The sequence below is a fragment of the Dromaius novaehollandiae genome, chromosome 3 (assembly GCF_036370855.1).
Source record: "Dromaius novaehollandiae isolate bDroNov1 chromosome 3, bDroNov1.hap1, whole genome shotgun sequence".
NCBI lineage: Eukaryota > Metazoa > Chordata > Aves > Casuariiformes > Dromaiidae > Dromaius > Dromaius novaehollandiae.
In genome coordinates this window covers 59,480,439-59,736,558 of record NC_088100.1, presented here as the reverse complement: position 1 = coordinate 59,736,558, position 256,120 = coordinate 59,480,439, and the positions used below count along the sequence as shown (strand labels likewise).

Sequence of the window (256,120 nt, the reverse complement as noted above, 5' to 3'; positions counted from 1 at the left end):
ACCTGAAACTTGTGGGTGTGATTTTCATTTTACACTGAGGTATGTAGACATTGTTAGAGTGATGACAGAAGAACTTGCTTTAAATGAGAATCATACCTCATGAGCCTACAGGCACTTTGACTAGCCATACTGCCACTGGATGCCTTTCAACCCCAATTGGGACTGTTTTCTATGACATATTATTAAAAAAGGGAGAAGTACTGTCAGTTTTAGAGCTGGGCAAACTGTTAGACTGAGCTCTAAAATTTCCTTTGGTTGAGGAGATTAAGGAAAATTTAAGCAAAAGAAGTTTGCATGAGAACAAAACTATGCCTACTTTTGCAAGGGGTTGATTTCGCATGTGCCAAAAAAAATTATGTTTTTTGCATCAATATGATGCAAAACTTGTCAGATTGCCCAGTCTGGTTACATGTTGTTTGAAAAGCTTGACTGAGCTTTCCTTGGCTCATAGACAGTTGTTTGATTCATCTATCCTTCCTCCTCTTTCCCTCAGCCTCACCTGTCAAGGAGTGTGTAGAGCAATCTCATCTTGATTTGATCGAAGGAACCAATTGCTTCATAGGAATGTTACCCTGTAAATAATACCATTCTTCCCCCTTGTGGCATTTCTAGCAAAATCACAATTGCAGTAAATATTTTGCAGCTCCTACAGACACATACCCTTGTGTCACATATGACACAACAATTCTCGTTTTTTTGCATATCACTGCGGGGAGAACTGAGATGTTTGTAGATGCAGGGAGGGAGGGGAGAGAAAAGGTCTGAAGCAGCCTTTGGAAATGCCTCATGCCACTTTTGACATCAGTTCAGAATACAGTGGTGCAGCACTTCAAGGTATGCCATAACACGGGCTAGTGCTCCAGCAGGGCTGCGGTTTGCAGCCTGACTGCTCACGTAGGATGGGACAGTGCTGGGCTCTGCCGAGACGCTGGTCTGTGTCCAGGAGATGTAAGCTCTTCCAGTGAAACCATTTAACTCCACACTGCCCCAGTGACCATGGGAGACAGCTAGTGTAGCTGGTCCCCCTAGCAAAGAAGTGCTCTTCAGCAATATCTATTTAACATCCTGTTCTTTTTTATCCCCTGTCGTTCATTTAAATGGATTCTCTGTAGCTCACTGAAGACTTTTGGTATTTGATACACTGTGAGTGAAATGAAGATACAGCTCCTCATAGGAGACTGTTCATTCTTCTTACCTGGAGCAGTAAAGCAGTGGATGCATTATTCATATGTCTCTGCAGAGAGCCCAGGAAGATGAGCATGATTTCAGCAGAGCTGCAAGTGAATTTCAGTTTGTAATTCCATGTCACAAATTTTATGAAGTTATCAAAGGGTAACTTAGGGGAGTGCTTTGCTTGCCAGTGCTTTTCCTGTAGCAACTTGACATAATAAATCTGTATAGCAAATAACTTTGCTTCTCCACATTTATCCTCATTGTTTAACGTCCGATCCCTGCATCTATATACACCCGAGATTTCTTCGGTACGTGAGGAAAAAAAAAAAAACACCTGACTTCCTGAAGAGAGCTGGGGATGTTCTTGTGTCATGCTGCAGAAATCCTTTTTCGAAGCTCTGGTTCTTATGTCAGCCTCAGCACTTCTTCAAGCCCTATGAGCAGCACTCAGCCTCTCTTGGTGACCTTCTCATATCAGTGTGCAGCTGCCAGAATAACTACCAGGGGTTATATACTAGGCGCAGCGGTAATTTAACAGCAGAAAAAGCACTTCTCCCATTCAAGTCTTTGCAACACCTTGAGCTAAGTCAGAGCTTCCTTGAATAGTGTCTGCACATTTAACATTTTTCACTTAGTACTGCAGGCAAGGTAAGGGGCATACACCTCCACTGCTTGGAGAATCAGAGCCTAAGTCTGCTATTTAACAAGAAAACTAAAGACCCATGGGCACTTTGCAAGCTGTTTCAATAGCCTGGCCCAAAGACTCCCTGTAATTTCACTCTGCTGCACCAAACCAGTACTTTTATTTTTCATTCTGAGCCTTGAAATAGTAGCAACCTCCTACTTAATTTCCCTAGTAACTGTATGGAAGGCAATAGAGTATTCCCTGGCATAGATATGCAGAGCAATAGCTAAACTTTATGATGAGCAATTTCAAAATATCATCAGTCTTTGCCACCACAGGGTACTTTTTCCTCAGTTCTCCCACAGAATCCTGCCCACAGTTAAATGTTTTTACACTCTCCCATTTGTTCCCACACAGGTTCCAGAATATTTGATTACCTCTTTGGTCAGATCCATCAGTCTGCTGCAGCTGTTTTGTAATACCACCAGCATACAGCGGCCATAAACCTGAAACTCACTTTATAGCTACTGCGTATTAGTGGAAGTCTTGGGTCATTAACAGAATATATCTGTAGACATAGAGGGACTGGGATCTGGTCCTAATAGAGCAGTTTTGAAAAATCTCACCCGAAAATGACAGATAAATGTGTTCTGCATGAAATGGTAGAAAATTGGCTCTTTGTTCACCTTCTCTGGACAAATCAATTAGGCACTGTGAGTAGCTGGATCCCAAAGGGAAAAGCCACGGCCGGGTCAGAGGCAGTTCAGGCTAGTTTGGTAGAACCTGCTGTTCAAACCAGTCATTTCGCAAATGGCTAATAAAAAACAACTTCTGTGGTGTTACATAACAGCAGTTTCTCTGTTCTATTGATCGGAGCCAGTCACCTTTTCAGCGTAGCATGTTCTCAAAACAGCTTGTGGCTGTCAGGCAGCTGGTTTCTTGTGCACAGTAGGGATGGGTAACAGGCTTTTGAAACACAACTGAGAACACATTTAATGGAGCATGGATTGGGTTATATCACAGCGAGCTGGGCACATATCTAACTCTGTGTGATGGCTATATCCAGGCCATTTTATAATTGCAGTGGTTCAACTTCTGCTGCTTAACTGTGACCACAAGAGCAAAGCCAGGCCAGCTGGGGAGAAACCTGCAAGAGACTCTATTATTGCCATATTACAGAGAAACAGCTGGCAGTTGCCACTCTGGCAGCTAACACTGTAAATAGGTTTTGTACCACAGTCACAACATTTTGTAATTTGGGACATCATTGGCTGAAGTTTACGTTTTCTCATAATACATTCCCTACCCACACTGCTATTTTTTAAAATGCTTGCTTTTTTTCCTGGGGACCATATGGTATTCTGTAGCACACTGTACTCAAGATGGCACTTGGTACTTGACATTGATTTACAAACTCTGAGGCCAGAACAGACTGTTAACCATCTAATTTGACCATCTGAACAAAACAGACTATTGCATTTCACCCATTTACCCTTGCAATGCACTTAATTATTTGGGAATTTGACTGAAAGACATTTGAATCAAAAACACACCAAGAGCTAAAAAATCCACCAGTTCTCTTGGTATTTGTTCCAGCAGTTAATTCTCCTACCCTACCCTGTGCTGAAAAATGCATGTCTCTCTTCTCACTTGAAAATGTGAAAAATTTCACATCTGGCATTAACTCTCGCCCATTGTTTCACGTCGTCATTTTTCTCTGCTAGCTTGAAGAGCCCTTCAAAACCTGATACTTTATCCTTGTGAGGGCACAGGAACGACGGTGTTCACCAGTGAGCAGCAGTGATGCTGGACTAGACTGTTTGTCTCACCTCTTCACTTTCACGAGTATTTGTAGCAAGTACTCGAGGGCCTGCCTGTTAATTTAAGTACTCTGACATCTACCCTGTGGAAAATTTGGCCATCCCACCATACTAAGGGTTGTCCTGAAGACAGCAATAATTGAGGAGTTGAAGCTTTTTCCTATCAAAAAGCTGTAATTCCTGAAGTCTGCACTCTGGGGTAACCCTAAGGTGCAAGACTTCATTATTTCCTTTTTGAAGTCAAGCATATCTTGTGAATATCAAATTGAAATGCATATTGATTGCTGCATTGGCTTCCCTGGAGTTATATCATTAACATCATCAAAGTACCAGCTGCAGTGTCCTATCTTCCTCTGTCCTGCTGTAGACCTTGTTTTTTTTTCTCTCTCGCTAACCCCACGGAGAATGTGAATTGGCTCGCTGCTGCAGGAAAGCTGCGTTTCCTTTTCATTTTGTTAAGGTATTGCTCAGCTGCTTCCAGAATGCATACCAGTATTATTATTGATTAATAATCACTGTTACTGTTAATCTGGAAGAAATGCTGGGACAACCAGCCACTTCTCCATTATTTGTTTTGAAGCGAACAGCTCCTCATTGCTATCACTGTCCAGAAAGCAGAAGCAGCAGCACCAGGGGTTGCTCTCTCTGCTCTCTGCAGGCAGCTGCCCTGAGCTCTCCCCGCCGAGCTGCAACGCCTGCAGCCACTGCTCTCGGGAAAGGGAAGGGGTCAGTCATTCCCCGTGCCAGGGCAGACGTGGGCTGAGTCTGAGACCAGGCTGCACGGTTCATTTTGCTGTGAATCATCCTGATTATACTACCTTCAAATCCCTGGGAGTAAACTGAGCCCCCCATCGCATTTTCCTCTAGAGCCTTAATGTGGCCCCTGAACCTGGGACTGAATGACATGTTTCGACAATAATCCTGTGTCTGCACTCAGCATCCACCCATAAGTCAGAAGAGAGCACTCAGACTAAGGTGGTCCTGCTACTAAAATTATTGTTTCTGTTTTATGCTGAAGCAAGGCTATGTGGGGTAGAAACCTCATGACTATCAAAACGTGTCACTCTCTCAAGGAGCACAGTGAGGTCAAATTGGACCAATATAATTTGTATATGTGTGCACACGCACACACATCAGTATGTGTGTGTGCATATATATACATATATATATATTTATATACATATATGTGTTACAAAGGTTGCTTCCTGTTTTCTTCTCCTGACAAGTCACCAAGAAGTGTCACATGCTAGAGAAATTCATCTTGGTTTTCTCACTCAAGTTTCAGTAAATGGATAATGACTTGAGTCATACAGCCATCCCAGACAGAATGATAGCTGGGCATTAAGATGTGACAAAGACGGTGTTTGCCTATTGTCACATCACTAATTCTGCAGCTGCAAAGCTCAGAAGGTACAGTCACAAAAAGGAACACGTTTGCTGTCACATCAAAACCGTCAACCTGTCAATATCATCTTTGCAAATGGATTTGATAACCCCCTGTCTTTGTGAGGCTATATAAGCTCTCTGTGTACAACAGCTCACCAGTCTTCTCCTCCTCCTTCTCTCTCTTTTTTTTTTGGTCTTTTGACACTTACCTTCTGTCTTCGCTGTATAAACTTGCTGTTTTTATTGATGCGTCTTGCTCATTGTTCCTCCTTGCCTTTACTTTATATGGAAAGAACAGAGAAGCAGCCCCTGTGAAAAGAAATAAATGTTATTACTATGAGGGGATAAAACCCTCACTATTCCTGGGTTGTAGTGCATTTGGTGGAACTGCACTCCCCACACTGCCATTGCATTTCTGGGAGAGTCAGAAAAGGCATTTAAAGTCTTTTAACTACCCATATCACAAAAGCCATAAAATCTGGGAAAGTGTAAGAGTGCCCAGAATATCTTGGACAGATAACCATGTTACAGCAATAAAATTCTTTTCTGAGCCTGTTCTGCTTGCAGCTGACAGACAGGCATGAAGCCCTATGATTTAGAGCAGGCCTTATGTGTGTAAGTTTGGTGTCAGAGAAAACCTGTATGTGCCAGAAACAGTGCTAGCATCTGGTGTATCTGATTGCCTATATAGCAAAAAGTCAGTGGTTTCCCTGACGTGAACCGCTGTAAGGTACGTGTTGCTCCACATACCATAATGACTGGATCCAGAAAGGAATATCGGAGCACGAGGAATCTGTGAGCCATGGTGGCTTGGATCCTGGTCGTGACAGAGTCTGGATGCAGCAGGAGTGATGCCCCGTTGCTGCAGGGCCCGCCAGTCAGCTGCACTGCACCTTGCTGGGAGACGGGATCTGCCAGCAACCACTTTTTTGCTGCAAAACTTCGGGGAAACAATGATATAATCTGGCCTGCAGCTCTTGCAGAGATGTTGGTGTCTACTGGAGGAAATATCCTACACACCTGTGGTGTTGTCCTGTGTGTAAGATCCCTTTTTCCATCTTCCTCTGAGAGAGAAGCATGCACGGAAGGCAGTATTTTGGCCTCTCTTCTGCTTGATAAGGCTGTATCAGTTGCAGCTGTTTGCAAACTGCTGTGATGCCCTGTAGAGTAACAGAGGAAGCGAGTGAAATGCTGGGTAAGCTGGATAAATGCCCATGTGTGTTCATGCTGCTTACAGGGGTCTCTGCCCTCTCTGTGTGAGCCAGCATGTGACAGACTGAAACCGTCTTGTGCACTGGAAAGGTGAATCCTGACAGATGAATAATGCAAATATCTGCTCTTACAAAGCACGCTATAAGGGAGGTCTGTCTAGCTGTCCATCTATCGCTCTGCAGAAGGGGCAAGGGAGGTAAATCAGATGGCTCGAGGCTCCCCTTGCCAATGCCAGTCGTGTTCCCCGACAGGGAATGGACGCTCGTCCTCAGCAGAGATGTTAACAGCACCTTGGGGCAGAGCATCCCCCGCATCGGCTCGCCAAGCCCCGCTGACCTCACGTGAAACCACCGCAGCCGAGGCCTGTCGCCATGAGCTGTGCCCAGCACTGCGGAAGCCTGTGTGCATGCACGCCGCATGAATCGGCGACCACCCGAACTGACCAACTCAGCCTCCTGGTGCCAGCGGGCTAAAAAGCGTAGAGAGGAAAATAGCACAGACCATAAAGGTCTTTTGGAATGATGACATGGTACCTCCTCACCAGCTTCGTAGGAATAGAAAAATGAGTTTGTTTGTATTAACTAAATTAATTGTGATTTATTTATTTAATTCAGCAGTTAAAAGCTTGTAAAATTTGATTTCTTGGTATAGTAATGGAAAGTAAAAGTTATTTAAGTACCAGAAAGAGTGGAGAATCAGGATTTTTGTTGATGTTTTAAATCCTACTTTATTCACATGTATTTGAGAGGTGATGATGTGATCTTCTCATTTCTTTATGCCATTTCTTGGCTGTTAAAGGTAGACTGGTCATATTTTCAGATGTATTCCCCTGCAGCATCCTGAAATAAAGCTGACTGACTGTGCAGCCAGATTATGTGCAACCACTACAAGCAGGAGCAGCCCTGCCTCGGTGACACAGGCCATATACATTTATGCTCAGGCTGAATTCAACCTGCAGTCTCCCAGTCATCATTGATAATCCAGTGATATTGCACCCCTGTTATTTTAGGCCAGCTGGCAACATGCACCTATCGAGGTCAGCTTAAGTAAAATATGTTTGGACTGCTGGTATCAAACAAAGCAAGAATGAAAAAGTAACTCACAAATATTCATATTCCAGTGTTATTCAGGACAGGGGCTATTTTAGGTTTAAAATATCTACTTCCCAAAATTCAGTTAATTCAGATTTTGTATGCTGTTTGTCCATTTTGTTATCTGTTGACAAAGAGAAACAGGCCAGCACAAGAAGTGCCAGTGACACAATGGGAATGATGAGAGATTATTTGCTTCCAATCTTTGCTTTTGGTTTTAGCTTCCAAATAAAACCACAAAAGTACTAAGCTATGACACTGTAAAAAGAGCGATGGGTAAGAAGATTACACATGTACAGGCCTATCAACTGATAAAAACTGCAGGAACAAGGCTTTAAGGCTTTAAAAACAGCAGATATTTTTCAGTGAAAAACAAAAACATATACAAAATGAGCATTTTACAAGGTAAGAAAATACTAACAGGTATGTATAAATGAATTTATTCTTCAGTTAACTCTTTCAGAAACATGATCACAACCATTAATAGTTTTTCAATGCTATAAAATATCTAGACTTAATACGACTAAATCTTCAGAGATGGTCAGAACACTGTTTTCATTAATGATCTCTTTTACCGTTACAGTATATTCAAATACTTTGGGTTTCTATGAACTGCAGTCTATCACTAGAAAAGCTCTAAGCCAGTCAGCTTTTCAGTGTAAAGTCTAGTAGCCCCAGAGAAGCCAGGGTCCTAGGGTTCAGCAGGTTGCTCTGCCTTGCCCTGGCTGAAAGCCTCAGTGCTCATCTTTTAAAATATTTCCGCTGTAGAAGTGATGCATATAGCACTTATAAAATACATCAGACCAAATTACAACTTCCTAACTCTCTGCAGCTCTTACTGCCACTTAACTCTCACAGTTACAATTTCCTCTTTCTCTATGAAGCACGAACTACAGAAATATTATAAGCAAAAATAACGATGAGCAGGTAAGAAGACAGTGAACAGGCAAGTGAAAGCAGGGAATAATGCTACCTTAAGAAATTTCCGATCGTGCTCATTTAGCAACAACCCTAACATCACAAGGTTTTTCTTTTCATTTTTCCTTTCATCTGGAACTACTTAGTGTCTCTTCACATAAAAAGAGGAACCAGAACCATCTATTACACAAAAGCAGCACTGATTTAGTGTTCCTGCGAGTAGCAAGCAAGAGAGCTGGCACAGCAGAGGTGCATGGCAGTGCGTTATGGCCGTGTTTCCCTGCAGGGCCTGAGCCCCCATGCCAGCCCTGGAGCAACCCCCAGATTTGCTCCCCGCAGCTTGCAGCCACATGCCATATTCTGGCCTCTATGGGCCGGCATGCAGCAAAATGAGATGCCTGCAGCAGGGCAAGAGCTGCTGAGAGAGGGATGCTTCTCTGACACAGAGGATAGCCACATTGCTCTTCAACAGCCGCATTTCATGAGATCAGTCCAGAACTGAGGGCTTTTCTTACCTTTAGCAGTACTAATTTGACCATTTATTATAAATCTCATTATAAAGATCTTATTATAGATCTTTATTAAAGGTTATCTTATTAAAGATCTTATTATAAAATGGATTATTTGTGTTTCCAGTGATGTGCTTAAATGCTTTTCATTGGAACGCTACAGCACCACTGTCAGAGACTGAAATCTTTAATCAAAAATCCTAATCTCTACATGGTTTCTCACAGATGGACCTCCTGCAGGATCTAGGCATAAAACTGCCAACATCTACTATGATTTCATGCTACAGCTAACAACTGTAACTGCTCTTTGAAAATCTTCAATAAACTGCAAGGAATGAAAGAATGTGGTTTGGTAGGCAGAATGGTCCTGATTCAGCAAAGCGCTGAATGTCACTGAAATCAATGGGACTATTTAGGTGCTTAATTGCTTTGCTGAATCCAGGCCAAAGAGAAAAAAGTAAGATGGTTAAGCTGGAAGACTCAGATATATGTATCTTTAGTCTGGAGCACTTACATCCTTTATCAGTATTATAATTCTCCCTAATAATTCACTGTGGTTCAAAAAGGTTGCAAAGGAAGCACACGTTTTACTCTCTCACCCTGATTTTGCAAACATTTTGGTGCCAGGGCAACATTATTCATGTAAATAGTGCCATTTTCTTAAGCACAGAAAGGCATGAGGGAAGTGCCACAATAGGCTGTTTTGCAAGTCAGAGCTGTATTTTAAAATCTACAGTATTTAAGCATTCCTTCAAGGTTATATAATTGCTAGAGACATCTGGATCTAATATTAAAATGTTCTCTATTACGATGTGTGTGTGCGAATATTCTTATGCCAAAGTATGTATTTTAAGCTCTTTTTAAATGAAAGAACAATAAGTTCTGGGAGTTACCAAATAAATTCTTTTTTCGTCAGTTGTTTTTCTTTAAAGACTAAACAAGACCCAGACAAAGAAAAATTAACAACTCCAATATCAATGTTGAAATAATGGTTTCACTTACTAGTTAGTCAGAACCCACAAAGAATGGCTGCGTTTGTCCTAATTAGCATCCCATTTTCAGGCAAGGCTTTTAATTGACAGCTGACATTTAAGCCACGCTACAATGTGCTGTGCAATCACCACCTGGCCTACTTGTGTGTGATTCAAGCACTCTTGGAGGAAAAGGTACAATGCCATTTTTCTGAAAGTTTTGCAGAAAGTAGCAATGAAAAGGAATGGAGAAAGAGCAAGGAAATATATCTAGATCTTCCAGGGGAAGATCTTAGGGTGGAGATCTGAGTACAGTGAACCTGACCCAGTGACTGGCTGCCCCTCGGGAGAGAGGACCGGCTCCTCCACCTCCCTGCCTTGCCCTAGGCCACGTATTCCCGCCCCACTCGTGTGCCTCAAAGTGATGATGCTTTGACTGCTGCTGGGAAAGCCAGGAGCAACAACACAGCTAAACCCATCCAACAGCTCCCCGCTACAACTCTGATTTCCTTCCTCCTGCTCTGATTTCTTGACCTTCTTTCCTCTCTTTTGTGCTCCTGAGGCTCACCTGGCAGTGAGGTAGGCCAGTTCAACTCATTAGCCTTGGAAACCAAAACAAAACCTATCTGGAGTGCTCAAGTTTGTTTTTTCTGCCAGTTTGGTGAGCTAAAGTGGCTCACTGGGCTGTGAGCGTCAGCCTTGACTCGAGGTGAAGATGAGAAAGAAGTGTGGGGCCACCACCCTCCTGTGAAGATGAGCTATTAGTCTGAACTGTGCTGTAAATTGAGCAGTCTTGTGAAATAACATTAACTGGTGAAGGATGCTAAAACACGCAAAAGCATTTTTTTTAGTATACATTTCCTGCCCAGAAAAATAATGTCTAATCAAACAAGTGACAGTGCTGTGACAAGTGAAAGGTAGGAAGATGGAGCAGGCTCCTTCAGCAGCAGCTGCACTGAACCCATTTTGCCAGAGGCAATCCATAACCAGCCAGAGGACTTTGTAGAGTGAGAACTTTCTTAACTCTACCTGTTTAAGTTGCTCTATATAGCATGCAATAGCTAAATTAACTATTAATGTTTACATAAGTCAATATTTGCTGGGTCACTGAAAGAGGGAGCAAACATCAAGCTGTGGCCATGCTGCCTCTCTCTCCTGCTCTCTGGCCTGATGAATATTTGATTATGATTCAGTGAAATGGCTTTCAGCATGAAGGGTTGCACTTTTTTCCCTAGGCTTCCCCAGAATATAGCAAGGCCTGGTAGTCAGGGCACTTTCCTGAGAGGAATGAGCTTGCTTTCTTGGGTGGAGAAGGGCATTCGACCCTCCTCGGTGACTGTTCCTGTGTTGTGCATAAAAGGCAGGTATTTCTACGCCTTTTCTTTCAGCCATGTCTTGTGTGGAGCCTGGACAGTGAGGTACGTTCTGGTAGCACCTACTGGAGCGAGACCCTTAAGTGCTGTGGGTAGAGAACATGAATCAACGTATTGTGGTGGGACAAGTATGGAGATACACAGGAAGAGCTGAAACCTTCCTAGGGAATGTCCAGTGAAAGAGTCTTTATGTGGGAAAAAACACCAGTGTGGCATGCTGAAGGCACCAGGTTGACATCACAAGATGGGCAGCCTTGCATTAGAGTGACTGATTAGGTTTCAGTCCTCAGGTATGCACAGCAATGGTGCCGTCCCCAACCAGCCCCTGCCTAATGAAGCCAAAACACGTTTAGCTTGGCATGCTGGGCTAGGCTTAGAAAGCTGCAGCAGCTCAGAGGTACTTCAGATATCTCTGCAGTGGGGATGGGAGAGACAGCTGGGGTGGCAATCTTGTTAGGTATCCTGATATAAATTGTGTCTTTTCATGAATCAGAGCTGTCAGGCACCAATGGGATGTAAGTGCCTGCAGGGTTAGGCAACTGCTTGGTGAGGAAAAATTGAGTATCATGATTTGGGGTTTAGAAATCTATAGGGGGAGTTAGACAGAATACAGGTACCTACGTCATTTCTGTGGCTCTTGCCTTTGAAGCATATGTTAGTACATACTTTAGCCTGTTCTGCTTCCAAACTGAGTTGACGATATTTTCATTCTAAAAATTACAGGCAAGGGACCCTTTGTGAACTGACTGTGGGGTTATGTGGTGGTTAGTATCTAATAATTCCTGAGATTTAAGCCTCGATCTGTCACTGGCTTGCTCCATGAAATGCGGATTGACTCTGAAAGGAGTTTATAAAAATAGCATCATGGAGCTCCACATGTATTGGAATTCAATAATATTTCAGTCTGGCAGCTTTGGATCTGAAAATAAAGCTTTGTTCTTTTAGCTAGTACACAGTCATCAGATATAATGGAGTTGCTTCTGGGTTAATGATGGAGAACAGGAAGATACTAAATAATTCAGGTGATAGACCTGACTCTCCCAAGGGCAGTACTGGCTTTGCAACGCAAGGAGAAGGTGTTATTGAAATCAGCAGGATTACTTGCCTGAGTAAGAATGGGAAACTGCTTGCAGGATAAAGTCCACACTCTTATTTCGAGAGTTTTTCTCTTGTTGTATAGGCAAATATGCAGGAACTAGTATCCCTATCCTGACTGTGGGACTTTCCGTGAGGAAGGGATCCTTATGGTTAGGTTTAAAAGAGGAGCCTGTCAGTCTCCACTCGTTTTCCTGCAGTCCTCATCCTGCAGTCTTAACATATCCTATTCTTATCATCATGTCACATGTGATATAACATAATAACAACAGAATGTGACAAACTACTGTTTATGAAAGGTAAGTTTAGGTTCGTGCTACTCTCATTAAGTGCTGCTAGGTGGCAATATGTTACCTAGAAAATCATGAGCTTTCAATCGCCATCATTGTCCTTTGCTCGGGACATAGGTGGGACTTGTCTATGTACTGTTTCACTTAGAAAGGGATGCCCTTGGAGCAGGACCTGTTGAGAGCCGTGTTTCCCTCACGCATATCAACCCATTTCAACTTGGGACGAAGGTTTTCCAGAAACAAATATAGGACTGAATCCTATTGGAAAAATCTCTTCTCTGTGAGCAGGAGAGAAAAAATTCTTTACACTGAAACAAGAGTCAGGCAAACCTGCTGCAATAATTCTGTTTATGTTTGGAGAGTCGTAATAAGGGAATGAATCCTTCTGTTGTATAAAGATATTGCCACCTGGGACTAAATATTCCATATTCTTAGAGGGCCCTCTTAACAATACAAAAATAAAAATATCTGTTCAGAGTGCAAAGATTTTTCTTTTTTCCAAATGTATAATTTAACCAAAATCCCTTACATTTTCAATCATAATATTTAATCAACTAGAATAATTTTAGGATATTTGTATTGACAGTTGGGTTGAAAAGCAGCTTTAATAAAGGTGGAGAAGAAATATATCCAAATATCTTTCATCCGTACTACAAATACTTAAAACTGAGTCATCTTACATATGTGTACTAACAGAGATAGCAATGAAAACTGCTTCATATTTGCATATTGCTTTGAATAGCCGAAGTGATGTGCATTAAAATAAGCATTTTTTTCCCTTGATCCGTTTCCTGGCATGGTAGCACACATGAGGTGGCACAGGGTTGGAAGGCAATGGAAAGAGAAGGCAGGGCCATAAATGACAGCGCAAATTTTATGCCAGCTGTATGTTTACATGAAACTCCAGCTTAAAGATTAATCATTTTACATACAGGGATAGCTTTGAGCTGGCATTATTCTCCCTCCGTACGACTGCTGGTGCAGGCAAGCTGGACCCGACATTTGGGAGACGGTGGCCAGGACCGCTCCTTCTGGTAGGTGCACACATGTAAAGCAGCACATAAAGCAGCCACACAGGTGAACATGGAGAACTTGAGTCGCTCCTCACCCTGGTGAGAGCATGGCGTTAATTCCCTTCCTTTTGACAGCACACCTGTGAAATGTCAGGGCCTTGCATCTCGGTGGAACAACGTTGAAAATGTTAATGAACAGCTGTTTTGCTCTGGGTTGAATTCTTCGGGCAGAACCATGTATCATAATTGGAGCTAAACGAGGTGAGACATTGTTCCAGAATGACAGAGAGATTAAGTTAATTATGTTGGCTTAGAAAGAATTTCCGCTTTTTGTTGTATTTTTGGCAAAGCCGACTACTAGTGAAAAAAAATAGCAGTAATTTGCTTATGTGGTGCTTATTAACCCTTGCATTTAACAAACATCTTCTGCGGCCAAACTGCTGCAGCTCAAACTGCCCTTCTACCACCTGAGGGTGCCGGTGAGCGGGTGCCATTTGGCGACTGGAACAGCCTAAACAGCACCGGCTTGTTCTGGCTGCCTGTTTCCACGTCTGCTGTTTTGAGGCCTATTCGGGAAATTCTGGGTGCCCGAATACTCTTTTCGCCAGCCTGCGCTTCCTGCCCGAGAAGACGCGGCAGCGATTTTGTGCCATAAACTGGGTAAACGATCACGATAAGAGCAAGAAACGAGGCCCCGCGGCTGGGTATGGCGTCACGCGAGTGCGCCAGTGATGTGGCGCTAACGCGGTGCCGGCCGGCGCTGTGGGCGCGCGCAGCCGGGGGGCTCGGCGGCGGCGCGGGCCGTTGGAGCGCGGTGGCGGTGCCCGGCGGGGCCGCTTTTCCCGCGGCACCGCGCGTCCGCCCCGTCCGGGGGCGGTTCCGGCGCGGTGGGGCCGGGCCGCGCTCCGGGGCAGGTCAGTGCCGGCCGCGGGGCTCCGCCTGCCCCCGGCCCGGCCCCGGGGAGGGGGTCGGGGCCTGCCGGGTGCCGGAGGGGGGTTGGGGGAGATGGAGGCGTCGGTGGGGATGTCGCGTGGGGCGCGGGGTGGCCCCGCGGTCCGGTCCGGGCCGTGGTGGTTGGGGGGGGGGGGCGCCAGTGTCTCAGCGGGGAGGGGGAGGCGCCCCCCCCCCCAAGAGGTCACTGCCATCCCAGGGTAATGTCGCACAGCACGTTTTTGCCCTCCAAAATGTATCATGCAGGCCAAGGAGGCAGAGGACAAACCGCTAGGCCGTCCTGTTAGTTCCCGGTGCGGTGGCAGGGGCTGGGGAGGTGGCGTCGCCGGTTGTGGGGGTGCAGGTGTGCTGCTGCCGTTAGCGGGGTCGTTTGCTTGCAATGCCAGTGGCAACAGGAGCAGTGTTAAGGAGCGGTGCGCGGAGTGGAGTCCAGAGCACTGCTTGACTCTGAAACCTCTTGAACTTTGAGGCAAATTCATCCTTGGGAAAGCATCAGTATTTGAGGTTGCAGCTATGATGAATGTATTTTTGTGCTTTTAATCGTTAGCTCTTTGGTGAATAAAAAGCAAATGGTGTGTTGGCCGTGGTCATTTCTGTTCCTGTGAAGCAATGCTTGTTTTAAGGGTGTCCAATGGTCCCTAACGGACAGTGAGTTTTATATGAACTTGAAGCTATTTTCTGTCACCGTTATACAGGGTCCTTCACTAACATAGGCAAATGGGACCTCTTTAGATCAAAACAGTGAAAAATAAAGGTACTGCATGCTTTTTGCTGAAGATGACAGATTCTTTCTGCAAGGACCTTTGCTGCATAATTTGTATCTTGTACTCCCCATGCAACCAAACCTGAATGTTATTAGGTGGTGTCAGGTATTTATGGAAAGACCTGTTCTGTCAGCTCTTTTGCATCCTTGAAGGCTGCAGTTTTCACTGGCCATGAGTATGTTTTTGTGATTTTTTTTTTTTAACTGATCTTACAACAGTGCAAAGTTTGGACCAGTTAAACGCATTCTATGGCAAGAGCTTAATTACGTACAGCAGTCTTCAGGCCAAAAGAAGATAATTTAATTTGTGGCAGGTGACAGTGCAAGAGAACTGTGAGCCCCTGTGTGAGTTAATTTGTGGCAGAAGTTTAGTGCTTGTAGACTTTGGCTGCAGCTTTCCAGACCTGTATTTCAATGAGAGAGATGGGGTGTCTGCTCTTAAGCTGCTGCGTTTTCTCTCTAGCACGGAGGCAGTCAGGCCCTTGAAGGGAGTGGAACGATGGAAATGATGCTGCCTCTTTTCTGATAATCATCTGGAGTGCAGCATTACTTTTGCAAAGGAAACACTTTTGATGTGACTGTGAAAATAAATTCTCTTGAAGAAAGAGAATAATAATAATACAACAAATTGTGATTAAAAGAGACTATAATTGGTTAGGAACAGAGACACAATGCAGGTCTGAACCTTAGCCTGCAGGGAGCATTTAAAAAAATACAAAAGTAAGCAGAGAACAAATAAATTAGAAAACACTTAGCTTGCCATCCAAAAAATTGAGCTGTTCTGAAACAATGGTGTCTGCTGGAAGAAGATAGGGATGAAAGCAGGGAAGAGGTGTAAATGATAAACCAGATGGAAAAAAAACTGAAATCACCATTTTTTTTTTAAACTTGTAGTGTTAAAAGTTTTTTTTCCCACCATTTATTTTTTATTTCATCTATGCCTAATTTGAAACAATTTAAGTTATTTAATTTGGACATCTCAGTTCTTGCTTTCTTAGCTTCTGGACAAGTAAACATTGTTTCTAATGCTGATATGTGTAAACTGGGAGGCAGAACTATCTATTCTCTAACATAATGACTAAAAGACAGTCCTTTATAATACTAGCTACTTCTAAAGCCCATTTTTAGAGGGGTTGCAAAGCTCTTTAAGGATCTTCACATTGAAAGAGAGGCGGGGTTGAAATAGAGTTGGTTTATTGATCCAACCTAATTTGTCTGTTTTCTACAATATGGGTGCCAGAGACAGCATGCTAAAAATTTGAGTGGGGTTCAGCAAGTTTGGAAGCCACTGCAGCTTGAAAAAGGCATGAGCTAGGCCCCTTAGTCTGCTTAAGGTCTGCTCGCTGCTTTCTTCCTACTGCATGTAGGCCAGCTGGTGAGGTGATTGCCCTTAGCTTGCCTCAGCTGGTAATTAAGAGTTGGAAGGACCTGTTATATAACATGTTTAAGTTGATCTAATCCATTTTTGACTGAAGGAATTAGCGATACCTAAGCAGGTGACCTAGGTGGGTGTCTCTGTAGCCTTCAGATGAGGGGTGGTGACAAGGAGCTGGCAACAGTGGCCTCTTTAACCAGTGCTGCTGAGGAACCCTTAGGTGATACCGCCTTCCCTTATCTTTCTTGTGCCTGAAGTCGTGGTCCATGACTCCTGGTCCCAATGAGGTCCATTCCCTTGACTAGAATTGCATCCGGTGCTGTTTCCTGTTTGATTTTGCTGTTGCTGAATTCCTTCTCTCTGTCCAAGAACTCTTTTTTTTTTTTTTTTTTTTTTTTTCCTCCACAGTCACTGACCATCCCATTGTTACAGGTCTTAGCCAGTTGGTGTTAATGATTCTCAACTTTCCTTTTTTCTACAGATGGACTATTTTCATGCTTCGGTTATCTTTTTCCTTCCTGCTCTGCTCTTTTGTCTGCATTCACATTATAAGGTCTGTTCTTAGCATTGGATCACCACTTGTTTTCCATTTGTTAGTCCATCGCTGTAGAACATAGTGCAGCATCTGACAGTTGCTCATTGTTCTCTAGTACAAACGAATGCCTTCTGCAGTGGCTGGTAACACATGCGCGGGCACACACAGAGTTGAACCATGAATCCTCATCATCTTATCTTCAGTTGACTTCTTCTACCCCTTTCTCAATTTCCCACCTTCACACTTCTGTAGTTGTCACTGAAATTGCTCCTGCTGGAGGTCTTCATCTAGTCAAGTTCTGTGCTTCATGACCTGTCAGCTGCCTTTGATGCTGTTGGCAGCATCACAGAAGTGACAAACCTTCTCTTGGTCATGCTTTCACCTTCCTAATTGTTCTTTTGCAATCTCATCTGAATATTTTCTTTTCCCTGAGATTTTGTTGATGGATTTTGTAGGCAATGTCCTCCCCGCGCCCCCCCCTCCCCCCCCGCTGCACTTACTCTGGATATCTTTATCCAAAACCAGAATTTTAGCTGCTGTCTCTTTGCAGTGACTCATAGATCTGTATTTGCCCTTCACACCTGACACTTCCTGCCCTGAACAAAGGGGCATGCTTGTTTCTCTGATGTATCACAGATGACTAGCTGGTCATTGTAAGCTCAGCATGGTAAAAACACATCCCCACATCTCTCTTTCCCGTTTTTTAATCCAGTGGCTTGTGTAAATATCTCAGGCACCATTTTTGAGTTGGAATTTTCCCTGCTTGCATATTTAGATCTTGCTGATTATTTCTGTGTAGGTGCTCTCTAGTAGGTGCTCTCTAGTTCAGCTTATCCTGTTTGTGCATGCGGCTCAAATCCTCTTCTGGGCTCTCAACGTACTTTCTCTGGTTTGTGTTAGTTCTACCCACTCAGGAGATTGCTCTGACCACCTATCTTTATGCTATCCATTTTGGCAGCAGCTGGCAATATTGCCAAAGGCTGCTGTTTGATACAGCGTGTTAGAAGACAAAACTTGGGGTTGCAGCAGAATGGTGGTGTGTGGCAAGAACAAATATGGTTGGATGTGAGTTGGTTTAGTTTCCCGCGGAGTCTTCTCAGTTAGAAAGGGAAGATCAGTCCTGTGTGTCTTCCCCCTCCCCCGGGTTGTCTTTTTCTTAATATTGTGTGAGCTGAACTTTAACTGGGTGGTTACCAGGCCTCTGATACATAGTTTTGTGTATGTGTGTATATATGTATATGTGTGCTCATCTCTGTGTGGGTGTGTGTATATATATATACACACACACTGTTCTTGCATAAGTGTATCATTGCTCTGATACTGACGTTTTGGGCATGTGTTCATATTAACCAGTGATCTGCTAGCCCACAGGCAAGGGTAATGTAAAGTCATTTGAGTGCCAAATAGATTTAAAAAATTATGTTAGAGGTTCAATAATAGGTTACGGATGTAACTAGATATCGTGGAAAGAACAATTATTGCTTATCTGTTAGTTGTCACCAGTGATATGTTAAAGCTCTGGCAGTTTTTAAAACAATTGAGAAATACTAGTTGTTCCTAGTGTTTATTATTCCAGTGCTGTCAGAAATTTGGTCACTATAAAAACCATGCTTAAATTATGTGCTGCAGAGATGTTAGCGGCTATAGCATCTCTGTCTTTTTAAAACTAGACTAAGACTTCATTTCTGGAAATATATCTAAACAGATACAATTACTTCATGCAAAACTGAAAATTCCAAAATTTTAGTATGATAAATATCTCTTGATTTGTCCTACAACATTATGCTGATACTGCAGCATCTCTTTCTTGCATTGCTTTCACTTATGGTACAAAAATACCAATCTCTGTCATGCAGTGGATTGCAACTGCTCTATACTGACTGCAACTTTGAAATTTTGTCAGAGATCAGTAGAAATCCCTTTAGTTTGGGAGAGCTGAAGCTTAAATATCATGCTTTTCCTGAGTGGTTAGCTTTCTCTGACTTAGCTGTTAAAATAATCTTTTATTTATTAAAAAAAAAAAAAAAGTAGATGGCGCTGACCAGCACTGTTAGAGATGGTTTAGAAGAAATTGTTCAATGATAATACTTTGCATGAATCATTAATCATGACTCATGATCAGCAGGCAGTGATGTCCAATTTGTTTTCTAAACCCTCATTTGCCGATGCTCTTTATTACCATAGTGATAATATTAAAGAGTTGTTAGTGCATATAACCATGCAGTTAAAAATGACAGACTCTTTTTTTCATGGAATAAAATTTCCATATCTTAAGTCTGTTTTACTCTGTACATTTTTTGACATGTAAAACCTAAGTAGTATAAAAGCGATCAAACAAGTATAATTTGGCAGGGAGTTAGGTTAACAGAACAGATTTTTTGCTTTCAAGCCAATCATTGTGGATTTCTAGACCATTAAATCTAGTCTGTCTTCTTATGAAGATTGGAGAGGTTTTGAATTCATTAAAAATTGAGAACTAATTGCTCTGTGTTAAATCAAGCATAGTACAGGAGAGCCCCGTGCAATCTGTCTTTTACTGCTGTGCTGCACTTTGCAATGAGAGCCTGCACTATTCATGTTTTTAATGTTCGTTTTTTTCTTGAGCAGAAACTAGCAGCTGGACAGAAGGTTTTGTTGCATGAATGCATGTCGAGGAATGACTAGTGAAGTTTTAGAGCAACAGCTTATTTTCACTGGTGAATGTGGATTGGTGTAAATCAAGGATGAGTGAATTAACAAAATTTGTCACTTTGTTGTGTGACACCTTTGTTCTGTGTGCACCTTATTTATTTATTTATTTAGTGTTCTGGCACCCTGCAGTATGAGATGATGTCAGAAATAAAGAGCCTGAATAGAAAAAGAAGAATTTTGCTAGGAAACCAGGTTTGGAAATGTGTTTTCACTCTTAAAAAGTTACCAATAAAAGTAGTTTTAAAAGCTCTGAAAGGCTGAAATGTTGCAGATAACATTAGAATATGCATATATAGGGAGTGTTAAGGTTTAGAAGCAGCATGATGATGTCGTTTATGAATTCAAGAATCTTGTATTCAATCAGATGTTAACTTGGTTGCATTTTAATCACTTTTATTACCTTATACTTGAATTTAGAAAACAGTTGATCATGACTGATTAAAGCCTTGGATTTTGTAAGGAACTGAGAAGACTCTTCAATGTCTTTCACTAGAAGTTTAAAAAATGATCCCTTTACCCACTACAATGCACGTCACATTATAATGCATAGATTTGGATAAGCCTTACAAGTTTCTGTGTCAAACATGTGGGACAGTGCTATATTGGTAGCTGTAATGTGGCAGGACAGATAACGAATTTATTGACACAGGAGACTCTCAAAATCTCCTGGTATGACAAGTGCTTCTGCATCACCTGATGTGGTTGCTATGCAAACTCCTTCTCCATTTAAATGAGAGTTATACCTGCCCAACAGAAGCATTTTCTGCTTTAGTACAGGATGGTGCTGCTAGCTACAAGATAAATGTACCCCTCAGGATTGTTCACTTCTTTCATTCTAAACTCTATTTTTGTATGTATATATTTTAATGTGTTTGCTTATTCACGTGTATGTGTATATGATGTACATTTTTCAAAATTTCAGTCTATTTATTGTAAGAAGCTCTGGACACAGCATTAATATCTAGCTGTCACCAAATTCTGTCACAGATGAGTATGTCTTTTGTTCAGGGTTCATCTTGGAAAAACTGTGATCTGTGAAGGTTTTTTTTACTTCTGACTTTGAGTGGCTTCTTAGATGACTTCTTTTTCAGATCACCTGTCTTCTGTTCTGAGATTTACCCAATTTCTTTCAAATCACCTGTAAACCACTTTTCCACAGTGAATGAAACAAAGCAAAGCCACAGTTCAAGAGTAATATTGTATACAGACATTAGATAATGACTTCTTGTCACTTCCTGGTATACGTGGACACTCTGTAGGGTGGGAATAGCAGAGGAATAAGCCATGGGCGCACTGGTACATAGAAATGGACTACCGATATGTATAAAAGGCAAGTACAATGCTCAATTTATAATACTGTTGTACACATTTCCTCTGTTGGAACACTGTATTGGTTCTGGTGTTCTGTGTTGAAGTAAGATGAATTCAAAGTGGAGCAAGAGCTACTAGAATGATTGAGAAAGGCTTATATCTACCAGTGGCTAGAAAATCTAAATATTTTTAAGATGTGCTAGTGGGATTATGTGACAAGGAACTGACCCCTATATAGAAATGATCTTTGGTTCTTAATGTCTGTGTTCTCAAGATTTCTCTCAGGAAGATCTTGTGCAATAGTTTCTTACAGGAAAAGAAGGAGACCTTGGAAACTATGGCTTTTTTCTCTCTCTCTTTCTCTCTCTCTTTATTTTTATATTTATTTGTTTATTTACTTTTGGAAGACTAGTGCAGAGTAAGCTGGTGTAGTGGAGACCATCATTGTCTTACTACAATTTTTGAGCCTCTTTCTTGTTTTGCACCCAAATACTTTTGCATAGTTTTTACAAGAAAAGAGTTTAAAATATGTTAATTTTTGGCTTAACTACTAAAATCACTGCTTAAAACTCCTCCTGTTTAACTTTGTGAGAGTAGAGTTAAAGTAAGAATTTTGCAAATCCTATCTATGGTAAGGAGGTTTCTGTAGACTTCTGTGATTGCTTCACCTCAGTGTTACTTTCTGCTATCCTGTTCCTGTCTTTGTCAGAGGACTGAGGTTTATCTCAAAGGGAAATCTCTGATTCTTTTTTTTTTTATATATATATTTATTTCCAGAAATGGCAGCTGATCTGTGGAAAAGCTTACTTCAGACTGCAAAAGAAAAGATAATACAACAGAGAAGGGCATCACTATATGACTGTGCTCATGGCTATCAGGAAGAATTGATAAAGAAGAAACTTCAGCAGTTTCCTGGGGGGTCCATCAACCTTTCCAAAGAAGGGAATGGCATTGGAATTCTGACCTTGAACAACCCAAGACTAATGAATGCCTTCACAGGTATTATTGGGGATGCTGTTTACTTGGTGTTTTTTTTTTTAAATTTCTTTTCTTTCCCTTTCAGTTAGCTATTTTAGCATTTTGCCCAAGCAAAATTAAAAGCTGTGCCTTACTGTGCCTTAGTTAACAGGAGAAGTGTTTGGCTTTTAATCAGAGGTGCAGTAAGTGTCCACTGCTCCGCATGGTAGTAGTTTTCCAGTAAGCATCATGAGAATGTAAGTTCTCAATGACACAAGGACTTTCTGGTAGAACCTGCCTGTCCCTTTTTTTCAGTCAGCACACAGTTCTGCTGCTGTGCTCTTTCTTACTTCTCCTTTCTTTTTGTCTCTACTGCTGTGGAAACATAGAGTATTTTTAGGAGGGTGGGTAGGTATCATCTTAGCTTTGTAGGTGGTGTAGAATGGATGAGTTTATTTCTTTGTTCTTTATCTAATATCTTTCCTGTAACTTAAGCTTTGGTAATTCAGTCTTTTCCAGCCACCCAAACTGGCTTTTATTTCTTCCTTTATCTGTCGTTTATCTTAAATACCAATGACTGTTAAAAGAGGATTAGATGAGCTGGGTATTCTCAGCTGTTGCAGATCAAGAATCTTAGTAATATACTTTTACACTGGGCAATACTTAGCTGTTAGGTAATAGCAGAAAGAGAAAGGACAGGTAAAGCCCAGTCTGTTATGGAGATCAGATGTAATATGAGTCAAGTGGCTTAAACTAAACTTTCATAGGGACTTACAACTATGTTCCTCATTTTTTCTGGGTGCTTAACAGGAGGCTCTCAGAAGTGATTTATTTGTAGAAGTGCTGAGCAATCACAGCTGCTATGTAGGTCACTGGTAGCTGTGCTTTGAATGTACTAAGTGCTGTATAATGTTAATGTACTGAAATGATATCATGCAGATCTCAGATTGGACACCCAAAATTAGTGGATATTTTCTTTGTCTCAGCTGGTGGTCTAAAATAATCTCTTCTCTTGTCATAGGAGTGCTGTGAAAATAAATTATTAGTTTATTTGAATTACTTAGAAGCTATTGCAGCAAACAGAGGCTACAAAAAAACCATGAGAAAATCAAGACTTATGTCTTTGTTGTGGACCCTGATTAGCATATAGCAAATGAGGCATGGGACCAGGCACTTCTGTTTCAAGGGAGCACATAGAGCCCTGTGGAGAGAGTACTCCATTTTACTGCGTAATAGCCACCAAAATTTGCTGGGCAAATCTTTCTGTGGCAGTCTAAGAGGTTACTGCTGCTTTCTACTGTATGCCTCCAACAGAGATTTTTATTGTTATGGCAGGGAGGGTAGAAGCAAAACCATGCTGGCCCCTTGGCCACTGCAGTTGATGGTATGGAATATTAATTCATACTGCATTTGATTTCAGTTTAACACTTCTGTCTGTGAACTGCAGTTGCTGAGAAGCTAGCAAGTACTTGTTCCTTTTCCACTTGCTGTGTATGGAGTAGTACCCTTCAGCAGAAGTATGGAGAGGGATAGGCTGTGTGACCCCAAATTTACCTGTTGACTTCATCTGCCAGAGGCTGTAAACACCCTACCTCAAAGAAATTCTGTTGATTCTGTGTCTCAGGGCTTCTGAATAGTAGCAGATGTGAATTTATATATAAATGTAGGCTTCCTTTAGAAAGCTCTAAAACATCAATAAACTGTTGAGAGAAATCCTATTTACCAGGCATTTACTTGATGCAGCAGCTTTTTATCTCAAAGGAATTATGTTTATTCTAAGCTTGAGCAACTCATGGAACTGAAAGCAAAATAAAATTGTTAGCAAATTGGTAATGGGTAATGTGGAGGTTGTTATGCCTTTTTTTTTTCTCCTCTTAATTGGAATCTGATAGCCACCTGTTTGAAATGGTGTCTTTGGAAACAAATGCTAATAATGTCAGTTTTAGCATCGTGGAACAAATTTCAGCAGCCTAACCTCTTGCTGAACTAAAGTTGAACTTAATTTAAAAGAAAATGGACCAGTCTACAGGAACTAAATAAGTGTTGATAATTCTACTGTCTAGAATTGACTTTGAAACACTTGTTGTTAAATTGTAATGAAAAGGCAAACAAATTATTATTCTGGGTAAATTTAGTGTTGTGAAGAGCATGAACTTATTGGTGACAAATACTGAAAGACCAAGACAGACAAAAGGAGGATCTGCTTTAATGGTGTGTCCTAATCATTATATCAATCATCACAGACTGTGTCTATTGGTAAAATGTTACTTCAGTGTTGTCAGTGTAGTCAGTAATGGAAGGAAGCTCCTCCTATGAGGAGGGGACAGACTTTTTTAATACTCTCGTTTCTTGCCATTGCATACAGCTGGCTGATACAGTCCCTTTTTTAAACTCCAATTCAGTTAACTAGATTTTTGTCTCCTATAATACTCTTGCAGAAAGACTCTTTAGTACCTCCCACTTTGATTTTTAAAGGCATTGCAAACAGTGGTTATGCTCTATCTTGACTATGGCAGAGCTTTGACGCTGGCCCAAATACTTTTCTCATGAGAAAACGTGGGAAATGTGGGCAAAGTGAAATCCATGGGGCTGAGCCACACATATTTAAAGAACGGCATATGCAGAAAAGTCATTGTTGAATATACTTGCAAGCTGGGAAAGCATTGCAAGACCTAAAGAAGTCTCTTCTAGGCCTTGTTCTGCTCAGTATTTTCGTTCATGGCTTGGAAGATGAAATAGAAAGTGAACTGCTGAAATTGTCAGATGACCCCAAATTGGGTGAACTTGCAAGGAGGTTGTATTTTGGAGCAGAGGAACGGAACTCAAAGTTATCTTGATTAACTGCTAAAAGAGCTCAAGATCAACAAAATGAAATTCAATGAAAACAGATGTTATGGGCCATGCATAAGAAGCATGATTAAATTATAAATACAAAATGGAAAGGAACTGGTAGCAGTGCTGAGATTTGTTAGAGATTCATAGTCTGAACCTGCCAGTGCAAAAAACCCCAGTATCATTCTGATTATCTAGTATGTAGTGTCCACTTAATTCTTGCCCACCTCAGGAGCATTGTCAAAAAATGATATTTTGGTGGCTGAGACCAAGACTAAGGTGCAAGTGCTTTGTGGAACATTCACTCTTGACCTGGCACTGGCATGCTTGCTTCACAAGGGGCTGCAAAGAAAAACAAGCAGGAAGGAAAATAACCCCAACCGGTAGGAATGGCTACTAGAAGACCATTTTAGGTCAGGAAAAGTTCTGTGCATGCAGGAGTGGGGTCAAAAAGCAAGTCTTGGCAGAAAAGTGAAGAGTCATCAAGGGTATTAATCTAAAGCACGTTTGTATTGGAAGCAGGTAGGCCTGTCTAAATTCTTGTCAAAGGAAGGTAGAGCTGAAAATATGATTAACCTGTATGTAGGCTGCTTTTCGAAACTTGTTTCTGTAAGTGCTTTGTCTTAAGAGTGTATCTGAGTGTGAGTCATAGGCACTCAAAGAGGAAGAGCTTTAACTTAATGTTGGGTAAAAGCTCAGTTGGTGTGAAGGAAGGACTAGCTCCAGAAATGGGGGATTTATGGAATTTCACTTCAGGAAGGGCAGTAGCTGTGACTGAAAACATTGTTGGTTGTAGTCAGGAAGACCACTGAGGTAGTAAAAGTATAGCCAGATTTGTGATGGAGAATGGGAAAGTTGTCCTCAACTAGGTGCTCTGTCACTAGCTATTGAATAGTTGTTGGTCATACTAATGTGAAGTAGATTAAAAACAAGCATCTACAGGGGAAAGTTTGCCTTGCTGTGGAGTGAATTCTTCGGGGTAGGTCAGGTATTAATTCACACCTCCCCATTAGCCAATAAAACGTGAAAAGAATCGTGTGGACATGGACCGTTGCAGTAAGTGCTTGAATTTCATGTATAGCTGATGAAGAGAGGCAAGTGCTCTCAAAGTCCCCAAAAGCAGATCCTGCGAGGGTAAGTCCAGGCAATTCCTTTGGGTGGTGCATAAAATTTAAGTGCTTATACTGAGCAAACTGGATTCTACCCTCAGCAACTCATAATTAGTTCTGACTTGCACAAGTGTCTCCATTCCACATTTTAAAGGTAGAGTTATACCTAGCTATCTGACAGCACTAATGACTTTCCTGCTTTTCATCCTGCTCTTTTCCAATGTCTTTAGGGCAGGAATTAATTAAAAACATTTTTTTGTGTGTGTGGGGAGAGAGGGGGTCTGTTCCATAACACTGGGAGTTATCATAGTTACAACAGTTGTAGTCTGAGAAGGCTCTTATGCAAACATATGAGAATATTATGTTTAAGCTAGAAGTAAAAAGCAAGTACTGTACAATCCGTACATTTGGAAGTTCTGCTATACTCTGTAAAGAGAGCCTTTCTAGACAGGTACCAGGGAGGGAGTCAAAGATGTTTTTGAAAGATCCTTTTTTTTTTCTTGTCCTGTTAAAAGATGTAAGGCCCTTTGCTCCTACTTTCAAATGTATTCCCCTTTGAATGGACATGTCTAAATGTCTTTGAGGTCCAGCAGTGTTTGGTTTTTAGCTCTTTTTTTTTAAGAATCTTTATTAAAGCTGACTGGTCATACCTTGAATCTAACTGGCATATGATTATTTTCTGTGCTCTGAAAGCTCTTTGGACAGGGTGAAGTGAAGGTAACATGAAGGTCATCATAAGATGGATAGACCTACCCATGAGTGGATACATATAAGTTCATGTGGCATGAATGCACACAATTACAAATAAAGATAAAGCTGCTAGAGTTTATGCTAGATTCCTTGCAAGCTTTCTTTTTGTGAGTGTAGTCCAAACTTCAGAATATTTTTCAGAATTCCAAGAAGTGGATCTCTGAGGATAAAAATGTATGACAGTGATTGTGTGGGGGGTTTTAGATGATGCTCTCTTGTATTTTTAAGCCAATCACTTATCAATGATAACTTGTTTTTGACAGTGAAAAATGTAATGTAAAATATGGTGATAATCACATCCTCTTAAAAAATTTCCTCCTCCCCTTTATGACAGGCACTATGATGCTGGAACTCCAGGAGAGGGTAACTGAATTGGAAACCTGGAAGGAGGGTAAAGGCCTTATTGTCTGTGGTGTGGGAAACACTTTTTGTTCAGGATCTGATTTGAATGCCGTCAAAGCAATGTCCAACTCTGAGGCAAGTAGTGATGCAAATTACATTTTTGGAGAAAAATGAGCTCTATGATATTCTGAGATCTCTTTCAGACAGAGGTGTTTAACTGTGCTTATGCTGCAATTATACATGCAAGTCATAGAATGGAGATTTTCATGGTTCAAAAAATCTTGGCAGCCCCTTTAAGTAATGACTTAAGTGTTACTGTAATTGATTCATAGCTCTGAATCTGTACATTACATATTCTTTTTAGCCTCCTCTTTTAAAAATGTCATTTCAGTTTCTCAGAGCTTTATACGGTGAATTTACATGTAAAATAACCTGCGTTTCAGTAGTTTGACCTTTAAAAGCAGATGCAAGAAATCATTCCTCATGTATTCTAAAGTCAAAAACAAATTTAAGAGGCATAGCTGCTCTTACAGAAAGATTTCAATTTTGTCAGCACTGTGCTTGTAGCTGAATGAAATGCAAGGACAGCTTTGTCCTGTAGAGCTTTGGATTGATCTTATGTCAGATGAGTCATATGTGCAACTTCAGGGTTGAAGAGATGAGAGCATGGCAACATGGCATTTCTTTTTTTACTGGCACCACCTGTTTTGGCAACTTTTACACATGCTATTGTTCTTTTTATGGGTTAATACGTGGTTCTTGCCAATATGTGAAGAACCTTATCAGCTGTGGGGTGGGGAATCATATTCTGCTGCTATTCCATCTTGATTCACAGTTGTAGTAGCAGACATCCTGGTGCTTATTTGTGCTCATTTCAAGTTTTCAGGTTTTGGCAATACAGATTAATTTTAATTGAGCATTTCAGTAAAAACAGCAACTCAAGAACTGATTAATCTGGTATTTGTCTCTAGTGAGGAGTTGTCTCTGTTGATGAAACTTAATATCTTAAAATACAAGGGCTTAAATATTTTGGCCTGATAAATAGGATGGTCCGGTTCTCAAAAGTTACAGGAGGCTTTGTTTCCTGTGTGGAACACCTTGAGAGATGTGCTTCTCTAAGTTTGGAGATACCATGCTTTATAGACATAAAGAAAAAAAATTAATTAATCACAGACATGTCTAGATTTCAAAAATGACCTGTGCTCCTAAAATATCCAAGTGAAAATTCCTCAAAAATTGTATCTGAACTATTCAGCTTAGTTTAGCATTATAGTAACAGAAAAGAAGCTGAAATCAGACAAAGGCCAATTTTTTTTTCTGACCTGCAGTCTAAGCTTTCCTTTAGAATTCTGTATTCAGTAATTTTCAATGATTCTGTTTCCCTATAGGCTGTTTGACATTTAGTATTTTGTCTGTATGTTTAAAGAAATTTCTTGGAGTCACTACAATGGGAGAGAGGGTTGAAGTAAGGATTAGGATCTGTAACAGATGTACTGGGCAAAATGAAATGCATACGTATTGATTATAACTTTGTTGAAAATTCTCTGCAAAGAACCTAGATCCTATGCTAATACTGAAATACAAGTGTAAGAGTCATAAGAAATGGTCCAAGAATAATTAAACATCGTTGCTTTATGTTCCCTTGGCAGTGTTCAAACTATTTATTCCGAAGTGAGAAATTCTCTATAATGGCAACCCCCTAAACCATCTGTTTGATAGGATTTAATAGTCATTATTTAATAAAACTTCAACAGAATAAGGAATAGCATTTACTTTACTTTAGAGTTGCAGAACTCTGCTCTATAACTTGCTGCAGGTGAGTGAGTTTTGTCTGGTGTCAGCTTAGTTTTTCAGTGCAGGGGAATCTGTAAGGCAGAAAAAGAGAATAGGTTTGTACCTGAACTGGTGTGTTTTTTCCTTTCATTTACAATACCTTCACAGGCACCAGTGAATTAATCTAGCTTCATAACATTAAAGGACTCCTGGAAAATTCCAGTAATTATGATATGGTTTACAAAGACAGCCTTTTTATTTATCACTGTATCTACCTCCTTTACGGTCAGCATGCATCTGCCAGAGATCTGCCCCTAAATATCATAATGCTGCTTGGCTTTGTGTAGAGTAGGTCTTGGGAACCCATGAAAAAATTGACGAGGATGCTGAAAATGACCTACTATTATTTCATAGTCCTGTTTCAAGACCTACTGAAGACTTAACTGTTGGAAGAGTTCAGAAAAAGCTTATTAAACTTCTTCATTCCCTGATATATGAGTCAAAAGCTTTTAATTAAGGCAAATTCATTACCTTGTTGACCCCCTCACCCTTAAAACTGTGTATTAAAAATCAATAAATGCCAATGAGGAGATGTTTGTTTGTACTTTTCCTCCCATAATTTGTTTTTTGAAAGACAAACTGAAATTGCTAGCTGCTGTTTTTTTACTTCCACTATGTCCAAACATTATTTTTTAAAATCTGAATTAAATGACACGTGCAGTTAAATAATGTATTTATGGTCATGGTCATGCTGGATTATTTAGCCCAGTCATGTGTCTCTGTTCCTGGTCAATACTGGATGCCAGGGGAAGAGTGTAAGAACAGGTAAGGCAGATGGTGATTTTTCTTAAAAATATCCTCTTAGCCTCCAGCAATTTGTGACTCAGACTTCTAGAGCTAAAGATGTTACCTTGTATTTAATAACCTTTTACAGATTTTTTCTGTCATGAGTTTATCTAATTGTTCATGAATCCATGTAATCTTTCAGAGGTTGCAGTCCTATGCTGCAAAGTGTTCCACAGTTTAACTGCATGCTGTGGAAAGAAATATATTTGCCTTTGAACTTGGCAGCTACTGATTTTTATTTGAAGCTCCATAATTCTTCTACCGGAAGAGAAGGGAAGAATTGTTCCCTATTCACTATTGTTTGCAAGCTGAACGTTGCAAGCTGATGTAAAACGAAAACAAGGAGAGAAATAAGAATCTTTTTTTTTTTTTTTAGCTGAAATCCTTGTGACTGAAACAATAATAATAATAAAAAAAAATAGTTGATAAAATTTATCTTTTTTAAATTTTATGGATTTTGAGCAGTAAAAAGTGTGCAGCAAAATATGGTCTTTTTTAAAAAATTGAGCTTTATGGGTGTTTATGTGGGAGGAGAGAGGAGAGGAAATTAAGAGGGAAGGATGTGCAATTTTATGTCATAGAAATCTGGGTTTTTTGGAATGATTTTTAGCACTTTGGCAATTGTGTTCATAGTGGTTTATTTATAGCTGAGATTCTAAAATAGGGATTGAGTTCTGATTTTGACCTAGCTTATACTGGTTTTGTATTAGTGCATGCCGAGGTTGGGCTGGGCTTCAGGAAAGGCTAACCAAAGAGGGGAAAAAACCCTGCTAGAGTAAATATAATGAATACTCCTGTCTGCTCTGTTTTTGTGTTTAATTGCTTCACTTTAGGATCACTTAACGTTTTTTGGATATTTCTGTCCTTTATAGGATGGGATGAATATGTGCATGTTTATGCAAAATACCTTAACCAGGCTTATGAGGTAATATATTTTTCTTTCCCCTTCTTTATGAAATAATTATAAGGATTGGAATATGTTTTGGCTAGCTCTTCAAGGAGATATTTAAAGTTAAATATACAGTTTAAGTATGTAAATTTGAATACCAGACCCTGTATTTGCACATGTTAATCAGGTAGGTAGTTGTGGATGTAAATTAAGCTTTGACATTTCACAATTATTAGGCTTTCCAAAGATCTGAACAGAAAAAAAGTCTATAGCTTTATATGTGGAGGGCCAGCAGAGACCTAGAATTCAGGAAATCTAGGCCTTCACAGGTTCTGAAGCTGACTTCTGTAACTCAGTAGAAGTCAGTAGCTCTCAAAAACAAGCAGGACCAGCTTATGCAGCCTACGCAGGTAACATTTATTTAATATACTTATTTAATCTTCCGACTTCATAAGAGGAATGTATTCAGTTCTACCATCTGGAACTTCTCAAAATCATTTTTTTCTTCTCCTTTAGATTTAGCTTCCCTTAACAAATCACATTTCTATTAAATCTGCGTGTGGCAGGATCTGTCTTTTGTCTGCTTAGGGCTCTTCGAAGGTAAATGTTCTGTATTTCCAAATGGTGTATATGAGAAAATGCTATGAATTAACATTGTTCTGTAAAACTGCCAGGAGATCGGAGACTTAGTAGTAGTATTGTATTGTAAGGAATCCTCAGGATCAGAATTAGTCATTTGTGTAAGTTGGCCTCTGTATAATCAAAATTTGTAGGCAGGCAAAGAGAAAGATCTATGAAGATTAAGCCCTTACCTGAGGTGTCTTGACTGAGAGTGTATAAGCACTGTATGGCAGTTATAATTAAGGGAGAGCGCAATATGGCTCTCTGGGGAGGTCTGTCCAAGATGAGTTGCCCTCTGAGGGAGCTGAGGCTAACTGTGAGATTCTCCCCTCAGTCTTCTCTTCTCCAGGCTGAACAGTCCCAGCTCTCTCAGCCTTTCCTGCTATGAGAGATGCTCCAGTCCCTTAATCATCTTAGTAGCCCTTTGGTGGACATGCTCCAGTAGCTCCATGTGTCCCTTGTATTGGGGAGCCCAGAACTGGACCCAGCACTCCAGGTGTGGCCTCACCAGGGCTGAGTAGAGGGGAAGGATCACCTCCCTTGACCTGCTGGCAATGCTCTTCCTCATGCAGCCCAGGATACCATTGGCCTTTTTGGCCACGAGGGCACACTGCTGGCTTATGGTCAACTTGTTGTCCACCAGGCCCCCCCAGGTTCTTATCTGCAGAGTTGCTTTCCAGCAGATCAGCCTCCAGCCTGTACTGTGCAGGGAGTTATTCCTGTCTAGGTGCAGGACCCTGTCCTTCCCTTTGTTGAACTTCATGAGGTTCCCCTCTGCCCATCTCTCCAGGCTGTTGAGGTCCCTCTGAATGGGAGCACAACCTCTGGTGGATCAGCCATTCCTCCCAGTTTTGGATCATCAGCAGACTTGCTGAGGGTGCACTCTGTCCTTTCATCCACGTCATTGATGAATAATTTGAATAATATTGGACCCAGTATTGACCCCTGGGGGACACCACTAGCCTCTAACTAGACTTTGTGCCATTGAGCACAACCTTCTGAGCTCTGCCATTCAGCCAGTTCTCAATCCACCTCACTGTCCACTCATCTAGCCCGCACTTCCTGAGCTTGCCTATGAGCCCTATGTTATGAGAGACTGGGTTGAAAGCCTTACTGAAGTCAAGGTAGACAACATCCACTGCTCTCCTTCATTTATCCAGCTAGTCATCCCATCATAGAAGGCTATCAGGTTGGTTAAGCACAATTTCCCCTTTGTGAATCCATGCTGACTACTCCTGATCACTTCAAGAGGTTCTGCCTACATGCTGTGCTGTCTTCCTTACAGCCTATGAATTACCTTGACCATGATTATATTTAAGACCATCATAGGTAACAGCTTGTTGCTGTCTTCAAAGAACAATTTTGTCCTCCCCCCCTCAACCCCCCCCCCCCCCCCATTTTCTTGATGGCTGAGATGGTAGAACTGCTGTTTGAAGAATTTGTCCAAAGCGTCACGCTGAATCAGACCACTTTTAGATAATCTAGCCTTCCAATTCTTATTGTCCCCTTATACAGCTTGATCTTTGTTTAGTGTACTGGCTTAGTGCAGATTCTTCTCCTGTTGCTGTCCTCTCATTCCTTTTCACAGATGGTGGTTTTAGGTAGAATCTGTAGCACATTTTTTCATAACCTAGTACATGACCTGCTTTGCTGTGGTTCCATTAGATATTTCTCACTTCCTGTTTCATTATGGGATTACATATTAATTATAGAATAGTCATTTTTGCAGAAGTGGAGTTAGCATTGTGCTGCTTGCCAGCAAAGATGTAACTGTATGAATGAGTTGAAGCAGTATGTTTTTCTGTATGCTGAGCTTTTAGTATAGAAGTGGTGTGTTGAATCCTTTTGTTGTTTTTAAAAGATTAAAAGCATGAATTTTGCTCCCTTGCATAGATTGCCATTGATCAGTGTTGCACTAGTCCAAGGGAAGGCTCTCGGAGGAGGAGCAGAGCTTACTACAACATGTGATTTCAGGTAAGATTAAATATTTTAGTCACTTTCATGTTGGGTTGATGATTTAATGACAATATCTATGAAATGGGGGAAGCTCGAGGTATCACTCTAACTAGGAGTCATGTCCCTGAATTCCAGAGCATTTAGAATTGGGTCTCTTTGCTTTGTAAGAAGACTTCACAGGAAGAATGGTTGTGTTTCCTGATAGTACAGAGGAAAGATTGTCTCACGGGTTATACAATTTGGACCACTGTGTAAAATAAGAATGGTGATGATCTTAAGGAACCCTCTACATCATAGAAAAAGTGGTTCCAATTTCTTGCCACTGAAATATAGGTAGGAGGACTGCAAAACTGTGTATCACTATGTCCTGTTATGTGGTTGTCATAAATAAAAATAAATAAATTAAACTCTCCATGATTTAGAGTTGTAAGTTTATTATTTGTAAACTGTGACTAGATGCTGTACAGTTTTTGGCACAAGAATTTGAGAGGCAGAAGAAAGCAAATGAGGACTTGTTCCAATTTTTTCCATGCAGGTGCAGGGATTTGCCAGCATGAACTAACCAGCAAGAAACAGAGGGCTTTAATTAAAAAGGCTGAATGCAGAGCAGGAACAGGAAGGAGCTAAAACAATAAAACATCACTTTATTTAAACAGTTTCCAATGTGCAAACAATCTGTAGATGTAACAGGATAAGCAATGCACTCAGCTTCTCTGAAAATGAGGGGCTTTTAGCTGAGTTTCTATCTAAGAGAAAGAAATATAGTCCTTAAGAGGGCCTTAATGCCTGAAGTGAGAAAGGAATTGCCTAGAACAGGCCACAAATACTTATGTTCAAAAGTGGTATTAAGCAGAGTAAACTAGAATTTTACAGTGCTGTTTCAGGTATCAGGAAGAGGCTTTGGATAGAAGAGATAGTATCCATGTTGTCTGAGCTGCTAGAAACTAGACTGGACTGCATCTTTGTGGCTACATAGCACTTAGTCAGAGCTGGCTTCCAGTTAGCTATAGCTTCCGAGTAGTGCTGTTATTACAAATGGCTAGTAAACTTGCAAAGAAGCATCACATTTAACAGCCGAAGCATTAACAGGAGAGTGTATCTGGGTGACCTAGTGGATCTTCCTGTATCTGTGGGTCCACTGACAGAACCTGAATCCTGTTATCCCTAGATAGGAGTTTAGGGAATGTGAACATAATGTAATGAGAATCTTCTCACTTTTTAAAATATGTACTCTCCACTCTTAATCCAGCTATGCTGTTTGACATACTGTATAATTATAATCATTATCAAGTAGCTCTTATTTGCATGAAGTGAGCAGCTTCAGTTCCTCTGTGCTGCCATAATTTTCACAATAACTACAGCTGTTGATCCATCTTCCATTGCTAACACACTCATCCAGTGCAACTTAGCACTAGCAATTCAGAAGCACCAAATGGGATTTAATAACAAAAGCAAGATAGAGAAACACATTCTGTACTGCTACTACTCTTGAATTAAACAATTTTGATACTAAGGGATAAAATGCCGGTTCTTTTGAAGACTATGAGAAGATAATAGTGGAACAGGAATTCTGTCTTGAATCACTGGATACCAAAAGAGAACTTGAGAACAGACAGGTCAGAGTTTTGTTTTCTTCCTTCATTAAAATGTTTCATCATGTTCTTAAATATCTATCTAATACTAAAAGCAGCCACAGGTGAAGTTTCGAATCCACTTCTGTTTTTCACACATTCTCCAGTTACTGGGTAAACTACCTGTGTGCTTGGTACTGACTTGAAGTATTTTCTTATTTTTCTCTCTGCCGATTTGTATTCCATGAACTGCACTGATGTGGTTCAAGTGTAACAGAATGACTTACGTGCCTTCTCTGTTGTATGTGCTTTGGCAGCATGATGTACATCTATACTAAAGTAGAGATGTAGATAAATTCATTTTTTAAAATTGTTGTGATGGTTTAAGATGTTACTGATGTATTCTTTCAATGGCAGTTCCTATGGCTTTATGTCCTTTAATCTGTTTTCAACTAGCTCGTTTTTAATTAGATTAGGGAAGTCTTGCACGAACTTTAGCGCTCTTATTGCTGACATAAGGGCAATAATGGAAAGTGAAAGCATCTTAGATTGTTCCATCTTTGATCAGGAAGAGGATGTCTTCTCAAAACATTTTCAATCTGTAGCCACTTGATGGATTGTTGCAGCATGACTCCATAAGAAGCAACAACCTTTTTCTTAAAAAGACCATAAACATGCAATTGAACAAAAATTGTCTAGACAATTGCAAGGTAATTCAAATCCTTTCACAGAATCACAGAATGGTTGAGGTTGGAAGGGACCTCTGGAGATCATCTCGTCCAACCCCCCTGATCAAGCAGGGTCACCTAGAGCAGGCTGCCCAGGATTGTGTCTTCTGTCTGATGGCTTTTGACTGTCTCCAAGGATGGAGACTGCATGACCTCTCTGGGCAGCCTGTTGCAGTGCTCAGTCGCCCTCACAGTGAAAAAGTTTTTTTTTTTTTTTTTTTTTTTTATGTTCAGATGGACCTTCCTGTACTTCAGTTTGTGCCTGTTGCCTCTCATCCTGTCACTAGGCACCACTGAGAAGTGTCTGGCCCCATCCTCTTTACACCCTCCCTTCAGATACTTATACATGTTGATAAGTATTCCCCCCCCAGTCTTCTCTTCTCCAGGCTGAACAGTCCCGGCTCTCTCAGCCTTTCCTGCTATGAGAGATGCTCCAGTCCCTTAATCATCTTAGTAGCCCTTTGGTGGACATGCTCCAGTAGCTCCATGTGTCCCTTGTATTGGGGAGCCCAGAACTGGACCCAGCACTCCAGGTGTGGCCTCACCAGGGCTGAGTAGAGGGGAAGGATCACCTCCCTTGACCTGCTGGCAATGCTCTTCCTCATGCAGCCCAGGATACCATTGGCCTTTTTGGCCACGAGGGCACACTGCTGGCTTATGGTCAGCTTGTTGTCCCCCAGGTCCTTCAGAGTAGCTTAGATCTTGTAACTCTTAGGGCTGATGTCAAGAAGTTCTGTTTCTTTACCATCAGCTGATTTCAGGAAAGTGAGGTGATCTTTGCATTTTTGACACTTTAGATGCCAGTGATGAGCCAGATCACTGGAAAGCTTCCCCTTCCCTTTCAATGTCAGCAGCAGAGACAAGCAAAGAATATGACTGAAATGTCCCTGCTTTTAGGAGGCATCTTAGCTTGGTCTAGATGAATTCTGTTCTCCTTTCTTTGGTCTTGGTAACTAGACCAGACAAAAGTAGAGAGTTATGAAACAGATTATAAACACAGGTGAATGGGCTGCAAGAAAGTATGCACTTAAAAAAAAAAAAAAAAAAAAAAAAAAAAAGCAATGCTTTCCATTTGGAGAAAAGCTCCAGTGTATGTACTTGATTTCTAGATGAATACTGGGATTCTGATTTAGTTTAAAAACTTAGATTATCAAAAACCCTTGCCTCCAAGTGGTCTTTATTCATCGAAAAATCTGGAAAAATAGCACTAGATCTTTTCTAATGGAAATTTTTGCTCGAATCTAAAAGGCATAGCTGTTGTTGAAAACGTTTGCTTGAATGAAATCCAAACAGCTCTAGTTCCTTATTTGGAAGGAAAGACTCATGTAACATTTTAGATTTCCAGCATGAGTAATTTTCATGTGAGCCTTATTTTGGCTTTCACTCACTTGTGTATTTGGGCTTTGGCGGCCTGTGAAGAATAGGTAAAACCTTCTTCATGGAAAAGACTCAAGTGCTAAAGTCAAGATGAAAGCTACTCTGTGAGAATGTGTACAGTAATGAGGGTTGCAATATAGCTATGACTGGGACCCATTGACCAGGGTAGTATAAATAAAGTTATAGCTGGAAATTAGGAGAGGAGGAGAGTGCTGGTAAAAAGTGCATCAGTTGTTAGAAGGGGAGGAAAAATGTAGTGGTACCTCATGGATTAGTTGTAGTATGACTATAGGGAGAAAAGAGGGAGCCAGGTGCTACATTTTGAATGATAGGGCTGTAGTTCCCCTTTATGGTTCTGGTGATCTCTGTTATGCTTTCAGTTTATATTACACGCTTCAGTGGAGTTACAGCCCCCGCCATGTAACTTTCTGTTTTATTCTCTCTGTTCTGTAAGCTTGCAAATTGTAGTACCAGCCATCCACACTCTCATAAGCCTGTGTTAAATCAGTCTGTTCCTTCCCTGCATGCATGCTAGGCGTATTGCCAAACAGGTCAGAGGCAGCACCCAAGAACTCGGGTGCATTTATAGCAAATAGCGGAACTGCAAAAAGTCTGACTCCTCCATTTGTGAATTTAATTTTTCTGCTGCTTTCTTAATCTTCCCAACTAAACTGAATGCTTGGGCTTAAAAGTCCAGGAACAGAAACAGGGAGCAGCATCTGGCTCATACAACTTTCACAGCATGTCACAGCTTGTTAAGGGGGGGCCACACGATGTGTGCGAGTTGCCTGGTGGCGGGAGGTTGTTTTACCAGGGTGCTGCTGGCAGAACAAGTGTCCTGGCAAGGCTTCTCTGTGTCTGGGTGGCCACCTGGCCTGGCCCAGCACTGTGCTGCCTGCGGCCCAAAGCAGGAGGGAAGCCGCTCTGGAGGTGACCAGATGCAACTGCTTATGCTGCGTGTGGGAAATGGCTATGGCAATCGCATGTGGGCCTCGAGAACATCTGCCTGTGAAATGGAACAGATTTGCTTTGCAGTTAGGCCTAATAATTTTCTTTTCCGACTTTTTTTTAATAAGAAAAGTTCATCATACTCCCTCTAATACTGCTTGTGGAGTTTTAATCAGTCATGGTTTTTTGGGTGCCTATTTCTTGCCCTGTGATCTGTCATCTAATTTAATTTTTCATTCCTGCTACAGAGAAAGGCTTTCTGTAATTTCCAATATTCAGCTGCATTTATCCCTGTTTTTAAAAGAAATGTAACTTTTCATAACATGTTTTATTTTCTCGCTAGCTTCTGTAAAGCCCCAGGCAAGAAAACATCAGCCTGAGAGGTAAAGAATTAGATTTAAAACCCCCTAAGCCAGAACTGCCATCTGAACCTTCATCCGTAGCTGATGTTTGGAAGATTCTGGTACAGAAAGAAATTAGAAGAGCAATCTTTATGGCATGCAGCCAGTATTACAATGAACATCACCTGCAGGAGACTTTCCAGGGGGCCCTACCTATCTTTTCTTGCTTGATGCAGCCCTTCTCCCCTTGCAGGGTATTGGCAACAGCTGCTTTCCCTGTGTTTTTTTTTTTCCTTTTAGAATCTCTCTCTCAAGTCAACAGTCTTTCTGGCCCCCTTTTAGCCGCTCTCCTTTGGTCAGGGAAGTGCTTGAGAAATAAATCTTTTTTTTAGTTCTCAGGTCATTCTTATGCAATGATGTTCTGGGCCAATATTAGTCTGCTTCTTGCCAGATTGCACAAAGTGTTCTCTGTTGTGTTAACCTACCCCTTTTTGCTGCTGCTGAATATTATCCTAATTGTTCTCAGTGTGGGCTTTGCTTCTGATAATATGCCGGTTTTCTGGGCATGTAGATTTCTCTATCTGCCTACTATAATTTAACTCTTGTTTATCCAATGCATCTTTTTCCAGTGACAGTACTATTTTTGTGCTTCTTTCCTGGAGTTCTGTTTGTTTTCATTTCTGCAGTGTGGTCCTTTCTGTCTACTTTTTTCTTCTTGTCACATAACAGTGTTATGCAATCAATGCTTAGCCGATGGCTTCCTTTGAAATTAATAATCTTACAACCTCTTTGAGTATTCTGTTCCTTTTGGACGCTCACCTTCAATTGAATATCTTAAAATTTGGGCAATAGATGGTAGAATTATCCACAACTTCTACCCCTGTTTATCATTAGAGACTAAGTTGATCCTGAAATGGCTCGTGTCTGTTTATCATTTTCTGCTTTTTGTTCCATCTCTGCCTGAATTTGTTACCTGCAGCTTTTTTTTTCCATTACTACAGCTCCCTATTTTTTGATCCACGACTTCACTCTCAAAATTTTAGTGTATACCAAGTGTCTCATGCATTTACATGAAAATGTGATCTTGTCATTTCTTCCTCTGCCTTTCATTTGACTCTGGGTTACGTGAGAAAGCACGAGTCATGTTATAAACAGTAATTTTAAGGCATCCCTTGAAGTGTGCATCTCTTGTCGTTTAGGTCCTTCCACTCCCCTGTGGGAAGTGGAGAGGGATCTCCCAGCCAGCCCAGTGTTAACTCTTACTCAAGAAAATAAACTTGTAATTATGCGTCACACTCTCAGTGCTAGTTTTGACCCTGATTCTTAGAGTTCCATAAAATGCACTAGAAAATGCAAGAAAGTTAAGGCAAAGCTTGTTTACTGAGATTTGAGATATTTTCTACTAGGCTACTTTATGTAAATTTTGATTCTGAGCTTTTGTTGGAGGTGCAGGGGGGAAGGGAGGGAATGGATGCACGAAGAGCTTTACAGAATAATTCAGTAACTGTAAATAATATTCCATATAATTTGTAAGGCAGTTTAAAAAGAGCTGTGAGAAAAGTGAGCTCTCATGTTGGTGAGATTTCTTATGCTGGCATTAAGCCTAGTCCTTTGACACTGAGTTTTAGAAGGTGTCTAGAACACTCTGTACTTGGGAGACTTGGTAGGAATTTTTTTTATGTTGGTTCTTGGATATCATTTTAATTTATTTAAATCTCAAGTAAAGAAGTATTTTTTTAATCACTGGAAGGATTTGAGAGGACTGACTCTCTGATGGGTTTCTTAAAATAGTAGCTGGACCTACTTCTTTCTATTGCATTCCTGTAGTAAAGATTACAGATTAAAGCTCTTCACCTTCATGATTTGTATGCTGTAAACAGGAGAGATCATGAATGTGCGCAGTCTTCTCATACGCTATTGAAATTTGGGGTTGCGGAGCAGCTTGCTCTAATTGTATCTAGGATCTGCACAAGGGACATAGGTTCCCAAAAGTCTCTTAAGTGAGTTTCTCTTAATTTTCACAACTGGTTATTCTTTAGTGGTTACGATTTAGATATCTGTTAATTGAATTTCTGCTGTTAAAGAACTAAGATCTGGGGGAATTTGAGATTTGTTTTTATGATTTTGCTTGAACTATCCTCAAAAGCATGTAAAAAAAATTCCTTAGTTTTATCAGTTTTACAGTATCTTCACTTTGGAAGCCTCATTTCATGTTGCCTCAGTGGTGAAGCAGCAGTTACTGTAATGCATAATTGTCTTACTCCTCTACGTTTGGCAGAAAAATAAAAAGCACTCTATCAGACGGAAGATATGGGGGGTGTATTCATGCTGGTGAGCTTTTGTGGGAAAGCACAGAGAAGTTAAGGCAAGGAGACAGCCATTGCGCTGTTGTAGTTTGAAAATCTACTAAATCTAAGTAGCAAGGAGTTGTTGATTAAGTGTATAATCAGAGCTTTCTGATCCCTTTAAAGCTTATCTAATTAATCAACTGAGACTGAAAGGCAGGTGAAATTATGACTAACTTTTCTCAGAATGAATCTACCTATCAGTATTTTCCGAGGAGAAGGGTTTTTCTTGGTGACAGAAGGTATAGTAAGATAGCTGAATTTCAGAAAATCTTTAGCTGTTTTGTCTAGATAATCCCTTTACAGAGTGCCTGGGTAATTAATTGATGGTGTAGTGATAAAGAGGCTGAAGAGACATTGCACTGTATAGAGATAGATGGATTAATTAGTCCCAATTTGCCTTTTGGAGGAGACTGTCTTATTCTTGAGGGTCTAATCCTAACAACATCTGTCATGAAAACTGAAGTAAGGGTTGGGAACTGCTCATCAACAGCTTTGCTGACTAGCTAAATTATTTTAGTGTAGTACCGCGTATTTCTTCTGAAGAATATTCTTCCCACAATATATTGCTGCTTCAAAATTCATTGATTGCAAATGACTGATTAATGTGTTTGTTATTTTAAGGTGAAATTCTGTAATAATCATGGGAAGGGTGTGTGCTGAAACCGAGCAAGGCAAGGACTAGTTTTTAATTAAAAATAAAAACTGCATATACTCTGCAATTTAAATAATCATGAATGAATTCCTAGCCTTTCTAATAAGATTTATGGTCCTAAAAATATTTTGAGAGATTAAATGCTCACACAAGACAAATTTGCATTATTAGAACACAATGTTGTCGTGTAATTAAGTATTGATTTTTAGGTTTCTGAGTTAGGTCTCTGTTGGCATGAACTGCAGCCTTAACTACTCAGTACTTTTATTTCAGGCTTTTTGTGGCTTTGTGAAGATGTCAAGACAGTGGTTCATATTCAGGTCTTGTTTTCAAGGCTATACTGAGAAATGACTTTTGTTGTTAAAAGATTCTGGATAGGATAGGGATGATTTTTTGCAGCAAATTGCCAAGAAGTATGCATGCATGAGGTCTCAAGAATTTGGATTTGTAGTATCTTACTGCTAAGTAAGTGTTACAGTGCCTTACATGTGTTAACATCTGTGCATGCATAGTGGGGAGGATTGGTTTGAGAAATATTAAGTGGAAAAGGTGCATGGTATCTGGTGCATCTGTCTGACTAACATTTGGGACACAGTTACCGCAGGTGGATTCAGCACTTGGATACCTGTGAAGACTTTGAGGGTCATCTGCCATGCTAAAGAAAAAGGGAAGAAGGCAGCTAGTCTGCAGGTTTCCAAACTGCACTATGTGCTACATGAACCATTCAAGATAGTGTGCAATGACAGCAGTGCTTGACTATTTGTGTGACAGTCCTTGCCCAAGCTTCAGGGTAACTGCCTCTGTATTCCCAGTTAATTGCTCGCCACAGTCCAGCTTGCTGGGCTGCAGCCCGCCTGCAGCAAGCCTGCCGGGCACTGCAGCCTGAGGCAAGGAATTGAATGCTCCCAAATTGGCTGGCTGTATTTGTAGCAGAGGGATGCAAGGTGTCGGAGGAGACCACCACAGCTTGGAGGGAGAGAAGGAAGGTGGGAGTGGTGGAGGCCATAGTATGCTCTTTCCTGTTGCTGGGCTAGGCTGGGCTCTTGAATGCCTGGCAGGCATTACAGCTGCCGGTCATAGGTTTGCTTGGCCCTTTTGTGGCTGTAGGTAGAGCCTTATCCTGCTCTTGACTGAAGACACTCCCACAGACATGTACCTGCTCAATAGTGCAGGTGGACCTTGGTTTGATGTGCTGTGATGGACAGTACAGGAGATCCCAGCTCCTCAGACCCTATGGTTTTTGCTGACCTCCAGAGACCTAAGGCAGTGCCTCTGCCTCTATGAAGGTACAAAGTAGTTTCTCTCTTTTAAGCAAATATTCTTTTATCTAGCTTTGCCCTTTTCCCTCATCTGAACAATGATTTTTTTTTCAGCTGTCTACTTTGAAGCTATTTTCTTTGCAAGGCCGGAGATGTAGCATGCCGCCTAGATGATCTTGATTTATGTGGTGCACTGGGCTAACCTGAAATAAAGAGGGACTGTTGTTTAATCAGAGATCAGTTCTTTTGTTTTACAGATAAAGGAACTCTAGTTCAGTTCTTTACTCTGATGCTACAAATTCAACAGCCACAACTCTCTCCCGCTTTAACTTACTGTTACAAATAACACCTTAGTTGGCTAAAAACTTTGCATCTATTGCATGTATTCGGCAGCACTTTGGATAGCTCTAGCATACTGTTACTCTTTTTGTGGATTTTGCATGCATCAGCAAGATGAGAAGGGAGAAGATCAGATATTACTTGTGTAACTTTCTGTATCTCCTGCCTCAGTCCCTTGTAGCAAGAAACCCCCACCAGTCCTGGGGTCTCCTAAGCCACTTGGGATGCTGAGGAAGGTTTAAGGAAGGTGAAGTGAGACTATGAAGTGCAATGTGCAGGTGAAGTGATGGGACAGGGATTTCATTTTGAGTGTTGAGAAGGCGCAGTAGGAGACTAGGGAAAAAGGGGTAACAGGCACGCTTTCTTGCTCAGTTATCATCCAGCATGGATTTGAGAGCTGCTGCTACTGCTGACAGTTTCGGTTATACTCACCAAACGAAGTTACAAAATCCTAAACTAGTTACATCTGAGCTTTTGTCACTTGCAAGCAAGGTCATCAAATTTTCATGCCCACCTGGCAAAATGAGTTCTATTTGCATGATAAGCATCATCCACAAATAATGTAATATCTGACCTCTGACAAATTCTAGAACTTGCACTTCCCAGCAGTGTTTATTTTAAAAAGCTGTTTTGGCCACATTTCAGCATAGCATGGCTGTTGCTTAATTGAACAAGAGTTAATTAAGCTGATGCCATATTGATTAGTGTGTTAGAAAAACATACAAGTTGTGGAAAGTTTATGACCAGATTGTACATCAACTTTGTTTTTCTGTTGTTTGTTCATTAAAAGAAATGTTTGGCCCCTGAATACCTTTTTTCTGTGACCATTTTCTTTGTGGTTTTCTTTTTTCTTTAACGTCTGTCTTTTCTTGTGCTTAAAATAGTTGTGTATGTGGTTTGGATGGTTGGTTGAAAGCCTTTGATGTCAATACTGTATTCTTGCTGGTTTCACTAAGTAATGACAGTAGGCCAAAATGCATGTGTGGCTGACCATGACCATTGCTTTCCACGTGTCTGGATGTCTTGCCATCCGTATTTTGCAAAAATGTATAGTTCTATTTTAAAAATTCTTATTATTTCTATTTATATGAACTCTCAATCTACAACATGGTAAAATTCTGGATGTTTTTCAGTTGTATTGTACGGCCTTTGACTCTGCTTTTGGAGAGTTTTCTGTTTTGTATTGGTTCAGTCACCTCGTGATGTTCCATCCATCCACCTAGATGGATGTTATCAAAACTTGGGTAGCAGGTCAAGGTGGCAGATTTGGTGAGGGAACTTACTGCAGCCCCAAAGGCATAAGCTTTGCTTATTATTTGTGTTGATCAATTGGTAGGTTGAGAGCAAGTCATAGGAAGCCACAGGAGGCCAAGGTATTTGTGAGGGAGATTAAGGTAACCTACTGCAATTCTGGCTTCCCTCGCTCGATATAACCGTAATGAGAACCAGGCTGTACAGCACTGTGTGTAGGCTCCTCACTCCATGATGTGTCAGAATCATGCCTGCTAATAGGACAAGGTTGGAGCTAAGGAGCTGTGTCCTTACATGACATTGGAAGTCAAACAGGGATGGGAACAAAATCTAGATTGCTGATGACACATTTAATGTTTTAGGCATCCACCTTCCATCATGGGTTTCAGAAGCATAGCGGTAGGAGCTGTTAAAATACATAAATTAGAAGAAGGTATTTGTCCCTCCATAATAAACTTCATTAGTGCCTTGTCAGAATGCTGAATGTAATTCATACCTCAGAAGTCTAGGAATGATGAAGTAAGAGTTGGCACAGATGTTAATATAGTCTTAATTTTTGCCTAAAGAGCTGATTATACATGTTGGAACAGTTCAATAACAGGAGCACTATAAAAAACAGATAGCAAAAAATTAGAAAATACATTTTTGTTAGCATTACATTTTTGGCCTTCATCGTATGTGCTTCAGCTTCAGGTAGTTGGAAGGTGAAGAGAGTACTTTAGCACAGGAAAGAGTAGCTATGAACTCACAAGAAGTGCAGTCTTTGAGGAAGCAAGTGTACCTATTTAAGTATGCGATTTGTTGGGTTGTATTGTTAATGGCAAACAAGGTTTTCTTGCCACATGCATTGTTGGTGATGTGATGCGACAGTCAGTAGTTTGTAGGCATGATAAGATGTCAAAGAGTATTTGAAGGAATCTTCTGATCAAATGTGGAGGACTTGTAACATTTAGTGAATCTGAGAATATTTTTAAAAGTACAGCAGGAACATTTGCTGTGGCTTTTGTTTGCTTTAGATGACTAACCTGAAATTGGATACAGCCCATAGTGGCTCTGCTTGCCGCCTAAGGGTGCTTTGTGTTTGTAGCATAGAATTAAAGTGTTCTGAAAGGTTACTGTTGCACTTCTGTGCTTACATGTACCTTAACTTTTATTTCCAATTTAAGACGTGAGGATTTAGGTACACTTCATGTTTCTCAAGGATGTTTCTCTCTAAGGTCTTCAGATCCTTAGCTCTTCAGTCATGTTCGATAAATAATTTTTCATGTGGCTAGGAGCCTAGTGGTACAACATTCCCCTCAGATATAGGAGACCCTAGATTTTAGTTTCTTGACCTGGAAGACAGGAACAGGCATACTGAATCAAATCAGAGGTTCATTTAGTATTCATCTAGTCTTCTGTCTCTGGCGTGGCCAGTACTAGGTGCATAAGGTATAAATAAACAGCTTAAGAGTAGAATGATGCTTATGTTTTCTTGACTTCTTGAAGTCTGCATATCTGTTTAGTAATGCTTGATGTACTTTTCTTACATAAATTCAGATTAGATCTGCCATATCTCAGAAGACAGACTCTCAATTTCTTTCATAAATTAGGAAGGGAAATATTTATACAAGGCTGCAGCTGGTGATGTTCTGAGAGACTGCTCCCAGGCTAGCTTAGCAGTGGTATATATCCCTTGGGACACACCAGGTCTGAGCTCAGTTCTCCACTGCTTGCGTGGGCATAGGCACTGAGTGCTGTAACTAACAGAAAAGTTTGGTAGGTAGCTTTTGTAGGAAATGGCGTAATTTCAGGACAGGATTCATAACTGAAAAGTCTGAAAAAACAGAGACCTTTCTTAAGCATGAAGACAAAGACTACCTTTACACCTCTGCTGACTACCACTTATCTTACTGGTTTCTGAGGAGCTGGTTCAAAGGTGCATTATTGGGAAATGTGAATCCAAATGAGATCCTGAAAATTGTAGCCTTGTTGTCTCTCTATGGATTTAACTGTCAACTCTTTATTCTTCTGTAATGATTTTTGGTTCCATTTTTTCAGAAGGAGGTGAAGATTGAGCAGGATAACATCACATATTAAATTCTTTCAACCTTTTTCTTGTTGATTCTGATGGTTTGGCTGTGCTTCTAATGTAAAATCCGACTCCACATATGAACTTCAGAGTGCGTTGACAGAGCTTCCTAGATGAGTCCATACACTGCCTGCAGGATGTTCTCTGAAATGTCTGTCCTTAAGGCCTGAATCTAAATGCCTGGGAGACAAGCCAAGATTCAAAAAGCACAAGAAGTCTTACTGACCTATTGTGGCTGTGTTAAATGACTGCCTATGAATTGCTTAGCATCAAGAAAGCCTTAGTTTGCTGCACATTAACACTTTTTTTTTTAATGTTTCACATTACTCAGAACAGCTAGAATTAAACCTGTAATAATGTTTTCATTATTGCTTTTCCAGTGGGACATTGGGTGGTATGTAATAGCTGAGATAAATCCAGAGTGAACGACATCAGTTTGGGGAGGATTAGAGCCATAACTGACTTTCAGCAGAATCCAAGGAAGTTTAAAGAACCATATGATTGTGTAAATGGGTGATGCTGTAGGGGTGGGAGGGGAGTTGTATCATAGGAATTTCTTCAAATAAACCCAATTTTAGATCATGAACCTATCCTTTTTTTCCTGTAAGGTGCAGCAAAGTGCTAAGTAAGCTAAGCCAACAAAGGTATTTTGGAATACTTGCAATATCTTCCTTTTGAAGAGGACAGACTTGAATTTCCTGGGAGTTGCTGGGTTTGAGGAGCACTTGCTCATGTTAGCTAAAAGCCCTCCCTCCCCAGCAATACTCTATCTTCCTTTTGTCACACAACCTTCCTCCACTGATCTCTACAAAATGGCTTTCATGCAATCTGGCATGTCAGCTGTTGCCTTTGTACATTGTGTTGGGTCTGGGATAAAGTGTAAGCTCTTCAGCACTGGTGCTTTGTAATATGTTGTGAATGCTGATAGTGCTTTGCTTAAGAAAAAAACATCCAAATAAACCGATACTAAGCAGATCTGGAAACTGTGGGTGCCTAGGAGTAGTTGCATTTTGAAACCTTTTCTTTCCGTTTCCCCTTTTGAAGAGATATTCGCATCAGTATTTTCATTATGGAAAACTGCATTGTTAGGAAACAAGCTTGTGTGTAGATTTTAGTATTACATGATTTATCTTCAGAAAGCCAATTAGTGCTTGGGTGGAAGTTAATCTCCTACTTTGCAAGTATAATTTACATCCCTTGTCTTAGAAGTAGCAGCAAGCAACCATGCTGCAGAAGAACATATTAAGAAAGAGCAAGTACTCATCTGCTTCTATACATCTTTTCTATATATTTCTATTTCTAGAGGCTTTTTCTACTAAGCTAGTATGTGTCACTGTGAACACTATGCAGAGAGAGCACAATTCACTGCTGCAGAGCTCCTCCAGGGAGATAGCTTAATCAACCCAAGGGGGAGTTCTAAAATAAGGGAGGTGACAGACTGCAGAAATGAAGCAAAGATGTGAAATCTTTGAAAATAAGTATGTGATTCTACCATAAATAGAAAGCAATTCTATTATACATTGTCAGGCATAAATAGAACATCCATCCTGACTTCCGTTACTGTACTGCATAGTTAGGAAATCAAACTCAGATGCACTCTCTAAAACAGGGAACAAACAAAAATGAAACTAGGCTATAATCAAGCAGATGGGTGCTGACAGATCTTCCCCATTGCAGATCACTACTAAGCCCATGATCCATCCTCTCGGGATATCAGTTTTGTGCTTTAGTTTGCTTGTTTTTTTTTTTAGCCAAAACCCTGTTTTAGGCATGAATTAGCAAGACAGCGTTGGCACCGTGAACAAGTGTAATGTGCCCTCCATCTTTGCAGTTCATCTTCTTTTCAAACAGTTTTTAGAGCTGACTTCTGATTATTGGTATCAGTGTGGGCACTGAGCATATTTTTACTACTTACCTCATTTTGAGAAGGGCCAAGAGCTGCAGCTTAAGTCGCTGGATGATGTAAAAACTAAGCTCTTCCAGGTACCTGTTGTTTAGAAGGCTCTGGCTGTAATCAGCATGCTGTCAAGTTGTAGTATCCTTTTGAAACAGAGACAAGGAGAAAACAGAAAAGTGAATGCTGGAGAGCTGAGCACTGACGTGGATGCACAAATTGACCTCTGAATGTTTGTTTTCCATTGACAGGCTGATGACTCCTGGAAGTGAAATTCGGTTTGTCCATAAGCAAATGGGTCTAGTCCCAGGCTGGGGTGGAGCTACCAGGCTAGTGCAGATTGTTGGCCATGGAGCCGCCCTCCAGCTACTGAGTGGTGCTGTCAAGGTGGACCCTGAAGGAGCACTGCGCCTTGGGCTTTCAGAGAAGACTTTGGTGTCTTCAGATGAAACCGGATCATTAGAAGAAGCCCGAGCCTGGCTGAGTCTGTACACAGAGGGTCCAGCCAGTGTGATTCAGGCTGTGAAAAAGGTGGTTACAGCAGGAAAAGAACTACCACTAGAAGCTGCTTTAAGGACTGAGAAGGATGTTTTTGGAAGTGTATGGGGGGGCCCTGCCAATTTGCAGGCATTGGTTCGAAGACCAAAACATAAATGATGGTCAATGTATAAGAAATGTTCTTGATCACAAAGCTTTCACTAAAACAGACATTAAATTGATTAATTTAAGAACTTGTTCATTTAAACATTCCTGTGTTTCACGTTAGGCAGACATATTTGGTGTGCAACCACAAAGAAATCCTCAGCAGATTCTTTAGTGTTTTAATCACTCATTGAATGGAGATTAGTGAAATTAGTATGTAAAGGTAAATACTGTGCTGAAAAGGGAACTATAATTCTTTGGAATGAGGCTGAAGATTATTTTTTGGGGAGTTAATTTTGTTTTTCTAATTGGTATGGAAATGAATTGCTTGAGAGAGGAATTTTATTTGCAGAACAGGTGCATCTAAAGCTGCAAAATGAGAGTTCCCCAACATGTGGCCAGTGTCTTAAAGCAGCTTTGATGGGACAATAACTGGTGAGAGGATAGTTTTTATTTTTTCATCTTCAGCCAATTCTTGGTATAACTGCTGATAAAGTAACCAAGGACTTTGATTTTAATGGTGATTTTTACAGAAGCAGCTCTAATGCACTGAGGCACTTAGCCCTCGCTTACTGATTTGGATCCAGATCCTTAAATGCATTTAAGTGTTTACTTGCTGCTTTAGGAACCAGATGCCATCTAACCCTAGAGGCATCTGCATATTCCTGTAATCTGGATCTGTGCTGCTGGGCACATGCAAAGGTGCTGACCTGATTTCTTTACTCAGGATCTTGCTGAAATCTTGGAAGGCTGTAATGTGTAATTCCAAAAAAATTGACTTCTTTTATTGGATAGTGATTACTTCCGCTTCCTTGAAAGACTTCTGAACTAGGACCTAGCCAGACAGGACCAGACAGGACCTGAACTAGGACCTAACCAGATTCATACAGAATATTTTTGCTGGTAGGGCATATTTGGGCTGTGGAAGACCAAAGGATTTGGAATTCAGTCTCTACTTCATGCCAGTGACTATGCAGGTAATTAGGGAACTCAGTGGGAAGGGTTTTTTCTTTAGAACTTAGAAACTGGCACTGAACCCCTGCTTAGGCAGATAATACGTGATTTAAAGCAAAACATCTCTGAGCGGAAAAACAAATAGACATATCCATGACTGAGAGTTTCCTGTGCTGTTGATTAGAACACACTTGTCTCTAAATCAGGCAGGCTTGAAATCTGAGCCCAGGGCCCATGTACCCCAGGGGAGTGTGTTAACTAGGAAGCTCTGGGCTATTTGGCACTGACATGCTTTCTCACTCTCTGACCAGACATAACTAACTGTAGGTAGGGGTACATGGTACAAGATCCCTTAGCAAAGGGAGTTGATTCCTTGGATGGAAATCTGTGTTATGGCTTCTACAGTATGGCAGGACTCCTCAGTTTTAGACAATGCAGTAACTATATGTATGTTTGAGGATCCTGGACCAGATTAACAAAGTGATTTAGGTTCTGCATTACCTGTTAGATTCTTTAGCTTCAACGCAGATGCTGTGTTCTGCTGGGAGTATTTCACTATATGGCTTTCACAGTCGTGAGTATGTATAGCTGAAAACAATCGAAAGAATACTGAAGAGAGGGACGAGTTTTGAGCTGGCACCTTACTGAGGATAAGGAACTTGCTCTGTTCTGTTGCTCCTTCCTTTCTGCTTTCACACCTGAACCTGCTGCTAGAGGAAGACTTGACCTTTATTTCTGGGAGAAAGAAATCTGAAGTATTATTTTCAATTTAAAGGAGAGAAATGGGAGTATGGGGAGAGAGTACCGATCTGTGTCCCTTTGCCCTTTTTATCCAATAGCTCAGTTGTTGGAAAACTTGATTCAGTTCCCTCTGCTGCTGGATGATTCTTTCCTGTACTTTAGAGGGTTTCAAGCACGAGACTTCTGAAGTAAGGATATTTTAACACAGTAAGGCATACTGGACTGTTTAGTATCGAAACTGTTCCACTTTCATGAAGCTCTTAAAGATTCATGAGGGATTCCAGACTGCCAACATTGTTGAACCTTTACAGGATGCGCCAGGCCATACTCGTCCAAACCCTACCCAACCTAATAAGCACATCACATTGTCATTAGTCCCCAAAATTGTGTTTTTAAATTGCAACTATTTAGGTCTTTCCGAGTAACAGGAATAAATTTGCTATTGCTAATACTGTGGTTGTATTTCTTGAATGTATGTGAAAATTGTCTAAAACCTGAGTGAGACCCTTGAATCATTTTGATTTTTCAGATGTCAGGTTGTAAATGACCTATTAATGACATTCTGTGTATTAAGTGATGTAAATTTGAAAGGGATGAAATTGTAGGAGAAAAACAGAATCTGTTGTACTTACACTTTTTGAACTAGATCTGTGCTGACAGTAAGTGAAATGCAGTATGTAAATCTATTGGGGACCTCCTTGCATTTTGGTTTATAGACAATGAGCTTATTTCTCATTTCAGCAAATGCATTTACCCAGCCATCCTCTCTTGTATCAAAGGCCAATGTTTGGTTCTAAGAAAAGCATAAATAATTAGCTAGTGCTAGGATCTGAGTAGGACACTTTCAGAAAATGTTACAGGAACTCATTTCATCCTCTGGTCTGTTGGAATCGCAAATATACCAAGCAGCTTATACTATATTCTGAAGAATGTAGTTGTTTTGATCAAGGATTTTGTGAGCAGCTTAGTGCATTGTTGTGTTCACATATGCATACTATGATTTTTTTTGTTTGTTTTAAAAGCAAGTACAGCCTTTTGTATGAAAACTAGCCCAACTAAATTATCATGCGTGCTAATGTGTGAGGGCTCACGTCACATAAAATAGAATTCTTTTTTCTGTTTCAAACCCAAATTCTTTATTTCATAGAACAGTTGCTTATAATCTTAAACCAATACACGCCTATAACCTGTAGCTGATAGGTGTTTATATTTTCTTTACAGTTAGTAAAGACTACAAGATTCTTATCCCCCCACCCCCTTTGGAAGTGACCTAAAAACAGACAAACAAGAACTAAATGCACAAAAGAAATTAGAAACCTGTGTTCAAAATTGGTATTCTCAGCTTTCTCCTAATTGAGTGCTGGCCTCCGTATGTCCTAGGGGCTCTCCTCAGCAAACCAGGCTTAATATTATATTGCAAAATGCCTACCTTGTTCCCTTGCCTCTGTGTACTGGGACAGCCTGAATGCTTAATTAGGCTGTAGCTGCTGAGCCAAATGTTTAAAGGTTGGACACTGTCACCCTAGGGATCACTTTTAGCAATATGGATACTTTATCATACTTGCTGTTGCCTATCCTTTGACAGAAGCATACTTACCAAATGGGCAACTTAGGTAAGCTAGATATTCTTACTGAACATTGGGCTTGTAATATGATTGTTCACCATGAGATGGGATTCCTATATTTGTGGCTTTCTCCTGAAACTGAAGAAATGTGGTACAAATTTATACTATTTTAATATCCTTTTCCCTTTCCATTCTGCTCTAGTGTGCCTGTAATGCAGTGTGGCTGTAGCTTAGCTAAAACTGACAGGAGAAAAGTCTCCTACTGAAGGTAATGGTTTAAATATAAGACAGGAATTAATGGTTACTTTTTCTTCCTAGCTTGATCTGTGGAGTGCATCTGCCACTCTGATGATTGGCTATTAAGCTCTTACCAGCCTTACTTTAATGGATTTTAGTAATTCACAGCTGCAGTCAGCCAGCAGGAGCCAAAGGCAGCATCCTGGGTGTTTGGCTGAAAAGAGGCCTGCCTCTCTACTTTGGTCAAGAATCTCCAAGGATAATCAAAGATAAAATCATTTGTAGATTGTTTGGGCTCAAAGTCCTGAAAAGATCTGTATGGCAAGTCATGTTCTTGTATTTTGCATCTTGCTTTTAACAATACATGCCTTCACATTAAGAGAAATGCATGTAAATGTAGGAAGCGTTCTTACTGAATGTTTTTACAGCACAAAGTGATTTTGATTAGAGCCACTGCACGCTAACTCAAAACAGAGAAGGAAATAAGAAAGCTAAGAACTGGAAGAAAAAACATTCCAAATCCTCTCTTTTTAAAATCCATGTTACTGACTTACTACAGAATTGGAATGCAATAGTAAAAATTTGTGATCAAGAAATTCCATTCCTAGCTGAGGAAGAAAAAGGTTTCCTTAGTCCATCCTACTCTCTGCTGCAATTTCCCTTCTATCCACTCTATTTTTCACTGTATATCCACTAATTTTCCTTCTATCTCATCTGTGGGCAAAGGAACCAGAAACTCGAGAACTTGCACAGCTCTGCCTGGAGCAGGCATGTCAGTCATCATCTCTGTAACAACAAGTCTGTGACTTAAAATTTAGAAGTTTAAGTCCATGATTTTAAAAAATACAACCATTAAAAGAGAATTAAATGGAGTAAGTCTACAGCACCTTTTGTTTGAAGATCTGAAGTACTTACATATCTGCTATTATCCTCTTCTATTCAGAGAGACATGCATTAAGAGTCACAGTTGAATTAGCTTTATTTTAAAGATGAAGCCTGGGATTGACTGGTGCTGTTTCTTGATTTGAAAAATGTAAAACAATTGCCATAGACAAAAAGCAAGCTGTACTTTTCAAGCTCTGGCTTCCTCAAATTCTGTAACATGCAGAAGTCATTTTGTAGCATTTGGGACCAATCCCAGAGTTGCATCTCCAATACATGCACAAAATCCTTTCTGTGCTGTCACTAGTTTTGCTTTGAAGAACAGATAAATAGCAGTGTAGTCCTTAACATATGTTCTTCATTATAAGGTCAAAATTGATTACTTAACCCTCTTTTATTTCAGCATGTTTCTGCTGTTAAAATTAAGGTTCTGTGGGATACTTTTGCCTACCATAACAGCAAAGTGAGCCAATCAGCTCTTGAGATGAGAAACAGTAAGCATTAAGCCCACAACTAATGCTATCCCAGCAGAGACACATACTCCTGTGGTGTTGTTTGTGATACAATCAGAGATGCCACAATTTCAAGATACCATTCAAAAACAATCCTCCCTTTCAGCAAACAGAGGAAGCTGGTTTATAGTAGTTTTGTTTAAAGTTTCCCCAATGAAGTTCAACTCACATGGAGACATATCCAAGATTGTTACTGATAAAATGTAGTTTTATTAAATTATAAATTCCGTAACAAAAACAAGACAGATCAAGACAGACCTCAAAAACAAAACTACAAGGACTAGATGGCAAAGCCAGTGAAAATGCCATGAAGAGTGTATAGGTAAGAATTTGCAACAAAAGTTAACAGCATTTTTACATTTCCATTGAAGGAAGGTAAATGATTGCTCTTTGTCTAGTAAAAACACATTTTAACTCCAAACTCGCATCTATTTTTCTCACATTAAATTAAGCATCCTGCTCACAGCCAACATCTTGTCTGCTCCCACATTCCTTTAGTGTTCTTTTCATACATCAATCCATGCAGAAAGTAGTAAGACACTTAATGCAACAGTCAGATAATGAAGACAATTCAAGTTGTACAGTAGATATACATTGGCCAAAAAGGGATCGAGTATCTCCAAGGGGAAAATTCTACAAAATAAACACAAGACGTTTTCAAGAAAACTGGGTATTGCTAAGCAGCTTTCAAACCATTAACAAGACAACCCAGTTTCTTACAGTTAGGCTCTTCCAGCTGAGACATGTTAAAGAGACTTAAGTTAAACAGGCTAAATCTGTTTCTCCCCTTCACCCCACCCTCCCACCAAATACACTGCTAGGTTCGAGTGCAACGCCAATGTGGACAGAAAATTTACAGATACAAGACTGAGTTTTTAATCACATGGCTCTGGATTTAAACTTCAGTAACCGTGCACTGTCCATCTGGCCTTCTGGATCTTACACTCATGTTTACCACCCCTCCCCCTGCTACTGGTCTATCCACTCCTGACTGGGTTGCGTTCGCATTCAAGTGTCTCTGCTGGGCAGAGGATGGGTGTTGCTGAAGGTGAGCAGGCACATCCTCGCTGTCGCTGCTAGCATCCGATTCAGTTTCCTCAACAGAGGTGTCAGGGGCTGGCACCCTACCAGAAGATGATGATTCATGGTCTTCTTCTCCTTCTCCCCTATGACTCCTTTCAGCCACATTGTCTCCATTTATATGTAACTGGACAAAAGAGTTCTCTAAAGAAGTGCTTGCATCAGATGATGGTGTTGAAGGACTCATCAGCTGACCATCTAGTGACGGTAGGGGCCTACCAGAAATGGACACTAGAGGCTGTCCAGCTGCAGCCCCCGGAGCCGGTGTACTGTCTGCACCATCAGCAGAGCTCTCTCTTGCTAGGTTGACAGTGTTAGCATCACAGTCCAACCTGAGCCCAGCCACTCCCTTCTTTGGTATATCTATTATGTCCCGTTTTATTTTCCTGCGGCGTCCATGCTCATTTCTCCTATACTGAACCATATTTTCAAGATCTGCTACATATAAAAACCCAGCGATTAGCATTTCAGTGCTCTTTTTGCCTTTGGAAAAGGCATCTTCCAGCTCTCTGCTGGTACGTTCATCATACTGCCACCAACCATTTCTACCTTCATAGTACCAAGCATATTCTCCATTGCCTCTGCTTGCTGCTTTGAGTTCTTCAGGTGACAGTAAGGTTGGCTTGTCAAGAAAATCCTCTGGAATCTCCTGCCGGCAGAGCGCACATCGTTTCCCAAGCCAAGAAGCTCCCTTCACACACAGATAGCAAAAAACGTGTTTACAAGGCAGACTTACTGGATGGACACATGTTTGCAGACAGATAGCACATTCAGGGACTGTCAGGGAAGGTGTTGCATTAGCACATGACTCATTTGTCTTCCTATTTGTGGGAAGCATGTTGATTGAATGATCTATTTCACCACAGCCAGCCATCCTACAGAGGATCAAAAATAAATTTAAATCAGTTTATTGGGTCAACCTAAACTGGTACCTTACCTCACCTCTGACATCACCACCCACATAAGATACTTACCTTAATTGAGGTAAGGTATCATTTATGAAGGTCAACTCTTAAAGAAAGTGGCAGGTTAACATTCTGTTTCTGGAGTTGAGAAATCAAATTGAATATTTGGAGACTTCCTTTTGCTAGTCACCAATCTCTGTTTCATTTTTAGCACATTGCCATGCCAAGTTAGAAAACAAATTTTGAAGTTTTGTCTTTTTCTGAAGTAGTGTTGATTAATGAACTTCACATAGCCTAAAGGTACTACAGTAGCTTAAGTCAGGCAGCTACTTGGGAGCCTCCTCAAGAAATTTCAACTGTAGAAAAAGAGCCATAGATGCTTTAAACTATCAAGAGGTGATCTACCTGCAAACATTGAACAAAATCTCTTTTCACAGTACTGGTGATCCTCACTTTGATTAAGGTATTGCTAGAACTGTGTCTCAAACCAGGTTTCCATAGTGCAAAATGTGCCTGACAGCAGCATCAAGCTGATTATTCCTACTCTCTGTTTCTTCCTATCCTTTGTTTCTTCCTCCCCGTACAGCACAGCATACCATCCCTCAAACTGGGCTCAGAACCACCACAGGGCTGCCGAATGAATTGGATTTGGAAACTGAGGAGGCTTTTTCAAAAGACATCCTAGATTTCTTTTTCCTAAACATCAGGTGAATTCCCTGATACAGCCAAGTGCACCTCAAAAGGAATTGTTCCAGTGCAGCAGGAGAGGCAGCATAATGCAGAAGCTGAAATATTACTGTTTGATTGGTTTGTAAAGACATTCCCTCTACCTTTTCTGGCCAAGTCTTATTTCCGTCATTAAAGGTGATTTTTGTAACTGACTGTAAGAAGGGCAGAACAAAAAATGCAGAACTGTGCTCCTTTGGCAGTTTGTAGCATTTTGATGGTTTAAAGATTCTAGCCTGAACATGGAAATGCCTACTCAACTACACTTTAGCCATGGCAATATTCCACAGTATATTCAATGAGAACTTTCCTTTTATGTTTGTATTTATTAGCAATCTAAAACAAACAGCAGATATCAAATGAGGGAAAAGAAGGGCTTTGGGGGCTGGGGCCTAAAAAGGTTTTTTTTTTTTATTATTTTTGTAAATCTCTCCAAGGAACATTCAGCAAAACTGCATCTCAGTGAAGCTGGTCTTCATTGTACTGGGAGTTGAAAATAGCTCACACGAACTTAACACAGAAGTGTTAAGACCTCTGGAGGTCTTCTAGTCCAATCTCCTTCTCTACATGGCACTACAACAAACACAAGATCACATCAGCCGCAGATTTTTATAGCTGGGTTTTTTGAAGCCTCTAAGGATAGTTTCCACAGCCTCCCTGGACAACCTGTTACAGTGCTGCACTACACTTCTAGTTAAATTTTTTAATTCAAGGAAAAATTCCTAGTGTTACTGCAAAAGCCTTCTCTGCTTTAGACATCTTATGAATACATGCTAGGATTTAAAAAAAAAAAAAAAAAGATTATGTTTCAGTATCTACATTTATCTTTTCAACAATGCATTGAAGTGCTATTTACTTAAGTGTATTTCTATTTGCTGTTCTGTTCTATCACTATAATTTCCTCGCAGAAGACCAATACCAATCTCTTTCATCCAATTTGTTATCAAGTCATTCTTCTAAAAAGCTCTATAGTGAACATTTTTTCTGAAGTAGCATATAATTGTGTCCACCTATATTTCAGTTTCTTATCTGAATTTCTTTCTCTGAGATTAAAAACAAATCTGTACACTAGGTCTTAAATCAGCATGCCAGATATAGACACATGATTACCTCCCGGTAACCATCTTTCTACTGTACAGTACACATGTATCTGAGACCGAGGCTAACAATGTTCTGAACAAGTTGCTTCCTGGGAGCCTCACACTTTTGAAGTTGTATTTTTGAACAGAATTTTACACTAAAACTTTTTTTTTAATAACGAAAGGCTTATTAGAAAAGTGAGGAAAGAAAGGCTATTAAGATTTCAGAATACTTGAGAATACAACTCAATCTGTATCTCACAACAGAAGAGCTGAAAAAAAAAATCCATGTATTGATTAACTTGTGCCAAGCATGGCTGAGGAAAAAGGATCTGAATTTTCACACGCTCCCATAATGACATACTGCTGTGCAAAAAAGACAGAGCCATAGAGATTTTTATTTCCATGCTACAGTTTTACAAAAGGCTTCTTCTCCCTGAATACACTCTATAAGGCTACTCTTTTCAAAGTCAAAGAAAAGATTAAAACAACCTGCAGATAAGTAACTTCTTACAAGTAGTCTGTCTTAATTAAGATTTCAGAGACGGTTGGGACTAAAAACGCAACTCATTTTGACATGTCAAATTCTGGTTCCATGAGCTAGTTTAGTAAACTAAAAGCAGAATGAAAGTTCTCACCTGTTCACTGAAAGTACAAAAAATGCTAACTTTTGAACTGTGCTCAATAGGTCAGCCACTAATTTGGGGGTTCTTTGATTGCTTATTAGGTCAAGTCAATAATGCAGCTTGTAAAAAGAAAGAAGGGATAAAAGTCCCACTTGAAATTCCTAAGCAATTCTTAATGACTTAGAGGAAAATATTATGTGTAAAATGAATACAGCTAGAGGACTAAACCCTTACCTCTAACCAAGCACTACTCAGCAACATAAAACTCTTTATATTATAAGAAAAACTGCAGTTGCATGTGCCCAGAATACAGGGCAACTAGTCACTTGAAGATTTAAAAACAAAAGGTTTAGTTGATTTAAAGGAAGATCCTCATTAATCCTTTTCTATTTACCTTTTTAAGTTTCAAAACTAGCTCTAACAGTTTGTTTATAAGTGTGCATGTGTGTTTAATACAACCTTTAGAACGGAGGAAAAACATGTAGGACTACTATTATGATTGCTGAGTTATGGCTGTAGAACTGTAGAAGCACTTTCATTCCAACTCCAGGGTGTTAAGAACTAAATAAAATTGACCACAGAGTATGTTTTCTTGAAGTTAATAGCAATAGATTATAACACAGCTGAATCAAAAAAGGCTTCATATTAGAACTCTTGTTATCAAATGCTAAAGCTCTGGTTTTTAGATGACTGGGTTCTTTTAATCACTCTTGACAACAGGGAAAATTACATTATTGAATAGCACAGCTAAAAATTAACTAATCTTGGGTACAAGTTTTAACAGCAATAGTATTTGAAGTATTTGGATCATCAATTCCGGTATAAATAAGGGAACAATGATTATCTGAATGCTGCAATTTAACACAAACACAGCCCAGAGCCAACTGAGAAGGAACTAGTCCACACTTTCACCAGATCTCACCTTTTGGTTTTCCTCCATTTTTGTTAGAATTAATTAACATTAAACCATACATTTAATTTTGTATGCTTAGGATGCACAGCCTAGAGTGCCTTCATCAACATACAAAGTATGCTTCGAAGAGACAACATATGAAAACTATATGCAAAGTCACCAGGCCTTCTGAGACTCTCAGAAAGAGAAGTAAATTCTCATAAAATCACCCCAGAACAGTTTTTCAAACTCCAGGTCAAATTCTGAACTGCAGCTACGCAGTCCCTCAAGGAGCTCACAAGTGTAAGTTAATTAACAAAACAACCAATAGCTTACTTTTTCTGAATAATTTCTACTGATGCATGCCACAGGACTAGAGTGTCCTCTCTTCAGACGTATTCTGCTAGGATGACAGGTCCTGCTTCCCACAGCTGGCTCATTCCTTATTTGTCCTGCCCAGTGGAACACTACAGTGTTTCAGCTTCCCTGCAAACTAATGGAAAGCAAATAATATCACTATTACAACAATGTTGAACAGAGGTGTAAGTGAGCAAAATACAATATCATGCCCCTGTTACAGAAAAGAAATTAGTGTCATTTCATCTACCTGATACAGGCTATTTTCAATATATAAAAACATTACCATCAGACTTCTGACTTATTTTTTACAATGACCAATTTTGGCCCTCATTTTGATGCCCCTTATTTTGATAATCTGACTTAAGCTAATTATCTTTTTCTAAAGTATTACAAAAGGCAATTAGCCATAGTAAGTTAATGCCTCATTTTCATAAAGTAACTATGTAAACAAAGGAGAAACAAGTTAGGTGCATGTTATGTTTACGCTAGTTTAACCTCTGGTAAGTGACTTCTTAAATTTAGAGAGTTTAGAAAGTCACCATGGCTTCCTAGACCTGTATATAAAAACATCCATATCACATCATTCCAATCTAACCTTGTATCTTGTCTCTAACAAGAACCTCTGAAAAAGAGAGCAAGGATGCAATTCAGCCTCCACACCCTCTGTGGTAATACACACCCCTCTTCAGACTACCAGTTAATGTCAGTCACAGTACATTTTGCAGTATCTCACTTACCAACCAGAATCAGAGCTAATTCATTTCAGAAATACAAAATAATCACTGGAAACTAGTAAGAGTCTAACAATTACCTAAATAACTCCACAGGAGGGAAACAGGAATCTGCAAAGTCGGGGAGAGCAGGGGTACCATCGAGATTTCAGTGTTGCATTCTCACGCTTTAAGCGGAAAGACCTGACCTAAAAAAGTTACCCTTAGTTACAGAAAATATTCATGAATCCTCTGTAAAAAGACTGATGAGCCATATATCTGTATTTTCATCTTTTCTGAGCTGTAGCTTTCAAGATGATTCTTAAGGAATTTGAACTACAAATTCCAATTGCTGCAAAATATGTTACATATACAAATGCTTTGAAGAGACCTGGGAATGTCATATTATTAGTCTTCAATTTGCTCGACTTACACCATTTCACCATAAACAGTGCATAGTTCAGACTTATGTATGGAGCAGAGCAAAAGTAAAGGAACAATAACTCTCTTAGAGAACATGAAGCATTTAGGATGATAGTATTCTGTGCTGTATTAATTCATAAAGTGATTGAATATTTATTACTGATAACAGCAGACAAATTTTTCAGATGGCTTCAGTGTAAGATGCATTACTCAAAATATTTTTATATCGCTCACTTCCATATAGCATTCAGTGTAGCTATTTTTAGAAAGAGTTCCTAGGGAAAAAATGCAAAATTAACATGCCAACCCATTTGTCCTAACACCTTTTTAAAAGGAGTAAGGTTCTCCCCTCGTCGTTCCAGTGACTCTCCCTTTCTTCACACATCAATCTAAAATTAAGAGCTGCAATCACATTAAAATTTTGGCTCTACTAATCCACTTAGACTGGATACTACAATTTGCTATGATCAAAGAGACAGTTGCAACAAGCTTGATGCTGTGGGTGTGGTGTTCATTCCTTCATCTTAGAAGCTGGCTTTCTTTTACTTCTGTAGGTATTGCTTGAAGCCTTTTATCTACTCTCTCTTACAATCCACTATTAGAGGTGGCACATCACACAATCAAATGTTATGTGAGAAAGAAGTTGGGTCAGCTCTGGCAGATTTCTTAGGAAATAAAAATGTGTGCACATATTCAAGGTATGTAATTATACCTAGAAGAATCCAATTAGGGTATAATTATAGGATTATAGTAAGGCAACTTTCTAATTGCTGTATAACTCTTAAAAAGAACTAGTTCACAAACTGACTTCAGGTAACCTCTACATTTCGCTAGATTGTTATTTATTTAATAAGCCAGTCTTGAAAAGTTTACTAAACAGAATAAAAGACACTTGTGGTTTTATACACACACCCCTTCCTGAACTCCTACTCCTTTAAAGTTAAGTGGGTAAGAGTTGCGTTCTATACTTAGCAATTAGTTTTCTGTCTGTGTTAGAAAAGCATGTAGTATGTGAAGTTACGCTATCCGCAGCAGTCTGTGAGAACCCCTTCCTCATGCACACTCACTAAAGCCATGAGTCCTCTCACACTGCTTTCAAAAGAGTTCGTTCAACACACAACAGACTAAGGCCAAACCCACTGGTCAGGAGCAACATCCAAGAAATTAAACTTTGCATCACCAACCAGGCAACAACTGCTCCCAAACTGATACTTAGTTAGCGTTTAACTAGTCTCTTTGTCCCCTTGAAAGTCTCTCAGGACGCTGACTGGAAGAAGTCACATCAGCTTCTTCCTTACAAACTTAAGATTTTGAAGTGGTGGACTTCCTATCAGACCTATCACTCCAAAGTGATTTGAGGTCTCTCTTAGGGCAAATTTCAAGCTTTTACTAGACCAAGATGGTACGAAACCATTTCTTGTCAGTTTAGTCATCGATCAGATTTTCAGTAAACAATCAGACCCAAGACAATTTTTTCTCTTTTCTATTACTTTGGAGACAAGAGTGACAGGAAAAAACAATAAAAATCAGAAACTTTCACATTTAAGCAGCAAACTTTCAATGTATCTAATAGAGCAAAACCTGAGTTGACCACTCATAAATAAAATGATACTGTATCAAAATTCCTGCAGGAGAAGCAAGCAGAAATAGGTTTGTCTCAACTTATCAATGCTTCAGGAACAGAAGGTTAGTACAGGAACACCTTTAAACTTGATTTACACGCACAGAAGGGAGGGGGGAGAGGAAGGAGAAATCAATTCTAATAACAAGACTTTTCTCCCACCAATTCCAGGACTCCATTGTTCAATAGTCTTTAAAAATACTGTAGTTTCATCTAAGTAAATGACAATTCAATTACATCTAAACTGATGGAGTATATTTTTAAGGAAACAAAAAGAACGCAATTTTTTCTTTCGCTTAATGCAAATTCCACATTACAGCAATTTAAACAACTAGTGCTTTAATTCAGCTGGAAAGGAACCACAATATTAACCACACAGCACTATAAAGCAAGTTGTTGCAAATGTTCAGTATTTAAGGTTACTCAAAACAGCTGAATCAAAATTCAGATTTCACTATCTATTCAGTGCTATTGCAACCTTTCACTTTTGATAAAACTGCTCCTGAAAGAGTCTCTAAAAACACATTAAGTAGCCCTGTGAAAACAGAGGCAGCAGTTAACAAAGTAGCAGGACTGTATTTTTAGTATTACAAATCTGACGAGCAAGACAGTTTAAAGCTCTGCTCCCTACTCCTCCTTATAAGTATTCTATGTATACTTGCATACTACAATACCAGTAACAAATCCTACAGTATTTCTAGTCCGTACAACAGAAAGATTAACCTAAGACAAAAGAATAAAACTTTTATTTGGTTTTATTTTAATTGTGAAATTCCACTGTTTGGAGCGTTCTGATATACACCACTACCTTGTTTGTGTGAAAACTCTTATTTACAAAATATTTTGTAATAATTTTCCTGTGGTGACAGTATGTATTGCACCAAAAGCGGGACCTATTTTCATGTCCCATTTAAACATTCTAAAAGGATGCAATCAAAATAGTAGAGCCCAGACCATCAAGCACAAAGAAACAAAAGCACTTCCATTAAAATACTGCGTACCTCTTTTTATGTGCTTCCTGCTGTGCTCTTAAGAATTTTCATATGATTTCTCTTCTAGTTTAACAAAGCTCATTACGGTAATGAAAGTAACCCAGCTAGAGCAATGACATTTTGCAAGGAGAGCGAGAACACACGCCACAAAATTATTTAAAAGGCCGCACGTGGCTATTTTGGTCGAAGGACTCTGCAGCACGCAAAGTCAGAGCTGGAGCTCCTGACCTATTTTATTATTGCACAAAGTGAAACCTGGGAATCAAGGCCCTAACACCGCACGCATCACGTACGTCTTTTCACACAGACTTAAGGGTGTCATCCCCCCCGGAGCACAGGCAAACTCAAACAGCCTCGGGCGGACGAGGCCCCCCACCCGCTGCCAGCGCCCGGCGAAGCGGCGGAGACTCACGTGAAGGGAGGCAGGGTCTCCTCGGCCGCCGCGGAGCAGCCTCCGGCCCCATGGAGTGCCCAGCGCGCCCAGCCCCAGGCTCCTCCCAGCGCGCCGCCGCGGCCGAAAACACCCGTCACGTGACGCGCCGGGGTTTTTTTTTTTTTTTTTGGGGGGTGGGGGTGGGGGTGGGCGCCCGCGGGTGCCGCTCCTGCTCGCGCCCAAACAATAACACGGGTCCGCAGGCGCCCCCCCCGCCCCGCGGGCGGGGCCGGCTCCTCAGCGCCGCCAGGCCGCCGCCGCGCTCCCGGGCCTTTTGTTCAGGGCCGGCACCTCCCCACCCGGCGAGCGAAGCGGGGAGGCCGCAGCACCCGCCCCCACCCGCCCTTTCCCTCGCCGGGAGGGGGGGACGGGAGCGCCGCCGCCGGCGGAGGAGGAAGGGACAGCGCCGCCCCCTATCCCGGGCGGCGGGGCTGGGGGGGCGCCGGCGGAGCGACCGTTAGCCTCCTCTTCCTGCGCGGCGCGCGCGGCCGCTGGCGTCGGAACGCAGCAGCGCCAAGGACTCACCCGCCGGGCCGGCTCGCGCCGCTCAGCCCGCTCCCAGGCGCCGCCGCCGTCACCGGCTGCCTCCTCCGGCCGCCGCCGTCGGGCGAGCGGGACGCGCCGACGTCACGCGCCGGGGTGGGGGGCCGGGTAGGAAAGCGCTGAACGCGCCACAGTGACGCTGCGGGGGGAGGGGTCGGGACGAGCGTCCCGGGGGGGTGGGGGCGTGCGCTCCCGTGACGCCACTCCGTGGCCCCGCCCCGTCAGCGCCGCCCCGCCCCGCAGCGGCGCCATGGCGGCGGGGACGGAGTGTGTCACGCGAGGGCGCTTGTGACGTAGCGTGAGCACACGGGGAGCGCGGGGCGCGTCACGGCAGGGCGCCCCTGGCCGCAGCGGGCACGGCGGGAGCCCGGGGGCGCCCGGCGTTTGGTGCCGGCTGGAGGGTCCCTGGCTGGGTCGCGGCGCCCGGACCCGGGGGACCGAGGTGGGAGCGGAGGGAATTTCTGTGCGTTTCTGGGTTTTTCTGCCCTGAAACCCCCGGTGCACTCGACAAGCCGCAGGTGCTGCTCCATCCGTGATAGGTCACTGGGGACGCGGGGGAAGAAAAATGAGCCTGGATGTGTCGCGCTTGTCCGACCTGAGGCCGATCTTGGCTGATGCTGGCCCCGACAGTGGGGCCGAGGAGCCGATGCCGCAGGGGCATGCCGGCCTTTCCAGGAGCGCGGCCCGTGTGGCTCCTTTGCCCTGAAACTTGAGGGGTTTGGCAGTCTGGCAGAGCCACAGCCCCAGCTTTACCAGGTTTCTGTGGCAGCGGGTCGGCTGCGCTGCGGCGGCCGTCACCCCGGGGGGAGCGGGACCTGGAGCTGGGTGCTCCACTCTCGTCTGGCCCCGGCCTGACCGCACAGCGCTGGCCTGCAAATGCAGTTCTTCTGAGAATTCTTGTCAATAGCAAATGGCTGTGCTGGGGCGAGAAGAAATAATCCACGCGGCATTCAAGGATGGTGTTCATTTTGATGGGGGAAGAGGGGCTGCATGTCAAAACAGTCGCTGCACGTGGATGCAGAGCTAGGTGTTTCAGCGTGGCAAAAAGTGCAAACTGTGTAGTCAGAGCTTGATAGACCCAGAAGTGGTTTTGGCTGCACTTTTTGATGGTGCTTGAACTCCCAGAAATCACAGGCACCAGAGAACATAACAAAGATCAACAATCTAAGAATACTAAATTCTAAATTTAGTCTGGAATACTAAAAAAAAGTGAATTTTTTAAATCACCAGACTTTTAGGAGTTTAGAACAGGCCACATATAATTGGCACTGTATTTAACAAATGTGACATAATTACGTTCAAGGACATATTTATATGGCAACCTGTACTGCTATTTAAGGAAGTCTTTGTGAGGCTGAGTCAAATAATAGAGATTAAAAAAACCCCTTTTTGGCAGTGAGTTTGTTCAGCAACAGTAGGCTTAATCCTTTGCTCAGCCAGACCTAGATCCTGTTGAAGTTACTGAGGTCAAATTCCCACTGGTTTCAATTGAAATCTGACCTAAAAAAGGAAAGTAAGTCTGGATTCTTAAGGGGTCTAAGGAGTTCAAGCAAAGCTACTCTCAATGCATTTGGCTTCATAAGAGAAGAAGCACCTTGGAAAAATATACTGAGTGAAAAAGAAAATCCATAGGTGCATTTTGATAGGTTGATGACAGCTTACTGCATCTGCAGGTCAATTGAGCAAGTGCACTGATGAATGCAAAATTTTACTTTACACTTTATGAATTATGGTGCAAACATGGAAGTTAAAGGAAGTATCACACTGTGCCAAAGCCAAAGAGTTAAATGCATTACATGCTACTGGCCTAAAGAGATAAGAAACACAAAAGTACCTAGTTGAATAGCTTGGAATAAGGGGATCAAAAATTATATTTTAAGATCTATTAAGATTATACCTCCTAAAATGTTACCTGCACTATTATCAATTGCTGTTATCAACTTCTATTTCAGTCAGAATACGTATTATTTGCCTATCTTTCTTGGTGCTACTGCTTTTGGCATGACAACATCCCATGTATTCCAAAGATGTTTTCCCTACTGTGTGTTAGTTTATACCTGCCTGTTATAACTGAAACCGCCTCAGTTATATCTCTCTGCTTCTGCTTGCTTTACAGTTCTCTTCTCTCATGTTTCTACTCTTTCTTTTATTTTTTTTTTAACCGTTGTCTACAATGTAATCCATCTGGAATTTATGTCTGATGCTTGCCACTAAGTTATTAATGAATAGAGTGGCTTGAAAAGTAAAGATTGACCAGACTAATCCTTAGAAGATACCACTAAATTTCTAGGGTTCCACCACTAATCTGTTGAAGATACTTTGACACTGGAAAACTATTGATCCATATTTCAGTGTTTCCATTTATACAGCATTTTTTCTGCTGCTTTAAAGTATATGATGCTGTATAAAAGCTTTGCTGATATGACAGTGTATTATATTCACTAAGGTCTCAATCTGTGCTGCACTTGCACAGTTTAGGAGAGATAGGAGAAAGCAGTTTCCTTCTGCTGTGGTTTGGACTGATGATATCAAAGGCGATTTGTGAGTTAGTGAGGAGAACCCCAGAATCGCTCCAAGTTACACTATCAGTAAGGGAGTGTATGATGTGTGGTATCATCCCCCCTTCCCACATTTCTGCACCTTCAGCGCATCTTCTGTGCTGAACAGGGAAAGATGTAAAGTTGGCAATGTGCCACTGAGGTCAAAATGTACCTTTGGCTGTTTTGTGCTAGCAGCCAGTGGAGGGGTAGAGGATTGAGCTCCAAAGCTGTAATTATATTAAAAGCAAATCCTGGTCTTGTTTAAATGACATATTTGCTTTATGAACTGCTGTTGCTTATAACTCAGTACATTCTTTTCCTCTAAGCTATTGCACAACATGGAACCCCCATGTTGCACTAGCATTTTCATTAAAGTGATATATTTTTTGTGGCCTTGAAGATTTACTAATAAATGGAAATTTTCTGGAATTCTTTTTTTTTTTTAATTGTATACATGGTTTTTACAGCCAGTGACAGAAGCTTGTCCCTCATACTACAAGTTTTAAGCATGCTAACAGTACAAAGTGGCCTAGCAGCCAGTTCAGCTAGGCAGCAAATCCTCCTGTGTGAAGCCAGTATTAGAGTAATTCTGTTATTTGCTCTCACTGGCACCTGACAGTCCTGGCTCTCTAGAGCACTCCCTGGCAAATAGTATAAAAGCAGTGCCCAGGGAGGTATCAGTGAGATAAAATTACATTTGCTTTAAACTGCAATTGCAGTCATTCTGGTGATGTGCAAAAGGGCCTGGCTGACTTGTAAATTGATCAACAGGAGTCAGAAGCACAGTCTTGGGTTTACGAGTAGTTTTTCACTTTGACTGAAACTATGCAAATTCATGTCTGTCAGCAGTCTACACTTACAGTTGTGCTGCATTGTAGCTAAACTGATTTCTGGTCATTATTTGTAGGTTGAGAGCAAAGTGTCAAGGCCAGAACTGGCCTATGAAAATCCAACTAATATACCTCATATAATGGCGGTACTGTATTTTGCTTACATAACCTAGATATGTAGCAACCTGTGCCAAATACACTTCTGTGCAACAATTTTGGGAGGACTGTGCTGTTTAGTGATGAGAACAATCCCATTTTGCTTTACAAATGGAAAGTTGAATGGTGCTGAGGAGAAGTGGGAAAAGAGAAGAGGTGAGAGAGAGTGGTATTTCTCAATTCTCTTAATCTGTGGCTTTCACTGGATCTGTACCCATTCTGCCTTTGAACTCCCAGGGAGAAATCCTGATAGTTTTGCTTCTACTTAGTGGCAGTAAAATTCCACATAGCATACAAAACAAATTTGTTTTATTGCCCCAGTTGGCAGGCAAGGTAAAATTTTCTTCCACTAGTAAGTAAACATTGACTTCTGCCATTATCCCAGCTGTCAGAGTTATATCACAGTGTATGTTGCTGTTGAATTGAAGTCATCCATATGGTGATGCAGACAAGCAGAACATCTCCCCACTCCCCCGCAAAATAAAATAGTTAGAGTGTATTTAAATCTTTTAGTTTTTCATGCAGAGTGTTTCCAGAATTAAAATCTACTGTTCCCAATAGTAAATCTTGTGCCTTAGTCTCAAGACCACTAAAATCTCTCTCTCTGACTTCCTCTCCATCAACAGAGACTAATAACCTAGTATTTGAAAAAACATGACACAAGATCTTCAAAATCTTGACATTTAAAAAAATTGTAAGGTTAGATTTTGGCTTGCTTTTAAATTTAGCCCCAGAGTTTTACATCTGTAGGCTTATGATTTTGTATGTAATTCTACAACTATAAGGCAGAAACTTTGTTTTAACTTTAATTAAAACTGATATTCTTCTATAATCATACATCTTCAGAAATTGAATCCTTTCAAAAACTAGTAGGTGTCAAGATTCTTGAGAAATGTAAAATACTAGTCATAGGAGATAGCACACATGACTACATTTTAGTAAAAGGAATGCAAAATATCTGCTATATGTTTCATTTAAAGATTAATGAATTACAAATTATGGTTTCCTTTAGTATTACTAGATGGTATATGGTAACTGTTAGGAAACTGAGCTCATCAAAATGCTTTTGACAGAGCATAAAGGTGCTACTGTCTCTCCTGATCCAGCTGGTGCACTGATCAGACTCCTGGCTCACAGAGGAAATACACACAAAATTATTCCTGACAATTAAAACTAGTAGTTGTACTCCAAACCCTGATCCTATTGTAATCAATAGCAAAACAGTGGTTCTGTGGGAATTTCCTGGGAAATTGCTCACTAGTGAGGCCTGTAGCACAGGGCAATATTTAAAAAGAGAAACTGTACTGAAACTCTTTAAGACATCCACCATTTGTTGGAAAGTTAGCAAAGTCCTCAAACTTTGTATGTCAGACTCTCTGAGCTACCTGCTTGTGAGCTCTCGGTAGAACATAGAAGTCCTTAAGGAGACAGAAAAAATGGAAATACAGACCTGTAATTTTTGTTAAGCCCACATGAAATATTGTAATTGCTATGCATGCAGCTTCTTTTACACTAGAGGGCACGTTATTCTTTTTACAAGTACTGTTTTTGAATGCTACAATAGCACCAATTACAACAGCATCTCCTATAGAAAACAAAAGGAATAAAAATAGATAAAATAGCAAAATAAAAAATAAAGTAAGAAAATAATAGAGCAGACTAGCAAAGAACAGACAAAACTAACTCCGTAAAAATATTTTTCCCCAGAAATCAGTTGATGTGAATTTTCGCATCTCAGGGAAATTCTGCTTCTGAATCCTTTAAAAGGCTGATGCAATTCGAGAAAGCTTCCTCTCTGGAGCTCCTGTTAGGACCTGGTAACATTACAACCTTAGGACATAAAAGTGTTCTAGCAAAGCAAATGCCAGCTAACAAGCACCAAAGTGTCTTGATCTTCAAGGCAAGTGATTTTGTTACTGTTTTATAAAAGAACCAAGAGCATGTCACGCTGTGCAGTGAAACAGGTCAACAACTTAAGTGGAGGTATTTCCACTTTCCAATTAAGATAATAATGTTTTAGTCTGGAGGTTTTCAATTCAAAGTTAAAACATCTCTGGATGAATCTGTCCTTTAGGCTTTACTTGTGTGAGAACGGGTCACATGAGCAAGATTTCCAGACACAATTTCACAGTTAAATCTTATTTCTCTTGTTGCCTATAGAAGTCAAATTTTTCTTAGTGCTTTTTAGCAAAAAACTAGTTATTTTCAGATGTTACTTTCCTGGGGTTTGCATCTTTGTTTTGTTTTGTTTTGCATACCTTGCTCTCTTCTATGCTTAGATTCTGGCATTTTTGGGGAGAGACCCTTTCATTGTGATGGGCAATATCATCTGAATATTTTATAATAGTTTCTCACAATGTCACCCGTTACCATAACAGCATTAAACATTTTGGAGGAGGACTCGGTGTGTAAGGGCTCTGCTCTGCTCTGCACGGCCTAACCCTGCCATGCCTTTGTTTCCACCAGTTTTCTCCCAGAGTTTGGCAGGGTAGTGCTCTCTGAATGGGTGTCCTTTCTACCTCAGCAGTGGGGAGAAAGAAAGGCACGAAGAAGATCTTGGGAGGGAAGGGAGTGAGGAGTGGGGCCTTGCTCTGCTGTGTGCAATCCCCTAGCATTGTATCAGGAGGAGGCTAGAGGAGGAGAGTCTCTCCGTCTTCCAGTGCAATCTCCACAGCAGAATTGGGTCGCACAGAAGCAGGTTTCAGTGCCTTGAGAAGATCAGCCTCAGAAATAGATCAGTTTCTGTAGTACTTAAAAACAACAAAAATTGTTTTTTAACAAGGTATAGAACTATGGTATAGAACTTGATGAGAACTGTGAGAGTAAGTAGCTATATCGCGCAGAAATGCTCACGTTGGCTACAACAGGTAACCATGTGTTATGACAGCATCTCTTTGTCTCCTGAGTAAGGAATAAACATAGTGTTAAGAAAATAATCAGGTTAAATGTTCTTGTTTGAAGTCTAGTCTCATTCTTTGTAAACTTAGATCTCCCAGTGTGGTGCCTATGCTGGTTGATATCACAGGGAATGCAGGATTAGGTCAGGCTTGTAATGCACTTTTTAGCTATGCAATCGAAATATCACTATCGTGCAATAGTGCTTCTTAATGTTTTTTGAATCTTTAAATGCCAATAACATAGACTAAATAAATGTCTGTGAGAAGGAGCTTCTTTCTATGGCTTCATCAGCCTTTTCTCCATAAAGAAAGAAAAGCAGAGAGAGTTAGTACAAAAATCTTAGAAAGAAATGTCAGTTAAAGCTTAAAATAAGCACACCACCTTAAATATTATAAGTGCTATTTCAATTACTCTCTCCCTTAATATCACATAGGGTGGGACAGTTAACAAGGATGATATTGCAGATGGGAACAATGCAGTATCACTTGCTTCGACATCCATTTTCTAAAGTGTTTTCAGACAATATGGCACAGTACAGGCAAGAATAATGCATTTCTTAATGGCATGAACTCTGAGCTGACAGGATTTCACTGAGGATTTGAGGCATGCATTAATTAGTAGTGCTGCACTGCCTGTTATATCTTAGAGTTTAACTAACAAATTCACTGAAGAAAAATAGCATCCATAAGCACTGATAATGGGATGTTCAGCATAGCTTGCAAAATAACTATTTGAACATTAAAAAAGAATAGTCAAAAGTTAATGATCTGGTTACACACAGCCCCTGACCCAGTATGTACTTACACACAACCTTGTATTTATTTACTTATTTTTGCAAGTAGTTTCACTGGATCTAGCATTGTCCATGTGAATATCTATGTGTTTAACTGCCTGCTGCCTTGCAATCTTGTTAGAGTGGTCCAGAGCAGAGATGAAGGTTTTTATGCTTCCTCCCAGAAAAGGGAACAAGAAAGGGTTCAAGAACATTTGAGTGCTATTAAACCCTGTGTAGATCTCGAATGAGGAGAGGGACAAGTCTGCATTCTGTCTGAGTTCTCTGACCAGCTAGTTTAAAAGTGGTATGAGCACATTCCCCTGCTGGCACCATTTATCAGGAGGAGGTAGAGTACCTGGCTAACTCTGGTAGAAGATAAATTACTTTGAATCTCGAGGGAAGGGATGTATTTTCCTGAAGCCTAGAGTGTAATACCCTTTCCTTTTGTATGCTTAATGCTTTAAATTAGGCCATTTCCTACTCATCATGTTACCTCTGGTGGTCCTGATTCTTCTGATGAGCAGGGTGCAAATCAGAATTTCATTTCATGTGGATTTCATAGAATGACAAGAATTAGATGCAACAACGCTGTATTTTCTCTCTGGACTATGAGGAAGAGGCAAGCAGAAGAAAGCAGAAGTTGGGGAAGGAAAGTTCAGAAAAGAATTACCATACTTCTGGGACCCAGAGTTCAGGAAATACGGCATTCTGAGCTCTGCTCTGGCATAAACGTTACCAAGTCAGTAGTCAGTTTATTTTTCTATGAGATGAGTTATAATACTTACCTATCTAACAGGGGCCTTGTGAGGATTCATTAGCTAAAATCATTTGAAGAGGGCAAGTGCAGAGTGGTAGTATTCTGCTGATGCCATAATCCTCTCCAGGTACGTAAGTGTCATCAAGGGACTCTCTGAGGAAAGCAGTTGTTTCTAAACAGCGGTTACTTACCATTTATTGTCTACTATATATGCATGAATTTGTATCTGCTTGGATTTTCTTTACTGCTTTTTTTCTTTTTAGTTTGGTTGACAGAAGCACAAGATGAAATTCATTTGCTCAGTTTGTGGTGATGATACCCTGGGAATTGCTACATATGAGCCTCAGCTTTTGTGTGCATCGGTTCATAATTATTGGTCTTGGTGGAATTAAAGTAAGAGTTGTATTCCAGAGCTGTTGTATGAATTAGATCTCTTGGTGTTTCTGTATCATTAGCTTGAAGTTTGGGTTTTTAGGTCTATTTTAATAATCCTAAAAGGTTTCTGATGTATTAATGATCTCTATATTCTTCTAAAGGGCTAAGGCAAGTAGACTGCATTTTTCTGTTTTATTCCAAGTTCTCACATGAGCTGCATTTTTAAAAGTATTCTAATTATGTAGAGCATTGAAAGCTGGAGGAAAAGAGCAATGAAATAAGGTGTTCTTATTTCTTGACTTTTGGCAGTGCTGATAAAAGTGATGAGGGGGAAGTATTAGATAAGGAGCCTCAGATCACTATACTATGTATTTCTGAATAAGATGTTACTTTGGGCTCAGTTCTGGCCCTTGTTCCTGCTGGTTAGCACTTTACTCCAGAATTAGTTTCACTGAGTTCAATTAATTCATTCAGATATATGATGATCACTTCTTCCATTGCTGTTTTTCTCTCTCCAAGGTAGTTGTGATAGGGTTCTTTAAATTCAGGTGATGGAAATGGCTACACAATTTCCATTAACTTTGAAATTTGCTCTGAAAATCTCATTTTGCCTGTCTCCATTCTGTGTCAGCATTTGGCGTTGCTGACTTTAACTGTGTAGTGGATAGTGCCGTAGGGACACATTCACAGCTAGAATAGCTCTGTGTGATTCCATGGAATTTAGCAGACTTTCAGCTACTATCAGCAATGAATAATGTACAGCTTTTAAATTGCCAGGCAGGTGAATGGCAAGATGTCTGGGCTACATCCATCCCCAATATAAATTCCTGGATTTATACCAGTGCTGAATTTATGACGTCTGCTTACCTGGGGGCTCAAAGCTGCCCTCATTATTTGTGTTGAGCAGTATGCTACGACTGTATTGTTCCACTTAACGTAGATTAAATTCACTGCTGTTGTTCGAACATATCACTCCTTGGGTTTCAGTGAAATGACACTGAATTACACGTGCAGCAAATTGCTCCCTATGATTTCATCCAAGATTCCTTTAGAATCAACATAATTGAATAGTGAAACAAATCTGAATCAGACGCTAATATCTTACAGTGAGCAGTTAGGCTAGAAAAAGTGGTCAGATATGTATGAAGGAATTCATTTACTCACTTCTGATCTATATTGCAAACTGCATAAAGCTAAACATTTCAAAGACTGAGCGGTACACCCTATAGGAGGCATGGTGTTGTTGGTTTGAAAAAAATGATGAACAGTCTTGCACTTTCACATGTGTTTCCGTAGCATGGAAGCTATTCCTCTATTTTTAAGGAATGTATGCAGTTGTATACATCCTCACATACAGCGTTGTGAAGAAGCTGGATGCTTCATGCTCTTTATTCTGTGGCAAAGTTTCTGTGGTGCTCAGGCCCAGCATATTAGAAATTCTGTGTAGGTTCACTTAAATTAGCACTGATGTTTTTGTTTCAGCTTGATGGGACATTGGTTAATTGTGTTGATGAAGCAATTGTTTGCATTATCTAGCTTATTATACCTCCTCACTCCCACTTCAGTTTCCAGGCTGCTCTAGAACGCCACAGGGGTATAAATTACAGCATTCTGCAAGAGGAGCAGAAAGCTTTGGCAGCTCTGTGGAGGGGTATTCGAGGCTCAGGATATCTGTGCAGATGTCACAGGCAGTCTGGGATTGCTGGGTACGTGTGGAAGGTGGATATTTCTGCTGAAAAATTTGGCAGTGGTGTGATTATTCTATGGTTTTACTTGATATCATCAGGTTTTATTCTTCAGTGAGGTGAATGGTATCTTTCTTCATTCCTGTTTGATTAGTTGAAGAGCTGCTGAATCCTCTGCAGGAGCCTGGATTTCTTAGTGTTATTTTCTGATAAAGATTATCTCTAGCAAAGGCATACAAAGCTCTCGTAGCTAACATAAGGATGTGAGAGAGTCAGCTTTACGTAGAGCCAGAATTTATAAAAGACTGTTCTTTAAATGGTCACCTAGTTAAAATTCAGTAGCAGTCAAGATCTGTTTGGAAAATAAGAAAGCTCATATTGAGGAGGTGCCTGGGAGGACAAAAGACTGGTGAGGAGAAGGGTAGAGAGGGGAAGACTCTTAAAGTAAAGTTCAGACACATAGTTCAGTTATGGTAGCTTAATAGCTGATGCTGTCAGTTGAGCACCCATAACTGTCTCTGCATAAACTTTTTAAACCACAAGGAGAAAGGTCAAAGCTAGGTCACAGTGGGTGAGATTCAATGAGCCTCAAACACATTTCAGCATCTACATGTAGGTATCTATAGATGTGCCACATTTCTAACCACCCACTTAAGTCTGTGGAGACAGATGTTGCATTCAAGTGCCCACATACAAGTGTCTTGTGCCTTTTGCAGTGCTTTAGGGTGTTTGAGACACCCATGTGGGGCTTGCAGATATGACACAGTGCCTATGGGATACCCATGTCCTTCTGCAATGGTAGCTGGATGCCAGGCAAGCTACCCCGGGGCATCTCAAATGGCATTTCTGCCTGTGTTCAGTCAGTGGCACTGAGCTCGTAGTCAATATAGTTGGAAGAGTCTCTGGATCCAATCAGCTCACCCTAAAGTAGACACTGAAGGTGAGACACAGTTGCTGTGACATGTAATGCCATTTAAGAGGGTATGTGAGAATTATGCATCAGACTTGTGGATGTGAAACAGGCCGTATGGGAGAACTGTGTCCTTTTTCAAGTGGTGCCTGGAAGTCAGATGGGATGTGATAGGGAATGTAAAGTGGCCCTGGTCACCTCTGTTTAGACAACCGAATCATCCTCCAGGCCTCAGTACCGTCCTCAGTAACTGTATTTACCAGTTCTCCATTGATGGTAACAGGAGTTTAAAGACCTAACCTGGGCAGACACATCCACGGAGACGCTTAGTTAGGCATTTTTATCTCAGACTAAATAAACCTCATCCTTTCTCTCAGAACTGAAACAAACATAGGTCATACAGAGAGACTGCAACCAACCACTGCTGTGGCTCAGCTGACATGTTGTGGCTTGGCAAGTTGCCTGACTATGCATCCAAGACCATCATTTTGTAGTGGGAGTTGTGCTTCCCCATCCCCAAGCATGTGCATGCTGATAGAAGCCAATGATCTTAAAGGCAGTTTAAAGAGCAGAAGAGAGGGCTTCGAAAGAGAGGCTGTGGCTAAAACAGCCTGGTTGATAACAGTTGCATTGCTCAGAGCTGCAAAAGCTTTTTTGTCCTCACAGCAGATCTTGAAGAATTGCATCACATGAGCTTACATTTGTGATCTGTTTATCATATATAATGAATTATACATAAAAATTCCTGTTGTGTGATGGCAGTGAATGGACTGTACAACATATACAAGAGACACTAAAGTTTTCATCTTTCCACTGCCCATCTCTGGGTCTAAAAGTGGAATAACACAGTAATAGAGTAGTTACCATAGTATTCTTTAACAATGGAAGTCTTGTTGATAGTCAAACATTTAAATTAGAAAAATCCATTTCTCAAGATGCAGTGAAAGACAGCATTGTTAACTGCCAGTACCCATAGCTTAACAGGTAATTGCAGTTATGTATGGGCCCTGCTCTTGTCCGATTAAACTGATTTACCCAATAATTGAAGGCTTATTGTAATATCCATACTGTGTTATTTCTGAACAATAGAAGACTGAGGCCTAAAGAGTATCCAGTGGAACAAGCTACCTCCTGCATGCCAATAAATTACCCAGTTACTGTTACAAACAAGAGGCATTGTGTTCTGCCAGACCTACAACAAAGAAAGCATTATCTGCCTGGCCTGTACATTGAAGAACAATAATCTGTATTTCCAAAGTTAAAACTGTAATTAAACTATTACTATGAGTCCACAAAACAAAAATGAGGAAAGTGATAGTGTTAGGTCCCTCTGACTCTCAGATTCCCAGTTAGCATCCCCTGAACCAGTGGTCCAGATTTTTCTCCGTAAGGATACCTTTGCATGGCTGTATTGGTTATGTAGGTATCACTCCATGGACCAGCTGGCACAGTGTCCCCGTAACACTTTTCTTACCACCCACCTGCCAAGCAAGGCGTTGCCAGGGCAGACAAAGTCTAGTTGGGATATTCCTCAAATATTTTGGTATGTCACATAGGCTCTGTTTGTTACTGGAACCCAAAAAACTATACAGCATCCCCCTGATGGCTGAAAAGTGGTCACGGGTTTTGTTTCGGTTTGTTTTTTTGAGGTAAAAGTGGATTGAAATCACTTCATAATGCTCTTCTTCAGGGTTGCATTTTACTCCCCTTTGGTTGCAGCTGGGAGTCTGAATCACTGTGTCAAACAGAATTGTGGAAAATAGAGTAAAAAGAGTCTAGATGATCTTTCAAGGTCTCTACCACAAAGCAGGCCCTCTAAATTACAGTTGAGTATGTTTATTTATCCATATCCTTACTGTCAGATGTGAAGACCAAGCTCATCATAAATCTTACATTTTATACATGTAATTAAATACAGCATTGAATTTAAAAGGAAGACATTGTTGAGATCATCTGGACACAGTGGCAAATAGTAAAAGTTAGTAAGAAATCCATTGGTAGGTCCTTAGTATCTCTTAAGCTGCCTCCATGGAAAATAAATCTGAGTGAAAACACGCCGTAGCTAAGGAGTTTGCTATGTTATCCAGGATGGCTGACTGCAAAAAGAACTTCGAGTTTTGAAATACAAAACTGCAATGAATTAGAAAAAATACAGAGAGCAACCTTAATTTAACATGGCTGTTACAGATCTTACCCCATTTTTAAGGCTGAAATTGATTGAGCAGTATACTTTCAGGGAGAAGTTGATCCTGAAACAAGTTTTTTAAAGTAAATATTCCTTTACTTTCCAGCCATGTAATCCTAATTCCTTTAGTAGGATCTCTGATCTGCTCAGACCTCCACTCTGAACTGGGCCACTCAGCTTTGAACCTTGCTTTCTGGTAGTGCAGTGAAAAGCCACTCTCCAGGATCTTGGTATTTGGAGGAGAGGTCTTTCTCTATCCCTTTGCATGTCTTTTTTTTGACTTCCAGGTCACAAGATGTGCATGAAATGACACACCTGCTTGGATAGATATAGGTATTGAGGCACTCAGCTAGGGGTTTAATCCCAAAATTTCCACTGCTTTTTAATCCTGACTGCGTTAGGCAGCTCCTTGCCCTGCTTTCTGAGGATCCCTGTAGGGACTTAGCTTTCATGGTGCACTGTGGGGGGGACGAGCTTGGCATTGAAAGGTGCCCCACATGACAGGGGCACAAGGTGTTGGCAGCTGTAATCTAGCCTCCAGGCTATCAAAAAATCCAGAACAGTCCTTCATTTTCACTAATTTTAGATATAATGCGTGTATGTATATCTTAAGATGGCAGAATCAACAGTTCTTAAAATTTCATCTGGCTTCTTGAAGAGCTGCTGGAGCAATGATTTGGGCTCCCTCTGCTGGCTCTTCGCTGTAGCGACCCTCAGGGCTGCATGTGCTGCTGCACACAAGTGTGTGCATAGCAGAGAAGCTGGGCCTGAGTCAGACAGAGTTCCAATGCGTGTATCGCACAAGCTAAGTAGAGATAAGCTGATTCGGCCATTTAAGGGGTCCTCCAAAGAGTGATCTCCTGTTGCCGAACGTGGTGTTTCTAAGAAAAGGGGATAGGTTTGTGTGTGCTGTTTGGGAGGGCCCTCTTCTTCTGAGCAGTGTCTTGCAGGTGCAGTATAAAACTGCAATCCTGGCTGCTAACAGGCATCGCTGATCACATGGTAAGTTTTCAGTATGGAAATAATATTGTCCTACCAAAGATTTAAAAAATCCTAAATCAGTTGTCTGTGCCCTTCCTCTCTCCCCCCACCCCCCAAATCATGAAGCACAATTAAAAATTATAAGTTCAGAAAGTAAAACAAGACACTTAATGAACACCAAAAATAAGGAAGCCTGTTCTCCTTTGGATTCATGTGTTTTGACCCCAGCCCTTCCCTCCCCTCATCCCCCCAGTGACCCTTCCTCTGCTGCATGTTCCCCATAGACACTCTGTATGTGCTGACTGGCAGGCCAGGATGTGTCTGTCAAATGTTTAGCATGCACAAACTTAATTTTCTTGAGGACTTCTTCAAATCATGGTGAAACTGGCCAGGAAGCTGAAAAGTTATTGGGGCAACTAACTGACAGATGGCTATCATGACAGCATACGTTTTGTTCCCTTAAGAAAGGAGGTTATACAAAAGTTACGAGTTTTTTAATTTCTCTTCTGAATTTGGAGGCTTTAATGTTCATTGAGTTACTGGGAAATAGGGTTAATTTTGTTTGGAAAAAAGCAGGAAAAGCTGTGATTCCTATCTAAATATGGATATGGGAGCTAGGAATGCAAGCACTGCGTACTGTGAGAGAGGTTAAAATTATAAACTGGCTACAGATGGTATAGCAGTGAAATTTTAGTGTTACCTACCTAAATTACTGAGTGTGCTTGTCATGTGTTAGATTTTTCACCACTTCCTGCCTTTGGTGAGCGCTGTTGTTTATTATTTTCAAAAAGGAGACAAGTAAGATTTATATATATAAAGAAGGAATATTTAGTTCTTTTTCCTTCAGCTGTCCTCTAAATGATTGCAATTCATGGTCATATCCTCCTCATTCTTGGTGTTGCTGTATATCTGTTATCCTCTTTATAGGTGCAGTTAGATGTGGGAAAATCTTAACAAAACATGGATAGAAAAAACACTAAGAGATAACATAGTCCATCCCTCTAATCTGATGGAGGACCACCTACACCTCTGTTATTTAATAGCTGTTTTTCTAACTTGTGTTTATAGAGTTTTATTGACAGAGGCTCCACAATTTCCTTATGCAGTCATTGCCACTGGCTCACCCAATTTGCCATTAGATACTGTTTCCTAATGTCTCACCTGCATACCTCTTCCTACAGTTTAAAAGCATAATTTCTATCCTGTTCATCTTGTGCCTGATGAACAACCAGTGTTACATACTTGGAGAATGTGAATATGCCATCTTATCTTCTCTTGACTAACACTCCAGATCCCTGAGTCTTTCCTCACAGATCATTCTTCTGGATGTCTGACTGTTCTCGTTGCTCTTATCTGAGCTATTTCCAGTTGGACCGCCTCTTTCTTGAATTGTGGTGCCTTAACAGGACACTGTACTTCAACTGAGACTTTTAGCGGTGCTGAGCAGAACAGAAGTGCTTCACATATCTTGCAGGCTATATCCCTGCTTGTGTGTCCCAGTATGATGTTCTCTTTCTTCCCAACATCATGACACTCTTTCCTCCAGTTCATCTGTGATTTACCGTTGCTGCCTAAGTGGCCTTTTCTCATTCTTCTATGTATTTGGATAGTCCTGCCTGAGTGTAGTGCTCTTCATTCTCCGTTTTGAATTTCATCTTGCTGCTTCACAGAAGCCCATGGGAACCTTCTCAGCCTTTGGTTGGAGACTTTTCACAGACTTGTGCTCAACTGAGCAAAGAGACTGCGTGTGCTTCAGACCAGCCAAACACTGTGGAAGTGGTAAAGTATCCTTGGTATCTTTTCATGGCTTGGCAGCAGAGCTCACACAAGGGAGCATGTGTTTGTGCTGACAGCTTCATGTGGAATTATAAGTCATCGTTATTGCTTACACAAAAAATGGTACGCAAAGGAACATTAACCACAGATCTGTGTGTTACTGTATTAAAAAATTAACTTAAAATATGTTTAAGAAATCAGGCAAGGGTGTCAATGCATCCTCTAAATAAGCCTGTATATCTAGATGCTTTGCACTGCCTGTTGTCTTATAACGTGCAAAGAATGTGCACTTTTCAAATTAATATTGAAATTCCTCATGATACTGTCAACCATTTTTCAAAAAATGGCAGTTATTGCTCTCTCCCAGGGGGAGATAGTTGAAGGATGATGAGGATGTTTTTGCAGCTCCAACTCTTGGTAATAAATAATACAATGCATGCTGCTGTTAGCGTGATTTTTTATGAAGTAACATTTCGGTAAATGCTGGTTACAAACACACTAAGTAGGATTTATAGACCTGAAATTATGACTATCCAGCATTCCTTTCCAATGACTTATTTATTCTCGTAGTCAGAAAACAAAGCTTACTATATTGAAAAATAGCTGATACCTCTTTAATTACAGCTTAGGTACAATGTGGACATTGTGCTTTTTAACCACCTACTGACAGTAACTGAAGTGCAGTGGACCTGCATTTTCTAATGTAAGAAATTGCTCCTAGGATTCTGCAGGACCCATGAGAAAATTGCAAAGAATTCTTGCTTATCCCTGAGCAAGTGTTTTTTAGGTGAATTAAAATTCTAGGTTTTTCTTAAAACTTCATTCTTAAGATCTTAATATAAGATGCCCCCCAATGGTGCACCAGAACCTCAGCTTAAGGTGCCCAGCTGACTTTTAGATACTTACTTTTAATTATCATTCTTTTCTTTCCCCTGGGATTAATTTTGAATATATAAGTCTCAGGGAGCTTTTGCTTAAGAACTTATCTTATGTTGACATTTCTCCATTTTATTAAAAAAAAAAAAAAAAACTAACCAAAACAAGAAATTGATCTCTCAAGTAAAATTTCCACTAGCATGAATATACTTTGTTTTCTTTTCTCTTTCCATTCAAGCAGCAAGCTCAGTGTGTCTAGACTTCAGTAATGCATTAGACACAGCAAACGTAAGGTCATAGGAAAGAGGATATGAGAAAAAAACATAGATGAGAGATGCTAACTACATCATTTTGATGTACTACTGGAGCTCAGATACACCAATGATAAATAAGGTAAAACAGCTCATATAAAGTAGAATATCGTCTTGTATTAAAATCGTCTGGAGTGCTATCAACAAAAGATACTCCAAAGATTTGTGAGGAATGGCTCAGACCCTCACTATTTTCATTAACAATAATGTAACTTCATTAACATTCGGGAAGAATGTTCAGTTATTACAGATCCCATTAGGAAATTAGCTGAGTATCAGTGGGGAGGAGAATGATACAGAAATAACACAGTATATTACAAACATGTAGCAATGGGCCAAGAGGTCAGGCTTTGCTTTTGGGTCTTATTTGGGGAATAACAACAAGTGTCTAAGACGGAATGCTCCCTCCCAGGCTTTCAGGGTGTTTAGAGCTATAATGGTGCCTCATCTGATGTGTTTCCTTTTTTAGAAGAGTGTGATCCAAAACTCCATCTCTCCCAGTCCTTCCTTCCCTGTCCCTCGTGCGCATACACACATACATGCACATGGGGTTTCCAAATCACGTGCAGTTGTATTCTTAGCAGAACTGAGTTGGTTATTCAACATATGGCTCATCTACTGAACAGAAGGTGTCAGGGATGGGGCTAATGGATAGAAATGTTTCTTTGGAAAGAATTAGCTAGAATCTGGAAAAAATGCAAGCTCATCACACTCGGGGAATAGTCACACACAGTTTTGCTCTTGAGGGGAAGGGAGACACTGGAAAAGCAGTAATATCTCAGATACTGTTAGTGAATAGCTTGACGGGAAGACACAAGGCATCTGACACAGGCATCATTACCAAACGTAACAGAATTGTGCACTTCAGCCGCTGTTCAAGTAATCTCCTGGTTTAAAAACAAATTGAATGACAGGCTGTTGCCCAGTTCTTGGATCTCTTGTTGGCAGAATGATTATCACCTTCATTATCACCTAGCAGAGAGATGTGAAGGAATAAAATAGGTGTGTACACAATGTTCGCATGCAGCAGTGTTCTGCTGGGAAGGCAAACTGATTAATATGTACTGGTGTTTCTCAAAGGCAAATGCAATTAACATTCTATATCTGAAAAAAACAGGCCTAATTCCACTAGGAATATAAGAGCTAAATTAGGAGAGAAAGATGTAAGGGAGAGACAGCTTAATGTGATGGTGAACAAACTTGCTGACTTAACTCTTGTTTAAATGATGCCAGTTTATCACAAAATAGCAGGAACGATCTAATCCCCCTTTAACAAGAGGCCATATAGGAGAATTGTTTGAAGATGTGTAGCTGCAGAGTACACTTGCTGCATAAAAATGCAAGCTCTCTACTGTGTAAGCTTTGTGCTAAGTAATGACAGTGAAGTAGCAGATCTGAGCCTGAAAATGTGACAGTACCACCCAAGCTTTCCCTGTTGCATTTAAGCCAGCCTGAAACTACAGTTTTAATTGTTGCTTGCAGAATATCACTGTAAAGAGTGACTCCCATAATCAGCTGTCAGCTCATGCTATGCAGATATTTTTTAATCTGTGCGATTTCATGTGAACCGTGCAAACAAAACCTGGTGCCATCTCTAAAAATAACACCAGTGCATAGCAATTAAGTACACGAGTCATTGTACATTCATGCTGTATCATGAAGTTAAGCCTTCAAAAGGTTTGAGAACCTAAAACCGCAGAAACAAGACTGGCTAAAATCAATGGCATTGTGACTCATGAGGGCTACAGAGGAATACTTCTGAATTAACAATATTCATGCGCTGGTTTCCCATTAGCGTATCAACCACAAGTATCCAGAGGCAGCTGGTAGAGGGTATGACCCAAGACTTCATTGTGAGGGATGACTGATTCCTTGCTACTGATGGAACAGGCAGACTTTCTACTGCCACTTTGCTACAGCATATATCAAAATCTGGCTAAGTGTTGTGTCATTTGTTTAGTGTATAGATCAGCCTGGCAACTCTATTTGCTATGGCGGTGGCTCTGAATAGCTTGATCAAGGGTTTGTTCAGCAGTCAGAGCTTCAACTGTTTATGATACCTTAATGGTGGATTCCCTTATCCAGGTCTTCACTAACATAGGTCCACGTGAGAGGGTCATTTACAGGTTAGATAAATGTGAAATTCTGTTATCTGGGCCACAGCACTTGCCTCTTTGCATTTTTCTGCCTCCTTGTTACTGGTTATAATTCCCTGAATAACTTAACTGTCAGAAATAGCACCTCATTTGTGTATATTTACTAAACATAACTTAGTATATTATTTCCAGAATTATCCTGTAATATTTAACACACTGTGAATTAGTCTGACAATTAACGCCTGTTTAACTTAGCTCCTATTTTGAAAAAAGTTGTTTGTAGCCATTTTTAGGGTGCTACCCTGAAAATTACTTGACTCTAAAAGATTTGAGGTATTTTGTAACTGGGGAACAATCATCAGTAAGGGAGTTTCACACAGATTTATCCTCAGTTACTTGCAGTACTTAGATCTTCTCCAGTAAGGTTGTGTGACTCACCACTAGATCTTATTAAACTTGTAACATCATTGACTCCCATTTTACATATTTATTGCTTGATGGGCAGTAAGTGTCATTGCAGTGTATTTGACCTATGAAGATCCATATTTTTCTTTAGTTTCTTGGGAGTCCAATGGAGTAGTTTACCTACAATCAGTGTAGTCTACTTTCAGTGCCAGGACTGGAGATACTTTTAGCTGCCCAGATGAATTCGGTGTACATTTTACTGCTTTACCATGGCTACAAGAAATATTATCAAATATTATCCTGTGTAGGAGGGAATAACATGACAGCAGCTTCCTTGATCATTTCCAGGAAAAGTTGTATCATGGTTTTCAGGTGCTACTGCTATGAGTTATAATTGCTGCAAGCCAAATTCCTTTTACATTTTTATCCCTTGCTGAAAGGTTGTAGTATTCCAAGTCCTGTTTTGGTAAGACAAACCATCTTTCTTGTCACTACCAGTTGCATAAGAAGGGAGAGGCACGCTGAAGTTTGTAATAAAGGTTTATATGACAGTGTATAACAAAGCTCCCATTTGTTTCCTGAATTCGCTTGTTTTCCCTTCACCCTCTTCTTTCAGTTCGTTGCTTTTGAGATACTACTTTTCCAGCGTTCTGTTTTTGCCAGATAAATGGCATTACCTTGGCTCCTCCAAACAATGTAGCAGGGAGTTACTGACATCAGGGAGATTCTTGGTTTAGCTCCTTGTTTTGCTCTGTTTCCTCTTTATAATTCCCCTCTGAATGCTCTTGTTTACTTTTGTAGATTTTTTTTGTGCTATTATCAAGAGCCACTCTCCCATCTGTAACCTCCTTGCCATTTAATTTCTATTTTTAATTAAGAAAGAGAAAAGACACAATCCTACTGGTCATTAAGAATTGCATCCAGTGCAGACAAAGCTCTCCCTGGGTTCAGTTATACATATGGTCCAACTGGTGGTCTAATTTGCTGTGAATCCAGCTAGGGCCAATATCCAGGAGGAATAGCTGTTTGAGAAGTAAATTCTTCCTGAGCGGCTGAATATCCCCTTCTGCCCACCAGAACCCCAGAGATGGGTTACTGCAGCTGCGGGAGAGAGTTTGTAGCACTGAATGACGCTCTCTTAAGGTGCCAACTCCTCCCAGCACAGAACCGCCACTTGCACTTACTTCATCTTTTGGTGGCAACACCTGAGTCGGGCAGCAGCAGGATTTTCCCTTTCCCCTCTCTGCCTCCCCTCAACATCACCTGGAACCTCAGGGCTGAGCCTGTGTCTTATGTCCTCCGTGTCTCTGACATGATGGTTGCTGCCAGGAGGGAAGGTGCTGGTGGAGGAAGATAACTGCTGCTGCTTGCGGAAGGTAGTGGAGACAAATGAGTTCACTGTGGAGGAGGGTGTAGATAATTTGCTTGAATGGGGATGGCGAAGCCCCAGATAGCCACCCCCACTCAAGTTTCCCACTGCTAGGTACCTCTTACAGGCATTCAGCACACCCCCCTTTTCTCTCTCATCTATTCAGATGCCACTGTATGTGATGAGTACTGCATGTGCATGACACTCATCTCTGTAAAATTCAGCCTTTAGCATTTTGCCAAAATACAACACATGCACTTTGGGACTGATTATACAAAGTTTTGACTAATTGTCTTGAAAGGTGGAGCCAAGCACCATAGGAACCTTGAACACCCATGTTATTAGATTATTATATCCGTACACATATCATTAAAAGACAAAGTTCTTACAAAGATAGAAGGTATTTAAGGAATCCCACAAAGATGTAGGAAACCATCCTGCATCACCAACTAGATGAGTCAGATCTTCCTCCAAAAGTCACAGAAGCCTGTCCCTCAGGCTTTAGTGTTGGGTGGACTCTTTTTTAAGGTCCAAGATAGACTGTCTAGTCAAAAGCATTGTGAGAATCCAAAGTTGGGAATAGGGATAGGAGCTGGCTAGGAACACTTGCCTGTCACAAAATCTGGACCATGTGGCACGCTAGGCAGGCTCTTATTCCCTACAAAATCTACACAGGAAATGCTTTGGCGAGTCAGATAATAAGCCAGAAATGTGGACGTTTGCCTCAAACAGTGGTAAAATGAAGACCCAAATCCCTGCTCTGAGTGGTCCAAATGTTCACCTTTACTGTGGAGCTGTCTTGGCCCCCTCAGCCTGTGTTTATATTGTCCATATGGAGCACAGCCTATCCCAAAGTACCCTCTAGCCTAGATATCCTCTGGGAGGGAGCTAAATTCCCATGGCAGGAGCTATTTGAGTCTCTCCAGATGGGAACAAACTAAAATCTGTGCAGTTTGGACAACAGAGGGACAAGAGCCTTAAAGCCTGCTATCAGCAAGTAAAGCTGATAACATAGACATGTCCTTAAATCTGTTTTTCAGCAAAGAGTAGCAAAAGGTCTCCATTTTATCCTGATGTGACATAGCAACAAATGGCATGTCTATGTCATAGCATAAATGTAACACATCAAATGGCAACGAAGCAAATGCTATGAGTTGATTTCTCAGCATTTTTCTGCAAAGGTGAAATCCATTTCTGAGCAGAGGCAGCATATATCTTAGCCTTTGCATCACTTGTGGGTCACTAAAATAGATATAATGGTGCCGGAGTTTTTTTCATGACTTCTGAAGAGTGGGAATTTTCATCTCTACTGTGTCAGAGAGAAGTACTAGGACAAGAATTTAAATAAAGTTGGACAAAAGTTTATAAATTCTACTCATGAATAGATTTATTAATGTGAATTCTCTTTCACTAGATACACATTGTGAATGAAATAATTGTGTCTGTTTCTCTCTGTAGTGTTTGGGAAGCTGGTAAAAATAGTGTTTTTTCTCCCACTAAAAAAAATGAAAAAGAAACCATGGCCAAAAAACACATGCATGGTCTTTTTTCTGTTTTTTATTAACTCAACATTGTCTCCTACAAATACGATTTGTCATTCACCAGAAGATTTGAAATGTAGACTTAAGTTACACATAGGTATAAAAAACATAGAACAGCACACACTGTACCACTGTTTAGACCAGAAAATATTGTCCCACAGATAAGAGCGTATACAAGCTCAGCACCATCACTCTTTCTACCTCGGGGATTCAGTCTTGAAAGCTGCAGATGTTTCTGCTTCTTTTCGCTCAGCTTTTGAAGCCCTGCAGGCTTTCCCCAGGTGTTTCTCACCCAAGTCTGGAACATGGACCAGGGAGCCACAGGGCAATTCCATTCTGCTTCACCACAGGTTGTAAAACCTTGGATTCCTACTGGCTCTTGAGAAATGTTTTCCTCCTTCTCTTAGTATTTATGTACAATATATGAAGGGATGCTGTGTCTTTGATTTAGACATATCTCTTGCCTCATACTTAAACAATAGCTTGAAAAATATTTTACAAAGAAAAGGAACATTGTTCATCTGAATGTCATTCATTATTATATTGCTATATTTTATACCCTATTATTAATATATACAAAATTTCTTAATTGCCTTTTACAGATGCATGGAAGCATATAATATAACAGTTTTAAAGTATCCCATTTTTAGATTTTTTTTCTTGGCTCATGTCAATCTCTTTAATAAACTATGGTTGCTTGGAGAATATAGGAAGTATATGGAATGTTGTTTAAAGTTTACTAATAACTGGTAGCATTGTCCATTTGCGGCCTGAATGGTTGGAGCACCTGTCAGGGCGATCTGGTAGAGATAGCAGCATCATAAGACTCAAACAATCATGAAAGGTTGTTAATGTGCAGTGTCGATGGGTGCCACGTTTGGTTCTTTATTTGGGGCTTTTCTTTTCTTCGGCTGCGTTTTGTTTTTGTTTTCCCTCTGTTCTCGGTTTTGTCTTCGGGCTGCTCGCCCTTTGTTTTCCTGTTTTGTCTCCTTACTTTCTTCTTTGTTGGACTTTTTTCTTTTCTCCTCCCTATTTTTTTTCCCTGAAATAAAAATGGTGGCACGTTAGAAGATGTTGCTCAGGCTGTTGAAATGGTACACTCTCTTGCTTTGCCGCAGCCTGTAAAACCTGCCCTGGATTCTGTTAGAAACCAAACACTAGTACTAATGTTTGGTAGTGTCCAACTCTTCATCAGACTGCTAAATATGGCCACTGGACTAGCACCTCGTCCGTCTGACTCTAAGCAAATAGCTAACATCTCCCTGGGCAGTCTTGGTGTTTTGGAGCTGGTATAAATATCTCACACACACCACAGCCAGGGGCACAGCTGCATGTGCTCCACCAAAACACAGCTGGTTTGGGGATTTCTTTGGCCTAAGCCACATAGCTTTAACTATCAACTGCTCTAACTTTAACTTGGGCCAGGAGCCAGAGCAAATGATGTGAGAGTATGGGAAGAAATTAGCCCTCTTGTTACTCCTCTATCACTGCTGATGCTCAGCATCTAAGTCTTTTAAAATTCCCCCTTCCTTCTCTTAACACCCACCCCACCCATGCCCCTGAGGATTTGGGGCATTGCGCGTTAATTCCATCACAAAGGGCCAACTCCAACACAGGTGTGGGACCCTCATCAAAATAAAAAGTGGTGTTCCAAATCTCAAGTCAGGCTATAAATCCATCATTACAAAACTAGATATTCAAGCTTTTTTCTTTGTTGCCTTATGTACTTCTTAGAGGAGCATATGGAGGATTTCATTACTGCTGTGGACCTCTCCGGTAAAGCTTCTTGTCCCTTCAGAACATGAAAACTTTGCATATTGGCTGTGGATGGTATTTGTAAAGTGCATTCTTGCTTCCATTTCTTCCATTCACATTAGAAACAGATGCAGATATGACATATTGACTCAAATGTGTATATATGCCCAAGCCTAAAACAGATTTGACTTTTTCTTTGTGGAGCTGGTTCATCTACTGAACCGAATGGCTGAAATTCACCTTTGTATAGAAGAGTCCCAGTGATGTCTTGAATAGCAACTTTGCTTGAGGCTTACATAATACAGTGTCACACTGACCTGTAGTGTTCATAATGCTCTCAAATGGGGAGATTTCTGGGCAAGTATCTGGCCAAACTGTTTTATGATATCATGGTAACATCACTACTGAAAATAAACTATCCCTGTTTATTACAGTAAAAGCACTTTTTGCTGATAAATACCAGCAGAAATCATCCAGTCTTTCCTGGACTGTTGAGTGACAATAAATTTTGGTGTTTTGGGGTGCTGAATGCAGGGAGCTATGGCCATTCTAGAGTCAAAACCAGGGCTGGCAGTTTTTGAAAGCTTGATGGGCTCTGTGGGAGTAGGTAACAGGGCAAGTAGGGGCAGGAGCAGTGGCTTCGCTCCAAGAACAAAGTAGGTCCGATAGAGAGAGATTCAGAGGAGGTGAAGAAAGGAGGAAAAGCAAGAGGTAAGACTAAGAAGTGGGGATATGCTGTATCCTCTTCTTGTTGTGTAGATCTGCAGCTTATTTTACAGCTTCTCCATTCCTGACCATCTCTGCCTGAGAATGGAGAGCAGGGGAAAGTTTAGATACACTCATTAAGCCAAGTAGGGACAAACACATGACTGTCTCATCTGTTGCTTCTGAGACATGCAGTAAAGTTTGAAATGTAAAGTGGCTCCTGGACTTTTAGGTAACCAGTCAGAGATGATTCCAATATAGCTCCAATATACCAGCCCAGATAGCTACAGAATCACCCTCTAAATTTGACAATGCCATCTAAGATGGAAAGGAGTGAGCAGGGGAGACCTGCAGAATGGGCATGCCAGGCTCAGCGAGAGCTAACACCACTGGGAAAACTAGGAGAGTTCTGCTCAGAAGTGGGCACGTGTCTTATCTAATTTTAATGCTACATCTTGCTAATAGATAATATGCATCCAAACTCCAATGACAGCATGGAATTTTATTCCAATGGTTTGTAAATAAGGTTGGCCCCAAAAGAAATGCTATTTGGATGGTCACCATCCAGGTATACAGGGTTTGACATTGCTCACTTGGTCATTGCCCAAAATCCTTTGGCTGTGACTTCTCAACCACAATACTTTGGGCATGTTGGAAAGATACCTAATGGTTTCCTTTTCGGTCATGGATCAAGATGTATGTATTCATATATCTGTGTATGAATATATGCAGAATACACATGACTATGTGTCTGTAAGTTTCGAGAGAGACTTGACATCTAGCTAGTGACTTATCTAGGCATAGCTCTTTTCATCAGACTGGTGTCATTATAAAGGATGAGCAAAAATAATTTCTGGAAGTGCTTAAAACTCAGTCCCTCTTCTCTTCTGCTCGAGACCTGAGACTCTGTTGTTAGGTGTGCTCTGAAGCTGGCTAGTTTGGAGTCCTCTGTGCAATGTTATACATGGGTTACAACACATTCATGCTGCTCCTGTTTGTGAGTGGATCTGTGCACTAGACCTGTGTTGTTCTGGTGATGCAGTAAAGCACAGACAGCATGGAAAGGTCATCTTTGTTCATGCTGGTTGTTTAGTTCCTTTCACCACTAAAAAAAGTGAGAGTTTTTATATGACCGTGTAATGTTACTTCCAGTCTGTCCTTGGTTCAGTTTGGAACTGAGGGAAGAGTCTACCAGCAATTCAAGTTTGCTTGGGGTGCAGCTTGAGCAGGAATCTTGTGTGCCTATCTCTTTCTGCTCATATCCTTGCTCTCTTCTTCCCTGATATTTGTTCCTGAATATTTTTTTTTCTTCCTAACACTTGCCGAACCGCACTTCTGAAGAGCACATTGAACTGCAGTCCAGAAGTGGTGGGATTTCTGTGGAACCATGGCTATCTGTAAATGGCAAGTGGTAAATATGGCATAGACTGTTATAAGTTTATGTTTGAACTACTTTGCACCTGAAGAAGAAAAGGCAAGGTAAGAATTGAAGTTGAAGCTGATCAAAGGAATAAACATGATGCAATAATGAAACTTAGAAGAAAATATTCTCAGGAAATTTCAGTTTCTCCCATGAAGAATTTTGTTGTTAGGAAACCCCTCTGTGTTTGTGTATGTAACATTATATGTATATGTATGTATATAAAATGCCTTTTCATGTGGCTGTATTATATTTAAATACAAACCTCCCTTTAAAAATTTGGAAATTCTTTTAGAATTAAATTATGTGTTTAGAATGATTCTCAAGTTATAAAGACATTCTAGTGGGAAAAATAATGAGAAGGAAGGGGAGTCCATCGCTATCTACCTGTGTAAAAATGTGGGGCAGAGCTCACATAAGACACGCTTAAGGAAAAAAAAAAATCCTTAGGTGAGGCAGGGAAAACTTTTGTTTTCCCGAGGTGCTGCCGGCTAGTGTCACATTCAGAGCTGAGCTTCGGTACTCAGGGAAGAGCCACCTTTCAGGCTTCTCAAATTGGGGTCACTCCCCCGGCGGACAGGGGCCGGGGAGGCGGGTCCCTGGGGCCGGGAGCGCCGCCGGCCCGGAGCCGCGGCCGCCGCCCGGAGCCGCCCGCGCGGGGGCGCCCGCGGGCCGCGCCGGTCCCCGCCGGGGCGCCGCAGCCCCGCGCCGCTCAGTGGCGCTGCCGCGAAGGAGCCCGAGCCGCGGTGGGAGGAGGAGCGGCGAGCGGCTGCCTTGCAGGGAGCGATCCCTGCAAAGCGGGGCTGCGACAAACGGTGCAGCCTGCCCGGAGGAGCTTTCCTTCTCTCTGGCCTTAAATTATTTTTGAGGGTTTAGCAGTGAGTGCTTGCAGTCCGATTCCTTTCCTCCACTTTTTCTGTACGGTTAGATTTCCTTTTTTGTTTTATACCATGCACACAATGGACCTATTTCAGTGTGCCAGGAAGAGGCTATAAAAAAGGCAATGCATTGTGCCGCGACATAGGACTATCACTGCTTCCTGGAGGGTTACAGAAGTCTCCTTCAGCGATGCACCAGCACAACATAGCTTATTTCTTCTTATGAATATAATAAACACTTTTAAAATTTTAAAATAACAAGAGTAAATCATTGCAAATAGGAGATAGTCATTTTCCAAGAGAACATTTTGCAAGAGAACATTTTGCTTATGAAAATGCGGATTGATCAGTTTCAAATAGTTCCACTGAGTAATTATTTGGAATTAAAATAGATTTTATTTCAGAACAGAAAGTTCATGCAGGCAACAGTACTAGAAGATGTAGTCTACAGGCATTTTCCAGTCAATTTTCTTGTAGATAGGGGATACTTTACTACTTGTAAGAATAACAACTTTTTATATTGAAGAAAACCTACAGACAAGCTATAATTTTGAGAAGTGCAGTAGTTCAAATTGAATTCAGATGTTGAAATTAATTCAGAGAACTGTATAATTACATGTCAGATCAGCTTAAAGGCGCTGAGTTCTTGTTAACCTAATTTATAGCCCATGGTCTAAGAAATCCCTGTGTTTGCATTTATGTAATCCACGTTTGAATACATCTTTATATATGTAAACTAGAGTATTTTAGAGAGCCCTTTGCATTATCATGTCAGATGTGGTGCTCCCATTACACATACAGCCATATTTTATGCAGCAGAGGAAGGAAAGGGTGGTCATGGCATGGGAGAATTTGATGCTTAAAGAGTATCATGTGAGACAGTGTTAAATACTGAAAAAATCATGGTTGACATGAATTGACCACTGCACATTCTAAAATTCATCTACTTTAGGCACTGTCACTTAGTCCCACCCTATTATATTCAGCTATAATGACTACAGGCAGCTCAGAGCAGCATATCTGTTCGCTTTTCCCTTCCATGTGCATGTAAACCCCTAATCACCATAGAAGGCCATAGCACTGGATTGTGCAAACTGCTTTGCTTTGGTGGGGGCTGTCACAAGATGGGTCTGACAGAAACCCGCCAGTGGTGAGAATTTGGCCTCAAGCATTTGGGATGATTGTACTTCTGCTGGAGGGATCATTCCCATGAAGAAATTTGCTCTGGGAGAACAGAAGGGGCAAGAGGAGCCACTGAACTGCTGCTGCCAGGATTGCAGGCACCTACGTAATAGGCCTCTATCTGGAAGAGTCCCGGCATTTCTACTGTGTGTCACCACGGACCACAAAATCCTCCCCACTACATTGTAGTAAACTGAAGACCTATAATAAAAGACCGCAAGCCAGAACTGTAACGTGCCATAGTGTTCTTTCACACTCCTCACAGCCTCAGCTGACCCCTGAGAGCTTTCACTACTGCTGAGACACTGTCGGCACCAGGGCTCAGAGGAGGCCGTGAGGTGTGTGGACAAAACATTGGGACTTAACGCCACCACTCAGTGTCCCCACTTCTTCCCACCTTTGCTCTCCACCGCTTTCTCAGAGACTTCTTTTAGTCCTCTTAGAGTTGTTGCCCCTTCCTTATGATACTGTCTGGAGAATAACAGCATGATGACCTAGAAGAACCTGTGCCAAGTGAAGATACCAGCAAGAGGGGCATGCCACATGCTCCAAAGTCACTTACTACTGCTCTGCCTATAATCCAATCATATCTTATTATTCAAATAGGTAGATTGCTCTCATTTCCAAGAAACATGACCTTTTTTCTTTTCTGGAGCACAAGCAGTGACATGTACTCACACCACTTGGCAAGATAACAAGCCTCAGGACCCCCAACAGTCCAGTGATGTAAAGGACATTGTCCTTTCATTCGCAAGCCATTAGCAACTGATTCATCTGGTAAGGCTTTTTGAAGTTTCAACAGCATAGCTTTCTTATCAGTGAGCATTGTTCTCCTAGGTATGGTAGCCCCATTTTATAATACTAGATTTGCAGGTGAACAGAATGGTGAGGGTCAACAACTTCAGAATTTCCCAGGTGCTACAAGATTCAGTGCCTTTCCTGTCCTTATTAATCCCTCTTGGAGATGCACCAACTGCTGAGGTAGATCTAGGTAAAAATTTTAAAGGAACCCAGAGGTGTTTAAGGAGCAATTAAATTGTGTAAACATAGGTTCTGCTGCTGTTGAGATGCATGATGATAGCCTACCTGGCCTCCATATACCAGTCCAGATGGGCACAGGTCTAAAGGCTTGAGTCATATCCACCATCCTGTGTGATATCTGTCTTAGATACCTCACGACTTCTCAAATGGTACAGACACCTATGGTTAAGCAATCATATTAGGGCCTCAGTGACTAATTCATATTTATGTGCCTATCTCCTGTTGAAAATAGAAATATTTCTGTAGATGCAGGCTCTAGGCGATGTAAGAGCCTGAGGCCTATTGTCTTTCCATGAGGTTTAGGGTTCTTGAACTTCATTTGCCTCTGAAAATAGACTCTGTACTCCTAAATTGTATTCATTTGAAAAACGTTGCTTCTTATTTATGTAGTGTGTGCTTGCTTGCTGAGGCAGGCACGTTAGGGGGAATGAGAAAATTGTGTCTAAATACAGGAACAGATCAGGCCTACACAACAGCCATTTACTACGAAAAGCAGGCAAACTAGGATTAAAGGAGACTGAGGAAATTAAATGAGCCAAGAAAGGAGGTGTCAGAATTTGCTGCTGTTACGGGTAAGGAAAACGTATCCTGTTATGAGTATGGGAAGTAAGAAGGGATCATTTCTACCAGGGACTGCTTGGGAAATGACACTGCTACATTCATGAGCCTGTGAGCAAGATGTATGGCAAGTCCCTGGCTTCACTGCCCTATGATGACCTCTTTGCAATAGAAATGGGTTAGATCTGTCTTTCCTGTGCCATGTGTTTTCACACATTGCCAGTGCTTGAAAATACAAGAATATCCTCTGGTCAAAGAAGTAGCTAGAGAAAGAAGATTTCTAAAATGAATTCTGTTTGCTGTTTGCACAGACATTTACTGCTGTCTGTGCAAAATAGAGCCTCTCCTTGTGCACTTGTCTGTTGGGACGAAGGGAATTTGTTAGCAGCCTTGTTTTAATCAGGACTAATGTTGTGCTAACAGTAGCAATTTTATAATTACATGACAGTTTTGATCTTATAAGAATACACAGCTTATAAAATCTGAACACAGTTTCCAAAGAGAGGAAAGTGATGGCTATTTAACAGAGCATAAAACCACTTCACATTTTTTAGGACAGGAAGTGATATACACCATGCTGGAATTTAGGGAGCCGGTGTTTTCTCTCAGACCTTTATGCTGAGCCTGTTTTGAGATTATTATTGATGACATCTGAATGGGATTTGAGTTTTACACCTCTTCTAAAAGACAGCAAAAGGTAGGTGCGAGTTCAGATCCATCGTATAACTTTAAGACTAACAGAATCAGATGACAATACAAATGTTTCATAGAGATAGCAGTGATTAGGTACCAAAAAACTTTACCCTGTGGTTACGGCTTCAGAATATTGGCATAAATCTATAATAGCTTCTTCTCCTTTCAGACACCAATATTCCAAGTCCTCCCATTAGCGCAGATTTTGGTCATAAATATAGCCCTTTTTAGAGACTTAGTTCAGCTGGTGCAGGCTCTTGAGCAAACCAGAAATAAAAATGGGATGCTGCATTATGTCAGAGCTGCATGTTTAGTCTGCCTCTCTAGAAATAATCAAGAAAAGTAATACATGATAAGAGACAGATGCTGGTGCCTCAGCAGACATTTGAACTCTTTCTAGTACAATAGTATAAAGGATAAAATCCCAAAGACACTTGGTTCTTTAGCATTAGCAAATTTGTACTCAGAGTGTTTTGAAGGGAGGGATAAACGAGAAAAGCCTTTTTCTTTGGCTTTACTTAAACTAATTGCATTAACATAACCTGTAAATTTTGAAAATATTAATATCATCCAAATGTTTGGATGCATCCATAAACAGACAATACAGAATGCTTTTTTCCCTAAATGAGCGTGCCTTGGTTCTGGGCTGTGCTGCATCTTTAGCAGTGATTCTGAAGTGAAATTGCTAATGCTAGTTAGTTTTGTATTTGGACAGAATCGGCAGTTCCTGTCTCAGTACTGGACCTTCATTCAGTGTTAGTCTTACATGTGTGTGCATTTGTGAGCGCATATATGTGAGTGTTTATATGCATACACAGACACACAAATATAACTCTGCAACTCAGAACCTCAGGTAAACCATAGCAGTGCTGGGTTGGAAGCCTGAAAAGGGCAGTTGTCTTTCTACCGTCTGGTAGCTTTCCATCACCTTTTCTGCTCCAGATGTAAATTAAGAGCAGTGTCTGAGTGCAGTAGCCCATGGAGCACTGTTATTAATGTGTGAGTCAAAACCTCCATGCTGTGAACACTGCAGGTCTGTTCCCAACATGACCCCTCTGCAGACAGGGTCAAGAATGGGTAATGCAGCATTGGCTGGACCGGCACTTACTGCCTGAAGCAGTGCTGAGTTTTGTTTTTAAGGAAACCAAGGTGAATGGGGGGAAGTTGGGAGAGCAGAGAAGGGGAAAATCTCACTTTCATATGTAGTTGAGAGCTCAGAAGTGTTTCTAGGATCTATAGTCTAGACATACTCCTGTGTCTGCACTAGTGCATTAAAAGAGTGCTGAGGACTGTTCCTGCCATCTATAATGTTAAATCGTTAGGAAGGTCCCTGGCACAGCCCTGGCTTGGGCTAGTCCCAGACAATGCCTGGGCATGTTTGAGAGTTAGTGTGGGCCAGGGACGATTCTTGAGAGTCTCTCTGAATATGGCCACTCTGTTTTGGAAATGAAGAAAGTTTAATAACATGAATGTGATCTGACCACGTCAATTGGCATCAGGGCCAGAGAACTTGGGGACGTGGCAGCGTTTCATTTACTAGTATAGATAATGGCCTTTGATTGCACTTGGAGCCCTTTCCTTATGTCTCTTTAAGTTTCTTGGTGTTCCAGAAAGGTGAAGAAGGAAGATGGGGAAGTCAACAGGATACAACTCTGCCCCACCTTTGCACGGTTCACTTATCCCATCTCTTCTAAGCTAAGTTTGTTTGCTTTCCCACATGGAGTGATACATATGCTGACAGGTGGATGGAAGTCCATGTACATTTCACAGGTAATCCAGTCCAACCTGACTGATTGATCAGCTAGTTGTCAGTAACTAATATACATGGGGAAGGCAGCCCCTGATGGATCCACTCAGGAAAATCATCAACCCAGAACCAGGGTGTTATTATATAAATTTGCCAGAGGCCAGATTCTGCCCTCTGTTGTACTTGCTTAAACACAGTGAGGTCATTGAGGTTGGTCTGCAGTGTAAAAGAAGGAAGAATTTGCTCCCAAGGATGCTTTTCAAAACAAGGTGTTGAAAAGCAACCATTTCTTTCTGTTTCGCCTCTCCAAAACATGTATATATACACACATATCAGCTTACCAAAGCACTGATCCTCCCCTCTCCAGGAAGTACAGGTATTTCCCAATACATTTTCATCCTGAGTGGAATGAGAGGTCAGGTTTCAAAATGTCCTACAGAACAGGGACTCATCTTAAAAAAGAGGACCTGAAGTTTTGAAAAGGGTGATGTGACATTTCACTTGGACCATCTCCCTGTGTTTCTGAAGAGATTGCCTCACCTACTTGGAGGATACCTGACAGTTCACCAGGTAGACAGCAGCTTAGGGAAAGGAGGACCACCAAGACTGAGCTGCCTCTGAAAAAGTCTAAGGAGCTTTCCATGCCAAACTGATTCGGAGATTATCCTTAGGAAGCTCTGGGAGCTCAGGTGACCAAGATCTTGTGAAAAGGATCTCAGGGCTTTCAGGCTCTTGAGTCCTTCTCAGACTGCCAGGTGAGTTGCCAGGGCCCCACCCAACAGACAAGATGGAAGAATAGTAGGCAGAAACCCAACACAAAGGCGAAGTTTTTTCACAACCTATCTATCTACTTTCCACTGGGACTTCATTGAAATCAGCATGTTTCTGGGAAATGTGATGACTTTGATAATTTGATATTTTCCATTCCTTTGGATAATTCAGCCCTGTAAAATAAGAAAGCCGAAGATTTCTAAGAAGAGGTCATGGAGGACATTCATGAAAAAAAGTCAAATACAAGTGTTTTAACATTGCCTGTAAATCTTCAATTGAAAATGAATCACAGATAGAACTTGTGTAAATTTTATCCAGGCTCTTTCATTTTTTTTCAACAATGTGATAAGTTTACTCTTTTTAAATCCTTTTGGGAATGATCTGTGAGTCTAGAGCTGTTTGTAGTAACACTGGCTTTTCACAGTGAAATTAGCAGTTGGCTTTATGAGTAGTCTGAAGTGGAATGTGAAGAATGAGTATTCCATGTGACAATGCAACAATTGAGTCCATTTTATTTAATATACTTTATAAACTGACCACCACTGTACCATTTAGATCTGACAGGTTAGCTGGCCCAAAGGTTAGATGAGATGCAGCCCCCACTGCAATGAGAAAGCAGCCTCTCATGACAGAGAGCACCAGGAAGCTCTAAGAGAAGTCTAACCCCTTAGCCACCCCATCAATAGATCTGCCATGTGTCTTATCTACACAATTCCTACCAACAGTATATAATGGCTACCTAGCAGAACTTTTATTTTTCTGCTCGGTGCTTGGGTGGAGTCCTAAGAGTGCTATGTTAATAATCCCAGACTTCCCACTTCTAAGCATGCCCGTGGGGTGTGCCCAGCAAATATTATGGGGCTGATGACACAAGCTGAATTCTAGGGCTGCGAAAAGGTTTGAGGAAACCCAAAGCAAAAGTCAAGTGAGTGACAACATTTGCTGTATTACTATGTATCACAAGAAGTCAGGACCTTCTCCAACCTCTGAAAACTGGGATTCTGGGAACTAGCAGTCTCTCTTTCCAGCCCCCTCCTGCCACCATCTGAAGAAGTCCACTCTACACCAGTCAAATACTGTTACATGGTTCTTTTTAAAACAAGATAACTAACCAATTTCCTCCCTACTGCAAGCACTTTCAGACTAGTCAAAAAAAAAAAAAAAAAAATCCCATTCACTATTTCTTCAAATCTGAATCTCACCTGCTTTTGCTAGAGACTCCTTAGGCACTTTTTTTTGTAACATCTGAGACCAACTCCACTGCTACTAAAACCAATTAAAAAATTGCAAGGGTCTGTTGTGTCATGCAGGGAAACACCTCATAGATTGTCATACAGAAGTTTAGACACCCTGGGGTAAGAAAACAGCAGACGGTACACACATACTATAGTAAGATACTAAAAGGAGCAGGATGTTCTGTCCAAAGAGTCCAAAGCAAATAACCCCCTGCCCCAACCATAAACTCCAAAAGGTAACCTAAAATGCACTTTTCATGTACTTCCTTAGTATCTGTATTTACAGAAAGTAAATTTATCTACTCTGAAAGTGTGAGTTGCTTTCAATTAGAAAACAGAGATTGTATCAGCCTTAAACCTCAGTGTGCACTGTGGTGTTCAGAGGGATGCTGTACTAACACAGAGACTCTTTCATGTTAATATAGGCCCCGAACTCCAGCTCCTTATTACAGGGAGATTCCAGGACTGAGGAATATGTCAGATATTTAAAGGATTTATTCATCACAGCTTTAGTTTGATTTAAGAGCACTGGGGAAAAAAATCCAACAACATAAAATGAACTGTGGCTGGAAATGTCTCCATTTGGATCCTTGGTCTCAGTGAAGGACTTTTTTTTCCAGTGGTGCTTTGTAATAAAGCGTTTATATAACTTGTCAGCTTCCACATCTGTAAGATGGAGATAACTTTTCCTTAACTTTGAGAAGTGCTTTGGGATCTACAGATGAAAAGCACTATTGGTGCAAATCAAAGCCACTGAAGTGACGAGAAGGACTCCTGCTGACTGCGGTTAACATTTTAAAGAACTAACCATCATGCTTCAATGGAATAGAGAGCTCAGGGTGCCTCTTTACAGGGTACTCTTTCCTTGCTCATCCTTAAAGGTAGCAGTGACTGGCTCACTCACTGGTATTCTCTCCCACCACCCACATCCGTACAAGGAATAAAGTCAGTTCCTCGGGATTTAAACTAAATCCTTCTGGTTTAGCAATGCACATTTCTACTTAGGCAATAAACATCTGTTGTCTGCCATTCATTAATATCAATTATAAATGGTCACTAGCTCATGGGATCCAAGTCCACCAGCTGAGATTTTTCCAACTCTGACCTTGCTAGGGTTTGTATAAAAAGTGTTCAGAAGGGTCCTTCTAAGCTTGAAGCCAACAATAAGTGCAATTTGCAGAGTACAGCATTTGGATTATGCACTTAGAACAAGGGCAGTCAGGAAGGGTGATGGGGAGTGGGGGAGGGAGGGAGGAAAGGGAAGAATATAGAGCCTGAAACAGTGTTCCTTTAAATGTTTAAATGTTTTAGACCTTTCTGTAGGCTAATGACAGGGAGAGGCATTGTTCATAATGACACTAGGCCATCCACTACACATTACTGTAAATGAAAGGTTGCGTGAATTAAAGGTTGTTCATCTCATGTTTCAGGAATGTAGCTGTGTTTCATGTCTGAAGCCTGTTTTCCTTTTAAATGGAGTTCTTCAGATGACAAATGAGAGAGAGAATTTCAGAAAGCAAATGGGCAGAAGTAAATACACGCTTAAGAACAAAGCAGAGACATAACTGTAGTTGTAAATCTTTATACTGGGGCTACTGTTTGCTGTAGATATTGGGGAGGATTAGATTAGAATCGAGAAGTTTCGCTACTCGGTCATTTGGAAACCAAAAATCAATAGAAAAAAATTCATAGTTGATTGTTAAATTCTAGCCTTAATATCACCTGTGTATGTTTCATTCATGGAGCACTGGTTCATTTTTTTACTGCCACTTGGTATGTCAAGGAACTAAAAATAGAAATTTTAGGAAATATTTTTTCTGAATTTTTCATCAAATGCATGGATGTTGAATTTTTAAATAATAAATATTTATTAGGTATTTATCTCCTGTAATTTCTTGCCACTGCAAAATTGTTTCAACAAAAATTAGTGAATAATATTTGTTTATAATAGTTTTTAAAATGAGATTTTTTTTTCCCCAAGGCCTAAGCATGTAGCAATATGCCCTTAATGGGCCACATCCTCATCAGTTCTTAAAATACACATAGCTTCATTGGCAGAATGGTGGTAACATATCTCTGGTGAATTTGCATGACAACCTCTCTGAAATTTTTTGTAAGAAAATCTGGTCCTATACTCATGCTGTGATAGTGATTGAAAGCTGATGAAGGCAAAGCATGAAGAACATGGCAGACATCTCAGCAATGCAAGATGCCTAAACTGGACAAACTGGAAGAAAAGTCTGTTTCAATTCCTTGATTCAAGCCCAAATAAAACTCTGAGCTTGGTAAAGACAACAGGAGGCTTTATACCGATATCTATGGACAGAAATACTTGGATCTGTGCTCTGTAGCTGTGCAGTATGCTGTCTCTCTGGGGAAGTCTTACAGAAGGCAATAGGCATGAAAGAACTTTATGGAAATTTTGTAGCAATTTTAGAAATGTGGGGTAGCTTATGAAAGCATTATCTAGTCCATTACTGTGCTCCAAGGCCGGACTACTATACTTAGACTGTCTCTGATAGATGTTTGTCTAACCTCCTAAAAAATCTTCCATGATGGAGATTCCCACAACCTCTCCTTGTCTTTGTGATCTCTGATAATAACATTGGATGTTATCTTGTTGGAAACATTTTGAAGCTCCTTTAGAACATTATAATGAAAAGTTATGGCAGCAAGTATTTTCTTTTTCAGAGCTATGTGGTTGGAAGAGAACTGGGGCAAGGGGGCAGCCTAAGCAAAGCAAAGGGTACCTCAGGTGTCCGAGCTGGTAGGGGTGTGTGCTGAGAAGAGACAGGGAGACTAGAGATGCAGAGACCTGGGTGGGGAAAAGCAAACAGAGCTGCCTGGGTGGGGAAGAACAGACAAATATCCAGTAAGAAGAGGAGAAACAGCAGCCAGAAAGTGCTTCTTTGTTTCCATTTTGTTATAGAGGAATGCTGAAAATCCCGTCTTTACAGCTAGATCCAAAGAACTCTAAAAGTCAATGGGATTTCAGTGGGTCTTGGATCAGGCCCCTTAAAAGAATGGCAGCTAATACAATAGTGAATGAGTGCCATTGCTATCCACGATTTACAGTGTTATAACAGCATTGCTAAACATGGAAGTGTTCCACAGCCCAGGATTTAACTGATTAAACAGTACTGTATGTGTCACCATTAGGCTTGAAACATCCACTGCCTGATTTACTCTGTAGCTCACATACCCCAAATGTTTTGCATTCTTGGACTAAATTTGATAGATGTGCTAGCTAACTTTTGTCTTGTGTTTGTTCTTCTTTCCAGGACACACAGGCCAAAATGGTGAGGGGTTTAGCTCTCCAGATGGAAAGGGCCGGGTGAGCCCTGCTGTTACACCAGCCACTTCATCTTTCCTCTGTGGTAATACTGCCTAAAGAAGAGAAAACAGAGTGGTCTTCCGGAAAGTCAAGAGAGAGAAGTTGACAAGGTATCTCACCATGGCAATCAGCTTGGAAGAGGCTATTTTTTACTTCCGACTGTGACCAGTGTGCCCCTCAGAAAGAGCTCCATTACTTACTAAAAGTTAGGGCAGGGACTTTGGAAATGTCAGCGGGGAGAAGTGATAGAAAGATCAGGGTGGACAAAAAGATAGATAAATGAAGAAGGTACAAGCAGACCAAGGAAGTGATATAGGATAGGAGAGAATGATACTCTGCTGTTTCACACATGGTCTCTGCCCTGCATCTGAGAAGAGAGAATAGCCACGGTTACCCATTTTCCTCTCCCTGAAACACAGCAAAGTGAAGGCACTGAAGGTAAAGGTGCCATGGTTTACTAAGGTACACCTGTACTGCAAAGAAGGCCAGGGACCAAGCAAACACCTGAGTGTCTACACTGCATAACTGTTAGTTCATTCTGTGACTGTTTATATTGCAACAACCATCTCTGTTTCCCCACGCAAATCTGCTACAAAGAGAATAGCCCCAACTAGCTGAGTTGCAAGCCAGCTGGTGCCACATGGCCTTGTGATCAAGGATTGGACCTTTGCCTCCTTTTCTTTAGCAGTATAGACATAGCTGTGGAGTTCATGTTCCAAATCTGGAACTGCTCCTCTCAATCCCAAACACTTTTACTTGGAAGAAGTAATATCAGAAAGGTGTTGGAAATTTGATACTGACTGGGTATGTGATGGGAACTGTGGAAGGGTGAAGGAAGAGAGTAAGAGGTTTGTTTGTGCTCTCGTTTTTCCTACAGAGCTCAGGCATCTAAAGGATAGTCTGCTAGCCAGTTCTGGAGCACAAGAAGGTACCAGAAGGGAAAATCAGAAAGAGAAATTTTCAATCCTTGATTTTCAGTCCATGATTTCAATCCCTTGTTTGGTTTAGTGATCTGGGGAGAGCAGCTCTCATATGTGGTCCATGTTTTAATAGAAGAGTGCAATAAGCTTTTTCTGATTCACTTCCCTTACAGGAGCAGTTGACCACACGCTTCTTTCTAAGCTTTAAAATTATTGCCGTTTCCATTAATATGAGGTTGATGTTGTTTACCCACAGTGTGTCCAGCACATTTTTTAGAATGTGTTCCAGAAGATCTCAGGGCAGCTGAGTGACCTCCCATCTGCTCCCAGGCCTCCCAGAACAGGGAGGAGAAAGGAGGGGAAAAGAGAGGAGCTGGCAGCAGAAGAGGTGAACATCTCCAGCAAAGTACAGAGACGAAGTCATCCCAGCACCATGCTAGGCTAAAACCTTTTGTATATCTGAAGACCTGACTCTGTAGCTACAGCCACTTGCAACCTGCTTTTTTGTTGAGGTTCCTATTATTCAGAAACTACAACGTAGGCACGTTACACAGGTACACAACCAAACATGCTATATATGCAGAGCCACACAGCATGTGTGTGTCACCTGCTTGTACAATGTGTACGTGCTTGTCAGAATGGTGAAGGATGATGAGAATGTAGTGTTGACACCAACAACCAAACAAAATGTACCTGTAGCAAAACACAGTTTTACTATGAATTAGTTCAGATTTTAATCTCTCAGTGTGCAGCTAGGAACCTAATAGGCCTTTCAAAGGTGCCTAATTATGATTAAATTTTGAAAACCTGTTTATATTTATCTGCATCCTTAGGCTTTGTTTACCTTTAAAAGTTGGTCTGGATGGATGACAGTTTTAAAGTAGCTTTTTCCTGCCTCTTCAGATTTTGAATTCTAGAGCCAGTACATCCTTTGTTATGAACTATATTGGATTCATAAATTGCTCTGACTCGTACTGGTCTGCTTTTTCCCCTCTTAAACCTTTCCACCCAGATCTCTTTTCTAGATAGTGCCTCTTCCTTTGGGCCTGTGGGAGTTGATAGCACTGTGCGTTCTGTGCCCTGCCTGTGCCCGAGGTATTCCCAAGGAGCCATTTTAGCTGATTTTGCAAGTAGTGGATTCTTAGTCTCAACAGCACTACTCTTGGAGACTAGAAATGTGTTAAAGTTAAAGAGTCAAAACCCCTGCAAGGGAAGGAAATGAGAGGTCCTCTTGGCAGAAACAAACAGATAATAAACAGCTAAACTCTTCGCAAGACAGATTCCTCAATTATAGTAGCTCAGATTCACAAAGGCCAAAGTTATGACCCATTGGCCAATGCAGTATGTAAACACAAGGATGCGGTAATTAGCATCATGTTTGTTTTGAAGCTTCTGAAGTCTTGTGACCCACCATGGAGTAAGGTCATTAACCAAAACCACACTAGCAACCTTCACACAGAGCACCTCATCTCTCACAGTTATACTAGAGAACTGCGCACTGTTATGTCTCTCTGGTTCATGAGTTCCAGTCCTTGTTTTAAATGCCACAATACGTAAGGGAGAGGATGTGACTTTTGAGATGAGCTGTGACTGAGATATCTTCCTTTCCCATTTACCTATGCTTAAGACTTAAATATTGGTAGGTAAAAATAGTCCCCAAAATACCCAGAATTTCCTCCAATTTTTTTTTGAGTTAGAAAAAATCATTTAAAAATAGTACATTGGGGAATTATTGGCTTGATTTAGGCTTTCATTGCTCTGGGAACATACTTTTATCATCAGTGAATGGAATGGATAGGGACAGCCTACTTACAGCCTGTTCTGTAAAGGACAGTTCACCTCTGAATAAACAGGTGTCCAGCCATTACTAGATATTCATTAACAAACACAACGAAACAGTGCTCTCATCCTGACTTTGCCAACATCTAATGGAGTGAGCATTGAGAACAAATATTTTTCACCTCTACTTTTCATTTTGCTTTGGCTGACCCCACGGCTCCCCTGGAACATATTTGTCTTGTTTACAGAGTCAGCCTTGGTAAACTGTGGTTTAGCTTTTGCAGTGTTATGAAGTCATTACTATGCAGATGGGAGGAAAGTACCATTTAATTCTAAACACATAAAAAGTTAGCGGGTGAAAGTCCACATCACTCACACAAGGCTGTCCTTAAGAGTCATTGGAAAGAAACAGGCACTTTCAGGAGGCAAATCATTTTTGCCCTTCTTAGAATCTGTCTTACAGTGACATGAATCCCCCTCCCCAGGTGCAGCTTACCACCATTAACATGACCCTTCAGGAACTTGCTTAGACATAAACAACTAATTTTTAACTGTCTAACTTAAGTGCACCCATGCTCTTGCCAAGCCTATAGAGGCTGAGTGAAAATTCCCAGCTACTCATTCCTTGTCTGAATTCTTAGATAGCAAAACCCTCTTTCTCTGTGAGAAGCACATACACATCTTTATTTTGAATGACAGAGAAAAAGTCCTGATGGAGCACTTGGGAGCTTGTCTTAACACAATCCAAATACTGTCAAAGGTCAAAATGTCCAGTGTGACGACAGAACTCTACAAAGTGCACAAGCAATTTTTCCAGAGACCCTTCAGCCCAGCATTTGCAAGAATAAATGATTATTGCTACATGAATAAATGTGTTGTTTTGGCACATAACTTCTGTAAGTCTTAAGTGGCTACATGGCTTTTTTGTGTTGTAAAGATCATGAAACCTTGCTTTTATGTGCCGTGATTCGAAACCTGTTCAAAGCCGTGGTGAAATTCCCACTGATTTCAAATGGCTTCTTTCACTACTATAAATCAATTCCTAACCTTATCAAATGGAAGTTTTCCCGTAAGGATCACCAATGCCAGAACTTTCACGTACATCTTTAAAATCTAATATAACTAGTATATCTATTCTCTTCTTTTCTTTTAAAGTTTTTTTTTAATTTCTTTGTTCTGCTTGGGACAGCCTAATTGAATATTAATGAAATCAGTGCACCCAAACAGAAGATCAACTGCAGAACCTTTTCTTCATGAGAAATGCTAAAGAGGAACTCAGTTAAAACTCCAAGGCCCTCTGTGCTCCATTAATACATATGTCTGTATGGCATCAGAATGAGTTTACTTAGAGTGGGTTACACAGTGAGTTTAAGTTATGTGAGTACAATTAGTTTATTGCTTAATATTTTAAGTTATTAGTATTAAGTTACGTTGTTTTCAGCTAAAGTAACATCTTGATGAATGGCTCAGGATTTTGAGCTCAGTGGTGGTTTTGGAAATCTAATGAAACTCTGATAGGAATCCTTCAACAACACCATAGCTGACTGAAGACTTTTTCATATATGATCTGATAAATATGTTGGAAGCATTATGCACACATATACCAATAAAGGATGGAGGAGCTAGTTCAAAGAAACAACAGAGCTGGCCTGAATTTCAGCCTTCCTAGCTATTCAAATCAAACCTGGGTTTTCATATTTGCATGAGCAGCAGACAGGCTAGAAGCTTAGCTTTAATAGTTCCCCCCAAACATAAACACTTTACTCATTAAAACTGCTCAATACCAAATCCTGTTCCTTTGGTTCTCTTGTCTCCACCAGTCTGTATCTGGAATTCAGCTCCTCATCTCAAAGACATGGCTTTCTCTCTTACTCCTACTGCCTACTACAGTATGACAACTGTATTCTCCTTACAGCACAAACCATCAACTGACAAGCTGCCTTGTTTCCAGGGAGCTGTCTCCTCTACCGTTTGAATGCACTCTTGAGAATCTGGGGTAAAATTGTCCCTCTTCCTTTCATAATAGTATCCTGCTTTCAGACTACTAACTGACAATCACTATACTCACAGTGAAAAATTAATGTGCTATTGCGTATGCATTCTGATAACTTTTCATGTCTAATGCCTGAATTTTTGCTTCTTAATAAAAGGAACTTTCTTCAGTCTGCATTTGCACAGAACTCAGCACAACCAGCATTAGATCTCTCCCTAGAACATCTAAATCCTGCTGACATACAAATGAATCAATATATAAGCAAGCAAAAATTGAAATATATTACTAGTTGGTTTACAACAATGCAGTTATTTAACCAATGTAGTTTATTAGCTTGCCTAATATCCAGCTTTCTAAGATGTGTTCCTTATTTGTAACTGTCTGCTTAGTCTTTTGGTGAGTGTTTTCAGTCTCTTCCGACTGATCAGAAAATTTTCTCTGAAAGTATTTAAAACTGACTACTCTGTGGGAATTAGCTAGGCTTGAACAGGAAAGTCTTGTCGTAAAGGTTCTCTCCCATTTGGCTGCAGAGTCTTGGCAGAATTGCTCATGCATGAAAACAAGCAATTCCTCCCCCACAAATACTTCTGTATGCAATTTTGATATTTGTCTTTTGGCCAGTAAAAGTCAATCTCATACCCTTTTGCAGAGAGCAGCCCAAAGGGACATGTGCTAGGCCAGAGCATGTTTATTGAGACAAATAAATAAATATTATTTTGTAATTTGCAATGTTTGCCATAATCTGCAAGTTACGCCTTTGCAGTGCATCAAAAAATGCAACGGCAAATGTCTATGGACATAGCTGCAGCAAACAGTTTTCTGTCAAAGTATGACTATCAGTGAAAGGTATGAACCAAGAAGATGCTAAGTACAGAAAGGTAAAAGTAATAGTACACTGTACTGAAGGCACAAAACAGAAAATATGAGGGAGAGAAAGGAAGAAGAAGAAACTAGAATTTAAAATCATACAGTCTTGCAGACTGAAAGGAACTGACCATCATGGGTTTAAAAGAGGAGAATTATGAATTAAATTATAGTGAGACTTGGACAGGACTGAATTATAAAAGTAGCACCTATGTGAAACAAATTCAAATTGCTATGTCAGATGACATTGGGATCAACTAATTTAGTGCTAGAATGAGTAAGAGGAACCTTCCTAGGCTAGCAGGGTAATCTGCAACCTCATTATTCCTGTTTGCTTACATTCATCCTAAGAAAAAACTATCACCTTCGCCCATTAAAACTTCTCATTTTATATCCAGTGAGGGGAAAGGAAAGGAGTTGTAATAGATCTTGCCAGCCTAAATGACACACTAGCAGATAGAAACCAAAAAAACTCTTCATTTTTTCAATCTCATTTTGTGTAGCCATTCCAGAAACATGTACTTGAATATGTGAGATAACAGCAACTTAACTGACTGACATCCTGTCTCCAGTCTCAACTTCTGGAGCAAAATCATTGAGGCATCTATGACAAGCATCATACGCCATCAACATGTGGTCCTTGCCCTAACTCCTTTGGCTGCAGGTGTGTTCAACAATGAAAGCAGCACTAGCTGAGCTAGCTAACTATCTCTTCATGGCCACAGATAAAAGATTAACAGCACTGTGGATACTGACTGCTAGGTCTACCAGTAGATTTCAGGTTGGAAGCTAATAATGGAATAATAATAATGGAATAATATAATGGAAGCTAAATTCTAGAGCAAATGTTTGAGTTGCTAGGTAGAGTCATACAATATCAAAGAGCATTTTTCAAATTTTCTTAACAATAAATACAAAAATATTTACTTTTCTTTCCCTTTCCAAAGGTGTTTTTGTTGGTATCCCCTCCTCCCTTCACTGACTGAACACAGTTAGCCGTAACAGCAAAGCCTCCCTTGGCTTCTCATGCAGTCACTCTGTTGTTCAACTGGGAACAGAAGTTCCTGTCTGTGTAATGAGGGACAGTGGCAGTGGGGAAGCTAAGTTGCCTGGAGATTAAGTTGAAAAGCTTCATTTTCCCTTTCCAATAAGAACAGAATGAAAACTTTTAGCTTAATTCTCGGTTTGCTGACTTGTGTGACCATAATCCACCCCTTAAATTTATTTTAACTTCATATTTTATGTATAAATTTCCTCAGTTTTATTGAAGATTATCTTTTTTAAAAAAATGTATCTCCCTATAAACATGTACTAAAGTGGATGGCTTTTGTGTTTGTGGCTACTGTTACAGGGGATTGTATAGTGGTGGATTTTAGAATATTTAAAATAAACCCCAAATTGCTTCATTTTCACAAAGGTACAGGTACAAATTCCAAGGTGCAGATGATGTTGGAACATAAGCTGCATCTGGCTGCACTGGTTTCAAAGGAATTGTCTACTCAGTCTAAAAAAGGCCAGAATATAGCCCGTGACATGCCCAAAAGGAATAAAAAAAACCTTTATGCACTTTTCAGGGGGAAAAAAAAAAGAAAAATATTTATTCCTTAAGTAAAGGACTTTTTGTGCTGTGCAATATTTTTTGAATACGATTTGGCTCAGTTCCCATAAAATAAGAATTGACAGTAAAATACATGAGGAGTTTCTTTTAAAATATTTACTACACATGAACAGCAGACACTTCTCAGAGAGAAATGTCTTGTCTAATTTGAAGAGGCTGCTAAATTGCCATAAGCAAATACACAACATCATCATCACCCAGAGAAAAATAGTTTTCACAGTTCCAAAATTAAAGTTCAATCCTATGTTCTCAGCTCTTGCAAAATTAACTATGATGTAAAGAAGAGGACTCTTTTCCCTCAGTTACAGAAGGCTAATTAGACTGTGTTTTGAGCTGTGCATCTATGCAGGAGCAGAACTAAGAGTCTTCATGGACATTTTGGACCTTCAGTCTAAGCATAAGGGAATCCATTCAAACCTTGCCTTGGCTGCTCCCCTGAGCAAGAGAGCTACACAAACACACTGTTGTGCCTCTTCAAGGCGATACCCAACACAAGGAGGCTCAGCCAAGCTTGGGAAAGTGAAATCTGTCCCATAAATTTGTGTAGATCAGGGGATCTAGCTAGTCTTTGAGTGAGGAGGAGGGACCTGTAGCTCTCTTGTTCCTAAGAACCTCCTTGTAACATGTCCCTTCTCGTGACACTTACCTTAGAGATCAAGTCAACCTTCAAAAAGATTACAAGCTGCAAAACTCTTTAATATTTCTATCAGCAATCAATAGCAAGTCTAGTGACCATTTACTCAATGAAGCAGTAAGTAATCGATGCTGCTCATACTGACTCACACACATTCAAGGGGAAGCAGCTCTGCCTGTTCCTCTGGTGGATAATTATCCTCAAAAGGGCTGAAACCCTGCTTTCTGCTGTGGGAGGCAGAGTGGAAATGGGAGGGATGATGGTCAACACACCTGTGCCAGAGTAACTGTGCTAGGGACAGAGCAAGTAACTTCCCTGCTACAAGAAGTGGAAAAAGTGAACAATGGAATGGCAGTCTCTGTTGAGTGGAATTTGTATAAATAATTATTTTATAGGCTTTGTAAGTATCTCCTGTTCTAACATGGGATGCCATTCATTAGGTCCTATAAGTCTGACAAGCTGGTTTGCATGGATGGATTGTGACCATAGGCGGCAGTTCTGCTGGGACTCTTGCTTTTTTGGCAAGATAAGTGGCATTTCCCGTGGCTGCCATGCAGTATTGTGGCCTTTCTCCTGTACTAGAATTCCATAAGCCAGATGCAGATGACAGAATCAGGCCAAGTGGTTCAGTTACAGCAAGTACAAAGAGCTTCAGGGTGGGAGAGGGAACACAGCACTGCAATTGCAAGAGTTATGGGCTTACCTGTAGGAGAGCATGAAATAAGAACTGTTTTGGAGGAGTCCCATAGTTGAAGGATGAAACTTGATAGGTCTGCCTTATATCCAACAAACAACTGACAACATAACATTTTTTATGATGGATCATTTTGTTCTGAGCTCCGTATGCAACCCTGCATCTTGGCAGCTCTTTCAGCAGAACCAAGAGAGAATGCACCTTCCCATCCGGCCCACCCTGTCCTCTCTAGATCACACAAAGCGCATTTTTTGAGCAGCGTTAGGTCTTTATTTACTCCAGGCAAGGGCACAGTTCTCTCCAGCCCAAAAAACACCACGTCAATGGAGTTTTGGTGAAGCCAGCAATGGAGGCCTGGGAATTCAGATGTGAGTTATTAAACAAGAACAATACCAATCTCATATTATGATGATGATAATGAGGTACCTTTTCCTTCCTTCTGACATCTCTTTCTTTGTACAATACATTTTCTGCTCTCGCTTGTAGGTGGGCAAGGATTGCCCCTTGCTGACGGATGTTGTACGATCTCTCTGACCCTTACTTCATTTCCTCTTTTGAAACCACAAGTTTTTCCTTTCTTTGTGCAAGGGCTCCATGGACTCCACTCACTAGCTTCACAGTGCACTGCAATAAACATAGGACAAGCTGAGCCTGGCCAATATCGTTTTATATAAACAATGCATCTGGTACATTCATTTTATTCTGCATCAGCCAAAAGGTGGCAAAAATGAGTGGAATTAATAAGGATTTTTAGCATGAAGTGAGAGAATTTGTCCTGCTTAGGATATATTGCATAAAATTATGTCAAATAATTGTTTCAGGTACTATTTCTTACTGTCTGTACTGGTTTTGTAATTCCATTCCCAAAACAGAGCAATAACAAAATTGTTTTCAATGGAATCAGTTACTGGGAGTTATTCTGAGGATGCCTTGGTTTTGTGGAGGTAAAAATCCTTCTAGCCTCAGTGGAATTAACTTTGTCCATGCCTATGTGAAAGCAGAGTCAAGGCATTGTGTCAGGCTGCTGCAGCTGGTCTCAAAGGTATTGAATTTCCGTGGAAATCAATAGAGTTTTAAGGAACCGGTTGGTGTCAAAGGGTATTACAGTAAGACTCAAGTATCTTTGATGATCTGCTTCTTGGTATTCAGCTTAAACAGTGAAAGAGCCATCATCTGTAACGTATACAAGGTGTAAATAGGCAAAGCAGAGGAGATTTGGGGGTGAGGAGGGATGCAAACTTGTCAGAAAAGTACTCAGTTGCAGTTCCTAAACCAGAATGATTTGAATGCAGGTCACATGCTATTGGGAATTCAAAGATGTGCAGCTGGACACTTGTCCTAATAGTATAGGCAAAACTCTGAGTAACCTATGAAGCTTAGCAATATGCTCTTGAGAAATTATCCTACTTTCACGCCATCTGCTCAGTCCCCCTCTCTTGATAAAAGGTAGTGCACAGTTATATTTAATTTGTATTTATATACATGCTTAAGATTATATACTTCCACTAAAGAGGGGAAGACTTCTAGCAACTCTATAAGGAGGATTTTGCAAGTCAACAGATTTTTCCAGCTCCAGAATTTACTTCCAAATTTTTGAAAACCTGGGTTATAACTGACCTTAGGCAATCTCTGAGCCTTCCTCCAGTGAATTTTCATGTAGGTCATTTTACTTTTCATTTTACACTGGCACTCTGCTGTTAAAATAATTGGCCTTTACGTGCACAAAAAAGGTCTGTTTTTTCTCTGTAGCTTTAAATGGCTTTTTCTAGTTGGGACTGACTCATTGTTAAGGCGGCTAAGTCTAAAACACTTGGAAACAGCCATCAAGAAACAAAAATGATCCTTTGAATTTCTTTTGTAGATGGAAGTCTTTGCTTGAAAATAAAACCGTGAAAACCATTGCTACCACCTGAACTAATATGCATTTCAGTAGGCAAATGCCAAACTGCTGTACATTGTTTTTATTCCTACATTGCTTCCCCTTCAAAACACGCTGTGCCCGGGAGGGTTATATGCATGATACTGTGGGGAAGGAGATTTCCATCATGGCCAGACTGCGCCTAAGTGCTCCCTGGTTGCTGGTGGCTGAAGGGGTTACCGCTGCCACCGCAGTTCGCAGCCCTCAGCCACCACAGTTCATAGCCAGGCTACTAAAATAAGCTGAACCTTGCCGCAGTTTCAGCATATCCATAGCATGGGATGTGAACTGCAGCAGCTCAGAGGCAAATATTTCACTTGTTCTGCTTTCGGCTTCAGGGATGGCAGAGGGATGGAGCAGACAGTTAGGTGTGGTGACGTCCAAAATTGCCCCAGCGTGAATAATTGGAGTTTGTGAGTCAGAGGCTGGGGAGATACAAAAACAGTTCTCTTCTCTGCACCCAGTGAGTCACAGGATCAATGCTGCCAATCTCATTCTTTCAAGTGCCACACTACGTAGTATTTTATTTTAATCCTCAGTTTCTGGAGTCAAGCAAGTATGCAAAAATACCACTTTTGTTTTTCTTTTTTCTTACTGTTTTAAAGTTTCTAGCCTTCACCCTTGCGAAGGTAAGCTTCAAAATGTTGACACACGTGCTCTGAAGGCTCAGATAGTACAAGCTAGTTACAACAAAGCAGTTAATGTTTTATTCTTTAAACTAAATTTGGGGCCTGACTCAGGATTTTGGAACCTTTGATGTTAGTGGGACGGCCTGACACCTAACAGTGCAAGTAAGAGGTGTATGTTGTTCTACGTCAGGGTAGACCAAACATGCAAGATGAAACAGGCCATATTTCCTGAGGCAGAATTGCCCTTACCACCAAGACTGTGTTTATGGGGCTCAGTAGAGCTTGCCTTCTGTGGAATGGCAGACTTAAGCAATGTCTTCAGTTCGTTGTGCTGGGGAACGCATCTTGTGAAGCAGAGCATTTACAGGGCAAATTTAAGATTCATTTTCCTAATATCATAATTGTTCTTGCAACTCGCACCCTCACTGGATCCTCCATTCCATGTGAGAAAACCAGGCAGGGCTGGGCCATTGCCCAGGGGACCGGACTTACCAATGCTGGTGCACTCCATCGTGTGATTGTTGGCTTCCAAACCTTCAGGGCACTTTTCAAGGCACTTTCCACTGTATAAGTAAAACGCACTTTTACATTTTGTGCAGAAGTTTCTGGTGAAGCAGGTATCACAGTCAGCTTTGCATTCTGAAATGCAAACAGTGAACAGTTTTTTTTAATAATTCCCTCATGTTCTGTCAGCAGTCCTTTAGTATTTCCTGTATTCTCTATATTACTACCCACATAGATATAAACAGTATATTTCCCAGCTCTCGGGTAGTTTTAAAATAGGTAAATAAAAACTTGTATATGACACAACTCATGTTTGATATGCAAGGCCACGCACTGCTAAAAAGTGAGCAAACACTTTACAGTGTCAAGTTACTCTGAAGGACTTTACTCTGGGGTCTGTTCATTAAATAACTTTTATTACCAGGTAAGAACTGGGAGAGTGACTTAGCTGTCACTGTTACGTTTTAATGTCACCTGTGGGGTTAAAAACAGTGCATTCAACAACAAAAAAAGGTGAGGGGAGGCTATCACAGTCTTTTCTAGATTATTTATGATGAAAAATACACAAGGGAGCCAAAATGTTGCCCAAATGATAAAGAATAGAGTTGCATTCTGTATCTCCCAGCCCAGAGGCAACAAGAATCTGTTATTTCCCCAAAATCAGGCTGAAACCCAGTCAGCTGGTAAAGGCATTTATAGGACTATGCTGAGTATGAGACACAGCTATAAAGAAACCAGGGCAAAGAGTCTGCAAACCACATCTCCAACGAGTGCCATCTTCTCTGCTTGTCATGGGAGACAGGCGGGAAAATGCCAGTGAGCTTAAACTGCTCCAATCAGATTCAGCAGCCCTCAGCCTCCGCTCTTCAGACCTGCCATCGCTCCATCCTGCTGCTCCAGTTGCAGGAGTGTAGTGTCGCCCACTTGCTCCACTTTTGCATGAGGATGTAGAGGAGGACACCATCTCTCAGGTCCTGGACAGGTCATTCATGCAGAGCCGGGATCCCTGAGCTTCTGTAGTTTTGTGATTTTTCACTTTCACTTCTTGTTCAGGTTAATATTTATCGCACTAGTATAAAAGAACTGAACAAATAAAGACTTGGCCTGTCCATCTGCTAATCTGTTGACTTGACTCCTAAGGACACACAGCATTCAAAAGAGAACAAATAAATCCATGCGTTTCCCCTTTTCCCAGCACTTACTTGCGCACTTATTAATGTCAGGATACCGTGTGCCATAATATCCACTTGGACATGAGGAAAGACATACTCCAATCTGTTTCATGCCAATCCTCTCCAGAACAAAAAAGAGTCTGGGTTTACATGACAGGCATCCGTTGTAGTCAGAACATGTAGCACACCCTCCTTGGCAACCCTGGCTCACGTTAGGATGCACTGAGAAGACAAGCATTAAAAAAAAGAAGGGGGAGAGAACAAGAAATTAGACAAGCCTATGGAATAATAATTCATCTGTGTTTGGAAGGGTGGACCACCCTCCTCTCTGACTGCTCTAAAAGATTGCTTTGTTTTTTCTTGTGTCTCTCATGACCTGACATTTCATTTCAGTCATCTTTTCAGCTGCATAAAAAGGAGAAGTTCAGCTGATGTGCTTGCATCTTGCAGAAATAACTAACAGCAAATTTATCTGAAATTGATTTTATGGAACAGCAGCATCCTAAAGAATGATTATTTTTCCTTTAGTTACTTCCAGCAGCTTTGCTGCCACTTCTTCTATGCCCTTGACTCGGGAGATAAATACATGCTCATTTGTTATTGCTTTTCCTAGCTGGATTATTAATAAACAACTTAGTGTATGATTTCCTTCATTGACTAAATGTCATTTGATTGAATTCTGCTGTGCAGAATATGTCCTTGTTAGATCTGATGCTAATTTGCCTTAATAATAAGACACAGGAGAGTCATCCTCCTCACCCTCCTTCTTTCCCTGGAATGTTCTTTCTGGCATGTTTTTAATCTCTAACAATTACAACCTGATGTTCATACTTAACTGTGGCATTTACCCTGCTCCAATCCCAGCATGGAGCATAGGTAGGATTATACTTGCCCTTCAGCTGAATTGTTCTAATTCTTCAGGCAACGAAAGGAAAACTTATTAAACCCATTGCTTAAGAGTATTCAGATCTTATGGTGTTTGGGAGCTGAGGGTAGCAGAAAAGGGGGAACTATTGCAGAGTACCTTTCCAGCAGCAGACATTAATTAATGAATTTGACTTACTTCTCAGTCGTACAGTGTAATATTTTGCATCTTTCAGTATTTTAGAAGTTCTTACCTACTTTTGTTTCATTCCTGGTTGTATTCTTAATAGGAGTTGGATCTGAAAAATAATTAAGCATCAAGTATCTCCCATCCCTGAAAATCTGGACTCTTTTCATATAGAAAACCCAGGCATTTTTGTAAGCTTCAGCTTTCATCTCTCAACCTGAGATGTGACTATATTCTATAGCCAAGAGAAATCCAGCCCTCATTTACATTTGTAAATCCCATTGTCTTCCTATTCTGCCTTCTCCCTGGGCCAGTGAAATTTTTGTAAGTATGGCTTGTACCATACTGTCACTGCCTATTTGAGTGTTTCGATTTTTTTTTTTTAATCTGCAGACACTACTAAATACTTCACGTACATAATGAACTTCCTTTTGTCAGTGCTCCTCTATGGATCCCTTGGAGGTAGCCTAGAAGCCCCTGTGCATCTGTAGCTTACAAGTTCAAAACCACCACTCTGGTAGTGGGAGACATCTGGATCTCTTTCTGCTAGCTCAGGGAGTTTGTCAGGGAAATTCAGGAATATTTCTGTACTTTGTTCAATTACAGTTTTGGCAGAAGCGATATGGCCCAGGAAAGGGAAAAGAACTGAACATTCCTCTACTCTCTGAGGCTGCACCTACCTCTTATGACAGCTATTATAGATGATCGGTCCCACAGTCTGAGAAATCTCAAGGGGAGTTCAAATTCACTTTTCCTCTTTCATTAACAGAATGAGGAATCAGGGTTATTTGTCTCAGTAGGGCTGAACAGGTAGGAGAAAGAGCAAACTTTGGCCCTGCTCTCATTTTAGTGAGAATATAAAAACGCGATTCTCTTTCCCCACTGAGGCACTGACTTTGTAGAACAACCATAAGGAAAGTGCTTTTACCAGTAAGACACACTACTGCTATGAGAACAAACTGCATTTCTGCAGAGCTGGATGTTGCAGCCCAAAATCAGTTATCAAAGTAGTTTTTGCTAGACTCTCAAAGTACTGAATGGTTAAAAAGTACAGAACGCTTTTTCCCAGAAGATTCCAGAGAAACAGGGTATATTGCTTTTGAATTTAAAAACCTGAAAAATTGGCTCTCTTTTTAAAGAAGTAAATAAAAATGTCCTTGTCTCCCTCTCCCCTGTATTGTGGCTCTTGTAAGAGGCTGCTTTCAAAGGCAGGCACAGTAACATGATCTAAGAAGCTGACATTTAAAAACTATCCATGACTTTCCTTCATTAAGTCTGACACAGGGAAGAAAAAGCAGCTGAAGTACAAAATATTTGTCATCAAAGCTGCTATATAAAATATAGATGATCACTTTTGACAGGAAACATATTATGTGTGAGCACCTGTGACAGATCATTATGAACAGATTCTCTTGACAGAAAAAACATTACGTGCAACTGCTCTGAGGTCAAACTTTGTGTGTGAGCCCTTGAGACAGGGATACTTTATTACCAAGAGATGATAATTTCTGTATAGTTAAAATCCATTATATGGCCAATTTCCAGCTCCCTTTAACTCCAGAAGTATTAAATATAAAATAAAATATTCTTCTAGACATTTTCTCAATTTCTTCCTCATTTCTTGCACCCCAAATATATATCATACAAATAATGCAACAAAAAAGAAACATGTAGTCACAAAAGGAGAATCATATTGTTATTATTATGTAGCAACCAGTAAGTTAAAATATGCAAGTCAAGCTCCATTCAAAGGTTGATTTCATGCCATGTTATAACTCTACATGTGAAGCAAGGCAAGCTCTTATGCTTGGAAATGCAGAGAGCTGAAGTCTTTTTGAAGAGTCAATATTGACATTTTAAATCAAGAGCAACATTTTTTTATCATAAAAACCATTAAAGGTATCCTTTTTGATTTTTTTTCTATGGTGCCTGACATTTCTTTGAGCCCTGTATCTGTGTAATGAAACTGTGTTTCATTATGCTTGTTTTGAATGCTAGGGAGGCCATTATTCTGGGTCAGGCAAGAAGCAAAGCAGGAATTGCTCAGTGCTTCAGATGTTGGCATTGTTTGAAAACTCAGCGCTAGGTTTTGTCATTGAACCTGGGAGAAATGAAATGGTGGAAGGAAAATATTTGTGTATAGAAAATGAGCTGGCATGTTTGAAAAAAGGAATCTCCAAACTCCAGTCAAGGATCTCATTCTTGTTGCCTTGCAGCCTGCTCCCTCTCCGGTTCAGGTCCAGGCATGGGCGACTCGCTTGCCTGTTCCCACAAGGTAGAAAGCTGTGCAGGGCCAGCCCTGCCACAGAGGCCTAGTGAGGTCAGACAGGTTGGAGAAGGAAATGGGACAAACTTGGGCTATGAAACACATTTTTCCCATGGGGAAAGAACTGATCACTGTTGTGTACAGAACTGGCCCAATCATTTCTCTCCTGGTGCAGCAAGGAAAATGGACTAGTTGATGGAGCAGCAAAGAGAAGAGAACATGGGGATGGTGCCCTCAGTGCTGAGCTAAGTGTCAGGCTGCCTCTTGCTGCTCCTTTCTGTGATCCAGTGAGCCTCTTTATGCAGTTGTGGGGCATCCCCATCTTATGCTTTCCTACAGCCTAGTAGTTTGAGGTGTGCCTCCAAAAATGGGACCTAAGTTCTCTCCATGTTAGCAGAATAAGGAACTCATTCCTGAGTGAGCACTCCATCCATTCCACAGAGGTGCATGCACTGTTGGACGTTAAGAAATGCTTTGAAGTCTACAGGTGAATAAGTGCTTGGACAGCACAGACCACTCCTGTTAACCACAGGTTTTAGAAGTGATAACCAGGGCAGAGGGAGGTCCAGTGTCTTGGCAGAGGGGCAGGCACTGTGGCTTAGTGGGTTAGGCACTGGCTGGAGAACCAGGAGGTCAGGATTTTAGCATTGCAAAGAGGTCCAATAAATGCTCTCTCTTGTAACCACTTGGCCTTTAGGGCAATCTACTTCATTCTAAAGATAAAATAAAATAAAATGAAATACAAAAATTGTCCAAGACCCTCAGAACTGACCTTATGCTCTAGCATGAAGGTATGACCAGGCTGTTATGAGCAGTATGCACAGTTAGAGATGACCCTACCAGCAGCAAAGACTTCTGTTCTTCTATCTTCTTCTACTCACACACTCTTTGAATACAATGAAGTCTCTCAAGGATGGAAAATACAATAAAGCAATGGGTAAAGCATATGATGGAAGGACAAAGACTCACAGACAAGTTCTTCCTTTTTCACACAAGTATAACCCAACCCTGCTGACTTTAATCAGCTAAAAATGTATGCACGTACATCCTCTTGGCTGAATTTAGGTCTGGAATCTATCTCTATCTTTCATTTTATAAAACCTAAGCACTGAAGATCAGAGAAGACACTAAACTAATCTTGAACTAGTCTCTTTCCCTCTCTGACTTTAAGCCCTTTTTGCCTTTGAGACCTTTTTTGTGCATGCTGTTTGTTCAGATATTAGTTTTAAGCCTCATTAGCAAATGAAAACTCTGGGGATTTTCCTTTTTCAGAATATTTTCCAAAGCCTTACTATGGAAACAATGAGTCGTGATCTCCCAGTTAAAAATAGAAAGTTAAGGACAAGGAGTTGAATTTGAATCTGAACTTTCAATGGCAAAATGATAGGAGATTTTGATGGCATGTAGCAAATAAATTCTAAAACTTTTGGCAATGAAATTTTGCTCTCAGTTTTACTTTACGTGTATTATAAATATACAGAATCAAAAAAAGAAGAAGAAAAATACATGAGGAATCCAGGTGGGAATATATTGTGACAGCCAGGGGAAAAGCTCTGAGTAAAAGAACTCACATATTCCTTCCCCACTTGCTGCAACTGAGGTGCGCTGTCTCAGCTAAAGAAGATCATTAATCTTTAACTACAAGATGTCCATTTAGAGGCTCACCCTTGAAATGGATGTGCTAGACAAATGAAATCTATCCCTCCTAGAGATCTGTTGTTAACTCCTGGTTTCTCGGACTTGCACGTTCTCACAGGAAATATTTTCACAGCAGAGTTACTTTGGAATTTAACCTCTCCTGGCTGGACTGTTCCTCAGTGCAAATCCAAGCTCTGTCTCTGCTTTACCTAATAAACTGCATCCACATTGGTACTAGTCCATGTGATGGGGGTGATTTGTGATGGGATACCCCATGGTTTCTACTGTCACTTTACCACTCTATGAATTAATCAGCAGCTTTTTCTCTCTCTTGCCTACTGTCAAGCAGCTGCCTGTGGCATTGGTCTGAAAACAATACTCCATGTAAAGCAGAGCTACTCTTAATCATGTGGACCATCTTTAGGCAAAAGCAAACAGCATTTGGCAGGGAGCTCTTCTAATGAGAAAGTCATTAAGGAATTCAGTTTGCAAACCACAGCGTATTTCCTCATACTCTTTCTTGGACAGCATTTCTCTGTGTGGAAATGCATGAAAAATGGAACAGACAATTGTGGGACTAAAGCACCAAACCTATGTGTAGGTAACATACAATGCATAACAAGGAAAAAGACAAGAAAGTGCAGCCCAGGAATGGTGGAACAGCACTGGAGGAGTAGGTACACATGGGTTTGATTAGTTTGTATTATCACTGCTAAATAGATTGCCAGTTTGGGCTGAGATGAAACCTGAGTTCAGTCTTACAGGTTGAGCTATGCTTGATAGCTTGGCCTTAAATCACCCACAGAGAGACAAGAGGTTTGATGTGTTGCGATGGGGTAGCAGCTGGGGTCTGCAGGGAAGACAGGCCCATACACAGCAAATGCTACATTTCATTGGCCATAAGTTTTCTGGGATACAACACAACCAGTCATGATATTTGAGGAATGTGGAATCTTCATCTAGCCTCTGCTGGATTTACACTAGACGAGGAGGCCTTTGAAAGGAGAGACAGCCGCAAAAGGAGCAAACGAGAAAATCAGTCTAAAAATCAATTGTTAACAGTATAATGTCTCCTCTTCTTCCTTGTGATTCACTAATACTTTTAAGATTTCTTTCTAAGAGGATGGGATCTCCTCCAGAGATTTGTTTGACGTCAATTTTACTTCAGAGTATTGTTGCCTTCCGTGGTACAAATATGTAACAAGGAAGATTCTCAAGTGTCCTGTGTTTTGAAAGAAAAAGATCGCAGAAGAACTGAACAAAATTTTCTCAAACATCTTCCTGGCTTGCCGAATATTTTCTCCCTCAAGAGACACTTCCCATCTGAGGAAAAAGAAACCAACCTGTTTTGTTCACCAAGTGTCAACACTTGTAAAGAGCAAAAGAAATATGCGTATGGGACTGTCCCACAGTCTTGGGAAGTATCTATAAGCATTTTGTAGTGGTATCCAGTATCTACAAGCAAGGAGGCCCATTACAAATGGCCAAGATATCACTGCGGGATGCCTCAGCATATTAAACACATGCCTGGCAAAGTGATCCTGATAATTAAGTATATTGGCTACCAGAACACATTCCCCCTGAATATGGGTAGAAGGAGCATCAACAGACTGAAAAATCTCACCAGGGGTGCAGAGTTTAATGCAGTCTCCTAGCATCTTCAGCACAACAGAGATCAGCCACAGGAACCACAAATGGCTCCTTCTCATTCCAGAGTGTTTTGTAAATAAGCTGAAAAATTCTTTTCATGGAGAGAGAAGGGAAATCAATTTTTTTTCCCCCACGTTATTATGGGGCACCACCAAAGGTCAGGGATCCAGGAAGATTAGCCAGTACAGGGACCAAACAAAATTCCTGAGGCAAGTTACATTAAGCAACCTTACAACTAGGGGTAACGCTAAGACCAGCTAACGTAATACTTTCTCTCATCAAGTTCTAAATCCTATAAGCAAGTATAGCTAATACTTTTAGAGATGACTGTAGTTGTTTCCAGGTGCCCAGCTTTCAAGACTGTACATGATGAATCTTCTCTAAGAATGAGAAACTGGATTATGTTATTATCTAGATAGGATGATCTGTAATAGAAGGGGATGATCTATAAAGAATAGTAATAAGAGACAACTAATAGTTGTACAACCAAGGTGTCCTGACACCTGCCAGACTCAGCTACTTGCAAAGAAAGCATCTGTTCTTAGATGAAAAAAAAGGAGTAGAAATGTGAGTTTTGGAAAGAGATTATATTTAGTGCATGTATATTTAGACAGTATTTTAATAGTCTAATTCCAGAAGATGTTACCATGAAGATCCCCTGTTGATTTTACACTATTCTTATGTGCACAAAACCTTAAAAACAAAGTTGCCATATGTCACCATGACCCTCCCATCCCTTTTCTACAAGATGCATATTTTTATCAAGTAAAAATCATATCTATATATTGCATGTGCTCATTCTCAGAAATATACAGTCATATTTTCTGTTTGATACTAACATTCCATCTAACATTAATGTGTTTCTAAGAAAGATCACTGATCTTAGGTGTAGTGGTGGCAACAGAATCTGTCCCCCTCATTTACTTTTCCTGTTTCGATACTTTGTCGTACGGGAGACTTTTTTGTTGCGTATTGCACAGATGCTCATATACTTCCAGGCTGTATAAGGATCATTCAGCTCATACTGTCAACATTACACAACTACAGTAGCATTTGCAAGTTTCCCGTTTCCCACAGGGTCTTTTGAGACCAGCATTTTTCTCTCAAAGTTTTGTTTCAGAAACCACAGAAAGAACAGCAGGATGTAACAGATTTTACTTTCCATGCTGGGGACTAGGGAGAAGGGTTTAGACAGCAAGAGCCTGTAATCCCATGTTAAAGTTATGATTTTCTACTACCATGTTTACAGCATTAAAAAATTAATAAGCCAGACAGCAAGCCAGCCCATTGCCTTGGCTGTACTCAGAAGATGTGCCTTCAGTCAATTACTTAATATCCTCTCAATTCTGTATATTTTCCTAAGTGGCATTGATCAAAAGTTTGCACTGAATGAAATATATTTTTCTGTTTAATGGTTAAATTCATACCATACTGAAACTAACGGAAAGCCGCGAAGTATATTGTTTTCAGTGGAATAATTCTGGATTGATGCCTGCAAACATTGATTCAGAACCTGTCTCTCTAAATTCAAGTCCCACATCAAGATTTGAACCCTGACTATAGATACTAACAAGTATCATACTGCTAAAAGTTCACTGAAAATTAGATTTCTACAATTTGTCACAAGGAGAAACTCTGATCTCCATTTTTTTCTGGAGGAAAAAGGGTAAATTCTCCAGGCTGACCTGACAATCCATCTGTCAGTGAAACAAGATAGTGCCCAAGGTTCCATGTTAATAATGAAAATACTTGGTATATTGACTGCTTCTCTGCTGTAGCACTGCATAATGATACATATGATATCAACACCCGACAAACAATGACCCAAATATGTTCACCTTTTCCTCACTCTACTGGGATGTGTCCAAGTTTAAAAAAATGTCAAAGGCTTTTGAGTGCAAAGCATGAACAGTAGGATATGAAATCAAATTCAACTGATGGAAAACACACAAGAGACTCCACCACCAGTCAACTCAGACTCACTGACTAAAGTCCTGGCCCACTGAAGTCAGTGTCAAAACACCTATTAATATGGGGGGTGGTGGTGGGGTGGTGTGAGGATTTCACTCATTTGCTAATCAACAACTCTAGGGTAGCCCATGGTTTTGAGCATGGTTATCTGATTTTTAAAGGTTCATGTGGTTAGATAGCTTGTTTTCATTGGGATTAAGTTGTAGGATGGGTGAGATTTAACTAGGCATCTGATTCCTGGGGAACGGAGTCAGTTCAACAGCTCTGAATGTCTGGCTCTTCTCGTGAAGTAAATATGAACAGCACGTAGTTAGGGCTTGTTTCATCATCCTTTATGCATTCTGCCCTCCCTTTGAAGTCTGAGCCATTCCCTCCCAATCGCCTTCACTGCCTCACACGCTGATCCACATGAAAGAAATTTAGCACTCACACCAAGCATCATTCACTACCCTAAAACCATAATACATCTAACATCACTGCATTGAGACACAACAGACAGCTTACGGTCACACTAAAACCATACTAGGAAATATTTGGGCTGAATTATTGGGGTGCTGATAATGAAATCAAAGCTATAGTCCATTTTGTGTTTAAGCAGGGATACAATTCAGTTTTTGCAGATAATTTGAGTGTACCACCACTTCTCCAAGGATTTGCATGCCAATCTGCTCAGTTGGTTGCAATTTAAAATGAATTAAAACACTTTTTTTCCTAAAAAAAAGGAAGTAACTCTGTAAAAGTGTGTTTTTATCTCCAAACCAATTAACAGCATAATGCTGACCCATCAAACTTTCCAGATAGTTAAAAATAATTGAAAACTTATGCATAGACTATATTTGAAAATATAAATGGCACTATGTTATTAATGAGTGTTACCTCTAATTGTTACAGAGAACATGGGCAAGATCAGGTCAGCAGCACAAGTAAACCTTAAGCAGGGCCACGATGACCTCAGAGGTCAATAAGCCTATCCATCACAGTGTCTCCTTGAAGGCTAATTTGCATGCAGTGATTTTATTGGATGCAGTTGGTGATGCAAAGAGCTCTGGACCCATGTTACAAAATGGTGGTGTGACTACCAGGACACCCCCAAGACTGCTGTGGCAGCTCAGGCTCAAACCAGGTCCCTCCTGCCCACTGCTCCTTAGATGAAGCCCCTGGATCAATAACCTCAGCTGCAAATTACAGCTGAAAGCTGCCTCTCTACTTAAGCTTCTTGATGAGGCCCTGGAGGTGATGGGTAGCAACTGTGAGTTCAATTTAGTTGTTCAAATGGCTCTGAATGTTTTGCTCTGCTCTGATGTCTGCCCATAAGGATTAACTGTATAGCAGATCATGGGAATTTTTCTACAAGGATTTTCAAAGCTGGGATTCACTTAAAAGTATCCTAAGAAGCAAAAGTTATGACATATTCCATAAAGGATTAAAAGATAAGCTATTTTGTTCTGTTGGAAATGTTTGGTTTTAGCTTAATCTTTTAGATCATTTATATTACATAAATGGAAGACAAAAATGAAGCAGTCAAGATGACAAAATAATTTAGAGTGAAATCTCAAATAAAATCAGTCAAAATGTTAGAAATTCATTTAGTATTATGAAAAAATTTCTTTTTTATTTTCTTCTGAAACAAAATACTGTCAAAGTTTTTTTTACCAAATACTTCTATTTTTACAGAGTGATACATTCTAATGTAATTTTGTTCTATCATGATTCTCCAAGTGGCTTTAATTGGAAATAATAATAGTAACTTAAAAGTGATTTATCTATTTACAAAATATAGCAGAAGGTGGAATCGTCAGATATAGCATTTTAATTTAAAAGAGAAAGGAAATTCTAAAGTAAAGAAAATTGAACTGAGGTTACCTATTGACAGTACTAGGTTAAAAAAAATAATAAAAGTATGTTATAATTATATATAAAACTAAGAATTGAATATATAGGAAATTTAGGGTTAATATTATGAGTCTTGTAAAATATTTCACAGTAAGACTTGCAAAGTTAAAGGTTTTTGAAACTACTTTAATGTTTTTCTACAACAGGAAAAAAGTATGAAAAACCTTATTTGTCTTTAAAATCAGTTTAATCTAAACTGAAGACAAAAATATTTGAGAAGGTTAATGATTAATGGTTAGTCTATGAATCTTTGGGGGGATGACTTTTTTGATATATTATTTAATATTGCTGATAACACATCAGATATGATCTTTGATACTTTTCATGTGCAATTGAATGAGTGTAGGGGTCACTTTATTTTGGCTGAATAACACCAGTGTCCTGGTAAGATGTGTTTAACCGTACACTGTTCAGGTAAGCACAAATTTCTGGCACACCTCTTCCTACCCAACACCCGTCATGATGAAATGATCCATTTGCTGTTTCATGGCATGAGATAGCTGCTTTTTTCAGGTGTTGGATGCCTTAGTCAGCTTGCAAAATAAACTTGGGGCTTTACAACAGCGCTCTGTTGAAGAACATTTTTCTAATAACTACAGTATTGAAGATGACTTTTTTTCATGCTGTACAATAATTAAGATGATACAGAATAAATGATAGAATCTATTACTGCAAGCAGAACCATATCTAATATCAGTTATACCAACAATTAGTTAGACTCTGGTGAAAACCAAACATCCCCCAGATATTAGAAAAACATGAAATCACAGCAGTTATTTTTAAAGCATCCAATATGACAAATATTTGGCAGCTGTACTGGTGGCTAGTGGCTTGCGGCACCACGTTGGGCTGCCATGAGACAGGGCTCGGATATGAAATAACCGCAACAACACCACTCTAGATGCTGGGCTGCTGCAGAAAACTTGTGATAAAAAAATGACACATCTGAATGCCAAAAAGGAATAAGTGAAAGGAAAGGTTGAACTATGCCCTGGGACGAAAACGTCCCTCTTGCCTGACTCCGTGGCTTCGTGGAGCTGCGTGGAGCAAGTCATGCAACTTGCTCTCAGAGAGAGGTAGCAGTTCCCTGCAACTGCATTCTGATGGCAAAAGCGAGCAGATTTGTAGAAATAGGTGATTCTGTCCCAGAGCAGAGCGATGGACCAAGTTATTAACCTGTAATCTTCAGACCACCAGAAGTCTGCATAACATTAGAAAGTGGAAAAAATGATTGCAATGGTGTCAATTCCCTGCCCCCTAACACAAACACGTACACATTCCAATACATATAAGAGAGCAAGCAGTCTGGAAGAAAATAAAAGCAGTGGGTGAACTTCCAACGCTGGGCTAAGTTTGTCTTTCCCTGTATTTGAAAAGCCTTCTAGCAGTACCACAGACCTGTGCATTTTTTTTGGTGAAACTTAGGGGTTCTTGCATTTGAAGGTTGATGAATTTGCCTGCTTATGGTCCCTTCCAGCAACATTTTGTTTTCTAGTATGGAAAGTTAAAAGTATTAGCACCAACATTTTTAAACTGGGGCCTCCAGTGAGACAGCTAATCCCTCGCTTGATTCCTAAATAAATAACCTGATTTTCAGAGTGCCTGAGGAAGATGCAAGTGGTCGGAGGTCTGAAAATGCAGCTATTTAGTTAGGAGTCTAATCAAAGGATTGTTGATTCAATTCTAGAGCCAAACTTAAATGTTTTGGCCTTGTCATCTTTGGGCTTCAATTTCTTCAGCTGCAAAAGAGAAATGATACTTATCTCATAGCATTGTTGAGGTGTTTAATTCATGGATGTTTACAATATGTTTTCAGTTTTGGCTGAAATTTCTGGCTTCCTATTTTGCAAACGCAAGCCTTCATATGTGATTCTGTTCTTGGCACTACGCTCAACCTTGCTTTATATGGGATTCTCTCATATACATCAGATTATTATGAACACAACTTCTGAATCATGAGTGCAAGTGTGGTAACAATTTATTCTAGTCACTCGTACATTTCCGTGCACAGATTTCAAAGGCGGATTGAGGCAAGCTGAAAAGACAGTTCTTTTAACTTTCTGATTTCTGCTCTGTGACTGAAGAGATTAGATTATTGGAAAACATGCTATTAGCGCTGGCTTGCAGCCAAAGGGTCTGCTATGCATTCTGCAAGGGATGCTGTACTTGCTGTAAATTAAGGAAAAGAGCTGGGTAAGTTACTCCAGCAAGGAATGTTCCCATTGGGAATTGTGCACAGCAAACTAGAAATGTGGCTGGTGAGTAAAGAGCAATGGGGAGAAGAAAAATAACAGAAAAGGTCAGAAATTTCAGGGAAATAAAAGGCCCTTTTTACCCTCTATACTGAGCACCAAGTTAACAAGCTTTAATGTTTGTTGATCCCTTTTATGCTACTTTCTGCACATGCAGACCCAATTAAAAAACCCCCAAACAATTACCATCTAAGCCTGTGCTTAAATTCCTCCTTATTCAAAAAAGTACATCAGCATATGGTTACCTTCACACATGTGTTACAGACTCCTTGACTTCAATTATACTTAAATACCTGATTAAAATTAAGGACACATTCTTGAATAGAGTCTCTTGTGCTTAAAGCAGACATATATCTTCCTGAAGTAGGCAAAAGCCTAACTCCTAACATACTAACCCAAACTTTAAAAATTATGCCTTGAACTTCTCATCCTTTAACTAATCCAAAGATTAAACTATTTTTCTTTTTTTTTTAACTTTTCAATATTTTTAGGTAATTCTATAGCAAAGAAAGTTAACATCAAATATTTGTAACATAATGACTATGTTTTCATTGCGCTCCAAAAGCACAAACACATTACCCTTTCCTCCTTTTTTTAAAGATTAAAAAAAAAAATCTGTTCTCTAAGTCTGCAGAGAAAAGCATGGCTATTTGAATTCTAAAGGCTTATAAAATGGATTTGATACTACTTTAATTTATTAACTTTTTAAAATTAATGTCCATGCATCTTAAATCAGTGTCATTATAGCTGGGAGTCAGATTCCTACAGTGCTTAGCAATCCTGCTTCTTTCTGACTATATAGAAGATGCAACACAGGAGATAATTTCAGTGCTTTTTTAATATAAAGATTTTTGAATTTGAGATTATTAATTAATTTTATCAAGGGGCTACTAATAAATGTTCTGACAGGAATGAAGTTGGACTGCTTTGAGTTCAGTAAAAATAGAACTGGTGTCCTAGAAAAGGAGAGACTCAAAGCCCAATCATTGATCTCTAAAATATCTTTTTAAGCTAAAATGAGTTGTTTGCTATGTAGTACTTTCCATACCAACAACATATGTAACACTCCACATGGAAAAAAGCCAGTGCAGCAAAGATGCTCCCACACAAAATTAGAAAGGGGTGTTCAAATGGAAGCCAAATGAAAAGGAAGCTAAATGATCAGGGAAACTGATTACAGTATTTTTTACTTACATGTGAAATAGAGGATAAATATAATTATTGCAACCATATTGTGATTTCAGGCATCCTTAAAAACCCTGAGAACATGATATAATAACTTATATCACAGAACACTCCGTGATGTAAGTAAATGCTTCTTAAGGATCTCTTAGGTGAATGCAGTGGCTCCTTAGCAGCACATGTCTGGGGAAGATAGGGAACACAGTGCCTATTTGCTAACTACTGTAGCTAGGCTGAAGTGAGAAATTTGGAAAACCTGTAAGGCAGAAATTGTGGCTCTTGCCGTGAAGGTCAGCTATTGTTGGTCACTGCAGTGTCCATGCTGAAGCAATAGTTCAGTCCTAGGATTTCAGAAGGGTTAATGAATCAGCTCACCACTGTTTTCTTTTTCTGAAGATCTCTTCCCTAAGCTTTGAATTACCTTGATGCTACATAGTGCATGAGAACTGCAGGTGACAGGTGGGGCAGAGCTATTATGGACCATGCGTTGGGATGTCTGCATCCAGCCTGGTCTGGATGAGCTTCATTTACACCAGAACCAGTTACTTGTTCACAATAAAAGAAAAAACACTATGGTAGATCCAACCCTATTCCAGTTCTTCCTTCTGTTATAAGTAAGGAACAGCTCTAATAAAGTTTAACATCAGAACAGTTATACAGGTGTAGAAAAGGCATGAGATTAAGATTAAAGCTTCAGTCAAGGCTGGTTTTACAGAGAAAAAAAGCACTGTAAAAACTGTATCTAGCTTAGTAGAGTGTTTTCTGCAAAACTAGCTTTGGCCTGAGGCAAATTCTAGAACACTTCTTCCTCTAGGCAATAAAAAATTCAGTGTCTATTTAATTGTCCCACCCCAAAATGTCTGATGCTATAAAACTATGTGGTATTGGAAATACAGATACAATGGATCAATGGCTGGAAATGGGAACTGATGAGTCTCAGCTGCATTATCCAAGATAAATTTCAGATAGCCTTGGTAGTTAATCATTGCAATAGTCTCAGGGGAATCAGTATAATCTCAATCACATGTGTGCTTCCAAAAACAGGTCAGACATCTTTCTAGAAGTATGCTATAGTTTAACTGTAAATTATTGTGCTTGATCAAGGAACCAGTGCGTGGGTCCTACAAACTTTGCTAGGCACATGGTCATAACCAGCTCTTAATGGGTCCTCTGGCTTTAAAGCCTAGAGGATCTATCAGATATCAGAGTCCATGATATGCTGCAGATGCTGTAAGCAACAGTGTTGGTGCTGTCTTCTCAGGTGCATAATTCTAATTATCTGACAGCATCTTCAGATATCCCTCACTGATTTATCTCTGGTGTGTGGCCATACATACTGGTGAGTTAGTGGTTTGCTAACATTTTGCCTTAAGATAGCATCAGCAATATTGTAGTTTTCTTACTCACAGTGAGTTGTATTATGCTCATCAATCTGATTTTGAGGACATAAAAAAAGAGAGAGAATGAAATAATTGTGGATAAAAGCAAATAAAAATGCCATACTTCTAATATAAGTTGATGATCCAATATTTTCTTTGTGACTTGAGAACTACTTGCTTCACAGGAGTTTTCGGAAATAAAATAAACTTCAGTTTCCTTAAAACAAACTCCACATTGTTGCCTTATGAACAAAATTGGATTTTTCTGTCTCATAGGGTTTCAATGTAGCATATCTGCTGGATGAGGCATCAGTGTAAGCAAACAGATGGTGGGAAACTTGTTGATTTTACCACAATATATTTGTGCAGGATAGAGAAGGGGAGAATCTCAAAAAAGTATCCTTTTGATTTCACATAATTTTATCTTGCTGTCTCTTAGGCACTTGTCTAAAGCAGTTTGACATTCTTATGAAAGTACTGGCAAAACAAAAGAAAATTAACAGTACCTTTTCATTTTTTAAAGCCTAAACATTTATTTAAAATTCTTCAACAGTATGGTCTCTTCCTTAGTTTGTTTATTCTTTGTATCAGAGAAATTTAAGAAAGCAGTAATAAATTAGTATCTTAAAGAGGATGTAAAAAAGGAATGCTGGTTCACGTGAAAATGGAATGAAATGGTGAAATATGTCTCTTTCAAAAAGCAAAAGGAATAACAAGCTAAGTTATTCACTTCTCCCATCTTTTCTGAACTACAGCATGCTTTCATCTTTTTTTCTTCTAACTAGCACCTCTGAGTGTTTGAGGTGCTGTCTTATGTGGAATTTGGAGACCTTTTCACCTTAAACAGCACATCCCTGTAGCCAGTATAGCTGTGAGCAAAAGAAGAACAAATATCACTGTTGCAGCCTCACATTACACTCGTTTCCATCAGGCTGGGGCTACTGCTCTGAAAATGTAGGGCTGGATTCACCCTCTTGCTGATGCTGGTGCAGTCCTTCACATCTGGGCTAAACAGCTGTAAAGCACTTCTGTTCTCAGTCAGCACTTTCACACCTACATTGCATGCTCTTTGTGCTGTAACGGACCATATGGCAATGGAATAGCAAATTTTAAGAAATGCTTGTTTTTATCATGATTGTAACATTGTAGGATAAGCAGGAATGGCCCACAACATCACAGACATGAGGGGACATGATATGCCAGCAGTCCCCCTAAAATGATGTATAATTGAAATGATGTATAGCTCTCTGCTACCCTTGATGTTCAAGCATGGATCCAGAGAAGGAATTAGGAGCTCTGGAGGCTCAGTTCACTCTCAGCTACATCAGACCACCTCTGCAAGATGCCTGTCCAATACTTAAAAATTAAGATGCCTGCTCTTAGGGACCCATGCTGGGATTGATCTCCCTTGTAGGCACCAAAGCCTTGGACACTCACAACTGACCTAGCTGTCTAGGCTCCTCAAGAGCCACCAGGGATCTCACTGTTTTTGTCTCTCCTACGGATGGAGAGAGGGAGAGGTCCTCTGGGCTTGGTGGCAACAAATAGACACTTCTAGGGCTCAGTCCACCTGAATTGTTTTAAACTTCTGCCTAGGGAAGAGATGGCCCAGGAATTGTCAGTTTATCTCCAACAAATAGCTCAGTTGCTGGTGTTTTGTTTATGCTTTCAATGTCTGTAGTCAAAGGTCGGAGTCTTTCATCCCATATATAGGGACATATTATTTATTTGGGTCAAATGTCTCAGTCCTATAAAAATCAGGAGAACCCTGCCAATTTATCTAGTGAAGGTTTTGTGCCTTGACTATGTAAGAGGTATGATCACCTGGGCTGCCACAGGATTTGTAAGTGATCTGTGTGTCTCCAAATTAGATTACTGTTGTTGGTTAGTCTTAGAAAAAAAGTTCTCTGACACAGTTTCCCTTTTTGAAAAAGAATGGCAATGTCCTCTTGCAAATCTGTCAAGAGATTAAGATGGAAAATGAACTGATATTTGTATGGGCTTTGAAAAGTATGTTCTTGTTGCTGCTTCTTATTGTTACCATTATAAGCAGAACATTTACAAACTGCTGGCACTAGTGAAGATGTTTGTGTTACTAAGCTCAGTCCCTCAATTAATTTGACTATGCTGTTAAAAATCTTGCTGTCTGTAATTACAAGAAACGTTCTGGCTCTTCTTGGCCCAGCAGCATCAACACATGTCGTAAAAGAATCTATTTCTTTAAATAGAAATTAAAAAAGAATGCACCGAAAATCAGATCAGCAGTCTCTTAGGGGAGTTTGGTGCAGAAAAACTTCAGTTGCTCTCAGCTATCCAAGCCCACTCACTAGCTTAGAAACACTCCTTATTAATGTTCCTGTTCTTTGAAGAGACAGTCTGCCCTTCTGTAGCTTTTCCAGAGCATGGACATCTCTTCTGCCTGACTCCCTGAACCTCCCATTTATGCACATATGGAGGTACAGAAGAAAATAACTCATCTTACATCCTACCTGACATTTGTGATCACTGCCATTGCCAAGATGCTCAAAACTTCTCCCTCACTCTTCTCTCATATTCACTACTGGGTCTAGAGATGGAAGAGTGTAGACACCTACAAGCCTATAAACAATTTCAGAGAGACCAAAGCTTGAAGAAGACTTCATGGCTTTCTTTCTCCTGCTTTTGCACATGAATAATGTGATGCAAGGCTAGATGTCCCACCAAGACTCAGCCTGTAGCTGTCATTCCCGGACACATGGCTAGTAACTTAGTAACTTTAGCCAAACCTCACAAAGAGCCCTGGCTCAGCAGCACCTTGAAGAAGGCACCTCAGCCCACTGGAGCCAGGCATATCACCATGGCTGCAGTACCGTGCTTCGAGGCCAACTCAGGCTTGGGAATCATTCTGAGCAACATGTTACTTCATTTGTGCTGGTACTAGTCAACCTTGTGTAAAGAAAACTGGAGCAGACGTTACCCTCCTCTACTCCTCTTTGCTCATACCAGCCCAATATCTGAACTAGGGATGAAGGTGAGAATGACTTTTTTTGCAACTCTCCCTTTCTGTTTAACTTGCTGAGGCCTGCCTCAGGTGATGACAAGCATTGTTATCTTCCATTTGTCTTTGTCTGGGAATCCTGCAGCACCAAATGTTACCTTAACAAGTTTCATCTTTCTTCAGTGCTGTGACACTAAAGCCAGCGACTCCATAAGCCATAGCAATAAGTAATGGGAGCACCAGTCAGCATGTTCATACTCAGCAGCTTACACTTGCCTCTCCCAGTTATCCAGGTTTCTTTTCTTTATTTCATCAATAAATATCTAAATTGGCATACAGAAAAATAAATATCTAAACTGGCCATATGTTTGAAAAGTGACTATAAGACAAAAAGGAAAGGATGATCAACACAGATAACCACTTGAGACTCTCTAGAAATTTTTTTAAGAGAAGGACAGGAAAGTAGAAGAAAGCTGTCAGCTTTGAAAATTAGATATGTTGCTAGGAAGGCTGACTTATATGCACTGCTTTGAGTACCAGACATTACCACCCTGAGAAAACATCAGGAGTAGCCTGGATAATCCTCATGCCTTGTGCTTGCAGGACCTAATCTGTGCAAGGAGGGCCCTGGGGCCAAATCTTGTGATCCATTTTTCCTGTATTGGAACCAGCACTCCTTACTCACTGCAAACTGCCAATAAATAATATAATCACAATGAAAAAAATCTGTATAGCAAACCTGCCTTGGGATAGAAAATTTTGCTGTGGTACACAGATGCATAGACATATACCTGCTATTCACTGTGTTCCTAGAACATCATGTATTCTCTCAGCAACCAAGTTGGCTAGAGTGCAGATGTGCCTGTAGGTATTCGTTCATCTCAGCTTGCTGTAAATGCAGTCTTTTTTTCCTCAGAATTGAGTCCACTGTGAATTGGCTTCTGTCAGCATTACTTCTTAAGTAGCTGATTGTCGACCCAGGAAAACTATTTTTTCACCCTTTCATTACTACTAATATAACACTGCACAGTAAACATTTGAGATATTATATAGCCAGGAAAACTTTAGAATACAATAGAAGTTACTAATTCCAGCGTAGCAGTGCTTGTTTTTTCCCCTGTTACACATGACAGTAGAGCAAAGTGTTTTCTTGATACAAATACACTTTTTTTTGCAGGAGAGTGTTTGGAGGTTATTTTGGCAAACACCAGAAAGGCAAGAAAATCCAAATTGGGACTTGGAGTACTTTTTTTCAGCCACATATTACAGCTCGATATAGATCATATAAAATACACTGGTCAGGATACTTCCTTACCATTGTCTACTCATTGCTGTCTAGAAGATTTGCAAGCATGGTGCACACGTTACAGAATGCTGTCTCTGCACTGATTATTTATAATGATAACACACTGACTCTCAAGTTACACTGTGTTCTGACTGCTGCCTTCTGTCTTGTCTTTTCCTTCAAGCAGAGCAGAGGTAGACTTCATACGAGTCTGTACAGTGCCTATTGCTGCAAACATTAATAAGAGCTATCACTTAGGAGCAGTTACTTACTTACACTTTGTTTAATCTCTAATGGATTCTTCTAAATATTTACAGTAGAACAGTTGTGAGAACAAATGCTGGAAATTATTGGCATTTTCTCAGCAGCAAAAAAGGAAATAGAAAAGGGAAGAAAAGAAACCCACTCGTCGTTGAACTCTTCTACTGGCTTTTAATATGTGAGGGTCTGCATTTGGCAATGGGATGGTGCTGAGCAAGAGCACTTCCAGAGAGTCATTCTCACGCCAGGCTGGAGAACCACCATGGCTCTGCTTAGGCCTCATAAAGTTGCTTTTATTCTTGCTAATCTGGAGGGAAGTGGCTGTTTGTTTTGCAGACCCTGAAGTAAATAAACTATCTGAAAACACGGTGGCTTCCACAAGAAGCAGAGAAATGCCAAAGTGTTTGGGGTGTCTAGATAGGGCAAGGTGCTGTTTGCCCTCAGTTGCATTGCGGTTCTTGCCTGGGGAGTCTCTCAGTTGTCAGATGCAGCACCTGCAATGCCCCCGCCATCGCTGCTCCTGTGCACAGGCTGACTGAAGGCTATGGACCACGCCTGAGAACAAAGCTAAGCCTGTGAGGCTGACAGAAAGCTTTCAGTGGGTTTTTGCGTCTGCAGCCTCTGAAGTCACCTTGACTTTGATGCGGGAAATGTGTGTGAAGGAGGTGTGAAGGAGGAGCAAGATGCCTGGGCAGCGGTGAGCCGAGCTCGTGCCTCCTGGGAGGGACCCATGGGCCAGAGACAGCCGGCTGGCAGATCCCCCCAGCTGTCCAGCTGTGCTGGGCAAGTGGGGCCTTGGGAAGGGATAAGGAGAGGAAGGGAGACTGCATCACTGCTTCACAGCTGGCGGGAGTGTCAGCCGCACCGGAGGGGTACACGAGACAGGAGGCACTTGTGTGACTTTTCATAGCATAGCATGACACAGCAGGTCTGCACTTACACAAAAAGGTTTGTAGGTTCATGGTCTTGCTCTGGAAACACGCTCATTGATTTTAAAATGGGAGTTTTGCCTGAATACGGATCTACAAATTCATTGAGATATAGAAGTTTTCTGAAGTATTTACTATTGTAAAGGCCTGCCCTAATTTTGAGATGTGTCTCTGTATGTGTGCGTGTGTGTGCATGCATGCATGTGCGAGAGAGAGAGAAATCTCACTGCCTAAAACAGTTCTGCCAAGATAAACTTTGGAGCATTTTATAAATTAACTCTGCTCTATGTGTTTATTTTTCTTTTGGAGATTCTAAAAGGAGACTGTTCAACTCATCTTGTTAAGGGCAGCATATTTTTTTGAAGAGACAAAAAAAGTCAATACTCTACACTGGAAAGTATTTGCTATTTTTAAGCTAAAAGTATTCTTTCCTCTGACCTGGCATATTAGATAAGATTTATATTTCTGACCTGACATTAGGTAGTTAAGATTTATTCTTCTATATTAACTTTACTGAGCTTGCAAGCTATTCATTTACAGCATAGGGAATATATTTATGGCAGAAGCAAAGAAAGTTCACTGCAAAGTAGTAAAATATGTTATTAGAAGTGTCCCGTAGACTGATGAAAATTGTGAGTACCCTTGCAGCTGGCTCCCTTCTGGCTTTTTTTTCCTTCTTTGTTATTTCAACTTCAAAATTTGAATTTGAAGTCAGTTTCAATGGTAAATATCTTAAAAGAGTCCAGATGATTCTAATATATCTACATATATATATATATGTAGATAAGTATATGCTGTGATTGAGAGGTGCAGGGAAGGGGATAACAAGTGACTTGCATTCTCTCAGCGTTCTGCTGGCAATGACCCAGGCATAAGCAACATTGGACCTCATTCTCCTGCCAGTATAAATTAGGAGTAACTCCACTGAGGTATAAAGCTGGTGTGTGAGTGAGAGCTGAATCAGATCTATAGCTTTCCTATATCCAGAGGTGTGGGCCCAGGCAGTCTGTTAATGTCCAATTTACTTAAAAAGGAGAACCACAGATTATGATGGAAACCTGGAAGCACTTCAAGCCTCTATAGTCAGAAAGCTGGAAAGTTACAGGCCTCCTATTGAAATCAGTGACAAAACCTCACATTAACTTCAACAGGAACAGAATCAGGCCCTAAAAATGGCTGAAAGCCAAAGAACTAGATGGCTCAAGAAACAGGTAATAGAAGCTGATGACTTGCACCAATAAATCACCAATGCAAACCTGGCCCTGCTTGGTTTAAACTCAAAATTGCTTTCATCTGATGTTTGTTTGAAGCTGTCCACATTGTAAAACCTTCTAGAAGAACTGGCAGTCTTGATAGCTGTCTTAGCAAGAGGCCAACGGCTGGATAGAGTATGGTATCTCCACTATCCCCACATCATCGGAGGGAGTCCATTTTAAAGAGAAGCAAGAAACACTGGCCTGCCTATAGAGAGAGCAATGCTTGGGTTGTGTTGTTAACTAGAGGTTTTCTATTTCGGAAACTGTCAGACTAACTCTATAAATCCACTCAGAATGAATATATGGGGGGGGGTACTACTCCATAGCAAGCCAAGAGGAGAAGTTATTTCCACTTGTAGACCTTATTCAACTGCTGTCACAAGAGAGAACAGAGATGTGCAGAGCTTTGAGGAATTAAATGTGTCAGAGAACAGGCTTGGCATATGGACATTTAGGAGAGTCAGGCATTACAAAAGCTGGTCACTGCTAATAGAGTGCAACAGGCAGCGCTACACATTGCCGTTCTGCTGATAAACCAAGCTGCTAATCCCTCCTGCGACACTGTGCTGCTCTGCAGCGAAGAAGGAGGGTTTTGTAAGAGTACCACAAAGAACTGCACTGAGCTGAAGCCAGTTGTTCTGGCATCGAAGTGTTTTGTGGCACTCCCCAACAAAGTCATAGGGAAATGCAAACTGTTACAGAGACGACTTTCCCTCTTGCCCCCAACACAGATTTGCAATCAGTAAACTTTTTCTCCTAGTCCCTGAAAGGCTCTCCCTGCTTCTTGGAGAGCAGTAGACAAATGGGGTGAATATTTTGGTCTGTCTGGTTAACAGCCCTGGTTGTGTTTGGCATCAGCTGACGCATTCAGAATAGCTCACCACTTTCCAAGCTGCACCCTCTCTGCTCTTGGATCTGATAGACTTCAGGCCTATGAACTCTATTAAAGTATGCAAACCTTCTCAACTCCCTCCTTACTTCTACTAGGCTGGGGATGACAACTACTGCAAGGACTCACTTCTTTCTGTGTGCAAAGATTCATAGCTTGTTTTTACAATGCAGCTTTGTAAAGTGAAGAAGCCATTCACTGCTTCTTTTCTCACACCAGGAAACCCACTGTCATCATCAAGTCATCACACCACAGCTCAAGGGCATCAATTCTCTTTCCTCCATTTCTTGTCAAAGCCCAGGGCTCAGAACCATGAGTGGCAGTAACTCGTGGCTTGGCATCAAAAGAGAAAAGTCTGCTGAGAAGAAAACTTGCTTGTAGATACTAATAAGTATAAAATAACGTGGTAATTTTAAGGGAGTGTTTCTTCTGGGTGAGGCTAAGGCAGAACAGGAAGTGATAGGGTGATGAGACCATTTCAGAAAATGATTTAAAAAATTTGTATGACAAATGGCACATTATTGTATGCCCTAGCTAGCACTGTCACATTTTAATTCTGGTGTGTCTGCTCTGGATCACTATGTTCACTTGCTAGTTCTTGTTTCTGATAGGCTTGGGTTGGATCTAGACATATCATGGATAGTGATGGAGACATGGGCCATGACTGCATTTAATCAGACAGGCTAATGGAGTTGATCTAGAGTTCCTCTACCTCTTCTCACTCCAGAAAATGCAGCCCCTTGGGTCTGTCCCTGTGCTTACTTACTTAGCTAGGTTTGGTATATGTTCTTGTTCTTGTGAACCACTACTTGGAGAAAAAATGCCCAAGTTCAATATATATAAAAAGACAGGGAACAAGGAAGCTTGCTAATGGTAACCGAGGAGGTAGCAGAGACAGAGAAAGCTCATAACTGTGGTGTGCTGGGCAGGCTGAAAAAGTGTAGCAAGAGGAAAACAGTACAAGTATCCCTCCCACACTTTTAAATGGCAAATTGCAGCTGTTTTCTTACAAAAATGGTTGGAATACCCTCATGACTTTTACCAGCACCTCTTTAAAGGAAGTGCATTGCACTACTGCTCCTTTTATTGGTGAGAGAGAAGAAAAATCCCCCACCAACAATCATGCTTTTTTTTCTAATGGTCTGTATAAACATTTGGGCTGGATTCTGAGCACATGTAAATTTTATGCTGGCAAAGCTCTGTGAGTTATTTGCTTCCTGGCACAAGTGGTAACTAGAAGCAGAATCAGTCCCTTAACTTTTGCGAGATGTTTATTCTGCCTAAACCATCTCCTATTAAAAACAATGCCGAGACTCTAACTGAAAATCTCATGTTAATCTGGCATGTGCCTTGTGATCATGACATTTCTGTTCTCTAGTAAAAGACAGGAATATTAATACTTCCTGCTGTTCCCTCAGCACATGCAGTGATGCATGTACACAAATAAACACACATACACACCCCTCCAGTAACATTACTGGAAAGGCTCCTGGGTTATCATTTGGAAAAGTGAAGACTCTTCTTCCCTAGCATCACTGATTTCCCCAGCCCAGAGTCCGTCCTAAGTAAGATTATTTTTCTCCTCCATTGACTGAACTAAAAATTCCAGCCTAGTGATACACGTCTTATGAAAAGCGAGAAGGGTTTCATCTGTACGCAACCAAAAAGGTAAGGTTCCATATAACAGGAACCTTCTGATGTGGTTTTAAGCATCCCAGGCTCAACAAAGACAGAAGAGGGTTCCCTGCCAAAGCATCCCACAAAATAATTATTTAATTTAGATTTGATTAGAACTCTGCAGTTAATGATTTTTTTTCTTTGAGTTCAGTGACCAAGCAGATCATAAAGAGAGTGTGAGAAGAGGTGAAGTTTTCAGACAGACCAATAGATTTTGTTTGGCTTGAAAAAAACGTGCTTGTCTCTGGGTTTATCAGTAGCATTTTAACCTATTTTTATCTTTCAAAGTGAAAATACTTCCAGAACAAGTTAAAATTTTTAATTCTTGCTTGTGTGTATGTGCATTTGCACATATGTATGTATGTGACTGCATATATTTAGATGTAGATATGACAATGTGTAAGGGGGAAGGGAGAGAGAAAGAGATGACTAAATGTATGAGCACATATAAATATATTTTCCATCAAAGTTATGAATTTTGGTAATGCTTGCAAATGGTTGTAATCATTGACATCAATCCTGTATTTTTGGTAGGTGTACAATTTGCTGACACTTTTGTCAAGTACTGTGTATGCTTACGGTGAAAAAGATCTTTTCAGCAGATCATAGCCATACACTGTGTAAAGGAGTTTTTCCAGCTCTAGGACTCCAGCTGTAGGCTTATTTGATTCTAGGAGAAGAAATATATAAGCCAGAGAATTAGGAGTCAGTGAGTGGAAGATGCTTCTGAACAAGCTCTCTTATAGGCAGTTCTGCAGTTTCTGTGGCTGATCTCTTTTGGACGAAATGTGTTCAAGGCCTCTGCACACTCCTGAATAAAAAAAAGCACAGGCCCTTTTTGGTGCATACAACAGTAACCACAGACAGCTAGGGAACCAGGATTGAAGGCTCAGTCAGGAAGTTCCATAGATGAATAACTTATTTTTCAACAAATTATGCAAGGCTTCAGAAAGGGTTATGGATTGACTTTCATAATGCTCAGTGGTCTTTTAGTGGTAGCTATGGTTAGAATCTTCCTTTTTTACATAATCAATGAAGCATGGAAATGCAAGAGAAGACAACTCTTTTGATTAATCTATTTTATCTGGACTCAGCTGTGATTTACTGAGGAAGAAATGAACTTCCCTGCTCACTGGGAGGCTTGAGAAGGATGTTATTTCAGAAAGAAATGAATAGCAGCTTGTCCTCATCTTGAAAGGTTGCAGTCTGAAATTGTCTTTGTGGCCAGCTGGGTTCTCACAAATAGGAATAAGATCCCCCTCTCCTGCCACTCCACACTCAATACTTCTGACCACCATAAATCTCAAGAAGACTTGTGTTCATCAGGGCATCCAGCCCCAATATGAAGAAAAAGTTATAAAGGCAAGCCTATTTGAAATCTCCTCTGTAATTTTCATATCCATGAGGTGATCAAGTCCACTTTGACCTTTAAGAGACTGCACACCCATAATATATATCACCATTTGTTAGATTATTTCCCGATATATACTTAACACAGACTTAGTAATGTAATGGCTTACTCATTCTAGGACATACATTCATAAGAAGCTGGAGTTTTAAAGCATGATTTGTATCTCTGTGAATCACTCAGATGAAAGAACATCGTATCCAGTCGTGGAAGAGAATAAGCACTCTCAAATCATACTAATTTTGGAGGTTGTGAGCAGCAGTGAATCCATATTCTTCGCCCTAGCTGTTCAATATAAATGAAAGAAAGACATGATGCCAACAGACAGAGGGCAATATTTTTGTCCACAGTCTGTCCAGGAGAATTTGGGTTTTTTGTATTTGCCTGTTACTCAAAATTATTTCTGAATTTTCTTAGAAAGTAATAGGTGGCCTAAGCAGCCATATGAATGTCCTGTTGCTGATAATCACTCAAAAGTGAATCCTATCAGTTGAATTCTTACTTCACTGAAGCTTCTCCTCAAAGGATAACTCAAATAGCACATTTAAGATTTTTTAGCAACTATAACCGCGGGCTTTGGTCTTAAAAATGCTTGTCCAGGATGTAGCACAAGTTACAGATTCTACGCTCTCATACAGAGTTCTACGTTCAGTTTTAATATACCCTTAACTCTGAAACTCATTAATTGCTGAACTCTTTGTAAAACTTGAACACAAACAACAAATGTGTGACAAATATGCAAAATGGAATGTATTTATTGCAAAATACCAAGCTGTGTAATATATTTATCTTCCTCGCACTCAAGGTCTGGTCTATTAGATTTTACAGTAATCCTCTATAAGCAGTCTGTGCACACAGTGCCCAGAATAAGAAGTTCTCATCTCAGTTGATTTTTTTTTCAGTTCTATGTTAAACTAACTCTTTCCGGAATCTTCATCTGCATGTATTTGCTAAATACATGCACTTACATCTTCTGACTCTCATGCTAAATAAATATCCTTTAACCCCACTTGTTTCTATTTCAGAGAGATAATTCTGTATTCAGCAATGAAATATAAAGTAAAAGTAAAATAAACAGCAACTCCTTATTCAGTGGCATAAAAAAGTAGTGAAATTAATTATGAACATTCTAGGAAAGGGTACAGGCAAGGTTATGAAACACTTGCCAACACTGGTATTTGTAATCTTTGTGAATAAGTAATGCAATAACACAGGGCAAGTGTGTGTGGGAGGCATGCTCCGAAGAAGCTGGCTGTTTTCCTCTCTGACCAGTTGAGCTGTTATGAGTAAAAAATGTTGTTTCTAAAGGAACCTGTAATAAATCCTTTGGGGAGTATTACATGTGCTGATAACACACATAAACCTTGTAAACATATTAAAGTGTCAGGTTTTAGTAGCTCTGGTTCATATGGATGTTTGTAAATGTTAGTGAAGAAATGCAATGGAAATCTTGTCACACAAGCTGCTTGCTCCCACATTCACATGAGATCCTTCTCCTCTGCCTTCCTCTTGAAAAGGAACCTCATTTTATACTTGAGATTAGGTAATGCTGAGGAAAAAATGCTCATGTCCTACCTCTACTGTCCCTTTCCACCAAAATGCTCCCAGGAGAGAAGCTGCTCCCCTGGTGAATTATGAGGCGAGAAGTGGGGTGGATGAGCTGGCGACTGACAGAGGATTTATGCTCTTCTGAGCAACCCTTCTTTGCGTAGCGATGCCCTCAGTCGATGCCTCAGTGCAAGTACAGTTTGCAGCCCTGACATCTAACTTGCCTTTTAGCATGCGGAAAGAGCTGGGCGCCTCCAAAAGGGATTGACAGAAAACAACACACTGACCAAGGAATTTTTAGGAATTTCTTAGGGAAATTCTGGAGCCAAACTGTGTCTCAAATGCTAGCTATCTATGGTGTATCCCTGGTCAGCACTGCAAGGACATGATTCTGTCAGCATCTGGTAGGCAGCCTGGCAAGCCAGTGTATTCTTTAATAAAACAAAATAGGACTCACTCTTTCCTTTTAAAACACACCAAGAAGGAGGCAGCAGCCTTGCTACCCTCAATGTTTCCCAAAACTTAGTGGCTAAAATATTCCACTGGGACCTGGAAATCTGGACTAAATTCATTCTTCTATCTGGCATGACTCTAGCCCATGTCAATCTGCTTGGATAAACTGGCTTTTGATATTCTGGATTTGCATGTAATCTCCGTTCCTTTGGTGGCATCTGTTCCACTTTGCGCAGAAGAGGCAAGGGCTCAGTGGGCCTGTGTAAATGAGCAGGCATGTGCATGAGTACCTTCCAATGTGAATAAGCAATTGCCTGCCAAGTGGGCAGTCCTGGGCTCCCTTTGGAAGAACTTCATTTTGTTTCACATTTTTTACCCAGGGTTTGTTTAAAAGAAAATCTCAGTCTTTGTAGAAGAGGCTCTCCATGGCTGCAGGAGGTCAGTGCCATTGCAGGCAAAGGCAGTAGCGTGAGTCTTAGTCACATCTCTCGCGTTCAGCTCCAGTCCCCTCTGCTGTGTTCTTGCCTAGGACCACTGGAGGAGTATACGTTCTGTAGCACCTTTTCTAGGCAGGTGCTATTTCTGATCGCGCAAGTAAATAATACCATTTAAAAATACATGATCTATAGTGTGTTGTCTTTAAAGCAAAGCACGTAAAAATGTTTATTAGTCAGCTGTCATATAACCATAGTTAAATTGCTTTTTTTTAAAAACAGCATTACTTATCACACTGTTCACTACAACAACAAAAATAAAGTTAAAGTAATCATTAATAAATCCTGCTGGACCCTGTTGGATCCTGCTTATTATGACAGCGTCTAATAAGTAATTGTTCTGCCATTGCAAGAAGCCCAGTTATTCAACTATTTATAGAAAAAAAAGTTGCTGCTCTTTTTTTGAAAAACAGAACTTGTTTTGCATGAGTAAGTATTCTCTGAATATTTTTATCTGTGGCATTGTTTGTGGTAATAGCAGACAGACAGACTTTTGTATAAAAATGTATATGGTTTCAGTTGCCTCTTGTCATCTGATAAGATTGCTTTGTTCTGAATTATTTTGGTAAAAAATTGGCAAAGTGATACTGAATAGTTCAGACTCTAAAATTAGAAACGAGACAAAAATATTATTTTTTTATTAGCTGATATATCTCTTTCACCAGGCTTTTACAACTTTTAAATTACTTTCAAGAGCAAATGGGACTGTTTACTGTAGAGGAAAAAGGTTTTTAAGAACCTCCATGGTTTTGATGGATGAGTTTTCCAAGTAGTCACAGTCTATAAATGATTAAATATGAAATGATAGGCAGCTTATTAATCTTAGTGAATAACAGCAACGGCCAAAGCAGCACACTCAGTTTATTCATGCGAAGACAACACGAACAGGCTAAATAACAGGTAACGAATAAGACTGATTTTGAAATCCAGGCTCAAATTTTATTACGTATATCTTCCCTTGTCTTCACTGAAAATTTTACAGTAAGAAGAAACAGACCAAGGATTTCCAAGGCTTGATACACTAATAACAAGACTTAACAAAGTTATCTGAGTTAACTTTATTGACTTCGGTCAGCAGATGGATTTGGCACAATAGGTGCAAGTAGTAAAATAGCTATTTTTTTCATACGCTTAAGGAAGATATTGCCTTCCAAATAGACTGTATATTACAGTTTTGAAAGGTGCAGAGCATTGTTTTCTCCTACAGAGGTATCTCACATATTTGGATCATGAAATTTTGCAAGTACTCGAGCACTGGAATTCTTCCCAACCCAAAATTTTTCTTGAGGTCCTGCAGAAAAAGAGCTCTCTCCAGCTCCAATGAAGTCCATGAGACTTTCTCTGTTGAGGCAGGTTCAAGCTCTAAAACCATTGCAGTAATGATAATAAAAATAATTTGTTCAGTGTGCTAAGAGAAATAGAGGAGTTTTTATATATTTTTTGATAAACCATTTTATATCAATGGCTTTGAGAATTTGTGGCCATACATACATTTCCAGTTTAACGTAATTTTAAATATAAGAAAATCCTTCAGCAGTTGGAAGAAACAAATTTGAAATTATCACCAGTTCAGATTTCAGATATAAAAGGTGAACTGGTCTCTAATGTTCTCTAGTCTCAATTGCTAAAGCTTTTGGGATAATAATATGTATTGTCCCACATACAGCTGATATACTTCAAGCACACATCTACATGCATATATACTTATTTTTTTAAAAAAAAGGCAAAATACCCCTATAGCTCTAATGCTTTCAGCAACAGGTAGTAATTTTCTAATATTTATTTATTTTAAATATCTCTATTACAGAAAGTGTTAACAGTTTATGAAAACATGATGAAACAGTTCTATGGCTGCTTTTGTTTCTAATGACTGTATTAGGAATTTTACGATCCGTTTCAAAACAAACAGGATCTCATCCAAAAATGAGAAATATATAAAAGTTTCATTGAAAAAATGATGCACTTGTCACCAGCAAAGTATTTACTCAGACAATATAAACATGCAATCATCACAGAAAAAAAAATCAGCGACACACAAATACTTTGAAAGAGAACTAACAGTGAATAATTTAATTCCACTCAAAGACAGATTCTTACTTGATGGCTGCTTGCTTGTCTAACTTCTGCTTTAAATTATTGCACTCAGATCTTAACTCATTTCTTAAAAAAAAAAAGGTCACAGCACCTATTTTGGTATGCAGTATTGGCATTGGCAGACCATGCCATGCCAATCCTATCTTAAGTTTAGATATTAAAAATATATATGCTGGGGGTGAAATATCAAAAGAAGTAAGTTTTCCAAAATGCAGTGTTCTTTTAATTAATAATGCAATTTGTCTTTTCTTGTTGAAAAGGAAGAAGTACATTTTATCTCTGTGTGAATGACAGCCTCCAGGAAGCTGTAGGAAATCCGAAGACACAATTCTGCCAGTAGGTCTTATGTCAGTTCTCTTCTGGTTTATTTTCGTGTAGCTATATTTTCAATCAGGCAGTTATGCATCTGCTATGATTTTGAATTCAGAAGCAGTCCCATGCAAACCAAGACGTGGAGGCAGAGCATTTGCAGGATGCAGCCCGCAGGCAGTGGCCGCGAGCAGAAGTGGAGGCTGGAAGACCTGCAGCGTGGCCTGACTGAACAGATGCTGGGGAGTGCGAACGAGCGGTACAGCACTGCGAGGAAAAGGCATGAGGCAATAGCCAACGTCAGATATGGATGGGCTACCAATAATATACATCGTGGTAGCCGTACGTCCAAATTGCCATTCCACTAATTCATGCTTCTACCGACAGTTCTACTCCCAGACGTAGGGCCTGTGGTGTGAATGCAGAATTTTCTAATTTTGTTTATTCCAAGGATTCCCAAATTTATTTTGTGGCCCACTGGTAGTCCACAGGGCCATGGCAAACAGTCTGCAGTTCATTCACAGAGCCGTGTCAAATAATACTCCACTTCTGTCAATTAAAAGGTCACAGAGAAAGGTGTACAACCTTACACTAGTAACTTCAGTCTGTACTAAATTTTGAGGATTGGTGGTGATCTGTAGAGCCAAATATTTTGGAACTATTGACTTAATCCTGCTTCTCTTTTAAGCAAACTTTACTCACTGGCAGGGCTGTAGAATTTCTCATTTATTATTATATCAGTCTATACTTGTTGCATATTAATCTCTTTTGTAGGACCTGAACAAGCAACTTAACTTGTTAATCTTAAGTGGCTTATCACAGTAAAAAAACACTGACTCTTTGCTACCCATACATTTGCTTTTACACTTTTACTGATTGTGTCAGCTTGTCTAATTTAGGACCCAATCTTCTGTTTGCCCTCCATTGTTGACTTCAGATGAGTTTTGCCTCCATACAGATGACAATACATTTAGTACAGATCATGAGACAGAAATTTAGGATGCTTAAACTAGTAACTTCAGAATAAACTAGTAACTAAGAGTTTGGGAAGTGAAAGAAATGCAGATCAGGCTTTTGCTTCAAGACCTAGTCCTTCTGCTGGGATAAATCAACAAAGGAAACTTCAATTTATACCAGCTGAAAGTCTGGCCCAACATATTCTGACCTAGTCGGTTCAGGCTTTATTATATTTTCTCTTAAAATGTTGTAGTCCACAATGTAATTAATAAAATGTGGACTTGGATATTTTATGGAAAGAAGTAACACAGGCTCATCACTGCTCACAGACTGACTGCTTGATGGTAAGTAGTTTGTACGGTACTTAAAAAAACGTAAGTAGAATAGAAATTTGAAAGTGCTCCCCTAACAATGGGTCGAAGACTTGTGCTTAAGGGAGACTAACTCCGCAAAAGGAACAAAAGTCCAGAGAAAATCTTCAATGTAATAGACAGATGAATTTGACAGGTGTTTTCCTTATCATATCACATTGTCAGTTTTTTTGAGTTACATTACGCACTAATAGCAATTCATAGGTTCGTAAGGCCAAAATAATCAGTGCAAATGGTGACCCCAACCTCTTTTATAGTAACTTTCATAAACATTCACGCTGTAATTTTTGCTTCACACCCAATAACCAGTAGTTAAAGCACGTTTTACAGTCAGCCTGATTTGAGGACCTCAACCGGTGGAGGATCTACACCATATGTAGGGGAGAAGTTCTGATGGTTATTTATCTCCACTGCCAAAAATAATGAGCCATATTTCCATTCTGTTTGTAGCTTTGACTTTTCAGCCACTTGTTCTGCTGTGCACTTAGCGTAACTCTGGTATGTGAAATGTAAAACTCTGAGCGAGTACCCGCTACCGTCTTCATTTCGTACCACCCAGCGGAATTATTCGGAGCCAGCGTTTCCAACCCGACTTCCCGAAAATTACGCTGCTAGGGAGGGGGGCCGAGAAGGGCCTGGGCAGCACCCTGCCCCGCAGCAGTGCCATGCTCGCCGGTCCCAGCGGCCCTTTCTGCTGGTACACCACATCCACGGAGGAAAAGCGCTTGCTTTGCACGCTCAGGCGCGCACGCTACGCACACGTGAGAGCAAGCAGCGGTGCAACCCCCCGCCCCGGGGCGCGCCGGCGCCCTGCGCCGGGCAGCGGCTGCACCGGGCCGAGCCGAGCCGCACCGGGCCGGGCCGAGCCGAGCCGGGCAGCGCCCGGCCGCACCTGCCGCCGCGGGCTGCCCGCCGCGGCACAGGACAGCAGAGGTCGCCGCTGGCCCGGCGCTGGCCCCGGGGCGGCGCGGCCCGGCGCGCACCAGGTGCTCCCGGCCGCCCCCGCCGCCCCCCAGTGCGCGGCCCCGACGGCGGGGGCCGGAGCAAGACGGGGGACAGGGGGTCCCGCGCCCCACGGGGCACCCCGGCCTCTGCCCGCCGCGCCGCGGCTGAGCCTGTGCGCCCGGCGGGGGCCGGCGCGGTGCCCCCTCGGCCGGAGTGAGGGGGCGCGGAGCAGCCGCAGCGTCGGGTCCCGCGGCCGCCAGGGCTGAAAGGAGCGGGTGGGAAGCGGTGGAGGCCGCGAAGCTGTCCCTTGCCAAGGATAATAAATCGGATGCCCTGACATGTTTTACTTAGCCCTCAGTGCCGCCTTGCCGGGCGGTCGTGGGGGTCGGAGGGCTGGAGCCCCTGGATCTCTCTCGCACTCCGCTCCACTTTAGGGGCACTTTAGGTGAATCAGACCTTGTGTTCGGGAGGCACATCATACAAAGGAGGCTTTTCTCAAGGACTAACCATGCCATGCAGGGGAAGGGAGCGAGGGCCAGGAAAAAAAGAAATAATATATATATACACACATAGTAACCCCCCCCGTCCCCTATGCGAGGAAATAACCAAATGCATTTCTTGCTGTTTAAACACAGGCTGTCGTGTTTTATGACTTTTCCTCCGTATCTGCAGCTGTCAGGGAAAAAGGACAGAAATGAACAGCCCCTTCCACACGCTAGGTGCTCAGAAAGGGCCTCCCTCTCCCCAGAAAAGGCGGCGGGTCCGACGCAGGCGAGTGGAGTCCGGAGCAAAGGGCACGTCCCGCCGCCACCCGCTGCTGTATCCCAGCGCCTCCCGTCTTCAGCACCTCCTTGGCCGTCCCCGGCGGGCTCTGCCCCGCAGCGCACGGGGGTCAAAGCGGACCCAGGGCCTCGGACCTGGCCGGAGCTCCCCGGCGGCCAACCCGCACCAGAGCTCCGCGCGAAACCTCCCTCTGCATCGGGTGCCACCCTGGCCCCATCGCAGCCCCAGCCCCACACGCACATCACGCCTCTGCCCCACACCTGGACAGCGACCTCTTTGCCAGCTGCTTTGAAATGGGGTTCATCCGCCGTCGCCTCGCTTTCCTCTCTGCCCGAGGCCGGGCGGTGATCCCGCAGGACGCTCCTCGCTGCTGGCCAGACCGGTCTCCCGCATTGCTCGGTCCGGGGAGCAGCGCCCGGGAGCTGCCGCTGCCGCCCGAGCCGGCACAGCGCCCCGGCGTCGCCCCCTCGCCCGGCCGCCGCCGTCGGCGGGGCTCCCGGCTCCCTCCTGCTGCCCCCGCACCCGGCGGCTGCCTGCGGGAGTTGTCGGGGGCTGGCCTAAGTCAGAAAAGAAGAACAGCCTTCATCCCAGGGGCGTCTAACGAAAAGAAAAAATCAGGGGCTACAGCCCCCGAGGCAGGGCCGGTAGCCCGGGGGCTTCCCGGACGGGGCCGCCGTCGCGACCAGGCGCGAGCAGAGGCTGGAAACCGGCGGGACCCGGCAGCGCCGCGACCCCCCCGACCCACCGCTGGGCATCGCTCGGCGGTGAAGCTTCATCTATAGCATCAGTCTATAGCAAGGAATAAAGTTTTTCTGGGGGGAGAGATATACTCTCCCCATCCTCCCCCAAACTGCTAAATGGTAACTGGGGGTGGAGAAAGGCTTTAAGGTATCACGGCAAAAAGTTACCTGTCGTGTCACCGTGCTTTACCCTGAGAAAGTGGAAAGAGCTAAGAAGGGACGTTCACCCTTAAAAGACGTTAAAATAAAAAGCAGCACACGCAGGTCTTCCCGGAGCCGCGCCTGCTCAACCCGGTGAGTTGAGAGAGAAAAGCAGAAAGGCATCAAAAATCTCCTTCATCCCTCCAACTCAATGAAACTCTCTGCAAATCCGCTCACTCTCTTTGCGGGCGTGGGACTTGCCTGCTAGCTCGCTAGCAAAGGCGTCAGGGGCACAAGAAGCTCCCGGACAGGTGAACAGCACAACGAGAGGAAGCAGAAGTTATCAAAGTATAAATCTCTTCGCACTTACTTCTTCCCTGTCGCCGGACCCTGGAGGCGTGCTGGCTGCCAATGTATTCCATAAAGTTCAAAGTGATAAAAAACCAAGAAATCAGTCGCAATTGCATAGTAACCCTTGGAGAGTTCGGCTTTTCTTCTCCTTTTCTTTCTTTTTTTCTTTCCTTTAAAAAAAATGGGGGGGAGGGGGCAAGGGATGAACACGGCAGCAGAAATACCTGCACTGAGATCCAAAGCTCAGCTGGGCTTGGTTGGTAGCTTTTGCCTTTCCCCCCCCCCTTTTTTTTCTTCTTCTTCTTTTTTTTTTCCCCTCCGCTTTTCCTATTGCACTTTCCAATCGTCCGCCTCGCTACCTGCCGCAGACCTCAGGGGGGAGTCAGCAGCGGGAAGGAGCCGTGCAGCCGCCGCCGGGGTCCATGCCGGGGCGCTGGGCGGCAGCATGTTGCGGGGGTGCCGGGCTGCGGGGGGCTGGTGCGCGCCCGTGTGTGCGCCGGGCGGGCGAGGTGCCGACAGCACGGATGGATGGATGGCGGCGGCGGAGGAGTGCGGAGGGCGGGAGCGGCGGGGGGAGGAGGAGGACTCAGCCCCGCCGCCGCCGCGCTCCGCACCGCCCGGCCCCGCACCTCGGGCCCCGCCGGGCGCAGGTGGGACCGGCCCCCCGCCGCCGCCGCCGGGAGCCGCCCGCCGCCACCCCCGCGGCGCCCCGGGGAGAGCCCGGGGCCGGGAGGCGGCGGCCGAGCCGGGAGGCGGCGAGCCGGGGCCGGCCCCGAGGGCCCCGGCGCCGGGAGGGGGGCAGCTCGGGGCTCCCCGCCGCCCGGGCGAGCCCACCGCCCCCCCTCCCGCGGGCGGCCGCGCACGGAACATCCTGCGCGGGCGGCGCGGACGGGACGGGAGGTCCCGCTGCGCTCCCCGCTGCCGCCTCGGCCTTCCCGCGGGCCCCGCGGAGGTGTGCGCGGAGCGGGGGCGCCCGCGGAGCTGCCGCCAGGCCGCGGGGAGGGGGCTCCCCCTTGGCGAGCGGCGACGGGACGGTTTGCTTGGGCTTTTCCCCGCGGGGGGGACAGTGAAGCATCCCCCCCCCCCCCATTGCCTAAATCTGCCCTCCCGCGAGTGGAGACGGGGAGACGGAAGGGGGGGGGCGGAGGGGTGTCCCCAGTCTGTCCCCCTCAGTTGTCGCTTTGCCTTTTCCCCCCAGTGGCAGAGATTGTCCTGGATGGGACAGAGCAAAGCAACGAGCCCCGTCGGGGGCCGGGGTCCGCCTCCGCCCCCCGAGGAGAGGCGGCCCGGGCCGGGGGCGCCCGCAGCCGCCGCCCTCCCTGCGGCCGGCACCTTCCCCGGGTCCCCGGCAGCGAGGGCGCAGCGCCGGCCGCCCCTCGGCGAGGCGCAGCCTGCGGCTTGACAGGAGGGGATCGCGTTTCTTTTCCCCGGCAAGGACTGGGGATGGGGATGGGGGGGGAAGGGGAGGGCTAGAAAGGGAGAGGGGGACTGATTCAGGGGGAATCAGCGGCTTTGCTGAGCCCGTTCTTGCTCTGCTCCTTATCTCTGCGGCTGTCGCTGGGAAGGGAGAGAAAGCCAGATAAAGCGACGTGGTCACATCAGGAACCTCTATAACGTGCGGAGCAGCCACTCTGTTTGTAACCGTTTTCCTCAGCCTCTCCCCACGCTGCCCCTCTCAGAGCTGTTAAATGTCTGTACCATAAAATGTGGGGGATTTAAAGGTCTGTGGGAGGCTCTCTTTGAAAAGGACTCTGGGGAAAGTCTTTCTAATCCAGGATACTTGAGCCGGATGGGGTGGGATTGCCAGAGAGGCATAAAATAAAAGTAATTCGGCAGACAAGCTGAGGGGCTACTCTTGACAAGAAGAAAGCGTCTTCGCCTCTTGCATTTTGTTTTGCTTTGACGGAGATGGAGGCTTCTCGTGTGTTAGTGCGTGTGTGGAAATTTCTGAGCAAGCCGAGCAAGTGGCGTAAATAAACAAGGCTGGGGAGAAAGGATGGGACACGTGTGTGAGCCAACCTGCAGCCAGCCAGCCAGCTTGCTTGAGCAGCGCTTAGCACCAGTCGGCAGAGAAAGCATGTCAAAAAATAAACGGTCCGCGAGAAACATAAGGAAAACATTAAACAAACGGGGAGTGCATTCCCTCTCCTTGCCCTGACAAAGCATGGCTGAGAAATGCTGCTTGCTGCGCCTCCAGCCCCTTCCCTTCCCTGCCGTGTCCCAGCTGGAGCGTGGACATGTGGGGCGGACACGGTGGGAGACAGACCTGGGCACCGCGTGGGTCACCCAAAAGCATCGGCGAAACTAGCTTTTGCAGCGTGCGGACTGAGGGCCAAGCAGAAGGGCAGCAGCACGCATGAGCGGCCAGCGGGGGAGGGGAGAGGGTCCGTTGTTCGCTGTGGACGAGGAGCAGAGCTGCAGAGCGGGGAGAAAACAAAAGCTGCGCCTTGAGTCAGGATGGGATCTGAGAAGAGACAGGGAGGCAGAGTGAGAGGACACCCAGGTTACCCCTCCAAAACATCTCTGTTAGGCTAGAAACCCCAACAGCAATAACAAACTGAACCCATAAACAGTTACTGCAGCCCTGTGATAAAGGGAGATTTATATTGCTGAAATGTGTGGAAGGAGCTCGTTCCAGAGCGAAACTCTGGCGTGCAATTTTGTGTTTATGTCGCTCATCATGATGAGATATCGGTGGCAAAGTTCACGCTGACATCAGCTATTGCAAGGCAGAGCCAACAGGCAGGGCCGGGGCGCTCGGAGCCGCACAGCTGCGCGTGGGCCTGCAGCGGCAGAGCCGGTGGACTGCAGGTGGTGGGGGAATGGGGTTTGCAAGAAACCCCGCTCTTGCCAGGGCAAAGAAGAGCCAGGCGCACACACAGCCGCAAGAGCTGCTTGTAATATTTCTTTGCAGCTGAAACCAATGAATCAGAAATGGCTCCTAGAGTGTTTTTGTGCGTGGCTCTATTTTTGATTTTACTAAAGAGGGTGGGGAGTGGGGAGAGAGGCTGAAGGTCCATATAGCTTCCAGAAAGTCGAGGATTTCGAAGCCCTCTGTTTTACTGAACGGTCATTAAAACCAGCAGCAGGAGACTCTAAAATCGGCTAGGTGTTGTTTTTAAAATCAAAAAAAGGATCTGCTAATCAAAGAGGACTAGTGTGCAGTGGTTTCACTATTACAGCTCCTGCCAAGTGGTTTTTCTATGCAACTTTCCATAATGAAAAAAACTCTTTTCAGTTTTCACAATAACTATTACATTGGACAAAAAGGAGGTGGGATCAAGATGCCCAGATTATATCCAAAATAAGACTTTAAGATAATAATATTCAATTAATAGCTGATACTGTGCTGGTTTAAAATGGCACTCCAGTCATAAAAACTAGCCATGTGAACAGGACAGCTGAATACTAACCCTTTGTCATTCTTCTCTAGACTGGAAATAGTTTGTGTAAGTGAACAAAAGGGTCATTAATTTGCCTTTTCAACTTGGGAAACACAGTAAAAGAAATAAAGGCCTTGGATTACTTCTGATACATAACTTGAAAATGGAAAGAAACATACTGTGTCAAATACAATTTCCTTATTTTTTAGGTGCTGCTCATGGTGCAGATTGCATAGATCGGATGCCTGCTGCTGAGGCGTTATCCACAGCAACATCCCTGTCGGCTGCGGTCAGCAATGCCTGCTGATGTGAGAAGGGTTAGAGGACTGGAGCAGTCACCCTGAGCAAAGGTTGCACAATCCCGCACATTCACTATTTGTTAAATGCTAGCAATATTCTTGGCACTATGCAGGACCCCAAGTCATGACAGTCTTTGCCCCAGATTTTTTTCTGTACAAGCTAAAAGAGGCAGGCAGAGAGTAGGCAAGACATGCAGAGAAGTACACATATAGATGGATTAACCCAAATTGCATATATACAGGAATATATGTAAATACGTGTGTGCATGTATACATATACATATATATGCATGTGTGTGCCTGTATAATGACTCTTTCCCATATTCCTAAATCTGACAGTTATTTCATTTCTCTGTTTCCTAACATAACTCATTTGTTCTTTAGTCATATTCAATTTAGGAGGTTAATCTTCTGTAACATGGTGAGCATTCTCAAAAGCTGTTAATATCACAAACAGAGGATTACGATTGCATAGTCTAAATAAACCAAAATATATGAGTGATGAGAAATGATTTACTCACAGTAAGTTGAAACTACGAGAATTTGTCTGTGTGCTTTTTTTTTTTTTAAATGATTCCTAAAGATCTAGTCCTAAAGATCTTTAATAATGTCTTTATGCTCCAGATATTTAAAAGATGTGATGGCAGAATGTTAATAAAACATGCAGTAGGGAACAATCCTACATTGGCAATGAATAGACTAGATGACCTGGTTGGTTTTTCCCATCTCTGACTTGTGCAATTCTGTCATTGTAATAAAATCTCCATGTAATCAAAGAAAGTTTTGCCTTTGTCAAGTCTGCAGGATCGGGCCCTAAATTAATATGTCAGTCTGGACTATCCCTCAGCCTGGGCCAAGTCCAAAGCCTGCTGCTGTCAGCTTGACCCATCATCAGTCTGAGAGAGGTTTGGATCTGGTCTTCTGGATAATAATGGAAGGCAGCTGACTCGTTTTATTGTACATAGGGGAAAAAAAGCATATTTGAGGGGAAAAAACACAAAGGCAAATTCTGCAGTACAAACACTCCAGATGCAGTTCAGTCCAGAAAGTCCAAGAGGAAGGCCTCAAAATGAAACCAAGAATGTTTTGGCACAGAGGAAATTTTAGCAGTCAACAGGAGGACAATCAAACCTTACTACGTCACTCTTTCCCTGTATTCATCTATCAGTTAGTTGTCTCTTGATTGCAATCAGACTGTAAAACCTTTGGGATGCAGACCAGCTTTTTGTTCTGTGTTTGCACAGTCTGTGCCTGGAGTATCTATGATCTACCACTAAAAATCTAAGTATTGTCATGGGTGTATCCATGTAGTTTGGGTATAAGTACTCAGGCCAGAGTAGAAGTGATTAATGTAAGTGCTTTCGTAAGTGATGTATGCTAAGTTGAAAAAAATGCTTTTGGTCTAGAATAAGTTTAACCACACAGAAAGTAATACCAAAAAAACGCACCTTTTTAAATTCGTGCATTAGTTTATACAAATTTATTTTTCCTGTGCTGACAGCCTGTAAGGTAGAACTGTAACTAGGTAAGACTGGAGGATATGAGTAATGAAAAACAAAAGTTTCCACGGGACTCTGACACATCCATTCATCTATGTGTTGGCTTTCCTATGATTCTAGTATTTAGGAGGATGACTCACTGCATCTAAGTTAGGAACCTAAACACTTTCTCACTTTGGCTGTGTTTCCAGTGAAGTTATTGGGTGACAATGTCAGCCTAAGTAGATCAGACACTTGCCCAAGGGATTTATTCATTTGCACTTCCTGTGCTGGCACAAGCCTTAGCAGTATGCTGGATTAGGGAAATGAGCTGGCTGAAAAAAAGAAATCCTGCAAAAAATTGGTTTCTTTTCAGCAGGTTCGGTTCCCTAATCCAGTTCACTGTGAGGAGCTAGGAATGGAAAGCCTGATATGTAGAACAGAAAGTAGGGGTAGAGAGTGTCTCAGAGGGATTGATTCAGCAGTCTCACTGCTGGAGGTAAAATGATGGATGTCCTTCAGAATGGCAGGGAATAAAGAAGCCTGCGTCTGTTTGTCCTGTTTACTCGCCTGGTATGGATGATGTGTGTATTGCCCTGGATGTATACAGATGAACAGGTAGACACAAGGGAAGATGACAGTATATGATGTGGCGTTCATGTGCTGAAATTCCAGCTGTCCAGAAGAGCCTCATCTGATTGTCATGAAGTGCACACATATGCGGTGCTGCAGGGCTGGAGATAGCCCAGTTCTGAGGAGGAACTGAGCAGTCACAACATGAGGAGCAGACCATGCAAACGTGGGGTGCCCTGCACTGGGCTAGCACAGCTGTACTGCAGTGCAAAGGGTAGCAAGAATCCTGGCTGAGAGAGACAAAAGGGGTCTTGGGTCCTGTGTTAATAAAAATAGTGCAACAGCAGCATTGCTGCTCCTGAACAGGCATGTCAGGGTTGGCAGACTATGCTGCCTGCCTGACTGCTGTTATCCCAGCTTCCTGACATCCTTCTTTACTACTTCAGCACTGCAACCGCCAAGTGTAGCTCTGGGCTCTTTCCATAGTCTCAAAGAGGGCAGGTCATCTTGGAGGATGAGACTTTCAAAAAACATGCATTAAACATGGCTTTTATGTAGTTAATTCTTCCTCAGCTTCCTCACCATAGTCTACAGGGAAACCTTTATCTCACTTATTAACCTCATGTGCCATGTACTGCTGGCTGATGTGGTGCCTGGTGCATTGCTGTGTAGTCAAAAGCTGTCTCCCACAGCCTGGCACCATGCTCAGCAGAGACCTGCAGGTTATCACAGACACCTGGTGCAGTTGAGCACCACAGCCCTTCTCCACCATGCAGCATGACCCACATCCTTTTCCACTGTGTTGCAGGAGTTCACACATGTCTGAAGAAGAAGAAGAATGAGCTGGAAACAGTTGTTGTTGTTCCACTAGCCATACTTTGTGGCACTTAATTAGAATTTTATCAAGTGGAGACAACTATTACACTCTTTAAAACATTTTAAGAGGTACTCTTGTACTAGATGTCAGTAAATGCTTCTCTGACATTTATGCTAGGAGATATCTCAGTAATAGATGATTGCATTAGGCAGATAATGCTACACAGTGAAGCAGCAATTCTGTAACCAAATGTGCCTGTTTATTTCAGGGTGTAAATTGAAGGTCCTGCAAGACTGTGAAAGAAGATGATGAGGAAGGATGTTCTGTACTTAATTCTGATGTGCCAGAGCTTGGCCCTCTGTTCAGAAGAACATTTAAGCACAGACTAATGTCAATCCCTATTTTGCAGAGCCTGAAACAAATGTATATATTGCACTGACATCGTTTGAACTGAAATATGCATTTAGGTGGTAATGATAGTGCCTTTGCTTAGTGGTTAGGATATGCAGCCAGGAGATAGGAGTTTTCTGCTCATATGACCATTTCTGTTTAATGTGAAATGTGTAAACCATCTTAAGAGACACAGAAATTAAGACTTCACTTGACGTGGCTTAAAATATTGTAGCAATGTAACTGTGCAGGCCACAGTTCTTTCTCATATGGGGGCTGTGGGCTGGTAATGGTTTTGTAATGTGGAGGCTCCGCTAAAGTAATATCAACATCTACTATGTCGAACCAACTGCAAAACAGGCATTAGTTAAAACTTCAGAGCTGGGAGTTAATGAAAGATGCAGGCATCTTCTGCCTAGGAATAACAATTCCTATCTTTTAGGCATATGATTTTGCACGTGACACACAGAACTCAGTGTCAGATGCTTGAATTCTCTCTAAAATCTGTGGGAACAGCTGCACCCCTCCAAAAGGTTATAACAACCAACTTTCATCCTGAACTGAGAGCCACCAGGAGCTGACTGGGAGGAAACCCCAAGTGCAATCTGAGCCACTGTTTTTCCACCTAGCTGAATATCTGTCCATGCCTGATCCAGCCAGCCTGCCCACATCTGGGTAGAAATTCAGGCCCTTTCTTTCAAACAACTGAATCAGCTTTCTTGTCTTTCAAAGTCGACTGACAGGAGATTGTCACCTTCAGTATAATATCCCAAATGGCAATGAAACTTGGCCAGGGTGTGGAGCTGTACTCCATGCATATTCTCAGCATGAGCATGATCCAGGGTTGCCCTTCTGCACCCCGGACTCCAGGCTATGGGATATTTCAGCTGCGGTCACCCCACAGGCTGCCTGTCACCACCATGCTGCGATGGTGCAAAGGAGGACAGATTTGTGGGGTCAGAACATTAGAGGGAGCCTATTTTAAGCCAAATCAAACAAAGTCTTAATTTCTGTCTCTCTTTTGTGAGCAGAAAACTGGTATCTCCTGACTGCATATCGTAGCCACTAAGCAAATTACCATTACAACCATCATTGCCATTTCTGGCTTCCATCCCTGTTTTATGAAGTTATCACACTGCTTGTTGAGAGGAGTCCTGCTCTGCTGGTGGCTGGGTCTAGTCCCTCAGAAAATTCATGCTCTGATTTGCTTGGCCTTGGACCACAACCTACTCACCCAGGATCCCTGCCTGCATTGGCTCTGGGTCTCTGTGGAGGCTAAAGTCAAATGTTTACCCCAAACAAGGAAGGATGCTTTGAATTTAATTAGGGGTTTCTAGAGTAAGCTGCTGCTGAGACATGGTTCCTAGATCACAACCTTTTATGTAGCCATCAAAGCCCCTCTTTGGATCAAACTTCTCATACCAACCAATTACTGTGCTTGTGGCATTATACCCAGTAATAACACTCAGGACATAGCAGGGAAGAGTTTCGTGGTTCCTTACATGAAAGTGTCCCACCAACCTGCCTTCTAAAAGTGAAATAAAATATCCAGCTGCTTAACCTGCGAGTAATGTACCTTTATAATTAACTATTTGAGAGGGCTCTAGTATCCACAGATTCACAAAAAAAAAAAAAAAAAAAAAAAAAAAAATCTAGAGTGTGTTTTATAGCAAGACTTCAAAATCATTATGAAATTGTGTCTTCCTGACAAAACATTTATTCATATTTTATGGAGTTAGTGTTGCGTATCAACAACAGTAGCTTCTGCAACTTTGGTGCCAGGCTATTTAACCAAAGTCAAGCTGTTTAACCATGGGATACAGATGTAAAGAGCACATGTATATGTATTTCAGGAACTAGAAAGCTGATTTTGTAATATGGAGTTAAGCAGGGCACATGGTAGATAACAGTCCCCTTTCACATTCTAACACAGGATTGAGATTTCTTAACAAAGGCAATAGAGTTGCAAAACAGCATGACTTTGTTGCAGTTAGTAATTAATGAGGTGCTAAAAGTGCCTAAACAGAGGATCCCAGACAGAGAATGCATGACTCAAGAGGATAAGAAGCCCCCATCATTTCAAACAACAGTGTCATTTAAATAAACAAGAAGCAAGTAACTCAGTTTTGTGGAGTGGAAAGGGTGCATTAGCAGCCATCAGAGCCCTTCCTACAGCAGCATGCAGATTAGTTGGCACATTTCTGCCTGTGTGAAACCAGTTGTGCTCTCCTTTGCCAAAAGAAGCCAGAGCTTTAAGGTGTGAAACATTTGTTTAAGCCATTATTGGGGGAAAGGGATGGAATCTACCTGACAGGCACTTTTTTTCCTCATAAAATACATCATTTCTCTGTTCTGAGATGAGATGTAAATCCTTTGGTTTATGTCTTTTGATTTCTTTTTTGTTTGCGTTTTAACAAGCATGGGAGTTTTTGTACATTCTGCACAGCAGTCCAGGTTTATTATATTTTTAAACAAAATCAATTCAAATTCAAGTATTATACAAAAATAGCTGAAGTTTATAAAGTGTTTGTCCCGTAATGTTTACTTTCTTTCCAACCAAACATTTATAAATAGATTGAAAGAAATGTGGCAAAGCACCAAAGTCATCCACTAAAATATTTCATAAAAAACTATAATGTGAAAGGGGAATAAAGGAACACTTTGGAAGTGATGTTTGTTAGTGAATTCTTTTTCGTGGAGGGGGATATGATGCAATATGTCATGTTGACCCTTTGGAGTCTATGGCACAATGATCCAAATTTATTCCTGGAGGGACTGCAGTGCTGTACATGAGTTGTAGTCAGATTGAATTTATCTACACATTTCTGCAGTTAAAAAGATGTGTTTTTTTCTCTCTCTCTTATAGTTAGTAACTGAGGATCCATCACATGTGGGGAAGTGGTGGAGCTAGTTAGCAAGAAATACAATTTCTTTATTTTTGAATCCAAGCAGCTACAGCATATTTAAGCATTTTTTTCTTCAGGTACCTTTCCTTCTTAGTGATCTGCAAAGAGAGAGGGAAAAATATGCATGCCCTCTGTTCGGTCTTCTTTATGATGTATAAAACTTAGGGAAGTTTTTTGATGTTCTCTTTGTTCTACAGTAGAAACATAGATATAAATGCTTTGGAAGACTCTATGCCTTGCATCCACGTGGCTCTTTCTTGGAAATTCAGTGGCTTTTTCTGTGCTACTTTTTCTTCTGCTAAATTTCTCACTACTACTTGCAACCCTTTGCAGCTCTCCCAGAGTGAGCAGTAGTGAGAGCCTTAGCGGGTACGGAGTCTGGCTGGACACTGGTGTTACATGCTGTTGTGTTGTGCACAGCCAGACTGAGGGAGTTCAGCTGAAATGATCATGGAGACCTCAGTAACTGCATTGATAGTGCTGGTTTTAAAACAGATAACATAGTTAGCATTTTATCCCTTTCAGAAGGACAGGCATTTGGGATCTGCAGATATTGTGACACTAAGTTGAGTTTGTTTGAAGCCTCAGCTCAGGAGACCCTTCTTCCCAAGGGTTGAAGCGAATGAGAGTCCTGTAGTACAACAGGTCCCTTATAGAAAGGGGTCCACTGTGTTCTGACTAGTCACTTCAGACCAAATTAAAGCAATGCTGTTGCTTTTAGTTGAAGAAGACAGGCAGGATTTGATCTCCCTTACTGGAAAGCAAAGACATACACTATTATGGCTACTTCACCTTTTATTAAAAATGAAGATTTTTTCCTTGTTTTTCAGGGATGCACTTCACCCTGAGTCCTGTGGAAGCCCGCTTCTGCCCAGCACTGGGCAGAAAGCTCTGCCTAGGAGAGCTGGCCAGTCACCAAGGGATGGCATTCAGAGAGAACCACATTTCCATGGGACTGCTGTGGGAGTGTTTCTACAACAAAAACCAAATCTCCTGTATCAAGCTTTTCCTTAAAAATACTCTAGAGGGAGTCAAATCTAAAAGTTTATTTATCTTTAAAGTATTTCCACTGCTGTTCCTTCTTTAAAAACATTGTTTGTTTCCTGTTTATTTGTTTTAGGCATATCTATTAATATAGCCTTTTTATTTGACTGTGTTTGTACATCTTCAGATCAGATATGTGCTAATGATACTTAAGAGACATTACTTGGAGTGATCTGTCACTGCCACAGGAATAAATAGCCCTTGAAACCAGCAAATACCAGTTTTAGCTTTGAAGGAAACAGGGTCCTAGGAAACAAAAGTAGGAAAGAAAGTAAAAAATATTTCATATCTGAAAGAAATGGAAGTATTGCTTGTGTTAAAGATCATTTTCCACCATGCTTTGTATGACACTTAAGTCTATTACATGGTAAGCTGGTATTTGAAATGTAACTCTGAATCCCATCCCACACATCCCATCAGTTACACACCAATCTCTTGGAAGAAGGCTATGGACAGATCCTATTTTAAAAAGTGAATCCACCTTTAACACCGATTTATTATATAAACGTGCTACTATTCTTGCTTACAGTTGTCATTGGACTGTGTTTTTAAGAATTAAACGTATACTGAGATGGGAGGGGAGGGAGGGCTGTGCCACCTCAAAAGTTGTTCTGGGAGACAGTCTCTCTCTTTTGGAGCAGAGCTACCTCTCTTTAACCTCACTTTGCATACGTATCCAATGTAGCAGCAGACTGGAAACTTGTCTGCTTTTATTTAGCGTCCTTTGTTACAGCTGCTGAATGTCTCCTGGCTTTCTGACAACAGCAGAAAATGAGCATTTGTAAGAATACCTATGAATTCAATTTGTTCTTCCCTCAGAGGAGAGAAAGAGTGTGCAATGCTTATAAGGTTCCCTTCTACAGATTCCTCCACAGTCATTGAAGGAATTAAACCTACTGCTTTGCAGAAAACACTGTCTGGTATCTGGCAAACCAGAAACTCGGCAAATTCCCTGAGATCCAAACACCAAGCAGAGATAATGAGTGGGAGGCCAGGGCTAGCAGTTGAATTTCAACCTGGTTTCACTCATCAATGAACACAGCCTGTTGTGACTCTGAGAGCAGAGCCCTATTTGTGCTAAGCCTTGTGCTTTGAGGGAATCCATACTTCTTTGATGAGAGAGATGGGAAGGATGTGGCGGGGGGAAATATTCACCTAGAGGTAGAATTGATCTGATCAAATATTTGCATATGAATTTGTCATCTAGGTTTCTTCTCTAGTTGGTGGAAACACACAGGTTTTCCTATGACTGATACATTTGTCTTATGGTAGATGTCTAAGAGCTGAGATAAATTGTGCCCTAAAATATGTAGGTGTCTAAAGTAAAGTGAAATCATTTCCCTTCTACACTGTTGTGTGTATGCACATGAATGTGCAGAGGAAAGTTTACACAATTGATAGAGTGTGAGGAATAACTTATCTCTTTTGATATTTTTGATTTCCAAAATTATTCTCGTTGGCTTTGTTTCACTTAGGCCTGACACATTTTGAAGAAATCCCTGGAAAGCACTGCTCCCTTTCCTCTCTGTGCCTCTGCCTCCTAGAGTGAGTAGAGCACCTGTCCATTCAGTGGGAAAACAGTGCTCACTCCCCTCTTTGCCAGCATCTAGTAAGTTTGCTGTGGACCCTGCAGCAAGAAGTCAAACGGGACATCTTGCCTAACAGTGCTCGTCATGTTGACTTGAGCTTTTACAGCCCTTTGTCTATAGCTTGTACTTTGTGTTCTTCCTCGTCTCTGAACTCCAGAGCCAGTACCTTGCCCTGTGGCTCTCAGACAGCCCACATAGCTCCTGCCACCCGTTTGACCTAAGGAGGTGTAGCCAGGTCTCTGTGTAGCAGAGGAGCAGCCCAGTCCCTGCAGGCTGTAAAATCTCTCTCCCTTTTTAACAGAGCCCCTGTTGGAAAAGTCCCAACTGATGTGCGGAAGAGGAAGTCATTGGTCAGAAATCACTGGTTAAGGCAGGGGAGAGCCACGCTGGTTTTCCTGTTTCCAGCCAAGACGGACAGGGAGTTGATTCCCAGTTCTCCACAGCATCAGAAGGAGAAAGCTGGGTTGGGTTCCCCTAATGTAACCTCACCTAACGTAATCCACAACTTCTCTGTAATTCTAGAGAGGGACTGCGGTGGTTTCTGTCTGTGCCTGACTCCCCAACCTATCCTGATGGCATCAATAAAAACCTGCTTCCACGAGAAACTTCAGTTTCAATGCATCTCCTTTTCTTACAAAGCTGCTAGATTGAATAATCTAGTTATACTGCTCAATAGTATTTTCCTTTTGGCACTTTCTAACCATAACAATGAGCTTCCCTGAGGAACAACACAGGCTAAAGGACTAGTGGATGAACTATAGCTGTATTTTTCAAATAGATTAGTGAAGAAATGGGTGAAGAGGAAGCTGGGGTTAAAGCAAAACACTGCCCTACACCTCACATTGGCTCAAATAACATATTCTCCTTCTCTGTTTCTTTCTTTCTTTCTCTTTCTTTCTTTCTCTCTCTCTCTCTTTCTTTTTCTTTCTTTTTCTCTCTCTCTCCTTTCCTTATTTTTCTTTCTGGTAGTAAAAGAGATAAATTAGGTTTTCTGAAGCTTATGAAGAGTCTTAGTGTCTTTGTTATATACACAATGATTGACTGCCCTCTCTCATAGCCAAAAAACAGAATCAGTAGAACAGTATAAAAGGACACTTTATTAAAATTAGATGGTTGGCTGCTGCCTTTGATGCATCTGTGCTTTTATCACTAAATAGAATATTTCACACTTTTCATCTTCAAAGCACCTATAAGCATTTACTCATTAGTTTTCACAGTAACCTAGAGAAATATCATTACCATTACCATCATGTCCATGAAAAAAGCTGAAACACAGAGCACCTCTCCAAACTCACATCTTTTTCTTACAAGTTTTCCACCAGCCAAACTTCCCTTATGGTAAAGATAATGACAGATTTGGTGCCGACAAGCCACCGACAACCACCAGCATGGGTTTCAAACATTGCAGTCCGCGCTGAGCTAAGACTAGACTGTGTCACTGTTGAAATGGCAGCAATCAGTCCACAGCAGTGTTGCCATTATTGATACCTATTGGTGGAGCTGAGCAATGGGAATGTTCTTTGGACCAAAATCAATACCAACATAGCAAAACAGTCTTGTCCACAATCAAGCGTATTAGCTGTGCCAAAATAACCCTCTGTAAATACTCCCATTCAGTTCATCTGGAGTTATGAACTCTAAGTTCAGGGCTCTATAAGTCATATGTAGGACATGGAGCGGTAAAAAAGGCATACAGTATGTGACAAAAATCTGGGGAAGGAAAAAATATCACGTTCAATCTGAGCTATTTTGCAAACTCTATTCTTACTAGTCTTGTTGATTTTTTTATAGTGGACTTTGGTGTAACTTGGTCCTGTATGAGCAGAACATGGATTTTAGACACGATTTTGCGATCTTATCTGGTGTTACTCAGCATTAATACTTACACAGTTATTCATTATTGGCATGAAGTATGTATGGGTAGCAAGGTAATTGTGCCAGGGATGTACAGACACATGAGCAAACTCCATGCTGAAGGTTTATAACCTCAAGGACAATTTTGATAGAATATGGCTCTACTGCTTCTGGGGCTGGCTAGGCTCCAGAAGCAAAGTAGCTGCTTGGATTCAGCATGAGCCCCAAGCTAAAAAGCCCTGCTGGGCCTGAACTGGCACTGTGCAGAGCCTGTTTGGGTAGCTTTGCACTGGCTCAAATTGCCAGTGAATGTAGCACTACAGGCACAAGGTGATGCAGAGGCTGAGCTCAGCTGAGCCCTGGCACAATGCAAAAGGTCTTATCTCCTCCTGGGTGGCGATGTTCCCAGGCAGTGCATACGTGTAGAGCCAGCCCTGGCTGAAGGTCGCTGGCATCAACTTGCAGGACCGGAGCTGACCCTGTGCAGAGCCACTGCTGCACCCACTCCAGCCCATCCCTGCGTTCCTGTATTATCTGAATTTTATCATTAGTCCTGGTCCCCCTGCCCTCCTTTCCTCCCGCGCCCTGCTCCATGCAGTAAAGGGTTGACCGAAGCTGTTGGAGCAACTGAGCTGAAGTCAGAATTTTCTTGTGCAAGAAAGGGCTGCAGAAATGGCTCTGGCAGAAATAGGTCCTACTGTGAAAGGAGGTCTCTGTCTGGAAACTAAGAATAAAAGTGCTGCCCTAAAATAAAAATCCCCCCCAAGATTTAGAAGACAAGAGAAAAAATATATCCACTTAAAAATGCTCAAGACTGCATCTACGTAGCAGCCTGCTGGGGAGAGCTCACTGGATTAATGGAGTAACCTCTCACCCCTGGAAACTAGTTTAAATCTTGCCTTAGGGTAATAAAGAAAAATTGCATCTGATGATGTCAAATTAGTCCCTAGTGGACTTTTTTCCACATCACAAATTCACCACAAATTTCACATAATTTGTCATGATTGGCAGAATCTTTTGGGGAGAAGTTCAGGATGGGAATAACTGAGGTTTTGTAGGATAAAAGTCAGGCGCAGTGACAGAGCTGTTTGGAAATGGCTTTAGTGCTATCAGCCCTCCGCTGTCAGAACAAAGCCCCAGATTCACCCCCACTCATCAAAGTAAGGGAAACAAGTAGAGAAACCATCATCTCATGACAGAACTAAACTATTAGAGCCTCTACAGCCAAGGAGTTTTGTCAGAGCCAGATCTGACCTATTCCAGATTTGCACCAGCATGTCTCATTCAGTTAAGTTAATTTGGAATTTACATCAATCTAAATGCGAGGTAAAATTAAAATCATATACTTACTAGAGTAATTAAAGGTAGTAGTCTTGTCATAAATAAAACTGCAGATTGTGATGAAATGGGGACATTTCATGTGGACTGTGATGTGTGAAATAGTGGTTTGAGAGAATTTCCCCAGTCTGTAGGTGTACATCTCTTTCACGCACCAAAACACATCTGTCTCACACATGCATGTGTATACACAGAGGCTGAGGCCTGATGACTTAAGGAGCATTTCTTACTCATTAGATTTTTGAACAAATGATTTCTAAAGAAATAAAAAGATCTGTTTAGAAGACTTTGAAGAAGAATTTAAAGGATAGGAGAAGAAACAGAAAAATGGTGGTAAAAGAGCTGGGGGAAGCTTAGGTCAGGATTCAGAGTTGATGGGATTTCAGATCTGTCTTCTGCTCATTCTGGTACTTGAGCAAAATCACGTTTGGTGCAACTGGGAGCCTGCTAAGAGAAGGGCTGGAGAAGTTAGCCTAAAGTCACTTCGTCCAGCGATACGATTTAAGAAATACATTCCTTATATTTGGATGCTGTGAGAAAGAGATAGTGCATGGCCATTCTGATGCAGGCCCACTTGGGTGTTGGAGTAATAACACTATCTACTTATGTAGGCTGGTGTTATTGTACACTGACTTTAAAAGCATCACAGCCCCTTTTTGTGTTATTACTGGATGTCCTTATTTCAAGTAGGAGGACTTGTCAGACGGCTGCTTTCCAGATTTATTGACTTTGCTCATATCCTGTTGAAAATTCTTAATAACGGTGCTGAACTGGATATAAACATGTGTTTAATGTCTTTGAACAAGAAACTTAAGTACTTTGCAAAGATTAGCTGAAATAAGTGGCAATAACATGTGTGTTTTCTTTAAACAACAGGCAAAAACTGTGCTTATTTTTTATGAATATGCTCTCTTGACAAAACGTACTTTAGAAACCTTGTGCTAAATTCTCCCGCTGGTTATTTTGGCTGTTTCTCACTGATTTTTTTTTCTGTGTTGATCAAGGTGTGGGGGGCAACACGGTGCCTGTTGTTAGCATTGTGCTTCGTTGTGTTTCCCGTGGGGCTTGGTGCTGGCAGAGTCAGGGGCCTGGGGCCTGCATGCTGCCGTCTGGCCACTTGCGTCTGCTGGCGAGAGGAAGGGGAGGCTGGTGGGCTGCTTGGAAGGAGCCTGTGAAAGCAGGCAGAGGAAAGGAAGCTGATGTACGCAGCCCAACAGCCAACCTGTGTGACATTTCGGAAGGGTTCTGTATTTTTCCTGGTAAAGGCTTAAAATCTACAATTGGAAAAAGGCTAAAAGCCATTGTGTCTAGAAGTTAGGGCCATCCATCAGCTGGCAGTCAGTTAAGAGCGGAGCAATATCTAATTCAGCCCTTGACATAGTACATGCCCTGAATGAAGCCCGGTTTCATGGACCCATTTTACGGCAGTGCCAGCTTAAGGAGTTTTTTGCCTCTGCTTCCTGTCCTCCTCCAGCCCACCGGGCTACACCAGCACTGCTGCTTGTCTGTTTGTGTGGGGAACTTTCCTGCTGGACAGTAACCTGATTTTTTTTTCCTTTTTTTTTTCTTTTTTTTCTGGCAAGTTATTTTTTCAGCCATATCAGCATCTAATCCAATTCCCCACGCAGCTGCATCAGGGCTTGGAGGGGACGTCTGGAGGCAAAAATGAGCAGATAGATAGGGAAAGAGGAAGGGGGAACACAAACAGTTTTGCTGCCAGATGTATGACCTAACCTTCCTCCCTTCACCTCTGTGACTCCCTCTCTGTCTCCAATCTGTTTCAGTGCTGGCCGTGTTGTAGCACAGGGCCCATGCTCTACTCAGCTTTTTTATAGTGCCTCTTACAGGGGGTGGCCTCTAGATGATGCAAATAAATGGTAAGATGGCCAACCTAAATTAAAGCTTTTTTCCTATATAAATATATTTTCTACATAGCTAAAATATGTGAAATGTAAAACAGGTAAAGCTTAAAAGTGCTTGCTGAAATGCTAGGTTATGTTCATTTCCCACCTGTCAGCACTCTTAGCAACTCCCTTTGAATGACTACTTTCAAAGCTTTGCACCAAGCATTTCTCCAACATACTCAGATGTGTTACAGATCCTCATCTACCACTCTAAGTGCTAATATTTCAAAAAAAGAAATCTATCTGGTGGAAGCAGGCAGTAACAAGAAGGACCGATTCAGTGGATCAAGCTTTAAATGAACAAGCTTTTTCCTATGCCATCATACATGCAACAGCTTTAAAGACCAAGTACAAAGCATGAAATTAAGTGCGTTAAGCTGAAGAATATGTGCTCAAGTCCTTCCTCAACACCAGGGAGATGAGGAAGAGAGAAGACTCAGAATGGATATATATTTAAATTGCTAATAAAAAAATAAACTTTTCCCTAAAGGACTCTCTCACTTCCTGATTTTGTAAAAAATTTTCCCCAGAGTGCATCTAAAAATATTCCCCAGAGTGCATCAGTAATAACTCTTCCATATTTTCACAAGTTAGGAGTAAAGATGAGCTGAAATTTGACTTCAGTGCAGTTATGTCCCATATAAGCAAGAGAGTAAAGTTACATGGTTCTCAGTGCATGCATAGATGAATACAGACACGTCCACCTGCACACACACATCCCAACCTGTTCAAATAATACTTTCATCAAAAACTACTGTCAGAGGGGAAGGTCACAGGATACGATGTGCAATGGGCAGCTAAGGACAAAGAGAGATGGTGTCATAGGCAAGATCTGACAGCAGAGGAAGGATTCAGATAAATCTGCATGGTTTCTGTACAAATCTGTGTGGAATTTTTTTCCTTCAAAAAATACCTCTCAACTATTTTAATCTAAACCAGCACTCCTTTAGCTAGTAAAAACAGCAAGGTCTCATCTTTTTGCTGGCTACTCACTAACAGCATATATTAGACTTAGAATTTTTTTCTGTTGTGGATGTCTGATATATAAATAACACCGTATGTTAAGCAGAAGTGGAAATAAAATGTCATTCTTACTTTGAAAATGATGCCCCAATTTAGGAGCCATCTCTCTGATCAAAAATGCAAATGCTGAGGTGTTCTGCTTAATCTTTGCAAAATACTATATTACTTTTGTGCTGCCTCCAACTATATCAGGTATTGTATTATATATGCAAGGGGAAATCCCCATCATCTTCCCACAGTGTGCTGCCAACATATATCAGTCAGAAAATCTAAATGTCGTCAGGAATGACCCACAGAGTGAAAAATTTCTGCCTAAGACCATATGGATCCCACTGGCCTCAGGAAATGTTTGAAGACTGCATACACATTTTGTCAAGATTTTTGAAATCCCAGGGGGCAAAGAGGGAATAAAAACATGACAGAGAGTAATTTAAAATGGCAGGTATTGCACTTTTCTTGTTCAACAGTGGAAATTAGATACCTGATATTAATAAAGGTTATCATTATTTTTATTACTCCTATTAAAAAGGCTAACACCTGCTATCTCCCAAATTTTCAAGAGAGTGATTTAGTTTTCCCTTCCCCTCTATAATGGTGGTTGTATTACTCAGAGCAGGGACAGACATTATTTTAAAGACTGGCATCTTCCTAGGAGACTGTACCTGGAATATTCTGTTCAGGGTATGGGGAGAAATAAACTGTCACTCTGGAGCAAAAGTGGCAGGCGGCGGCCCTTGAATCCACCAATCCACTGCTGCACCTAGGGACATTTCCTTCAGGGCCACTGGGAGGTAGCTGCCCTGTCCTCTCTCTGCCCCCGAGGATGGCCAGCCCCACTGCAGCCTTGTTGTTGGAAGGTGGCAGAGAAAAGTCCCAAATCAGGACACGTGCAGGACACTGCACAAGAAGGATCTGCTTTCCCCTCAGTTCTTCTGTTATCCTACAACTTGACTTTGGGCAAGTCATTGATGCCCTCTGTTTCCCTCCACTTTTTGTATGTGCCACCTTGTTTAGGTGGCAACGATGAGCTCCTTTTTTATACAGGGCTGAGCACAGTGTTTTAACAGGGAGCTTTTCGTCATTTCTAGAAATAAAGATGGAAAACAACCTACAACTGATGACACCAAGTAGAATTCCTCCTTTTTCTGGGTACAGCCTGCCTGCCTGCTCCAGTCACTTTGCCGGCTCATCTGTCATGCATTTTCAGGACTGCGCTGAAGAATTTGTTTTACCGATGTTGGGTTTTAGTTAGTCTTTTACCAGCCTCAGAGCTTGTTTTGCTCTCCTCTTAGTAATTTGAACAGCACTTTTCCAAAGTCCTGGAATAACACTTTTAAACACTGAAGTCCTCCAATTAAAGTGCCCCTCTTTCCAAGGGTGCACATAATCAGCTTGACTTTTTTTTCCCCCTAGTCAGACAGACTTTCTTAACAAAGATAAGCCTTGTAACCTTGTGAGTATATGCAAAAGTGATTTGGGAGTCTGATATAGTGCCACGAGGCATTTTTTGCAGTTGCTGCTGCTGTAGTCTTTCAGCACAGGCAAGTAGTCACACAGGACAGTAGTGAGGAACTTTCTACCAACTCTCAACCAAAGGTATTGCACATATATTTTAATCTCCTGCACGAAACAGTCCCTTGAGAGTACGGAGGGCTTGGATTTACTGCTGCTGGCACAGGATATGTGTTGCACTCATCTAGTTAGTTTTCCCTATAAATCAAGTGCAAGTTACCTAGTTTTGCCTTTGCAGAACAGGAATGAGCAGTCTGCCACTGGTGACATATAGCTTAATATTAGATGCTTCCCAGTAATGTGTAGATGAAATTTTGCAAAGTTGAAATGTTTTGCAGAGATGAGTTTTCTGCACTGGCATTCAATGACACAAAATGGTGCCACTGCTTCCAAATTTCTCAGATGTTTTCGAAGCTTATTTGCCTTCAGGTTCAAGAACATGAGTCTTGTTACTATCAACAGCAGAAAGAAAGCTTTAAGGACAGAGTCCACTTCAGGAGCACTGCTTCGCCTGGGCTTGTTGCATTGTTGCTGGATTCTTCACAGAGGCAGTAAACTGTTGAGGCTCTTGCGGAATGTCATAAGCATATTTCTTCAACTTTCAGGCCTTTAGTGCTGCCAAAACCAACTTTAGTGACCTTTTTCATGATGTAACAGTGCTGAGCATCCCACTGGGCACATTCATGTTTTCACTGGCTAACTTGGAGAGGAGGACCTGCTCTGATAAGGAGAATGTTTGCTATTGAAAGCCCAGAGAAAAGGAATAGGAGCTGTCTTCTCTGAGGTAGACCAGAATGATACAGGTTTTCAGTGATCATATTGATTGTTGATGCTGGTGCACTTAGAAAAATACCAAGCAATCAGTGTTACAAACAAATGATATTGGTGCTTCTTGCAGGTGATCTTGTGTCTATATGAGAAGATCTGCCCAGCACATGCTGAGAGAATGAGAAAGGGGTGACGAAGAAATGTGGGAGAGACATTAATAGCCTTCACACCAAGCTCTGGGTTCAGACCTAAGTCCCAGTCTTACTCTTTCCATGAAGGCCTATGGTTATCCTAATTTTTAGTAGAAACATAAATAGCAAAGAGATAGATTTAGAAATGTGAGCAGGAAATTGCCATTCATAAGTTTCACAGTTAACACAACTCTATGCAATGGGATACACTCAGTGAACTTGCTCCAGGAACAGAAACAGCATCACCACATCAGTGTGACGCTGGTCCCAAGCAAATCAGCCATGCTGGAAGAACCTGCTCAGTGCACGATTGGACTGCTCTGGTTATCTTGCTTCCAGGATCATCACTCATTTCTTTGCATGATGCTTCACTGGACCATGTAGCAATGCTAGTGTGCTCTGAGATAATGTATGGGCATAAGGTCTTGCTGGAAGTCACCATTCGCAGGCAGAACAGATGAAAAGACTAGAGGAAACAACCTTCATTTCTGTCAGTGCAAAGTGAATGGGTTACTTCAAACAGCATTTTGTTGTAGGATGTCGAAGGATTTGTTTCCTTTCTCTTCTTTTATTCCCTTTGTTTAAGCAAAACCCAAATCTTTATTTAGTAAGCTTTTCTGTCTGAACATAAGGAAAAACTTCTTTACTGTGAGGGTGACTGAGCACCGGAACAGGCTGCCCAAAGAGGTTGTGGAGTCTCCTTCTCTGGAGATATTCAAAATCCATCTGGAAATGGTCTTAGGCAGCCTGCTCTAGGTGACCCTGTTTGATCAGGGGGTTGGACTAGATGAGCTCCAGAGGTCACTTCCAACCTCAACCATTCTGTGATTCTGTGATTCTGTGATTCTGTAATTTTGCTAACATTTAGAGCAGGGGTGCCCACCTAGAGGTTTACAGGCCCATACATTTGATCTGACCTCCCAGAAGAGTGTAGACCAGGCCAACACAAAATGTACCAAAGTATGTGCTTTATTGTTTGTTTGTTTGTTTTTTTCCCCTCACAGAAGAGATATGGCTGGACAGGAAGCATGTGCTGCCTGTCTGTCTTGTCCCATTCAGCCTCTCTTTCTTGTATGCCAAAGAAATTGCACTGAATACTGCACATGCATGCTCTAGTGATGCAGGAGTGCTGTGGAAGAGGAGTGAAACATCAGGAAAATGCTGAATAGGAAGGTAGAGATAGAAGACATTTGAACTGGGTACTTCTGGACCTGTCAGCCTTTGTCTATGGAAGGTTCATTTAGACTATTAATTAGCTGTGCCATAGATGCAGAACTCCTAGAGCAGATCCATGTTCAAGTTCAGCAGGATTTATTAATTCAAGCTTGGCTATTTGCGAATCTAGCTATACTACTTCCAAGGCCATGCAGCTGCTTTCTGATGTTGTCCCAGCTAACGAGCCCTGACAAGCTTTTTCTGATTCCATGCGGAGCGAAAACAAAGGTTTCTGCTCTGCCCTTTCAGCTTACTGGGGTCCAGAGGGCTTATTGTGGCTTGGGCACTGCAGTACTCTGCCTGAGGCTGTAGTTCAGTGTAGCGACTCCAACTTAAAGGCTCTTCCTAACGAATGGAGAAGTACCATAAAAACACGATGCAAAGTATTGATTGGCTTTGCTAGCAAATAAACTGATTTTGTTAGTACCCATTTGTTGAGCAGATTGCTATCTTTTCTTCAGTTACACTTTGTGGCTCAGGTGTTGTTTGTCCTGTGGCTATTGCCTGGGAAATCTAAAACTAACAAATTTTAAATAATGTGCTCCAGCCCATGCATTGGAAGAAGGATTGTATGTCCACATCGTATCCAGATCAAACATATGCTAGTTCAGCTGATAGCACTCCGATCTAGTGTTATCATTGTGGATCCATGGCCAGACACAGCAGGAGCTTGGAGGGGAGCAGAGACACAGCTGTGCGGGAGCTGGCTCTGGTCCCAGCTGGACACTGTGGTCAGTGTTGCAGTGCTGCTCTCTCTGACTGTCCCCTAACTCACTTGATCAGGGCTTTTACATTAGCAGGGGAATTTGAGCCACACAGTCATCCTGTGACAGCACTTGTAAAAAAGAACTGACGCAAAGCATAGAAAAAAACCTGCTTCTGTGTTGTGCAGTAGTTCTCCCAAATTAAAACTCAATAGCCAGATGTTAGATTCCCAACAGAACAGTAACAATCCTCAATAGCAGAGAATGGGTTGCGAAAGGTGGGAAGGAGACTCCAGAGATATTAAGCTGCTTATATCAAAGAACACTCCCCTCATGAACATAAGCTTCTTGCTTGCTCAGAAATTTGATCCTAAAACTTCCAAAGCCTTTGATTATTTTTTCTGCCCATTCTCTGGAAGCACATTGGACCAGGGTGGTTTGCACTCTTTCCACAGTTGTTGTAGCATGTGTAAGTTGCACTTTATAATACTGCAGTAGGACTGTTGAGTATGCACACATTTTTAGGAAGTGGGGAGCAAGAACATTCAGAGCACATGCACCATTTCTATGCAGGAGATAGAGCACTGTAGTGATGACAGCACTGGATTTTCTTTCTGCTGGCCTAAAATTTATTTCACATATGTTTTACTTTTTGTTTTAACCAGATGATGATTCCATTGATTTGTCTGCTGTCTTATGGACTCTACATTGTCTTATATCACCGTGGTTCCCTACAGTGAAATAGCTCTCCAATGTGGCAAAGAAAATGCCAGGTCAACTTGTATGTGTCCTGGTGCATCATCATATGCATCCCTATGATAGTGATACCTTCCTCATCGAAAAATAATGGAAGAGAATAAAAAAAGTGTGCATGGGATAACAAGTTTCAGAATGTCAAGGAATGTTTCCAAGGGTCAGGCAACCACCTTTTGGAAGTACTATAGCTTATTCTGCCCAGAAGCCTTTACTATCGCAACTCAGAATACAAATTTGTCAGTGTCTCAGGGACAGATCCGTGAGCTACATGTCATGTTTAAGACAGACAGGCAGAACATTTTTCCTTAAGAAAAGGTAAAATCAGTTGAGATTGGTGTTCATATTGTACTCATGCATTCAGACTAACAAATCTCCTTTCTGTATTTGAGAATATTGGATTTTCTTCATTGTGTGGCTCTCTGCAACTTCTGTTTCTTGTGTGAATTTAAAGCAGACTTTTTGACGTTCCATAAAGGCAAGTGTATGTCTTCCAGTTGAGCCTTCATAACACAGCCTTCCAAGTCTAGTAAAATAACACTGATAATGATACCATTGCATCCTTTTACCCATGAGGTGAGATTTGCCTTTGTTCTTCAGGGAGAGAGGTTTTCCTTTGTCAGTCTACAGATCTGGGTTTGAAGAGACCTGTGGTGATTTGCTCATCTCACTAAGCAACATTTCAGGAGAATAGGTATGTCTTTCCCTTTCACGGCCAATTAGTATTAGTGTCTACGGGAAAACTCGGATGACTGGAACTAGCCCCCAGGGCACCATATCCCCTTTTCAGCTGGTTAAAGTAATGTAGCAGGCTCTTTCCTTATTAACATCCTCCTGCGGAAACAGGGACACACCAGTGAGTGATCACAAAGTGAAAGGGATTGTTACTTTGGCAGATACCACACTATTTTTTGTAATAGCTCTGGAAATAATGTATGCTTGAATTAGCATACACAGGATGAAATTCTACCTCTTTTTAGTGCACACCTCAGGACTGAAGTTGGTGGGAACTGAATATGTTCCCTAGGAAAAGTGGTCTTTATAGGAACTATACCGTTTCCTTTGCCTGTCTGAAGGGAGAAAGGTTGACAGGAACAAAGGGCTTCAGAGTACACAGGTTTTGCTAGAAAAGCCCAAGCTACAGCTGCTAAGTACCTGACCAGCTTTCAGATGGCCACTACATGCCACTGAACCCACTACCTGGAGCCCTTTTCCCAGGCAGCTCTCACTGAAGCAGGGGTGCGAGGCTTTCACTTTGAGCTGCCTGTGATACGAGAGCTTGTCCTGATGCCTGTTACACAGTGCTGTGGGTGCACCAAACCTGTCACTGGAAGGGAAGAGCAGTCAATATAGCAAGTACAGAAGTCTGCCATCAAGAGGAAATCCTTGCCCAGCACGTGTCCATCAGCAACCAGGCCCAGCTCCCATCAGCCCTAATATCCTGCCTCCTCTTCCCATCATGCTCCTATTAGTGCCACTCAGGGAACAGCAGAAAGTTTCAGTTCCTTCACTCCCTGGCTGGCTGGCATTTCACTTCCATGCTTTCCTCTTCCCTATTGCTGACAGTCAGCACAAGTTTGTACTTTTTGAGGCTGTAAGAAAGCAGTATATTCAGCAATAGGCCCAGCCTGTGCTGATCTGGTGTTCCACTGGCTGTGAGCAGCCCATGCTGTGCTTCCAGGATCAGTTGAGTCTGGTATAAATCTACCGTGCTGCTGAAAGCACTGGTCTCATCCTGCCCTGTGGGGCCAGGATTTCTCTCCCACAACCCTCCCTAGTGCTGTCACTAGCACTTAGGTGGTGCTGTGGTGAGCTGGATCGAAGAGGGGATCCCTCTGCAAATTCAATTGGCTCACCCACTCCTTCCAATGTGAAAGGCCCTCTACCAGTACAAGCAAGGGCTATCTCAGAAGTATTTCTGCTAGGAGTTTGCCTCCTAGCAGAATGGTTCAGGATACTGAAGATGGAAATAAAAATAGCAGGAAGCAACTTGTTACTTTCCAGCAGTCATGGTGTTCGTGTTATCCTTGTTTTTAGATTCTCCTGGAATGCTAAAATGGGTTAGACAGATCAAACCTGACTTGGAATAACTCAAACCACTTGTGAATTCACAACACCTCTGAGTACGAGCCATGAAAGTTGTACCTGCTTAGTCCACACTGCAATATTTTGTTTCATGTAGTACTGCAATGTTCCCTGCTATTTGAGAAAACTATACATAAAGTGCCAGGAAACCTGACTGAAAATAGGTTCAATAAACTCCCTGGGGAAGTTTGTGAAAAAGACAGTGTAGTTCAAGTAGCATCACACATGTTTAAAATTGCAACAGACACATTGAAACCATGTGTTGTGTAATGATCAGGGTGTTAAATCATGTGTCAAAGCTGAGGGATCTGGTTTCTCTGAAAAGTGCTAATGTTTTTTGATGGTGAGTAGAAGCTGTGTTTAAAAGAAATGATCAGAAAGAGCAAGCCGATTTATGAGAGCATTAGTGCTTCAGATGTGGTTTATCTACTTAGCAGCAAACCCAGCCTGAAGCAAATATATTTTGGACATACGAAATGAATCATCCTATCTGCACACAAGCTTCACATAACAGCTTGCTTTGGTAGTAAAAGTAACCAATGATTAAATTACTGCAACACTAAAGCTGGTAAAAAGTGACACGCCAGAAAGAACATGTTATTTAATGTCAGGTATCTTTCTGTAGAAAATGAAGGCTTGATGCTGCTTCTTGGCCAAATCTGAAATACATTAATCATTTCAATGATCTGAAATTCATCCAAGACTTTCTCAGAGTTGTCCTAATAATCTATCTACACTGTCTTGCACTTGGAGTTGCCCCAGTATGTCACTGCAGATTTATTGCACCTGATGTTCTTCTTAGTGTCCATAAGCCAGATCACTCTTTCAGCCTGGTGACTTGTTAAGAACAAGTTTATAATATGAGGAACTGAACCAAATGCTTACCATTATCCCAAGAAGAAGCCCATTTTCACTCCAAGAAGTGGAAGCTACCAAAACTCTGCTAGGAGCAGTGGGACAAGAAGAGCCAGAGCAGTCAGTGGCAGAGGGAAGGAAGCAATTTTCAGTCACAATAACCCTGAAATGGAATTTTTGAGCCTTTTTAAGGATGAGAAAGAAGATCAGATGGGAAACAACATCAGAGAAGAGCCAGCCACATAACAGTCCAGGGACCACTGCCTTTATTCTTAAGTAGTTCAGATTTTGTCTGTTGTTGACAAATCACTTACTAAAGTGGAAAATATTCCCTAAGTTAAAGTGAGGTTTTTCACATAAAATTTTAGTTGACAGTAGAACCTCCATTTTCTTTGTTCCTTGTTTGGTCCCTGGCAGATATCATTCGGGATGGAGCCTAAGGAGAGGAAAAAAATAAATCAAATATATAAAAAGTGATTTACAGTGTTAAATGGAGCACAAAGGGAAATTGAACAATTTTTGCAGATGCAAGTACAGGCTGCACAAGCACAGGTATATCGTTCTGTATGTTTTTTACCTCACCAGAGTTTTCAGTGGAATTTTAGGTTCGAAAACTGGTGTGTAATGCAAATCTACTGGGTAACCTGAGGTCGCTTTAAGCCCAGACCACTTGCAAAGTGCACGGATCCCAAGGCTGCTTGCAATGAGCAGGAGCTCCCGCATCCTCATTTAGCATCTTGTTCCTGTTAGCTCAAATTTCAGCCCCTCCCTTCTCCACCCCCGCATAGTGATGCAGGGAAATTTCCTTAGTGGCAGAAATGTCAAGGCAATCTGTTGGCAGAATGAACTCTTAGTGTCCTTGTAATTCACAAGTTCTCTCAGTCTTTAATGTGCTCAGTCACCAGAGCTTAAAGAGGTCCACAAACAGGCAGATACACGCCTACCAAGGTCTTACTCCTTAGCTAAGTTCAGCTCTTCCAGTGCCACCACAGACTCAAAAAATATTACCACTGTAGGTTCATAAGAGAGTCCTTGACTCTTCCCTCACAAAGTCCAGCTCACCAAACTAGATGGAGACCCCAATACTTGATTTGTTTGAGGAATTCAGGAATTTTAGAAGTCTTCAACCATAGGAATACCACAGCAATAGCTCACCTGAAAAAAGTCTTTCATTACAGCCCCAGCAATCATGGTGAGTCACAAACCTTTAGCCATTTAGGGGCCAGTTGCTAGATAGATGTTCAGTAACAACCCACTTCTGGCTTGATCATGTCTTTCTGGTTTGTGTCTTTATCTGGGTTGCAGCACATCCCTCACACATTTTCTTAAAGGCAATCCCAGAAAGCATGGTGATACAGTTTCGGCACTCTGTCCCAGTATTGACAATCAGCACAAGGAAATGCTGTAGTTATTAAAACCTGCTGTATCCACTTGCAGGCTGTGTGATCTTCTTAACAAAGCCAAGCTGCCTTCCTTGGTTGCCAGCTTGCTCTACTGTATACCTCATATCATGAAATCTGCTTTGGGCTACAAGAAAGTTGGATTAATGTCAACAGTTAGAACAGGTCTGCACCCTCTGTTGAGTCTGTGTCTTGACATCTGTTTGAACAAAAATCCTAGACAGAAATATGGAGCATAACAAATAGGAAGGAAAAAATAGAATAATGAAATCAATTGCATCACAGTGAAACTTCTGTGTTAAGCTAAAGTAATTTGATTGACTTTTACTGGAATCATTCCAGATTTGGGTTAATATATCTGAAAACAGAACTCAGTACTTATCTTTCCTTTAATCAGTAAAGTAGCTCTCACTCTTACAGAAGGTCTCCCTGAATTTGATGAAGTATCTATTTGCTGAGTGTGGAACAACGTATTTACTAGGTTTACACAAATTACAGCTGCCACTGAGCTTTGTCTAGTGTTGCCTAAAGCTCAACTTTTAGTAAAGACATGAAAAGTCCTTGTGCTTCTGATAAGACATTTTGTCATGACGACAAAATAAATATCAGACCTTTTTTCTAAAAAATCCCATTTCATATGGAAATTAAAGAATGCATTCACTGCAACTCTGAATGAAAACAAGTAACAGAATATTTGCTTGTCTTATAAAGCATAAATTCCAATTTTCTCTCAGCTTTATTTATTAGAATAAGAATGGGAGTAATTTAGACTCCGAGTTTTCTAGGAGATTGCATGAAATTGCTTGTAGCTCTGGAAATCCCCAGGAAAATGGAAGTGAAAATCATTACACTGTGACATAAAGAACAGCCTCTCCAGGCTGTTTGTAAGGATCTCTGAAATGAACAGTTAGAATATCAAGATGTGATCAACATCTCTAATAGCAAAGTCAGTGTACAAATATTCTCTGCTTTGCCTCCCTGCCTTCAGCCTTCTCTTCTTGCAATACAGCTCACGATTCCTTCAGGTAGGCCAGCGCAGCTGTTTATAAGTTTGTGTCCATGTTGTAAACCAAATTACTGAAGTTACCCCAATTAAAAAAAAAAAAAAAAAAAGCTTGATAAGGAAAGAGAGGAAGAAACAAAAAATCCCACAGACATGTGGGTGCTTTCTGCCATAAGTTATTCATTTAAGACAACACTGAGAAATCTAGCCAAAATTGCAGTCTTGTCTTGTCTTTTCATTTCATTTCATTTCATTTCATTTCATTTCATTTCTTTTCATTTCATTTCTCCTCTTTCATTTTTCCATTTTTTGCTAAACCAGACGAAGACGTTAAGAAGGCCCTGATAACTATGCTGGGAATGAAACAGAATCATATGGTGTGAACACGATTTTTATCCATTGGGATTCCTTGCTCCTTTGCTGCAGAATTTGACAAGTTTGTGGTGAACAAGGCAAGCAGTTGCAGGGAAAGGACGAACTCACTGGAAAGTAAGCCAAGTAAGCCCAGACAGGCTTGATTAGATCACAGAACAATTTCTTATACAGAGATTTACAAAACTTATCTATATCAAAATTAATTGCATATGAAGATGGCATATTAGCTTGTAAGCTATACATTCTTTGGGGCTTCTTATGGGTCTAGGAGTCTAAACACTAATTTGTAGAAGGGGGAAATCCAAGCCTTACATAAATATCTTTCCATATTTTGTCTGGACTTTTTTGGGGGAAAATGTAGTAAGATCTTATTTTCTGGAAGATTTTTTTCCATATCTATAGCTTAGAAGTATTCAGAAAGCCACAGTCTAGCTGACAAATACACTGTATATTGCCAGTGTATTCTCTGCTGTTTATCTACTAAACTTGCCACAGTAGCTTTAGTCCTGTTTAATAGTGTGACCCTTGTTCTCTCAAGGAAATATGTTTCCAGAAAACACACGTAGATTTTGCTGTCTTATTTTCATGATTTTCTAAGCAATCTGCTAAGGTATTGAAATATTGATAGCAACAGAAAAAATCTTACTTCTTCATTTGCAGTGCCACTATTTTTTCAGCATCCAAACACAAACAAGAGGTTTATTTATACTCCATGTTAATTCAATTTAATTTATCACTCTCTATTTTCTTGACTTGTTTCATAAACCATCACTTTTCAGCTATTCCTTCTACCTGGAAACCAGTCTGTTATATGGTAGAAAATGTCTGCTTCTGTTACATGCAAGACATCATTTTAGTTGTTTTCTTGATGATTTTTTTGGTAAAAAAAATCTCATCTGTATCATGCTATTGTATTGTCAGACATCTCAGAGGCACTCTCTCAGAATCCTCAGTCTGTGAGTATTTGTGGGCAAGAGCTATTTGTTTCCATGATTTTTTTCTTTGCTGTTTTAAACACAGCAGCTAATTATTTCTTCTTCGAATATGGATAACGATGATGCCAAGGAATTTCCCCAGAGTAGGGAGTTTTTGCTTGTTTGTCTAGACTTGCAGCATATATAAGTTCATTGAAGACAATGAAACATTACTAATTTACATGGTGATAATCTAACCCATCTTAGTTTAATTAGTTCACAACGTGTGGAAAGTTAGTGTGTATATATCATTTTGATAAATTCATATATATCATGTTAAACACCTAAAGAATAGTGATCTAGAAATAAATTTAGAGGTTTCTGCATAGTGGCATTCCTCCTACCTCAATTTCAACTGGTTTCTATCTATCTGTCTTGTTTTATGATTGCTGAATTCAACCCTTATCTAAGTCTTTTTTTATAGGAGGCCTGACTTCTCAAAAAACCCCAACCAAACAAAAAAACCCAAAAACCAAAAGAGCAGAAGAGGCAAAAATGATAATTTATATAAAATGAAAAACTAAAGAAAAAAAAGCTCCCAACCTTTTGAAAGAAAGATTATTAATATTATTCACATAATCTATTGTTCATATTGTTGTGCACATAGTTATGATCAAATCCAATTCTTCTCACCATTTAACACATCAGATGAAGAAAATGGCATTTTAAATTGGTACTGGAAAGGTGGAACAATTGTTATCATGACTTTTTGAAGATAGCTCTGCTCTTTTCATACATCCCTTTCCAGTTTTGTCAGTTGAGAAAGAAACCTTAACTAATATGAACACATCTTTGCAATCTGTCTGTTGTGGGCTCTACCAGCATGCTGTCTTGTACAATTCTTTTAAGGAGTGTGAATCTGCTCAAAGCAATTATAACCACATGGGAAAATGCAAGGTGGTCAATGAAGAGAATAAATTAAAAATGAAACAACCTGGAAAAGTGTCTTGCAAAGAAGCAAGGTCATCAACCACAAGTACTTTGTATATGTAGAACTATGTGGACATTGCCCAAACTGCCATAGTGACAAAAGACAGTAAGCAATATTGAATATGCTGTACAGAAGATGTGCAGAGGGGTCTGGCCAAATTGTGATTCCTGAATAAAGCCAACAGCAAGTGCAACTATGCTGGGCTGTGCTAGGTCAACCTGTGACCCTCATTATGCATGTATTCCTCTCTCTCTTTAGTTACAAACTAAGGTCATTCGGAACAGCTAACTTTTGGACCTACTTAAAACATTGGCTTTTTCTTGGGGGCTAAGCTTGACAATTTATCCAGAGTCCCCCCAGTGGCATGGGAGGAAACAGAAACCTGGGTACAGATGAGCAAATATGGAGCTGCCCTTCTGTCCCCTGCTGAGGCTTGCCGATTCCACAAGAGCCTGGTCCTTCCAGGACTCAAACTGCCACTGTCAGAGGGTGGACTGGAAACACTGCAATATCTGCTTCCATAGCCAAAAGGGAAATGCTGGTGAGAATGAAATGTATTCTATGAAAATGACAAACAGAGCCCAGAAAGCCTGAATGCCTGCTTCTATAAGGGATTCTTGGGTCTGCAGGTTAGACATTCCTTTGCCTTTCTCACCCAAAGGTGAGAACATGCCTACACAAACTCTGTCTGTGCAGGGTGATAGTGTTGATAGCCAGTTCTCCTTACAATAACTGCAAGAAGTAAGAATATCTCTCACTTAGTCTAAAAAATATGCTATGGGTGACAGTATTTGATGAGCAAGAGTATTATTTAATCCTGCAGCTAAGAAGATTCTCACTCACCATTCCATCAGTAAGGGACAACCACAAAGCCATGGAGATATGCGCACAGTGATTCTTTCTCATGGTGCTCATGAATATTTCATTCCTAAAATGCAAAGCTAAACAGCTGCAGCAGAAGTGAAAGGACATGTTGAATTTCCCTCTCTACCTCCACTCCTCCCCAAATGGCACACTTTAGAAAGCGCAAGGTGTGGTTTGATTCCTCCTCAGACAGGGAAAGAAACCAAATACAGAAGAACAAATGTACCATGGTGCTCCTGAGGAAGGAGTCTAATGTGGAGGGAGGAGGAGCATTTAAAATATTCTCCTGCTGTCTGCTATGTTCCTGCCTTCAGCATTTCATATTGATTGCACCAGGCGAGTGTGTGAAACAAAACTGGCTTCTCCAAATGCCTTCTGAGTTCACTTATTCTCTTCACAGAAACAAAGCTGTGGGGCCTGGATGCTTCACTTCAGGCTATCAGTAGTGGATAGTAGGAACGGTCAGCATAAAAAAGCTGATGGGTAGCATATAGACCTCTTTAGAGATCCAAGTTTTGATCTCATTAGGGTTTAGCTAATCTGTAAGATAAGAATAAATAGTCACTCTCTCAGAGCGATTATTGGAAATATCTCTTGCTAAAGACAGTGAGGAACAGGAAAGGAGCCCTGTAAACTCACAAGATCAACACTGCAGTTCCTCTAAATGTAATGAAGTTGTGTAATTACCCTAAGCCAGTAATTTAACAAATCATTATCTACATATAGTGCTTTCTGTGGCGTCAGACTGGTTGGCAGATCATCATTTTTGGTGTGAATTGACTTAGAAACATGGCACTTGAACAGAGGAAAACAGAGTGCAATGAAAAATCACTATTCTTCTCTTTTTGCACCATTGTATATGACCTTTCCTCTCCCTTCCCAAAATCCGTATAAGTTGCTCAGTCTATGGCATGCTTGTGAGATACAGAACAGCAATTATTGAATTTGATTCCAAAGGGCATCCAATCTCTACAAGATTTCCTGGATCAACAGTTGTTCCACTCTACTCAGCACTTGTTAGGCCACAGCTGGAATACAGTGTCCAGTTTTGGTCCCTCCAGTTTAAAGGAGATATTGAAAAACAGGGAAAGGGTCTTGCGGAGTGCCACCAAGTGCTTTGCACAAGTTGATTCATGGAAAATTCTGTCTGGATATAAGACAAAAATTCCTTATCATGAGAACAATTAAACATTGGACTAGGCTGCCCAGAGTGGTGGAATCTCCCTTGCTGGATACTCAAGACTTCGCTTGACAGAGATCTGGATAACCTAGTCTAATGCCCTGCTTTCAACAGAAGGTTGGGCCAGAGGATCTCTGGAGGTTCCTTTCAACCTACTTTATTCTCTGATTTTATGATAGTCGATTTGGTCACACCTACCCTTCTTAAATGTTGTGAGCTGAATGGAATCTCATTCTCCCCTCTGGTTTTCCATCTAAAAATAGCTGAAAGACAACTACTCTGTCATTTTCAGAAGGGAATTCCCAAGCTCTACCTCTGCTTGGAAGCACCACATCTATAATGCCTGACAAGAGAGTACATGGCCAGCAGAATCTTGACCTATTTTTTCTCTGAATGGTGATGAGAGAGTTGGCAGCAAGAGGAGATCTTTAATTTTTCTGTGAACAAAGACCTTATGTAAGAGTCTAGTACTTCCTGGAAGCTAGGCAGATCATTTATATCCCAACTCAATCATCGCCAAACATCTTTTTTTTTTTCCTTAAGTCTGCCATAAAAAGCAAGACAGAGCACATTACAGTGCGGCCTGGCAGAGGTTTGGAGGGGAAAGGCACATCATATTCAGGAGAATGGCACTGGAATCGTGTGGATGTGGAAGGACTGCAGTAATGAAGCATGTTTCCTAGAGTAGTGCCTTTTATTGTGGTGCTTAGTTTTACTGATGAACTGGTTGCAAACCGCATATAGATGGCTACAGCTTTGCAGGCCATATTGTGGAGACAAAGACACAGACTCAATGTATGAACTCTTCCATTACTGCAAACTTTGCATTTTTGCTCCTGGCTTTGCTTTTGCAATTGTAAATTGGGCAGGAACACAAGAAGGATAAACATTTGTCTTCTGTCTGCAGTAGAACTTCTGTGTGTGTTAGCACACATCACAACATGATTAACAAGAATAGATGTGCTGTTCTGCATCAGCCTGTGCTTCAGGAAGCTTCACCTGGCTTCAGGAAAATAATGTACAACTCCTGGGGAATCCCAGTTTATCTGAGTTGAGCAGTATTCATGGCTTTTCATTTCTTTCTAACTTTGACATTCTTAATATTCAACTTTTCTTTGGTAATTCAATCAGATGTTAATACAGTGTTTTACCTCCAGACTTGTATCTGTATGGATTGATTTTCAAATGAAACTGGTCTTGCAGTACTAGAAAGACAACAATAGCTTTTATGGCAGCTGTGAAATTCCTCAAATAGCAACTAGGACTTTCAAAATTAATAAAGGTTCTCCTTAGACACTACAGATAAAATCCTGGCTCCAGGAATTCAGTGGGAGTTTCATCAGAATTTCAGTGGAGTCTGGATTTCAACACACAAGTATGAAGTCATAGAAATTAGAGATGGAAAAAGCTGCTTAATTATCCAGACCAGAGGCTCCCAAAACTTTTTTTTCTTTTTCTTTTTTTCCCAAGGGCTAGTTTGACATCTGAGAACATTTTGCAGGCTCTTTAATTCGGAGATGCTCCTTTCCTTTCTTCCTAAAAATCTCAGCCCCACTCACCACATCATTTAGCTGGGGAGCTGAGGAGCAGGGGCAGCAGATTGGTATTCCTGGTGTTCCCAACACACAGGTCTGTTACATGGTCTAAAAAAATCTCTATTAAGGCATCATCTAACCTTAACAGTAATGGTGGAAAAGTAAAAGGAAAACCAAGGCGATGTTTTTCAAGTGGTAGGAAACCAGTGCCTACACATAAAATACTACTTGAAAGTCATAGCAGTTTCAGTCTATCTAATTTAAAGTGAGCTTCAGGCAGGCAGCTTTCCTACAAGAATAGAATGAGTCAAAGAGGGAGTGAGCATCAGACATCATGATTCATATGTTGCTAGCTTTGTGGAAAGAAGTAATGTGATGGAGCTTCACAGGAGATCTTGTGAAGGGAGTTGGGCAGCTGCATTAGTATGGTTAAAGAAGGCGGAGAAAAGTGCCAGATATCTAAAGCTACTAACGTGGTTAAAGGTGCAGATGACCTGAGGGATGGTTGGAAGTGTCAGGGGACCTAACACCTCCTGATTTCCATTAGGTCCAGGAGTCTGTGAGTGCCCTGTGTGTCTGACTGCCGTGTAATGTCTTTGATGGCCAGGCTTGACAGCACTGAAGAAAATGTCTGTAAGTAAGTAATGAGCTGCTTCCCTTTTGTGCCTGTTGAAAGTTCACTGTCAGGAAGCTTTCTCTCTCTCTCTCTCTAATTATTCTGTGTGTACTTATTTCTACATCATTATTTCAAACTGTATGTCTTAGTTCAGGCTTGGCATCTGAGATGTATTACAGAATTTTCATACAGTGCTGAGACATAAGATGGATACAAACCCACATCAGGATGGCAGGGCCCACTAGCAGTGGCTCCCTTACAGTGGACAGTACCTTCCAGTTTGCTTCCTCCAATGCTCAGATGTTAGGTTATCCCAGCAGTCTGCAGGCAAGTGCAATGTTATTGCCTGTCAGCTGATGTAGACATCAGTAAAACTTTCTTTTCTTTCATGGTGTTTATGATACTGGAGAATATGAAGGAGGGCTCATGACACAGCTTAACCATGCTGTATTATTTTGTTAGCATTTTTAGTCTTTATTTGTAGTCCCTCCAGCTTCCAGTTTTCAAGCATGGTTGCATTCTGTTAGTCCTCTGGGCTAGTACTCAAGGTTTGTACAATGTCTACAATGCAGATGTCTATGTGGGGGCTAGTTCCTAACTACTAACTTTATAGTTAATACCAAGAATAGGCATTTTCAGGGTATGGTTAATGGATTTCCTTTTTCCAGTCAGTTGACAGTTTTTCTGTTTTCTTTTCAAGTTTTGGTATTCAAATGGAGGAGTTTAGTGTCTGATTGTCAAGGAGACAGAATACCATGATCTCCAAAGTTTAGTGCATGTGAATAATAGCACTGCATATAATTTTGAAAACTAGTTGTCAAGAACTATATAGCAAATTGCACATGAATTCTGCCTTTTCCAACTAAAAAACTACCTTTTTAGAAATGTGGCACTAAGCAGAGGCACACGAGCTGTTTTGCAGCCTGCCTGAAAATCCCTGTGCCCAAAGAATAGTGACTACACTTGAGAACATCTGCAATCAAGAAATAGTCCATACTGTCTTTTGAACCTGCTAGTTCTTTGTACACAATGTGGTGGAGGTGAAAATATTCTGCTTCTGGATGCAACTTTATTTTTCTTTTATATTAGAAGGGCCCAATAATAAATAATGTGAGTAGAATATTCAAATAAAACATTCCACTTCAATCTTCTCCGTAGGGTTGTAAAGAATTTTGTTGCCTGTTATTTAAAGGTAAGACAGTCCTAGCGGAGAGTTGTTTTCCTGTAGTTTCTTATTAAAGATCTCAGCACTGAATGACTGAAGTGGCAGACATCCCAAAACAAATGTTTCAGACAAGTTACTAGGCACAGAGATCTGCGAGGGAAGGTCAACCCATCGAGCCCACTCCTTCTCCCACAACAGGGAAAGTATTTTCATTCTCATCAGTGACTCAGCAGATCAATCAACGACCAATTCCACCTATTTCTTTAAAGGCAGAGGCATCCAGAAAAAGTACTAGGGGGTCAAGAAGAACAAAAATGCCTCCAGAAAGTTGGAGAGAAAGAGCAAACCATAAACATCTGGAATAGTTATGAAGTGGAGAGAATGAAGAAATTTATTTCCCTGCTCTTTTTTTGAAATCTAAGTCTGTCTTTGTTAGAAGTTAGTGGACACCCAGTGCCTTGATATTGGTGCTACTCTTTCATCAAACCAGCTTCTCTTGTATCACTTGATATTTAAAGGTACATGAATATTCAACAGTGATACTTTTTTTCTCCTCTGTGCTTCAATGACTTGAGTAGAAGCCACAGGGATTGCCTTTACTACTGAGCAAGGAAAATGATAATTATTCTCAAATCTTAGGACTTCTAAAAGATCATTATGTTATCAACTGAATGGGAATTTAGGATATTTATTGACAGGCTATTCCAACCTATGCTTAGCTTTGACAACCAAGAGAAATTTAAAAAGCAGAAGATTACATGGCAGGAACTTGTCACTACTACAGTAGCATTAATATGAATGCCAGCTCAACTGTCCCAAATGCTTCTAGGTGGCTCTATTTCAAAATTTGTGTGTTTAGGAAATAAAGCTGAACATAACACATAAAAACAAACAGCTAAACTAGGAAAACATTTCAGATTTGGGGGAATCAGTGGATTTAGCTGTTGTCCAGAGCTCTAGAAGGCATTGTGTTAACACATACCTGAGCAAGGCTTCAGATTTTCTTGTTTACTTTCTGATGACTTAGAAAGTATCTTAATTTCAGTCAGATCATTACAGTTCAAAAAGATGCATGAAGGTGAAAAGAATAACCTTTGCTGTGGTGTGATACTGACTGCATGTTCCAAGTTACAAGATTAGGATGTGAAACTGCAAAAAGTTACACATTAAATAAATCTTCTTTGTCAATTGTTACATGGAATTTAAAATATGTGAATTCAGCATAGCTGTAGATGTTGACTGGATCAGAGACACAGATGAAGTAGCCACAGAACTCTGGGATCAAGGATCCGAAACTTTATCTGGATAGTTTATAAATAATTATCTTCTTCATCTTTTTCTGTTCTTTTAAAAAGCTGTTTCACCTTGTCTTTCAAGGCTGGAGACCTACTCTCGAATAAATTGCTGTTTCCTATAATCCAATAAAGAGAACTATGCATTTATTTATTTACTATAAATATCAAGTAAAGTGCAATTATAGCTCTAATATTAACAGAGTTCTAATACTAATATACACACATATCAATAGAAATACATATTAATATTTTACATACGGCATACATATTAATACATACATATACATATGCACACATATATTAATATAAATACACATTAATATATGCATTATTAATATGCATACATAGCTCTGATATTAATACCTATCTCTAAAGTGATAGAGCATTTAAAATGTAAAGACAATGTATACTTTCCTGATTCTTTTCCTAATAAGGGGAATTGAAAGTTACTTATTGCAATTGTTTTCTCTCAACATCATTCTCTTATTATATATAAACCTTGTCTCAAGCATCTTGATGCTATTGTCACATGACAAACTAAGTATTACTTGGCAACAGGCAAGGGCAAACAGATAGGCTTACACTGTGTTCTTATAATTAGCTGCTGTGTCAGTGTGAAAGCTAGGAAAAGGTCTTAGGATATGTGGTCAAGATACATGATCAGGAAGTTCCCTGCAAGACTACCTGCTAGCCTCATTTGCAACACTGACCATCATGAACAAATAAGCATGTAACAGTCTGTAACCTCGGGCAGGACAAGGAGAGTTTCAATGATTAAAATATCTCATTATTGGAGTTCCATCTAGAAATTTAAGTGGGGATAGACCACAGCAGTGAAACACAGAGACCTGGAGTCATCCACCTAATTTCAGGTACTCGATAGCAGCACTTAAGTTATGGACAAAGACTTCCTAAGTTTCTTTTTCTGTCACGGGAGAGAGAGGGAGAAAGAAAGAGAGAGAGAGAGACAGACAGACAGAGACAGAGGGACACTGCCAGAGGCAGATGTCTAAAGCTAAATGGGATGAGTGAAAGTTCAGGTGTTTCCATGTGAAGGGAAGATGACAGGTTCCACATATTGTCTTCATATCTTTCCAGGTCTGATCCTGTGGAAGGGCAACTTAAATCTGATGAATCAGGGCTGTGGCTGCTGCAATTCAGGTCCCCCAAAAGAGATGAGTAGAAGCTACTACTGATAGGAAAAGTTCTCAGGCTTTACAGGTTGCACGAGGATTGATTTCTTAAAGTACTTACCTTCATGGACTGAAAATCATACTACAGAGGTCTTCATACATTATAACAAGATAAAAGGAAGTGCCTGGCCATAGCAAAAGGATGTGCAAACAAGACAGTGGTGCATGCAGCTATGATGGCAGTAAGCAAGCTGCTCTGTGGTATGGCTACTGCCCTGGGAATGCCACTCTGGGTGCTGCTACCAGAGGGATGTTAGGACCATGGGTCCACCAGCCGACCCAGGAAATTCACCACTAAATAATGTATTTTCTTAAACTGTGTAGAGCTACACCGCAGTTACCTCATGAGACTTTTGACTTATGTCATGTGCTGTGACATAAGGATGTGCTACGGAGAGGCAACTCAACTGTGCTGTTTTCTTATGCCTTGCAATGACTTAGGAAGTAATGCAAACACATTTAGACCATATATGTGTGAATGAGTTTATAAATGTGTTTGCTGGGTTTGATTTCTGGGGGGGCGGGGGGGGGGGAACTACATGTTGAACACAATCATTCTCATCTGACAGAAAGTTCTCACTCTCTTGGGCAATATGGTTGATACACCAGGACAGGCAGGACCCTCAGGATCTCATTGACCAACTCCACTCACAGAAAAATAAGTAGGTTAGTTTTGCAATTTGAATCCAGTTCAGCAAAGTAATTATGGACATGCTTAACACTGAACGCAGACTTCAATATATTTTAATATTTTTCTTTGTCAGGTCTTACTTACCTTTTTGCCTTTGTTTTCTACCATGAACCCAGCCAGACAACATTTTCCTGATGACAGAAGGTGCTGTGTGAAAAGTGCAAGTTTTGTCTATCATCTCCCTTCTTCTCTTCTCTCCCTTCTCTTCCTCCCTTCTTTCCCTCCTGCCTTCCTTCCTTCCTTCCATCCATAGAATGAATTTGGAAAACTCTCATCAAAACAAAGAAGAATTCTACAAGCACTTTTCATTCTTGGTGGCTCTGTCCCAAAGACATGATCATTGGTTCCCTGGCCTTGGACAGTTGGTCTTGTCTGCGAACAGTGAACTGACAAAACCTGCTATTACTGCTCAGGGGAAGTATGAATTTCTCTAAATAGTTGCAGGATAGAGGATGAGATGATTTGGGTTTAACTATTTATTTTGATCTAGTATGGACAAAATGCTAAAGGACATCTTGCCCCCTTCCCTCTATCCAGTTTTCCTAGAAACTGTAAATCTGTTTACTTATTGGCTTTATCTGCAAATGTTTTTGGAACAACTTCAGACTAGTGGCTTGGAAGATTCACTTGGTCATTTTCATCCACAGCATGATGGAGATAAGGGGTTAGGTGCTTAAATACCTGAGTGATAAAACGAGAGGTGCACCATATCCAGATCTATTTCACTGAGCACAACAAAAAGCAGAACATTTTCCTGGAGCCCAGAAAAGATCTGTGAATACTGTTCTAGTATGTGTCAAAATAGACACGTCTGTGTTGCCAGTTGATTCAGATCACTCAGCTGTTTCTCTTACCAGATGCTTGCTGCTGCCTACCTTCTGTTTCTCTGATCTGAAGCAGCTATAACTTGCATTCATGGATTTATCACAGAGGTGAGAGGAGCTTTAGTTCCCTGAACCATTGTCCAGGGCAAAACTTGCTCCTGTATTATGTGATGCGGCTGTGGCCACATAGCTACGCGCCCCCTCCCGTCAGATCAGGGCCTTGGTTATCCCTGGTCTGAATCCTTAGCACACCACTGTTTTATGAGCACTGACACTGTGAGACCCTCAGTTTAACTATCTCCATGGGTAAGATTCATCTGACTAAATAAAGACAATTGCCAGCTAGGTTTTGGAGACTCTCCTTATATCCACTGGAGGGATATAGGCAATTTTAGTGTGTTATATAACAATTCCATCATAAATGTACTTTTTTTTCTCTTGAGAGGCTATAAAGGAAAGCAAGGATGAGCAGCTCAGATGTTGATATCTACTGTGTAGGTGTCTACAGTCAAACGACCTTAGAGTTAATTGACCCTAAGTCACTTCCAATCCCTATGGCAATATAAAATAGCCTGAAAACGGGGGTAAACACTAGTACTGTGGTGTGAATTCATTGATTTTCGTAAGGCTAAATTAGTATGGCTTAATTTTAGTAATGCTTCGAAAACATGGGGACCAGCTGCTATGAAGAGATGTACCTCTTCTGAAATCAATATGGTCCTCATTCCTGCAGTATAGAAGTACTACCACAGTCATCACTGTTTTTATCCTTAATTTGTGTTAAAGGGGAGAATGTTATAATTCCCTCATATGCTTGAAGAACCAAGGATATGTACAGATGTGCTTTTACTCAACTAGCCAGAGCAGTTTATCAGTTCACTACCCTGTCAATTTGTTATCACAAGTCCACCAGAGATTAGCACATATTACTGCCTCTACAAGCTCTCTTGGTCTGTCTCAAAGACTCGTCAGCCCTTTTAGTTAGACCTACTTTGCAGTTCTTAAACCACACTCCTGAGCACTAAAAAAGCACATCTGTTCATGCTCTGAGGTAGCAGCAGTGGCTGCATATGTAAAATAGAGAGGGCAGGCTGGTTCAACGCACTTCATGCTTGGAGGAGGGCAGTATTTGCGGGGGTGGGGAGGGTGGGGGGGAAGGGTGCTTTCTGTTCTCCTCCTGCCTCTGCCCATGTGCATAAAGCCTGAGGGATTGTCTCCAGGCTATGCAAGTGGGCTTTTAAGGGTCTGGTAGTCAGGTCCAAGTTTCTTGAGCTTTAGGTTTGATGGCTTAAAATCTGGACCAAAAAAACCCAAACAAACCCCCGTTGAAAAAAAAAAAGAGAGAGACAGAGAGATTTATGGGAAAATTTATCAGTGAAAAATACTTTGTTGGATGTGAAAACAGGTAATGTTCCCCATTAAAACATCATCAAGGAAAGGCTATTAAATAGGTGGTCTAGAAAAAGATTGAGTCCATAATATTGGTTAAATGAAAGTTCTGCAATGCCTGGGATAAATTAATCCTCTATTTTTTTTTTCTTTCGATCGCTAACTTGATGACATATGGGACAAGGCAACAGAAATGTGGAAAAATAGATGGAGATTTTATAAGGTAAGATGCTGCCTTGTACCCTTGTTTGAACAGTAGTAGTCCGTAATGCCTCCTGCAGTGTATGACAGTCATGGACTGTTCCAAATTGACCATACTTACTTACTTATGATATTTAATTTCCTGATTTTTGCCAAGATTAATAAAGGCATCAAAATTCAACATTGTATAAAATGGCAAATACAAGCAGTAGAAGAGGAAAGCTTAAAAAAATGACATCAATGCAGAGTAAAGTAATTTAAATTCTTAAGAACAGATGTTACTTAAAATTCATGAGCACAGATCAACATTTCAGAGTAAGGAAGTTCATCATTTAAACACTGTGTTGGAATTTAGAAGCTGAGCAATAGCAAGCAGAAGAGATACTATATTAGCATTTGGTCAGGCTATATGCCTGGGTTCATAGATGGTAATTCCAGTATGCTCATTAAATGTTCTTAAAAAAGTTGCAGGCTGTATGGGACATCCAGAGTCATTATCTGTGGTCATAGGCAACCAGCACAACTAGTTTGCTGGCATTTCAGATTTTCTTCATCTTGTTTTAAATTCTTTAGATTCGCTGTACTGTATAAAAATGTGATAGTTCGCATATAGGGAGTTGTGGTTTTGTTCAGATCTGTGGCTTTTGCATCCTGGAAATCTTGTTTTGAGAGCAAATCTGGTCATTCCAAATTGATTACACAAAAGCTATAGAGTAGGTTATAATTTCCATGGTGTGTGTAATATGTGGTGTAGCTGATTGGCCCTCAGAAATTGTGGTAGACCCTCCAGCTTGCTAACTCCCTAACTCAGCAAATCACAAACCTTTAGATATATGTATGTCCCATAAAAAGGATGGTGATGTTATTACTGTAGGTCTAATTAAATATCCTTTAAAGCTGATTTCACTCAAAAATCCTGGAGATGCATTTCATCTGGATTTAGTTCTTTTCCAGATCTGCTCAAAAAAAAAGAAAAAAAAAAAAGGCAAAGAAAAAAGATATTTGTTTTGTAGCTCTGCCATGATTTAAAAAATATCACTAAATACTCGTAGGAGATTGCAGACTGAAGGGAATTAAAATAAAACCTCCCCAGGAAAAGGAAACTTACACCGAGCTAAAAAAAAGAAAAAAAAACTCTGCATGAGTAATTGGATCCCAAAATATAATGAAATGTTGGCAGAACGTTGTGCTGCATACCGAATACTCCCTTTAACAAGCTAAAATCTGAAAACAGTGGAAACATAGGTCAGGGTTTCTTCTCAGAAATGGTAGTGTGAGAACAAGAAGCTGCATTAGAAATGGGTTTCCCATTCATAAATATCATTATGGTATGCATTGTTTGGAAGAGACTTTTTTGTCATGAACAGCTAGAGTCAGAAAGGAACAAAAGCATCAAATAAAAACCTACCAGAGCTTAAGGGTACTGACATATCCCATTAGGAGAATGACATTTTTCTCTCTGAGACAGTATTGTCATTTGGCAGAAATTAAGAGGAGAGAGAGGAAATATAAAATGTAATATATACTGTGGCAATAAATTTGAGTTGGAAAATCTTTAACAGACATATCATCTCTCTCAAAAATAAAATAAAATAACGGGTGGATTGATTTGCAGTCAATGTAGCTATTAATAACCCAGACTCAGGTTGTCACCACTCTGGAAGGAAAAAAGTGAAAGATGGGACATTGCATGAATGCATTTGCAAGATATCTCCCCCTCCATTTCCCCTCTCCAGCTCTGTGGAGTTTCCTGCACAGCGTGGGACTAGGATGGCTCAGACAGAAAAGGAAGCTGGATAAGCTTGTCATGGCACAAGCCTTCCAAGATATAAGCAGAAAAGTTACTGAAGCCTTGAAACAGTTGAATATTACTGGACTAACCCTGACACAATGGTAGGATGCTGAAAGAAGGACAAGGTTTTTAATTCTTGACTCTGTAAGTGAGAGATGACTACTGAAAGGAAGGCCAGAGAAAAGCAGGACAAGCAGCTCAAGGAGTGAAGGAGAAGGAAGATGCATATGACAATATGCGTCCTGCTCAGTAGTCCCTTTCACACCTATATCCCTACCTTCAAAGTCACTGCATCAGTTTTATGGGACTTGACTATCCTATACCTAAGAAGAAACTATAGTACCTTCTCCTGAAGCCGGGAGATAGGAACAAATACAAACATAGGGGGAAACAGCTATTTTAGTTCTGGGTGTGCTGGATAAGGTCCTAAACTCCACCTAGCTGTTCCTCCCACACCCCCCAACCCCCAAGAAAAAAGCTCTGTATTAATAGGAACTGTATTTTCAAAATTGAGGCAATCACCAAGTCAAAGGAGTCTGAGTTGCTCATGATTCTCTATCCCTCTGACAGATCAAGTGGCATAACTGCAAAAATCCTAGAAAGAGGAATCTTGCAAGGCCATTTCCTTGGGTGGTGCAGATTAACACCTCTCCACTAAAGTCGGTGGATCTCCTCTGAATTTTACCAGCGGAATACACAGCCCCCATACGGCTTCTTCATGATGGAGTGGAAAGTGAGCCCCCTGCCCCCCTGTTTTTTTTTAAACAAAGTCAGTGAAACTGGTGCTGTACAATGAAAGCACCATTTCTTTATAAAAATTAGCTTTGGCTAGATGACTTAAAGTTCAAACTTGCCATGACCAGAAGAGATCAAGTTTATAAGCATTGTGAGACCCAGGGCTTGGTTCCCCTCCTAAACATAGGAAAGTATCATCCCACTTATCCCAAAGATATTCAAGCTGTTGGTCTAGAAATGTATGAATCTCCTGCAGGTCCTATTTATATCAGCCAGCCCTATGTGACAGATACCTCATCTCAGATATCATAAAGCCTTTGCAGTGACATTAAGTACCTATGTACATGCAACTGAATCAAAACCGCTAAAACATTCGTCATAGGATTTTCAAAAATGCTTTGCCACTTAGCTCCCATTGAAAGTCAGCTGGAGTTGAGCCAATCATGAGCCACCCAAATAACTGGCCTGGAGTACTCTAACCCATCACCTCATGTCTACTGAATGTCTTACATAGTAGCTAGTGCAAGTCTGCCAGATAATTTGAAGGACACCAGGAAAGGTGTAGCAGTTTATCTATGGGCACAGTAAAACATAAGACTTAAAGTCAGCACACAGCTGACTATATTTAGAAGGTTTTCTATTGTTATATAAAAAATAAATATTCATTAGTTATATCAATTTGTAATCACTGAAATATATAATTATATATATATATGTATATATATAAACACGCCTATATTTTGGGTCAAAAATATTATGTAAATAAAGTTTTTAAAGATACTTGCAACAACGTATTTGAACCACGAGCCATATTTTCTCTGCTCTTCATCTTTCTACACTGGCATTTAGAATCTTTTTCTCATACTTGATACACGATTATCTTAATTGTGTCCAGAGTTCTAGAATATTAATCTGAATTTATAGTCTAAGTTCTAGTCCAATATCATTTATCCTCCATCTCAGCCTCACAGTTCATAACCCCACCTTTCAAAAAGTGATAGTGATACTAAGGGGGAAAAAAAATCCTTTTTTGATCAGTTGCAGTCCTGGAAATGGTCTGCTTAAGGATACCATCATGCAGCAAATCAAACAGCATAGGAATTTTTCACATTTTTCACACAGAAAAAAATGAATTAAATGTGAGCCCCAGTGCAACATCACTTAGTAGCATATGTTCTACTTAGTGGCAATGAACAAATGAAGAGGTCATCTTCTTTGCAATCTCTTCCCTATTACTTTTCCATAGGAACTTTTTCATTCAAAAGCAGGAAGGCTTCATCCTCTGCTGAGGCAGTAAGAAATCTTCCTTCAGGAATAAAATGATGACGTGTTAAGATTTCTTAAGGAGCGGTGGCACTCATGCTTGAGAGAGCCAAGGGGTCCTTCCAGATGTATCTTCTCCCCCTGTGCATGCTCCACAGATCTGCATGCTTTCCTGGTATCATGCTCTGCTTCTCTGCCCCATCCAGGAGCTGCAGCCCCTCTCACTGGGAGAGACCATGGCTCTGCAGTTTTTGCCTACCATTTTGTCTTGATGCAAGTTTCCCTTGCATAGAATTGGATGATCCTTTAAGGTATAAACATCTTTTGAACAGACAGTAGCAGAGGCTATGCCTCCTGTACATTTCCATGGCTAGCAATTTTTTCTGCACATCCCCCTTTCAGTGAATAACTAGCTGGGCAAACCTACTTCACTTTGTGCAAAGTTTTCCGTTTCAGGCCCCTGTTGCTGCAAAGCAGTAGACCTAGGTTGGGCTCTAGCCGTCCTCTGTGCAACCCATTCACTGGATCTTTTGTGGTCCATATTCCTACAGAGAAAGAGCAGGAGAGCCCCTCAGTATCCAATTCTTTCCCCTTGAATGCAGCATGCCTTGGTATGGGCCTTCTCTTTCTGCTGCCTGCTCTGTGGAGCTCAGCTCCCCTGGCATGCCAAGCAGTCGCAGGGGACAAGACAGGCTTCTGCTCCCAGGGCAGTGCGTAAGAGTGTCTGCAGGTACAATGGAACAAATAGACCTCTGCAAAAACACAGTGGCATCCCTTCACTTTTATCCTTAAAAGACATTTTCCCTCAGGAATAACAGAGACATTCACACTACAGAAATCACATTAAGCACACAGACAAAACCCATTGCTCGTACAGATCCCTGCATGAATAAAACACATCATGTTTCTTCACTTTTGGCCCTTTAACTCAGGTTTCACTTCATGGTTGTGGTTGACAGGTTGTGTAGCATGCTGGAAAGCAAAGGCCAATGTGTGTAACAATATCTCCTACCATCAGCAGCGGTTAAATCAGTTTCCCTCAGGTGAGAAAGCCTGGACAGAAGAAAGAAAATCTGAGAGTTTTCTCCTCTGTAAAGGCAGAGAACTTTGTCACTCCAGTGAGACCAGACTCCCAGCTGGCATACATTCATGGACTTCTCTGAAGCTCTGCCAGTTTAACGCAGCTGAAGAGCTGGCCCAAAACAGAGTCGCACAACCAGATGAATAAACATTTAAAAATGTTTATCTCTGGGAGGGGAAACTGAGGAGGGAGAGGACTAGCTATGCTCCAGACCTCGACTGTTTGGATAAGTAAGAACCACTAGTATTCATCTATACCTTTGGGGCTGTGATTAAGGTCTCCCTCACCTCTGGATTTTTTTTCTTTTCTCTCTCTTCTCTTCTCCCTTCCTATGCCTCCCCCCCAACATGTTTGGCATTTGGAAGTTTTGAAGTAATTTCCTCCCTTGGCCTCACCTGGGATCTCTGCTGTCCCAGAACCTCCTCCTGACCTCAGTGTTGTGTTTTCATTTAAAATAGGGGATGTCTATAAATGTCAGCAGTACAGGGCAATTAGAAGTTTGAAAAGGGCTGTAACATAAACCAGCATTATAGTGAAATGGATACTGCCTTAAGCTGCCTGAAATTCACTTGCTGTTGGAAAGACAATATCCTGCCATTCTCCCATGGTGGCCTTCAATTGAGCACATTTGGCTGAGGGTTGACCCATTATTAGGATAAGTCTCTGCATGGCTTGAAATAATGAAGAAACACAGGCAGAGAGAAGCCAGCAAATTGGGCTGGTAGTTAGCCAGCACTGGGCAGAAATGTGACACTGGATTAGGCCTTAATAGCTGTCTGTGGTGCTATCCGTGAAATCCAATGCTCTCCTTGTTTCCCTGCATTGCAGGGCAGAAGCATGTGGTTAGATGTTGAACAAAATCACCCCCACAGTTTTTTTTTTTGATACTAATAGCCTCTAAAATGTACCCCCTGCAACTCTAAAAATAAACATTCATTGCAATAACAATCTGGTTCCATAACAAGGTTCCCTTTTTTCATATGTCATCACACTCTTCTGATTTATGATGTTTCTGAGTAGCTCTGTCCTTGTCCTTCCAGTGCACACGTGCTGCTTTCCCTCCCTGTTCTAAGTTGCTATATATAAATTCTACTTCTGCCTTCAGACTAGCTCCATTAAAGTCATTCAAATTCCCTTAAAATTCAACATGTTCCCTCACAATGAAGGGGAAGGAAGAGAAGTTTTCGGCAGAATATGTTCTGGACTCATCAACACTACCTTCCCTTTGCCCATGATGTAACCTAAAGCAAAAACAGTATGATAACACACACTGAGGATCTGGGACTAGATGTGAAAGCCAGACAGGAAACAAATAAAAAGACAACCACCCCCAAAATGATTTATTACATGTTTTTCTGAGCAAATGCATGTGTCTCTGCAGAGAGATTTCATGGAACCTGTCTCTCTGTTCCTAAAATAACATTTCATCTTATTACACTTTGTTATGTACAACTATCTTACAAGTTTGAAACAATATTTCCTAATATTGCATTTGAGACAAATGGGGAAATCCATACAGGCAGAATTTGCCCAATTTTCAGACAGGGAATTTTGAAAAGATGTGGCTCAGATTTATAGATGTTTGGCTTCATACATGATATTTTTTCCTCTCTGAGCCTGGTGTGAAAACACAGAGCCAGTTTCTTACTTTGAATGATGTGTGTGAAAAATAGTCATGCTTTACTGTGGCTCCTTAAAGTTCAGTTTATTCACTGATTCTATCTTCTGTCTAGTAGAAATGAGTGTGTGTTCGAGGTTTCTTGGCTTCTGTCAAAGGTGCCATACTGCATGTTCACCTAAACATATTTACTTCATGATCAGACTAGGATGTCCTGACACAAACCCAGGAAAAATTCCCATTACCTTGAGTAGACTTTGGATCAAGCCTTTGAGGTTTTTAAAAGAATGATCTAGCAAAGTGATAAGATTTCAGCATAGCCACAACACCCCACCAAGGACTGCGCCATGGTCTGTAGCTGCGAATAGTGTTGTGCTGGTCCAGACATGCCCCTGGTATGTACAACCATATGAGGTTATGATGTGCAAACGGAAAACAGGAGGTAAGGTGATATGTTACAAAGACAGATTTCAGAGCACGTGTCAAAACTTCCTAGTCAGTATGATGCCATTTTAACATCTGTATCAAAACTAGTCCTCTACATGAGATACACAAACAGGTTATGGCTTGTGAAAATATCAAACGTGTCAAGGGAAAACCAAAGTACTAGGCTGACACTCGAAAAAACCTGTAATTTACTACACAACATCCAGTGCAAGCTCTTGTTTGGAGCAGGACTTGCTTCTTAGAAACAAAATTTTGTAGCTCCATGGGGTATAATATGGCTGTTCCAGTACATTTCTAGACATCCTGAGATGTTTTGCAAACAGCATGGTGCACAAGCTTTATCTCCAACCTTAGCAGTCTTGTTATGAAGCTTATAGGATACATGGTCTCAAGTAAATATCTTGCTGCATGCATAGCAGTATAGTGCCGTATTCCTCACACCTAAGCAAGAGTAAAGGCTACCTTCTGAAAAGAGGAAGAGAGTCAAAAAGATTACTAAGTTTGTCTAAAAATTTCAATATGTGGTCTGCTGAAGGGAGAGAGGTGTGTGAGATCCAGAAAGGACAAGCTTAGTATAAAGAAAAATGGAGCCCTCTATTATTTTTTATATTGAGATATACAATATAGATAAGCCCTTTATTTATTCTTATGGACTCTTTAAAGTTGTATATCCCTCCCACTCCAGTCTCTAGCCTCCATAGTACCTGGGTTATATCCTCCACTAAGTATGATGTTATTGACTGTAAACTCTTTCTCAGCTGTCAATATACAGCCATCAAAAAGATTCAGTCTGTGATTCAGCCTACAGGTTCTCCTTCTGTGAAGAACCACAGCCTCCAGAATATATAGACCTCTGTGGTCAACAAAGCTTCTTCATCAATGAGTTTCAGAGGCTGGATAGTGAAAACTGAATGATGCCAGTGTGATCTACCACATCTCTAGTCATGGTGCCCTTTGACTGCAGTGTGTTAGGTTCTGCAGGGAACATGACATTGCCAAAATATTTCTCTGACATTGGTTCTAGGTGCAACACCTTTCCAAACCCACTCAGCAGGAAACCTCAAGGAAAGGATGTTTTTTGCGTGCAACAAAACTGAAAGTATAGAGGAATAACTCCTTTTTATAGGGGTTCATTCAGGAGAACCCTGTTTCAAAGGAAAGGCCCATGGAGGCTCAGCCCTGTACAGTTAGCTCCCATGTCTCACATACCAGTGCAAGAGCTGTTAGATATCCTGTGCAGCATAGGGTTTTCCATATTACCTAGTCAAATACCATGTCCTTTATGAAAAACAAAGGGGACATGGCTTTTGCATACTTTTGCAGCAAATAATCACTTTTCTAGCTGCCCAGAAAAATGAGATCTTGGAAAAGGACTATGGAACACATGCAGGCTTCCTAAGGGACAGAGAGATGCCACACTGAATGTACCATGATTCCAGCTAAATCACTCGCAGTTACAGACCTGAGGCAGGGTTGTCAGCTGCAACCCCATACCAGCCCTCTGCCCACTGCCTCCGGGTTCTCCCACTGATCCCACCATGCTCACAGACATTGGTTGGCTCCCAATGGTCAGCCCAGAGGCTGTCTTGCATGACTGGAGGACAGGCAGTGACCCAACACATTCACAGAGTTTCTGTTGCTCTGCAGCACAGATGAAGGCTCCTTAAGAGCCTTTACAAACAGCACCAGAACTTCAATGGCACCAGCTTGAAATTCAGCATTTGTGTAACTGCTTTGTTGCTGTCAGCAGATGTAAGACAGGCACATGTCCAAACACTTTCCAGAATCATGGCCTAACATGAAGGACTGTTTTAGCTGAGATTTTAGCTGCCACTTCTGAGGACTGTGCATTTGCTTCTTTGGTTTGACTGTGTTCAGATTCTTTGCACTGAGAGAAAGACATCCAAATATTGGGGTGAATTCTGCCCTCAGTTATGCCAGTGTAAAACTGGACAATTCCTTCAGTGAAAAAGAGTCATTTGAGCCTTACATTAGCATAATTGAGAACAGGATTTAGCCACAACTTTCAGTATTTCTCACAGTACCAGCTGTGCATTAACCACAAACATATCTCAGAGATGCTTGAGTTTGTGTCAGTGGTAAATGAAAACAGGTAATCCCTTTTTTAAACATGATTGTGTGGGAGGCTTTTTTTTCCCCCTTCCATGAGGAAATCTCCATAGTGCTCTAAACCATCTTCCTACACTAGACTCTGATTCTAATCCTTCTTACATGACTTTATACCACAGTGAATACAAGCCAAGCCCAAATCCGTGTATAGCAAGCCACAAGATTGTACAGCAGAACACCACTAGTTTACAGGCCAAACACAGAACAAAATGTGGGACACCCGTAGACCACCTGATTACCTTCTGTAATGACCAACACAACCAGCAACAAAAAGGGTTGCAGCATATGGGACTGTCTGTTCAAAGAAAATGCTGAGGTTGCTTTATCTTCTCAGGGGAACTTATAAAGAAGTCTCTGAAAGGAAAAGTGGGACAAATTTCTTGGGGGCTCAGGTTAATTTGAGCTTCACTAAAGTCAGTGAGGATCTTCCAGGATATATCAGCATAAAATATAAATCATTTTACCCAAAAATGCATACAAGCTTATCACTGTCTCGTGGTCAAAAGTGGTAATAGAGAATCTCTGGGAGGAAAACATAAAAAAAAGAATGAAGAAGGGAGGCAAAAGAAAAGAAAGGTTTGTGAGGTCAGGCATGTTTATCTGGCAAGCAGGATGTAAACTTGATTAAAGGCAGGCACACCTGACTGACTTTTTAACAGCAGGAGTGTGAACCAAGCTAGGTAGCTTGGGAAGGCAGATTTCCTTGCATCAGATAAAAGCCACCGGAAATGCTGGGTTCTTTTGCGAGAACCGACTTCTACACAAGCACACCATCATGTGAGCAATTAAGATCTTCATTATATTTGCATGAGTTTAGCTGTAACTATTGCTGACACACCTTATCCACAACTGTGATTCAAACTAAGACAATTAAATCTAACATGCATATCTGACATGGTGCAATCAGACTTTGAAGTTGCAAAACAGGTATGCTCCTCTTTACATTCAAATGAGAAAAAAAAAAGAAAAAAAGAAAAAAATCAAGACAGGAATGAGGAAAATCACATTAATTTCAGTTATGATTGTTTTTCCATAAATGCTCTATGGTCACTCCCCAACCCCTCTATCCATAGCAATTGATTGTGGATACACAAGAGACAGAAGCATTATCACTGGGTTTATATTGTCATGCAGATAAATTATTTCTGATCTCTGTATCTATATTGCTGAACTGCAATGCCCAAGACATGGAGCAATGAATTTGCAAAAACATATGTAAACAATGATACAAGCGACCGATACTTTTATTCAAAGAAACAGAGATGTTATATTAGAATACGTTATGTGGAAACCAAGTAAATAAATAATTACCTTTACATGAATCAGTTCCACATTTTTTCTTGGCTTCTGCGTTCTTGAACTGAAGAGTTTGCATTAACCAACTTGTACACATTGTCTCTGGTACGCTTTAAAAAGACAAATAATATGGGGAGGTGATATACATGCTTTAATCTATTCTCTCAGAACTGCTAGTGCTCAAGAATGCAACATAAAATGAATGAAAGTCTTCCCTGAGAACCTTGAGTAAATTCCTTGCACACCATGTTGGCACTTTATTGCAGAATTAAATTTATTGCAATGGTACTTTATCTTCATTACCCAAGACGACTTTATTTTTTTGCCCTGAAGTCTTGACTTTATGTCTTTAAATTCAGAAATTCTTGCTTCCCCAGATCCATGTGCATTAATTAATTACACAAATAAGTTATCTGAGAAGAGTCAGAGTGTATTTTTGACTTATGCCTCGATCAGAGTTATCAGACAAGCACAATTAATACAATGTATTGCAAATCTGACCCATTACTTACCTGCGTGAACATTAAATGGCTCTCTGTGCCACACTCTTCCTCTGTGTGTGGCTAGATGACTACACTGGCTGCCTCATCATAAAACACAATAAAAGTGATAATGTACTAGCACCAAATGGTGTTCAGCTAGTGCATACCAAAACAGAGGGTCACTGGGGCAAGGTGATAGTTGCACTGCTCTGAGGGGTGAGGATCTTATAAGGCTGATGGCTGAGATGGCACAAGTAGTAAATGGACAAGATTTTTGGAAAAAGTCGAGTCTGAAAACACAATGAAGGTATTTCTACAGTTGAACCATGTGTTTCTACATGTGTTGTGCCATCTTGCAAAGAAGGGGAGGGAAGGCTGCTTAGTGCTGGCATAGGAAGAATATGGAAGAATAATATCTCTGCCATTGCTTGTGACAGCTGCTGCTTGCTAAGCCATTCAAGTATCCTCATTTCACTGTTCTTTCAGCATATAGGACATGCCTGGCTTTCCCTGACAAAGATTTTAATTTCAGCCTCAATAGATAGGTATGGCAGAGTCCACATCTGATTAATTTTTTTCCTGGCTTTTTAATAAGCTTGTCTAGAGTCCTGCAGTCAAATGAAAGATGTACTCCCTGATCTGGAGAGCTTATCATCTAGGTGGGATTTGAATGAGATTTGTGGTTTCAGGGGAGTCTACCAGAGGTTGCACAGACATCCCTCCCAAACATCACACCACATTTTTCACTGTCTGCAGTTGTGTATCGGTTTCTAATTTTGATCCTTAATTATGAGTTTCTGGGTTCTTACTGGATGTGGAACATGTCTGGATCAGCTTGTCAGGCTTTTCTGTTCCTCTCTGTTAAAACCAGCAGAGGGGACCATATTGTTCCACTCTCCTGTGCCTGTATGGAAACACAGCCCTGTGACTGCACACTTTCCAGCTTGCTGAAATACTGAAAGCAGTTGCAGAGGTCTCAAGGAGAAGGCGTCTTCTCAGCTGTTTGTGCCCTGCTTAGCGGCTCCAGAGGCAGGGTTGTGCTTGGCACAGGGGCACAACGGTCATAGGCTGTGAACAAAAACAACTCCAAAACCGTGAAAGCTGTTTGAACTGAATACATGTAGGAGCGGCACATGCTTGATTCTTCTGTCCCCCATTACTTCCCTTTCTGCCATATGGAGTTCTTGAGGGTTCCTGGTGGCAGTGATGGGGACTGTGGTGAAGAATGGGAGCATCCAATGCCTTCTTCCTCTGCCTCCAGAAAGCCATAAAAATACACTAATGATTTATGCAATGGACTCTGAGGCAAAGACAGTAAATTAATGTATATTTAGAGTTGTTATACACAAGATGCTAGTGGTTTCTATTTCAGAGCATGTTAAAATCTACAGCAGTGACGTCCATGGCAGCCCAGAACTCAGTAAGCTCATATTACATTTAAAACTACAGCCTATCTTTTGTTTCCTTTTTTTGTATAGGATATGTTTGACATTTTATTTTTATATTATGGTTCAGGGAGTCTTTTAGTGAAGCCTCATGGCTAATCCTGGAAAACTGAAGACATCCAAACATGTTACATACCCAATCTCCCCAGCCACCTGCTGTATTTACATAACAGAACCAAGGAGATGGTATCAATCTGAGTTTTTCTAGTTGCCTTTTTAACTAATGTGTGAGTATCGGAGGAGATGCTCATACAGCTCACGTGTGCACGACATATCAGCAAGCAGCCTAACCTCTTCTGGGAATAAATGTCCGATCCGTTTACAAATGTAGGTTCAAATGTTAGTTACGATAGCACAGCTGGTGTTGGTACCTCAGAAATGAACTCTGATCAAACCTCTTGCGGCTTGCAGTTCCACCTGGCTTGTGGAGGTAGCTGTCAATAGCCCTTGCCCACAGGGAGCTTTCAGCACAATTAGGCAGGCAGAAGACTGAGGCAGAAGCATGAAAAGTCCCTGTGAATCACCCAATGTCAGAAAGTAGGTCAGCAGGAGAACCAGAATCTGAGAAATTAAATTCCAATTCTCTGCACCTCGAGCCACATCACAAACACAGTGCACACAACATGGATTTTGGTTCACTGGCCAAAGCCAGCCAACCCCTAAATAACTTAAAGAAATGATTCTGTGTGTCCTAAAATGAAACACCTTGCTTTCAGGCCATTGAACTCAACTCTTTTATTTAAAATTGTAGACCAACATAAAAAAAAAAAGGTATTCTTAAATGATAAATTAAACTCCTTTGTCTTAAGGCTATTGAAAGAAAACATTTAGACTTTAGAAATGTCTACGCCATCCTCTCATATTTTTGACTAAGTCACTCAATTCGTAAGTACTTAAGGTGGCTCCTTCACTGCATTTTAAAGCAAATTTTGTGTTTTCCAAAGATGTATTCACTCAGGTCTACATATAGCCAGTTTCTGGAGTGAAATAAATGAAATGAGCATTTATTATATTTAACTTTAACAGAGACTTCTATAGTACTGTGTCTAGTCTACTGAACCATGTTTGTGTGATACATGCACGCTGAAATATCCAGTCCAGCTCAGCTATTATGCAACCACCCCCAAAAAACCACTCTAATAATCTTATAGCTTATATTCCTTGCTCCTGTCAGCCCTTGTTGATAGCCTGATACCCAAAAGGAGTCTGACAAACATTTTTTTAGCAGCCCTGTAGCTCCATGTCAGAGCCAGAAAGGTAGGCATGGACCCTGCTCTTGGGAGAAGCAGCTCCTCCTTAGCATCTCCAGCATGATACCTGGCATTCCCTTCGTGACTAAGCCCCTTGGGGCATGAAGCAGACTCCCCAGCATCCAGGAGCGAGCCTGACCTCTGCTAGGTTACTCTTGGTGGATAGGAAGGAAGTTTCCAGTGTGGTTTTGTCTCCATGACAGGTCCAAAGATAATGAAGCCTTTGATCAAAACCCTGAGTTTGTGGCAAGGAGTGAACAAGCCTAATTGGAGAAAAAGACAGAGTGCAATGGAAAATGACTGCAGAAGTAGCCTTATATTGATTAGCATTTAATGAGGGAGTCTGTACGAATGCTGGTAATTTTTCTATCCACATTAAATCACTGGAAATAGTAACAACAAGGATGTCAAAGCCCAGAAAAACAGAGCACAATCAGTTAAGTTCATTTTGTGAGAATTATCAGAAGGTCTTTAGATGGATGGTGATTTTGCTTGTAGAAGAACAGAACAAGGCATTAGATTGAATTTTCCTTAGGACAAGAAGCCTAGCCTTCTTACGTGATCATATGGAAATGAGAACAGTACATCTTCGATCTTAACAGGGGTTTTGGGAAGCTACTGTGAGGCAAACAAACAGTCCCAGACCCTTCCAATCTGAGATACTCCATACTGCTGTGCTAACAGGGACCATCTTATTTCCAGGTAAAAGCAGAAAGGTGGAGAAGTATATGATGAATGAAAACAGCCAGCTTGTTGATAGTTAAAATGCTGACTGGACTGTCAACATATCTGTATATGGCTAAGGCAGGGTTTGAAGAGACCCAACGATTTAGGTGAGAAGATGGCAGACTGTGAGCTGCAATAGGCTTACAGCTGGTTGAAGGGGAACAACTCCTAAACGCAAAATGTAACTTACGGCATGAACATGTTATGCTGGGTCTGCTTGCTGGGTATCCTGAATCCTCCAACAAGGGAGGAAAAGACCTTGCAGTGGGGGAGGAACCTGACATCCTCACTTCTGTTTGGGAGCAAGCTGTATATCTACCACAATCTAGTCATATAATGAAGTGGAGGAAGCCAATGTTATCTCTTTCTTGTGAGCTGCTCTTGGAGCTCTCCCTTTTTTTTGGTCTCTGAAATGCATGGTAAATAGTGAAGATACTGGTAAGATGAAGATCTGGGAACGTAAGTGACTAGGACCAATCTTAGACACTCCCGCATGTAATATGCTCTGTGAGGGCCCACACCCAAAAGGGTGCTGTAGGGTACCAGGTGGAACAGGCTATAGCAATTGGGGAGAGCAGAGACAGGCACTGAAGCACTGCTCGCACGAGGCACCACATAGGCCCTGCTGCATCACTGAGGAGGCTGAGGCTAAACTTGTTGCACAACGAGGGCCTCGACGTGCTCTTGCATGCTGACCTGGCTGTGTGCCACAGTGCGGGCTTGGGTGTGAAGCAGAACACAGATTTCAAATCCGAAGGCTTCAGCTAATCCACTGAGTTCACATCATCCTTCCTCATAACAGATGCTCTCGGCTGGCGAGTGCAAACTCAAATGTCTCTGCTCTCCCTTTCCCAGGGCAGCCCCCAAATAATGTTGATAATCCAGTTAGAGTCTTTCCAAAAGTGAGTGTTTTATCGGTCAGATGAAGCTTTCACCCAAGGCCATCTGACATAGCTGCAATGTGCTTTGGAAGCAGAGCGGCTCCTCCAGTGCACAGACTTTGGGTTTCTCTGTGGGAGTTAGAGTAGCTGGATCCTGTTCATCTTCTGTGCGAATACGGGAATCTGAGGAGTTTGTCTCTGATTTCTTCAGTGACACTAAGTTATGTAAACACGCTTGCTGCAGTTAACAACTTGCCATTTTTACTGTTTGAAACCTAATCAGTTTGTATAATGATATGGACCGATCTGGGTATCCCATCCAAAACACCCTGCCTGCTGGCTAAACATTTTATTGTTGTTAATTTATGGGGACTGTGCCGGCCCCTTAGAAAGACCTTTCAGAATTACAGCAGTTTATTATGATACCACAATGCAATTCAGCATTTTCAAGAGTTACTTTTGTTTTCTTTAGAACAGAAAGGACCGTTAAAAGTGTTTTTTTTTGTGTGTGTTTCTGACCAGATAGAAATATTTCTATTCATGTATTTGGGGGAAGGGGAAGCATTCCCAGTTTCTTTGCCTAATTGTTGGCCTGATCCTTTGACTTCGGTGGAAGCCGGAGACTGGTGTGCTAGTACCTTGCTGAAAAGATTGCAACCAGCCTGCAGAGAGCTGTGTGGCTCCCCAGCCGGGCCCTGTCACCAGGCCTTGAGCATACTTTGGAGGCCAACCACAGATACTCCGGCGTGTGTGCCTTGGCAAACCTGAGCACAGAGGAAACTATCAAACATTCAGAGGAATTCTTGACAATTTCCAGTCACCACTAATTGCTTGGGGCTTTCTTGGACGTCAGCCACATCTATACCTTTGTGTCCTTAATCACTAGGTACCCTTTGGATAATATGTCACACCTGGGACATTAGATAATTTCTCGCTTGCAGATGGATTAGCATCGCAGCTCACTTAGATAAATTTTACTCTAGCCTCAGTCCCAGAGGCCCTTCTTTTACAGCACGGTTTTATCCATTAAAATTATGACTTCCAAAATTCTGTTGTATTTTATGGCTTCCATGAGATATTTATGATCCTTACTGCGTAAGTGGACATTTCTACAGATTTACTGCAGAAATAATTCAGGCAAATAGCTCAAAAGAGGTACTGCCAATAGCTTACAGTTTAGTTTTGGTGTTGTTAAAAGACATAGAAAATAACATGCATATTTAAGTATGGATTCTTAATGCATAATACTGAAAAGTCACTAAATGTGTATTCAAAAAAACTGTCCTTAAGGATCTATTTTAGACAACATTCAAACTCTGAGTTTTAATCGACCAAGCTCCCTCTTTCCTCAAAGTTGGGCATATTCTTTGTTTTTCTGCAAGATGTCAGAAATGAAAGCAAAGGCCAATTAGCAAGAATTCCTAGAATCAGATAAATCAAAGATGGAAGAGCTCAAATAGCTTATGCAGGCCACCCCCTTGCTAATGAAATGTTGTTGCCTAGTACATTTTCAGTGTTTTCACAAGTCTTGTTTCTAAGATGTCTCATAAAATGAAATGTATGCTTTTTACCTCGGAAAGATATCACACAGTTTATTAGAAAATCTCTTCTTCTTCTTTTATGCTTCCTTATACTGCAATTCGCTTAAGATATTTTGAAAATCTCATCATACTACTTGTAGTGGTTGCATAGACAAGCAACTTCCACACAACTATTTTTTCCCAGAACTCCAAAACTCTATATGCCAGCCTTAGATGTAAAGTAGGAGGTGACTGCAAATGACTGTAATTCCTTAAATCACTGGTTGCCAGAAGAACTGAGAGGAATGATTTTTCTGTAAACTCTAATTTCTTATAAACTGTCCTTCAGCAGTGAGCTTTCATGTATGTCAGGGACACAACACTGAACTAGATGAAGCTAGAAGCACTGCTGTTTTTATTTTTATTTTTAATTAAATCAGTTGAACATTGATGGATTTAGGGAATATAGAGAAAGGTCAAACAAGAGGATTCTGAGGAGTGACTACATAACTGATAGAATGTCTCTTAGCTCATATATAAAATCTAATTTATATAGCTAAGAATAATACTACAGGTAAAATTATAGTTACACTGAAATCAGACCTTCATGAACAAATTCATGATTATTGTTTATTAACCTCAGCTGGCTCTTGAGATTTCAAAGGGGCTCACAAGTTCTTTGGAAGAAATGTACTGTGAGATGAGGAGATATAAGAGGTGTTTCTGTTTTCTTATCTGCTTACTTTTGCCCTAATTGGGCTAATGCTATGGGTGGCCAGGGCCCCAAAAGACATAGCTCAGGTTGCAGTTTGACAGAGCCACTGGAGGCTTAATGTGCTGCAAGAGGAAAGTTGAGCCCTGTGTGTTTGGTCCTTTTAGGACTAGAACTGGTAATCTGTTTTATACTACGAAGAGTTTGAGGATTAATAAAGCAGCCCCTATGGCTTATGATGTGTCTGGGAGAGGTGACTGGTGCTGTAGGGCAATTTTGTAATATATTTCTGAGCTTTTTGCTCTTTGGGAAAAATGTGAAGCCTTTCACAACATTGCACCACAAAAACTGAAAGCATCCTGGTTAGATTGCCAGTTTCTCCTGTTACAGGGTTCCAGCTATTTTATAGCCTTCAGCATTCTGATCCCTCAGTGAGGGATGTCTTCTCCTTTGGCCAGCAGAAGGGAGCGGTGTAAAAAATCTCCCATAGCTGCCTGGGAATGGCTCACCAGACTGTAAACAATTGGGACTCTCAAAGATTTGGAGGGTGGCAAGAGGTATTTCATAAACTGCCTCACTCCCATAGATTTTAAGTGGAAATAAAAGAGCAGTCTTATCCAGATTTTTAGGCACGTGACACATATTTGTACTAGGAACCAGATTCCTAAATACTTCTAAAATCTGACCTAGATTAATGTATAAAACATGGAAGTCACTGCAGTGTCAAGAACTTCTGTTCAGTTTAAAGAGTAAAAGTTCTTGACGCTGCAGTGACTTAAATGTCACTAATCTAATTCAAGACAAAAGACCAGATCCCTCCCTGCAGTTGTTTCTTCAATAGATTTTACAGCATGACTATTTCCCCAATGAATCAACTTGTATTTGCAACTATTATGAATACGACCCTCACAAATGCTTAAAGAACTGACTCTAGGAGGGTTTATGTGTTTGTAGGAGCAGATGTAGGAAGAGAGGGGAGGAAGGCAGCCAAGTTTAACTGTTAGTTAAAGGTAGCCTGTCCCAGTAGGAGCATGTCCTGACTGTATGTTGTATCAGCTCCAGCTACTAAATGGCTCACTGTGGTCCTAGCATCTCTGGCTCTTTCAAGAAACCATAGCCAATAGCAGAGTTGATGCAGAAAAGAAAGGGTTTAAATTAAAATCATGTGATTTAAGAGTAACATGGGTCTTGGACTGACCTTTACACATGGCAAATTTTACCCTTTGAGTTTCTTTTTTCCCCCTAGAAATATCCTTTCCCTTCACTCTTCTCCTCTGCTGCACCTATTCTATAGAGTTTTGTATCAAAACTGAAAAAACAAGAAACAAACACACTATTGTACCTTCAAGCTCATACAAGACTCTAAAACTAATCTTTGTTCCGGCAAATCTCATGCAGCATTGACTGCTTTGCTGGCTACTTCATTCATCATGTGGAAAATGCATTTTACTGACTACCAATTACAAAAGCCAAACAGTGGCTTTGTCAGTATTATATGGTAACCATTACCTTTGTAATTGCATAGTGACTGATGTACAGTATGATGTAATGACAGGTTAAATAAATGCATACTAATTTATTCTGTTAAAAGAAAGGAATGCCTGCACATTAACACAATTGCAAGTTATTTTATATGATTATACATGTAATAAAGTTATGCATTTATTGTAAAACTTATGAGTAGCTGTTACATTTCAACTTCTAAAAATTCTTTTTCACCTTTAAACTGTTTAGAGTTATTATGTACTCACTCTGCAACCCTGTTAATACTGTTTGTGGAAGAAACAATTCAGAACACACTGGAAATATTGGATTTTCCTTGTTATAAGGCTTGAAATGGGTTCATTTTAAATATTTTCTGAAATGTTCTATTAGAAATTTTCAGTTTCTCATTGAAAACTCAAGAAAAAATGTATTTTGGTAGGTAACAAAAACAATGCAGGCCTGAATTTTCAGTAGAACTTGTTGCCATGTGTTAAAGAAAAACTTAATGGAAAACTACTGTGAGATCAGTTATTTACAAAAGACTTCTCATGTAGTTTTAAAAAAAAGAGATTTCTGACAGGAGATGTTTATGTGAAAAATATCAGCAAGGCATAATTGGGAGGCAGGGAATTAATCTAAGTAACATTTCACATATGGAGAAGAGTGAAATTAATGGCACAAATGAAAAAAAAAATTGTCACAGCTCGGAGTAGAACTTGGAGGCTTTCAGTTCTGTGTCGAAAGCACTGACTCACAACACAAATGAAGCGCATGAGAGAGCTACTACCTTATTGCTCTACTGCAATGCCAAAATGGCAGGAGAGGGCATGGTTACAATTGTCTTGGCTTGGATTTGTCAAGTCCTGAGGAAAAGAAGGAAATGGAGTAATTTGGAAAACTGTGTGTGTCAGGAAAATCCGTGTCTAAAATCTTTTAGATCCTTTTCCCCATGCATTCTCTTATCTCTTGCCCATATCTAAATTCTCTTTCTAAAACCTCCTGCTCTCTCTGAGATTGTTTTGTCTTTCCTCCACCCTTCTCTAGAGTGGATGTCTCCTTAGTACTTTAACATTTCATGCTCTTACTATAGGGTGTTTTCTCTTTCCTTGAAATAACCTGATTCGGCTTTGCAATTCACAGACCCTTCACAGTCCCAACAAGCTCTGGGTCCAGTAATAGTTTATGGAGGAAACAGATTTGTCTTTCACTACCTGTGACCACTGACAATCATCCAAAGCGCCTATTGTATAAAGAGGGTTGTGGTATGGGAAAGTCTAAAAAGAGCCACAGGAAAAGCTGGATCAAAGGAGCATCCACAGGCTGCTCTGTGAAGGGGAGCTCCCGAGGGACCAGTCTTCTGGCACGAACTCTGCTGCCACCCAGAAAAACAAGCTTCACTTGCAGAGGTAAGATGTTGCACTGACCATAATGGAAATGATGTGAGAAGATGTGAGGGGACAGAGGGAGTCCGGGAGGTGTAGGACCAAGGAGGTATAGGACCAAGGAGGTGAGGGTACTGAAGCAAGAGGTGGACACCATACCATCTTGCTGTGGTTTCTATTTCAAAAAAGCCTGACAAAGGTCTAGCCCTGTCATGCTGGGCACTGTAACAATTTTTTTGCATGTCTGCATGAAAAATCTGTGACGTGATATGTAGATGATACGTGGAGAAAACAGTCTTTTTCTGATTCAGAATCCAAAGTCTGGTTATGTTCTTATGTAGAAGGAACCAATTCCTCCTTCTTTCCAAGCATTTCATTGATATTAGAAATCAGAAGTAGTGAGAAAGTTAGAGAATCTAGGTTTAAGTTACAGAGCAGCTGTATGATGCGAGTAGTCTTCAAATGAACATGTATGGTAAGTATTCAGAATTGATTGTACGGTACCTACCATACAGTGGCTGGATGTGGTAATTGTTACTGTATCATTACAACATAAATACAAGATTGGTTTGTCTTCCAGACTAGGGGTTCAGCTTAGTGAAATTTTACAGGAGGAGCAATTACCTAGATTGACATATGATCTTAGCAAATTCTAGTAACTGTGTAAAGTTGCACACTTGCATCCAGTAATTCAGCAATATTTTTTTTTCTCTAATTTCTGCTTACTGCCATGTAATTACATAGTTATTTCACCTTATAAAGGAAAGTAAACCATAAGGAATCAGACCCTGCTTCACAGGCCCTGCTCAGCTTTAAGACCAGGAATAATCCTAATCCAAGTCCATGTGGTTTTCCCTGGGCTTGATGCTAAGCAGGGCTAGGGCACAGCGACGTGCAACATGCTAGACTTCTAAACTACCTTTAAGTCTGAGCAGGGAAAGCCAGGCTCAGTTTGGAATTTTAGCTTACTAAATATATTATCTCCATAAGCAGACACAAGCATAATTTGGCTCATTTCCATTTAGGAGCAATAGGGAGAAAAAAGGTGAGAAAAAAAGGCAAGAGTAGAAAATACTTAGTTTAGACTAATCTAGCTATCTATCTATGTGTGTGTTTGTAGTTTTAGCTAGACTTTTCTTTAGCTTAATTCATCATTGAATTGATTTTAACCTGCAGAGAGAAAGTACTCACAAACTCACCACTCATTTCATGAATGCTGCAACCACCATCGGCCTGGATCCTCACAGTGCCTCAAGCTGCGTGAAGTCTGCATGTTTTCCCAGTGCTTCAAGGTGCTGAAGGCAAAGAATACTTTGGTTATATTTTTGTCATGTCCAGGACCATTATCCTTTTGAGACACTTTTGTCTGTAACAAGCCTTTTTGCTACGGAAAGGCCAGCACCCAGCGGTGGTGGAATTTGAGGCGCTGTGTGTGTCCCTGGGCTAGATAAGGCACAGGCAGTGGCATGCCAGGCTCTCCCACACTGTCTGCTGGTGACAGCAGCGCCTTCGCTCCGCAGAGCTGAGAGGTAATTCAATCCCCACTCTGGATCAGGCCAGGGCCATGTCTGAGCAGAGATGGCATGTTGTGTTAAATTACACTTGTGTTTTTTTGTTATACTGTATGAACTACTGTTTGTGGAGACCAGAGTGAGACCACCCAGTGGTCTTTGCTCTGGCATAGTGGGGTGGGCAGGAGCTGGAGCTTTTTTTTGGTCAAAGGGCAGTGCCTTTTCTGCTGGGTCTCACTCGCTCTCCCTTTCACCCCTTCCCTATGGAGCTGTTGTGTGGAGTGGGGAGTTGAAGTCTCAGACATCCATCAAGCGCAATAGCCTCTGCATAGACAATTGTTGCCATTGTTACTTTAACCTCACTGTGCTGGAAGAGCTAAGGCTGCCAAATGTTATTTTTCCAATTCTGGTAATACCGGCCTTGAAAAATCCAGAGTACACCAAATTGTTTTAGAGTGGGTATGGGGGTGCTGCAGCTGTCAAGATCACTGATTGCTAGTGACCTAAATAAGGGTTATTTGATATAAATAAATACTGAATGCTGCAGTGAATGTGGCATAGAGTAAAGGAAAAAAGATTAGGCTGTATGTGTAGGAAGTATACTTGTGAGAAGTATAAAATGTAGTAGTAGATACTTGGGAGACACTTGCCAGGTTAGTGATAAAGAATTTTTTTTAAAAAATGAACTGGAGTGAACACAGATAAATGGTTCTGCAGTAAAGACATGATTTGGGGCAGTGCTTTCCAACAGTCTGATCATCTACTTTTCAAAGACAGGACTTCTCTTCAGCTTTTCTTCCACTGTTCAGGATCTCTCATAACAATAGATAATTGTTTCTAGAGTTGTCAGTTTTATGGAATGAATGAACCCTGAGATGTTAATAGCTACTAAAATGCTGGACCTTTATCATTCAATGTTGTATGATATACAATAGAAATTATATAAAACTATCTGTTCTCTTTTTGTCAGATGGTAAAGGCTAAAACATAGGCTAAAACGTGAATAATAATGAATAGCAGACAGCATCAGCATCAACCAGGTCACATAATCTTCAAAGTCAGTGTTGAATTAAAAAAAACCCCCAAAACTGTTATCAAATCTATGTGACAATGAACAACAAGATCTTGTCTGTATAGTAAGATTTACAGTAGCATTCAATTGTTGTGTTTCAGGGAAAGCTGCTGCCTGTTTTTTCTAAATTATGTTTATGTGTATATTTTGAATAAATATAATTTATAAAAGATTGAAAGCCTAATTGCTCTTATCAAGCATAAAACAGCCGGGCTGGCTTTCAAGCTCTGTATATCTCCAGCCAATCACGTTTGATTGGTTACAGTTATAATAGATCATAAAGAGAAGTAACATGATTAGATGTCACCATTCTGCTTTGATCCTCACTTCAGACTGAAACAAGCCTACTTAGTTCCAAAGTGATGGTGTCTCATTTTAATCATGTATGTAGTTGCAATGGAAAACACTAACGTGTGAGAGTAAAATTCTGGATTATCTTCTCTATGTTAGAAAAATTCTTCCCCATCATACTACACCTTGCATTTTTATATTTTTTATATATTACTCTTTCCTCAGATTTTGCTCAAAGACATTGAAAGTGAATGGCTCTACCAGCACTGCAGCTCTCCTCCTGCCTAATATTACATTAAGCCAAAGTGCACAAAACAGTACAGCTCCCAGAATGGTGATATTCAGCACTGCCTTGGAGTGTAGATCAGTTGAGCATGGTGGCTAGAAGGAGAAAGCATATAAGGTGAGATAAAGTCAAATGTTGCACAGGAGTCCAAAAGGAGCTGTAAAAATGTGGTCACTTAAAAGTGCAAATCTGGTTTATTTTTCAAGTATTAAAAACAGACATTCCCTTTGGCAGCAGTTTGGAGTGTCTTAGCAAATTTCCTGACTGAACCAAAGAAGTATTCAACATTATTTAAGGACTTGAAGCTATGGCCTAAGCAGTAATTAGCATACTTGTTATTGGCATTGGTGTTTTTCTCTGCAGGAAGAAGATGTAACAGAAAATATGAAAGTGATAAAATGTTTCATTCTTCACTAGTCCTGAAAGTCATACGGGGATATTGTTTTATTTTCTTTTTTACCATCATGTTATTCATTGTGCAAAACTCTACCAACATTACTCATCCAAATACAGATGGACAATACTATCTGGAGATCTAGGAGTATTTCAGGGCAGCTGGCATGGCAGAAAGCCATTGAGATTAAAGTGTGATCCATAAAGGATGCTCTGTAATCCCAAAGAGATGTGCAACTCTGGAAGCAATGAACCACACTGACATTTTTCAGTAATGGTGATAGCTGACATTCAGAGTACTTAGCATGTGACAGTGATGAGTGGCCAGCCAAGGCACCACTGAAATTTGGAACGATCTGAGATACCCTCCAAGTTAACAATTTACTTCTGTTCCTTTGTTATTCAGTTGACAATCTGGAATTCATGGCTTGCCTGGTGATCAGCTGTCTTGAAGGAGAGAAATGAATCAACCTCTTTCTATGATGCAGTGTTTTCTTACATTATATATGGCCTGTCTTGTGGCACTTAGTTTCAGACAGTATATGTGGTGCTTTGGCCTGACATTCATCTTCTCAAATCCATACCACAGCTCTGACAGATGTCTCAAGAGCCCTATCCAGAAATGCTAGAGGAAAAGAATACAAAGAAAGAAGGAAAACCTTCTTTTGTGGAAGGAATCTTCTGATCTCCACTTCAGAAGGTCTAAGATAAGCAAATCATATATTATTTCAATTCAAAGAAGTAATTTTTTTTTAAATGTTCTTACAGCAAAGACTAAGGAATTTAAGAAATTCATTAAGATTATAAGAATTAAACATCATCCAGCTTGCTCAAAACCAGAGAAGGTTAACAAAAGGGGTGGCCAGGGAACAATGGTCATTCTTTTTGAGGTTTCTGAAGTAATTTTCCTTCTATATTGGAATAAAACCCCAGATCTCATGGAGAGTGAGCAATATCAAAAATCCACTTCCAGAGCAAAAACATGTATCTATCCGTCTATCTTACATGTGCAAAACCAGACTGAAGACCTTCCAGTGCCTGATTTAGAGCAGAATTTTTTAGGTGAAATGCATCTCAGCACAGGTGGGAAACTGAATTGCTTCCACCTGGATATCTAAAATACTCAAAAATAGATGGTAAGGTAGTAAGGATGGGATTTACTTCATCTAGTTGAGACAACATGTGACCCTAGTAGCTCCCTTTATAATCACAAGTATTTTTAGGCTGAAAAAATGCAAGTGTTTCTAGGATACGATTCACTTGCCCTGTTAGGTTTCTACCTTAGGATGTTTGCCTTAGGATACATATACTCTTTTGGATGTGAACAGCCACTGAAACTGCAGTGCCCATTTTGAACATGTGGTTACATATCTGAAACTTAGATTTATTTACAGTCCTTCCTGCAGTGCTTCTTATTCTAGTCCATGCACAAGAAGGACTAGATTTCAAAATCTTCATCAGATTAGTCCTCACTCCCCTCCAGGTTGAGAGAAGTTCACCACCTCAGTTTCTTTGTGTTTTCCCCAGTCTTTGAGGGCATATAGATTATTAACTAAGAGGGAGACATTTGTTCAGAGAACATGTAAATTTAACTCAGATATTTAAGACCCAAAGTTTCTCCTTCGAAACTCAATAGAAAAAATTCTCTCCAATTAATATTTTGTTGAAGCCAATGCTACTTCAAACAATGCATCAACGAAGGATAAAATTTTGTCAAAGCTTCAACTTCATAAACATTTTCTAGCCAGATCATTTAGTAAAGATGTAATTCTATGAGTTGAAAAAATTCAGATGTGTCCTTCATCTCACACAAAGAAAAATTGATAGCAGTTGAAATATAACATAAAATAGTATATTCTATCATTGAAGGGGAATATAACATGTTGAGGCAGTCAGGCAAAAAAGGTTGCACTGCTCTCTCTGGAGCATTTTACCCCTCCTCATGGAAACACCTTTATGAGGGCTGCCTGGCTTCAGGGTTTGGAAGAGAGATAAGGCCAGTGCAAACAGCAGTCAGAATAAACGTACCATGCAAAATCTTGCAGAAAGTATCTGCCCTGAAACTCCAGCTTTGCTGCTGCCTAACTACTTCCCCTTCAGTCATGAAGAAAATAAGGACAGAAAGTATTACTCCCACTATTTTATTGCCTTTACAAGTGGCATTTTTTTCTGTTTGGTAAAAATGTGTGTTATTGTTTATTTTTGAATTCCTCTGCCAGACTGACATCATGCTGTGCACATTATGAAAAAAAATACTGCAGGGATTTTTCTTTTTTTTTTCTTACTTTCCAGAGAATGTAGTGTTGCAACTAGCGGCATGTTGCATACACAAACAGCAAATGGATGCTACCATATTTAACTCCTCATTGGCCATAGTAGATTTTTCCCTTTCTTTTTTCTTTCTTAAAAGATATTGTCTGTGAAAGGTGCCAGGCAGCCACCAATGGGATGTCCACTCCAAATCTCAGCTTCTAGAATACCATACTTTCATGTGTTCTACCAAGCCCCCGAATTTGCCTGATTCAGCCTCAGTGAATGAATAAAATTTGAAGTCTTTAGGTCATAGCTCATTCTCCTACTCTCTTCAGTTCCCCTAGGCAGCTCCCTCTAATCCAGTTACTTCCTCCTGCCCTTGGCTCCCATAGTTCTTTATCCCTTTTTGCCTTACCCCACAGTAGGCTTTATCAGCTTTCCCTTCCTTCTGCTGAAACTTGTCACCAAACTTATTGTGCAGGGGTTTGTTTCTAATTCTAATGTGGACTTTGAAACAGTCTGATTCTTACTCTGAGAGGCTTTTATCTACTCAAGGAATGTGAACTGATGGTGAAATGCCAGAGCCCATCTTGAAAGACTGGATAAATTTACAGTCATTTCCATAATACCTTGCAATGTAGTCCTTGAACACCACAAAACCTTCTTCAAGTTAGTCCTCACCACTGCTTTAGGAAGGGAAGTGTTTTCCACTTTAGATTCTGGCATTCCCCCAGTTTGTATGCCTGGGTTAACCCCTAATCTCCTCAGATTATTCTGAGGTGGTAACAAAATCTTTAGGAATCTGTGCTGCACCTTGTGCAGGTTCAGCTCAAGAAGGTTTTATTCACATGATTCACCAAAGTGTAAACAAAAGAGACCCCTGGGGCACCTGAAGGGAACAATTCTGATGGGCAGAGTGTTCAAACTTCATCTGAGACTCCTTCTCATCCTTTACTTTTGCGATATCTTCAATGCTGAGAAGAGATACAGAAAATCTGCAAAACCGCGAGGCTTCTATAAAAGTAAGAGGCTAGGGAGGGAAACTCTAATGACCTGGCTGTAGACCAAGATCAAAAGACTTTACCTTTTTATTGCATGTGACATAAAGCTAATACAATGTTTTAGAGATGGTGTTGAACCAAAACGTTGGCTCTGTGCCCCATTGGAGCATACAAAACATCAGAATCTGAACTTAAAATTAAGCTCTGAAATTTATGGTCAGTTTTTATTGTATGCTGGAGAGAACAGAAATCCCAGCTATAAACCGTTGAACACTGGAGGAGAGTTATCTTCCAGATCAAGACCTTGACTCTGCATCTTGCATGCACCTCAAAGTTCACTTGCTCATTTTCCATATGAGAGTCATCCTTGGCTCTGTCTATATTGGTAAATTAAAGGTGCTGGGATAGTTCCCTGGCATTGAGCCCAACTCACACACAATAGTCTGTGTCCATACCATTAAATGCTCTTACCCTCCAAAATAGGATGGCTGCAACCCAAACTGTCCATTTGAAATGATCCGTGGCCCACTGTGGGGGTGCTAGCACAGCCCACCCTTGAAAAAGGGCCTGGATAACACCACCTGTTAAGATAAGGATGTGACTGTAAACAGCATGTGTGGGTCCAATACACAAATCTGCCTGGAGGGAGCCCCAAAATTCATCATGTTAAATAGGAAGATGACCATAAGCTGGAGTAAATAGTAACCAAGGAATTACGAGGAGAGTTTTGAAACAAAGAAGGAATCAGCCTGAAAGGAAGCATACAAGGGGAATTTGTAGCAGGGGTCGAGATCTTGAAGTCAAAACACCAGTAATCAAAACCTGATTTGACACTGCTGGAGTCACCCCGCGGCACCCGGCCCTGCCTTGGCCAGGCAGTGGGCAGACAGTGCGGGGCACAGCACTCAGGGACCCGCACCACGGCTGAGTGCCCAGACCTCACAGGGCCCCATCTCGCCAGTGCACGGATCAGCAGGTTGTGGGAAGAGACGGGGGCACATGTAAAGCTGGAGCACCTTCGTCTTCCACAGGCGGGGTGCGCAAGGAGGGCCAGGGAGACTCACACATCTGCTGAGAGTGGGTGCACATGTGTGTGTCTGTGTGTTTGTGTGTGCACGTGAGATTAACACTTCTTGGGATTATCTAGAAGGGTGTTTAGAAGTTCGTAGGTGTTTATTAACATTTTATGTGTCTAGTATTGTGATTTGACTGTTGTATCACTGATACTGATCCTGAATGTACAGTCCACTGATTGCTGGTTAATTATTATCATAAACAATAAACCACTGCAATCCTGATTTGACTTCGACTTTGTGAACAACGGAGTAGTTTTCCCCTTTTTCCTTGCGACAGCCTGTGCTAAGCCCTGAACTGTGTGTGCGTACTGTTGGGGGGAGTGCCAGTTTGTTCCAGTTCAAACAGTGCCAGGGACAACTGTAACACTTCTAACAGTGCAGACAATCAAATTGCAATGCCCGGCAACATTTCTTGGCCTTTCTTAATTTGCAGGTAGAGATGTAGCCTGTATTTTTCCGATAAAAGAGTCAACGTTGTATATGCAACTTATACTTCATTGTTCCTTTGGAGATGTTCTCCCACTAAATGCCAGAGAAACAAGTGCTGTCTGTAAGAGTAACGTAAGAACTTGAGGAGGCAAGAAATCCTGGAGAAGCTTTTTGGTTAAGTCAAGGTTGTGGAAATTAGCACAGCATCAGCTGGTGAGTAATCTGACTCAAAGGGGCACACATACACTGATCCCTCACCGTTTTATCCTCACAAGCTTTTTAGTATTCGTTAGTTTGCATGTTTTTACATTAAAATTATAAATGTCAGTTTGGACCCCGCATTGGTGTACAGTGGCTAAAAGTTCTGATCTCTCTCCATATCATTTTGGTCTCTGTATCTGCATGGTCTGTGCATGAGAATCGAATCTGAAAGCTCCTCTAATACTGCGGTTTTAATGCAAGGTGCAGAGGCAGATCCAGCTCACCTTGTTTTGGCATTCAACTCGGTGTGCAGTGAGGCAATGGTACTAAAGAAATTGCCTGACTACACTAATGAGGGAGGAGGCAGCATCTTTGAAAGCCTCCAAAAAGGTACTTCAGTCTGGGTGTTCGGCTCAGGCAGGCAGTCTTCCTCTGGAGGTCCTCCGAGATGTTTTTCCTCCACTGAGGGGATCAAGCTGGTGACTTTATGAAAATGGCTTTACTAGCTGCCTGAAACATTGGTATAAGTTAGTTGCCTAAGTCAGGCAGACTGGATCTCAGCCTGAGATTCCTTTGGGCCTGATCTAACACATAATAAAGAAATTGGAAATTATCCCACTTGTTCCACTGAGTTTCACAGGCCTTTTTTACATCTGTCTGTCTCCCTTTCTTCTCTCTTGTGATTAATACAGAGTACACGAGAGGAAGAAGTGTTTAAATACATATATACCTATACATAAATACATTCTCCTGTGGAGACTAGTATTTTTCTTTTTTCTTTTTCTTTTTCCCCCGTAGAGCAAGGTGCCTTTTGAGAATACTTCAGTGACAATTGCTTGCTCTTCAGACCCATCTACGGAGTACAGTGCTGTGTAGAAACTCCCAGGCTGGCTCTGAAGGAAAGTGCTCTGACTGGACTAATATTTGTGGCTGCTTTAATTGCATGTGATGTGGTGCATTAAAGTAACAGTCGTAAAGTGTATAACAACAGTCATAAAGTGTAGCACAACATTTTAAGTCTGAGTATTCTCAAGAGAGACTCAATGCAGTCTAAGAAAAGCAGGTAGAATAAAAACCATACCTTGCATATACTTTACTGCCCTTCTATGGCATGTAAGAGAGATTCTCCTGTTGTTCAGGAAAATTAAAAAATGAGGTTCTCAAGATTCTGAGATATTAACTAATGTTAAAAATATCAGTTCTGAGATGAAATCATTTCATATGTTAGCTATGACCATATTGTCAAGGCTGCTTTTGTCTATAGCCTGACATAAATTATTTCCACTTACTCTCTTTGTAAATTTAAGGCTAGGTCTACAAGGGGATTTAGGCATGACATCACCACACCTAACTTTCTGTCTTGCATCCAGATCCTTGAAGTAGCTACTCACCTAATGCCCACTCAAAAGCATGGCTCCCATTTAAATTAATGAGAGTTAGGCACCTAAAGAGCTTTCTGTTGCACACAATTAAGTACCGTTGTTGAGCATGCACTAACTTGGAGGAGGGTGAAAAGAATGCAAGTCAGATGATAGGCCATGCCAATAAAGTCACAGCTAATTCTTGAAGTGATATCATTCTCAAAAAATAATAGTTAACAAATGTTTGGGCTGGACCTGGACAGGAGTTGGATATTTCCTCACATGGCAAATACAGGAAAGTCAGAGCCTCCGATGAGATTCACAACAAGCCACTAACTGAGTGGGGACATACCTACACAGATCGCTTGGAAATGCTGAAATCTTCCCTATTCAGCAGGCTAACCACTTATCTTCAGCTTATGCGGGACTGAATTTAACAACCTAAGTCCCCTTTTAAAACTTAGGTGTCAAAATAACCTCAGTTATCCATACGTGGCAGTTTCACTCTTTGTGTTTAAATCATGGCCAGTGGTGGTGGTACTCATGTTTCATGTTATACCCCTAAATAGCCCATAGAACAATCTCTGTTCTCTGCGTTATTGTTGTATTTCAGCAAATGACTGTCTACTGAAAAACACTTCAGAAATCCTGTTCTGATTTCTTCCCTAGCTGAAGTAGAGGAAAGCTTGCTTATTCATTATGATTTAAAATGCTGTATATGACTTTCATAACAGTCTCTTCACAGGGTTCCTGGGCTTGTGGGTTGGTGCCGCAGTAAGCATTTGCTGACATCTATTCATTATACTTTCAAAAAAAGAAATAGCTGACAGCAGGTGTCTGGAAACTTTTATCTGATTTGAGTTCAGAGATCCATCTCCTAGATATTTGGCTTGGCAAAGCTAAGCAAGCTCTGTCCTCTCCAGCTTAGAACCACAGTTCTCCTCCTCAAAACTTTGGTAAGTCCACAGGATTTTCTTCTTCTGTATCATATGGTACAATCTCAACAAAACAGGACTTTTCCTCCCCCCTCCCCATGTTGTGATTCTCCTTCCAGGAGTTCAGCTGCCTGTGATTCAAGGCTTGGTTTTGATACAGCCCAGCTGTGCAACCTGAACTCAAACTTTTGAGAAAATGCTAAATTATGAGAAAGAACTGTGAGAAAGTATGTAGATTAGAATCATCCAAGTCAAAAAAATAAAAATGGAGGTAGAGGTAAGATCACTGAGACAGGCATAGGTAGCAACTCAAGGATTCAAGGTGAAAACCACTGACATGAAAAAGTATAAAATCCTCAGGAGAAATCAGGGAGCTGGAAGATGGCAACTCAACAACACAGAGGGCCAGCCTGTTCCCAGGAGCACAGCCTCTATCCCAGGATAGAGGCCAATGCTTCCCATCTGACTGGTGACTACCCAGCCAGCAAAGTCTTACTGGGTGTCTTGCTAGGGGTGGTGAGCCTCTTAATGCTTAGTCTAGCACGTAATGCTAATGCTTAGCTCCTTATACCCTAGCTATCTGTTGTGCGCATTATCCAATAAAGAATTGTTTTGTGCTTTTTTGTTGTTATATATACCCTGTTTGCAGAGTCTGTCTCTTTGCTTACGGTAAAAGTTGCCTGAGCATAGACAACCAGAGAGACAGAGTAACAACCTGAAAAAACACAGCTCTGTACTGTTGTACCTTAAGCACAGTTATACAGCATTATATAGAACACATTTAAATCATTAAGGATATTTTATATTGCATGTTTCCTTTCCAGGTCCCAGTAACTATTACACTCGAGATGTGATAGTATAATGGCTTAGAAATCTACAGCTGTCTAACCAGAGACACATGTCAGTCTAACTCTGTAACACAAAGAGTGAGAAGTATCCCAGAGGAGTTCAGAGTTTGAAAAGAAAAGTATCAAGACTAGCACTACTCTCACAGGCAGGACACACATAGGCTTAGCAAAGACAAGAGATTTTTGAGACATATTCTCACTTTATTTTGGCTAACGCTGGGAGTGAAGAACAGATGGGGAAGAAACAACACTGCTAGTGCAGTGTATGACCACAAAATACCGCTACTGACAATTGAAGTACCTCTTGCAATGTATAAATCTCATCTTCTTTGTCACTGCTTGTGGAAGAGTGATGATACTTACGGTCTGCACGAGACGGGTCAGCATTTCTCAAATCTGGACATACACCCTATGAGGAACAATCCCTGATAGGCCATGAATGGTTGACACAAGAATGCCAAAGGTTTCACATTTGTGTGCCTAAAATTAGGAACCAAATCTTTTGTCATGACTGTGAGATTTTATTTCATTACAGTCTAATGGGTAAGAAACAGCATAAAACAATTTTATTAGTCTGAATATTAAAAAAAAGTGACTTGTGATTTTTGGCATGTATAAAGTTGTCAGAATGTTCCCTCTCCTGATGTAGTGGCAGTAGCTTTTGGATCTTTATGAATATTCTGCCTTTCTCAGCTGTTATTCTGATATTTATCTGGTATTACTTCCTTTGAGTATAATCCCAATTATCTAAAGCAGAAGATGCCAAAGTAGACTACTCTAGAAGCTGCATATTAATGTATCATGGCTCTTATTTATAAACTTGGGGCTTCCTCAGATTTTTCTTTTATTTGCATATAAATGTGAACTTTTCAACTTGGATAGTCTTGCAGAGTATTAAAAAAAAAAAAAAAGACAAAAATTGCCAGTAGAAACATATATCTTAAGGTCATTCATGTTCTGGCATATGAAGCCCCACAACATAATGGTTATTTTATATTGTATCTTTTTTTTTTCTTTTTTTTTCTACATTCAACTGATTATGTCCATGGAAACTATCCCTAATTGTAGCTTTACAGGCAGGCCGTGTTTTCCATCATTGGCACATACTGATGTAACACACTGGGGAGTAACACAGAACCAAGCTGCTGTTTTCTGTTACGCTGCAAATCAGAACAAGATTGGTATTTCTGATGAATCATTTTTGCAAGTGACCTACACAGTTCCCTGCCAGATTATCATGTAATAAATAAAAACATCACCAAAGATAGGCTCAGCATTGATCAAAAAAAAAAAAAAAAAAAAAAAAAAAAAGGATAGTCTTTCAAGGAAGATGTTTGTACATTTGCACTTACTATAGTGGTCCTCAAGACTGAAGTTATTTTACTATAAAAAGCCTGGGTATTCAGCCAATAGGTGCAGAGACATAATATCATCCCTCCTTTCACCCTTCATCCAGGACCATGATGTGGAGTCTGTGATGCGGTCTGGCTCTGTGTCAATAGCATGAAGTACTCATACTGCTTCATATAAAATAGCAAACTCCCTCCTGTGAAACAGCAAATCTCCCTCCTCTTCTCAGCTACATTCTTTTTTTCTTGTGAAGCCCCCAAAGTGCCTTTCAGTGGTGACTCTATGCAGGCTGCTAGAGATGCGTACTCCATACCAGCAGTGCAAGGATGTCTCCAAGCTGTGTGTTTCTGGATGGATCAGGGACAGCTATAAGGCTTGGGAGCGCTGGGATATTGCTAACCCAAGAGACAGCCTGGCCAGAGAGTCTGGGAAAGTCATTTTTGCTAGCAAGGCACTATCAAGACCTTCAGATGTGCAGGGGAAAGCATGAGTAGGAAATTCTGCAAAGGAATAGTAGCATGCAAGTGAGCTTGCCAGCTCCTGCTAGCCATGGTTGATTTCTTCACTTGCACAGGGGTGATCTGAGCAGGAGATGGCTGGTTAGGAACCCCCTTCCTCCTCCACGCTGTTTTCCCAGCCTTGGTAGCTCCAGATTCCGGTCGGAGCTGCATGCACAACGTTCCTGTGCGGTTTCCCAGCTCCAAGCTCTGCCAGTGAGTCACAAACCGCCTTCCCTCAAGTACCACAGAGTTGGTTCATTTCCAGTCTTTAACTTGCTGTGGAGAGCTTTTAGTGAGAAGCTGCATATAGTGTCACTCCCCGGTTGTCTCAAAACACACTTGGTGCCATATACCCAGCCTTGGGCAGCCCTTCATGGGCTCTTGCTTAATAGAAGTATGAAAAGCAAGAATAAATTATGTTTTTTATGCAGCCTCAGCTAGGCCTAAGGCAGCAGAAACAAGGAGCCTCTGTCCTGCTAGGTAGACAAGCAGCAAGGAAACAGTTCACAAAACCCTCTTTGCACTTGTGCATGTCGAAACCCCCACCCACGGTGGCTTCCCGCTCTAGATGGTGAACCACAAAGGGGAAAGTGGGCAGCCAGCCTGCAGGGGGTGGTGCAGCCAGGAGGGGCTGCCGACCACACAGATCAACCACACTGGTCAGGAGGCAAAGAGAGGGCTTTTGAGTGAGCTTGCCTGGTCTCATCAGCTCTGCAGCTACCTACCACAGTGAGAGATGTTTCAAGCTGCATAAGGTGAGCCAAGCTGCTTGCTCAGGAGCCAGCAGTCTCTCTGCAGCTGGTGTGGTTCAGAAGGCCACAGGCCCCTGAAACCATTTCCTACGGTGCATGATGGGAGGGCAAGTGAGATTTTTGTCTATGGACACTGCTGAAAATCATACTGCTATTACTCTAAAATGTGGGCTACCAGTACTGCACCACCAGCTCACTTCGATCCTTCCAGTAGCTATTTCCAGAGAGGCTGCCTCCAGTCTGCTGGCTGGTCAGAAAGACCTTGGAAAAGCTACACAAATAGAAAACTACACAGAGTAGATGCTAAGGTCAGTTTCTAATTATTAGTGTTATTTCTTTTCACTTTAGTCCATGTTTTGACTGTGAAAAACTACCCTAAGCCATCTGTGATGCCTCCCCTGTGACTCTGTTTTCTAACTTAATCTGTGAAAGCATCAAGTGTAATCCAGGAAGGAGTTCATTTGCTGTGCGTATGCCTCAGCAGCAGATCACCTGCAGTGTGCTGCCTCCACAACCTCTCCGTGACACTTCTGGCTTGAGGAGTATTTTTTTTTCCTCTCTGGCCAGAATCAGCAGGATCTGGAAGCATTTTACTGGGCTCCCCAGGTGGAGACTGCCTTAGCCCCTCGTGTTTCCTCAGACATCTTTGTGGTAGATCAGTTGCCCCATAGCTAACACAGACAGATCAATTTTTCGTTATGCAGAATGCCACTGATAACTGGCTTTGTTGTCTCCTGGTTGACCCCTGGTCTAGAGAAACAACTGGCATTATCCTTTTAACTTTGTGTTGACTGTTGCTTTGGTTAATCCCTATTCACTCCTCTAAAGCTAGAGGGCCCCAGTACAAGACAATAAATGTTTCTTAAGGTGAGGGAGCATTCCAGCTCTTGTTGGATGGTGTAAGAATTAAATTAGATAAAGTATTAAGATTTCAGATACCACACTGATGAGTGTGCTATGCACAGACAGACAAGATGAGCCTTCTATCAATATAGTTTTGATCTCTGGCCTTTTTCAACCCACTCTCTTCTGGAACATTTTTTTCAGAGGAGTAAAATGAAGTTTAAAGCTTCTGTTGTGAAACCCTCTATCAGACTTTTCTGCAGACATCATACTATGAAAAGAGATACTCTTTCATTATTAATGTTGCAAGATGTCTTTTGTATTAATCAGGCATCTGCTTGCCATTCGATGAAGTTTGTGCTGCCTTTAAGAAAAACTCTTTCCAAAACATCTTAAGAGAAAAAAAAGTTCTTTTTTTCATTTTTAGCCTCTATTTTTGGGGTTTGTTCATGCCTATGGCATATGCTACAAGTATTGAAATGTAAAAAGGTGAATTAAAATGTGTTTTCATTTCTAATCTTTTTATTCTGCTACATTGGATGACGTAAAACTGACACTAAACCTGGAATATAATCCTAATGTTACAATACTAGGCATTGGAGATTAGCTGTAAAAAGCCATCCAAGCTTAGGCACATGTGCTTTCCTAATGACACCACTCATTCAATCACATTTTAGCAGTCTCCCAACAGGAAACACTGCTTTGTTTAACTCTGTTAAGCTTAGATAAGAAAGGTAAATAATACATCTACCCAATATAAGACAACCACTCCAAAATAAGTTTGACATTGGCCAATAATCACTCTAACATTTTTGTGGCTTTAGCAGCTTTGGAGCCTCTTGAATGGCACAATGGGAAAAAAAGAGAGGGAAAGAACACCCGTTTGTTGCTTTAGCCCATTCAAGATGAATTATTAGGAAGGACAGCCAACATTCTGGCTAAATGCTAACAGATGTGCAACAGAGTATGCCATTTAGATACTGGTGGTTTGCTGCAGAGCACTAGGAAGTGACCACAGTGGGTGGCAATAGGAGTTGGTGTTCTCCGTGGTGAATGCCTGAGTGAGTGCAGGACAAGCTGTCCCGAGGAACCTTGTGCAATTCCTGAGCTGTGCCCTGGCTATGTGTAGCGCTGCATCACATCCGAGAACCCAGTTTAATATTTTTACCTGACATTTCTGATTTCTGCAAGGAAATGTCTTGTTACCGTGCATGTTTCTGACAGCTACCCTAGCTACGAGGCAGGAGAGTTGGGCTCAGGCCTTCTGAGGGGCATAGGCAGCTCTGAAATTGCTCTGTCAGTCTGGAACTGGTGCAGACCAGTCATCAAAGCCAAGGGAACTGAAGAGAGAGGCCTCCCTCAGCTGACTGAAGTCACCGAGGATATGATGAAGTAATAATTTTGACATTGACATGTTTAGAAAGGGTCTTTGCGAAGTCACTCATTCATTTGGTGTAAGATGGGTCTGGTATCCATTAAGTGCACATCTGGGATGTGTTGGGCAGCAGTATGGCTTGACAAAACAGGCTGGTTGCTTCACCTTGCAGACATCTGCCAGTTGTTTTCCAACAAAACTGTTTTTCAACTTCTTGGCATGTAAATTATAATAATGTTGCTGTATGTTGAAACCTGACAAAGTCATAGTGAACTGGTTTAATGCCTTGTGGTTTTCAAAGCTTCAGTGAAAGGGACAAAAACTTTTTCAATAAAAGAACTAACAGCACAAAGTGATGCAGGAGGTCAGTCAAGAAGTGCGAAAAACAATAGCAAAGATCCACAACAGGAGATGGGATTAACTTGTGAGCAGACGACAAGCCCAAGTTTGCTCAGAAAAAGCAATTTTTGAACATACTTGATGGATGAAGCTGTTCTTATCACAAATCAGTTGCAAAAAAGTGCAGAAGACAGCCTGTCAGCCAAAATATTCTGCATCTCCTTCCATCTACCTGCTATGAAAAGATTTCAGCATGAATCCTGATTCACAAAGGGTAGGGAAAGATGTCAGCCAGTGACTGAAGTTTTGCAAGAACCACACTCAGGCAACTTGTCCATCTGAGCAGCTCAGTGTGTAAAGAGTGCAAGCAGTTTCTGCAGGTGACAGATTATCACTGATTTTATTTAATATTTTTTTCCTAAATGGACCACTCAGTTTGATTTGGAAAAAAGGCATTACAGAAAAAAAGATTGAAATGACTTTTTCTCAACCTGAGCTATATTTTTGGATTGGTTTTATTTTCTCCTGTACTCTCCCTGTGATGAAGAGCCTCTTCATCAAATAGCTTAGTATTGAATGTCTGTTCTTTATCCACTGTGTCTCTTCACCTTCATTTTTGGGTCTGAAAAAACAAAACATTACTTTTTTTTAGCCTGTTTTCACTGGTTCCTAGAGACAAGCAGAGACAAACCTGTGTTCCTAGAGACAAGCAGTTAATCACTGGAAGCTGGAATTCTCATCCATCACTTTGGTTTCTTGTCTGCCAGATAAGACTGGACAGCACTATAGCCAAAAGGCTCCTAAAACCCATGAAACTACATTTTTAAATGATTGCTCACAATTTGATGAATTTCATAACTAGCAGAAGAAAACTTTCCAGTGGAGAGGCTGGAAAAGCCCTGGAGTAGCTTGTCTGGGGATGCTGTGGACTGTTCACCAGCAGAGGTCTGTAAGTACAGGTTAGACTAGCATCAGTCAACAGCAACATAGGCACAGTCAGTGTTACCTAGGCACTTGGGGGTGGCCTAGAGACCTCCTGATGTTCCTCCAAGCCCTCTCTGACTTCCCAACAGATGATCAGGGCCTGCCTCATCTCACTGGGAAGATGCTGCATACTACTCTGGCCATAAATTCATTAGCCTGATGCTCAACTTATGCTTAGGTGAACTTACGAACTTTTTATTTTATGGATATCTTAACAAGCACTGAATGGAGGGACTTGGCTTCTCCTTACAATGTGACAGATTTTATTAAAGAGACCACAAGAATTGGATTGGTAGCTTCTATTCAAAGTCCAACTTTAAACTGCTGTGAGAACATCTGTTTTAGTTTGACTCTTGCAGGTGGGAATGTTGTTCCATGAAGCAGCTAGCACTGAGTTTGAAATAATTTTAATGTCAGAAATACAAATAAACAACTCTTAGGTTATAATGCAGCATAAGCCGCGCCTGTGCCTCCCATCTGGATCAGTTTGTCACCAGCACAATTACCATAGACATTCCCAGATCAAGATAATGGTGGGACCAAATGCAACTGCAAACTCCATCTGTACAGGGACCTGGGCATCGGATTCGACGCTCCTTCTCTGTTATATAGCAATAATAATGGCAGGACCCAAAAGCTTCAGCTACTTCTCAGACACTATTCAAGGACTCCCTGGCCAAGTTAGCTGACTTTTCAGGTTGTTTCTTCTTCCTTTTGGACTCAGTCTCCTGTCACGTTGTACTGTGCCTCACCCAGACTTGAATGTGGGTCTCCGTGACTACAGAAGATGAAAGACAATGCCTGCCTGTGTTCACCACGGAGACACAGGTTTATCCGTGGATGTGTAGAAGAGTTGGGGGGGGGGGAAGGCAATTATAAAAACTTCTCACCCCAGTAGTGCTGTCTGGGTAGCAATCATACATTGCATGACATGGCCAAGCACAGTCACTTGCACAGGCCCTTCCAACCACCCTGTCTGTTTCAAATGCCAGTATTTGGGGATTCTAGATTTCTTTTCTAGACCTCGTTCTTTCTCCCTACCAAATTTTCTCAAGTAGCCTAGAATCTGCTCATTATATTACCTGCATCACTTTTACCTATTGTAAAATACTGGTAAAATACTGAAACAGGAACTGGAAATGCCATAGCAGAATGTCATTTAGAATTACAAATGAGTTTGACTCTAAAGAACATCACATTTAACTGTTTTAGCTCACTTTTTCCCCCTCATGCTCTAAAGCTAAGGAAGAAACCTGAGTGGCAGAGCTGGCTCCAGACAATGTCTTCATAATTCAGCTAGTTGGAAGCAGGGATTTTGCCTCTGTTTTTGAACAGCTGATATAAATCAGTAAACATCCACTGATTTCAAAACGTCTACTGCTGGTTTATGCCAGCTGAACTCTGGCCCATTTTATGTCTTGCCACCCCTCAGCATGATAGGTGGTAAGGGCACAAGGCTCACACTTTTCTGTTGTAATTCCCCTCCAGAACAGGTCCAGATCTTAAGGAAATCATGTTCATGTGAATTTAGAAGCTGTTTTATCCTATTCTTTTGGGCGAGGGGAACAGGATACTTTTCAGTAAAGAAAGGGTGGATACACGGATAAAACTTCGTTCTATCAGGGATCAAGTTCTTTATAGGCACGTCTCAGCCTAGTAGTGAGGACCTTGACATTTCTTCCACAAAAGCTGCCTAACTATATTTTGCCTCTTCTCAGTCTTGTTATACTAAGACTTATTCAAAACTAAGGAGAACTCTTTTATTCTTGTTTTTAAGTGACATGCAGAATAGAATCACATTTTCTGACAGTGGCAGACTAGCTAAGTCTGATTCATTCCTTCCAGGGTGTTAAAGAGTATTAACAGACACATATTCAGCAAAGGCTCCCTGTTATTTGAAAAAATGTTGTACATATTCAGTTGTCTGCATTTCTGAACAATCAATTAGCTTCTTTTTCTTTTTTTTCATGGTCAGAGATACTGCCTCGTAATTTTCTCTGTGTTACTTCTCGGTGAAACAATTCCATTTTAGTCATAGTTTGACCAATTATCTGCAAAATTTCTCATAGAATGGAAACTGTTATTTTCCACATAATTACCTTTGATATTTGCAGTAACAAGGTATTATTTTAACTGTACAAAATCATATAGGAAATTAGTCACAGAGCAGAGTACATGATGCATAATTATTTCCTAAATCTGGCTGGGTAACAGTTTTCTTGTCCTGCTAGAATATATGAGACTGCAGACTATTTTCCCATCACAAGTCAGAAAAAAAAGTCAAATATTTTTGTATATCAAGAACCCAAAACACATTCTGACCAGAGTCAAACCCTTACTTTTAGTATAAGTTCACATTTCAAAGTGAAAAGCTGTTTGGGTACAAATAATAAGCCTTTGATTAGGAAAACAAAACAGTTAAAAGAATTGGCACCTTAAAAAAATAATAATTTGGAGAGTCACAGTTGTCTGTGCTTTCCTATTAGCAGCTTTGGTTTTAATTGCCAGGTTTTTATCAATGGCACTATAATTGGTTGAAAAGTTTCCAACCAAATGTAAACTTGATGCCTACATTTGCATCTCTGTTCTTTCACCCAGTTTCCAGGATTATCCAGCCTCATGTTTCAGTTACAAAACTAAAGCAAATCTATTTTCCCAGTTCTTTAGCAATACAAGCCCACTTTCCACAGCCATATGCTAGGTGCCCTGGCCACACACTGATCTGGGCTCTTTGCATGTAGCATGGCTATGCAGGAACTTGTTCACTGAATGTGTATTGAAAGCATTTGTCATGAAGATAAAGGATTTATAATTCATTCATGGGACAGCTCTTTTCAGTCTTTCTTCCTTCACTTTCCTTCTGTGCTAAAAACTCACATCTTCTGTTTGGATTGCCTTTATTTATTTAATTCTACATATCCATATGCACATATATTCATCCTCTTCCATTTTCCCTGGCACAAGCTCGCTACTGAAAAGTATCCTGTTTTTTCTCTAGACTAATAAGGATTCTGGTTCATGGTTATATTATCCTGCATAAAGGAAGAGAATAATATTACTGTCTGCCCAGAATTTAGCAAAAAAAAAGCTTAACTAAATAAAACGTTTTCTGCTAAAAATCACATCTAACCCACACACCTAGCTGCAGATGTCTAGTTTCATAGGTCATCTATTTTTCTAGTAATTTAAGAATTCAGCACAGAGGGAGTTTTTCCCTTAGATGGATACTTTGAGGTAAATGTGATATGAAAAGCAAAAAAGTAGATTAAATTTTTACACAGCTCTAGCCTTGAAAGTGTTGGACTCTTGTTCAGAAAACCCTACAGGGCTACAAGAAATCCCCACGACAGCTGCAGTCCTTTGTGGGAGTAATTGCGTTTGTTTCCACAGAGCTGCACCAGGGATCTGCTTGGCCCAGGAGGTATGCTTTCCATGCAGGCAATGTGATCCCTGCATTTGTTTTCCTCTTCACTTCACATCATGCTGGCACAAGATTTCTAGCCATGTGGGAGAAAAGGAAAGGATGGTGCTGAGTCTGGGGTCCTTTCTGAAGAGTTGCTTTGAAGTCTGAGGATGGGGAGGATCCACCAGTTTCAGGTAAGATAGGGTTCTGCCAGGAAACAGCAGGGGGCTGGGTGTACAAATGCATCTTTTTTTCCCTAAGAAAGTCATTATTCATATTCATAACGATATATCATTTCATATAATGAAACTAAAATCAAGTTTGTTGGAGGTTTTCACCTTAGTGTTCAAATTTTTCCTGTCTCCTGCAGATGTGTAGCCACACACAGTCAGACTGGAAGCCTCAACCTGAATGTCAGAGTTTGCCCATGCTAGAGGGTGGAGTCGCTACAGCTGAACATGACCTTTTCAGGATTATCTAGATTATCAGAATAAAATAACTTCTTGTTAATGTGTTACCTCCTGGAACCAACAGCTTTGCTTACACACCTTAACCCCATTTGCTGAAAGATTTAGGTACCTAAACAGTGTGGTTCACAGTAGCATCACAGAGTCATACAACAGTTGAGGTTGGAAAGGGCCTCTGAAGATTGTCTGGTCCAACCCCCTTGCCCCCTTGCTCAAGCAGTATCACCTAGTTCAGGGTACTTGCTCAGGGCCACGTCCAGTTTGGTTTTGAATACCTCCAAGGAACAGAGACTCTACAACCTCTCTGGGCAACCCGTGCTAGTGTTCAACCAGCCTCACAGCGAAGAAGTGTTTTCTTGTGTTCAAGTGGAATTTCTTGTGTTTCAGTTTGTGCCCATTGCCTCTCACCCTATCACTGGGCACCACTAAGAAGAGTCTGGCCCTATCATCTTCACACCCTCTCCTCAGGTATTTATACACACTGATAAGATCCCCTTAAGCCTTCTCTTCTCCAGGCTGAACAGTCCCACCTCTCTCAGCCTTTCCTCATATGAGAAATGCTCTAGTCCCTTAATCTTGTGGCCCACTAGCCCATATGTTGACTGGGAAGTGGAAGATAGACAAAGTAGCCAGTAAGAAATGTCAGAGGGAGGTATATGCTCAGCCAAGGGTGAAAAAAGCATGGCCATCTCCAAATGGGCTCAAAAGCATTGACTTTCTCCTGGGATGAGATATCTAAGGCAGAGGAGTCCTTTCTTGCTAAAACCAAGTAGAAGAAATATCCTCCATGTTTGCAATAGCCTAGTACTTTGGAGTGCTCACCTGAAATGTGAGATACCAAGATTGAATTTCCCTCTTTCAGCTGATCTGACAGGGAGAGCTGAAACTAAGTGTTCAGCCTTCCAGGGCTCCTACCTTGTTAACCGAGTCACTCTGCAATAAAGTATTCTGAAGGTGCAATTTTTCTCCATATTTCTTGTATTGATACTGTTGTCCTTTGTATGAATAAATATTCACTAGCACAGGGACCTAAGTCCTACTCAACTCTTCTATAGGAGTGTCCTTGCATAGAGTGTAATGCAAGTAAAATGCTTACTAAATAGCAAGGCTTGTTTATATTATGTTACTCAGGCATCTTGCTATGGATTAAGTGGTATGAGTCTGAGCCCAGTCGACCCAGCTGCCAATAGGCTTCTGGGAAGTCAAAATCACAGACTAGGCAATAAAAAGCCATGCAGGTGCTGTGTTCTCTTGCACACTGCAGACTGCAGAAGCTGATGCCCCTTAATCAGACGTGACTTTTTTGGCCAAGGAGCTGAGTGCTCTATTTCTGCTCAGAAAAAGATGATTGAAGTGCTAAATATCTCTATTTCAAATGAAGAAAGCAGGCCAGTTGTGAGGAGATGGCTATAATTCAAACCACTACAAAGAATAATATCTCAGCCTAGAATAAGGAAAGAGCAGGTTAGAGAGTTCTTAAATTAGATATTTCAACTTGACTAGGCCCTAGTGAACTTCATCCTAGAATACTTAAAGAATTGGCTGCAACAATCTCAGTAGCATTAGCAGTCATATTTAAGAAGTAATGGAGGACAGACAAGGTACTAGAAGGCTAGAAAATATTCTTAATTTTAAAAAAGAGGGGAAGTGTTATGGAGAATTATGGATTAGTCAGCTTAACTTCAGCACCTAGGAAATACTAGAAATAATGAGCAGAAGTGCTTTTGCAGCAGGAGTTGAATAACAAATGGCATGGACTCATTGAGAACAGGCCAATCTAATTTCCCTCTACAGAATGGTAATAAACTTTCCGGACTGTGGAGTAGCAGTAGATACAGAAACATATATCTTGACTGTAATAAGGGTTTTGTCATTATGCAACACACCAAGCAAGCAGGCTAGGAAAGCATAGCCCTGATGTTATGTGAAAACCCTTGAGATACATCTTCCAAGAGATTCATAATGTTTCACTGTCCCGTGGGATGAATGTATCAAGAGAGGTACCCTGGGACTGTATCCTGGCCAGGCTCTGTTCAGTGCTTTCGTAAGTAAGTTGGATGAGGGAATAAAACAGACTTATTACATTTGTAGATGGCAGAGTGTTTGGAAAAATGTAGTTATGCTGGAGGTAGGAAAAGGATTGAAAAGATGTAGAGGAATTGGACAAATGGTCTAAAAATAAAATGACCCCATGTGAAGACACTAAGGACAAGTTTCTACACTTAGGTGGACAGACAAGTTCACACTGCAGAATCCAGTTGGCTGGATAGTAGTTCTTCAGGGGAAAAAAAAAAAAAAAAGGAGGAGGGGGAAGTTATGGTGGAAGAAACTAGAAGAATTTGCAAGCAGCCTCTTACATGTGCTTCTCCAATGGAAGTGATTCAGGTACACAGATAGCTAGTCAATTATCTCTTCAGTCCCCATAGGCCAAACAAGCATGGCTCTGTTGCGTATTGCTCAACCTTACAGCAGTGACAGCAAACTAAAATATTAGCTGATTTTAATGACACAGCTCAGTGATTCAAAGAATGCATCCTAATCAGAAGAGATAGATGACCATCCAGCCATTTGCAATCTGCCACGTTCATCACTTCCATAAACCAAGGTAGATGCATATGGAAAACCATTCATGAAGATTACACAAACCCATCAAACAGAACCTGGAGTTTAAAATTATTTGTTTGCTGTTCAGGATAAATGAAGAGATGTGGGGCTCTACAGGACTGGGGGGAGGTGCTGAGGGGAATGTACATAGCAGCTCAGATGCTTTTCAGTCACCAAATGAACAACACTAGGCAGAACCGTTAGAAGAAATAGACTATCTTTCTTTGTAAAGTAAGTGTAGTGGTGTTTTTAATGTTATCCCCATACAAAATCTAATAATACACTTGGCTGGGGAAATCTTCCATTAAGACACACAGTCTTGATTTTAAGGTGTTAAGAGATGGAAAATCCACCACTTTTTTATTAGTTTGTTCTAGTAGTTTAACATTCTCCAGGCTGAGAAAACAGAGCAAAACAAAACAAAAACACTCCTCCTTTCCCTCCGTCTGCATTATTTCCAGCCTATATTTGTGTGGATTTAATTTTCAGCTCTTCTTTCTTTTCCCAGGAGATTAAGAAGCCCTTGAGTGATGGGCTTTTTTTTTAGCTTAAGTGTTGACACATTCTTCTGTTTCTCTCTTTGATAAGTAAACAGATGAATTCTTACTAGTAAAGTCTAATCCCTGTCTTTCTGGTGGTGCTTTTTTGTATCCTTTCCAAGTTCTTGACATCCTCTTAAAACAACAGTTACCAGAAGTAGATATGATGTCGTAGTATCTTTCTCCCAGTGCTGTATACAAAAGTTAATTTACCTCTCGACTCCTACTCACTGATTGCCTATTTATTCAGCCGCGAACTAGAGAGGAAGTGACCTCTTGCATCATGAGCCTGGTTGCCTGCTATTCGAATTGCCTAACAATTTATAAGAACTAGAACTATTGTACTGGCTCCAACCAAAAGTCCATCAAGGCCACAATCCCATCTCTGAAAGTAGCTAGCCACAGAGGAAAGGAAAAACAGAACAAGCTTACAATGATCCTTTCCCAGTATATTCCTCAGTTTTCAGCAGTGTGCAGTTTAAAGACCTCTTAAGTGAAAAGCTATACCTTTGTCCTTAATAATCCTTGATAGATTTTTTCCACGAATTTTTCTAACCTGATTCCTGCTAGTCTTTGAACTATGAAAAATAGTGAATAATCCTTCCTTGTTTATATCTTCTCTATGCCATTCATGGCATTTCATTCCTATATCATATCTTTATGTTTCTCTTTTCCAAGATGAATACTGCTATTTTGTCTCACTGTATGGAAGTCATTGCCTGATTGTTTATCCCTGTCATTTCTGGCATACCCTTCTGCTTCTACTCTTTTCTTTTGGAAATGGGGAATCAGAACTGCACATAGGATTCAAGAGGCAAGTGCTATTATTCTCAGCTCGTTTGATCCGGTAAGGGAGCTCTGCAAAAGGACTCAGCACCAAGACCTAAGTGCATACCTTAGGCATTTAAATGGACAAGACAGATTTCCAGAACTCAGCTTGGTACCCACTGTGTTCCACTGAGTTAGTGGAAATTGTGAGTTGTTCCTCTGAACCCTGCTGTGGACATGGAGCACTTTGGAGCTAATTTTTAGAATACAAATATCTCTTGGATACAGCATGTTTTCCTGAACAGCAACAGAATGAAAAAATTCCTCTAACTCTCTCACATTTTTTAATGCTGAGGTTAAATATGCAATCATGGGTAGGCAGGAAGAGGGTGTGCAAACTCTCTGCAACTGTATCATTTCATCATTTTTATGAGCAGTGGGGATTATTTTTTGCAAAGAACACTATGCATTATAAAAACATCTGAGTTTTAGAAGCACATTTCCTGGCATCTTAGACTTCAGTAATATTTCCCCTTTTCTTTTTGTGCTTTCTAATTAGAATTTTTCACAAGCATTTTCTCATGGAAGCTATGACTAATTATATCGAAGTTAGGCTACATTTATATTGCCCTATGGAAAAAAGTTTACCTTTTACAATAACAGTGGGAATGCTGAACTGTTTCTGGTAATGCTGATGTATTCCCTGGTAACAGATAGGTATATAGTTTTAGTTTCTTTTAAACAGAAGTCTTTTTATTGGTAAAACCCTTATTATTTGCAACAGACCATAATTTCACTGAAAGGCCCAAATGAAAAAAGGAACAAATAATGAAGCAAAATTCATGAATTTGAGTACACCTGCCTCCTGTACTGAGCTTAGTCGCATGGAAAAGTAGTAGTATTGTTCTCCTCTATCATCAATCCCATCCCCTTTCATAAGCTCAGCACTTTTTTTTTTTTTTTAACATAATTAAAAAAGAAGAGCTAGTGTCCTAGGAATTTGCATGCTTCATTTACTAGCACCTGGTATACCCCTTCTTCTCTATTGCTTTTTCTCCCAGCACACAAATGTAGTAGATTATATAACACAGAAGAGGGGGAAGGGAAGTCCATAGGAGTGCTTTTGTCTAAAGAAACATGACGATGTGGTTTTATTACAATAAGAAATACACAATCCTCCTTTGTCCTTCATTGGAGTCTTTCAAGTATTGAATGGTGACTGAAGTAAATGGCAATGCTGACTCTTCGGTGGTACAAATGGTAACTATGAACTTGTGTTGCAGGGATTACAAATCCTGAGGCAGTGGAAGAAGGTGGTGGTTGCTGTTGTTGCTCAAACTAAGAAACACACTGTCTCTTCAGTGAGCTCTTTCTCACAGTGAGAAAACTCTTCACCCTAGGGACCAAAATTGAAAGACTCTCACTATCTGCAAGACTACTTAGAGTAGATTCTGCAGGTCTTGGTTTCTCAAATAGAGATCAGCTTAGCCAACATAATAATGTTCTGTGACCAAAGGATTTTCATCAAAGAGAATCTGTCTCAATATTTGGCTACTTCAGTTATGTCTACATGGACCTGTTATCAAAAGCAGAGCATTGCACAGTGTTAGCTGAAGAAATATTTCTTGTGGAATTACAGTTTAAAGCCAACAACACACTCCAGTAAAGACATCTTTTATTATGTCATGGACATTTTAAAATTGCATTTTGTCCCCTCTGCAACAAAATACCTGGCTGAATGAAGGTCCTACTAATTTAAGCAAACACCTAATTTGTGACTGATGCTTTAAATATTCCTTGGAGCATTGCTAAACAATATTGCCTGAATAAAAAATTATTCTATCAGGAGACAGTGCACATGTCATAGGTGCCACCCAGAAGTTTGAGTGCTGTCCTGGGAATAAAGAGTCATGAGTTATGGCCTTAGCTTGCTTTTGGGTTGCTTACAAACCTGAGGAACTGACTACACTGAGCTATTTCTAGAAATAAGCATAATTGCTGATCTCTAGAGACATAAATCTGGACCCATCTTATGTCTGCCTGCTCACTTTCAACTGCTGCTGATGTCCCCTTGTGCTCATCCTGTTAGTGCTGGCCTGTCACGTTGGCCTGCTCTCCTTGAGCACTGCCAAGGCAACCAGGACTTGTTTGCAGCTTCAGGCATGATAGTCTTTGCCTGACATCACCTCCAAGGGTGCTGGTGCTATGCATCAAAAGAAAACAGAAATCTCCCTGCTTCGAAGCTGAACTATGGAAATCTGTACAAGATGTAGAACAAAATTAGAGCCAAGCCCTTCAGCAGAACTGGAAGATAAGGTGTTTTGCTTACTCCTCTGATGTTGTATCGCCTCTTGACGTGAACTTTCAAATGCTATAACAATATAATGAGTTACTGCATGTTTTCCTATATCATTTAGTTGATTTTTGGAATCGTCCCCTCCTCTTGCCCACCTGCAGCTAATTGATTTTCCTGAATATGCTGTTCAGATCAGGGCTGTGTTTACGAGCAGTCAAGAGTATTGGCAATTGCAGCATATTTTATTAAATTCCTAATTGTTCTCATGCCATATACAAAACAGCAGTGTGGCAGAATTTGTGCTTCTTTGAGAGGTGAATATTACTTTCTCCTTTCATAGGATAGGCACTGAATCTTTGATTTTTATACCATGTCTATTTTCAGATGTTCGCATAGTGAGGCAGATTCCCTCATTGGAGAGTAAAGAAAGAGGTGCCAGATGGAGGTATTGAAGTGTTAGTATCTAGAGTCTAACATAGGTTCTGTTGTGCTAGAAACTTATGGAGACCCAAATGACCTGTGAGGAGAGGAAAAATGGTGATGAGAGAGAACTAGTTAGTCATGATGATTAAGACTGTCCAAAGTGACTAGTGGTATACATGGAATTCATTTTTTGGGTGGAGGCTGACAGTTGACTCTTCTGCCTGCTGAACTGGAAGTCTTTCTATTTCCTAATCAGAAGAAATTACATGAAAAGGACAACCTTTACATGAAAAGGACAACCTAATGAGACTGATGAGGTAGCTGGGTGCAAGAAGAGCTGTTTATTCTTATGAGGATGCCTCCTCTCTCCTCCTAAATGTAACTTCTGATTTTTACTTTGAGGATTTAAGGATAAACATCCTTACCTCAGTGAAGTCAATGCAAGTTTTGCCCTGGGCTGCAAATTCACTCTAATCCCTCTGTACTTGTCTAAATAAGGGAAATTTGCCCTGAGGCACACACTGAAGCAGTTACACTGCTGTGACCCCACAACAGTGGTGCACTGTACTTGTCCCCTGGCAAGGACTCTTACGTCAGAGCAAGAACCCCCTTGCAGTAGTTGGTGAGTCACTGTGCCACTCAAGCTGCATCAGTGTCATTATAGAGACACAATATTATCTAGCATGGAAGAGCCTGTGAGTCCTTTGGGCCACCCAGTGCTATTTTACCACCACTCTCACAGCTTTGGCCAGAACAAGAGCCCACACCGCAGCTGATGCCAAACCCAGGTAATTCTCACAGCAAATGGCTCAGTGGTTCCTGGCTGTGATCAGAAGAGTCCCTCATCCCTCAGAACTGAAACAGTCCTATTATTTCATGCTACATAAATGTCACTTTTTTCATTGTTTTGCAGAATCTAACTTTATATAATACAAATAAATCAGCAATGGCACCTTATCTGATATTACTGCAGTGCACTTTCAAGTGAATGTTGCAAAACAGCCTGGCTGGGCTGTGACCATTTGCTTTTGTCAGACCTCCTGACTCAAGAAGAAATGGAAACAAGCACACGGATTACTTAGAAATGAATAATACTCCAGATGTTGTTAACCCCATCTTCCGTTGGACATCAACAGAGGCAGTTGATGGGTGCAGCTATAATATATCTTTAGAGTCTCAAAGGAAAAAAAAAATATGACTCTGGTTCAAAAAGGGGAAAAAAGGACTCACATGAGTGATTTGTTTTACTGAAAGAGGCTCATGAAATGTTCCCCTTCAAATTAATCTTACTTAAATTTTAAAAATCAGAGGGGTGCCACAGGGTTTTAGGTTAGCAAGCCAGAAGCATTTGCTGTGAACTTCAGCTCCTCTCACCACAACTCAAGCCAAAAAACATCTCCAAGCAAGCAGATTTTTATTCTTAAGAGGTTTATAACATGGGTGAAACTGCTATGTGTAACTTTTCTCTATCAAAAAAAAAGTAAAGAGAAAGAAAAGATTGCAGCTGCATACAAGCCAGAGACACTCAAGCAACAAATGGAGTTTCCCTACAGGAGGGAAAGAATTCTTTCAGAGCCTGCATGTGCTGCTGGAAAATACATGGTGAAGATATCCATGTTCCTCCATACAGAAAGGACACTGGATAGGACTGGTAATCCAAAAAGTCACATGGCTGGTCATATTTTAAATGACTATTATTTATTCATTTAATAAACCAATTAAATGCATAGCCCTACTGAACAGCCCTAAGAATAATTTAATTTATCACAGAATGTTAGTTCAACAATACAATAGCTGGTCCAAATAATCAACCAGCCAACGCAGCCATAGTATGTATTCAGCTAGGAAAATGGACAAACAGATACCCCCTCTGCCTGCTCTTTTTCTCCCCAGATGCTGGGAAGTTTTACAGATCTTGTCAGCATTCCAGGTTATGAATTTCAAGAGCAAACTCAGAAATCAGAACCTCACATCAAAAACATCCTGTCAGTGGTTCCCTTGTTTGCCATTCCTGAAGCGCTGGCATGGAGAGCGGCAGAAGCTGAAAGAAAGGCATGAGAATCCTAGTGACAGTTCTTAATTTGGAAAAAAAAATATATTATACTGAAGACAAAAAAGAAAAAAAAACATTATTGTGGAAGTAGGATGCAGGAAAAAATCTCAGACTTATTGGACCACCCAGCAAGTACCAAACTCAATACTTTCCTTCAAATTCTTCCTGGCTTGTTTCCTGGATAGACATGCCATAGATGGCAGACTGAGATTATAACAAACCCTCTGGACCCTGCCCTCATGGTCAGCAGCTGATAACCAGCCAGCCCCTATCTAACTCACATTTCAGCAGAGGCCATCTGAAGAGTAACGTTAAAAAGCTGCTTCACCTAGAAGAGCACATCTATTTTGTGTATTAAAACCTTTTGCTACCTCTACAGTGTAAGTGGCATGCCTGCAGGACATGAAGGGAAGCAACACCCATCTTATAGAGCAGGGGTATTCAGCAGAAAGGAAAGCAAGGCTTTTATACAACAGGAGATGACCATACATTTATTCCATCATGCCCAGAAACAGAAGTGCAGATATAACAATTCCTCTCTATACCTGTCCTCAGCAATGTCTTGCTAGTGCAGTACTTATGGCATGAACAACCTGCTCTCTTCTGTACTGTGAGCAGGTGCTGGGGTGAGTATCGCATGCCTAGCTTTGAGGCAGCACTGCTGGCCCTCTGCAGCTGAGTGAATATTATCTGAAGGCTGTTTTTTTCATCATTGTGCTTTGGCTTACCTCTCCTCTCACTGACGTCATCAGCATCACTGCCTGCAATTAGAGAAGACCTGGACAAAATGATAAATGTACCTGAAACCCCCGCTTAGAATTGCCTGTCTTGCCTAAGATACAGAGATCATTGTAAAACATACTGTAGATACTGTCTGTTATGTTTTCCTGGTTTCTCTTCTTTTCCTCACGTGTTCTTTATTTATCCATTGGCTATGACCTGTATGAAGTGTGCAAAAAGGACAAATGTTTTTGAAACATTCATTCCCCCCGCTTCACTGATTCAGAACTCTAGGACACACTATTATGAATCTTATTGAAAGAATGGAGATCAAAATGATGGCTCCCTGTATTGGATATATAATATAGTATTATAGCAGCATATAGTATAGCATAGAATATACTGCTTATGCGGTATAGAGAATTGCAGTATGGTATATTTAGTGTATAATATAGAGTATATTGTGTGTATATATACATGCTGTGTGTATATATACATGCTATGTGTATATATAATATAAATATTAAAATATGGATACTGAAAACACTAATACACAAGTTGCTCTATGATTAAGAATTAATGAGGCCATATGGATTTACATAGAATGTTTTTCTGCTTATTTTCACCACAATAACCTGAATTTACCTATGACTTCATACTTCTGCAATATTCCAGTTTTCTTCCATGCCATCTATTTTTCCATGCTTCTCTGTCTACTAGATTTTGATTAGAGTGGCTGAAGTATGTGCTGTATCAGTTCCAATGCTGACTGGCCAGTCAATGCATGTTTCCCAGCTGGCAGCTGACAGACCAAACCAAATAGATAATTACTACACTCACACTGCAGTTTTTTTCTTAGACCCTAATAGCCTTTCTAAGACCCTTTCCTCCCTTACCAAGCCGCTGAGTCCACAAGGTTTGTAGAAATGTAATTATCTTTGACTCCTCTATCCTTCTGTCAAATTTGGTTAGGTTAGACAAATGTTGGTGGGACGAATGTCAGACATATACAGACAAATGGAGAGATGGAGTGAATGAATGACTTATTTTCTTAGGAAACAATGGAGTCATTAATATTGCCTAGGCTCAGGCATTTCAAAATTATGACCTAGCCTAAATTACATGTCTTGGTCACTTCTATACTTAATAAAGAAGACAGGAACATCCAGCAGACATTTGACCAAGTTTAAGATCTGCAGAGAAACACTTACTGGACAAAATATTTGTAGTACTACATAGCATATGTACAGCTATTCATTCAGGAAGTGCTGATGGCTGTCGACTGTTTTATTGTGCCCATTAATTGAAGCAGAAGCTGTGCTCTTCAGTGATCCTAGTCACCAGATCTATGAAAGCAGTAGACTACTGAAGTAGGACCAAAGCCTGATCAATCTGACACTGTGTGACAGATTCACTACAGTTACACCGTAAAGTGCAGGTGCAATTATCTGACACAGCCTGGATACTCTGGGTGCCCTATGTGTGCAACATGTTTCTCTGTTCAGGGAATCCCAAGACAAATACAAGAACCCTCATTATGGTTAGCATTGTTATTGGAAAATGTGAACAAGATTATTTTTATAATAATAATTTCAAATGTGTAAAGTTTTGCTGGAATAAAATAACACTAGTAGAATAACATGGATGTGGAGCATGAAAAAAGTACTGGTTTTGTAAATGTGTAATGAAGTGAAGGCTGATCAGGAAAGTGGTGTAAGCTTGAGCAGGAGGAGGTGAATATTACAGAAACACCATTATACACACCAAAAATATCATTTTCAGTATCAAAATCACAACCAAAGCTAGGTAGATAACTTCTTTCTCCTCTACCAAATGTAAAAAGAGGCTCTGAAAGAAAAAGTTCTGATAAAGTTTGCTTTTATGTCTTGAAAAACTGTATTTATGTTCCTAAATTTGAATGAAAGTGCCTAGAAGTGTCCTAGAGAACTTACAAGGCAATGCAAAATCTCCATATCCTTTCTTTCCCAGTCCTCACTAAAGAGAAATCTCAGCTATTGATGGGGAAGAAAACTAGTGGACATAATCCCTGGGGCTAAAATTAGCTGAGGTGTTGTAGTCTCAAGTAGCCTCATTCAAAAGTGAATGGAAATAGAGAGTTTCCTTCAGAGGGTGATTCCTATTTTGATTCTTGCTTTCTGTTGCTATCTAGAGAAGCTCTTCACTGACTACAGACCTGTTGAACTATTTCCATCCCTTGGACTACTCGCAGCCCCCCAAATTCCTGCATTTGTTCTTTAATACAAGCAAAAAATATAAGAATGTCCACTGCCTCCATCACTGTCAGACTCTCTGCAAAACCTCAGTGCACTCCCTCAGCTCCCTCCAAACCTCTCCTCTGTGGGGGTACCTACTAATTTTGAGGTCTCGTTCAGTTCCTATTCAGTCATTTTGCATTAAAGTTCAATGTGCCTTAGTTCATCTTAGGTGGGAGATGAGTATGCAGCTAAAGTTGCTGAATAAATGCAAATCTTTCTTAATTCCTTCCAAAGCACAGATGGAATAAAATTGCAGACATATATAAAGCCATACTTGTTAAAGGTAGAAAAATAGGAAGGTATCAGTACAACCATGTCTAATACTGTGGTCAAGCTGCATTCATTCTATACACAATTATTTTTCTATGCAGAAATCAAAATAGAGGGTTTTTCCTTGGTATCAATAAAGGACAATGTCTTATTTATGCAGGTGCAAAATGCTCTATGTGTGTGTGTAGCCTGGCATAGGTGAATGCAGCTTCTTACTTCGAAGCCATTTGAAAAACACCACTGATTTGTTTTGATTTTTTTGCCTACAAGAATTGGTCATGGGGTCAACATATGGGATTGATTTAGGGCATTATTCAAATGAGCACCCTCTGCCACTGCTTTCTTCCTCTCTTCCAAATCAGCAGTAAAATGTTAAAGCAGTCAAAGCACCAGTCATTTTAATAGTAGATATGTCCCAATCCACAGTCTGTGCATTATGCCTTAATAATTTATCCAGACTAGCTGCTCTTCTCCTCCTTGAAATCTTCTCCATATTGTTAATAAAAAAGTATTAAAACACATATAGCATACAAAAATGTAAGCATTCATTTCACCATTTGTGTGTGTGTATTTATGCTGGTGGCGGGAAGTTTTGTTTTATGGATGATCTCACGTTGCAAAATTCATCTCTGCATATATGTTTTCTTAATGCTCTGGAGTGTTCAGATCAGCATTCTGGCAGGGTCAGTGCTTGGGATTAAAATGCTATTCTAAATTGTTAAAATGGACATGATTTAAAAATACCTCCTCCCTTCCAGCAGTTTGTAAATATTCTCCAAATGCTGAAAAATAGGCAGAAGCAGGAATGTAAATTTTCAGCTATTATATAACCTGACATTCGCTAGAGTTACAATAATGTCCTCCTCCCTAATACTGGGCCCTTTAACAGAAATATTCTCTGGACAGAATCTGCACTTTTTGGAGATCTCATGCCTCTTTGTGCTTACAAGACAAATTGGTTATCAGAAAGAGATGAAAAAAATGCTCTGACAGATCACAGGTCATAGTAAAATCTGTGTAATAAAATCACAGGTCATAGTAAAATCTGTGTAATAGTATAGAAAAGGTCTCATCCAGGTAGTTCCCACAAATAGCCAATACTGTATATTATAAAAATCAATACTCCTGGAAGGAGCAGTGCCATGTCCAGTTCTGGGCTCCCCAGTACAAGATGGACATGGAGAGACTGGAGGGAATCCAGTGAAGGGCCACTAAGACAGTTAAAGGACTGGGGCATCTGTCAGATGAGGAGATGCATTTGTATGGATGCGGACATACTCATAAACATGTACAGAAAGATGCATACTGCATGTATATTGTTACCAAAAAAAAAAAAAAAAAGGCTACTGGAGAAGTTAATAGTCTAGAAAACTAACGTAGTTACAATAGCTCACTTTTATATTTCTCCAGTTGAAAAGAAGACTCCCACTCCACACGACTTTGTTTTTATCAATACCCTTCACAAAATCAATCATGCTGGTACTCATCATTTTAAACTGTGTTCTGTGCTTCCAGTGGTGATGTTTCTCTATATTTCCTATGTTCTTGGCAGTTAGCAGACTTCTCTTTAGATGGTTCCTTTAGCAATATGATGCAAAGAAGAGATGTAAGGTCAGACAAAAGAGTGCCAGAATTTACAATGAACAAAATTCATTTTATTGCTAAGGAAGGCAGCAAAATGGGAACCTCACTGTGTCAGTAGTTCCACTGATACATAACCATGCGAAGAGAGTAATGACAGTCCAACATTTTAATTTTGGGTGGCAGACACTTGTTCTGAGGTTTCCCTGAAAAGCTGGGCATTGCTACAGCCAATAATGCTGCTTCACAGAACAACCTCCTTTTCCCTTTATGAGTATGGTGGTAGCTGCCAGAGGGAAGTACTCACATGAGGACACGTCCAAGACCTCTTGTATATCACGTGTTTCCAGTAATGCCATTATCACTCCTTCAGTCCCTGTTCAGGTCCACAGCATGCAAAGTAATGGATCTGTGAGAACTGCCCTGAGCGAATTGCTTGATCCAGTTCACAAGCCTCCTGTCAAGCCTCTTAGTTACAAGTGGATGATCTGTTTCCCCAGCTTTACAGATGCTTAAAAAAAGATCTTCAGGTCTTAGCTGAAAGTGAGAAGCTGCAGGTTTTGTTGCTCAGCTTCTCTCCAGCCTCCCCAAGAAAAACATGCACTGAAAAAACAACATATTGTTTAGTTTATAAACTGTCACTGTGCAAGAGAGCAGCCATGGGTATGCACTTAATTTATGGCCTCCCCTACAATGACTGAATACATAGGGGACAGGAAACTCAACACTAATTGATGTGAAAACTTACAACATATAAAATAGCCCATTCAAAACTCTCCTTCCCTAAATCAGTTGATATGAGGCTCTCTGAAATGTGGAAAAGGGTAATCGGCTTCTTAATGATTTTATTTCAGTCATGGGACAGGAAGATAGATGATTATTATCTTTCTTGTTTAATTTATATGGTACTCGATAGTGTACTCCAGTCCTAGCCAAAAAAATCACTGGGAATACTGTTACATAGCCCTTCTCTTATATAGCTCTTCTCTCATCAGTTCTTCTTTCTTTTTTTTTCTCTTCTTCCATCATCATCTCTAACCAATAAATCTCTCCTGTTCTCTCTACCTTTCTGTTTAAAGTTTTATCACTACCCCGATTGTTTTTAAGTTAATTTGGAGACATGATGGACAAATATATTGAGCAAAAGAAAGGGGGGATAAGACAAACCAAAGAACATGGGGCTAACCCAAGAAGGCAAAGTTTGGAGGCTTCACAGCAGAATCCAGAATGAAGCAGTAGCGCACACAAACCTTTGTCCAAGTGGAGACTCTCAGCCATCTGGGTGAGTTCTCACAGCAAGTTTCATTGCCTGGTTGTAGAGATGTGTGAAGAGGGGGATTTTCTACAAGCAAAAACAATGGGTCCAATGAAACCTGTCTTGGAAAAAATCAGAATAAAGCCATGAAAGAAGGAAGTTGGTGGGCATCTTGAGGATTAGTTTTCTTTGGCAGCTCTTACGATTTGTGCATGAATAGGTTGCTAAAGGTTAACTACACTCCAGGACTGGTCTTTCCTCAATAGTAATACTGCACAAGAAGGCACTCTCTGCCTTCAGATGCCAGGCTCAACAGCTGACCCCATTTCTACCATAATTTACTAGTATGTCAAGAGTTTAAGAGCAGGCCCTAAACTTCCAAATATTTCTCCGTACAAAAATACCTTGGGCAGGCAAAAGCTGTCCAACAAATGAGACAATCATTAAGATTAAAAAATACATAAAGCACTGCCATGTAACCATAGTATCACATGTCTGGGAGACACTCTTCTAGAAAAGAGCTTGTATATTTGGCTATATCTATACTGTGGGACTTGGGATCACATCCCAAATCCTAAATATGAGCATCTCAGTGCATGACTCATGGTCTGACGCCATACTGGACATTTACCTTCTCCCCTGTCTCCTGTCAGCCTCACTCCACATGTAGGAAGGCTTGTGTGCAGGCCCGGAGGAAAAAATTGGGAGTGAGAGTACCACAAAGCTCCACAGTCTAGATGTGGCCAGTGAGTACTTGGCTGCCAGTTACAGGACAGCAATTGCTGTGGGATTTGGGACACTGTACACTTTTCTTTTAGCAATACAGCACTGATTCTAGAGCTAGATTTTTTTCTTTTATTTACACAGGTATTTCATTAGAAATAAGTCTTTTAATGCTGCTAGAGTAGTTCCAAAGTAAAGCAGGTGTAACTATGATGTACAGAAACAGCAACTCTGTAACTTGCCATATTCATGAATGTAATTCTCTTAGACCACATTTGGTCCTGTATAGCTCTATTCAGATCAATAGAATTACACTGGGGATTAATTCAGCCCCTTAAATTTCATCACACTGAAATAATTATAATGGCTTATGACCATAATATATTCATTTTCCAGTGGGAGAAATTTGCCAGTATGTAATATAGTCTCAGGTACCTGATTGCACATTACCTCTAAAGCTGTGAGAGTCTGCAAGAATGGTAAAGCTGAGGAGGCCATGCTGTTTAGGCTGGAAAAGGGCCAGCTACATCATTAGCTGAGCAGAAAGGCTGCATTCAAAATGGATGCACAAAATGGATGTCAGAATGGTACAATGTATGTTGATTACTGAATCTCAAAACTTCTTTGCTCTTGTCTCAGTAAAACTCTTCAGGTGAAGAAAAAGGGGCCCAGTCCTAAGAGGGCCACCACAGCTGCAATTCCTGCTGACCGCACTAGGAGTTGGAAGTGCAGTGCTGCAGGAAAGGAAAATGTCTCTGAAAACTCAAGGATTTGTTCTGGTCACACTTCCTTAATGCATATCTGGAAAAGTTTCTTTAGAGTCAGTAGAATTATATACATATAAAAGTGATATAAGCTTGGTCCTAACAAAGGTCTTTAAGACTGGATGTCATATTCATCTTCTGTTTATGTTTTACTTGGTAGCTTTTATATTATCTAGGATTATCAGTAATTTTCTGGAAGACAGAAGTAGGAAATATTGAGATCCTGAGAAAAGGAGGGAATTAAATTCCTTTACTCCTGTTAGTCAGAATTTCACTTGTGAAGTAAACTGGACACAAATATTTTAACGAAATGGAAAAAATCACCAATCCCTCAAAAGTTCTTATAATATTTTAGTTCAAATTTCAACAACAGAAAGGGAATAATTCCAGACTCCAAAATACTTTTTTAGAAACCGAAGCTTTTCAGTTTTTTCAGTCAGAAGTTCAGTTTTCCAGATTTTGATATCCTACAATCTCCCCTTTTTTTTTTTTTAATTGGCACTGAAATCAGAGTATTTTTCAATTGTTTGGGGGGCAAGGGCAAGCTGATCAAAAGAAAAGTTTTCATGACTTTGATTTCCCCTTCAAAGAGAACTTTTTCCATTTTAAAAATGACAATCTTAAAATCAGTGGTGCAGTGAGTCAGTGGGGCCATCCAGGAAATAATCAGTTGTTGAAAAGCAGGGATTCTGCTAAAAGAAGTGATTTTATCCTGGGCTTCAAAGAATTATAGGTATTTTTAATGACTAATATACATCACAAAAAAATCTTGTCTTCTAAGTTTTTGTGCTGGCTTTTGACGTCTCCTAAAGGGCCTTTCCCATTTTTCTAATGTTCTGTTTATATGCTGTCCATTTACCTCACAGATTTGCTCTCCAGCCTGGGTGCCACTCGGGTGCCACCACCAGTTTAAGAAAGATTTGACTTTGTGGTACAAATAACTTTTGGAGCATGTAGAACTAGATGTCATCACATTGCAACATTTTAGCACAGGGTGATGATATTCTGTTTTGACACAGTGTCATCACGCTGCATCCCAGTAGGAAGATGTTTTGACACAAAGTGCTGACAAAACATCAAAATGTTAACAATTGCTCTTTAATATTCATGTCTTGTGTGATGCCTGGAGAATACTAACTGATAACAGCAAGACAGAAGACCAGTAAAGATTACACTTAAATATATTTATTTAAATTTTAAATAGGCAAATTCCTACTGAATATTCTTACCCTGGTGAAGGTGAACACATGTCCTCCATAAGGACTATCAAACAGGATGCTACCCACCCAGCATCTTAATCGCCTTTAAAAAAAAAGAAAGAAAAAAAGAAAAAAATTCTTTTTTTTCTCTTTCATATACTAGACAAAGAAAAATGATGATCAGAAATAACATCATGGAAAAAGCATGCTCTTTCTATGAGAGATTCGAAGAAGCATTTAGTAGAAGCTGCTGTAATTTTATACATGAAGGAACAGTCCTATATTGAAAAGAACTGTGTCTTCTAAGAAACATCTCAAGATTTTTGGGTGCGGGGAATGGTGAAGGGAGGAAAGATTTGAAGCTGAGCAGAATAAGCAAGAAACCAGCCTGCTTACGGTACAGTTAGCTGGTCTGCCCAGAAACCCATTGCTGAGTATCCTGGACAGGCAAACAGCCAAGCAGGTAGGAAAACTGCAAGGGTTTTTCACCTTACAGCTGAAAGCAGCTACTTTATCTTAACTGAGGTATTAACTTACCTAAGGCAAAGGCTATCACATGAGTTCCTCATTGTGGTTCATGGAAGGCATGGGTAAAACAACACAGGCAGGCTGTACTGGGGAACACTTTACCCTGTAAAAGTGTTGTACAGAGCATTGACAGGAGTTGGGACAGAAAAGCTGCAGAGGTTGCTGAACAGCCAGGCTGGGAGAAGCAGCAGCCTGACACAGGTCTGAAGGCATGATTTGTACCACCACATGTTCTCCCCACTGCCCGACCTGTTCCCACAGACCACCAGAACAGAAAGCTGCACCATATCTATTTACTTTCATCAATCAGCCAAACTGTATTAATGTGAATAAACCAGTAAATAAATTATCTTGCCATACAGCATGATTATTACATGACATGAAACTCATCTGGCATTTTTAAGATGAACAGCCCCTGGAACCGTTGACAGTTTTCCTGTCTTATAACTACCTTCCTCTTTATGAGTTTAAATTTGTGATGACAGTGTTTACCTGAAAGAAGGCAACATGTTCAGAAATGTGAAATGACTCTGGAGAAATTTTCAAACCACAGGTATGCCTAAGCAATACAGGTTAGCATAAGCATAAAATTATCCTCTGTCGTCTGCAAATACACACATAATATTATGCATGCAAAATAGTTCTGCTTTGTGAATAGAGCTATTGATTTATTTGGATCTATCAAATGATTAAAAATTACTTACTTGCATAAATGTGTGCAAGTAAAACCTGTCTGGAAAAATTACTCTTTCCTCATGAATTTTCATTAGCTGTATAACAGTGTAGGCTTATTATTGTTTTAGCATTGAATTGCTTGCACTAATTTTCATAAATGTTAAATTTCATCTGTCTAAAAGGTGAGAGCCAAGAGGAGACTCACATGTTCTCATGCTCTGAAACAAACAATATATTATTCTAAAGGATTATCATTAATGTAAGGATTTGGTCTGGAGCCCATTTCTCCAAGGATTAGTCTTTCCAAAGTTTCCTGCACATGTTTAAGTTATATTTGAATATAATGCATGACTGTCATGAAGAATAGCCATAATCAGCAGCCTACGCTGAATGTGTCCTGCACTGTTACAGGCTGAATCCTGTAATAGTTCAGCGCCTTCATTTCTTATTGACTTCTCTTGGAGTCGAGGGGCTTGAAACAAAAGCTGACTAGATGATGACAATTCCATTTTATGGCAGCTTTCAAGGTTTAACATTTATTCTAGTTTCACACTGAAATGTCCATTACTGTAGTGAAACCTGAGCTGTTCAGCTAGGATCCTGAGTAGCCCTTCTTGATTTGAAATAGAAGCTTTACCCTTTACCTCCATATCACCTTGAATCTGGTAAAGAAAGAACTGAAGTTACCTTTCCCAAGTGAATACAGTAGAATGTAAGAGAGTCTCTTATTTCCAGAAAACAAAAAGAATTGCAGCTTAAAACTTCATAGGAGAAAAATGATTCTGAGCGTTTTTGCCTGTTTAACTTGTAGAAGCTGAGCCACAGCCCTTTGCCAGGCCCCATGCCGCTGAGTGCTGTGCAGTAGTGGTGTAGCTGCTGCAGCATGCAAGGGACCCATCAAAAATGTCCCATTTATACCCATGTGGCCAAGAAGCGTGACTGGAGTGTGCGTCAGCTTCTGCTCTTCACCCAGGGTAGCCTAAAGCACAAGTGTGCACCACCACATTGCCCACATGGGCAAGAGGTGAACTAGCACTCAAATTCCCATCAAGAACTCTCCAGTGTTGCAGTGTAAGTGCAGCCTTAAAGACAATTTCAAAAGTCTTTTCTAGAGGTAGTTTGTAGATAACAACTGATTAGGCTTTTATGAAAATGTATGTAAGTGATAAAAACTATTTTTTAGGGCTGGGATCCTTAGCAGGTGGATATAGTTATAGCACACCATTAATTTAGAGGAGTGTGGGAGAGTTTCAGGCTCTCTCTCTTCCTCTACTGCTTTGTGTTTCCTGATGCAACGAAGTATCCAAGCCTGCCTGCACACGCCATATAGAGTTGATCTGCGTATGCCCAACAAGTTTGATGCACCCAGCATATCACACATGTGCTGGCCATCTGTACAGTGCCTGCACAGGAGTTCCAGCAAGCCTCTATATTTCTGCCTATGATTTCATGGACAAAGAAATGGGAGCTGTATCTGCACACACTCACACCATGTTGACTTTATGTGACACTTGGCCAAGTCTGCTGGGGGCTGAACCCAACTGTCAGATCCATTGAATTCTGTGGGGGATCTGGCCAGCTCATTTTAAGATGTGGAGTTTTTTCCTTTCTTTTCTAGTTGTTCTGTCTGTGCCTGCATTGATCGTCATTTGACTTGCCTTTCAGAGCTCAGCCAGACTGAGGAAGCCATTTCCCTCTGCAACGGCCACCCTGTGAAAGGTCTCTGAGCAAATCCTCTCGCTTACTCAATTATCCGTTCACTGAAGTGATTTGCACAGCCGTGGGCAGGGATAACTTAACTCCCAGCGCACAGCACTCATTTATCAGGTGAAATGAGGCAAAGAAAGCAAGGTCAGCAAGTGTCCATGCTGCTTACAAGCTGCACAGCCCTCAAGCCTGTCATTGCCCAGATTACTTAAAACTCATTCCATTCCTAGCATACAGTCCTCTTTATCAGCTGGTGCTCTCCCCTCACTGGCAAGAGGAAGCTTATTAGCCTTTGTCACCACATCCAAGAGAGCAATAGATGCTATAAATAAAAGCTATGCCAGGGAAAGCAGTATCAGCATTAGCAAAACAGGCTTTCTTCAGTGTTAGAGCTTCTGTTAGGAAGGTTCTCATAACTTGATAAGTTTTGATGGAAATCAATACTGGCAGGAAGACAAATCAGGAACAGGCAGATGAAAAATGATTGTTTAAAGATTGTTCAGTTTTTGGTCCTTGGGCAAGCAAAGGCAACAAAGCTTCATTAGCGACCTTAGCCATTTTTAGTGATCCCTTTTAGCCTAGTTTCCCGTGGAAATGAACTGATTATGGTCATACTATCTATCTGCTTTCCTCTCTTGTTCCTAATAATTTTTAACTCACAGGCCCATTTTTACCAAGACTCACAGAAAAATAGGGATCTTTAAGAAAAATTTTTCCTCTAACATTTTTAATACTGCCAAAGCAAGTTACCCAATTCTTTTGTCTAGTTCTTCTGTGCTACATAAAACAAATAACCAAGTTAGGCATTTTATACACCGTTTTTATCTGTATTTTTCATGACAGCAAATGGGGTGAGATTTTAGTGTTTTTTTTTTTCCGATGAACAGCTCAAGACATAGGTATTTGGGGGAAAGAGCACTCAGCCAGGTTGTAAGCCACTTTCAACAGGCCCTGCTGCTGTGAAGGTGACGAGAGCTTTGAGAAATAATATTTAAAACATCACCACAGAGCTACTTCATGGCTTTCAGGAACTGAGAAACTTGTGTACGCTTGTGTAGGCTATAAGGACTCTTTTAAAAGCTCAGTGCATGCTTGTAGTTAAAGAATAAAGAATAAAGGACCAGTGAAAGTCTTTGGCTAGTCTAAGAAGCCTAGATGCCTCTCCTGGAAGTTTTCTTGATATTTACTTGACAGATTGTTGATATTTGGCTATTGAACAGTAATTCTCAAATTATCTATCCCATAATTTGTGGCTGAATTTGGCACTCCAGGCTGACATGCAGAGAGATTACATCAGCTTTCAGGATTATGAAAAAAGCTGATTATACTCATATAGACCAAGTTTGGCTATTCCTCTTTTCCTCTTCTTTAGAAGGATACCAGTAGGTCTGCTTGTCCTGACATCAAACCTACCAGATTTCTTTTGATTTAAATACAAATGCTATTTTCTGCCTCTTATCCTTCCTTATGAACAGGCAGGGTATTCTGGCCTTGATTCTACTGTTCTTGTTCGCATATATACCTGCAAAGTGGGCTAAATATGCACGTGCTTCTTGGGCTGCTGGTGAGTGTGTTCCCCAGCTGAGAAGACGAGGGAGATATGAGGGATGAGGGAACCATATCCCTAAAGGATAAAGACTGGAGCTGTGTCTGTGCTGCAGCTGTTTCCAAGAAATTGATAGGGCTTTTTTTAACATAAAACAGGCATTTACCTAAGAGAAATTTTGGGGCTTCATCCATTTGATAAGGTTCTTTTAATGTGGCACTCTATATTCCACTGCCTCTCTTTTGCTTGCCTCTGAAATAATCTTTCCAGTGCAGAGCTAGCATAAAAGCACAAACTTTACTTATGTGAGCTCTTTCAAGAAGAGCTGGCCAAGGGATGGAAAATGCAGAAGACATCCCCAAGAACAGGTCTGGAGAGACTCTTGGACCCATCCCTCCTCATGGAACAATCCAAAGATTGTT

The 256,120-nt window shown here is 40.9% G+C and overlaps 3 protein-coding genes and 2 long non-coding RNA genes across 17 annotated transcripts; 3 read left to right on the top strand and 2 right to left on the bottom strand.

Annotated features, from left to right (window-relative positions):
- Window positions 1-13,442: 13,442 nt before the first annotated feature.
- ECHDC1 (ethylmalonyl-CoA decarboxylase 1) lies at window positions 13,443-50,742 on the top strand. 6 transcript variants are annotated; one of them, XM_064508951.1, is made up of 7 exons: window positions 14,223-14,390; window positions 20,951-21,121; window positions 21,880-22,101; window positions 27,085-27,227; window positions 30,584-30,636; window positions 33,115-33,195; window positions 48,208-50,742. In XM_064508951.1, the coding sequence occupies exons 2-7, from the start codon at window positions 21,076-21,078 to the stop codon at window positions 48,611-48,613; spliced, it is 951 nt and encodes a 316-aa protein (XP_064365021.1). In that variant the 5' UTR covers window positions 14,223-14,390; window positions 20,951-21,075; the 3' UTR covers window positions 48,614-50,742. The 6 variants fall into 6 exon arrangements, with proteins under 6 accessions (XP_025960792.1, XP_025960791.1, XP_025960793.1 ...); XM_064508950.1 differs by having other exon boundaries at window positions 20,883-21,121; XM_026105007.2 differs by lacking the exons at window positions 14,223-14,390; window positions 20,951-21,121 and adding an exon at window positions 13,443-13,497.
- A 2,929-nt stretch (window positions 50,743-53,671) lies between these two features.
- Window positions 53,672-64,028, bottom strand: RNF146 (ring finger protein 146). Of its 4 annotated transcripts, none has more exons than XM_026105001.2 (4): window positions 63,862-64,028; window positions 59,969-60,076; window positions 59,134-59,290; window positions 53,672-55,444 (listed from the first exon to the last, which is right to left on the bottom strand). In XM_026105001.2, the coding sequence occupies exon 4, from the start codon at window positions 55,441-55,443 to the stop codon at window positions 54,385-54,387; it is 1,059 nt and encodes a 352-aa protein (XP_025960786.1). In that variant the 5' UTR covers window position 55,444; window positions 59,134-59,290; window positions 59,969-60,076; window positions 63,862-64,028; the 3' UTR covers window positions 53,672-54,384. The 4 variants fall into 4 exon arrangements, with proteins under 4 accessions (XP_025960786.1, XP_025960787.1, XP_025960788.1 ...); XM_026105002.2 differs by lacking the exon at window positions 63,862-64,028 and adding an exon at window positions 63,316-63,448; XM_026105003.2 differs by lacking the exon at window positions 59,969-60,076.
- A 64-nt stretch (window positions 64,029-64,092) lies between these two features.
- Window positions 64,093-108,541, top strand: LOC112985992 (uncharacterized). Its single transcript, XR_003259889.2, has 3 exons — window positions 64,093-64,177; window positions 101,612-101,774; window positions 102,841-108,541. It is a non-coding gene; the product is annotated as an uncharacterized LOC112985992 (long non-coding RNA).
- On the bottom strand, window positions 86,347-149,901 carry RSPO3 (R-spondin 3). Of its 5 annotated transcripts, none has more exons than XM_064508956.1 (6): window positions 149,559-149,901; window positions 115,508-115,552; window positions 114,420-114,611; window positions 113,206-113,352; window positions 110,593-110,790; window positions 86,347-87,387 (listed from the first exon to the last, which is right to left on the bottom strand). In XM_064508956.1, exons 1-6 carry the CDS (start codon window positions 149,653-149,655, stop codon window positions 87,194-87,196), a joined length of 873 nt encoding a protein of 290 aa, XP_064365026.1. In that variant the 5' UTR covers window positions 149,656-149,901; the 3' UTR covers window positions 86,347-87,193. The 5 variants fall into 5 exon arrangements, with proteins under 5 accessions (XP_064365026.1, XP_064365023.1, XP_064365024.1 ...); XM_064508953.1 differs by lacking the exon at window positions 115,508-115,552 and adding an exon at window positions 140,482-140,638 and having other exon boundaries at window positions 149,559-149,700; XM_064508954.1 differs by having other exon boundaries at window positions 113,974-114,611; window positions 149,559-149,688.
- Window positions 145,124-146,060, top strand: LOC135327871 (uncharacterized). Its single transcript, XR_010388364.1, has 2 exons — window positions 145,124-145,278; window positions 145,370-146,060. It is a non-coding gene; the product is annotated as an uncharacterized LOC135327871 (long non-coding RNA).
- Window positions 149,902-256,120: the final 106,219 nt, after the last annotated feature.

Excerpts from the sequence above, each read along its gene's own strand:
- RSPO3 (XM_064508956.1), bottom strand. The coding sequence starts at position 149,655 with ATGCAATTGCGACTGATTTCTTGGTTTTTTATCACTTTGAACTTTATG. Across the intron at positions 115,553-149,558 it reads GGTCCGGCGACAGGGAAGAA|ATCCAACTCCTATTAAGAAT; the intron begins GTAAGTGCGAAG and ends ATTATTTTTCAG. Across the intron at positions 110,791-113,205 it reads GATGGAGTGCACCAGCATTG|TGCACTGTGAAGCTAGTGAG; the intron begins GTAAGTCCGGTC and ends TGTTTATTGCAG.
- RNF146 (XM_026105001.2), bottom strand. The coding sequence starts at position 55,443 with ATGGCTGGCTGTGGTGAAATAGATCATTCAATCAACATGCTTCCCACA.
- ECHDC1 (XM_064508951.1), top strand. The coding sequence starts at position 21,076 with ATGGGCGCACTGGTACATAGAAATGGACTACCGATATGTATAAAAG. Across the intron at positions 27,228-30,583 it reads AAGCAATGTCCAACTCTGAG|GATGGGATGAATATGTGCAT; the intron begins GCAAGTAGTGAT and ends TGTCCTTTATAG. Across the intron at positions 33,196-48,207 it reads ACTACAACATGTGATTTCAG|GCTGATGACTCCTGGAAGTG; the intron begins GTAAGATTAAAT and ends TTCCATTGACAG.